The sequence below is a fragment of the Oryzias latipes genome, chromosome 3 (genome assembly GCF_053564925.1).
Source record: "Oryzias latipes strain Hd-rR chromosome 3, Olatipes_Hd-rR_3.1".
NCBI lineage: Eukaryota > Metazoa > Chordata > Actinopteri > Beloniformes > Adrianichthyidae > Oryzias > Oryzias latipes.
In genome coordinates this window covers 36,127,014-36,413,980 of record NC_136239.1, presented here as the reverse complement: position 1 = coordinate 36,413,980, position 286,967 = coordinate 36,127,014, and the positions used below count along the sequence as shown (strand labels likewise).

At 40.9% G+C, this 286,967-nt stretch overlaps 12 protein-coding genes and 2 long non-coding RNA genes across 25 annotated transcripts in view; 5 read left to right on the top strand and 9 right to left on the bottom strand.

Moving 5' to 3' along the window:
• The window catches only part of LOC101163802 (AT-rich interactive domain-containing protein 3B), a 67,452-nt gene extending 18,077 nt beyond the window's left edge, over positions 1–49,375 (bottom strand). The window contains exons 1-4 of one of the 2 annotated variants that reach the window (XM_078944666.1): positions 48,769–49,375; positions 47,825–48,454; positions 16,225–16,299; positions 15,657–15,729 (exon numbers count right to left, since the gene is read on the bottom strand). In XM_078944666.1, the coding sequence (XP_078800792.1) occupies positions 15,657–15,729; positions 16,225–16,299; positions 47,825–48,454; positions 48,769–49,347 (1,357 nt within the window). In that variant the 5' untranslated portion in view covers positions 49,348–49,375. The remainder of the gene's footprint in view (positions 1–15,656; positions 15,730–16,224; positions 16,300–47,824; positions 48,455–48,768) is intronic. The other variant, XM_011493975.4, reaches the window with a different exon arrangement.
• Positions 49,376–50,458: 1,083 nt separating this feature from the next.
• On the bottom strand, positions 50,459–59,161 carry fam219b (family with sequence similarity 219 member B). 2 transcript variants are annotated; one of them, XM_004067468.5, is made up of 6 exons: positions 58,764–59,161; positions 58,280–58,391; positions 54,620–54,713; positions 54,461–54,538; positions 53,251–53,302; positions 50,459–51,618 (listed from the first exon to the last, which is right to left on the bottom strand). In XM_004067468.5, the coding sequence occupies exons 1-6, from the start codon at positions 58,836–58,838 to the stop codon at positions 51,469–51,471; spliced, it is 561 nt and encodes a 186-aa protein (XP_004067516.1). In that variant the 5' UTR covers positions 58,839–59,161; the 3' UTR covers positions 50,459–51,468. The 2 variants fall into 2 exon arrangements, with proteins under 2 accessions (XP_004067516.1, XP_011492271.1); XM_011493969.4 differs by having other exon boundaries at positions 54,635–54,713; positions 58,764–59,159.
• A 372-nt stretch (positions 59,162–59,533) lies between these two features.
• Positions 59,534–62,462, bottom strand: LOC101170993 (cytochrome c oxidase subunit 5A, mitochondrial). The gene is made up of 5 exons (XM_004067467.5): positions 62,288–62,462; positions 60,318–60,434; positions 59,976–60,097; positions 59,738–59,860; positions 59,534–59,656 (listed from the first exon to the last, which is right to left on the bottom strand). Exons 1-4 carry the CDS (start codon positions 62,358–62,360, stop codon positions 59,747–59,749), a joined length of 426 nt encoding a protein of 141 aa, XP_004067515.1. The 5' UTR covers positions 62,361–62,462; the 3' UTR covers positions 59,534–59,656; positions 59,738–59,746.
• A 3,159-nt stretch (positions 62,463–65,621) lies between these two features.
• LOC101170749 (synaptosomal-associated protein 25-A) lies at positions 65,622–104,308 on the bottom strand. 2 transcript variants are annotated; one of them, XM_023953676.2, is made up of 8 exons: positions 104,173–104,308; positions 88,609–88,707; positions 87,914–87,955; positions 79,841–79,889; positions 73,332–73,449; positions 70,337–70,456; positions 67,253–67,397; positions 65,622–66,815 (listed from the first exon to the last, which is right to left on the bottom strand). In XM_023953676.2, the coding sequence occupies exons 2-8, from the start codon at positions 88,678–88,680 to the stop codon at positions 66,747–66,749; spliced, it is 615 nt and encodes a 204-aa protein (XP_023809444.1). In that variant the 5' UTR covers positions 88,681–88,707; positions 104,173–104,308; the 3' UTR covers positions 65,622–66,746. The 2 variants fall into 2 exon arrangements, with proteins under 2 accessions (XP_023809444.1, XP_023809443.1); XM_023953675.2 differs by lacking the exon at positions 73,332–73,449 and adding an exon at positions 72,999–73,116.
• LOC144991024 (uncharacterized) lies at positions 96,513–105,616 on the top strand. The gene is made up of 5 exons (XR_013654936.1): positions 96,513–96,769; positions 98,152–98,223; positions 102,989–103,196; positions 103,318–103,396; positions 103,738–105,616. It is a non-coding gene; the product is annotated as an uncharacterized LOC144991024 (long non-coding RNA).
• Positions 105,617–110,714: 5,098 nt separating this feature from the next.
• On the bottom strand, positions 110,715–120,616 carry lrrc28 (leucine rich repeat containing 28). 4 transcript variants are annotated; one of them, XM_004067465.5, is made up of 9 exons: positions 120,460–120,616; positions 120,000–120,188; positions 117,823–117,863; positions 117,706–117,743; positions 117,496–117,633; positions 116,571–116,777; positions 116,396–116,498; positions 111,376–111,741; positions 110,715–111,298 (listed from the first exon to the last, which is right to left on the bottom strand). In XM_004067465.5, the coding sequence occupies exons 1-9, from the start codon at positions 120,460–120,462 to the stop codon at positions 111,229–111,231; spliced, it is 1,155 nt and encodes a 384-aa protein (XP_004067513.1). In that variant the 5' UTR covers positions 120,463–120,616; the 3' UTR covers positions 110,715–111,228. The 4 variants fall into 4 exon arrangements, with proteins under 4 accessions (XP_004067513.1, XP_078800791.1, XP_020556281.1 ...); XM_078944665.1 differs by having other exon boundaries at positions 120,000–120,190; positions 120,496–120,600; XM_020700622.3 differs by having other exon boundaries at positions 120,394–120,593.
• A 2,722-nt stretch (positions 120,617–123,338) lies between these two features.
• Positions 123,339–173,367, bottom strand: LOC101163560 (insulin-like growth factor 1 receptor). 3 transcript variants are annotated; one of them, XR_002872994.2, is made up of 22 exons: positions 172,415–173,367; positions 161,863–162,426; positions 142,254–142,557; positions 142,025–142,161; positions 140,557–140,701; positions 138,933–139,141; positions 138,590–138,716; positions 137,364–137,599; positions 136,525–136,692; positions 135,213–135,420; positions 134,822–135,129; positions 134,593–134,726; positions 134,218–134,377; positions 134,033–134,132; positions 132,740–132,810; positions 132,434–132,663; positions 132,258–132,365; positions 131,754–131,916; positions 131,540–131,669; positions 131,311–131,445; positions 126,476–127,897; positions 123,339–126,258 (listed from the first exon to the last, which is right to left on the bottom strand). XR_002872994.2 is itself a non-coding variant. In XM_023953672.2 (22 exons), the coding sequence occupies exons 2-22, from the start codon at positions 172,503–172,505 to the stop codon at positions 127,408–127,410; spliced, it is 4,218 nt and encodes a 1,405-aa protein (XP_023809440.1). In that variant the 5' UTR covers positions 172,506–172,863; positions 173,000–173,367; the 3' UTR covers positions 123,339–127,407. The 3 variants fall into 3 exon arrangements, 2 of the variants coding, with proteins under 2 accessions (XP_023809440.1, XP_023809441.1); XM_023953672.2 differs by having other exon boundaries at positions 123,339–127,897; positions 172,415–172,863; positions 173,000–173,367; XM_023953673.2 differs by having other exon boundaries at positions 123,339–127,897; positions 132,740–132,804.
• LOC111947170 (uncharacterized) lies at positions 173,056–176,611 on the top strand. The gene is made up of 2 exons (XR_002872995.2): positions 173,056–173,199; positions 175,709–176,611. It is a non-coding gene; the product is annotated as an uncharacterized LOC111947170 (long non-coding RNA).
• A 4,898-nt stretch (positions 176,612–181,509) lies between these two features.
• ap3s2 (adaptor related protein complex 3 subunit sigma 2) lies at positions 181,510–187,075 on the top strand. The gene is made up of 6 exons (XM_023953670.2): positions 181,510–181,704; positions 182,526–182,617; positions 182,872–182,983; positions 183,281–183,352; positions 185,763–185,870; positions 186,402–187,075. The coding sequence occupies exons 1-6, from the start codon at positions 181,636–181,638 to the stop codon at positions 186,525–186,527; spliced, it is 579 nt and encodes a 192-aa protein (XP_023809438.1). The 5' UTR covers positions 181,510–181,635; the 3' UTR covers positions 186,528–187,075.
• Positions 187,076–187,131: 56 nt separating this feature from the next.
• On the top strand, positions 187,132–214,269 carry LOC101170261 (aminopeptidase N). 2 transcript variants are annotated; one of them, XM_023953667.2, is made up of 21 exons: positions 187,132–187,416; positions 198,635–199,315; positions 199,401–199,543; positions 199,637–199,773; positions 201,867–201,993; positions 205,737–205,891; positions 206,093–206,206; positions 206,304–206,447; positions 206,526–206,591; positions 206,720–206,785; positions 206,869–207,044; positions 208,966–209,042; positions 209,132–209,265; positions 209,336–209,391; positions 209,468–209,615; positions 209,694–209,785; positions 209,852–209,962; positions 210,061–210,228; positions 213,101–213,241; positions 213,397–213,478; positions 213,564–214,269. In XM_023953667.2, the coding sequence occupies exons 2-21, from the start codon at positions 198,714–198,716 to the stop codon at positions 213,714–213,716; spliced, it is 2,892 nt and encodes a 963-aa protein (XP_023809435.1). In that variant the 5' UTR covers positions 187,132–187,416; positions 198,635–198,713; the 3' UTR covers positions 213,717–214,269. The 2 variants fall into 2 exon arrangements, with proteins under 2 accessions (XP_023809435.1, XP_023809436.1); XM_023953668.2 differs by having other exon boundaries at positions 187,297–187,416; positions 198,571–199,315.
• Positions 214,270–218,255: 3,986 nt separating this feature from the next.
• On the top strand, positions 218,256–236,168 carry LOC101163069 (aminopeptidase Ey-like). Of its 3 annotated transcripts, XM_078945325.1 has the most exons (22): positions 218,262–218,392; positions 221,385–221,650; positions 221,731–221,966; positions 222,973–223,115; positions 224,216–224,355; positions 225,294–225,420; positions 225,533–225,687; positions 225,751–225,864; positions 230,053–230,196; positions 230,279–230,344; positions 230,421–230,486; positions 230,623–230,795; positions 230,901–230,977; positions 231,046–231,179; positions 231,254–231,309; positions 231,389–231,536; positions 232,075–232,166; positions 232,259–232,369; positions 232,994–233,158; positions 233,245–233,385; positions 233,477–233,549; positions 233,689–236,168. In XM_078945325.1, exons 2-22 carry the CDS (start codon positions 221,648–221,650, stop codon positions 233,845–233,847), a joined length of 2,523 nt encoding a protein of 840 aa, XP_078801451.1. In that variant the 5' UTR covers positions 218,262–218,392; positions 221,385–221,647; the 3' UTR covers positions 233,848–236,168. The 3 variants fall into 3 exon arrangements, with proteins under 3 accessions (XP_078801450.1, XP_023809437.1, XP_078801451.1); XM_078945324.1 differs by having other exon boundaries at positions 218,256–218,392; positions 221,385–221,966; positions 233,030–233,158; XM_023953669.2 differs by having other exon boundaries at positions 218,256–218,392; positions 221,385–221,966.
• A 574-nt stretch (positions 236,169–236,742) lies between these two features.
• On the bottom strand, positions 236,743–237,793 carry mesp. Its single transcript, XM_004067463.3, has 2 exons — positions 237,001–237,793; positions 236,743–236,916 (listed from the first exon to the last, which is right to left on the bottom strand). Exons 1-2 carry the CDS (start codon positions 237,664–237,666, stop codon positions 236,845–236,847), a joined length of 738 nt encoding a protein of 245 aa, XP_004067511.1. The 5' UTR covers positions 237,667–237,793; the 3' UTR covers positions 236,743–236,844.
• Positions 237,794–242,706: 4,913 nt separating this feature from the next.
• LOC101162828 (uncharacterized) lies at positions 242,707–243,735 on the bottom strand. Its single transcript, XM_004067517.4, has 2 exons — positions 242,961–243,735; positions 242,707–242,876 (listed from the first exon to the last, which is right to left on the bottom strand). Exons 1-2 carry the CDS (start codon positions 243,693–243,695, stop codon positions 242,823–242,825), a joined length of 789 nt encoding a protein of 262 aa, XP_004067565.1. The 5' UTR covers positions 243,696–243,735; the 3' UTR covers positions 242,707–242,822.
• A 9,198-nt stretch (positions 243,736–252,933) lies between these two features.
• Positions 252,934–273,992, bottom strand: sv2ba (synaptic vesicle glycoprotein 2Ba). The gene is made up of 13 exons (XM_004067516.5): positions 273,815–273,992; positions 270,144–270,868; positions 261,599–261,779; positions 259,449–259,600; positions 257,593–257,726; positions 257,141–257,230; positions 256,923–257,036; positions 256,385–256,473; positions 256,143–256,307; positions 255,936–256,069; positions 255,668–255,868; positions 255,404–255,563; positions 252,934–254,192 (listed from the first exon to the last, which is right to left on the bottom strand). The coding sequence occupies exons 2-13, from the start codon at positions 270,616–270,618 to the stop codon at positions 254,009–254,011; spliced, it is 2,079 nt and encodes a 692-aa protein (XP_004067564.1). The 5' UTR covers positions 270,619–270,868; positions 273,815–273,992; the 3' UTR covers positions 252,934–254,008.
• Between the last annotated feature and the right edge of the window lie 12,975 nt (positions 273,993–286,967).

Below are 286,967 nucleotides of genomic sequence, written 5' to 3'. Positions count from 1 at the left end.
TTTGTTTTTATTTCACTGATTTGCAGCTTTTTTTCACCAGGTGTTTTATTTTTACTTTTTTACTTTTTACTTGTGTATCAAGAGGTTTTGAAAGGATCTTTTTGCTTTATATTTGTTCATGGATCATTTTTCATGAATTCTCCTGTAATATTTGGTGTTTTTTAGGTGTTTTAAGAAGTTGTTGCACTTCGAAAAACTATTGCATTTCTGCTTGATTTTATTTTGGACTTTAACTTATTCCATTCCCTGTTTTTATACTTTATTTTCTGTTTTTCTTTCTTACTACATTTATTTTATGTGCATTTGTCTAAATACATTGGCACAAGTACAAAGTAAGAATGGTATTGCACTGAAACTTGACGTCCCTGTTGTATTTGACAATAAACACTTTGAATCTTGAAACTAATCTTTTAATAAGTCTTTTTTTTTAAATGGCTTAGAAATTAATGACCTAAAAACTCAAAATAACATGGATTAAATAAAAGAATACATATCCTTCTCTATATATAATTTATTTCAATATTGTTCCTTAGAGCAGTGTTTTTCAACCAGTGTGCCGCGGCGCACTAGTGTGCCGTGGGAGATGGTCAGGTGTGCCGTGGGAAATTGCCCTCATTAACTGATCTAAAAACATTTTCCATCTCCAGGATATCGGCTCTCTGTTCATCCAAACAGGCCCTGATAAAACACTGAGTAGTTAGGAATATAAAAGATCATAAAATACTTTTTTCTTTGTGTTTAGTGATTCTATTAAAAACATTTTGATAAGAATGAAGGTACAGTGATTTAGCCGTAGCTTCAGCCGTTTTCTGAAAGGTCCCGCCGCTTTAACTGTCTCCATCAATCATTCTTGGAGACTTAATCACACGTCATCAGTCTGACCAATCAGAAGTGGTTAAAGTCTTCACTTCCTTGTTCTGATTCTGCTCATAAAGTCTCTCAGTTCTAACAAAATACAAGCTAAAGCTCGTTTTTAGCGGTGTAGCTTTCCGCGGATCCGGTATCAGACCGTGGAACACGTGAACAAAACCATGAAGCTCAGAGACGCTAGTCCGTCTGCGTTCGACGGCTAATTGCACTACATCTCCCATGATGCATCGGGTTAAAGTGACGGCGTCTCGGCGCAAAATGAGTCTTCCTTTGACGTCTTGAAAAAACAAAACGAACACACATCAAACAGTTTTTAAAACTTCTAACTTAACGTTTGTTACCTCTTTTAGAAAAAACAGCTGCAACTTCCAGCTTTTTTTTGCCACAATTATCACAAAAATGCATGAAAAATTGGCAGAGGGGCTGTAGATCAATACAGACTATGAGTTTCTCCTTTTTGATTTTTGGATGCTGGTGTGCCGCGGAATTATAGTCAAGGTTAAAGTGTGCCGTGGCTCAAAAAAGGTTGAAAAACACTGCCTTAGACAAAGGTTAATAACAATTGTTGTACAATTATAATTTTAGATTGTAGTGACAGGTAAATAGGAAAAAACCTAGTTTCCCCTTAGTGGGATCAATAATTGTATTCGATTATAACCCAAAATTAAATCAATAGATTATATATATATATATATATATATATATATATAAGCTTTTAATATGTACCAACAAAATATATAAAAAGACTCATTTTACGGGGTTTTGGGTAATAACATTTTAAATATTTAAACATAATTAGGAAGATAACATTTGTTAAATGTCTAATTCTTTGTATTTAATGCTCTATAAAAAATCTGTACATTTATATTATTTGTTATTACTTTTTTTTGGTATATTTATTATACGCAAAATGGAAAATTGCAGTTTTTGTTGATAAATGGCTTGTAATGAGTCCAGTTTAGAAAAATAGGAGGTTATCAGAACTTGCTACTTAATTGTTTTAATGTATTCAGACCTCCGTCAAATAAATCTTTACCAATACATGAAAGTTCCCACTGCAGACGTCTCGATAATGACAGTCGAGTCGAGAAATTTTTTTTTTCTTTTTGGGAGGAGAGACAGAAAGAAACACGACTCTTTTCTTCACGGGTCATAAAAACGGGTCGCCCAGTGAACTAGGGGGGGGGGGGGGGGGGGGGGGGGGGGGGGCTGAAACGGTTGGAAGGCGCGAAAAGTGAGATGGCCTCTTCAACTGTAACCCAAGTCTCCTCCACCCCCAGAGACCGAGCAGATCAACTGACAGGACCCCGATCAGCGCCGGCCCTTGTGGAGTCAACAAAGACGGGTGGACGGATGGATGGACGTGTGAGGGATGAAGAGGTGTCTCGTGCAGCGTAGTGGCTGAAGGGTGGAGGTGGGAGTTGACCCGTCCCATATTGTTCACGTTTTACAAAAAAGTATTAATTTCAACAGAGACCTCAGGTTTTTCCCATGAAGGCAAATTTGAAGATAGTAATTTCTGCAAGAAGTTCTCAACTCAATAAAATACGTTTTTACTGTCCATGATTAGGTTGAATTTACTGCTTTTTACATAAAAAAAAAACAATTGCGCAACTTACTGAAGCACCCAAGCAGATTTCTCTGCATGTTTTGCTTCCCATCTTCATGTTTTAACTGTCACATTAAGCCACAGCGACCACAAAAAACCTGTTGCAGTTCCCACACCTGAAACAAGACAGAGTTTTTCCATCTTCACACTAAATATGAGGACTCTCAGTTCTCTAATAGATTCCAAAAACTGACTATTTCTGAGACTTTCAAATAAAAAAATGTAAAAAAAAAAACAGATGAAATGTTCAGTAATCTGGAAAAAACACGATTATTCTTTCTAACGAACTTTTGTTGCTTTAGGCTTCAAGGTGATAAAACTTTGTGAAACATATGGATGTACCAGTTTAACCGGTCTCTGTGCCGAGAGGACATCTAAAGCTTCAATTAGGTCAAATGCTGCCTGCAAAAGTGCTGCATTGTTAGTTATGTAAAGAAGGCGGGAGATCTAATCTTTGTGTACATACGCAGGTGTTGCATACGTTTGTTCATAAAAGCCGGTGCTCAGAGTTCAAGCTGATAAAGCTACGGTGGCCCTGAAGTTCAAATCACATCAGCAAACATTTTAATGTGCCCAAATGAAAAAGCAAGGAATTTTTAAAAAACTACAATGTCGAAATTTAAAAATTCCAAAAACCAAAACGGTAAAAAAAATGTTGAAAACAAAAGCGATTTCAGGAAATTAAAAATAAAATGTTAAAAAAAATGAAACAAAATAAGAAACCAAAAAAATAAGGTAGGTATATTATGGGACATCACTGATTGGATAATGACGTTCGAGTTTTGAAGAAGAGTGAAAGTTTTGGCCGAACTGTGGTGAAGGACTCATTACCAAACTTTTGCGGTGGCTGTGGCCAGAAGCTCAAAGAAATATCTTCAGTCGCTATACCGATCTGTTGCCCGCAAGAGCAAAATGCATCTACTTCCACTAGACGCATTGTATAGCATTTATCCATTAAGGTATCCCTCAAGATGGTAACAATAACAGGTACCTCTTAAAAATATTTACAATAATAAAAAAGTTTATTTTAATGTTGGCAAAAAAGAAGAAGAAAAAAGCAAATCAGGACAGCACGATCCTTACTAAGGATGTGCACAGATGGACTGCGCAGATGTGTAAAAAGTCAAAGTCAGACAAGTGGAACTGCACTGGTCTGAGCCAGTGCACAGTCGGAGGGCTTGATGTCCATCTTTTTAGTACAACTTCTTTTTATTTACAGATATTCTTCATTATTTGACAATAATTCCACAGTACCCCTCAAACTTTCCCAAAAAAGGTCATTCAGAGTAGAAAATTTAGTCATTTTTCAGCTACAAAAATCAAAAACAAACAGTTTTGATGTTTACTAACAATGATAGAAAGTAAAGACTAAATAACAATGTATAAAACTGAAAAATAAAGCCAAGACTCGTGTGAAAAACAGTCTAAAAACCAGGCGAAGCTCTACCAAACGATGTTCCAAGGGTTGATTCCAGGGAGTTTCACAATTACGTTTCTTTTAAGCCAAAAATGTGAAATCTTCTATAATGGAGGGGGGGGTCTGTGTCATTCCCATGTCATTGAGAATAAATGCACCGGTGAGTTCAGAGACTACTGAATGAGTGATTTCTTGACATGATTTGCACCTCAGGGCCGCCGTACAAAGGTTAATCAAAGCAGATTTTGAAGTCAGGTTTCTCACAAATTGAATAAATACATGAAAGCCGAAGCAAATGCAAATCAGCGCTTTGTGTGGCAAATTACAGCTTTGTCGGATTCACGGTCAGATGCGCACGAACCGGAAAATCGAGTGAGAGAAATGCGGGCGGATGGCTATTTCGATGGAGAAAATGTCAAGAATGTATAGGTGCGCTGCAACATGACAATACATAATCATGGTTCGGTGGGGGGTGGGTGGGGGCACTTAAGTGCACTCGCTAGGCTTTAACCTTTTCCCCTATAACAGCCTGAAACTCAGCTAAAAGCAATTAGAAGGAGTGTGACAGTACATGTTCAAGCTTCATAACGCAGCTAACTGCCTCAGTCAATGACCACCCAGACTGACAAATAAAGCCATCAGCTCCAAGGAGCTCCATTTGGGGCCAGCCTCTCTGATCAATACGAGAGTCATCAGCTGCTCCAAGAGAAAGAAACTCGGGGGTTGGATTGTGAGCAGTTCTAGGGCCGTCGATGCTAACGTCTTTTAGCTTGTGCGTTCCCTTTAAAGCACAATCACTCAAAAGTTGACAAAAAAAAAAAGCTTTGACTTCTGTTCCTTCAATTGCCAGACAAGATATTTCATTTCATCGCTTATTAAATAAGCACCAAGTCTGTCTGATGGCGCAGACAAACAACATTAAATTAAATGTCAGGAAAAGATGCATCTGCATTTCTCATCCATCCCTTTCCTGCTTTCCCATTAGCCCCCCTCTGCACTCAGATCTGGGTTTTTGTGCGGCTTACGGAGCCCTGCAGCAAGGAGCCGAGCTGGAAGTGAGCTCAAGGCTATTGTACTGGTTGTAGGGCTCCTCTGGGGGCTGTAATGCATTTCATACCATCCATCACATGGGTGTGGAGGGCAGGAAACATTGCTTTAAGAGCACACACAGGACACAGATGGAGAAGCGAGACGCGCAGATATGCGGAGATAGCAGAAGTTTGGGAAATTTGTTGATCACAGGAGACTTTCAAGGACAAACTCCTTCAGAAGGTCCTCACAAAGACAGGACGCAAGGATGGCTCGAAATGATGGAAAAGTACCCCATCTTTTATGGAAATGCTCGGTCAACAGATAATACGCATTTTTTAAGACTTACTCTGATAAAAATGGTCTTTTTTTGGTTGTTTTTAACATTCTCGTGTGGCATTTTTCTCACGATGGAGGACATATATAAAGAATATTAACATTAAAATTGCTTTTCTGAGGATTTCTTTATTCAAATTGTTGTGAATCAGAAGCAGATGAAAATATTCTGTTTGAAAAAGTTTGTAGTTGTCACATAGAATCTACAATCGGCAGGCCACAAGCTCCGTGCTCCGCTCCATTCCGATGTTTCCACTTGCAGACGACTAGATCCTTGAAAGTCTTTGTTTTCCTCGTCTGAGCTGGAATCTGGATCAAAACTGTACGCCTGGATAGCTCCGATATTGCTCGCCTTTTTTTTACCCCCACCGCTAATGTTAGCTTGGGGGAGTGAGGGGCTGTAAGCTAGTGGGAGAGACTGTATACCATTGACTGTATATGAGAACTGGACTGAGTGAGTGCGACTTCATCCATTGAAAATTACTTACTTCTGGTTCCAAAGAAATAAAATCAATTCAGTCACCATTTTTTTTTCTTTTGCAATACGGTTCCCGCCATGTTGGAATCAGAAATCGTTGATAAGCTCTGATTCCACCTTTCTATGGCAACTGCTCTTGCCAATCAGGAGTGAGCTTGTTGGAAGTCCACTCCCCCACCACCTACAAGCAGGCTACAGAAAATCTGTCAATCAGACGTTTCACACTCCACACAAGGCCACCTACTTATATTGAAGCAGCCTATTAAGCAGTTTATAACTGAAATAACTTGAATTACAACAAAAATATAAAAGAATGAGGATTAGCAAGAGCGTGTATCAGATCAAGAATGGGTATTCTAACCCATGAATAGCTGTTTATTTCTCTATGGACGTCTCTAGGATTTTGTGGGTACTTCCTGTTTGGAACTCCAGGAGGGAAGAGCCATTCAGTCCAGTTCTCACATACAGTCAATGGTGTAAACAGATGGATGATGGGAAGGGGGGCGGGGTTGCTCTGCACCAACAGTATAATTATAACCAAAAGACCAGTGGGAATGCTTTTAAAACAGATCAAAAAGTGAACAGAGTGGTACTTTAAACATTTGTTTGTTTGTTTGAAATATTGCCTCCTGAATATAAAGCATTGTAATCAACTGGAGGCTCTGGTTCCTGCTCTGTCAATCACGAGCGAGTTGATTAGGGACCTCGCGGCTCTGCAACTATAAGTCTAAAATCTCAACACGGGTCGTAATTAAAGATGCGCAGCACAGAGGCGTTCTGTGGCCCTGCAGCGGGCCGACCAAAATGACAGAGGAAATAATAGGAGGGTGGAAAGGGATTGGGGGTTGGGACGAAGACACGCTGAAGGAAGAAAAAAACACACACACACAAAGAATAGCCTTGGCTGCAAAAAGAAACAAACAAAACGGGGGAAAAAAAATAGGTCTGGAGATTTTCATCTGATGCCTCCCCAAACACATCAGGAAAACTCTGATTTCTTTTTGTTTTTGAAGGAACCACTGCAAATGCTCGCGCCACAAAGGCTGGGTTGTAATTTGCCAGCCGCTGGGTGGAGCATCACCGAGCTAAAGATAATCTCAGAGCCCAAATATATCGAGATGGGGAGCCACAAAATGTTTGATGGCAGATGCAGAGGAGGAGGCAGGCCGAGTTCAAAGAGAACCCTTTTTCCTCCGTTTTGATCCTGACTGGGAGCGTTGATTAAAAAGCGGGCTTGGCATGTGGGTATCATTAGGGGTGCCACCCTTTCCCTGAGAGACGAGGCCCCGGCGTTGACAGTCTCTGAGCTTTCTTTGGCGATTATCTTTGAGTGGCGTGCTGCAGCACACGGAGGAGGCGCGCTGAAAGGGAGAGCACTTGTGTCTACACGGGCCGGCTGACGTCTCCTTTAACCTCTGCTCAGTCACCCTGGCACCCCGTCTGCCCTCGTGTGGTTTCCACGTCTGCCCTCTTCATCCCTCATCCTCCGTTTTACCCTCTCAGAGACACGCGACAGTCACTCCCCCGCCGCCGCCACCACCACCACTGTCTGCTCTCTGTTTGGACAGCTAAATCAAAAAATCCCCCCCCCCCCCCCCTCTCCTACTTATTGAGAGATCATTAATCATAGTGGTAAAGACAGGACACCCTTTAATTCAGCCCCCCCTTCAGCTTCACCAGGCAGGACGTAGGCCGGCCCTCCACCTCCGTCCCCCGCGGCGTTATCAGGTTTCAGCGGTTGTAACTGTAGCACAATGAACAGAGGGGGAAGGTGAAGACACAGGAGGAGGAGGAAGGGGATAAAGACGGAGGGAAAGACGAGACGCCAACGCGTCACTTCTCCGCCACTACCATCGCCAGAATTGATTTATTTATTTATTTTAAATCGGAGTCAAACCCGGCTGAGGTCAAAACGCTCGCAGGACATCGGGCAAAGAAAGCTTTCAAATGCAAAGCGGCGCCGAAAAGAGCAAACACCCTCACAATGGTGGTGGTGGTGGGGGGGGGGGGGGACTTTATTGTCCAACCAACCAGGTGCTGCCACTTTCCAGAAGTTGTGGGGTGTTAACTAAAGGAAAATGGGGCCATATCAAAGGGCCAGAGAATGTTCCTATTGTGGAGGGGGTGTTTGTACAGAGGGCCCCGCCTGTTACGAGGGCAGAGCAGGGCAGTAATATAATGCATGCTTGGATCCCCCAGAGCCCATTCACGGTGTAATTGGTGTGGACAGAGCTCTTGGTCTCTCGGTTACAGTTTGGGAACTTCCTCTAATGTCCTGCTGGGAGGTCGCTTTTCCCAGCACTACAAAAAGACATCGGCAAAAAACAAAGAATTCACCGCGTTATTAAGAAAAGAAGAGTGTGTTTTCTTCCATTTCACAGAGTTTCTATTAAAGACCCACTTGGATAAAATTGTGCTTTTGGTGATTTAACATGTTCTTGCAGCATTTTTCTGACTGACATGAATAAAGAAAACTTAGCTCAAAATTGCATTTTTGAGGTTTTTTTTTGTTTTCCTGTTTCTCTTCCTTTATTATAGTATCTTCTGCCATTTTTTGGTGCCTAAAACCTTCTACAATTTTTCAGCTATTTCAACCATTCAACTATTCAAATGTTCAGCTCTTTCAGCTTTTTCCAGCTATGACTTTTGGTCCTTCAAATCCTTAAAGGGGGCGGGGTCGCTCCACACCAACGTTTCAACCACAACTCAGAGGTGAATGTCTGATAAACTCTGCAAAAACTACTTGCTAGAAAAGGACACAGGTTTGTTGATTTGGGCTCAAATAAAAAAAGCAGCACAATCATAATTAAAGGACCACCTTTATTTTAAAAATAACTGGAGTGGGTCTTAAAAACACCAAACTGTTTGATAAAAGTCTCATCTTGCTGCAATGTTTCCTCACAAACACTCAAATGAGCACCACATGATGAAGCATAAACACGACGGTTGGTGCTGCAGCTAAACGGTAATCCTGCAATTTCCCTCCTTCTCCCTCTAATTCAAGAAATATTTATCCGGGCCCATCGAGACCACAACAACTTAATGACACAGGCAACTCCTGCTTACCGCTTTATTACCATTAACAGACCTAAATGTGCCGCCGGGATTTTCCCCTCTGAAAAGAGGCAGAGATGGCGCGCCGTGTGGTCCCTCTGAAAGACTCATGTGGTGCAAACTGTGTTTTTAACAAGTTCTAGTGGCAATTTTCTGATGATGGTAAAACAATTATAAGGAAGATCCAGCTTAAAACTGCATTTCTGGGTTAGGGATCCCTCGCTACATGGCGGTTCACTTTTCACTGTCTTACAGATTATTCCATTGCAGTATTGCATGTTTTCTTATTCTATGGCTCAAAGCTTTGGCTGTTGAACTAGTCAATTAATCTCAATTAATCATAGTGCCAAACATAGCAGTGCCTATTCCTGTACAAAATAGGAACGTCTCGCCAAATTTACACAAGGTTCGAACTTTGAGAGTAAAGTGTGAAAATGTTCATGTCTGCCTGAGAAAAGTGTCTAGCGAGTTTTACAGCCTAAAAACATCTAGAACTCTACGTTGTGGAATGAGGTAAACACTGTATTTTTTCGAATGCATCCACTCGCAGACAAATAGATCACTGTACATTTTTATCTTCCTCGTCTGAGCTGGAGTCTGGCTCCAAACTGTTTGGTTAGATAGCTCCAACGTTGCTCGCCATTTCTGGTGCACTGGTCATGTTAGCTTGGGGTTGTGAGGGGCTGTAAACTAGCAGGAGAGTGTGTAAACAAGGAGCTTTTAGCAATGGGGAGGGGAAGGGGATTGCTCCGCATCGCCCCCCCAAAAACTCAAACGCAAATTTCTAATGAAATCCTGCCACTCTGCAGAAACTATGTCCAAGAAAACAACGCAGTTTTTTTTTCCTTTTGGCTAAAAAAAAATAAATCAGAATTTAAAGAACACTGGGAAATATAGCTGCTTTCTGGCAGGAAGAGAAGAAGTAACACCTCCCATGCGCCTCTCCTCTTAACTGGTGATTTCAATGAACAGGAGTGACTCTGTCCATCACAGCCTGGAGCCATTAATCATCTCAAGTGGACGGCGCTGACAGGCAGCTGGCTGGATCACTCTTATTTTCTGCCTTGTGTTGTTTTTTTTTTTTACACCCGACCTTCCTCATACACCCCTGCTCCTCACTCCTCGTTTTGCGACCTCCACCTCCCCCAAATAACAAGGCGACTGGGCGTCAAAACCATCACAGGCAATCACCCATCTGCGTAATCGAAACCTCTGCGGTGGTTAATAGCGTCGAGGCAGCTTATGCTGGCGTTCTGGAGTGAGTGGAAGTGAGAGCAGAAAGCCTGAAATGGATCTAATGAACAGTGATGTCGCTGTAACTCATCATGCACCCTCCAAGGAGACAGCAGCCTTAATGCATTCGTATGCACATGTCCGGCCATTAGCTAATGTTTCTCCATGCAGCCAATGATTAATAAATACATGAGGTTGCCCGCTTGATTAAGGCTCAGATCCTTCTTTAATATTACAACCAGCAAACGGGATCAGAGGTTAAAGCAAAACATGCAGCTAAAATTCCTGTAACTTCAAGCGCCGAGGAAGTTAAAGGTCAAAAGTGTTGAATTATAATGTCTTCTGCCATTTTTTCCCCTAAAACAGAGCCCCATCAATGCCCCTTTGGCTCACCGACACCATTTGGAACAGCTGCAAAAATTCCTGACCCATTAACACACATGCATGTTTTTCAGCGCACAGGCAGGAAATGGGATTCCCTCGTAAGTTTTCCTTCCGCTGTTGCTTCCCTTTCATGACTTTAGAGGCCCCTTACTGAGGTGGGAAAAAGGCCCTCGCCATTTGTCTCTCTCTGTCCTGAGATTTCCGTGCCTGAAGAACTACTCCTTACACGCGGTACCCCCTTCATTTCCACTGGACTGCAGAGAAATGGATGGTGGTGTAATTAAAGGGTACTGACAACAAGAGCCTGGCAAACAGACTGGATCCGGCCGAGCCGCTCCCTGTGATTAACGCTCCGGTTTGAGAGGTCAGCCTCTCGTCTGCAGCTAGAGGTGAAGAACTCACCTCGGGTTCGCTGAAATTATACCCTTAAGAAGGTTTTATCAGCTCCACAACATGTGTTCCTGTCATTGAGGCATTTAAGGTCGTTTTATCTTCACCTGTCCAGCCGTAACCGTATGAACTTCACTCCGTCTTAATGCGACGGAGGGCTGACCCCGGCACTTCCAAACCATAGTCACCTCTTCAAATGACACAGGAACGTGATCCGCACCAGCTGAATCCAGTTACACCAACCGGACATGTGGTCACCTCCACAGGTTCTGGTTCAGGTAGAGGGTTTGACGTGAAAAAGTCTGCTGTGGCAGAGAAACCAGTCCATTTTCTCCCCGTTGATGGATTTCTCCCCCTGATCATCTTAAGGGCGGGGGTCAGCCAAACGCTCAGTCTGTTGCAGAACAGAGATGCTAACAGAAGCCGGACACATCCGGAACCCCCCTCTGATTCACCTTCATTTATTCCCCTCCAAACAAGACGTCTGTGTTTAGAGCAGGAACGACTGCAGGCCAGCCACAACTACATCCATTCATCGGATTCTTCTACAAACTGTAGGAAATCCTTGCAGTTTCAGCAGAAGTGGGGCTGAAAATTAATCTTTAAGATGTTAAAACTTTGCAAATTGTTCATATTTCATATTTTGTGATTTAAACACGTTTTTTTTAAGTTTCTTGACCCTCAGTAAAAAGTAGTCTGATTAAGTTTACTACAACTTCATTTAGTCAATAGACTAAGAATACTTGTAGTACACTTAGTCAATAATAAAAGTATAGAACACGTATACTTGTAGTACACTTAAGTATACCTAAGTATACATTAAAATGACCTTTTATTTACCATCTTCTAAACTTAAAATGTTCCAATCTAGTCTGACAAAGTATTAGTTAGAATATTTCAGTACATGGTCAAGTAGGTGGTCTACTAAGTATACTTGAGGCCTACTTCCTTAAGTATACATAGTTTATCCTAAAAGAGAGGCTGTATACTTGAAGTTGACTTTTTTGGGGGTACCATGTATTGCAAACTTTAAATGTTCCCATTTAGTCTGAAGATTTGTTTAGTTACTTCCTACACTACATGTACATGGTCTACAGTATACTTGTAATACTCCAATACACTAAAAGTCATTTGAGGAAACTGTTTTAACTAACACAGAGACACGTTAGCAGCGAGATCCTTACACCAAAGCGGCCGTTTTAATTGACCAAAAAGCGCCAAAACTTCGTGATTTTCAACCACACAGCAAAAAGTTGTGTTTTGCACATGATCAAATTTAATAAATAACTTTTTTTTTTAAAGCAACACGCCTTTTAGGAGATGTGAGTCCAACAAAAAAAAACAGCAAAATACTTTGTTCCGCCTCTACTTTAAAAAAAAATAGCCAATCACATCTCAAGCACATAAAATATCAGTTTAACGAGTACAATGGGGTTGGAATCATTTTTAATAATGAAATTAATTGCTGAAGCCCCAACTACATAAAGACCACATAATCAAATCCTATCGGCAGAAAAACCATTAGGTTTGTCTTCAGCTACAACTTGGAGATCTGAGTGCAACAACAAAAAACGGCACGGAGGAAGTAAAATACTTTGTTCTGCCACTATTTTTTAAATAAAAGCAATGAAATAACAAGATCATATTAACAATTACAATTGGGTCAGATTTTTTTTATCATAAAATCAAATTGTTGAAGTCTTAACTAAATAAAGGCCACAGAATCAAATCCTCAATGTGCAGAAAAATACTTCCATCAAATGATTTAACAACTTTTTTTCCAGTCTTCATGTTGTGTTATCCCAAAAGTCTTTTGAATTTCACCATTTTTTTCCTACTGCATCAATTTCCAAAGCTGCTTCTTTTTCTTCCAGAAAAGCTGTAGTTTGGTTGCAAGTCTTCAGGTGGAGGTTAACAGAGCTCAATCTGACGTTCAATCCAAAATTTACCATTAATCTCATGTTTAATGTTTAATCTGGCATTTCCTCATCAGGTGCATTATCTGCAGTGGCTGCGATACAAAACGTGTCAACTTGAAACTGCGCCACAGGAATAAGTGTCGGTGTTTGTAAACAACCTTCAGACTCAGTCATTCACGCATGCTGTAATCAGTAGCAGAGATACAGGACAGGAGCACGGTGACCTGCTCTGGTCAGGGGAGCTCCAGTGAATAAGCAGACAAAGAGGGCAGAACGACATGGAAGAAATAAAACATTACAGTCATGGGGCTCCAATGCACAAACAGAAACGTGCAGCAGTGGAAAAGAAGAGGAGCTCAGTTTTTGGCTGTTGAGTCAAGAAAAACACATGAATTGTTTCTTTTACTCTACTAAATAGTAACATTAAAAACGGTGACTATTTTGTGTAATATGTAAAGTTGTTTCTGCAAATAAAGTTATTTTTTTAATACTTTTTCCTTAGCAACACGGGAAACACTTTACTCCACTAAAGACTTGAGAGCTGAACACAATATTTTAGGAAATTTACAGGAAACTTTCTCTTTAAATGCATCTACAATTGCCCTAAATCATATCATTCTAAACTGACATTTCAAACGCTAATCGGTGGTCTGCTTTGGTTATCATCACACAAGAAGACAGCCAAACAAATCTGAAAAGTCACTGAATGACTGCCTTGTAATTAGGTCGCTCGGTCCGTCGTAAAAATGGTTTTACAATAATGTCTCACTTTATGGCTTCATGAAAGAGATGGCATTCATTTTTTAACCCCTGGTCTCTTCTCTGCAGATGTTTTTCACGTCTCCACTTCGATAGACTGTGTGAAAGAAAGCGCTGCGGTGCCGACGCCGGACAATCGTCACGTATGTGAGATCGGCCATAAATCTAACATATATTTCTACAAGAATAAGTATCTACCTATTTCTGTTCATGTAAGACCCAATCTATATTCACTTTCCTTTCCTGGAAACACACCATCAGCAGATGTATTCCTTCAATCTTCCTATCATGTGGAGACTGTGACATTTCATTTAAGCGACGAGACGCGTTGACCCTTTTTTTCTTTGCATGCCGTTTGCTCGCTCTTGAAAAATATCCAGTTTCATGAATCAAGCGGCAACCCCCTTTAACAGCTTCTGCGGGAGGAAAACAGAATGGAAGTGGCTGCAGATCTTTATCAGAGGCGCTTTTGTTCTTTTTGTTTTACTCCTAATGGAGGGCTGTGCTGAAAGGCAGGCAGCTACTTCTTTGTGCAAAGTGACAAAGCACAGCTCACTGAATGACTGCAGCAGAAAACAGCATTTAAAAAAAACATACATAGAAACAATCAAGTTGGGCTCATGAAAACATTATTTTTGTTGCCAGCACTCCCTTAACCTTTGTGCTATCTTGAGGGGTCAAAATGACCCCACCCTTACATTGACATGTTATCCCTACCATGACAAAGGTGCATTTCATGTAATCCACGGACACCAGGGAGGATCAAAAATCATTGAAGAAAAAAGGTTTAGCACACTGTCATCTGGACCCAACAAGACAGCACAAGGGTTAAGGTGTCAAACCTGGCAACCAATTTAGCATCGAGCGCTTTTTTTATGAATACACATGGATGTTGCTGCTTAGTAGAACATTAACAAAGTGTCATGGTGGTTTGCACTACCACCAAGTGTTGGTGTTTCACAACAGTCAGCGTGTCCGTCTTTTTGTCTATTTATGGACCTTTGATGAACCGGACCATGGTTTACTCAGCAGCACTACTGAACAAGTTTTAAGTGTGCAAATAAGTGTGACTGATAGTTTTTAGATCAGCTTCAGCCTCTACAGCTAAACAACACACAAACAGTCAAATTTTACACAAAAACAATAGAAAAAAACACATTTCCCTCATCAGCTCAATGTCACGTATCAGACAAGCGCAAACACATGCATTATGGGTCGTTAGACAACAGGGCGTGCACATTGATCAGTTGCTTAATGGCACACTGGAACAAACCATCACATGCAGACATCACGCATCTCTTTTGACATTAATATTCAGACCTCAAAGTCAAAAAAACAAAACATGGCAGCGAAATTCCCACCGTGATTCACTCTGTTCTGGATTTTTGACCCAATGATTTATAGGATCCAACTGCGTTCTCCTTTCATAAAAGCCTATTAGCCGCATGAGTCTGAACGGTCCAGCAGCCAAAGCAGCACATGGTCAGCTCAGCTCGCCTGCGTGCTGACCAACTTAATAAGTTGTGCCACTGACAGATCTACTTGACTCTGATAATGCAGGATCAGCTGAGGCAGATCTCACCAGCTGACACCCTAAGGCATTTACTCTGGGGAAGGGAATTAGTCAAAGACTCCAAGGACATGCGGTGTGGGTTACAAGATGTCTCCTAAGTTGATCAGTGAACTTGCATGCTTGACATGTAGATAAGAAACATCAGACGAGCGAAAACAAATTCACACCGCTTTGGATTTCTGACGGTCTGGCATGTCGTAATAATTAGATGCAACCAATCCGTTGGTGCTGCAGGGCTTATAGTAATAAATTCAATGTAAGATGTAGAAATAAAAAAGGTCAACTTCCTGAGGAAATAATGATGGAAAAGGAAGTTGGCCGGTATTTACAACAAGGGCAAAGAGGAAAACGTTGGGTTTAAATTAACCTCCTTTGAATCTTGAACGTTAAAGCAAAGGTGAGATGCTGTCCTTTAAATTAAACTCCAAAAATGAGTCCAAGCCTGCAAATAAATTACCGATTGAAATTAAACAATAACTGCTTTCCCCCACAAAGGTCTAACGCATCACATGCTTACAAGACGTAATGTTTAAAAAAAAAAAAGGTAAACCTTGACAATTGTGGTAACATTAAGAGGCTAGAAAGAGCTGAAATGAAGAGCTTACCTCGTTTCTGCATAAAGGTGAAGAGATCGTCCAAAAATTCCTTCCGTTTGGGATCGCTGTCCAGCTCGTAGAGCTGAAAGAGAACACAAAAAGTAAAAAGGAATGTCCTGCTGTGGTTCTAACATGATGAACCACCGGTGAAAGTAGGTGCCTGCCTGCCTGCCTGCCTGCCTGCCCAGCCCAGACTGTCCTCTTCCTTTCTAACAAGACCATGACCAGAAGAAAAACACATTTGCAAAAACATTCCTTTAAATATTTTATTACTATGTGGGCCTTTAGGAAGGGTTGCATGAAGCTTGAATGAAAGCGTCAAATACATTTGCTAAAAATCAAAGAATTATAAGCTAATTTGACAACATTTTCCTGCAGACACAATGGAGTGCATCGGAGAATGGATCATTTGGAAATGTCTCATCCTTAAACTTGGAGCAGGAGGTGAAGGTGTGGTGTTTGTAAAAACCTGATGGTCATGCTTTCTTCTTCTTCTTCCGGGTCAGAACCAGTAAAGACAGACATTGCTTTCATACTCTTTGCTCTCCAAACTCTGGAGTGGGTTTAGAGAACTCACCTTTGCAAAGTCCCTGGAGGCTTCCCCTCTTCCTCTGTTGCTGTCGGCTTCATCTGTCCATCCTCCACTGCCATTCTGCAAACGAGATAATCAAGGTCAGAGAGGAAATAAACAAGCAGAGCGGAGCCGTCTGCGTGGAAAAACCCAGTGACAGAATCTGAGAACCGATCTTTGTGTTGTGGTTCTCCATGCTTTGTACTTTAGCTTTTATTTTACAACATCCAACTACCATCAAAGAACTTCCTCTGCTTTTTTGACCATGACAAAAACTTTTATGTTATCTTCCTTTAATGTTCATTAAAGTGTAAATCCGTTTTCTAGACATCCTGTTTTTGTACATTAAAGTTTATGTGACACAATCTCTGGCCTGGGCAGGGTAACAGTCCATCACAACTGATTATGATTGACAGCTCTCCATGCAGTGCGGACATTTCTTTACTTTATTCCTCAAACTCTGTATTTTCTTTAAGTTCCCTAAGAAAATGAGTTTTTTCACTTCTGATAGACATTAAAGACCTTTCTAATCTATTTTTGATAGATATCTCTGTTTTTATAACATTTCTTTGTAAATATTTGTTGACAGGAAGCAGAAAATCATTTGCCTCCTCAAAGATTGTACATTTTTTAGATGATGTTTGCGCACACGCCCACGATTGGGATCGTTTTATGGCTCCGTCTGCTGGAAATAACTGTTTTCACTGTTCCAACCGTTGACTATATGAGAGAACTGGACCCAGTGAGTGTGACATCACCCATAGAAAATGGCTTACTTCCGGCTCCGAGCCAAATATAGTCAATTCAGCCACCAGTGTCCTTGGGCAAGACACTGAACCCTACTCTGGTGGCACCATCTAAGGCAGCGGAGTCACCGTCAGTCTGTGAATGTATGTGAGTGGAGGAATGTTCTATGACTGTTATGTGCTTTGAGCCTTCAATGAAGGTAGAAAGGCGCCATATAAGTAAATGCCATGAACCGTTTACCATGTTGGAGCCAGATGACGTCCATAGGCAGTAAGGGTGTAACAATGAATCGACTTAATCGACGACTCGATTTCTATTCCTACGATCCAACAAGATTGATCTGTCTAGGCCAAGTTGTTAATCAAATTCCTATTCCATTCTAATCATTTAAAAGTGAAATACATCTAATATAATTGATATAAGAAAACACTATCCGACCAAGTGCATCACAGCAGACAACACACATGTGATGTCACCAAAAACTGATCAGTCCATCATTCCAGTCCAATGTGTGGAAACACTTGGAATTTAGCAAAGACTTGTTGTTTTAATAATGTTCCCTTTAGATTATTATGTGGAAAAACAACAGTGGGCTGAACTTTAGGACACTAAAATGTGAATGGATTTGACATGAATTCTTGTTTACTTGTTTGTTTGTACACATATTTCATTTACACATGATGATCTTGCAAGAAAATCTAAGGAATGCGTAAAACTTCACCTGCACTGTTCAGTATCAGGTATTTCTCTCTGAGTCACACTGGTTGACGTTTTGACTAAAGATGTCCTGGATCCATGTTAGGTATGGGCAACCACAAACTACAACATGAGTCAAGTCGTTAAAACGAATTGTTACACAAACTCCAAACAAACAGTGATTAGCTCGAGTCGGGCTAACTTGCTATGGCAACTACTACTACCAATCAGAAGTGAGCTTGTTGAAAGTCCATACCCCTACAACGTGCAAGTGGGCTACACGACATCTTTCAAACGTCTTGAACATCGGCTTCACCGACTTTTTTTTTATTGGACTTGAATTCATAACTTGAATAACTCCCACTACAGGAAAGAAGTTTCATAAAGAAAAACTGAGGATTAACAAGAAAAGAATGTGCCAGAGCAAGAATGGTTATTCCGACAAATAGCCAGTTATTTCTCTATAGATATCTACGGGATTTTGGCTTCTTGGAGCCAGCGGGTACTTCCTGTCTGGAATGCTAGGGGGGGCGGGTCACTCAGTTCAGGTTACTACAACTTATCTGTATGTTGGAAATGACATGGATGTTTCATCATCAAAACACTGACATGTCAATCCCTGATTCTGTGGGTGGTAGCACGCTGCAGATCCGACGTAGATAAGTCATCTGCGAGGACAAAACTAAGCAACGTCTGAAAACAAATGTTGGCTTCCTCTCAATGAATTCATCCAGAGGTTGAAGGAGGAACCCCTGGAGTTATTGTGCCCCTGAGCTCCGAAAGCCCCCTTCCCCCTTCACCCTCAAACATCTCCATTTGACCCAAACCATCTGCATCTGAGCCTGCCCTGCCCCCACCCGTGTCTTCCGACACAGCTGGATACACGGGCCCCCCCATCCTCCAATCTTAACGCAGCTGTGACGGGTGGCCAAGTTCATGGAGTGTAGCTATCAGAAGAGGCCAGAGGAGGGTGGGCTGGTCAGCAGCCTCTGTGTGCACACGCACGTACGCATGCACACAAAACGTGCATTGCTGATGGTGGCGGCGTGGATGTTTGTGAGCGCGCGCGGGGGGGGGGGGGGGGGGGGGGGGGGGCAATGGCCCCACAAGACGGGAAGGAAGGAAAATAGGGGCAGAAAGGAGTGCACGGTATGTGCCGAGCAGGAATGTCTCCTAAAGACAAAACCTATAAAAGCATCGGGAATCAAAACAAGATCCGTTCGGAGGGGGACGTTAATAGCTGCTGCTCGGGGTCTAGTTTCAACTGGTAGCCCATTGGTCAGTGGCAATTACAGGGCCTGAAACAAGAGCCCCGGGGGCAAAGGTTGTCAAGGCCCCTGAGAGCAAGTCATTTTCACCCTCTCACTCTCCTGTGTAACCGCTGTCAACATTCATGCTCTCTAAACAAATATTCATTAGCTACCAACTTGCAACACAACAGCGACAGCTGCTTTAAGGTTACCAATTAATTTGGAAGGGACACTTACAACTAAAGAAAGAAAAAAAAAAGTCTGCCCCTGCAGGTGTGCGAATGTTCGTCACCACATTCGGAGAGCCAACATTTTTGAACAGGTGGGTAGTAACATATAAAAGAACAATAAGTAATTACCCACCCTTTTTTAAACTAAACATTAGGAAGAAAAACAACTGATAAATCAGTGTTCAAAGCTACAGAAGATTCTATGTGTGCAACATTACATGGTAAACTCAAACTATGTAAATGTTTATTGACCTTTGCACAAAACTTGACCATCTCTGTTAAACTTTAATCTTTTATAAATGATTATGACTTCAGATAATTCTCAGTTTACACAGATGGTCCAAGGAAATGGGCCCCCAACCTTTTTTAAGGCCACGGACTGGTTTGATGTCTTATAATATTTTCAATCTGTACGAGCCTAAAGTGGGCGGGGTTTTTTAGGTTTTAGGTTCATGCGTCGTGCTCTGTAAAATACCTGCATCTGCTCTAAACTTTATTTACCCACTTAAACACTATCATTGAGGAAAAACTGAAATGTGATTTAGATTTAGCTAAAACATCGAATGCCAACTTCAACCTCGTCCAATTATTAAGGTGTGAGCAACTTTATTAGCAGCATCCACTTAACATTAGACACCCAGTAGCTGAAGATTTTGCATTATTATTGTGGTCTGTGGAAAAAATTAATCCATACATTGAGTAAAGACTCCTGGTCTGTCTGTTAAATGTAAATTTCTTTTATTTTGAAGTCAAAGGCTCTTCTTCCGTTTCCGCACTGACTCTTTTCTGCTAAAAAACAAAAACAAAAAAAACAACTTTCTAAATAAGTTAGTTTTTTTGTTGACTTTGCTACTTTTCGTGCTTCAATTTAGTGGTCTGCAGAGACAATGGATTAATGTGTTTGTTTTATCTGCGGCTTGGTACCAACTGTCCCACGCACTGGTATCGATTCGTGGGTTGGGAGTTGGAGACCACTAATCTAAGGTTTTCCCTTCGCTGTAGGTAGAAATGGGCCGGATGGTCTCCGTTTTGTTGTCATTTCACGTGAATGTCAGGATTACATGTCAGGATTGAGGTGGTGGTGCAAAGGTTGAGTGGTCAAAAGATCGGAAGAGGTTCAGTTCCCGGCTTGCTTGCCTTCTTTTTTATAGTGTCCTTGGGATAGACATTGAACCTCCATAACCCCCCAACCCGTAATCTGGTGATTATGGGTTGATGCCAGAAAGGTACTGTGACTGTAAAGCACTTCTAGCTTTAAAGGAAGGTAAAAAAGCCGTGCCATATAAAAATTACGCTAGGGCTGCACGATATGAGCAAAACTTGCGATTTGCGATATGAGTGATCAATATTGCGATGACAATATAACTTGTGATACATGAACAAATACCAAAACAACCAAAAACATCATTTTCATTTACCCGGAAAACCGTTAGATTTGAAAAAGAGTCAACATAACTGAAATTATACTCCAAATAACCCTTGTCTACATAGGAGGCGAGCATCTTACATGCAAGGGGACCATATGATTGGTCAAATGCATAAATGGATTTAATTGATTTCTTAAATACCTAAAGCTGCCATAAGATTGTTATCGCACATTTAAGGTTACCATTTATCGCAATTTTAACAAACCTTTGCGATATGGGTATGGCACAGCTTGATATTGCGATAAATTTGCAATTTATTGTGCAGGCCTGGTATATGCAATTTACCATTTACAAACAGGATTACTGTATGCCAGCAACTACAGGAATCAGGATTAGGGTTTTTATTCACAAATGTCCTTTAATGTGAAGTTAATTGGTCAATTGCGATGATTGCGATAATCATAAATGCCTCTGGGTTATTGGCCTTGGCTCTGTTAGGGGGACACAAATGTGTTTATACACACACAAACACACTGTCCCTGAGGGACATTAGTAGGAGAGAGCAGAGGTCAAGGTGTTTCTGACTTCAGCTCTAAACAAAGGTCTAAAGGGACAGAACAGTAGCGTCCAGTCATTGTCAAGATGTAAGCCTCTGCATTAACTCTGCTTTAAAACCCACAGTAACCATTAAAAAAAAAAAGAATTACCTTTGGAACCCAACACCTACAGATTTAACTGACCTAAAGGTACCCCAGTACTGTAAGCGTTGGAACCAGACTGATATTGAATTGGATTAGTCATCTGCGCAACGCCGTCAGAAATATGACAAAGTCCTGTCTTTAAAATTCCAACGGCATCTGCATCTGTCCGCACATAGCTGAGGCACCATGCTGAGCTTTACAAGTGGTTCCTGTTTCAAGTCTGTGGTGGTCTCTGCAAACTAGCCGTCTCCACAAATGCAGGGCCTCCACGTCTGCAGCATTTAACACAGACGTGAGCTCCAATGTAATATCCCAACTATTTCAATTACGCATCGTTCCTTTCGGAAGCTCTCTGCTTTTGTTTTTTTAGATCCAGATCGCACAGAGATAAGCTGCCGTGTGATAAATGCCAAACTTGTGTGTCACGTAATGATGCTGTTTCTTTGAAAGCGGAAACCACCGTGGAAGAGGGCGGGTGATAGTGGGCTACTTACTGACCAGACAGAGACGGACGACGGCCCATCCTGAGGTGAAACCCTCCCACTCATGTTTCCATCGTTGTTTTTTAGGATTTCGCAAAAATTCTAAAAAACCTTCCACTGTAAACATATTTTTGAAGCTGCCTGAAGCTGAACCTTAATTTCATAAAGCTTTGCATTGAATGAACAACAGTTTTGACAAGATGAACATGTAACACACATGATTAAACATGTGATATGATATGAACACGATCAGGGATCTACCTTTCCACTGCACATGACTACTAGCTATAGTTGCTCCTTTAGGGATCATGAATTGAGAAGTTTATTAATAAACTGTTCTCCGATACTTTTGTTTTAATATGTGTTCATTAGTTATTAACATTTCAATAAGAGATACAGAAGTCCTAACATTTTTCCTCACCTTAAGGCTAATTTAAATATAGATCATATTTGACTCCCTTATATTTTGTCCCCTTGATGCCAGTTCAGTTAAAGGGTCTATCATAAATAAATGTTGATTTTATTGCTGTTAATCAACCTTTTTCAATATAAAATGTCTCTAACTCCTAATACAAATAAAAAAAGGGGGTCCCTGTTATGACACCAAAATTTAACAACATTGTATCATGAATATAGAAATGATATAAAAATGTTGATTTTTTTGTTGTACATTGACTTTATTTCAACGTAAAACACTTTTTCTCACCTAACGCTCACTGGGTAACAGCAATTTTAAATAAGCGTTAACTATTATGTGAAGTAAGTGTTGATTTTGTTGTTGTTAATCAACGTTATTTCAGAATAATGGTCCCAAAATTTTTCTCATCTAATGCCAGTTCAAATAAAGGGTCTCTAATATATAAACGTTGATTTTAGAGTTGTAAATTACGCAACACAAGAGTAGATAAACACTAGAAATGGCTGCATTTTTCAGTGGCTTTAAATAATTTTTTTTAAACGACTAATTTGAAAATGAATTTACTACATCAGTCTTCATGGGTGTTTATTACCCAAACAGTCATGACTCGGCATCCGCTGGGTCATCCGGTCAGAAGATCATGTAACGATTTTAGAAATAATGTCACCATCCATCACTTTATTCATAGTTCTCGCCACAGAACTCATGATAAAGATGGAACATATATGCAGAACACAGTTTGATCCCATCAGTCAAGAGAAAATCATCCCACTTAGAAAGCAATGAATCCTATCTTAGTTCAGATTTTTTCTATTATTTCTAACCAACAGTAACTTATATTTATATTTATAGCTTAATATAATTATTCTAAATGTATTTGTAATTGCAGTCATGTGAAAACGAAGACGCGTGATCTGAGAGGTAAAACATTTGACTTTACTTATATTAAAGCAGACTTCACGGCAGCATGATGCCCGGAACCAGAGGCTGAAAATCCCAAATCATCTCACCTCCACCACCATACCAAACAACGTGGTAAACCTGTCACTGGGAACAACAGCCACTGGCATCTGAGAGTTTCCAACTCGCAAACGAACTGATTCACAGTGGAACTCCAGAAACTGTTAAGAGAAGACTGATGGAGAGCAGAATTTTCTTATCTGAGATCATTGGTGATATATGACAGAGATCCAGCAACAAAAGGCCATTTCAGATCGTAATCCCTCCTGACATTTGTCATCATGAAAATCCGGTTTTATCTATAGAAAAACATGTCTGTTTTTCAAGTGATTTTTCTTTACAGCGCACACACACGGGCTCAGTAATTATAACATGAGCCATTAACCAGGAGCAGACATGTTGGCTCTTGAATTGGGACCTTGGTCAGCTGAGGAATGTTAACACCATGTTGCTTTTTGTTAAGTTAGAGCGGCTACTGATGTGTTGGGAGCACTCCTTATGATTAGCCTCCTCCTGCTTCATAACGGCTGGCGCTTCTGCAGAAATGGCTTCCAGAGGAGAAGAATACTCCTGCATGTTCATGCCTTTCTATAACAGACATTTACATGGCTTGCCTAACACGTTTCATGTTCATTTCAATGAATCCCTTCGAGCCACGCTGCACAGGTTTACGATAGCAGGAAAAGAATATGACACCATCATTTAATGAACCGTTATGACACAATTCCTCCCTGTACTTGCACGTCTGTTTTGATTGAGAATACAAAGCAAAAGGGTGGAAAATGAGGAAGCATTTACAAGGTGACCAAACATGGACTCTAAATCCAACTCACTCGTCTTCTCCTCTTGTCTTATTGGCTCTCAGTCCAAATTCTCCGTCTAAACAGCCCTAGAGACTAAAACAGAGTAAAAGTTCTATTTCTGGTGAAAACGCGAGCCCAACCTGGAGTCTAAACAATGGAGAATCGCAACGAGAGGAACTGCTCTAAATAAGAAAAGACCAGGGAGTGGTGTTTGGAGAAAGAGGCTGCCATTTTTGGTGAACGGTCAACAATTTACAGAGAAGGAAGTTGGTTTCCTGTGAAGAATTTGGTGGATTTGGAACAATAAGCTTCCTGTTTTAGTTTCAGTGGAGGAAATGGAGACAGAAAAATCTGTTCACCAAATGATGGTGAGATATGGGAAAATGTAAAGCACGTGTGAAACATGAGTCAAAAATAAAATAAACAGCTTATAAGTTGATAACTTAATGTGAAAAGTAGTTGGCATTCCAAAATATAATTTGTCTTGAGCATTGACTGTATATGAGACCTGGCCTGAAATAGTGTGATGTGAAATGGTTTACTCCAACGAAATGAAGTCAATTCAGCTGCTATACGGACGCTGCCATGTTGGAACCAATCAGTAAGCACTGATTGGTCAGAGTCAGTCTGAATTTCTATGGCAACCACATCTCACCAATCTGTAGTGAGCTTGTTGGAAGGCCACCCCCTTTGCAGGCTTTATGAAATCTGACAAATATTTCAAAGCCTTGACTTGACACCAACTATTTTTATTGAGGCATCTGATTGGTAAGTTTATGACTTGAATAACTTGAACTACAGAAAAAATATCCTGAAAAAATAATTCTCTAGAACATGTAAAAAAAAAAGGTAGAAAAAAAGGATGGTATATTCTGACCAATAGAATGACAGAGTTTTCCCAAAGTCTCTGGCATCAATGTTCAAAATTCGTTAATGTCATTGGAACACTCAAAATGCAGCTCCTTCACGGAAACAGCCTTTGGTTAGACAAAATAAAGTCAAATTAAAGGTTAAAGTTAGTTATGTTTAAAAGTAGTACTCCTACCACGGCAGGTACATACTAATATTAGGTTGCAAAGTAAAGTAAGGAAGTTAATTCATACACTATATCTGAACAAAATTAAATCTGGCAACTAACTGAATATTCTTCTGAAACTACTGAGATCTATCACACCAGTAGAAAGTACACAACCATGTAGTGCAACAAAAAGTAAAGATACTGCAGCTGCTTGAATACAAACTACTGACTGATGTTGTAACCAGATGGAGCGGTACAAACCACATGTTTCATAGAGTTTTCTTGAGCTGAAAGCAGCTTTTTCCAGATACCAGACAAGCTTTTTCTGTTGTCTTCTGGGAGCAACAAAAACCTCCTTTCAGTCCTGTGACATTCATCAACGCAGTTCATTATCATATTGGGCTGCATGGAACTTTATAGAGGTACAGCAATGCCCTTTTGCTGCAGAGCCCCATCTAGCACTTAATCTCAGCCAAACTCCCCCCTCATGGAGTCGCACAAACACTTCATTAACCTCTGCCTTAGCCAGACTGTGCAGCTATGAACAAGAGGTGTACTGCTTTGGGTTGAGTAAAACCTTATTCTAAATACTGTATGGAAAAGTACATTTCTTTCTCTGTGTGTTTAAGTTGAAAAAAGTATCATTCCGTTATCTGGGAAAGGTTTTTCTCACTTGTGCGCTGAAATTAAACAGATTTCTTTAAAAGAAATGGAAAATTGTGGCGATCCTTAAACACAGAAATACAAAATGAAAGATTTTTAAACATCAGGATTGATTTAGCAGATGAGGTGAAACTATTCCATCTTTGTGAACCCTGCAAACACTCAAATCATAAAAAAACTCAACATTTTTTGTTGTTTATAGAATAACAGTAAGAATCACAATCACTGAGGCACATTTCTCATGATCTACTTTAACTCATGACTGAATATTTAATTTAGCATTAAAATATGGTCGTGTGAAAAAAACACTGGGAACAGTGATTCTCTCTGTCTCGCACTAATTACAGTGAGATTATTTGGTCTTTAAATGAAAGGGCTGATCCAAATCTCTCCATCCTACTGGGTAACAACAGCAATGACATTAAGAAATTTACAGACTTCACACAAACAAACAAATCCGTACAGCAGGAAAGCTTCCCGAAAAAATAAAAATAAAAAAATGAAACATAATTAACTTTAGAGAATATGTGAAGGTCCCAGCCAAAAAAATATCCATCCACCCAAACACCCTGGTGCACCCGCCCACTTGGCTCATCACAGCCCGACTTCTCCTGACATGAAGTGTTCAGTCTGTTGTCCCAAAACAAAGATGGTAAATGGATGAGCAACTGCTGCAAACTTATATAGAGTGATGAGGCCAACTCAGACTTTGACCTTCAGCCCATGTTAAGGCCCATATATACAACCTCATACCAAGATATTATCTAGGAAAAAAACACTAAAATCGTCATAGGTTTCCTTTTAAGTGGGGGGGGGGGGGGTAAGTGAGATTAGAAAGACAAAACATTTACTGCTTCCTTTAAAGGGCTGACAGCCCCTTCTGTTTAAAAAGGAGGAGGGGGGGTTTGTGTGATTATTTAGGTTTGTTTTGCAGACACGGGGTCTCAGTATCTTACGCTCTTTGACTCACATTCCAATGTTTTCTGGACTCAAATACGAGCCCATCTGTCCAACAACTTAAGGGGAGAAGTCGACTGGTCCACAAAACAAAGATATTACAGCAGAAAAGCGAAATTAAAACAGATGTTAAGTAAAGATAGATGTTAATGGAATGGACTTAAAGGGTCTTTAAATACAGATGCCTGCAACTCTGAAAGAATTAAAGCGCTACTGGAAAGAGAAGCTGGCAACCCGTCTGAGAAAGTACTGACATTGTTCATTAAAATCCATGAGGTCCATGGGTCTTTTCATTGAGCCTGTGTTGATGCAGAAACACATGCTTCTTTCTAGCGCACAGTCTTTGAAAGCACTCATTTTTTCAGAAATAAGAAGCGAATCTGCCTTTTAGTTGCTCGATACGCCAGACTAAAAATTCTGCAGACTAATTTCATTATGGCCGAGCATGCAACACTGCACTAAAGCGGCACAGGCCACAGTGTGTGCGTCTGCTGGTATAAACGCAGAACATAAGTGTTTCTCTGTTTCCCTCATGTTATTAGTAGGTTTACTGGCCAGGCGGTGGGTGGCCTAATTACATTATGGCCATACACGACCAAGTGGCTCGGTGCCAAATCAGGGATAAGAGTAAGGTAGATGACCAAGACGGAGCAGGAGCTGGGCACTGTCAAAGCAAAACAGGGAGGGGGGGGGTCTCTTTAAAAGCTCAGGCTGTGTTTATGGAAAGTTTTTGAATTGGAGTTCAAGGGGCTCCTCCAGCATTACTCATTTTTGCCTTTATTTTCTCACTCACACACGAGAAGCAAACGATTTTCTTCCAATTTCAAGGCAGAAACCGTATAGAAGTGAATATAAAACTAACTATACAGATGGTAAGACAACAAAGTACCATATTTTCTGAGTTGCACTAAAAAGCCATATTAAAAAACAAACGAAAAAGATTTTAAATACGCGTTTAAATAGTCACGGTTTCACGTATTTTTCTCAGACATGTGACTCCTACAAACAAAAAGTCAAGCTCAAGACCCTTGTACAAGACATTTGCGTCTGAACAAGGTAGTTGGGGGAGTGGAGATAAAGAGCCCGTCGGCTTCCTTGCCGGCCGCTAAAGAATATTTCACAACTATGAAATAGTTGACAACTCACAAACTGACTAAAATGACAGTTTGTGCCATGATTAGATGATTTTTTTCAAGGCCACAGTCACTAAATTGACCTACATTATGAATGTTTGACCTTCATATCAAATAAGAAGAATTGTAGTTTGATCTGGGAACCACTGGTCTGGAATCGAATTGGGAGGCCATCCACAGACCTAATAAGTATACAGACTAAAGCCATTAATAGGATGGTGGTGAGTTTGTTTTCACCAGGAGCCTTTCTTGTTATCAATACACCTACACACTTGACAGCTGGACAGGTTTTTTGGGGTTGGATGAATTCTCACACAAGTTAGTAACTTTCTAAGGTTGCCAGCAGTAACACCCTCCCTCTGAGGCCCTCACACCAAGGAATCCAGCGCGTAAACATGTTGTGGAAAAGCAGCGTGTATATGCTGCCATTATCGCCGTGCGCTACAATGAACAACCTTCATTAAGTTGACATTCTTTGCATAGCTCTCCATCAGACAACCTATGCAACACACGTCTAGTTGAATGTCGATGCATTTGCTTGAAGGCAATTCTGCTCAGCCATTATAGATAGATGTCTGCAGAAGAGCCACCATTTTAGTGAGGCCAGGCATGCCGGAACAAGAGGGGTTAATGGCTGCTGCTTGGGGAGTGGGGGGTTGATGGCATTGATTGCTCAGGATGTTGACAGCACTTCTCCAATTTGATAGTGGAGCTGATACTGGATGAAGAGGCTCGCTTTTAATAAAAGCATCATGTGATGTGCTTTCACTTAGAGGTGGACGGGAAGTCTCCAAGTGTCCAATTGCCTTTGGAAAGTGTACAAATCTCACAATGGAAATCCCTTTTTGGATAGTAAAAACAACAAAAAGTAACCTGGACACAGAGCAGCTATTATATCTTGAAGCAGGACATTGGAAAACAATAAAAAATAAATTAAAAAAGTGAATTAATGACTAGAAGGAAGGCTAAAATAACAAATGTCACCACAGCTCAACTGAAACGTGAGGCAAACCTGATGACAGATGCTGTTTTGTGGCCCTCCAGTGTGATCCTGTGAACTTAACAAAAGGCTATGAAGGGAAACAGACATCTACGCCAACCAAGAGGGCCATTAGCCCTGAGCCATACCTCCAACCCCTATCCTCCTACGCCAAACTACAGTCATGGCTCTCTGTGTCCCACCCTTCAAAGCTGTGCGCTGCAGATCAAGTCCCCTGGGCCATGGCCACTGAATAGGCAGCCCAAATCAATAGCCCTGGATGTGCAAACACGGGGAAGTCCCCTGCCCCCCTCCGGACGCAATCTCGCAGCACACGTCAATACTCATCATCCTCAGTCACCCACAGCCACAACCAGCGAAACTGAGAAGAGAGGATCATAGCTCCCAGGGTGACCTAACCCCCTAACCTCCAACAAGACACCCTAACTTTGCGTAACATAATGAAGCTTTCCGTGGGAAACCCTCATCAAATTGCAGTCATCTGCAGGAATGGTGTAAACAGCCACACCTATCCTCAAGGAAAACAGAATTCGTGCTCACAGAGGCAGGATCCCTACAGCAACCAGAGGCAGTAAATCAAAGTTAACCAAATGCTGCAGTGTTTTCTAGTGCGATCCCAGCCGGTATGAAAACAGGAGGAAATCATGGGGGGGGGGAGGGCTTCGTGAGATTTACCAACTAACATTCCTGTACACCAGAAACAGGATCTCACAGTAACAGTAGAGGCCGTCTCATCCCACAGGTACGCTTAACATCTCATTCCCGGACAAATCATTTTTAGCCAAATTGGTGGCTGTCAAAACAGTTCAGTAAGAAAAATCTCTCAAGCAGACACAACAGCAGTAATTTAATCACAATCAAGGCCTTTAGCAGAAATCTGGACGGCAGCCAACAATGGCAGCGAATATCCTACAGGAGGAGCAGCGCGGAAATGCCCTGAAGCTTCGGCATAGGAACCCCTCACGTCGTCACAGAAAGCAAATCTGCTTCTTCCCAGCATGCCTGCAATAACGCGCATAACGGGGGACAGAAATCTTTAATCCAAATCAAATAATTGGGGCAATGATCTCTCTACAGGACACATTTAAAGGAGCTCTTTCCATCGCGTGGGGGGGGGGGGGGGGGGGGGCTGAGGCAAATTAGACTGAGCGGATGGCGTCCTTTATCTGCTAACTATTGTAAAGGATTTCATGATGAGCTGGCCATACGCTACCGTCAACAAAGGCTCTCGCTAATCGTGATCCTATGTGCGACAAGAAGGAACTAAATCTCACTGCCACTCTGGAACATATGGCTGAGTTTCTGCTTAGAACCAGATCCACCGCTGATGCCATTCTCTCATTAAGAACTGTTAGGAGGCATCAAAAATCCCACGTCCTGGAGGGCCTGCCTGCTTTCGGAGCGTTCGGTGATGTTCGGGGCCGGAAGAGATTTCCGGGGGTTTTGGCAGACAAAGTGGTGGGCGACAGGCTAAACGTCCAGAAGCAAAGCATGCTGCTACCTGTCCTGGTCTAAGCGCTGCTGCACCTCTTAATAGGCCACTGAAAAACAGGCCTGCAGGCAAGACCACCCCTCCCTCCATTAATCACTCCAATTACAAAGCTGGAAAAAAAAAATAAGACGGAGAAAAGGGAGAGGGGGATAGAGACAAATACGAGAAAACAGGCAGGCAGACGGACACATGAAACTCAAAACGTGTACAACGATAAACAATTTCCCGACTTTCGTTGAGATTTTTCAACCAAACAGAGAGAAAAAAAAGAGACTGTGGTGGGTCTTGAACCTTAAGAGCTCTGGATATTCTGCTCCTGGGTAAACATGTCTGTTGGTAACAAGTATGTCTGGTTTGCCAAATAAACTGACTGCATTTGTTCAGCTCCAACCCTTTCACCAAGACACCACATTCCAGAGGCAGAGGCCCCATCCCCCATTACACTAGATGGCCCCTTTCGCTGCCTCACACAAATGCAACGTTTATAGGGTGGTATGGCCAGAAGTTCACACTCATTGGTTCAAAGGCCCTTTCACAGGCAGAGCAAACATTTTAGTGGATCACATCTGTGCCACCACATACAGACCTCTGGAAGTTAACCCTTTGCTCTGGTGTTTCGGGGCCAGAAGAAACTAGATCTCTGCAACGACATTTTCAAACGACTGACTTTCAAGGCCCCCACTCAGATAATCTGATTTAAACCCTCTTCTTCTTGCTCTGGGGAGTGAAAAGCAACAGATATTAAAGTTGCTTCTAAGTAATGGATTCATGTTTAAGGGAGACAAACTGCCTTGTGGGGCGCTCTTGTGAGTCCTATCACACCATCTAAAGTGCCTATTAGACATTTCTTCTTCAGAGCTTCAAGTTCTGCCTAAAAATACCTCACATATCTCACGTCTTTTTAAAGAGCATGTATCCACCTCACCCTCATGCTAATGGCAGCTGGAGACATGGCACAGACCCGATAGGTCTTCATATACATTTTCAGTGTACTGGCAGACCCCAAAACGTGACTTGTCCAATATGGAACAGAAAAATTCGTAGACTCTTGCAAGTTGATTTCTTTGCAGACGATAACTTGTGGTCAGTCGGTCGGTCTTCGATTTGAAGAGTCAGTACAGTGTTTTTCCTTCGTATATCAACGTCTCACTACACACTTTCTACACTTTTCTTAGACAGAGATGAACATTTTCACACTTTTCTCTCAAAATTTAGGGTGTATTCAGACTGGAGAAATCCTTTGTTCTGAATCGAGTCCGCTCAATTTGTTTCAGATCGGACCAAAGCTTTCAAACAAAACCATGTGACTAAAGATCTCCTTGTCATTGGCCAGGAAAGACGGATGTACTGTGCTTTACAATTCTTATCGGTACAGTTAACTTATTCAAATTTATTTCTCGATTACCTGTTTTGAATGTCGGGAACAAAACTTTTTTACTTGTTACTTTGGTACAGTGGAGGCGTGCTGCAAGGTGGTAGTTGGCTGATAGACGTGTGTGCTTTAACTCAGGAGATGCTAGCAACCGCAGTGATGAGGGGAAAAAAATCTGTGACCGTGAAAGGTGTACCGCGATATTACTAGGAAACAATGTGTTCTGACTGTTCCTGGAATGATGAGTTATCAAATATTCAAGACCTAGGCGCAATTTTGCATCTTTCTGTTAGGTCCAATTCATAAGGGGCCGTTTTTTTTCATCAGCTGGACTACAGTGTGCAGGGGTATTCCACCTCTATCAGGACAGCACCCCCCACCCCTCCAGGGACCCATAGGCCTGGATGCGGCAGCCTGCCATACATCTGGAGCTCATCTCCCAAGAAAAGACGAAACATCTCTAGTGGAGGATCAAAGCATATGAAAGCGTACTTGTACATATTCAAACATTTAATTATCATCGAATGTGTGTATTAGTGTAAAACATAAAACACACAAAGAAACTGCCATAAAAAGAAATGACAGAACCCAAAAACCTCCCCATGAGTCTGACTCAGCTCTAGTCTTCCAGTAAAAGACCATCATAGAGGTGAAGCATAAACATCTTCAGATTAGATTAAAGCTATTTTCATGGGGAAACAAGATTGTTATAGAAGCAGGTAATACGATACACAGATAATAGGCAGTACAGACTGTAATGGGAAAGTATCTACAAAGACGCAAATGTTGAACATTACATGGATTGAATTTTCCTAATTGCCTTAAATGACTGTCGCTGCTGAAAACAGACAAAAACCACCTTATGCTTCATTCTTTTGGGCTCATTTTGTCAAGCCGCTCAATTCTGCACGTATTAGAACGTTTTTCCAAACATGCAAAGTCGCATTTTATGCGTTGACAATCCTCAGGAAAGGCAGGAAATGTTATTACTACTTCCTTTAAACAATCAATCTGACCATTCACTCTGCTGGCGCTGAGAGCAACCAACTTCCCTTGGTTTTCTAATCACATCTATATAGGGCAGGAAAACCTGAGACGCCTTTGTTTGACCAGATGGCTGACTAATCGAGGTTGGCTCCACTGGGGGTTGGGACATCCGAATCTACTACAAACATTATTAAACCATATTTTGCCTTCAAATATTTTTTTCCATCTTAAAAAAAAAAACAGAATTTGTAAACAAAGGCAGCAGAACAAACAAAGTACTTCAAAAAATTCCTTTTTGCTGCTCACATTTTTATTTTTTGTGTCAATCATTTACTACGAAGGCCTACGAAATTATCGACCATGTTAGCATAGTTCATAGTTCTATTAAGTGTGATTGTCTATTAACCAGATAAACTGTGGGTCAGGGTCTGGAGGATTTTGTAATCTGAAATGATCCAGCGTTTCTCTTTCAAGTGATGACTCAATTGTTGTTTCAGAGGCACCCACATTTCAAAAGAGATCTGTCCTTGTTATTACAAATTTTGCAATATTACATCGTCATCGATGAAGAAAATTACGAGTTCATTTCTCTGTGTGTGCTGAAACTCTGCATTGCAGAAATCTGTATGTGATTCATTGAGTCAGAAGTAAGTAAAGGAGGAAGGACTAAAAGACTTTTGACAGACACACAAGTCCCAGTTTCTGTGTGGACGTTTCCTCGTGCAGCGCTAGGAAGGAGAGCAGCGTCAGGGTTGTGCAGAGGGAAAAAAAAATAATTTTGGGAGCCGAGCTGTGAACACATGGCTGTTAAGAGTAACGTGACATTTCCTGGGTTGCAGCCAGGTTTTTTTCTGCCTTCCTCCCTGGTGGTTGTTCCCTCTTACAAGTCTATGATTACACTGAGCTTGTGTTTGAAGATAAACAAGCACACACTACTATAAACTACACAAAACTCTGGCAGCAAGCGCGATGAGGAGAGAAAAGCGAGAAGGCAGGCGTGCAGGGAAAGCCTTCCGAACCTCTTTCAGCTGCTTCCTCTCTGCGTGGCTTGGTGCCAGGTCCCAGTCAGCCGCAGCATTTACCCAAGTGCTTTGACACAGTGGCCCAGTTAGCACCTACAGGCCCCTGACACTAGTCTGGAGCAAAGCCAAAGCAGTAGCAAAAGGAGAGCCGAGACGGCTACAAACAACGCACAACTCTCACTGTTCCTCTTTTTGCACGAGGAGTCAAACCAAACCCAGACAAAACCATAGTTTCTTTGGAAACACCTTCAAGTCAACGGTTTGAAGAAAATACAGACATCCAGAAAAATGGCTAACAAGGACAAAATCCTGTTTGTCCGAATGATTTCTGCACTTGACTCCGTTAAAGACCCACTCCAATGAAGATAGTGTTTTAACATGTCTTTGTGGTATTTTTCTCATGATGGAGGACATATATAAAGAAAATTAAGCTATAAATATTCTACTGTTGTGCATTTCAAACTAAAAATCATAGTGAATCAGGAGCAGTCGAAAGAAAGCAATTGGAAAACAATTGCAGGTGTGATACAGAAGCTACTACGGCAAACTCCCTGCTCTGCTCTATTCCGATGCATCCACTTGTAGACAAATAGATCCATGAACGTCTTCGTCTTCCTCATTTGAGCTGGAATCTGGATCTAAACTGCACAGCTGAATAGTTCCGAGATCGCTCGCCATTTTTTTGCACCGCTAATGTTAGGTGGGGGTTGTGACGGCTTGTAAGCTAGCAGGAGAGTGCTTGTATCAGAGGATGATGGGAAACGGGGGCAGGTTTACTCCATGCAAATGGTCCCGCCCACAATTCAGAGATGAAATAAAAAAAGTTCACCTGAGTTTAAAATAAAGAAAGGACTTTTTTTTAATTTTCGCATGTACAGAACAACAGACAGCTGTTTCTCTTTCTTTCTTTCAATTGAGCAAATGACATTTGTGGTGCTTCTCGCACAGATTTGGTGATCTGGTCAACACATCTTGATGTGAAAACAAAAATACCACAACAGCTTGGTGTGTAAAGGATTACATTAACAAACTCGTGATGTCATGGAACCTTTCTGTAAAGTCAATAAACAGATTTAAAAATATATAATCATAAAAAAAAACATTTTACAGCACTGTAAAATTCTGTTCAGATTGCATTCATGTTTTTATTTCTGTAGCCTGACCTTTTAAATTTTACAAAAACAGGGGTTTAAAAACCAAAGCAAATTTAGCCAAAGGACCTGTTTGGTTTGGTTCCTATTTTTTCAATGAGTCTGCAGGTGATAAAGCTCACCTGGTGAACCGGCTTAATAAGGCACTAAAACTCATGAGCACCTGTTGCATCTACCACCGTCTGTTCCTTAATTGGACACAAACCAAGAAGTAGACGTTACAGTTCCTGAAATGACCACTGGAGGCTAAGGGTCAAAGGGCAGCCATTTTACACCCAAAATGATGGTGGTACAGCTTTGTGTCAAAAGGTTTTTAGTTGTTTATTGGTTAATTTACTATTCATGACAAGTTTAAGAGGGAAGATTTCCATAAAAATGAAAAAAAAACATGATTATGATTTTAATAGATCAGAAATTTCAGAATTATTAGACTTTTTTGGACTTGAACATCAAATTTTGCCTTGTCCCGCCTAATTGCAGTTTGCGTGGATTACACTCGGCTCCACGTCCCCGGTCCACTTTGGGATTTTCAAAATAAAATGGTGGACCTCAAAGATGATCTGTACAGTGAACATGTCTGTGGTTGTACCTGCGTGTGACGTTTCCAAGTGGTTTAGTCCTCACAATGTAAAAGCAAACAAAAGCTGTTAAGGGTTTTTCAGCATTCCTGCCACTCGGACAGCATTATCTAAAGCAGTTGAATGCTTTTTCAGACATTTAGAGGCAACGTGGGGTTAAATGTTTTACCTACTTATGACCGTCAACCTTGGGATTTAAAGCAAAACCATTTGGCAAATGGCTGTTTAACCCATTAAGTTGTAGAACTGCCCATTTGTTCTCAGCTTTTCCCCCAAACTGAAGAGCAGCTGTTAGCCAAAATCAAAAAGATCACATCCCAATAAAAAAAATGACCCCCAAACCACTAAAGCGACGTCAATAATGGCCGCACTCTGCCTACGTTCAATAGGTCTCCAGGTTACTTCACGTGTTTAAATATGAATGACCCACATACGGGCCGCAAGGACAACAGGACCTGGAGCTGCATGTGCCAAAGGTCACTGCAGCTCAGCACAAACACCAGTTGATGTGCGTGTGCACTGTATATGAATAAACACATATATATCATTGTGTCGTCGGCCTATATAAAACTCAAGGAGACCGACAGAGTCATACGACCTTGGCCGCGTTTCAGTGCAGCTGCTGAAGAAGGTGGAGGATGTCTTGGTTTCGTTTGGCTCTGTTTGCTTCATTAAAGAGCAGGTGTTGAGATCTGTTCATGGGGAGTGGTGGTAAAGGACAAATGAAACCGGCAACAGTGTGCAGAAGGGGCGCTTGTGGTTTACTACAAACTGATCGGATTACAGCACACATCGATAGCTCGGCTTTCATTAGAGGCCTGTTTATCTTCCAGGGTCCATTTAGGGAAAAAGAAACACATTTGTGACATTTCGAGTGGATACGAAACATTCTGCATTTAAATGTGAACACTGACAAGCATTTGGTGAGGGGTTTTGTCTCTCAATTTTAAGGAAAATACAGACGATACGTCATGCAACCTCACGTGTGCGACCCTTTCAAACCATTCCGATACAAAAATGTGTTGCTTTATAAGGAGATTTTTCCAAAAGACCAACAAAAAGTAAAGTCAGATGTTGGAAAATAAAACATTTGTTCCGTTTATTACATGAAATATTTTCAGCAAAACATGTAGAAACACCAACCTGAGCAGCAAATATTGCAGAAAGTGGCTAGAAATGGCTAAATACAACTGTTAGTACTTATAAATGGGAGTACAAATGATTGTTGTAAAAGCTGCTTATCGGCTTTTGATCTGTTTTTTTTTTGCATGCTGTTGCAGAAATGGAGAAACTAGTTATCATAGGAGTAAAAAACAAAAAAGCGATTTGTTTCGCTCCAACTGTCACATTGATGAGCCCCCCTTCCAGGTGGACACACCATCCACGTTCCCGCCTGAGGCTTCACACAAATGCAAAACAAGGTTTTTTTCCCAAACAATGACCACATTGAGGAGCAGAGAAGAAATTACAGACATCCGGAGAAAAGGCTACAACAGGGACAAAATCCTGGTCCGTCCAAACTATTTCTGCACTTCGACATCAGCAGAGTCGACGTCCGGCGGGACTGAGGCTCCGCCTTCCAGGTCGGCTGCCTATTGTGCAGAACACTGAAGAATTTCAGAGACTAACTGTTGCTTTGCTGATGTGAAAGCACAGTTTGTCAGCAAAACCGCAGAGCCAAAGGTCATCAAACACTGTGATAAAACTTTGCCAAATATTAAAGAAAAAGTCGTAAAATTTTAGGTTTAAATCCATATTACTTCCATTTAACGACTTCAATTTGCAAACTCTTTGCTTCATTTTTCTAATGTGCCCTAGTCAGCTTAAAACCAAACATGAACTTTACTTTATCAATGCATTTGGTAACAAGGAACTACCACTCAAGTACATTTTAGGTACATTTGTTTGCTCTCTAAAGCAGGAGGGGGTTGAGCCCCAGGCCTGAGGGGTTGGAGTCCTGCCGGTTTTTCGGATGTCTCTCCCTTACCTGCTGCTGATCACCTGGATCAGGTGTGTTTTGCCAGTAAAAAAAGGTTAGTTTAAAAACAAGCAGGACATCGGACCTCTTGAACTGCAGTGTGACACCCGGTCATTTCTTATTTTGACAAAACATCCAAATGTGAATATCATTAAATCTGGGTTTTTCTTACGTTTTTTTAGGTTTTCATAAGAGTTTTGAGCTTTTATTTCATTAACAAGAAAATACATAAAAGTAACTTAAGTTAAAAGATTTATTAATTAAATGTTGTAGATCCAATCAAATCAGGAATGATTTAATATGTATAAAATATGAAATCAGTAAAGTACTGAAAGATATACAGACTAAATGAAGTAGTTTTAGAAGAGATAGTTGTTTTTTTGGATGGTGCCTTTAGATTAAGTGAATCAGTATTCTTATTACAAATAAAATTATGTTTTTCAGAAAAAAATGTCTCTTTCTCGTTTCACTGATGGTGCTAACATGCATTTCTGCCTAAAATTAGAAGAAATAAAGCATCAAAATCATCGCAACGCTACTTTTATGGCTTTCTCTAAACCAGTGTTTTTCAACCAGTGTGCCGCGGCACACTAGTGTGCCGTGGGAGATGGTCAAGTGCGTCGTGGAGAAATTGCCCTCATTAACTGATCTAAAAACATTTTCCATCTCCAGGAAATCAGCTCTTTGTCCATCCAAACAGGCCCTGATAAAACACTGAGTAATTAGGAATATAAAAGATCTTAAAATTACTTTTTCTTTGTGTTTATTTAATTCTATTAAAGACATTTTGATAAGAATCACGGTACCGCGATTTAGCTGCAGCTATAACTGTGTAAGGAAAAGTCCCGCCCCTTTAACTGTCTCCGCCAATCATTCTTGAAGGCTTAATCACATGTCATCAGTCTGACCAATCAGAAGTGGTTAAAGTCTTCACTTCCTTGTTCTTAATTCTGCTGATAAAGTCGCTCAGTTCTAACAAAAATACCAGCTAAAGCTCGTCTTTAGCTGGTGGTTCATCTCTTAGAAAAAAACAGCCGCAACTTCCTGCTTTTTCTGCCACAATTATCACAAAAATCCACGTGAGATTGCGCGGGGGGGTGGGGGGGGGTGCTGTCGATCAATACAGACCATGAATTTTCTTTTTTTTTTTTTGGGTTGCTGGTGTGCCGCGGGATTTTTGTCAGGGTTAAAGTGTGCCGTGGCTCAAAAAAGGTTGAAAAACACTGATCTAAACTAACAAAATCTTTGTATGTGACATGGCTGGAAAACACAAACACATTCTGAACACGCTAACCTGAAATGTTCAATGATCAAAACTGTCAAATCAGGTGTATTTTTGACAAATAAACAATAAAAATAATCAAACTTTCATTTATTTGTGTTTCTAGTAGACAAACAGCACTAATATAAACTATTCAATGTTTGTTTTTTACACTAAAACTACAATTTGAATTTAAAAACAACTGTCCTGCTAAAATACAAATGCAATAATAAAGGAAAATGTATTTGTTAAACAAGTTTTCCCGTTTCCCTGTTGGTTTTTGAATTTTTGTGTCCTAGAAACAGACTTTATGTAAATAGACTCAAATAAACCTGGTAAATGACACATAAAGGGTGAGAAAAAAAACCTACTGGGACTATTTTTATTTTACGACTAACGTCTGAAATCAAATATTTTACCAGGAGTTAATATCAGCAAATAAAAAAAAACAAAGATGTCTCCCACTTTGAGCTCTGACTCCAATGTGGAAAAACAAGCTTTTACAAGCTGCTGAGGAACTTTGAGCTGTGATATAAGTCGTCCTCATAAAAATCACATCATAGAAACGGCTTCACCTGAAATCTATGGATAATGGCAGCCCGGGGGAGGAGCTACAAGCCTGTGCATTAAAAGCTAAATACAGAAAATCCTTTTATTTAATCTTAACCAAGTAAAAATGAACCTGACCTTAATCTCATTTCATTGATACGTTTAGGACAAATTAAGTTTTACGAAATGCTTCAGGGCACCAAACAGACAAATTCAGCAAAGACCTTTCAGGACAAAGGCTTCGGCGCCGTTCAGCGCAGCTCACACGTCAATGAAAAGCCCACTCCTCTCCATTTCAACACACGCTCAGTCTCAAATATAATAAATTTGTATCAGGACGCTACAACACCTCACACACTGGTGTGAGATGTGAAAAATAGATTAAAAACAAAACTTGAACTGTATTTATGTTGCCAAGTTGGGCCGTTTTACACTGAAATGAATGGGAAACGACCTACTTACACGATAAGCCACCTAGTGGTGAATGGAGAGAGTAACTGGCTCCAGTTAGTTTCAAAATAGCTTCAAACAGGAAGTCAGGGAGATGCCCTATGCCTGCTACCCTCTGGTAGAAATTACAGGAGCCTACCTAAACGTTATAAAAGACAGTTACAATCCCCAAGCTGTCCGACAACTGAACTCTTGATGGTACCTTTCAATGACCCTCATAGCCCTTTAACACCTGTGATGTCACCGGTGACGCCTAAATGACAAACGCTCTTTGACGCACCGCAGCTCCAATCAGCTGGTTCTGATGTGGAGGAAAGCAGCTTTTAAACCGTTGAAGAGTTGCTGTAGTCCAAAGGATGTCAACACTGGAGCTAAAGCTCAAAATACTTGTACAGAAGTACTAAAGGTACCATGTATGAACTACTATCATTCAACACTGCTGTCACATGTGCAATGACAAACCAATTTAAACCCATCCTGCCCCTCGTATTCTATTGTGCTTCTTTATTTTTTATTTGTGTACTGTTTGATCTGTATTTTTGCAAAGTATTACTATTGCATGCGATTAGTACCTCTCTACAACTTTAGCAGGTCACACTGTTCTTCTCATCCCAAGCATTTCCTGTGTTGATCTTGCATACGATAAACAAACTCAACGGATGCGTTTCCTAAAAGCAACATGGCGGAATGAGTCGCTTCTGTCGCTGACGACATTCATATAAACACACACTCCATGACAAGGCGTTCATTTTTAGCTGTTTATTGCTATGAATTGGCAGATTGTGGCGTTGAGTAAAGGTTGTCTGCTGGCTGTGTTGGTACATAGACATATTTACACCAGACTAGTCTTCTCTGAAACGACCCAAAGAATTTTTTTTCAGAGTTTCAAAAGTCGGCGTTTTATGGACAAAAATAAACCAAAAAGCATCAAATGGAGTTTTGTAAGCAGGCTGTGTAGCAGTTTCTAATTATTTTGATGCAAAGTTGACAAATTTACTTTATTCAGGAAAAAAAACTCTTAATGGCCAATTGGGGAACGGCAACATTTAGCTATTTGGGTTAGCCTCCACTTTTTATGGAATGAGGCCTGTGGTTCGGTGGAACATTGGGAAATGGAGTTTTATACTTTCAGCTGCTATCCTGTTAAAGGTAGACCTGATACATAAACTAACATAACCCCAAACCAACGTCAGTTTGGGCGCAAAGCTTCAACGGCGACACTCGCAGAAGCCTCCTGGTGCCTGCGGGGAGCAGATGTGCACTTTGGGACTCAGACAAAAAAAAAAAACACAAATAAAATAAAACTGTCTCTGTTTTCAGCAGCGAGTTCCTCCCCGGGCTCCTCCTCCTTCAGGCCCTTTAGGGGTTTTTTTTCTCCTCCTTTACAGCCCTGCGACAGTGAAATGAATTGAAAGATCACCAATCAGAGACACAACTGCCGCACGGACATGCACTCAGCCACCCCCATCAAACGCCCCCGTCTCTTGTCGGAGCCCCCGGTGGGAATGTTCACTGTTTGAAGAGTTAACTCTTTAATTCCGTCTGGAATGTTTCCTCTGGGTGGGGCAGCGCCGTGTGCCGAGCCAGACCACTTCTACAGCCCACTCCCCTCCACTCCCTTCATCTCCCTACTAAATTCAATACCTCTATTTCTGGAGAGGGGGGGGGTGTTGGTTGATCTGCACTTAGCTGTTAAAGGGTCAGCACAAAATAAAGCAGTTTATTTACGTCAGCAAGATTTTAATTTTACACGCCGAACAGAAAATCCAATTTACACGTGGAAAAAAAAAGAGAGACTGCAGGAATCAGGAACTGGTGCAACAAGAAATATGAGATTATGAACCCTAAATGTCAACAATGCTGAATATCTTGAATTATTGAAGGTCAAACCACTGAAAAAGAAAAGGTTTTTACTGAAATAGTTTCTACTATTCACTTTGCTATCAATGAAATACTTCAAATTTGTTTATTTTTCACGGATAACGGACGGAAAATAGGAAATAAAACGCTAAATTTACTGAAAATAAACAATATTCCAGTTTGTTTTCCTGTTATTCAAATATTTGGCTATAAATGAACACAGATGGTTGTTTGTTCTTCTACTGTAGCGTTATCCCAGGGAACACACAAATAACTTTTCTTTTTTTAAATTGTGAACTTTTTGGGAAAGTTTAGACAAAATACAGAGTAAAGAGTTGGTTAAATATGTCCGTATATCTTCCTTTGTAAGGTTTTTAAGAAGAAAAAAGTTAAAAGCCCAAAACATCTGACTTTATTGTAACTTCTAAAAAGATTTCAGCAAAAACCTTTACTTTTTATGATTTGTCTTTTTAACTGTGATCTCAAAAATCTTCTGATTAACTTCCAACTAAAAATGACCTGAGAACATTTCAAGCGATTGAGTTACAGTGGAGCAGGAATCAAAAAAAAAAAAAGTTCCTCTGTTGTCTGGAAATGAGCCGGTTTCAGTTTGACATGAGTGACGATCTCAGAAATGGTATAATTTAGCTCAGAACCGTTGCTGTTTTTAAAGAAAAACATAAAGACTCATAACCTGAAATGTGTGTGGAGCCTAACAGGGGTTAAGGAAAAATTGCCAAAATAAGAGCGCATCAAAAGACTCTAACTGAATTTGGATGAATTAAGATATGAAAGATGGAAAAATGACTGCTAAAAAAATGAATTCACTTTGTGAGGATCTGTTTCCGCAGAACATTTGACTGAAAATGCATCAGGATCAGCCAAAAGTCGACGAGTCAGCAAATGTGACATTAAGGTTTCTCTTTCTCTATTATTGTATCTTCTGCCATTTTTTGGCCTCTAACTCCTAAAAGTTTTCAGCTATTTCAACTGTTCAAATGTTCAGCTTTTTCCAGCTATGTCTTTTGGTCCTTCATACTTGAACTGTTCAAGAATTTCCAGGATTTTTGCCTCTATTGAAATACACATGGGATCCTTGGTGCAGAAGCTCGCTGGTTAGAGACCCGGAGCTGCCTTTTTTCACAAAAATATCTTTTTTGTTATGGTGCTGTTTTCACTTCATTCGTGGTCAACTTTGATCAGTTCTTTCTCAAATTATTTTAGTGTTTGACAAATATTACTCTTCAGTTTCATTTTCATTCAGCAACCCAGCATTTTCTTCTGGAAATGCTGCTCCTTCTACTTCTGTTGTGCTGTTTTGTCTTATAAAACCCCCCACTTTGTTTCCATTGCATGAAATACATTTCTATGTTTCTATTGCGCATAAAATGACGAGCACATTTTAGAAAATATTATACATAAAAAAAGCTTTTTTTGATCACTTAGCAACAGGAAAAATAGAAAATAGAAGCTGCATATCAATTTATTGGAAATTTCCCAATTTTCTAGTTTTAACCTTTTAATCATAAATAAGTTAATCATAAATCTCATGTGTTTTGTGATCCTAATCGCCCAGAGAATAATAGCAATAGGATCCAATGTTTTCTTTCCTACTTGAGGTCAAAAATGTGTTTTAGGGTGAAATACAGGGAATAAAATGTCATCGTTTTTGGTTTTATTTTATTTTTTTGAATGAGACAAAGTCTGGAATCTAAAAAAAAACAACATATTTTTGTTTGCTTTTCCAAAAAAGTATTTCTAAATGTGATGCAGTTTGTCTGCTTCAACAGCTTTAACAAGGAAAAGAAAATCTGAATCAGCAGGTCAATGCAAAAAAACCTGAATTATTGGGTCAAATGTGCTCATTTTGTTATATTTTGGGAGCATTTGGGACAAACGGACCCTTTGAGAAAACGCCTGACACCTCCAGCAGGTGAGCTGACCTCAACAGGCCCCTGATTGTCCTCCGGTTCAGAGGAAAGGCTTCAGCGGGCCTCTCACGCCACAGCCGGGCTTTGTTCTGGACCTGTTCTGCTACAGGTTTTAATGGGCCGCGGCCCGGCTCATTATTTCTCCTGTGCACGGCCTCCATGTGCAGACAGTTTGGACACACAGAGGGCAGACGGTAACTCCAGCCTCATTGCATCAACATAACAGGAAGTCCAGTAAAGGGAATAATGCTAAGTACACGACTTAAAAGCTACCGACAGTAATGGCATGTGAGGCAGAAGCGTGGACGCCACCAGCAGACGAGGTCATGGAGCTTCGCTGCTTCTGCGTGGACGGTTTGTTTTCAGAGATCCCAACAGCTTGTTGAGAGCCCTTCCTGAAATTTTCCTGTTGAAATGAAAAAGCCGACTCCGCCCGTGCCTTCCTCCCTCCTCATCCGTGAGCAGAAAACGGCGGCAAACGCTCCGGCCTCTCAGAGCTTCCACGCCATCCCCATCGATCCGCTCGCCACAGCCGTGCAGCTCCCCACTTCCTGACTGATGTGTTGCTGGGGCGACAGCTAAATTATGCAACAGCTGCTGCCGCAACAGACGGAGGAGCAGGAGCGCAGCTCAAGGAGGTGGCGGGGAAAAAGGTCCGCCCAGTTACCCCAGAGGCCAGATCAGTTGCCCCCGCTGAAGGTTTTTCCTCTCAGCACCACTTTCTGTTGCTTTGATTTAGAGAAGAGATGATCAAACTGATTTCCAGAAGTGTTTGGTCAGTGGCCTGCGTGGTGGTGTAGTGGCTTTCCCATCAGAGTCCCGGTTCAAATCCCAGCTGGGACATTTCTGTGTGGAATTTGCGTGTTCTCATCCAGGCACTCCGGTTTCCTCCCAAAAACATGCTTCAAAATGTGTCCATGATTGTCGTCCCCAAGGGTGTGAATCTGAGTGTGTGGCCCTGCAACAGACCGGCGACCTGTTCAGGTTCTACCCAACAGTAGCTGGGATAGGCCCCAGCAACCCCGTGACCCCGGAGGGGATACATCAGGTTCTAGAGATGGATGGAGGATTTGGTCAAAGACATTCAGCAGGGAGGAAAAACTAGCATAAATAAGCCAAATTCCATATTTATGTTCATTTCATTTCCCATTTTCCCAAAGAATTCCCCAGACCTTGATGTACCGACACGAAGGGAAGGGTCATCCAATCCCAACACACCCCGCTGAATCTCCAAATCACAACTTTCTTCAGGCCACAGATGCTTGAATGTCAGAAAATGTTTTCAGGGAGCGGCCTGTACGAGCCTAAAGTCGGCGTCTAACTTTTATTTCCCAGTTTCCTTTCAATTTTGAGGGTAAATGTTTATCTTTTTCTCCTTTAAAATCTCTGCAGCTGCTTTCTACGTTATTCGTTCTCTACATTTCCTGTAGGAAACATCAAAATGGGTTCTAGATTCTCTCTTAACCCATAACTGTCAAAGTGGAAGCCATAAAAAAAAGTCAGACAACAACTTCAGCCTGGTCTGACTTTTAAGGTGGGACGTCTAAAGCTGGTGTTTTCTATGGTAAATGGGAATCCACCGTTAATTAGCAGCAGCTTTGTAACATTAGACAGCCGGTTGCTGAATATTTGAGGGGATCTGGTCGCAGTCAATATGGCGGCAAGACGTCATTAGCCGGAAACTGATATTCTACAATTTTTCAGGATTGCGCCACCTTTAATTAAACGGGTCGGTGTGCAACGTGAGCTTAAAAGGAGGCAAAAACGATAATCGTTTTTAATTGCATATTAATTTGTAAAACTGTTCAACTTTAGCTCCAGCGTTCACAATCCTTCACAACTTTCAACCGTTAATGCGATCAACGTGAATTAGCGTGTTCTCGTCGCAGTAAAAAAAACGGTTTTGCACCGGTTGCAACGCTTTATCGGGGAAAAAGACACTTTGACTTGTTGCTTAGCGGCGCAAAGCCAGATTCTCCTCCAATCAGCTGACAGCAGACTGACGGTCAGAGCAGAGACGTCTCAGGCGTAAAAGCTTTAATGGTTGAAGCTGAAAAGACCCGTAACTCTTAGGGTCGCCAGTTAAGTGAGTGTCCCCAAAATGGGGGTGTGGGGGGGTGAGACGTGAACTTCCGGTTCCATGTTGTCTGCAACCAGGTCCACTTGATTTTTTGGTTTGTGGGAACAACTGTCTCCTCCATATTTGGATTTTTTTTTTTTTTTTGCTTGTTAAATGCAGATTTCTTTTATTTTGAAGTCAAAGGCTCCTCTTCCATTTCCTCTTTTCTGATTTGCTAACTTTGCTAGCTCGGGACTTTGAAGTTAGCAGTCACAGCATCCGCTTCCAGAAAGTAGCGCATGGATTTTCTACACCGACTCGGATGTGGTGACATGAAGCCAGCAGTTTTCCAAAATAAAACTTCCTTCAGAATCAGATTATAAATAAAATGGCTGGGGGGAAAAAAGTAGGTCGTGCTTTTTTAATTCTCCCTCTTCGGCCCGGTACCAACTGCCCCATGGACCGGTACCGGGGGGGTGGGGGCTGGGGACCACTGCTCTATAGTTAACATAGTGATGGTGTTTGTGGGACAACAGAAGACAGGTGAGGGGGGGGGGGATAAAAAAGGTCATCACCTGCAGAGCAGCAGCTTGACCTACATTTCCCAGAGACGATGAAGCAACAACTGCAGGAGGAGGCAATCTAGGAGCTGCAGGCGTTCATCGCAGGAAGTAAAACGAAGTAGGAAGCGGGGTGGGGTGGGGGGCAGCCAGCATCTCCCCCCGTCCACTTGTTTGACATGTATTTACCTTGTTGTTTAGCAGAGGCTGGAGGTCACATGCATACATTATAGTGACACAAAAACAGCCACTTCCATGTCGTCCACACCCATCTGCCCTTTACGGACGAGGCTGCCTGTCAGGTCTGTCCAACTCTGTGTTGCGTCACGACTTCAAGCTTCTGCAGGTTTTTTCTTTTTTTCTTTAAATCGATCCTTTGCGGTTCGCTGGCGAGGCGTCCAACGTTGGCCAGATCTCCAGGGTTGCACTGGACCACCTCGGGAGCTCTGAACACCTTCTAAATATGGGCCGACAGGCCTCGGCGACTATCTCTGGACCCGGATAAAAGGCACCCACCCAATGTCACGGGTTATTTGAGACCCGCGCGTCAAGAGAAAGAGGTCTCCGTCATCCTATCTGCCCTCTTGTCGCCGCTTTTAGATCATAATAAATGCGGCATTCGTGGCACGGGCCGAGCCCGGGCCGTGCCTCTTTCAAGACAATGACATCAAGAAAAGAAAAAGCACTTCCCCCCCCCCCCAATCCCCTGCAGCAGTGCAACCTGAAACTGCCTGAAGAGATGAGCCATCATTAAATACTGCAGAGCTGACATAATGACAGGAAAGATAAAAGAGAGGAAACAAAAAAAAAAGGACCAGACCAATTCTCGTTCCATAATGCCTCCCCCAACCCTCCCACCCCCAGGCCCAACCCCCCCTAATAAAAGACACCAGGCCACAGATTAGGTGGTGGTCAGCAACAACTTTGCCGCTACGATCGTGCTCTGACAACGCTCGCACAAAGCCGGGCCGTCCCTCCGATTCATGCCGCTGCAGACAATAAAGCAGGCAGAACAAAGCAGGTCAAACTGATGCAACAGTCAAGGCAGAGCCGCTTCTTCTTCATCACACCCGTCTGAGCGACAGGCGGAGGGGATTCAAACCGCAGCAATCACCCAAAAGACACAACCACCTGTTGGATTATTTCTGAACGCCGCCCATTGTCTGCGCTCTAAAGCTAAATCAGGATGTGTGGTGGGCAGAATTGCCGTTCAAAGACATTTGCTTCTCAATAGGCCGCAATAAAACCCCGGTGGGGCTGCCTCCGCCCACTGATCCGGCTTTTTTCTATCACTCACGTGCTTCTGAGCGCTCCGTTTAACCTGCTACACCTCATCCGTGACGCCAAACCGCACAGGTTACAGCTCAGAGTTTTTCAGCCTGGTGCTAAGGGCTGTATTTACCTTCCAGAGAAAGTTCACTTGGCGCTCAGCCGAAAGCTTTTGGGGTGTGTGTGTGTGTGTGTTGGGGTGGGGGGGAGTGACAGGCTGCTACTGTGTCCAACCTTTCCACCCACCCAGAATCCTCAGAGCTGACCCTGCAAACCACCCACAGCAGCACTGCCCCACCTGGACGGGAGCCAAACCCCCAGCCGGCGCTCGGCGCCAAGAGAGACAAGGAGCAAAAGAGAGGCGCGCGCTCAGGGGAAGGAACCGGCGAGGGCCCGATGCATCGCAGCGCCGCCTGGCCTTCTGCCAAGACTCACTCAGGAGGCCGTTTCACCACAAAAGCCAACCGGCGGTCAAACCTCCTGCAGAGATTTCAAGTGCTTCGCCGGAGCTGTGTACACCAATCAAGATTAGGCAGCTGGGGGGGGGGGGCATGACAGCTGAGGGGGCCAACCCCACACGCTTCACAGCCCCAGATGGGCCCTCATGACGGATTGGTTGGGGAAGTGTTTAGCTGTGAAGAGGATGTTCTGCAGATGCTTACCTGTCTGAAGTGGTCCTCGAAGCCCCACTCGGCCTGTCCGTTAGGGGAGGCGGCGGAGTTGGGCCCCGCGGGGGACAGACCCTCATCGGGTTCCTGCTTCACCCTGACAGGAGGAGAGGGAGCCCTCTGGGGCGCCGAGGCGGTGTAGCTGGCGAACGGGCGGGCCGGGATGCGGGACACGTTCTGCTGCAGAGCCAGCGTCTGCTTGTGGAGGAACTCCAGCCCACTGGCGCTGCCCTCATCGTCCTCGCTGCCCTCGTCTCCCTCCATCATCTCGTTGTCGTCCTCGTCTGCAGAATCCCGGCCCCTGTCCTCGTCATCCTCTCTTTCTGAGTCCACGCTGCTCTGATTGGACATTCGAGGGGGCACGCCGCTGCCGGGGATGCCTCCACCCAGACCTTTGCCCATGAAGTTAGTGCCGGAGGCCCGGGCCGCTGCCAGAATGGCCTGCTGGGCGGCGACCTGCTGGGCGTACATGATGTGGGCCTCTCGCAGCTTCCGCTCCTTGCGCTCCATCTCCAGCCGGGCCTGCTGCTGGCGCTGGAGCTGCTCCATCACTGCCTCCAGCTTCATTCCCCCTGTGGAGGAGCTTTGTGGGAAGGCCACACCGGGCTCCTGAGACATGCTGGGCTGTGGGAGGAAGAAGCCCTTCATGAGGTCAAAACAGGAAATCCCCATCAAAACAATTCAAATATAAAAGTGGGAAATAACTGTATTTAACTCAACAACAAATGCCTGAATGTTTGAGGTGAATAAAGTTTCTGAAATTCAAAATCATTAAGCAACACAGAAGAAGAAAACAATTAATTCTCTCAGTAATTATTTAAAGGGAAAGCAGCCTTTGACTGGAAGCAGCAGGAAGCTTCCAGCCGCGCCGGTGCCCAAAAAAAAACGTGCGTTTTTGGCAGCGGGGCGGCCAGAAGATAAAGCGCGTGCCAGCTCACCTCTCCCACGAGTGACTCCAAATCAGGTGAAAAGCGAACAGGCACGCGTTCACACTGAATTAGGGTGGATTTTTCTCTCGGGGGGCCGGGGGATAAAAAGTTACGCGAACAGACTCCCGGGATGCGTTTCGGAGCCGCGCGCGCGCGCAGAGCCGGACTCACCGTTTGTGCCTTACTACTGCTGGAATTGTCCACCATCCCTCTTTCCACGGGTTTGTCCTCCTTCTTCTCTCGTTTCTGGCACTCCTTCAAACACTTGTAAACACGCCGACACGCGTGCGCACGGACAGAGGAGGAGGAGGGGGGGAGAAACGCCGAGCGCGCCCGCAGATTCCCACTGATCCGCCAAAAGGCGCAGTTCGGCGGCCGGTTCCGTCCGTCTGTCCGCGCTCTTTGATCTCCGAGGTTCGTCTTCTTCAGTGGGTTCGGGGGCAGAGTGGGAAACGGCCCAAGCTCATGTCTCGCAGCGCGCGGAGGTAACTCCCAGTCGTTTTTTTTTCTTCCTCTCCTCTCCTTGAGTTGACACCCCCCGCATGGCGCACACCAGCATAGACCCGCCCAGTCACCGCAAAAATACATCAACCTTCTCAGTTTCCCAACCACTAACGATCACCGTGAAACCATTTCACGACATTAACAATTATTTTCAGCGTTTGTCGCCTTAAAGCTCCTAAAAAGCTTTTAAAACCCCTTAATTCTCTCATTTTCATGAATGAATTTGTTTAATTAGTCTAATTTATATTTATTTTTTTGATCATTTATTTCTTAGAGCAAATAAAACGTAATTTAATAATTTTTATAGTAAAAAGTGAATTAAACCTCTGAGACGCTTCAGAAGCTTGAAGCGCAACAGGTTCGGGCAGAGTGCATTTCAGCGGTTTGGCGCCCTCTCGTGGAAGAAAAGTGAACACCTCTTGATCTTTGGGACCAAAAACTGAGTTTGAATCAAGCAATAAGGGCCCCAATAATTCACGGTAAAATGGCAAGTGTACATTTAAAATATACCTATATATTTTAAAATGTAAATTAGAAATAAAAACATTTTAAACTTGTACAATAATACAAAATAAAAAAGAATGCTTTCTCAAATGAAAAAAAAAATATTTATAGTGCATTTGTGAAGTAATTTCATGCATCATTTTTATTTGTTCAGTGATTTTCCCCACTGACTTTAATAAGTAAACTTATTACTTTTCAATTTATTTCAAACCTATATTTATGTATTTTTTGCATACCTATTTCTATTCTATTTCTTTTTATGTTCTGTCACAACAAAAACACACAAAACCAATTTTTTTAGAGCTTTATTCTAAACTGAAACCCAAGTAAAGGTGTCGGTTAAATAAAAACAAAGGTCGAATAGAAAACTGTTCTTCCCGTCAGCACTTCACAACCAGACAACCAGCAGCAGATTGTCCCAACAGTTGCATAGCGCAGGTGTGTCGAGTGCTCCCGACCACCGAAGTGCAAAGTTTGCGAGTCAAAACGTAGCCTTCAAACACATTTCAGTGTCACAGGAGAACACAAACAGGAAGAGCGAGAACATCACGGAGTCCAAAGCCTCATGTAGCAGAGAAATGCAGAGCTGCGGCCTCATCCTGGAATAAAATACTCTCCGGATTCTGCTTTGTGGTGCCTCATTTCATTTAAATGCAGATGGAAACCCAAAGAATTGTGCAAATTCAGGCTCTTTTTCTTTTTTTTTTATCTCTAAACGTCTTAAAAATAAAAAAGGCAAGTTTTTCTGCAATTGTTCAATCATGCATCAAACTGGATGCTTTTAAGTTTGTATTTACACCTTTTTGAAAATAAACTCACAAATATAATAAAACCCAGTCAAAAAATTTCTCACAAAAATGTTTTTCTTCTGATTTTGATGTGTACAAAAAAAACACACACTGTAACATAAACCGAAAACGAACAACAAGACAAATTGAAACTTAAAATACGTAACTTTAGTGTTCTGATGATAATATTAAGATAAACACACAAATACTGTGACCCGGTTTCAGCGAGGACTCATTCTTCTGAGGAGAGAAGCCAAATGCTACATCACTGCCACAATAAAAGAGGAATATTTATCCATTACTCACTTATTACACAGATTAAAAATGACAAATAAAGCTTCGTATTTCCAATCGTCTTAAAATGAAAAAAAAAAAGGTTTCGGTTTGGAATCCTCAGATTAGAGTTTCTGGTATTATATTATTGATCAAAGCGAGTTAGTAATCTGTTTACATTCAGGGCGTATAGCTGACATTTGGGGCGATATGAGTGTTTCGATGCCCCAAAAAGAGCTTTTATGAAACCAGGATGAACCGTCGGCAGGAAAACGATCCAGCCGGGGTTCAGTCCGGCTTTCTCCGTCTCCCGGCGACTCATTTTACAATTATAGGTGAACAACGACTGAGCAGAAACACCACAGAACGACGACATGAAGGAATGATGTTCAGAGAGTCAGACTTTGACTGACCTCCGTCGCTTTAAGGAAGTCTTATTTTCAATCATTTCCTGTTAAACCGGATCAACCCATCGATCTGGTTGGGGGGTTTTTATAGTCACAGTGAATAAGGCTTCCTCTGAAATTCCTGCAGCGGTAGAGACAGCCTGAGTCCGAGTCCGGAGCAGGAAGTCCTCAGGCAGCGTGCGGCAGATTTCTCCGGAAGGCAGCGACCGGACCCGGCTGAACCCTCTGGGAGGTCACTGTACGCAGCAGGAGGGGCCCTCGCAGCAGCAGCACAGGGACGAGCCGATGACCTTAGGCGGGATCAGGTCCAGGTCCTCGTCGTCGGGGATCTCGTCCAGCCGGTAGCCGTCTTGAAGCAGCTGCTTGCTCAGATCGGGATGCACCTGGAAAACCGAGACCGCCAAGCCGTGACTTTATATCCTGCAGTAGTGTGGCAGAGGTGGGGGCCGCGTGGAAACGCCTGATGGTTCAACCCCGTGACCAACAAACGCCTACCAGGTCTTTACGGATCACCTGTTTATGCCCCACTGAGAACGTCAACGTACACAAAAATGGACCAAAAGTCTCCATGCTTCCATGATTTGGAAAAAATACACGAAATCTAAAATCTAAGAAAGTGTAAAATAAAAGATTTTCAAACGGGTTCAGATTTTGGATGCTAACATTTGAGCTTTGACTGAAGCTCTACGGAGGATCATAGAACAAAAAGTCCAAAAATGTTTAAAAACAACAGTCCGTAAAGTCTAACCAAACTTTTAGGGGTTTTTTGCTTTAGGCTTCAGTCAAACAAAAACAGAGAGCGGGGACACCTGATGGCCAAAGAATCACTGATGCTGTTTTATTCATCAGAAAACTATGATTATGACACAATCTGATGATTATTTTTTGCTGCCAGGTTGTTTAACTATGGTTAACAATATTTTTAAGAGAGTTTTAAAGACCCACTCTGGTAGAAATTGTGTTTCTAACATGTTGTTGTCACATTTTTCTGATGGTAAATAAGATAAAAATTAAAAAATTAGGCTTAAAATGGCATTTTGACTATTTCTTTATACAAATTGTTTTGACTAAGGAGCAGTTAAAAAAAGAGCATATTTGCAATGTAGAAGACCTGCTCTGCTCCATTCTGATGCATCCACCTGCAGACAAATAGATCCACGAACGTCTTTGTTTTTCCTCGTCTGAGCTGGAATCTGGATCTAAGCTGTAGCTCCGATATTGCTCGCCATTTTTGTTGCACCGCTAATGTTGGGTTGGGGGTCTGAGGGGCTGTAAGCTAGCAGGAGAGCAGGTAAACAGATGAATGTCGGGAAGTGGGGGCGGGGTTGCTCCACGCCCTCAGAGGTGAATTTCGAATAGACTCCTCCCGCTCTGCAGGAACTATGTCCTAGAAAACGACACCGCTTTTTATTGATTTTGGCTAAAAACGGCCCAATCAGAGTTAAAAAAAACCTTTAAATAGATCAAAAGAGGATTGCACTTATAAATAAAAAAGATCTACTAAATAAAATTCAGATCAGGCAAATATTAGGCTGTAAAAGGAAATGTCTTTTTAAAATCTGGGGTATTGCAATAAAGCAACTGACAGGATCAAAGGGAAGCAGGTTTGACCAAAATCTTGAAACAAGATCTTCAGGAAGACTGAAGTCTGAAAGTCCTGCAGTCGTGTCAGGAATTGGCTGGAGGCCAGTTGTGTGACTGAACATCAGCATTATTAACACAAACACTGCCTCCACAGTTGTGTAACCGTTATGGCATTGTGTCTCTGCTGAAAGACTCGGCAGCAGGTGAAGCTGCTATCAGTTGTGTTTTTGTGCAGAACTCGGAGATAACCAGATTCCTTTCAGCCTCTCGCCGACTGTTTACGACCGGCTCGCCTGCCGGTCCGCAGAAAGGCTTTAGTGAGCTACGTTCAATATTTGTGGAAGGAGAGAAGGCGAGCCAACAACGACAAAGCTCCCAGGAAACGGCGTCTTTGACGATTCCCACAAAAAAAAAACGTCTGGAGGACTCACCTCAGCTGAAGAGTAACCCGACGAATACTGCTCAAAGTCGATCTCTTCTTCACTGAACACAGAGAGGACAGTTCAGAAGGAAACTTCACAATAAAAGCTCTCTCGTCTTGAGGGATGCAGTTTTGTTTTTTACTCAAACCGCATCTATAATCAACTCAGATTCAGAAATGTGACCCGAACTGTCAAACAGAGATGACATGGATTAACAGAAATGCTTTTTAATTTTCAAAATGTAACTGCATCAAATGACTCAAAATGAAAATGAAAAATTCAATACTTCAAAATGCTTTTTCATTTTCTACTTAAAAACCGCTTATTCTGTGTCATAATTAAAACGAAAATGCAAAGCGGGGATTGCATTTTCATTTTAACAGTCAAGATTCGTCAAATGCTGATCTTTCCAATGACTTGAATAAAGCATCAGTTCAGAGAGAAAGTTCTCCTCTCACCGCTTGTTTTTGTCCCAATGATGAAGCAAAAGGTTGTTTTAAAGAAGCCGGCGCAGTGATACGAAACATTTAAGCTAGCTGACCGGAACTTCTTTTTTCACCGTGCGGTTATCAGGTTTTAATGCACACCCAGCAGCCAATCAGAATCGAGTATTCACCCGGACCATGGTTTAATCCATTTTAATTGTCAAATTAGACATTTCTAAATGAATTTTGCTACACATTTACCAGAGAACTTTTTGAAAAGGAAATGTCAAATCCCATTTTCTTTATCACTTTAATTAAGTGACAGAATAATCAGTGGTGAAGAAGAAAATGAAAAAAGCATTTTGGTGGATTGCTTTTTCATTTTAATTGTTATTCAAAAAATGCAGCTTCATTTTGAAAATGAAAAAGCATTTCTTGTTTTGACTTTTATTTTTAATTAGGCTACAGAATCACTTCCATAGTGATACATGAACAAATAGCAAAACATCATTTCCATGTCACTGCAACAGTTTCATTTAAATAAGAGTCATTATAACTTAAATTATCCTCCAAATGACCCTCGTCTACAAAGGAGGCGAGCATCTAACAGAAAAGCTTCGTCCCATTGGTCAAACGCAGAAACGGATTTATTCGATTGGTTAAATACTTCAAGCTGCCATAAGACTGTTTTAACACATTCAAGGTAACCATTTATCAAAATTTGGGCGACTTTTGCGATACGCGTGTTGCACAGCTTGACAAACTTGTGGTTTGAGGCGGACACGCATGCTGACCTGTCTGAGTCCAGAGCAACCAGAGTTTCTTCAGCGTGCTGACTCAGAGCAGCGTAGCCCTTGTTAAACTTCACAGACCTGGAAACAGGAAACACTTCAGATTCAAAAACAAAACACACACAACAAGCCGTTTCGTGATTCCTCGTCGAGGCTCCAAACCTCTTCGCTCCTTGCCTCGACGGATGCGTCACGGTAAGTCCGGCTGAAAGAGCTTTCTTCTTCAGCGCTTTCCTCGCCATTTCTCTGTGTTTCTCTGTAAAACCAGGAACAGCATGTTTATCTTTTATTGTATTATCAGTCATTTCTTCCCTGTAGATCCCCAGATAAAAACCTAACGGTTAACAGTCGGCTTCATAAAATACCTCACAGGTTACGCCTTAATTTAAGTCTGTGGGACTTTCTCCTGTTTTCTGAAATCAGGAGCGACAGGCGAACCACAAACACCTGAATGGACATAATCATTTCAGCCGCATTTTTATTAAGTGTTCTACTTAGTTTTGTTGGGAATGCTAAAGTACGAGCTTTTTTCCTCAGGTTTTAACCTTCCTCCACTGGTTTCTCACACATTTTCAAAGCATTTTAGTATAATTTTGTTGCTCTTAAGGCTCTAAAGCGGTCTTTTCTCCAGCATTTCTTCCCCATCCTGATCAGTCAAGTCACCTCAGCTTTTGAGGTAGAATACAATTCAACTCCAGCTTGAAGGAGACGCAGCTTTTCCACCTGAATGTGGATGGAAGAGGCTGCTGGTTCATGTTAGACGGGCCTCCTCCCTGCCTGAGGGAAAATCCTTTTTCAAACGTGCCTCCAGAGCCGTTCAAACTGTTATGAAGGTAATTTGTTTCCTCATCGTTGGGTTATTGCTTTTACCGGTAGTTATTAATTTAGCCTTCTTCTAACTAAGTGAACATGGATTTCCTTTTCTCTTTATTGGTAGTCTCCTTTGTGTTCACAGTGATGAAAGTCAGGCAAGGAAAAAATCCCCGAACTTTTCTGTGAGCGACATGGCGGCGCGGAGCGAAATTTCTGAAAAATACATGGTCTTAGATGAATTCTGGTACATTCTGGCAGCTAGTTATTCACTTCCTAATCAAGACACTAAGACTAATTGCATTATGATTTGTCATTCAATCCCCTAGTTTGACTTGCCATTAAGGACTTGCTGGTCCTAAAAAATAATTTGGATAATGGCTAAAAGTAACACAATCCTACAATCTAAGCTTTTCCAAAAAGCTGCACAACATACAATTGCTAAAATATAGTAACATCAAAGCCCCAAATGGCAAAAAGAACATCAGTAACTATGATATTCTATGAAAGTAGCTCATTTATTTGAACGATTTCTGCTTTAGAAATACTGTTTTCTCAAACTATAATTACATCAAAATATGGGATCTGCTTTAAACTATCTTTCTATAACATAATACATCAATTCTTTAAACACCAATACTTAGTAATCTGGGAAATATCAAAACAAACATACAAACAAAATGAAACATTGTAAACATTCTTTTTTAAGGGAGTATGGGTCCAAACCACCAAATACTTATAATTATAATTAATGTCAATAATGTTTTTGAGCAAAACTGAACTAAATCATGGTAATTAGGAAACACAAATAAATCAGATAGAGAAATGTATTGAAATGTTTCAGTTTTGATCAATGTGGTCGGTTATTCTGCAGTAAGATCAAGAAAAACTCACAAAAAGCGGACCGTATGTTACGTGATGCGGCGCGACGCCCCACCGCTGCAGTCGAGATTCGGCGATATATATATATATATGCCGATTGTCCCGATGGGTTGAATAAAGCATCAGTTAGGAGAGAAAGTTCATTTCTCATCCGAAAGCAACTAAAACGTCCCGTCATTGGTCAATTAGGCCGGGAAAACGAAGACAAGATAGCCGCGCCCATAGAGGAAGCGACTCACGGAGCAATATAGAAAGTAAAGCGAGAATTCGCCGATTTCAGACATTTTTTTCATCCGGAAAGCGATTTGTCCGTAGAGATCAGGTCTTTATTTCCCGGAAGATACGATCGGTTTGCTCAAAAACCCGGATTTCCGAGAATTCCAGGAAGACTTTCATCAATGTGTTCATAGAGTTGAACTGGAATTATTGGAATAATCTGAATTTAGTAGAACTTTAACGGTCTTGAGGACCGTTGAACTGCATCGTAACCGTTGTAAATTGTGGTCTTGGTTTGGAAAATGAGAAGCATTTTGGATGGCTGTGCGTAGGACTGGTGCGAGCGAAAACCAGGGTTCCTTTCCCAAGATGTGACCCCACTGCCTGACTATGCAGGCACAAGGGGGCCTTGGTCTGGGTCTCCCTGTGCCTGTCCCAAGCCGGGATAAAATATAGGGTTGTGTCAGGAAGGGCAACCGGCATCAAAATCCCTGTGCAAATTTAGTGGAAGCTGATTGGCTGTGGCGACCCCTGAAAGGAAAAGCCGAAAGGTGAACGACGACGACAGAAAATTGTTTTGTGTTTATGTAGATAATTATATGTTTAATTTGTAAAAATGTATGCATAAAATATAGGAAAACTGGGAATTAAAACCAAATTTCTATTCATTTTTCAAGTACTCTATCACTTTCTATTTATGATTTTTATATAGCTATTTTATTTTGTGTTTGAAAAAAAAGAAATCAAAGTGTTCTGTTCATGCCCTTGGAACTGTAAAATACTGAATACAAATGCTAAAAATATTAAATAATTCTCTGGAAGGAATGGCTGTTGTTAAGTAATTTCTAAATGAAGTTGATGGTGAAAAATTTAAAACAGGATTAAACCTCCGGCTGGTAAAAATTCCTTTTTTGTTTTATTTTGAAGTATGAATATGTGACCTTAAGAACACAGAACACCACATTAAAAAATATTTACAACAGATTATTTTACTTCGATCATGTCTGTACCAAATTGTCTAAATATATCTGGCTGTAGCAGAGCAGCCATGTAATCGATTACATTGATACTGAATTCCTCGTCGCACACAGAATATCACTCTTTGCTCGTGACATGAAAGATGGAATTTCTAAAAGAAATAAGTTTTGGGCTAAAAAATCCAGACTGGAATACCAGCCAGCCAGGGTTCAGATAATTAATTAATAAATATAGAAAAAAAGCAACAACAATTTTAACAATAATAGACAAGTTAAACTAAAGGCAGATCATTTCAGGCTCATCATCATGTTTTTTTTTACTGGAATGGAAAGAAAATACTTTGAATATAACTTAAAAAGAAAATAAAACGTCACTTAAAACAGTAACTTATCATCAAAGTCAATAAATGTCCCTGTTGTGGGATCAATAAAGTTCTATTCAAAAAGCAAAACAGACAGTACATTTTTTTACGAAATGTACAGTGTTTTGACACTTAAGTGTGTGAAAAACACATGAAATAAGTAATCTATTACATGTATTTGAAAATGAGGCAACCTTTTTATTGATCGTGCAGCGGTTTTGAAGAGCAGCAGAGGTTTGTGTGGAAAAACGATGTCATCCCAACCTCACATGATGACAGACTTATAGAACAAAGAACAGTAACCCCTGTGGGACATTTTTAGCTTTGTGAATTTCTCCGTTTTTCGAGAAAACAGCCAATGATGCCGTTAGTTTTTACATTGTGTTTGTTTTCTTTTATACAAACTGTGTTTCATCAAATTTTCTCATGGGGAACTAAGCTCTGTGGATCCTCTGTTTACATGTCAGTGATGATGGCTGCAGATCTGAAGTACAGGGCGTTTAGTGTCCGTCTTCTGTCACAATAGTCCTTTATAATCACAGATTTTTTACCCACATCTACAGAGGAATACTTACGCAGTTTGAGGTGGATGGCTGGAACTTTAGACATGATGTAAGGACCTCTCTTCTCCACTGGTCTGATGCCTCCATGATCTGTTGTCTTTGGTCTTGTGGCGTTGCTGGACCCCTGATATTAAGAAAAGACAAACGAGGAGGCGGAACAATGATGATAGGGGATCGTTTCTTCACTTAACTTTACTATGTTTAACGCCCACAGTGCTAAACACACAAAGGTATTCAAAACGAAAGCTTAAAAATTCCCCAAAGTAATTTGAAAATGAAATTATTTATGAATTGAAAACATTTTTGTAGGTCTTTCTAAGTTTCTCGCTGGGAATTACATCCAAATGTAATAATTTTCCAAAACAGACAAATTCGGTCATAAATTCAAAAGCATTTATAATGTAAACAACTGTCAAAATACAATGCTAAGCTAGCTAGCTAGCCTCCTTGTTTCGGGTTACAAACTATCGCTAGTCGGGTTGCAGCTCACATTTACCGGCAAAAGACGCGGTTCCTGCTGCGCCTCCAGCAGGCTGTCTTTTTCTGGCTCCTCCATTATGTCGTTCATCATCTCGGTGTCTGTTGTCACAATTTACGGCGTAAATAATCCATGACAGTCGTCCCGTTTCCTCAAGGAGCAAACACAGGCACTTCCAGCTAGCTGGCTAGCCGCCCCGGCTCTGCGTTCACTCTACCAATGAGTTTTTTTCCCCCAATAAACTTTATTGTACATTTTTAAATTTACATTCAAAATAAAGAAACAATTGTTAATATCAAACACACATATAAGACCGAAAAACAATAATAGTAATATTATTAATAATGTGTGTCCCTTTTTTTCCACTACCAATGAGTTCACTACTACTGATTGCTTCGCCACTTCCGGAGAATTTCAAAATATAATCCCCGGAACACACCTTTACTTTGAAAACACAAAACATTCGGGTCTAAAGATAAAAGCTGCATTTATCTATTTAGTAATCAAAAATACTATGTTGTAATGTTATACATTATAATACAGGTTAGCAGCAAAACTCAAACAACAGAGAAAAGAATTTAAGCCTTAACCTACTTAGATTTTAGCAATTCACATCAGTTTATGCCACTAGCAATAAAGTTCTGCCTTTGATTAATAAACATGATTTGATGTGCACATTTTATCTACATAATGTTCTGTTTTTCATGCCCAGATTAATGCTTCATCTTAATTTCCCTATTTTTTTGCATGTCATCAACTACGTTTACTAAAAAATAAAAGCACCCTCATTTTTAAATATTGTTTTCTTTATTATTTTCACCACTTTGTACACAACAAGATTGCAAGTGTTTAATTAACAATATAGACAGACTGACAGAATGGGGAGAATGATGGAAACCCCTTTCTTGATCCTGAGGAGACAGAAAAATAGTTTAAATAAAATTTGTGTGTGTCACCAAAGGCAGTTCATGAACATTATAATGACGTTCAACCTTGATGGTTTATAACTTGTCAATTCCAAGTTCTTCAGGTGTTGAGATGCCAAGTTCTGCCAGAGTGGGTTGTAATTCCTGAATGAGGTAGGGATAGATGTCCTTGTGAGGACCGGCTTTATCCTGCACAGAAAAGCAAAACAAAAAAGGAAAACTTAGATGATTTGACATAATGTTTCAGTAGAACTAAAGTAAAAGTGTGAGCTTAATGACCAGATATGCCGGGAAAGTCTTTCACCTTTACAGCCTCAAGGATGCGGATGGCGCTGGCCAGATCGTTCAGCCTCCGGCAGGCCCTCAGCGCCGAATCCAGAACCTTTGGTTCAGGTACCAGGTCGTATCCAATCAAGGTGTTCATGCCTTTAAGGATAAAATCATATTTTAGAAACCAGTGACATTCATAAAAACGTCAATGATCTCCTTTAAACAGGGTAAAGCAGTTATTTCTTTGCCACACTGTAACCTGCGTAAATATGTAGAGTAAAAACATAGCAAAAGGTTAGTAATATTAAGCAGCTTTTTCTTTCGAAATGTGACTTAGGATTTAGAAATAAAGCTCTTTATTGACTCATAAACTCACCTTTCCTCAGCTCCCAGCCATCAATGTCAGGCTTACTGAAATAGGTCACCCAGCGAGCATCAAACTCCTCATCCGTCTCTACTTTGCCATGGGAATAACATCTGGAAGCCACTGGAGCTAGAAAAAAAATAAAAAAACACAACATTTTTAAATGTTAAGAGACAGACCTCAAATTTGAAAGCCTTCAATCTTCAATAAAATATGTAAACAGCTCCTAAAGTTAGCTTCAATAAAGCTGTGAGGTTTGTTTTAGGGAAATAAAACATTAAACACACCATTTAATGATGCTATTTAGGAAAAACATCCCATTTGATTTAATTTAATACATTTATAGATGTAAATATTTTAATATAAATTCTTTAACTTCAATAAAAAAACACTTTAACCATAACAAACAGTGTATTTAGTAAAGAAAAATGACACAATTCAATATGCATCTCGATAGTTTGTCCAGTAATCGATACGTAAAAGATTCAACTAGCGATCCAGTCCAATTCTTTTATCAATGATACAATCGATATATCTATTAATCATTTGGCATTTAAAAACTAAAAACTGAAATGTATTCTAACATAGAAAATCTTTGTTTTTCTTATTTGCACATTTTGTTTTAAGCAACTAAAACAAAATGTCTTTGACAGAACAGCTTCAAACATAAAAACCTTGCATTTTAGGTACTTTGTGGTCAAGAAAGTGTGTTATAATTATTTATTCAGGCATTGTTGCGAGTGCTGTAAAATAAAAAATAAATAAAAAAAATGTATATGTTTAGTAATCACAACACACACAATCCTCACTGTGATTCACCTTCAACCAATTGTTATTAAATGGCCTGGTAGAAGGAAGTTTGTGATTGGAGGTAGTTTTTGTTTGCATCACATGTGCATAAAAAGGCAAAGACAGTAGAGACGCAACAGAAAGAGAAACTAACCCAGTTTGCCAGAAACCCACCATTTACTTCCCAATTGATTTTTAACCTTTTTACCAACCTATTTTTTAATGCATCTGTGGTTTTATAACCAATACTGCTGTTACTCCCAGGGCCGGATCCCTTTTCTATCCAAATCAGTATCCTTTACATCCCTAATAGACTCCAGATAAAATGAAAATGAGAGTAAAGATAAGCATCTGTATTACAATGTAATAATGAACAAAGCATGTGATTTTATGCCTAGCAGTGTTGTACAAAAATGTTCAACCAAGAGCTTTCCAATGGCGTTTTTAAATTTGTAGAAACAAATAATTCACTTACAATGCATCCTAAAGACTCCTAAAAAGGTTTCTTCATGCAAACTGTATCCTCTGCTTGCTGAACTATAAAGCAGATGGACACTGTGTGATTATGCCATTAGAGCATATCACCACCTAAACATGTAGAAATGTGAACATTTTAATTTCTGTCACAACGCATTAAAGTCCAGCACTGTCATCCACATGTGTTCAAATTATTTAGTGCTAACTTAATATTGTTTGATATTATGGAAGCATATGTGTCTTATCTTTCAAAATAAAAGTTAATACCGGAAATGCTTTTTCATTTTCACAATAAAGCCGCGTCTCTCTCATTTGAGCGGCGTCTATAAAGTCCGTAAAGCTCCACACATTCAAAAACCAGCACAAAACCTACTAAATGAATCAAAAGTCTGAACGGAAAACGCGCAGTTCTGCGTATAATCTGCGCTCACTGACACTCCTGACCCTACAGAGGAGGGTCATCGCAAGGTCGTGACTTTTCTTCATTCAGTCCGCAAACTGACACCTCCCGTAAATCCAGGGCTACATATCAGTGTAAAAACACGTTTTTAAAACTCAAATGGCTCGGATACTGATCCAAACGGACCAAAGTCACCGCGCGCGACCTTTAAACTAACAAAGCCGAACGCCACAGTAGCAATGCTAACCGAGTTAGCTGAAGCTTTTCTTTGGACTCACATTTAAGTTTTAAAATTTAGGACCGAAAACGGACTTACCCGCGTAACGGGGGCGCGTCCGAACCAGAGTCCGAGCTCCCGCAGACGATAGTCGGTAAACGGCTCGAAACATGATGCCTGACACCCGGTGCTAACCGTCCTGTGTTTGCTAAGGAGGGGGACTCTGGACGGAGGGACACGACAAAAGCGCCGAGTATCACGTGACTTACGGAAACAACCGAAGGGTTTACGGAGAAGATACGGGTGCCGTATGAAGACAAACCGTTTCTCAAATATTTTAGAAAGATAGATTTAAGCTTTTAATCATTGTTTTGGGCCAAACTTTTTTTTTTTAAATAGAAAAGATACCATATTATTGATTGAAGCTCAGATGTACAAGTACATTATTTTCCACATAAAACATGCTGAAACCAGAAGGAGTATCCTGTGTTTTTCACATATTAATTTGTTAGTTTGTTTCAAGCAATTTTCAACAGTAAAAAAAGCAACAAAAATAAAGCTTTGTCCAAACAAAACCCTTGAAAGTAACACTTATAACTTGGAGTATATACTTATACTACTTATACATAAAGCACGTATTAAAAAGAGGATTAAAATATTCCGAATAAAAGTATGAAATATGTAGAATTTGTGCAGAATGATAAATACGAATAGACATAACTACATGACAGTTTAACTTTTATATATATTTATATTTTTACTATAGCATGAGCACCCTAACAATTGTTATATTTACAGCAATTTTAAAATGTGTAAAACTAAACAAAAAATATGTAAATTAACTAATTTGTTTGAGTTGTTTTTCTTTTCCCTCTGATAATGAATCTCCTTTTTATTTTTAATAAATATTTTGCTTTCAATGACTATTGTTTAGATATTTGCTCCGAGATTCACATGATGAGTTCTTTGAAAATGAACACATTCATCTGTTTAAGATGCAAATTTATAGAAACAGAAAAACCACTTGTTCAGATACAGCGAGTCACTAAAAGTAGATTTGATTAAATCCTTAAACCTCCTTTTAATTTAAATAATGGACACGTGCATAATAATTGGATTACTCCAGCATATTTTTTTTAAAGGAAACCAGAATTACGGATGCGGAGTGACACTTTAAGAAGTCAATATTCATTTTGATTTGGATCAATTGTTGTATTTTGATCTGAATCAACACGATTTCATTGCTACCCAATCATTTTCAAAAAGCTAGAACAGTCGCTTTGTATGAGTAACTTTGACCGAATTAGACTTCATGGAGACACACAAGCAGCAGAGGGCGCTTTGGGTCTAAAAATGCTTTAAATTGATTCACTTTGGTTGTAAATCAAAACTAATTTTCCGAAATAAGTAACTCACAAAAATAAATTATTATGTAAAAAACAATGAGTTTTCCATAAACCAAACATTTATTTTGCTGGATTTATTTAAGTACCGGTCGTTGCATTGAGAGGAGTGCTAGTTCAAATCCCCTGTTGGTTCCATCTTGTGTTGAATTTGAATGCACATTTTCTCCAGCTTCAAAGGTTGATTGTTGACTCTAGCAGTGTGTGCGACCGTGTTTTTGTGATGCGCTGATGACCCAGCCTTACCCCCTAAAGTAGCTGGGATGGCCTCCAGCAACCCCCCCCCCATGACCTTGCAATGGACTAAGTGAGAAAGTAAGATGGATAATGTATTTAGGATTATAGTGAAAACTCCATAATTTAGTCTTCTACATCGTATCGTGTATTTTTGTGCTTTCTTAAACACATGAATTCCTGCACCAAGGCTGTGCAGTGGGTGCTAAAAGGTGCAGTGGATTACCTTTACTATAGATCTGTTGTTGATCTAAGACAGTGTGTGAGTGAGGTCAGCGTTCTTAGTGCTAATCCGCTCTAAGTCCAGGGCACCCCGGTGGATGTCCATTACTGTAATGTGCTGCTACATCTCTACACCTCCGCCCATCGTAGCTGGTCTTTTATTCCTCGTGCTGCCATATGCGGAGCTTTTCAGAGTCCCTGTTGCTGCTGCACTTACTCCTCTGCTGTGCTGAGCAGGGCTCTGCAACCTTCAACACTTAAAGAGCCATTCCGGCAGGAGCCAGTAGGAGCAACAAAGTCTAAAAATAATAACTCAAAATAAGACACTGATTTGTATTTATGTTACTATTATGATAAATATAAATGAACTATTGTCTTTTAACATAAATAAAACAAAAGAGAAAATAGCCTTTTTTTGAAAATGTGAAATAGTTTATAACTTTTGACAGAGGTTCACATGACTTCCTTTCAAAATAAAAGACAAACTGTGTAAATCATCTCAGTGCAGCAAATGCAGTAGTAGTAGGTAGTGTCAGTAGTGATAATAGCAAAAAGCTGTTTTTTAACATTCATTTGTGGTGCATCTCAGCCAGAAACTCATAAATCTAAAAAATTAAAATCCAATCTGAGCTAATTAAATGTATTTTTAAAACCCTATGGCACACTTATTTGTTCAAAAATAGAAAATCTACCAGAAGTATAAATTCTGGTTGTGCCCATTGACCTCCGAAGGATTTTCTGTGGTACACGGCACTGAAATATCTGTCAAAGTGTTTTGGCATGACTTTGGTTGACTATGAAGGCTGGGTGGAGCATCATGGGTATTGTAGTCAGTAAGTCTTAAGGAGTGATATGGACTACTGTATGCTTCAACTGTTTGTGAATTACTTCAATAAATTTTTGTGTGGTGTTCTTTACTTTCCTACTTACTTTTTAGAAATATATATATATATATATATTTTTCTTTAACCATAGAGTCACAAGCTAAAAGAGCCCCATGTGGCTCCGGAGCCTCAGGTAGCCGACCCCTGTTCTAGAGCTTCTTGAAGGATTTACTAACTGTAATATAATACTCACTTTTCAGTGTCACTGCTGTAAAGAAATGCTAAAAGTACTCCATTCTTCCTTCATTAAAACAAGAATACACTCACAAAATTTACAAATAAATAATAGGTGCATGATTTGGTTTTTAAAAATACAAAAAATCAGCTAAATGAGAAATATAATAAAAACAAGAGTTCAGAATTACTCAGCGTTTAAATTGTTGAAACCAGAACAAATACTAAAAAAGTATGCTGAAAAGAAAGCATCAGATAACTTACAGTATGGTGGATTTTAAAAACATCCACCTCTGCACAGTTCTAGTCGATTTAAAATGTTAACATTTTCCTTTGGCAGTGTTTGGGGTAAAAACTGGTAGCTTTGCTTGACCGTCTGCCTGATGGAGATCAAACAGAGGGTATAAATTATCTTTGATATGCTCTTCATCTGAGAAAACAGTCATGGTAAACCTGCAGCTTCCTCTCTGCTGTGATGCATTTATTATTTTATAAAGACGAAGAAAAAAAAACGGCTTTTCTTGACAGTTTTGATGGTTTTATTGGCATTTTCCAAGGTACATATGACTTCAACAGTGATGGTCTGGAAAAGTAAGAGACGTGACACAGAGTGGCTCTACTGCAGATGGAAGTGGGCTCCTCTTCTGTGTGGCCTACATATGTAGCATGCTGTGTTTAATGTTTTGATATTTTTGACCATAAAAATGAATAATTCAGCATTTTTCTGGCGGTGTGGGGGACATGCATAACTCACTGGATGCATTAATAAATACTGGGTGGAATGATGCTATGAGGAGAGGCCCCTGGCCTTTTCTAGAGCTGTCCTCTTCCTTTACACAGTCTGGGTGCTGCTATGGTTCAGGGCTAACATTTACCATTGATAATTCTAGAACATAACACAGACACACAAATATATATACTTATGATACAAATATGATATTTTGAAAGAGTACAACCCGTCGGTATGATACTCCAACCCTTTCTTGTGAATGGCCAAATTTATTTCCCTGAGGAAAAAGGACTATACAATATATGGCGTTAGGAGTTTTTTTTTTTTTAAATACTAAATCTCCGGCACACAGTCTTAACCATTTAAAGCCGCACGTCTGCTTCAAACGTAAAAAACACACTTTGGACTATTTTTCATGGCAAATGTTTACGTTCTTATCTTTGAACGGTGACTCCCTAAAAAAGATGTGTGAGTTAAATGGCGAGAATACAGACGTGTTGGAGAAGGGGGCGCGTGGGGGGGGGGGGGGGGGGGGGTCATAAATGAGGTGCTTATTTTACATAAAGACATTAAAAAAATAAAGAGTGGATGAGGAAAACAGCGGGGGTGATCTGCGCGTTCCTCTATGTACAGCTCTGAGGGATGATGTCCTACTATCACTTCATTGCAAAATCACAGAACAACATTGACGAAAAGGGCTGGGGGGGGCGGGTTGTGAGCGGGCTGGGGGGGGGGGGGGGTGAAGCGGTGTGTGATATGTGTGCAGACCTCTATCAGTGTCACTATAAAAGCATGAACTCTTCAGCGCCTGCTGTAGACGTCGGTGTTGGAAGGGGGGCGGGGTTGGTTTTGGTTGTTGGTGTTGATTCGGGGTTGGGGGGGGTCAAAACAAATGCACTTTAAACTGCAGTTTAGCCACTGCCCAGCATCTTTGTAGCACGTTGGTTGGCCTCGTCGATCCGGGTCTTGTTGGAATCGGCCTGAAAAGGGTGAAACAGCGTTTAGAGAGCTGAGTCGGGGGTGGGACAAACAGAACTAAAAAAAAAAAAAACGTAGGGGGTGGGGGGAATCTTAAACAACCAGATTTTGTCCATTAAAGTGTCACAGCCAGAATAATCTGCCTCGAATAAGCTGCACGTGCTGTTGGGCTGCTTTATAGTAAGCCTGTAATCCATCCTAAACATCTACCGTGCATCAGATAATCCACTTCCTTATATATTCTTTTAATCTCAGAATCCAAAATCCAACATAAGCATTATTGTGAACAGCTATTAAATTAATAATCTTAAAAAATACTCTAAATTTTAGGACAGAACAATGAAAATTCGACTACAGAGTCAGACGGATCAGCAGAAACGATGGCTTTTCTCCAGAGTATAAAGTGCAGCAGTGTGGGCTGCGGACGCCGCACACTAACCTTATCCATGATCCTGTCAATCTGCCGGTTCTGGGTGTCAATCTCCTGGCCCATGTCCAAGGCCATGTGACGCAGGTTGCCAATTATCCCGCCCACCTGCTCCAGGTTCTCGTCCATCTCATTCTCCCGAGCGTCGTCTGTCACCCTGCAACCAAGACAACAAACAGCTGGAGCGGCGAGTGGAGATGAGCAGTGAGGACCCCGCCTCCAACGGCAAACTGGAAAAACAACCTTGACAAGTTTTGATAGTTAGAAAACGTCAACATTTGCTTCAAACAAGGATATAAAAAAAGAAGGAATATGTCGCTGCTTCTGATTTTTATGAAAATTTTGTTTTTTCGTGTTTTCAACATGTTCTTTGAGCCTTTTTCCCCCTGATGGAAGACCAATATAAAAAGCATTTAAGCTTAAAACTGCATGTCTGAGTGTTACTGAAATCAAATCATGGTGAATCAGGAGCAGATTAAAAAAATGCAGATTCAGAAACCCGCTCCGCACCCTTCTGATGCATCCACTCGTAGACAACTAAATCCATGTAGGTCTTGGATTTCCCTGTCTGAGGTTGCATCAGGCTCAAATTAGGGGGGGTTTTACCATTAGGCTAAAGTAGGCGATTTCCCTCTGACACTTAGGGGCGCCCAGACAAATCAAGGATTGCTAATTATGCCAAATTATTCACTGATTCATATTTTGGGGCAGTTTTTGTCGGCTCTGGTCGTTTTTAGATCACTTTTGGGCTGGAAAACCATAAATCTATCTAGCAGCACCTGCAGAGATTAAGCTTTAAATGCAAAGAGAATTAAAAAAAAGAGGTAAAAGGAAGGAGGAAGCACAGTTGTCCGAGACCAGGCCACCCCAAATGGGTGTGCTAATGTTTTTTTCCCTCGTTTTATTATTTTTTGTTTTCTTTAGCATTCTTGAGTAAAACCTGACATAATAAATAAAAAAAGTGAGTGGGTAACATTCAATAAATTCTGTCTATTTTTTAAAGTAACAAAATGGATACAATATAAACTACATTTCTTTAAAAATTTTTCAAATGACTACTATATCATGATTTCCTCACTGTTATTCTGTTATGTTAGAACAAGCAGTTCCAAAAGGATGAGTGGTTCTTGATTGAAAGTCAAAGTCCAGACCATAAACAATCATTCACCAAAACATCCAAGAAGTTTGTTCAACAGTTTGCAGAGTCCATCTCTGAGCTTTTATTTTGAAAAACTGTTTATTTTCACCTCAGACTTGTGTCTGATCAATCCTGTTGATGTAACCTCCTGAGCTTCCTGACCAAGCCCTTTCATTTCTGACTTTGCATTAGTGAAGGACAGGACAGATATTCAGCCCACAGCAACTCTACACACCAAACATTTCATTTTTACACAAAATAAATCCCAGGAACCTTTCAGAGAGACCTGTTTCAGGACAGTACATCTGATTGAGTTGTTGAATTGTGATCTTGAACCTTTTTACTTAATACTTTGATGCAGAAGTCTTATTTGTAACAGATTTGACGAATTTAAGGAAACTGGAAAGATTGATTCATAATCGTAATTTAAATGTGATTTTTTTTTAGGACAAAATTATCTTTAAAATGTGATAATCGTCTATTCCCATATGCTGTGGCGCTTTTGGAGAGATTGTTGTTTTTTTATTTTGGAGATAAGTGTACAAATATAGATCTACAGCAAAGAAAAAACATTTTTTCAAAGGAATACACCACATTTTAAGACATCATTTCCAATTACCAGTCTTCTTTGCCTTTCGGCTTTTGCCTTCAGGGGTCGCCACTGCAAATCAGCTTCCTCCATCTAACCCTATTGTCGGCATCCTCTCCTCCGACACCAGCTACCTTCATGTCTTCCTCTACTGCATCCAGAAACCTCTTCTTTGGTCTTCCTCTGGACCTCTTGCCTGGCCGCTCTAGATTCTGCATCCTTCCACCAATATATTCATTGTCTCTCCTCTGGACATGTCCAGACCATCTTAGTCTGACCTCTCTGACTTTATCTCCAAAACTTCCAACATGTGCTGTCCCTCTAATGTCCTTAGTCCTGATTCTATCCATCTTGGTCCCTCCCAAAGAGAACCTCAGCATCTTCATCTCGGCTACCTCCAGCTCTGCTTCCTGTCTTTTCCTCAGAGCCACTGTCTCTGGGCCCAACAACATGGCTGCTCTCACCACAGCTTTCTACACCTTTCCTTTTATTTGAATCTCTTCTATCACACATCACACCTGCCACTTCTCCCCATCCATTCTAACATGCCTGCACTCGCCTTTTCACTTCTTTCCCACTCACTGCATTACTCCGGACTATTGACCCAAGACACTTCAAATTCTCCACCTTCTTTATCTCTTCTCCCTGTAGCCTCCCTCTTCCTCTTGGGTTCCTCTCATTCACACACATGTACTCCGTCTTACTGCAGCTAACCTTCATTCCTCTCCTTTCCAGGGCAAACCTCCACCTCTCTAGCTTCTCCTCCACCTCCTCCCTGCTCTCGCTGCAAATCACAATATCATCTGCAAACATCATAGTCCATGATAATTCCTGTCCATCAGCATTGCAAACAGGAAGGGGATCGGAGCTGATCTCTGATGTAATCCCATCTCCAACTTGAACGGCTCTGTCCCCCTTACAGCACACCTCGCCAACGTCTTACAGCCCTCATACATGTCCTGCACTGCTCTGACATACTTCTGTCACTCCAGACTTCCTCATACAAAACCACAGTTCTTCGCTGGGAACCCTGTCATCAGGTTTCTCCAGATCTACAAAGACATTGTTTCCAATCACCAGTCATTTACCTAAATATGAGAGTTTGTGTTTTAAAGATTGAGTCTCAAAATGGCAAGACGTCACTACTTATTTTGAAAAATCCTGCATCTGGGTCATCCCAGCATGCAACTCCTTCAGTCAGTTACAGCATAAACTTTAACAACAGTCAAATCTAAGCGTTGAATCTCTCAAATGCACAAATAAACTTCATAATAAATTGTGCAGAATCAACACGGAGAAACGCTTGCTCATCATGGCTGAGCGCTCATGCGCACCTGAAGACCTGACCCCCCCCCCAGCACGCGCTCACCTGCGAATGAAGCCCCCGCTGATGGCCATCTGCTCGCGCTCGTCCATCACTCGAGCTCCGGGCTGGCTGTTCACCACTCCGTCCTGGTTCCCTCCCCAGGCCTGGCCCCCGCCCTTAATCCTACCACAAACAAGCAGGAGTCAGACCCATGCAGCCGTCCCATCGGGGATGGTCGTGAATGCAGGTGATGGGAGTCGTTTTGACTAGAAAGCATGAATTCCTTACGTGCAAAGAAATCGTCTTTGTACATGCATGTTTCTCATGCAATTTAGTGTCTAAACATACACATTGACATATGTTTAGAATGCAAACATGGCAAAGAGCTAATCGTCCATCTAAAAGCAACATGACGGCCAGGTTGGACATGAAGTTACATGCATGCAGTCCATTTGGTGAACGATTGATCCGACGTGCAGATCAATCCAGCTCAAGAAATCCAAACACAGAACAAACAAACAAGAAACACAAATACAGTGGGTGGGTGGGGGGGGGGGGGGGGGGCATGAAGACACAAAGTTCACAGAAGGAAACAGGATCAGACGTGCGCTGTCGCTAGCAAAAGAGACCCGAGCTGTTAGATGGTGAGAAACAAAACCGTCATTTTAGGTGGAAGAGTCGGTCAGCCCTTCATTTCATCTGGATGGACAGATCCGCGTGATGACAGGAAGTCAAAAAAGCAAATGGAGTTCTTTCCATGAGGATCTGATAGATAGAGGAACCTCTCAACATTCCAGAAAAAGGTGAGATTGCAGTAAATACCACCCTGTTGCTGCTACTCAGAAACCAATCCCATCTATCAGGTGCTCCGGTCCAGATTACAAGAACTGTTCCTGCCATGCTTTTTGACCCGGGGCTGTCATATGAAATGTCTAAATCGAATGAACCCTCGCAGGATTAGTGGGTCATGAAAGGAAGGATCAGAGAGCTATAGAATATACAAGAGACAAACACAGACCGCATATATTGTTACACTAAAAAACAAAAACAAATCCAAGTGTCAGACGATGGCTGCTTAAAACATCAACCAAGAAATGTTTATTACAAAAAAAAATCAAATTAAAAAGTTACAGATTTAAAAAAGCTGACCTTTTGATGGATTAAATATCCAGAACAAAATTTTTTTTTTTTAAATACAAGAATTAATCCACCCTGTAAAAGAATTTAAACAGATTAATCCTCAAAAACCAACAAGAAACTAATTTGCTAGAGGAATGTTTTTGGTTTGCTTTGTTTGCTCCTGGAAATCCACCGTAAAAGCCACTTGTGTTTTCTATAGCTCTGAGGTAAACAACTATCTACAGTGCATGTGCCGGCCCCTCAAATCAACATGCACACACATGACTCAGAGGCCATAGTCTGGCTGTGGAGGTCCAGAAAAGAAATCACACAGGAGTTTGGCAAAACTTGAAAATAACTTCAAAACCAGGAAACTCCAATTCAACGCATTACTCTATTCTGAGCATGCTCAGAAGTTTGCCTAACTCATGCATGAGACAGTTTGCTGTCTGATAAAGTGATGGGGTTTAATGCTAAAGGTTTCTGTGACTCTCGTCACTTTAAAGATCCAGTGTGTATGCGGCAGTGACACCTAGTGGCACAAGTAAGAAATAGCAGCAAAATGACAACAATTCTAAATTAAATTGACAGAAAAATATGAGAGGTGCTCTAAAACGTTTGACTTCCAATGGATCATAGATGTAAATATATTACATTTACCATTTTTGATTTTTCTAAAAGTTACACACTGGAACTTTATATATACGATTTAAAAAAAAAAAACATGGCTAAGGGTAGAATCCAGAGAACACCTTTTAAACTCCAGAGAGGAGAACAAAAATCTCAACAAATGTATCGATAAATAAAATTAGGATTTCAAAAATTTCTCATCTAAAGTTAAAAATTATCTTTCAAAAATTGTAAAATCATTCTTAAGAGCAGTTTGTAATGAAATTTGGTTAGTGTCGAATAAGCGCTGGTCAAGTAGAAGTCTATAACTTTGACACTTTTACACATTTTTCCATTAAATCTCTGCAAAAATGCAAAAAACAAAAGGATCTCAGAGGGTTTAAAATAACAGTGGATCATCTATTTCTAGATTTAAGGAAAATACAAAATAAATAAATTGCAAAGCAGTGCATGTTTACATTTATTGCTGCACTTTGATCGTTTCAATACGAGATTAAAGGATCTTAACAGAATGGATCTTCCAGCAGAAAACAGGTCGGACTAGTTCGCCGCATGACCCGGGCGGGGGTCATGCTGCAGAGTGGGTGATGGCAGTTCATGGGGAGGGTGTAAAGGTAGGTTGGGTGCCATGCCGGGACCGTTGCTGATGCTGCTACCTGCTAGGAGAGAGTCTCTCATCCAATGTGGAATGAAGGGCTTTCAAACAGACAAAAAAAAAAACAGCAAATGCAGCGAGAAATGACCCGTCGAGCCCACATGGTGGGATCCGCTGTCGGTCTGCTGGCGTCAGGCTTAACTTGGACATTTACGCAGTGCTGGTGCCTGCTTAGAGTGTGTTGTGGCGGCCTTAAGCCTGACTGCTCACAATACAGATCCCCGTACGCTACACACACCAGAAGCAGGCGGATGAACAAAGAGGCAGGTAGATAGGCAGGCACTGAAAGACATGCAGTCGGGCGACACAGGCGGCACCTACTTGTTACAGGGACATGAACATAGACCACAGAACTGTCCTAGATTGTTCAAATTCTTTTCAGCATCCATCATGTCCTTATTGATTTGGTCCATCCCCTCCTCGATGCGCTCCAGTTGTTCTGATTAGCAACATACAGTCATACATCCCAGCAAAAGAACGTAAGCACATGAGAAGAGAAAAAAAAAGGAAGCAGGTTGGGGGGACGGGGGGGAGACAAAGGAGAGAAGACAAAAAAAAGACATTGACTGTAACAAGAAAGACATCAGACATCACCACCATCACCACCACCAGCACTGGACAGGCAAGAGCGCGGGGCTACCAGCCGGTACCTACTTTTTAATACATGGGCATATCAGACCACAGCATTGTCCTATATCTTTTAAATCTTTCTCGGCCTCCTTCAGGTCTGCGTTCACCTTGTTCATGCCCTCCTCCACACGATCAAGTTGCTCTGGTGAGGACAGAGGTGTGAGAGCAGTGAAATGACGTTGACTGGCTTGAGTTGAGGGTTTGCGCTCTACACTACATGGAGAGGCTAGACGTTCGGGCTAGGTGGAGAAGGCAAAGCAGGCGCAGGGTTTCAAGAGTCCTCGTTCTCGCAGTGAAACTAAACAAATTGCGATTTTTTGTTTTGTTTTATTGGTTATCTTGACCTTGAACTGCAGAGGATGGCTGTGTCCAAATTGGAGGGCTGCATTTGTAGGCTGCTGCGACAAGTGCCGTCCAAATTTAACAACTCCTTCAAATGCGGCAGACGAACACGGCCTTCCTTTTCCCTGATTTCAAGGATTGGTCTGGTGTATCCTTCTACGCTGTACATATCCCAAGATGCATTGCAGCCAAACCCGGAGATTTTCTGACAACAACGGTGGACTGTGAAGCGGAACCCGGAGTTGGAGATACTTAGATAATTAAACCTCCAAGATTAAAAGTTGGATCAAGTAAGCCAGGAACATTTTAAGGTCCATGCCTGGTTCACTACTCCTCTCTGTTCGGGACTCACGGTTGCTAGGCGACAGGACATTCGCGGATGTAACGGCTGGAATTCTCCAAAGGCCAGACTCGTCCAAATTCACAGCCGTTAACATCCGGTCTACCCACTCCACAAAGGACGCGGCCATTGGAGGATGCAGCCCTCCAATTTGGACACAGCCCGATGACTTTCTCTCCTACCTCCATTTCGGGGGAAATGCTGTTTTCAGTAGTTTTTTTTTTTTAGTTTGCCCCCTTTTCAGCGACAGAATTAGGTTAATTTATACGAGTACAAATGGCGTCTTCAACAGTTGCGACTCCACTCAGGTCTTTGTGGCGTTGACACGGTTCAGACTTGCCGTGGCAACAAGGTCGTCCAAATGGTTGTGGTGTCCTTCATACCTGACAGAGGAGGGCGAACTTTTCACTTCCCGATTGAAGCGTTTTAATAAAACAAAAACTGTAGTTCACTGAGTAACCACAGGACATACGGGCTCTTATCAAGTTTCCAGATGGCGTTGCCCTATCCACTGCTGATTACCTGGATCAGGTGTATCCAGCCAAACAGAAGACCACAATTTGTAAAACAAACAAACAAACAAACAAACCAAGCAATTTCCCATCCTTGAACAAGGCATTTCCTATTTACTCTTAATGTATAATGTTCCAACTTCAGAACAGAAATCAATACAAGCTTAATCCACCTAAAGTGTCATTTCACAAAGATTTTCCCCTACCCAGTGAGCTTTTCAACCTATTTATTTACAATGGAGGACATTTTCTTTTTAAAAGACTAATTTTGTATTTAATATTTGAGCTTGAAATCAAACAAATGTGGGTGTGGTCTCTCACATGACAAATCCTGGATTTTCCCAGATTTGATGACACAATTTCCCCCATATAAGAACCAATGGGTCAAATCTACTGATTTACCTTTTGAATTGAAGACATAAACATAAGTATTGGAAGAAACTGCTGCGCCTTTATAATATAGGTAAGCCACACAGCACTTTCAAGCCAAAGTAAAGAGAACTAATACTGTTAAAAGTGAGTAAAGTTTTTGTGCCCTTATGTTAGCTTAAAAGCATTCATCTTAAAAAATAAATTGAATGTACAACAGCATTGAAGAAGTGGAAAAGCATTCATAAATATTCATTAATGATTAAAAACGTTTTTTTTCAGTGTTAGAACTTGTTTTGGTAAAAATCCACAATGATAAATTCAATTTAAATAACCTTTCTTGTAAAAAACAAACAACCTTTTTATGAACAGTTTTCACAAAACTAAAGATTCAAATGTGTGACTTGGATGATTGAAATTGTTAATAACTGACAGAAAAGTTTTTTTTTGTTTTTTTTTTGGCAGAATTAAAATAAAAGGAAGTGAAGGAATATCGATTGTGAAATAGTGTTGCAGCTTAAAAACCAACGTTTTAAACTATAGGTTATGTGTTTTAGTTGGCTTTAGTGGGACCGGCACAACACTTTATGGCGGAGGTGGATATTCTCTGGATGTGACGTTGCAGCAGAAACTTCTTCTGAATGAGTACCAGAGAAGCACATTCCCTGAAGGAGAAGCAGAAAACTGGGCAGACCCAAATAAATGGCAGTAGAAGTAATAAAGTTGTGTTGTAGAGCTGCAAGACCTGAAAAGCTGCCGTCTTCTCTGTTTCTAGAGTAAATGAAAATGTGTCTCTTCCAACCGTTGAAAACCCGTCAGCATTAATTGCAGCTCAAGTGAGGGATTGAGTGAAGAGAGAGGCGGTTATTTATCTTCTGAGCAGCAGACAGTCAGGACCGGCTTGGCCACTGACGAGGATTAATGAGTGCTGACCGCTCTTTCCTGACTCTCACCGGGATGCCGAGTCAGAGCCCGCTCAAACTGCAGAGCTCATCACTGCCTGTTAAAAGGCTGAGAAATAGGAAATAATAGTGCCCCTAAGGGGGGGGGGGGGGGGGGGGGGGGGGGGGGGGGTCAGCCACAGGTTGTGACTGTTGCTGTTGGATTTACTGTTTTGACAAAACTATGTTATCAACAGCAGATATTCATGGAGACAACCTGCTTCCAAGTACAGAGGATGTGATCTAATTTGCAGTTCTCAAGATGGTTTTTATGACTGAAAATGGGTCAAAAACACAAAATACAGGGTTTTCTGTACAAGTTTTAGTTCTCTCTGAAGCTCTTGGAAAAGAGCTTTTGTGTTCTTAAAATGTCAAGTTTAGAGTAACAATACTCTTAATGTTTATCTTTTTTTAATTTTACAGCCTATCTCTACAGGATCAAAATAGATTTATTGATTGATGACAACTCATTTTAAAAAACATGATGCTTTCTTTGAACAATAACACAAACTTTACGTGTTTCCTCAAAAGCTAAGAAAAATCTGGTGCCTTCTGATAGAATACTGAGCTGATTTATCAGCTGTAACTCAGCGTCTGATTCAGGTCAACATTAATGAGCCAGATGGGCAGGGAGGGGCTCATTAGCCGCAGTGGGACCTTCATCATTGCGAGGACCGACGCGTCTCCTCCTGCAGAGAACGAGCGCACGCCTGCATTTTCATGTGCAAAGAGCAGCTACACAGAATTGTATTAATGACTACAAGCCTGCCAAGTTTTAGCATTATTATTTGTTTCACTGGTAGCAGTTTCCATTAAAAAAAAACAACACACAATCAGCATAATTTATGGTGTCAAACTATGAAGGTAAAAATGTGTCTAAATGGAGAACATGCGCACTAAAAATCTGCATCTTTGTGTAAAAATCTTCTGCTGTAAAGTTCGACAAATAAAGTCACAACTGACAAATTGTCATTTGCATGTGTTCATTTAGAGTTACAACCACAAATCGGCAATTACAACTGGGCGAATCTGCTGCCGCGAATCACAGCGCGCTACAACTGCGCCTCACATATTATATTAAATCATAACAATAAACAGCCTGAAAACAGTAACATGTTTATCTCTCGTGCAGACGGTACAGGAGGAGAGGACAAAAGAAATTCACCCAGCAGAGGAAATGAACACGACTAAGTTTATGCAAACGTTTCCTCGCCATGTGGCGACCGACACTCGCCAAAGAGGAGAAAATGCTCACAACTGGCGAGTGTTAACAAAATAAAAGTCTATCCAGACTCATTCTTCTATCAAGAAAAATATCTTATTTATTTATTTATCGTTTTATCTCCCAGCACTATTTGGCGGGGGCGTTGTTCACTATGCCTAAATTTCATTTTTGCCAGGTAGTTGGTACTATCAGGTACTAGCGGGTACTAGGTGTGTGCTAATTAAGGTGAGTTTTTGAGTATGTGGTGGGGGTCAAATTTTCCCTCAAAGGAGTAATAAGAATGAAGAATTGCCAAATTATTGTCCTTGCAGTCCTGGTCTGCTGCAGGCCATAATGAAAACCATTAGAAGGGAAGGCAGTGCAGAGTGAATGGGGGGGGGGGGTATAGATGACTTTAGCATGGAGGTAATTTAAATCTGTGAATTGATTGGCGTCCGGTGATAACAGCCGTGCTCTGTGAGGCGCAACGATTGGATGCAACACTTAGTAAAGGGGGGGGTACACTATCTGTTCCTTTGACAGGCCAATTTGGCTGCTCCGTCACACATGAAACTCGGCACACTTACTGTCAAAGTAAATGCACCCCGGTCATCCACAGTATGCCTTACATTTCACTGTGGAGCAATGAAATACACGTTTTGTTTTTTGCTTTCAGGTATTTCAACGTTGGCAGTGGATCTGTTTTTGCCACATCCGTCCAGACCCTTATGGTGACAAATGAGGGCCAAAAGTCATGTATTTAGTCAACGTTCTTTTATTTTTTCGAGTCGGGGGGAAGCTCTCTGGTGAATGAAAGACAATTTTGTGTGCTTACGGTGTTATCTGCTGTTTAAATGGCTCGGACAGCCGTAAAGGAGGCAGAACTATCGGTAAATGCTACCTGGAGCTGATCTTGTTATATAATCTTTTTCATTGTTAATTAATGTATCTATTTTGGGAATAGCAGCATGCTGTTAGCACAAAATGCAGCATTCAAAAACCAGTAGCCAGATACGTCATCTTTAAATGTTTGACATTTAAGGCAGCTTGTTCAAAGATTTGAGCAGTTACTATTGCAAAATACAGCTTGAATTACTTGTAAAAGATGAATATGTGTCTAATGTGGCCAATTTGTTCACAACGGCCGCTTGAATTTTGTGTTTTCATATCCTGGAGGGGAGATTATCCATGTTTCTACTGTCTACTGATGAGCCTGAAGCTTCCAGCCTCATCTTCCTGATTGGTCCGTCATCTAAGCCCCGCCCTCAATCGCCATAAAGGGTCCCAAAGTCGAAACAGACCGACTTGTAACTGGAAAAAAATGTTGAAACTGAAAAGAAGATTTGAAAGTGAAAATTTGAGCTTTGAAACCAAAAAACAGAAAATTTGAAACTGATTAAAAAAGAATGCAGGTTAAATTCGACTTTATGAAATCATTAATCCTTTTTTTGGGGTTTTATCTATTTGGAGTTTGAACACCGATTTTTCAAGCTTTCAGTTTCGATGTGAATTTAAGTTTTCAAGACTTTTGGCCCTCATTAGTCACCATCCATCCTGTAGTTTAGAAAAATAAAGGTCCTCTGTTTGTCTAATCGTCATCCATAAGACATGACTTGTTAAAAAAATTAAATTAAATTTAAAAAAAGACATGACTTGTAGGTGTTGATCTGCCGAATCCAAAAAGCAAATTAGGAAAGATCAACTCTGAGATAATTTCAACACAAAATGTGAAATTCAAAAGATTAATCAAACATAGAAGTTTAGGTTCTGTATATACCATTCATAGAAAGCTCAGTTTTTTAAATGATGAGTTTAGATTCCAAAATGTGATCATCTTTTCAACCTAAAAGTGTTTGTTCACATCTCTTCCCTAAAAATTATACATTTTCTTTTAGTCTGAAGTCTTAAATTTTTATTTCTTTAGATGCAAAATAACTGTTTTTGTATAGGACCCAAGAAACCTTGAGTTGGACATCATTGAGGACAGATTTCAATATTTTCTGATAGGGGATGAAGTTTACATTTACAAAAATGATAGGAGTTGACCAGGTCCAGCAGCCTTAGTACAACCCCAGACCATCACACTACCACCACCAGCTATAGTTTTGATGGTTTTTGGGAAATTCTCTCGCTTTGACTTCAGTTGTAACAGGACACAAACCTTCCAGAAAGTTCCTCCTTTGTGTCCTTATTCATCAGACTGTTTGTTCTGTAGTTTTGGGGATAATCCAGAGGTTTCTGTCAAATGTGGGTTAAGGATCAATTTTTGTTCAAACGTGTCTTTCTGACTTCTGAATCACGTTCAAACAGTGAAGCAAACACGACAAAAAAAACTAAAATTACGAACTGTTGGTATTTTTTTTATATATATATATAGATTATCTCTTATCTGGATTAGGGATTAGCAGTCAGTAGGACTTTTTCAGAAAGTGGTCTAAAGAGAGAGTTTTATTTAACGCAAAAGAAGCTGAAATACTCTATTTTATAATCCTTTTACTGATAAAACATCATTTCTTAGATTGTCTCTATCGATAATTAACTGCTTCAGAGGCAGCAAAGCGGAGAAGGCGAGCTCCACAGCAACATCCAGTATAATCATATAATCAGGCAGACTCTGTCTTTTGTTACTTTCAAAGATAGAAATGTTCTGTCCTTCTGTTCCAGCGACGTCACAAACATAAAGGTCATAAATCTTCTATTATCCGGGTTTACATATACTGGACGTGCTGATGCTGCTATACAGGCTAAACGTGCAGCAAAGAGAAACAAGAGCAGGACCAAGCAGATTACTGTGACGGACGACTGAGCTCCGCCCACAAACTTACCTCCCTGCTCGTCCAACATGACCAGAGTCCTGATGCCGGCATCTTTGCTCTAAGAGACAGACCGGACAGAGGAAGAGAAGAGAGGTAAAAGAGGGATGAGTGGCACAGATGAGTCAAGGCCAACAGAGTTAGTACCCAATCAACGTAAATCAGCTGATTCTGCCATTAGCAAACACTTTACGTTAGTAATGTGTTGCATGTCGGTGCAAAGCGGACTTAAAAAAACCGTGTCAGAATCAGCTGGTTTATGTTGATTGCATAAACAGTAGAAACGTCAAAGAGCATGTGCTATGTAGGTGTCGCTGGCGACATCTCCAGTATTAAAGAATTATACTTGATTTGGTTAGGGTTAGGGGTTAATGGTTTTGAGCCATTTCAACCATTATCTGATCTGGGTTGGTGTCTGGATTTTGGTAAGAGGCTCATCTCAGCACCTGATTCTTCACTCAGGTTTTCTGTTGCTGATCATTGTCTCATACTATGACCCACTGATCCACAGCCGTCAGACCAAATTCTTCAACAGCAGTTCATCACCCCACAAAAACCGCAATAATACCTTCATCATGCTTGACTTTATCATTTGTTTCTGCAGTTTAAGCTTTAGAGCAAACTTGTATCTGCAGAGAATTAAGGTCAAACACTGGTAAGTTGGCCTGATTAGTCCTGTGACCTTGTTTTTTTTTGTCAGGTGCAGATTAGTGGAGCTCCATCATTCTTCCATGTTCATTTCAGATCAAATGGTTTTCATAAAATAACAAACTACAGTCTCTAATGGAAGACTTTCCCAGTGATCTGGGTTGGCCAGAACCCTTCCATGACTGTTTGATCTGTGTGCTTGGTGCACCCCTCAACTGGACTATTTGTTCGTTTTTGTATGCATTAAGGAGGTGTGTTAATTTGTGCACGTTTGCATTGTTGTGCAAACTCTGCAAAACTGGCTATAGATTAGCTTCCTTTGATCTAACTTTTATTCGTCTTAGTTCAAGCCGCTTTATGTTCTGTGTTCTATGTATGTCTGCAACGCATAAGTTAACAAAAATGTCGATAAGAAAGGAAAATTGAGTTTATTCTCCTAATGCTTATAGCGGCTTGCTGGTAGATCTGTGTGCTTGGAGGACTGAAAACAGTCTTGAACTGTGAGGAATAATCTGCTTTTACTGGAAAACAATGGACTCAGGTTCTCCTGAAACTGTGATGCAGTGGTTGCTCCTCGATCATAATTGATTGTGTCTCTGCACTAATTTACCGTAACCTCCCACACTGTAGTGCAACAGAAGAATTAATAGAAAACACCCAGGGGAATCTTTTTACCGCTTATTTGTAAATAAGAAAGATAAAAATGCAAAAATAAAATTGTATTAGAATAAACCCCCACAAAAATTAACTTAAAGGGATCCTTTTCTCTGCACCATTCTCTGCCACACCCACACTCTTCATGCCATTTTTACTATTCATTCTTAGATCTCCTCTTTGCTCTTCCTCTAAGCCAGTGTTTTTCAACCTTTTTTGAGCCACGGCTCACTTTAACCTTGACAAAAATCCCGCAGCACACCACCATCCAAAAATAAAAAAATAAAAAAGGAGAAACCCATAGTCTGTATTGATCTACATTGATCTGCATTTTTGTGATAACTGTGGCAGAAAAAGCTGGAAGTTGCAGCTGTTTTTTCTAAAAGATGTAATAAAAGTTAAGATAGAAGATTTAAAAACTGTTTGATTTGTGTTCGTTGTTGTTTCAAGCATAAGAGGAGAGACTCCTTGTGCGCTGAGATGCTGTCACTTTAACCCAATGCATCATGGGAGATGGAGTGCAAATATCGGCCGAACGCAGACAGACAAGCGTCTCTGAGCTTCATTGTTTCGTTCACTTTTTCCACGGTCTGACACTGGATTCTGTGGAAAGCTACACCGCTAAAGACGAGCTTTAGCTGGTATTTTTGTTAGAACTGAGCGACTTTATCAACAGAATCATGACAAGGAAGTGAAGACATCAACCACTTCTGATTGGTCAGACTGATGACATGTGATTCAGCCTCCAAGAATGATTGGCGGAGACAGTTAAAGGGGCGGGACTTTTCAGAAAACGGCTTTAGTTGCAGCTAAATTGCGGTACCATCATTCTTATCAAAATGTCTTTAATAGAATCAAACAAACACAAAGAAAAAAGTATTTTACGATCTTTCATATTCCTAATTTCTGTTTTTTTTTTCAGGGCCTGTTTGGATAAACAGAGAGCTGATATCCTGGAGATGGAAAATGTTTTTAGATCAGTTAATGAGGGCAATTTCCCCCGGCACACCTGACCATCTCCCACGGCACACTGGTCACTGGTTGAAAAACACTGCTCTAAGCCTCCTTGCTGGCATCCTTCACTGATGAGTTCAGCATCCTTCTCCCCAAACATGTAAAACCACGGCTTTGTCCGAATTCACTCACTTTCAATTACTTAGTTCACTATTTAGGATATTTGCCATTTTTCAGAGTGTATTAACGATTTGTAATTTTTTAGGGGTGTCCAAGATCACTTAATACTCACTATGTAGTACACTGCAGTGTTTGTCATTTTTTTCAGTGTCCAAATTCACTTAATAAACGGCAATTGCAATTTTTTCGAGTGTCTTATTTCATTTATCACTCACTACTTATTGCTATATATAGGATGTTTGTATTTTTTTTTTTTTCGGGAAGTCCCAGTTCATTTACTACTCATTACTTGGTGCACTATATATGTTGTATTAAAGTGTCCAATTCAACTTACTACTCACTACTTATTGCTCTTTATAGGAGGTTTATCATTTTTTTCGGATTGTCCGAATTCCCTCTCTACTTACTTTTTGGTCCACTATAGGAGTTTGACATTTTTTCTGGATTTCTGAATTTCCAATTTAAAATTCAAAAATTCTAGTAACCTGGAATTTTTCCAGAAGTCTGCGCAAAACTAGTGTTCTTTGATGCTCACTCAATTAGCAAATATAGACCACAACGCTTTGCATGTGAACGATTTGTCATCAGAAAAAAATGTACGTAGATTTACTTTTCTGAATCATCTTAGTCTTCGTCATAAGAACACAGTGTATTCATAAATAGTGTTTGTAAAATGTTTGAATATTTATTAGGCTTTTACTTTAACCAATGTGTGACATCATACTTGCCAATAAATCTTTCTTTTTTTTAAAGTGGTGAGCACATATCGGAATTGCATTAAAACCCAGGGGACTGGATGGTCCCGCGTTATAGAGTCTTTTGGGCGTTAAGGAGTAGCAAAGGTATTTGGACATAGCCCAGCTCAGTCTACCTATCCTGAGGTGTTCCTCTTTTGTTCTTTGTCCTCATCCTATCCCTCTTCTTCACTCCTATAGAGAAGCTCAGTGTCTTTAAATCTACATGCCTTCAGCATCACCGTCCCAAACATCTTCATTGGTGTCATCGCCTTTCCTGTCATTCTTACTGACTCTTTTCTCACAGCTCCACCTGTTCCATCCTGGCTGCACCGCCTCTTTACCCCTGTTCCACCCTCTTTTGTTCCTCCTTCACCGCTGGCCCCAAAACTACAGATAAAAGCTGAAGAAATGAAATGTTCCAGATTGATTTGGAAATGTAAAAGAAACAAATAAGGGCTGTAAAACCCCCCACGTGATGCGTCACACAATAACACACCGTAGAGAGCACACAACACAAAGCAAACCAAACAACTCTCTGACAGATATTACAGTCTGCGGGCCGCTCGCCTAACGCACCACCTATTCTTTATCAAAGTGTGCGCTGACCTTCCAGGAGGAGTGATAGGAATCAGACGTTGGTGCCGCTCAAATGGGCCGAAATAAAAGCTCGGCCTGTGGCCTTTGATCCATATCGGAGGGGGGAAATGAAACTGCTGCGTTTCTGCATGACCAAAAATCGAATTTAAAAGGAGGACAGTTTCTGTGTGCACGGTGGAAAAATAAACGAGCCGGGACTTCCACGACTGCAGGTAAATAGAAATGGCAGGACAGCCGCTTGTTTACCCCAAAGGAATAATGGGAAAATCACGGACATGTGTGGGCAGCTTCAGAGCAGCAGGACAGGAAAGCTGAGCGCGCCAACTGGCAAAGTGTGGACGTTTGCACACACGTGCACGCTCACACACAATTAAGGCAGGTCCTTTTCACACTTTGCTGTTTTTCACCTGGTGCTTCTTAAAGTCGAACCCCTTTCTGGTTCTCCAACAATCACAAGCAGGACTTTTTTTTAAGGATAAAAATAAATATGATTCATGATTGATGAACACTAAAGAAAATGTACGAACCTGCAATGCTGTGATCTTTATTTAATTCTCTTGGGTATAAAATATAAGGTCATGGCTTCCAGGACAAGGATTCATGTTGAAATAAAAAGTGTGATATTTACTCAGCCAGTTTTTTGACACAACATGAATTGTTTTATTTGGTTTTGCTTTTATGAGTGTTATTATTTTTTGCTATATGTCATTTATTTTATAATTTACTGTTTAACTTTTTTGCTTTACCCTTTTCATTGTTGTTTTGAATGCTTTGCGTTTTAATGTACGGTGCCTTGTTTGACCGTGGTCATGTCAATATAGATAAAAAAGGGTTTTTTTCAGCAGTTTGTTTCTAAACTGAAGGAGGGATTTCATTTAGGATCAAGGTTTCTATGAAACCAAACATCTGAAACAGACTGAAAAACGGCTATTTTGTCAGAAAGACCCCTGAAGTTTCCAGGACTACATCACTCAGGAATGTCCTGCATCCGAGCAGCTTTTATGTTCTGAAAATACTTCCTTTTTGTCGCTTTATTGTTGTTCACTGCTGTTTTTTCTGTCCAAGTCTGTCACAGCCCAGTGAGACACAGCTGTGCTAAAAAAAAAAGTCTGCTCCATTTTTAGTTTATTGATTACTCACCTCCTATTGTCCTTTACATCCACCCACATCAACCTAGTTTTTACTCTAGGTCCTGCTTTTCTTTGCTTTCCTGTCAGCTGCAGCCTCCTCACTCAGTATTAAGACATCCAATTATTTTATTTTGACTGTTTTTCTTGTCTTTTAATTTGTGTATAGGCTTTCTATGGGCAGTTGACCTTTCTAGGTTTTTCTTTACCCTTCACAGCTTGAAAACTGAGAAAAACAAAGAAACGCTTGGAAAAAAAACCCCATCAGATCCTATTTTCACTTGTCTACATTGCTATAAATCTAAAAAAAATATCATATATTCACTGCAGTTTTGCAGCGAGCCACAGGGGGAGAGTATATCACATTTACATGTGTCATCTGCGTTTGTGCTGTCCTACAACAGCAACAAATGCAGACCATGTGAGAGCGGGAATTTGAGCCTGATGTCCTTCAGATTCATCTCAGTATCCACGCATCTTTCACACCCCACCCATCCTCCATCTCTTTGCTGTTCATCTCATTTTCTTTTCATTAGCATCCATCACACCATCACACATTTTCTCACGTTTCACCCAGCAGGCTTTTCATTTCTGCTCCATCAGGAGCCGCGGTAAAGATGAACGGTTTTCACGGAAACTTTCATAAATGTGGATCTTTATCGTCTCAAAAGCTGATCTTAATTCTGTCTTTTTCATTAAAGAAATAAAAAATGAATCTTTTTACTGCTGTCATTTTAAAGATATTAAAACGCTGTTGAGTCTAAATAATCTCCCTTCATGAATGCTTGATAAATAAATGAAGCCGTCTCAAGGCGAGACTTTAATCTTTTTGCAGTCTGTTAACTGACTCTGAGAAAAATGGTTTAATGTTCTAGTTTAGATGAAGAGACGGTTCTGTTTGCAGCGGTTCTTTTCATTTTTAGGAGCAGGTTCAGCGTTTCGTCAGCTCGTCTGCAAAAATCTGAAAGTGTTTTTTGACTTGAAAGTGTTGCATTAAGTTCTCGGACACATTAGATACTAAATTATGGATATTTTGATGTTTACACCTATATTACACATTTAATAGACATCAATGCATGAAGGTCTATTGCACATTGCAGTTCAACTCATTCACACCCCGACTCATCATGTATGCATTTTACCCTTCTCCGCTTCATATATTGACACTTTGGGTGAGTCCAACTCGCCATTTTTCGATGTGCTGCCTGCTCCGATTAAATGACTTCGTTAAAGTTTCACAGATTCTGACTTTTGCCTTACTAATATTATTATTATTAATATTAATAATAAAAACCGAAATGTATTTTTCTTTGTCCTCATTTAGTCTGAAAGCAGCGCTCGATACGTTACTTTCACTTAAAATAGCCTACATGTTTGTTGGTATGTAAACAGAAATTAAAATAAAATTATTTTTATGGTTGAAAACGTAAAAGACAAGTTGGGTTCAGCCAAAGCCATATGTGACGCGGAGCGACGTCCCTACCCATGTAGGACGAGTTGGGGTGAGAACATTTAGCACGTTTAGAACCTCTAGCATACCACTATTCCACAACTCATTGCTACGTTCCCATCATGCCTAGCACGTTGTAGTCACCATTTGTCGCAAAGAATGGTGAAGTCCTTTGGAAATCCTCCAAAATATTTTTCAAGAAGCATCCAGTAAGTACAAAGGGGTAGAAAAGCACAATGGTACAGTGCACTGCAGCCATGAGATGATTGTGGTTTCTTTGTGTGATGGACTTAAGAAAAAACGTGTGTCCCTCTGAATGTGTGCCGTTAAATGACATGTAAATTAGAGCAACTACATATAGTTGATTAAATTTCCAATCACTAAGAACAAATGCATTCATATCTATTGTCATGAAATAAACTAACTAAAAATGATTTTTTTAATCAAACAACTTAAGAAAGAATAATTTTGAAGGTGAAAATGTTAGTTTTGTGTTCTTTAGAGGTCATCCTTTAAACAAGATCCTGAATGCTACAGGAAAATCTGATGCTGTCCAAGTGGGATCACTTCAGTCAAAGGGACAGTTCAAAGTATATTTTTTTAAGTACATATGTATATATTTTGTGTAGGTTGCTGCACCCCCTGTGTTGGGACCCAGAGGAAGGAGGTACAGGGAAAACACAAGATGTCCTAACATACAGCCCTGTGGAACTCCAAACAACCGTGGAGCAGTTATTTCAGCAGTGATAAAATGTGTCATTCTTCTTCTAGAGCTCCGCAGTGACCATTTTGTAGTGACGACATCCTTTTAATCCACGTTTTATGGTTTTATTTACTACTCCAGATGATTTTCACACCAACAAACTTTGAAAAAGGTTGCCTAAATCCGATTCCTAAATCTGTTGAAGAACAAAAAGATTTGGCTTTTGATTTTCTGATTCCTGACGATTTAAAACGTCTCCTGCTGCGTCTTTTTTATTTTATCTCCACTCTAACAAACCTCAGGACATTTTACAAACACTTGGTACAGAAACGTGGCATTCTGCTGGTATTATCTTTAAAGGCCAGGCTATTGTTCGGGTCACCCACAGGTCTCCCCCCTGTCTCTCGCGGTAGATCTCATTATGGGTTGGTGGCTCATCCAGGGGCTGGAGAGGGGCTAAAACACAAGTTTCTGCAGCCGCCTAAAATCGGGCAGGAAGTGAGGCCAGCTGCACTTAAAGAAGGTCTCTGATGCTAGTGCCTACAGGACGTTTCTACAGTCTGCAAGGTGTCAAACGGGAATGCTGGGAATTAAAAGGAAATGAAGAGTCAACAAAATGCCACACTCTCTTTATTAAAAGTAAAAAAAAAAGAAACATAAAGATTTGTTTTAAGCTACCGGGGGAAGCAGTCCTGTAGCAGATGGTGCCATCTACACAAATCTGTAATTTCAATCATCATAAAGACTGAATGGGATTAGAAAAAAGACGGAGCGTAGATGTGAGGGTCGTAAAAGAATGAATAAAGATCATCTGCGCAAATGTGTGTAATTCTGTTTAATGAAGTTTGGATGATGGGCATATTTGGAAAGTTTGGCACTGAATCCTCTGCAGAAGTAAAGGGCAGTGCTGGTCTGCAATAATGAAGTCAGCGAAGGCAAACACACGTAGTAATCAAAATTTGATCCAGGACTGAGCTTGTTCGCCGTCTTTTCGGCCTCTAAACACGATGCTTGTCGCTGAATTATTAGACTCACCTCCTCCACCATCGCCAGCATGCGCCGAGTGCTCTCCAGAGACTGCAGACAGAAAGCAAGTCATCAGCTGGCAGCTCAGAGGGAAACAGGTACAAACTTACAGTTGCTCATCACAGTCCAACGGAAAACTCACAACATTTTGGGAACACGGGTTTCACAATGATCATGGATTATTTCTGGCTTTTTTTTTGGTCTTCTTATTGTGAATCTATTTCTGTTACACTCTTTCTCCTATCAAACCGCTCCATCTCTTCCCCTCCGCCCCTCCCTGCATCCTCTCCTCATGAATTTTCAATGAGGCCATTTTGGCTGCTCTATTATTCTGCTGCTCCCGGAATTATCTGCTCTTCCTGAGCTCCTCTCAAGTCATTAAAGAGGCCAAAGTTCTCGGTTATCCAAAAAGGAAAAGCACAGTCTTAATGAAAGACCGTTTTAAAGAGGAGGGTGTTGAAGCGAGAAGGAGGAGGGTGGGGTGGGGGTGGGGGAGTCACATTTATTGTATCTGTCAGGCTGGAGAACAGGTCATTTTCAAATGTCCCAGAAGAACAGCCTGTTCAGCTCCACAGTTAGAAGAAATTCTCTGTCTGGTGACATGAGTGAGGGTGATTAGAGGGGGGAACAAACACTGAAACAATGAGCTACAGTGCTTCAGGGAATGCTGGTGATGAAGATGTCAATGGTGCAGGCCGCCGTACCTCATCTGTGATTTGGTCCGCACGAGTCTGCAGGTCGGCCAGCTCATTGCGCATGTCCGCTTCGTCTGCCATGTCGACTGTCGACCCGGTTCAAAACAGCTGTCGGGGAAAAAACCAGAGGAAGTTTTAGGAAGTGTGGTACAAAAACCAGCAACCGTCCAAACGCAGTGAAACCCTTTAGAAATCACATTCAAGGAGACTCAAAATTGACCATTATAGTTTAGTTACATGTAAAGAAACCATTGACTGTATACAGGAACCGGACTAAGTGACTTCTTCCCCCATAGACTTCTAGATAAACAGCTGTTATTCCTTCTATTGGTCAAAGTAACCATGCATTCTGCTACCTTTTTTGGCATGTTCTTGATAATCCTTATGCTTTAAATATTTTTTTCTTTATCGCAAGGTATTCAATAAAAGTAAGTGGAGTCTGCTGACCTCCATGTTCAACTGTCAGAATTTTCGATTGACAGATTTGGTGAAGCCCCTTTTTTAAGTGGTAGGGGGTGTGGACTTTCAACAAGCTCATTCCTGATTGGAGAGACTGATTGCCATAGAATTGTTGCCTTAAACCAACGCGGACCAATCACTGCTTACCGACGACATCTGCTTGGCCTCAACATGGCGGCGTCTTTCTCGCAACAAATAAAAGAAAGGTGACTGAATTGCCTTCATTTGGTCGGGGTCTGAAGAAAACCACTTTTTAATGGGTGACGTCACACTCACTCGGTCCAGTTCTTATATACAGTCAGGGAAAGAAACACAAACAGGTAGTGGTGACACAAACGCACACAGTTAAACACTTCAGCAGATGTCAGAAATCCTCATTTTGGTCACCATGATTCCTGCATAACAGGTCAAAGGGGAGGAAGAGGAAGGAGGTGAAGTCTGCCTCGAGGAACAGGACCGAGGCGTCAGTCTATTTTAAAACACACGAACACTCAGCTAGAAAGTGTGGAGGTATGCTCCATGAAAAATGCATGCGCTTGTTGCTCTGCAGACGAACCGCTGTCACATCCAGCTGCTGCCGATGCAACCTTCACTTCGCCTGAACTATTCAGATTGCAATGAGGCGGACAAACTGATCCGGTCCAATCAAAGCTCATTTGTGCGTCCTTTTATTTCAATTGCCCCAATCGTGGCAGACCCTTCAGCAGAGCTCGTCGCTGATACAGATTTAACCAGCCAGCAGCTTTCAGCCCAGAATCATTAAAGCTTCATGTGATCTAATTTCCTACAACATGCAGAGCTGCTGCCATTTGGAGCCAGCCGGGCTCTGTGCTGAATGAGGGGGTTTAACTGCGCACAGAGAAGGTTTAGAGACGGCTTGAGAGGAAAATAGAACAGCAGAGGCTCCCTACATCCAGGCAGGACACCAAAAATTAATTAAAGAGTTCATTTGATTTTAGCAACAGAAGAAGCAGAATTCTGGAAAGGTGAGGAGTCTGCTCTGAGGTGAGCTTGACGAAGACCCTCGCTCTTGTTTGACTTCCTGTCAGTCTCTGACTCCGCCCTCTGCAGCCAACACGGTGGTTAATAATTGAACATGTGCCGGGAGAAAACAGGGAGGGGCAGATTTGCTTCTCAAGCTGGTGATTTTGTGTATTATGGAACTCTGAAATATTTATGCCGACATTTTGATGGATGGTGTGATGCAGAGCTGCACATTTTACAGGTAACTTCTGAGCACGTGAGCAGCTGCTGGGAGTTCCAGGTCATTCAGGCTCCCATCACCTGTCTGCTGTTGCAGATCCCTCTGAAGACTTCCATCGGTCACATCCACGCTGGAGTTCACGGAATGCCCACATGTTGACCGTTGACTGTGCGAGAACTGGACTCAGTAACCCCTTCCCCTGGCATTTCAAACAGGTAGTGTCTGCTGGCTCCAAGAAGCCAAAATACAGCTTTTACTCAGCCATTCAATTGGTTAAAATAACCATTCTTGCTCTGATACCTTTTTTGTAACATGATCTTGCTAATCCTAATTTGGTTTTTCAAGTTATTCACGTTATAAATATGACCAATCAGATGCCTCGATAAAAGTAGGCGGTCTCACGTTCGACAGATTTCTTGAAGCCTGCTTTCGAGTGGTAGGGGTGTGGACTTCCAACCAGCTCACTCCTGATTGGCAAGAGCGGTTGCCATAGAAACGTCGACTTACAGCGACAGACCACTTACTGCTGACTGACAACGTCTGGCTCCAACATGGCAGCGTCTGTAAAAATGGTAATTGAATTGACTTCCTTTCATTGCAGCTGGAAGTAAACCATTTCCTCACTCAGTCCAGTTCTCACCTACAGTAACTGGTGTTTTGTTGTCCATGGCAACCATATAAAAAGAAGAGCCTGACTTCCCTTTGACCTTTTTTCTTCCCCCCTTCATCCTTATGTCTCATCTTTCCAACAATCTGCTGTGATATCGACGTGCCGTTGACTGTTGGGGTCTTTTGCCGCTGCGCCACTTCCCCTTTGCTCACTTGCAGCTCGGATTCATTTCCTGTTAATCTGCGGGAAGTCGCTTCTTTCTCTGCTGCCTTCATTTGAACCAAAGCTTTCAAATTTCCCCCTGCAACAATCTATTGAAAATCTCAGATTTTGGGCTGATATAAATATTAAAAATATATATATATTTTTATATGAATCTCAACTCAAGTTTAGTTTGAAAACTTAACGGTTGGAAACGAATACATCTGCATTTATTTATATCTACTGACATTTTCAGGATCCCAAACCGCTTTACCAAAAAAAAGGAGATACGAGGAAAGGAACAAAAAACAAATGACAAAAGGCATTAAAAAATATATATAAAACAGATAAAAAATTAGAACGCGAAAAGAAAAAAAAGATGCCACCAACTACATATTAGCCCTCATACGCCTTTATTTTTTATTTATTTTTTTATACACTGTATTTTATCCCACAAAGGGAAATTCTTTCTCCGCATTTGACCCATCCCCTTGGGGAGCGGTGAGCTGCAGCCGCTGAAACTGCGCTCGGGAGGCAGTAGCGTTAAAGGTCTTGCCTAAGGACCCTCACTGGGTGATGTTAACTGCTCGCCATTGATATGGTAATGCCCCCCAGTACCATTGCTCATTCCCCTCTGGGAATCGAACCCTGGTTTCCTGCATGGTAGCTTCCCACCTTACCAACCGAGCTTCCCAGCCGCCATTCAGTTGATGTTTCAAACTGTAAAAGTCTGATATCAACCAAAATAACCAAGAGATAACAATGAGAAACAGTCTGAGAAGATCACAAAGTCATTTTTGAAATCTTGAAGACTGAACCACAGAAACAGACACAAACAACAACAACAACAGAAAAATATGACTCAAAAAACCCAACACGAACTCGTCCATCAAAAAAGCAGAAGATTAAAGGAAGAGCAGACCTCACTTGACTTAGTGAAAGTTAGAGATCAGGGCTCAACAGACAGAAAAAGAAACTGAATCAACATTCCCGTAGATGTATATCCCAGAAAGAGTTCCACAATAATTGTCCTCTTTGGTCTTGGTCATAGTGGCGTTTGGAGTGCGACTGTTTAAGGTTGTGGACAGATGTTTTTTGTATTGATAAGCATTTCAAACAGGTGTCATTAATACAGGTAACCAGTGGAGGACAGAGGATCCTCTTACAAAAGAAGTTACAGGTCTGTGAGAGCTAGGAATCTTGCTTGTTTGTTTTTGACCAAATATTTATTTTCCAACATAATTTGCTATAATTTTTTTTTTAATCAGACAATCAGACAATGTGATTTTCTGGATTTTTATTCTTATTTTGTCCCTCCCGGTTGAGGTATATCTATGATGAAAATTACAGGCCTCTCTCATGCTTTTAAGTGGGAGAACTTGCACAATTAAGGGCTGACTAAATACTTTTTTCTTCTGGACAACAATGGATCCATGAGAGAATTAGGACACAGATGAGCAATACCCTGGCTACAACCTGGACTTTAGTATTTTTTTTTTAAATTATTTTTGGTTGATCAAACTATGTGTTATAGATCAAACTCAAACAAATTCCCCTTTGAAATGCTTGATAAATGAAAATAAATGTCCTATTTTATGACTTTTACATGTATTTAACACTGAAAAACTCACTGAAGGGTTTGAATTCACAGGATGAGTAAAAAACCGGATGAAAAACACACAGACACTTTAACTCACAGGTGTCAAACTTCTGACCTCAAGCGGTCAGTGTCCTGCAGGTTTTCCTACTAACCTGATATTGTGGCCTCTTACCATGGACTATGAGAACTGGACTGAATGAATGTGACGTCCCTCTCAAAAAAATCAAGTGAAACCTGTCACAAGAACAGGCAGACGGCTGGTTCCAAATGCAGAAGGTTTATTAGCTCAGCTAAAAGTCCACAAAGCTAAATCAGGGTCAGGCAGGCAGGGGTTAAAAAACAGGCATGAGATAATCAGAGGAGAGACGGGGTAGTCAGGATCCAGGCGAGAGTCGGGGCAGGCGGCAGGCAAACAGAGTCAGAAAAAGGGTCAGGACACAGAAAACCGATCCAGACATAACACTCGGTAATGAAGGCAGAGTGGCTTAAACAATACTTCACACTGAGTGAGGCTCAGTACAGAACTTAGATAGTTCCCACTGGTGACCGGGGGTAAATTGTTCTCTGCATTTGCCCCATCCCCTGGGGGAGCGGTGAGCTGCAGACGAGCCACGCTTGGGAGATGACAGCTGGCTGGGGAGAGCAGGGATCAAACCACCAACCCTTTGGTTATTGGACAACCTGCTCTACCGCCTGAGCCACGAGTTCTGACTTCTGACAAAACCAAGTCAGTCACCATTTTTTCACGATATGGACGCCGCCATGTTGAAACCAGACAATGTTAGTAAGCAGTAATTGGTCTGGGTCAATGTTTCTATGGCAACCACTCTGGCAAATCAGGAATTAGCTTGTTGGAAGAACACAACTACTACCACTTGAAAGCGAACGTTGGAGGTAGGAACCACCTACTTTTATTGAAGCATCTGATTGGTCGGGTTATAACTTGAATAACTTGAACTGCAGGAAAAACATTGTTAAAAAAAATAGAATTATTAAGAACAAAATAAAGGCGGACAATTATTCTGACCTATTGAGTGACTGAATAATAGCTGTTTATGTCTTTATAGAAGTCTATGGGGATTTTGGCTTCTTGGAGCCAGCGGGTACTTCCTGTTTGGAATGCCAGAGAAGGAGGGGTCACTCAGTCCAGTTCTTGTATACAATGAATGCATCCTACAGGTAAAACACTCCTAATCCAGGTAAACAGCAGCAGGAAAGATACAGCAAACCAAGGAGGATGCTGGCCCTGAACAACCAGAGTAATTTAAACTGCAACATCTAATATCTAATGTCACCAAGGAATGCAGACGGTCTAATGTGGACACAGGTATAAAAGCTTTAGTGTGAATTTAAAAAAAAATCTAGATTTGAACATTAATTTCAGACAGAAAGAGAACTTTCCATTTCCAACTGCATCCTTCAGTCCATTCTTCTATCTGAAGCTCACGTCCTCTCTAGCATGCAGCCTATCCACATGCGTGCACGCGTATGGGAGGCTCCACCCCCTCCCCCACCTGCAGGCCGTCACTCGTCTTGACTGACAGCTGCTGTGAGGCCTGAATGCCGCGCTCAGCCGACGGAGAGATTAAAGTCAGCGGGGAAAGAGGATTTAGCTCCCATCGTTTCCTCCACTTCCTCTCACCCGGCTTTCCTTGTTCCTCTCCGTCTACGCCAACACCTCCAGGCATGATGACCATCGTACGGCGGGCCGTTTGGAAGGCAGATTCAGCTCCCACACAACACAACAGAAACTGAAGCTAGAATGAGCTTCGTGTGGAAAAAAAACAGACTTGAACACTCAACGGGCAGCAGTGAATTATTGATAGAAATATGTCGAGCTTTAATTCTGAAAGGTAAAAGCAGGAATAGGGCTGCTAACAGTAACACCACCCGACATCTGAATTAATGCTGGAAAATACATGAATATCAACAAGATGTGGTGGTTTTCTGTAACATCCTTAAAAGCTAAAGCCCTTCTCCTCACATTTCTGTGAATCGTTGCAAAAGCTTCCGTAATGCAGCTCTGTTAGACCGCTAAGCTGAACGGAATGACACGCCACAGGCAAAGCAAGCCTGCAGGACGTCTGATCAGCTGATGGTTCAGAAAGACGTGGAATTTTGGTCAACGACAAACATGGCCGCCTCACGCTTCAACACAACCCAGTGAAACCACAGAAACGACGAATCCCTGCTTAAAAAGATTGAAAGCAAAGCAGAGGAATACAGTGATCTGCTCCTGGGAAAAAGCTCATCTCGAAAGATTCACTTCTGACTGACAGCTGAATATTATCTATTTAAAGGTTGTATTAAAAATAACTCAGCAACGGTTGCCATCAGAACCACTCGGATGAAAAAGATTTTGGCGTTTTTAACAAGTTCTTGTGGCATTTTCCTGATGATGAGGTCATCTTTAGCTTAAAATTGCATGTCTGAGTATTTCTATATTCTAATCGGTGTAAATCAGGGGCAGACGAGAAAATGTCTTTATTAAAAAGCGCTTTTATTTGTTATGTAGAAAACACGCTTGTGGGGGTCACAAACTCCCTGCAGAGCTCAGGTGAGGACAACTGAGACGTTCATGGATGTCTGCAAATGGAGGCATCAGAATGGAGCAGAGCAGGGAGCTTGTGGCCTGCACAGTGTATTTTCTGAGTTATTTTTCATACGACATCTTTTCGACTGCTTCTGATTCACAACAATTTAAAAAAACATGTACTCAGAAATGCTAAGATTCATTTTCCTTATATAAAAATGCAACAAGAACATGTTAACGACCCCCAAAACACTGGCTATGTCCCAATTTCCTCCCTACTCCCTAACTACTAAAAAACTATGTGGTGTCCTGGATTTTAAAAGCAATTCGGACTCCATGCAGTAATTGGTCACTACTTTTTTTTTCTTTTTAAACCGCGAAAATAACTTCACCAAATTCACAAAGTGAAAATCTAATCGTTATTATAGATTTACAATGACTATTTATGAATCCACTGAACGCTGACGATGAACACGTTAATTGTTTATTTAAAAAACTACATTTAAATTAGGGCTGCTGATATAGAATTTTTTATATCACAATACAGCTTTTTTCACATCAGGCAATATTGATAAATGTCACAATATAAACCAAATCACTATATTTGTCCAATTTAAACACTGCAGACAAATGTGAAATCTTCAGAAGGTTGTTTAGATTTAAAAAAGATCATTCGATTTTTATTTCCTTTCATACTTTAAAATGTATTGTTTTTTCTTTTATTGGTTTTAATGTTTTATTTCATTTTATTTTTACAATTTTTTAATTTGCTTTTATGCTTTTTATTTTTTCTATTTATGTCTCTACTATGCTAAAATGCTAAACTTTGGTTTTATGCCTTTAATTCTTCTATGCTTTGCTCTGTATAGCCTTTTGGGTCTCCTTGGCTGGTGGTGGAAGGTACTTTATGAATAAACAAATGAAAATGAAAATTAAAAGATGCAACGAAGGACCATGATGCAACAGTATTTTATCAGATAAGAAAAGACATTTAGATTACAAGCTAAACTGAAAATTAAAGCAGAAGCGTTAAAACACTGCAAAGACGCTGCTAAATCTCAGTGGATTCTATTCTGTTGTTTTATTTATGAAATACTGTTTTAATTCATGTCCTATGAATAAATTGTGTTGTATTTATCCGCCACGTCTTAAAGGCGTTAAAGCGACCCGTGTTTACATTTAGGTGACAGACGAAGCACCTTGTTAGCGTAGCATCGCTAGCATCATAGCATTAGCGTCTAACAACAGCGCCGTCTCCAAATCAACACTTTTTTATTCCTGTGTCTGTTGCAGCTGTGAGTGAAGCAGCTTTATCCTCCAGTTCTGACTGGATCCTGCAGAAAATCGCTGTACGTTCAGCTGTTCCACAGGTGAAGTGACTGCGGGGCGTCTCGCGCCGTCACGCGCGCTTGTTTCACCCGCGTGCAGACAGTGCAGGAAGACATAAATTCACCCAAAGGAAAAAAATAAACATGGCTAAGTTTACGCAAACGTTTACTCGCCATTTGATTACTTAACACTCTTAACTTTTCCACGCTAAAAAGGAGAAAATGCCCGCAACCGGTGAGTGTTAATCTTGGACCCTTCAAAATAAAAGTCTGGTGCGATTCTTCTATCGAGAAAAAATTATATCGCAACATAATAAATCATCGTTTTATCACCTAGGCCTGATTTAATTTAATTTAATTAATTTTTTTACAAAAAATGTTAAAACGCAATGCATTGTGGTTTTTCGCGGAGACTTCTGGGAAATTTCTAGGGCATCCCATTTGGGAATCGTAGATTCGGACAGCACTACATAAATGGAGAACGCCCTATAAAATGAACTATGTAGTGAGTAGTGGGGGAATTCGGACACATCGACCAGTTTTAATAGTCTTTAATTTATAAGGCATAAATTCATCCATGTAATCTCTCTGCCTCCAACATAAAGGCTGCAATAAAACAAAAATGTGAAAATAATCTGGACAAAATAAACTACTAACAATAACAACAAAGGTTTACATATTTCTTCTCGTTTTTCCTTTTCATTCCTTTAGATAACTTTGGTTATGAACTGTGGCTTTAATAATGCTCTGAACTGAAATCAAAGTAAAAAAAAACATAAAAGTAAAAGTAAAATAAACCAATTTGTTGTATTTATTTTGCATATTGAGAACCCACTGCAGGAAAGTTTCTTGCAGAATTTTTTAATGCGACGATAAACATTTGCAGTTTTTCAATTTGTCTGACAGATTTGCAGAGGGTTCGGGTCACGACTTGCGGTTCAAAGTTCAACCAATTCCCTTTTCTGGTGTGCTCCCTCTAAATCTGTCAAAGTGCTTTCTTGGTTTTAAAAGGATTGAAACGTTCTCATGTGAATCAAAGCAGAGCATTCCAATCGTCTGTAGATCCTTTCATGAAAATGTGGGAGGAGAAAACCAGGAAATTAATCCACTTTTTGAATGGATGAAGACTTTTCGGCCTTCAAAGAACCAGAATCTTCCTCGTTTGGGACGAACCACTTCTCTAACCCTTGTGCTATCTTGCGCTATCGGGAGGTGGGTCATCTGGACCCCACAAGATAACACAAGGGCTAACCAGCTGCCATGAATCCAGCTGAATGTTCACTCCAAAAAACAATGTTTGAGGAAGAAGTAGGACGCCGGCGAGCGGCGGCGGCTGCACTCAGTGTCACAGTTCGGGAATTCAGGTCAGCTGGGCTCCTGTTTGGCTGCATGTTTCTTGCAAGCTTACGCTCAACCCAAATGGGATGATTTTTAGGAGAACTGCTGCACTTTTCTCCTCCTCATTCATCCACGGATTTATATTTGCAGATTTATTCCGTGGAGGGGGTGAGGGGTTGGAAATAAGCTTTACTATTCCTTCTCCTCGTCTGTGTGTGAATAAGAATAAATCTGCTTTTCGGGAGTTTTATTGGATTTCTGGATTGTTATGTCCTGCAGGAATACAGGAAAGAGAGCTGAAAACAAAAAAGACAGACGCCTTCGTTGACTTTCCTGGAGGACATCGTCATGGTGAGGATGAAGTGACATTGGGAGGACAGAGGAAAGCATAAAAACCCTCCGTTCTTTGAGGGTTCTTATGTTATTCTTTGAGGTGGGCTAGCTCTTTATCGAGAATTAAGGAATTCATAAAGTGAACGGCAGATTTATGAGATTAGCAGAATTAGAAAACATCTTCTGGTCTCTGAACCTTGAGGCTGCAAACGCATCGCGCCCACAGAAACATATCTGGTTGAATGATGGGTCATTTCCCATCATTCTTTTGTTTAAAGTCTATTCCGCTACCTTACAGCCCCTCACAACCCCAACCTACTATTACTGGTATATATCAAAAAAGGTGAGAAATATTAGAGCTATCCAGCTGTACAGTTTTGATCCAGATTCCAGCTCAGACGAGGAAAACAAGGACGCGCATGGATCTATTTGTCTGCAAGTGGATGCATCATAATGGAGTGGGGCAGGGAGCTTGTGGGTTGCCGTAGCAGCTCCTATGTCACACCTAGAAGCTTTATAAAACAGCATTTTGTCGTCAGCTACCAATTCACAATCATTTAAGTAAAAAAAATACTCAGAAATGAAGTTTTGAACGTAATTTTCTTCATAAATGTCCTCAGAAAAATGCAACAAGTTAAAAAAAGTAAAAACAGTTTTTTATTGGAGCCGGTCTTTAAATGGTTTTGGAGAGATTCTATCTTTAACCCTTGTGCTATCTTAGAGGATCCCACCCTAACATTGATGTGTTTTTCCTACCATGACAAAGGAGGATAAAGGTGGAAAGATTTCATGTAATCCATGGAAACCAGTGAAGATCACAAATCATTGAAGAAAAAAGGTTCAGTGGGTCTAGATGACCCACCTCCCAATGTTAAAGTGCCTAGGATAGCACAAGGGTTACAAATAGATGTTTAAATTAGTTGTAGCATACTGAATGAAAGCCTTTGCATCTTTTTTCTTTATCTTAAAGTTCAATTATTGAAGGCACAAAACAACAACGAAGAGAGACCAACTATATGAGAATGGGAATTTTGGTGCTTCAACGTTCTGATCAAAATGGTGTTTTGTATTTTTAGTAACTACACAAAAAATAAGTTATTTTTTGGAGAAAAAAATGGCAATTTCAGATATTTTTAGGTGGTTTCTTGTATGCGGGTAGTTTTGGTCCGGCCGTATCTGTTCCATCAGTCCGTCCGTCCGTCACAGCAGAGAGAATTTCAGCCAAAACACACACAGGTGAGTTTCTGGGGGAAATGTCCATTATTAGACGAACACAGACAGTATTGGGACAGACCTTCAGGCAAGTTAGAACAGCTAATTAACCTTCATGAATGTCTTTGGACTTGTGGAGCAGAAAGTCCACACAGACGAGGAGCCTGATGCTCTGAGAGACGACTGCTGCTTCACTGAAGGAGGTTTTTAAGAAGAGGGGGGTCAAACAAATTCATTCCAAATGCAGCGACTGCTTTCACAAAACAATTATATAAGGAACAAACTGCTCAGTTTTTAATCTAATGATTATTTCTGACCTTTTTCATTTAATATTTTATAAATGACGGGCTGTGTTATTGAAATATCAGAACCCTGACAAGCAGGTGACCAATAAATTGAGGTTCTAGACTCAAATACAACACAGATAAAATAAAAAAGTGATACTTTCATTTCCTCACTTAAATCGCTGAAAATCCGGGCTTGAAACAGGAAAAATGAGTAAAACTAAAGAAAAAAAGGCTCTGATAAAAACAAAAAATAGAAAAATGAAACAAAACAACCTTAAATTTGACCCAAGAAAAGCTCCAAACATGAAAAAAAAACAAAAAAAAAACTATAACACAACATAATAAATAGTGAATTCAAGGCTGTGTTATTCAGTTAAGATTATTTTAAGGTGTTTTATAAATGAAAAAGCAGCAACAAACAGACAATTTGCTGAGTTTGGCTGCATGAAGACCGCCTAAAAAAACTGACCTGAACTGAAAAAACAGTTAAAAAAAAGTTTTACAACTTTGAGTGCTATAACTCAAAGAAAATATTCAGTTTTCTCTGCTTTAATTATTGATATTTTTAAACAAACGTGAGAGTAATTTCTAAAATTAGCTTTATTAGTGAATTTTTCTACAAACAGACAAAACAAAGTCAGCAGTTTTTCAAAAAGAACGACTGAGAATAAAAAAAAAAAGCTCCTTAGTGCAAAACCAGTCAAATGTGCATCGATGTTATCCTAAAGTTAGGTAAAGAACACAGAAGGCAGCATTTATGTGTGGATTCCTTATAGAGTGCAGCTGACTGCGTGCACGTGCACACACATGCACACACACACAAAGCAGAGATATGCTGGACGATGGAAACTTATCCTGGCGTTGCAGATGATGTTGAGATGGAGAGCCTGGTATAACTCACTTATGGACACGCAAACATCTGGTGCAAACACACACACATACACACACCCTCCTGCTACACTAATGGCTTCTGCTGTTGCTTCCAGCCCTGCTGGACTTTCCTTAGAGGCTTGAGCAGATTCTGACGCATTTGGAGGCTGGGCAGAGTGAACTGCTCTCCTGCTGACGGCCGTTTCCTCCACAAACGGTAGATCCACGCCGCAGACACGCGGCGGTCGGCATTTCTGCCGTTTTTCGGCCGCATAGACCTAAAGAAGGCTGCGCACACGCTGCTGACCCCATTAGATGCAACAACCAAGATCTGACCTGGCCAGGAAGAAAGCCTGGGGCCTGAGCTATTCAAGCCGTCCTGCCACTGTCTGCTAATGAAGCGGGTTTGAACCGCCAGCAGAGTCCAGGGTTCTCCAGCGCACCATTCCCTTCCTACAGCCAGATTTACCAAAAAGGACATTCTTGTCAAAACAAAACTGGCACAAAGTACAAAACAGGCACAAGGTAAGGGTTTGCAGGAAAACAAACCAGAAAATGAAAAAAAAAACGGTTAAAGTGATGTAAAAAAAAAACAGATTTTAAAGGTTGAAACCCAAGAAAGGTGACATAAGACAAAATGGCTAAAACATCATTAAACAAAACTACAAATTTTGAATGAATATAGGAAATATCTTTCGCACATATTTTTTACAAAAACAAGCCACAACAAAACAAAAGCAAGAATGAAGAATGAAGTCGATGTGACATCAAAAAAACGCTCCTGACTGTGTTTGGTGAGACTTTCAAAGACCCCCTAGGAAGAATATTCTGTTTTTTCTTATGGAGAACGTATATAAAGAACATTAAGCTTAAAACTGTATATCTGAATATTTCCTTATTCAGATTTTCGTAAGCAGGTTAAAACTGCAGAAGAAGAAGAAGAAAAGCACATTTGTTGCAAATAAAATACGCTGGGCGGGCCACAAGCTCCCCGCTCCGCTCCATTCCGATGCCTCCACTTGCAGACAAATAGATCCATAAACGTCTGAGCTGGAATCTGGATCTAAACTGTACGGCTGGACAGCTCCAGCAGTGCTCGCCATGTTCGTTGCACCGTAAATGTTAGCTTGGAGGTGTGAGGGGCTGTAAGTTAGCGGGATAACGTGTCACAAGAATGTTCTCACCAACAAGGAGGGAGGGGGGGACGGGCTTGCTCTGCGTCAACAGTCCCGCCCACAACTCAGAGGTGAATTTCTAATGAACTCCTGCCGCTCTGCAGAAACTATGTCCTAGAAAACAACACCTCTAAAAAAAATGTTGGCTAAAAACGGCATAATCATAATTAAAAGGCCACTGGGCTTTGAAAATAGATCAAACGATGATCACAGTGGGACTTTAAGTTTTGAAAATAGATTTAATAATATTTAACAATAAAATCACTATTAACGAGAACGTAGTCTGAGTTGTTCAGGTTTTAGAAAGTTTTCTAAAGACTTTTCTCAGGTGTTTCAGAGAAAACACGTTCAAACCAGGACGGAGGCGTCGAAGAACCAGTCGACTTCCTGCCAAGAGCAACGCCCGCTGTGACAATATGGCCCCACTGCATGAAAACGCTCCCTTACGGAGAGGCAGGAGGGTCACACGCAGGGAAATCTGCTGTGGAAAATCACCGAGAAGAAGGCAGCACTCCCATTAGGACGTTAAGAAAATAGATGTAACTGTGTGCGCAGAACCGTTAATGTCGGAGGTTCAGGGCCCAGAACAATGGAAAGGTCTCCGTCCTTCTGCCGTTCTCGCCAAATGCCACCAAATGTTGACAGCAGGCGGTGGAGAAGCAGATTAACCAGACGGATGTGAAAGCATCATTCAGACGAGGAGAAGGTCTGAACGGATTTCCACATTATAAAATCAATACAGATAAATAAAAGCTCAGAGCTGCCACCTTTTGAAGTTTTTCAGTCTGTCAACTTCTGCTGAACTCGAAAAAGCAGACGGAGATGTGCAGGCAGGCAGGCAGGCAGGCACGCAGGCACGCAGGCAGGCAGGCAGGCCGACATGACAGTGTGGGACGTACAGGAGATTGAAGCAATCATTTGAGGCCTGCAGGGATAATCACTGCAAAGCCCCACTGTCCCATTCAGTGAGGATAAAACCCACTGGATTAATCTGCAGGCCTGAGCAACACACACAGAACTCCAGGCACTTGCATAACACACAGACCCCCCCACGCCTTCTTCTCAGTCTCTTTGCTTTATGTCATGTATGGTCTCCTTTTTCGGTCACTTTTCCTTCAACGCCCAACCCGCCACTCTACACGCTCACAAGATTGTAACAAAAAAACGCACCATTTCGTGGTTAATTCACTATTGACCTGCAGCGTTTTTTGTTTTTGTTTTTTTAACTCCGCCTTCCAGGTGAAGAGTATAGCATTTCAGTGGAGCAACACCGGAGGAATCACGTTCCTTCATCTGATCGATAGGAGGGAACGGAGGCCCACTTACAGCCGGATGAGGCTCATCACGTGCAGCGTGTCGGAGGGAGAGACGGGAACGCTGAACTGCAAATGTTTGCACATGGAATCCACGCCCAGTCGTGTATCAATCCACACGCGCGAAAACAAAAGTATGAATGTCAAAAAAGGTCATTTTAGATTTGATGTTAAGAATATTCACCAAACCATCCTCAACTCTATGTAGCCCCTGAAGCTTTTTCAGCTTCTCTGATGCTCATTTCCTCATTCCAGCCTCATAAGGGAGCAAGAAGACGACAAAAGCTGTGATCTCCTCGTTCAGATGACTGTCTGTTCTCCCCGGAGGCTGTGGGTCTGTGGAAATGTCTCACCTTTCTGTTATGAGCCAGGGACAGCAAGGAGTTGATTAGCAGCAAGATAAAGTTTCATAAATGCCTGGAAAAAAAAGCTGCCAAGGTGTCTCTGCAAGTATTTTGAGCAATTCTGCTGGGGAAAAAAAACCCAAACATCTCATCTGTTTTCTAATAAAAAAGTGGAAAATTTAGGCGGAAATCAACTACTTCCGGTTGTAACTTGTGACGAACATTTGTCATAACATGTTAGTTTTCTGATCACATGCTGGAAACATCCTGTTTTCCCGATTTCAGCTGAAATCTGTCTGTAAAAAAGCATTTTTTTCCCTTTGTTTCCCAGGGCGCCTGCGCGTCAGCGGAGCTGTCCGCGGTGCTGAAGCTCCATCACTGCCGGGACTCTCCCGCCTTCAGACCGAACAGCGACTTTAATCCGGTTCCAAACTCAGCACGGACTGTCGAATCCAGGAACGAGTGAAAGCGGGAACGGAAACAATCTCAACCACTTCGTTATTTTTCCAAGCTACAGTTTGAATCTTCCACTTACTTGGGTGTGTTTGTGTCAAAAGGGCGCGAAAATCAGAACAGCTGCTTGCAAAATTAAAAAAAATAGAACAAAGCGTAAATAAACCATCAAGTATTCTCCAACGATAACCAAACCGTTTATTGGTAACTCCGAAACCCCAATTTAACAAATAATTGAAACTTTCGAGCGTATTTCCGTGATTTTGTGTGGTTTTAAAGCTGGAAAAAAAGCAAACAAAGACGTCAAACGTACCGGTTTAACTTTCTGTTCCTCGCCGCGTCCTTGTTGTTTGCTCAGAGAGAGTGGACGAGGTGAAAATGTCTGTCAGCTCCACCGCTCCGTTTGACGGGACTGTCCCCGCCCTCCCCAACCACTACCGAGCGGAGCCCGCGGATTGACACAAACGCACTTCCGGTTAACCTTTTACAAAATAAAACCGATGCATCTTTAAGGAAATATTATTTTATTGATTTTTGTTAAACTACATTTTACGATTATTTACCAAAGGATGGCTGTGGAAAGAGGTAGAATAAAATGTAAATTGTAAATAAAAAATGTTACGATAACAACACTGAAGCAAATAAATGGAAATAAAACAAAAGAATTATGTAAATTGATCTAAACTGAAGACCTGAATATGCACAATGATACAGAAATACCAATAACTAACAAATCATGTTAAACTTTACCATCATTTATGACAGAAATACTAGTTTTTTAATAAACCAATACATTAAATCAATACAAGAGATGGAAAACAACGGTTTAAAAATTAAAAATATCTAGTTTAGTGAAACCAGATACACAATAACATGAAACCCACTGACTGTGACCCAGACATCTTAAGTTCTGTGCAAAGTTTGCAGTCTTTTTAGATTTTTTTCTTGTAGTTTAATTGTAACCATATGAGGCGCTTATTTCTGACAGTTACTCCCATAGGCTTACATGTTTGTTTTGACAAACATAACAGAAACAGATCAACAACGAACCCGTTCTTCTCTCCTCTCTGTTGTCTCTAAGTAATATGAGATTTTTTTTAAAGGGGTCTGGCTCCATCAGCACTTTTCCACCATCTATCAACCACTGAACTTTCCGCTGTCTGACACAGTTAGACGGGTCATTTTCACCAACACATCTCTATATGGACTTTGTAACATAAATACAAGCCCACTGTATTGAAGCATTTGAGTCATATACATCACAGAGTAAGTCATTTTACATCACACCTGTGGTAAAAGAACAATCAGCCTTTTAGGGCGTTTTTAGGCATCTGCTTTTAATTTGAAATTGGATCAATAGACTTCCTTTCGCGGTACGCTCGGCGTGAACGCGCACATAAAATGGCCGCACCCTTTGACGTCACTGGAAAGTTTGGGCACCCTAATGAGCAAAGATGCAATTAATACTTTTCTCCCTGTAATAATTAAAGAATTAGAATCTTATTTACATACTATCTCTAATAGCTTAAACAAAAAGGCCATAAATATGTATGAAAACTGTCTTTGAATATTTTCAATGCAAAGCATCTGTAATCTTTCTTTTGTAATACATGTACCATCCTCTGACATTGTCGTTGTTATGACCATTGTTCCTGTCATACATATTTGTTGTGTTTGTTTTGAACAATAACGTTTTTAAAAAAATATTTAAAAAAAGAGCAAGGATGCAATCTGGTAATTTTAGATTAAAAAATAAAGAATCTGTGAGAAGAAAAAAAGAGGGGGATTTTTGACAGGGATTTCCTCTTGTAATTTTGAATTGTGTAACTTTATTAAACACAAAAAATAAAAACACAACATGAATGAATGAGTGGACTAAACTCATCTAAACCTATCGACACGTTGCTCGATGGAGGTGGAGTGAAGGAAACTGATGTTTAAGCACACAACGAGATTCTGGAGTTTGATTCTTGGCAACAGTCTGATGATACTCATTCAAGCTCCAAGATGTGAAGACCATGACGACATGGATGAAGCGGTTTGGAAGACCATGATGACATGAAGCGGTTTCCATGACGACATGGATGAAGCGGTTTGGAAGACCATGATGACATGAAGCGGTTTCCATGACGACATGGATGAAGCGGTTTGGAAGACCATGATGACATGAAGCGGTTTCCATGACGACATGGATGAAGCGGTTTGGAAGACCATGATGACATGAAGCGGTTTCCATGACGACATGGATGAAGCGGTTTGCGGTGGAAGACCTCGACCGGCCTGAAGAAAGTCCTAAAACGAGGAAAGATCTAATTCCACACGTTTGTTTAGAGGAATCTGGGATGCAAACATCACATGCGAGGAAGGAAACTCCTCCTACTCCTGATGAGACTCTAACCAGCGCCCAGATGTTTGGATTTCAGCTGAAATCAGCCAAAAAGACAGGGAAAGTGTGCATAACAAATCGAGATAAAGTGCTAGAAGATGCTAACAAAGAGCAGATCATTAAATCTTTGCGTTAAGGTTTCAAACAGATTCCATCTGCTGGTCAGATCGCAGATGTTGTTCTTGGAGCAGAGCAGCAGTGGCTGTTGTGTTTTCATATCTCCTCGCCGCCTTCACGCACGTACATGCTGATCACTCACCCCAGCTGCAGCTCATCATCTTCCTCCTTACCGTCTCCTTGCCTCATCATTTCCACATCAGAACATCAAGACGTCACTGGATCGACTGAAGGAGGTCCAATTCCCGTCCTGCAGTTTGGCTTGTTTTTAATGCAAATGGATGCAAAGCACAGTTCAAGTTGAACTTCAAAAGAAACACTAATTTGGAAGCAATTGTTCTCTTTGTGTGAGAGCCAAGCAGAAAAAAGATTTGCTAGACTTTAAGCGTCATTAAGGTGTTTTATGGGTAATGTAGTTTAATCCTAAGCTCTCTCAGATAACATTGTTTTAAATGAGGATGATGACTCAGAAAAAAACTCTATCTGAATATTGACACGCCTTTCATTTTAATAAAAATGATAAAATTCCTTTTTATATAATGATCACAATGTTGAGCACTGCAACTGGATCTCATATCCAAGTAAACACGGATTTCAGCGCTCATCGCCACGACGTTGGCCTTTTTTCAGAGCGTTGCACTCATCACTCTGATCCATCAGGTCGCTGAACTAGAATTCATTGCTGGGAGGTTCTGCAGAACTTTGGGCCGCTTTGGCGACAGCATTTTGGCTGATGCTCCGTGTATGACTGCAGTGCTTCACTCATTGTTATCCGCATTTTTATGTGACACTGGCAGCAACATGGCACAGCGTTTTGGTTCAGAACCCATCCTAAGTAAAGATTAAGTAGTGCATTTATCATAACAAAACAAGCTGCTTCACTGAGGTCTTGTAGTTGTTTTGTGCGGTGTAGAGCTGCTCAAAGAGGCTCAGTGGGCGGCGCTGCCATCTAGGGGTCGGGGTTTAAGTGGAAAGCAAGTGTCAGACGCTGAAGGACATTCATAAATAATTAAATGAATATTGTCCTGACCACATTTTCAATCGATACAAATATCGTCAAATATCGCCCATTCGATTTTTTCTCCAAACCCCTAATATCTACAGACTTTTACCCTCACACTTTTTTCCTTGACAAAAATCCAGCGGCACACCAGCATCCAAAAATATATAAAAGGAAAATCTTCAAAGCCTGTACCGATGTGCAAGTTCCTCCACGATCTTACGGTATCGTCATTCTTATCAAAGTGTCTTAAATAGAATCAAATAAACACAAATTAGAAAAAGTATTTCATGATCGTTCGTGTTCCTAAGTACTCAGTGCTTTTATCAGGGCCTGTTTGGATGAACACAAAGCTGATATCCTGGCGATGGTAAATGTGTTTAGATCAGTACAGAGTACAGCGGTTGAAAAACACTGTTCTAGAAGACGCTCTGAACCCCTGATGGAAGGAAATCTGCAGTAAGCCAAAGGGGCCACAGAGGGAGGTACGGGTCAGGAGAGGGTCCGGTTCTGCCAGCATTTACTTAACCCGTTAACACCAGAGACGTCGTCAGTGTCACTTACGTAACACGCGCTCTTTGATGTCCCTGCGTGATCAACGTGAATCGCGGACAAAAGCAGCTTTTCCTTTCAAACATATTACTAATGTAAAGCGTTTTCTCTGCGACACAGTCAGCTGATTTACGTTGATGGTGTAAGCAAGGGATGGGCAAAACCTTTAGACTCGTGAGCCACAAAGGGTTTTAAATTTTTACAGAAGGGCTGAACCAGGAGCTTTATGGTAGTCCACTTCGTTAGAGAAAGAAATACTTTGAGATCTGGACAAAAACCAGCTTTAATTATGATAGAAAATTATTGCCTTTAAAAAAAAAAAAAACACCTAAACAAAGGCCAATTTATTTGTAAGGCACCATCTGGGAGACGCCAGAATTACAGAGAAAATAAAACTTTATTAAAGATTATCCATATAATTTGTTACAGTTTGACGGGCCCGATTAAATAGTTTAGCGGGTCGCATGTGGCCCCTGGACCATATTTTGCCCACCCCTGGTGTTCACTACAGTAAAGTGTTGCATATTAGGTCAAAGCTGCTTTTCTCAGCTGGAATTAATTGTATCAATGGTTGAAGAGTTACGATAGTTGAAAGAATGTAAACACTGGAGCTAAAGCTTCCATAATAACAGACTCTTAGATGAGTCAAGACAACCAAACTGTGAGGGTCATAGTAGTAGGTTTAAAGGTTGCCATCTGGACTTAGTTTTTAAAGTAAGAAGAGGTTTCACCTCTTATCCAAAAGGCTTTGTCAATTCTGAAATAGCTGGTAAAAGAGCTGGTTTATATGTGCTCATGGGGGCGCAGTCAGACCTGAGACTGGATAGTATTGTCTATTTACACTACATGGACCTGAGTCTGCAGTGCACCTCCACCTGAAGGCCACAAACCACTAGTTCGAGGACAGTTAAGTCCGAATTCTAGCCAGAGAGAAAGGATGGTTTGAGCGAGGAGTGAAAGAAGCCATCTTTGTCAAGAAGTATAAACCTTCTCTTATTAAGAATGGTGGTCTCAGGTTTATTCTTCCATCCATCTACAGCAGTGTTCTGAAACCCAAACAAACCCAACCAGTTCCACCTGGGTCGTTAACAGCTGAAAGAGATGACCAGGTTGGAGGGGGGGTCACTGGCTCCCCAACCCCCAGCTGAGGACAAAGGACTCTAAACGACCCAAAACCATGTAGGCTAAGTTGACAATACTATCCTGCTTCAGGTCTGACTTCTCCCGCATGAGCGCATATAAACCAGCTCTTTTACCAGCTAATTCAGAATTGACAAAGCCTCTTGGATAAGAGATCAAACGTCTTCAACTTTAAAAACCAAGTCCAGATGACAACCTTTAAACCTACTACTATGATGGAATCTACCTGGATGAATTAGAGTCTTTATAGACAAACTGCGAGGGATTTTTTTTTTCACCCCAAAAAGTATTTACATCAAGCAGCAGTGGATGCAGTTTACTTTTCTCACCCAAAATCACAATCAACTTCAGAGGTTTCCATTTTTTAGAGCTCCTTTTACAGGCGACGTATGACGGGGGATTTGATACAAAGGTGTTTTTTAAGCTTTTTGAAACTGCTTTGCAGGGATTTACACTCTCACTTCACAGGCAAGAGGTCCCTGGTTCAAATCCCAACTGGGTCCTATATGTGTGACGTTTCCATGTTCCCTCAAAGGCCAAAAACATGCTTCTTAGATTAATTGATGACTCTAAATTGTTTTTAGGAGTGAGCGAGTGTCTTTGTGTGGACTGGCTACCTGTCCAGGGCGCACCCCACCTTTGTCTAGCAATAGTTGGGATAGGCTCCAGCAACCCCGTGACCCTGAGATAGATAGAGACTAGAGAAATCAGCAAATAAATTTCTAAAGATCTTTGGCAGAACCCAATGTGAAATCATTTACCCTGAAGGTCAAAACATCCCAGGTAGTCTGCTTCCAGATTTCCACCTGTCTGAGTTCCTGCTTGGAGAGTAGAGTAGCTCCTGTCGAATGACAGTCAGCCAGGAAAATACAGAGAGAGATCCCACTGATAGTTAAGATGTTCACCTCAAAGTGGGCGGGGCTTTCCCTGAAATTGTTTATGTTAGCCAATGGTTGATGTTAGAGGAGCAAAACAATCTGTTTTAAGGATTTTTTTTTAACAAAAGCTCAAATTAATTCTGATAATAAACGATATAATTATGGTCAAATGTCTTTAGACAGACTTTTGTAAAGTCAAAACTCATTTACAACAAATACATTCCAGGATGGCAGTAATATTGTCCGTTTCTGTTAAGTATTGTTTATCTTTTAAGCTCATGTTAACGGGAACGTCAGTGTAACTGGTGAACGAAAAGAACGGCCCTTTTGCTGTTTCTTGCTGAACAGGAAGTGTCAGGTCATATGGAGGACAAATGTTTAAGGTGGTGTGCATCTCGCCCCCCCTCTTTTTCGCTGCTTCTAACTGCAGGGTGGATGCGTGCGCTCTCACGTGCGCTCTCATCTGAGATGCGATAGTCCCAGAGGGAGCAGAGGGCTGAAGCTCCGACCGTGGAGGCTAATGGTCTCACATTTGTCTGAACATCGATCCAGGTGGAGGAGGCAGCCACTTCCCGCTTCACATCTGTCCTCTGTGGTACCAACAAGCATCACAACAACAGGAGGAAGGAGGAAAACGCAAACGACGAGGCAACAAAGGTGTTTTTTTTATCTCAGAAGGTCGAAAGTTCTCCTGCTTTGGACCTTCCTTCAGTCAGATCACATCACTGATGCTGCAACGGAAACGTGATGACCTCTAAAAAGCCAAAAAAGTCCACCTTAAACTCAGCCAGTTAATGTTTACTGTCAAACAAACATGAGTATAAGAAACACCAACAAGCAAACGTTCATGGAGACCTGGTCTCAGAGAGGTTGGACCTCCCCGGGTGTTTCCGGCTGTCAGCAGCCGGAGCTAAAGCAGCTTTTGCCGGGAAACGGGAGGAGCTTCACATCTGGACGTCCCACGCTGGGACGTCGGGAATGCACCATATAAAACAGACTTCGTCGAATCTCCAGAGGTTTCCTTCCATCAATCAAATGTCTTTGCTCCAAGAAGCCTCAGTAAGAAAGTGTCTCCAACGTCCCACAGAAAGGTTTTCTGGTAAAGTGCTTGCTTTGGGAGTAAGGCCCACCTGTGTTACCTCAGCAGCTCGGTTAGGGACAGAACGCCGCTCGCTCTGCTCGCCGTTTAGTTTGTACGCAGCAAACACACATGGGGTTATCGGGCTCTCGCAGGCTTGATTCGGGTAGCGAGTCCGAGCGGATTTCAGATCTCCTGCGGTCCGTTCAGGGAACCCGTCAGCCCTGGAGGTCAAAGTTCTGGAGGCAGCGGCTGGAGCAGCAGTAGGCCACAAAGCTCACGGTCGTCCTGGAGGAAGAGGAAAGGGGTCAAACGGGGAGATGAGAGTGTTTAAAAAACACAGCAGAGGGTTTGTTTGCTCCGACCTGCGGTGCACGCCTGCCAGGGCGGTGTCCCGGAGGGGGAACCGCTTGGGGTAGATGATGGTGAACATGGCTTGGCTGCAGCGATGGCAGTGACCCACCGGGAACTGCAGCAGGTCCAACAAGCTCTTTGGGAGGGCGATGGGCGGCAGCAAGCCCAGGCCATCCTCACCCGCAGGCCAGTGGCGGTAGAAACGGTGCAGCGTCCTCATGGCCAGCTCCTCCAGAGGAACCACGCCGTCCGCCTTTGAGCCGATCACCTTTACCTCAGCTGGGAGACCCATCAGCGCCTCACCCGACGCCTCACCCGACGCCTCACCCGACGCCTCACCCGCTGCCCCCTCCATTCCCCCGAGTGACAAACCACACCTGTGTAGACAAACCCCGAAAGGTCTTCACACGCTCCACTTTAAGGTTAAGGTTTACCATATTTTGGAAATAACAAACACTGAAGGAGCTAAGCCTACAACTCAGCTACTGAGATTGTTTTGACCCAGGGTGAGGTTGACGCGCATCTGTTTGCTCCAGTCATTAAATGTCCACTCCCATTTTGTATGGCGACACATTGACATTTATTTGCTGTCATTTTGCATACATACTTGCGTTTGACATTGACCAGCCTACGTTCTTACGCTCGTGCGGTACTGCGGTCAAAACCCTTTGCCCTTCCGGGCCAAAACACCTGACAAACACTGTGACGTCTTCCCTTACATACAGAATCTCCCTACTGGCAGTAAGGTGAACTACAATCACATTTATGGCTCCTATAAACACTTTTTAAGGTTTATCACAAACTGAATTCTTAGTTATGAAGGAACTCTAACAAAAAAATGTAAAAGTTTTGATCTTCAATTAACGGATGCTCTGGAATATCCAAAACTCCCAGATACCTGAAACCCTTCTACCCAACACAAATCAACTCTACAATAACTCACAGTGTAGCAGATGACTTTTACACATTGTTACCTGTTTGTAAATTGCTTTAAATCATACTGCCTTATTTATTTACATTTCTGCGACATTTTCTTTTTTTTAAATATTATTCTATATTCTCTTATGTTTACTGCTATGGCAACGCACAAATTTCCCACGTGTGGGATCATTAAAGTACTTCTGATTCTGAAAAGATCCACTCCGATGAAAATTGTGTTTTTTAACATGTACTTGTTGCATTTTTCTGATGATGGAGGGAATATATGAAGAAAATTAAGAATTAAATTCTAAGAAATGAAATGACGGTGAATCACGAACAGCCCTTTGAAAAAGAGCTGACGTAGAAAATCGTTGTGATCCTGTGGGCGAGCCCTCCTCCAGTGCCTGAGCCACACCTCCTCTACTCCTCATCAGCCACTCTCTATATATGCTTCAGACGGACCTCCAGATTGTTGGTTCTCATGCAGTCTGCTCTGCCTCATCCAGCCGGAAACCTTTTGAACAATAAACCCTTTTCTTATACTGTATTTGGATCCAACTACAAACTCTCATGACAGAAAATATGCTGGGCGGGTATCGAATTACACAAATGCCAAAAATTGAAAGGGCGTAAAGACAACTAAGCGGGCGTATTTAGAAACTGAGTGAGTGAACCTTACAACTGTGATGGCGCAATTCTAACCAAGCGACCCCGTATTTTACAACTGAACGGCTGAAATCCTAAATAAGCAGTGATCCTGCTCGGTCAGTTCTCCTTTGCGCCCTCACCTGGATTTACGCTCAGTGATAAGGGGGCGTTTTTGTCACTTGGGGGCGGCATTCAGGGGTGTGTTTGTCACTTAGGGGCAGGAACCTTTCTGGTTGATCTGATTGGCTGAAATTTGCATGCCAAGCAGCGGGGCGGGACTTTCAGTTTGGGGCTTTAATAGAAAAGGAACGGTGGCTGTAACGTGGATTAAAAGCATTAAAACGATAACAAATGCAGTGAATTTCACATGAGAAAAACATACAGCACAGAAAAACCCGCTGCACTTTCTTACCTTAGTTTTGGGTCATTGGTTAATGTTTTAATCCACGTTACATCCGCGTTTTTTTTCTATGATTGCCTCTAACAGGGGGGGACAAACAAGTTTGACACAAAGAGCCGACATTTCTAACTCTGATAGTCAAAGAGCCACACCACACACTGACCTGCCAGACAGACACACAATTAAAGCCATATTATTTCTCATAACCCCCTCCTCTCCTCTCCTCTCCTTACAACAGCACTGGATTAAACGGCGCCGTTTCAGTTCTGAGTGTTTTTCTGTATTTAACGTTAACACACATACCGGTGAAACGTGCACGCTGGTGTGTGTTTAAAAAAGGCAGCGAGCGCAAAACTGAGTTGGTTGTGATTTTTTTTTTCAGTCATCAATCAGCATTTATAATCCATCAAAGTCCTCATCTTCTGTATCTGGAACAGCTGGGCTACATCTATCAAACACGCCGGCTTCCCTTTCCTCATCACCAGCGTCCGTCTCTTTGCTATGCGGATCCAAAGAACAGTGAAGGCAGACACCTAAGGCCAAATTTAAGTCCTGCAGTCCCAAAGTAACTTGCCGGCGCTGCGTCCCGGTAAGGGGGGAGGATGGACAGCTTTTCACGGTCATCTGCTGGAAGTAGCAGCGCTCAGCCTCGCGTCGATCTTCCAACACAGGCCTTTCCTTTTCCGCGGAAACTCAGCTGCTGCTGTGTCTTCTTGTCTTGTCGGAGTTGGTTTTCCAGCGTCCTCACTTCCGAACCATGGATTCAATATTTTAAATTCTCTGGCAGCTGAGGTTCGATAAGTTAGAAAGATCTCCACAGATTCAGACTTCCTGCTTCAATAACTCTTCTGATCAACGTTCAAATATGTCAGCAAGTATCTCAATCCTTTTGTATTAACACAGGGAGTGAACCACAAATGCATTTCTGAAGAAAAAAGATCGTTTTTTGCCTTTTAATCAGAATTGTTCGCTTTAAGCTGTGAATGCAGACATGCAGCAGCCTGCTGTCAAGGGACCGTCAACAAAGTGCAACCTCTGTGAACTGTGAAACACCACTGTGTAAAAATCAATAATCTTACAAATAATCATAAAATTATCATAAAGCATATTATTGTTACAATACATATTTTGTAGGAAAGTCCATCTTCATTTTATCTTGTTGCATATACTTTTTCAAATTTTAATAAATATGAATCATGACTAAAGTTATCAGTAACTTGACATGACCTTATTGTCATACTAAAATAAAGAATGTCAACAGTTCACTTTGTTTATTTATAGGAATTTTTCATATTTACAAATGGATCAGATATGGTCAAAAATCCTCAATAGCTCTGAAGATGCCAGAATTTTTTTTTTTTGCATAATCTTTATTTTAGTAGGAAAATATATTAAACAAAATAAGGTCATGATTAGTCAGTACAGGAAGTTTTGTGTCAGTAACTACAGCATCTTCAAAGCCATTGAGCATTTTTGACCAAATCTGATCAATATTTTAATATGAAAAATTCCTAACAATGAACAACGTGAATTATGACATAATCTTTGTTGCAGTAGGACAATAAGGTCATGATTAGTCAATACAGGAGGTTTGGTGACAGAAGCTTTAGTATCTTCAGAGCTACAGTGCATTTATGTTATGATTCATATCTCTATTAAATTTTAACTTTGACTTTCTAACAAAATTTAGTATAATAAATAATAATGTAGCATGACTATGCTGACGAGTCTTCATTACCAGTTCATATAAATATAGACATTTATTCACTTTTTAAAAGTTCACTGATTTTTACAGAATGGTGTTTCACAGAGGTTGCACTTTGTTGACGGTCCCTTAGCAGCCGGCTCGCTGCTCTGTTTGCATTCACAGCTTGAAACGAACAATTCTGATTAAAAGGCAATAAAAACGAACTTTTTTCTTTAAAAATGCCTTTGTAGTTCACTCTCTGTGTTGATACAAAATGAGTGAGATACTTGCTGACACATTTGAACGTTTATCAGAAGAGTTATTGAAGCAGGAAGTCCGAATCTGTGAAGATCTAATTTAACCGAACTGCAGCTGCTCTATTCCCGTATTCCTCCGCGTAGCTGATAGCTGAAGTTTAAACTGTGCCTCATAATCGTGTCTCTTTGCATTTCCAGGGTTTCCAAACGAAGTTGTTCTGCATTATTCACATATCCGCTCCTTTGTACTATGGGGGGGGGGGGTCTTCTTTCACGGCCTTATGGTTGTGAAAGTACTGAATATAGAAAATATGATAAAAGGCAGAGAGCCGCACGCAGCTCAAGAGCCGCCTGTTAACCCCCCCCCCCCCCCCCCCACCTGGTCTGGGTTTTATTTTATTCTTTCTCTTAGTTCAGTTTTGTCAAAGTATTTGTTCAGCTCGTTCAGGATCTGAGCCTGTTTGTGTCTGTTTTATTTCATTTTTTTGTACGTTTTTGTGTTCTCAAAACTTAATTTATAAAAAAGATCAAAAGATGATCAGAGTGGGACTCTAAGCAGTTAACTGTGAATTTGTCCTGCAATAATTCACAGTTTGAGCTTCAAGTTCCTCTAAATGAGTCTGAAGAGCAGCAGAAGCTCCTGCAGAACCACAGATAACAGAAGGAAAGCTTTGTGAGACTTTTTTTCCCATGTTTTCTATGGTTTTGTTCTAAATGCTGCCGCTTTAACTGGCCTCTCTTCATAAAAACGGATCTAAATGAGACTATCATGCTGTAAAAAGCTAAACAAACGATTTAAATGTGCAGAGATAAACTGGAAAATCTGATCATATCGGCGCGTTTGTGTCAATAGTGGTAAAAGTCGTTCGTCTACAAAGAAGTACAGCCAGAAAGAAGATCTGACTGATTATCTTTAAACGTTTATTTTACAATCAAAAACTTGACGCGGTGGAAAAACGTCCCCACCAGGACCGACCGACAGACGGACCGACAGCTATCAGTTAAAAAACACAAAGCTACAAAGTAAACAAAAAAATGTGCAAAGAAGCGACATTTTGGCTCCGACAGAAGCAGTTGTGCTAACAGCGACGGCGTCTCTGTGGCGTTGAGTGCATTACCCGCTGCAGCCGATGACCTTGTTATACAGATAGGAGGGAAGGCCTTCCAGCTCCACGTTGTTGTCCACAAACACAAACTGCAGCTCTCTGGACCGGCCCAGGTCTGGAACACACAGAGGATCCGGCGATCAGATCGCACCAAACCAGAGCCAATCGCCGCAGCGATGGCGCTCACCGAGCGGCAGGAAGGTCAGCTGGTTGGCCGCCATGGAGAGCTGGTTGAGGCGGGGAAGCCAGCAGAGCTGGCGGGGCACGCGGCCCAGCAGGTTGTGGTCGGCGGTCAGGTTCTGCAGGGAGACGCAGCGGTGCAGGCGATCTGGCAGGGACATCAGCTGGTTCATGGCCACATCCAGCGTCTCCAACTCCTGCAGATCGCCGATCTCTGCAGATGAGACACGCTGCACTTTTAAAAATTTACAAAAACATTAAAGCTGTGACCTTTTTTTTGGTTTTGGGGTGGGGTCGTTCACTATGTCAAAATTTCATTTCCTTTGGGTATTAGAAGTACTTGAGTATGGGGCATGGGCGAAATGTTTGCTCAAAGGGCCAGTAGGAAAGAATGAAGAAATGCAAAAGCAATCGGGTCCTTCGGTACAAAATTAAAACACTAAGATGTTCAAACATTCTCAATCTTGTTAAAACATTCCCTCAAAATGCAAATAATAAAATAGGAGTTCAGTCAAAAAGCACGCTCACTAATCCTCAAGAATAATCTGGCTTTAGTGGAGCATTTGAAATGTGAGTTGAAGAACCACTCTGCTGCCCCCTGCTGGCAGACAAAAGTCCCGGCGTAAAACTTGGAGAACAGAGGTGTTGCTATAGATCAAGGGTCCCCAAGTCCAGGCCTCAAGGGCCGGTGTCCTACCTATTTTCCAACCAACATGCCATTGAAGCTCCGTATTGGCTAAACGCACCTGGTTCAGGTAATCAGCAACAAATAAGACAGGGTTTCTGGAAAACAGGCATGGACACCAGCACTCAAAGCCTGGATTTGGGGACCCCTGGTATGGATTGTTTATGACAGATAATGCTTTTATATCTCTAAATATACATATACTTCAAAATGTCTGCATCATCTCGCATTCTTTGGGTATTTTTACCTGGCGGAAGGTAGTTCAAGCGGTTGTTGGAGAGTCTCAGGTGCCGCAGGGCCCTCAGTCGGCCGATGTCTGGACAGAGCAGCTGCAGGGCGTTATCGCTCAGGTCCAGCGACTGCAGCCGGGCCAGGTTTCCTATAGCTAAGACAAAAACATATCTGTATCTATAAACACACACCTGACTTCAAGTTCTTTACACAACCGTGAGATTACCTTCAGGTATAATAACTATGTTGTTGGAGTGCAGGTACCTTTAACAAAAAAATAAGAACATAAAGTTATCACTTTATTCTGAAATGCCTTGTGACGAAAGGAAAAGGAAGAACTTACAGCTCAATGAGATTTGGGAGTTTCTGAGCCAGATTGTCCGGCTGATGAAAGAAAAAGAAAAAAAAACATAAAGATGAATGCTTAAAGCTGTGTCGTCATGGTAACAGAATCTGTTCAAAAAGAAAAGAAAGTCACAGCCAATAGATTTATTAAAAAAAAAAACGAGATTTTAATCAGAAAGTTTTAATGAAACTACAAACTTTGGATAAAAACTTCAGATCAGCATAAAAATACACACATGTATTTGTGACCGCACTAAATATTTGAGGAAATCCAACAAAAAGAGAGTTTTTTAAGGAATGTACCATAAAAGGATTTCCGCAAATACAATGAAGAAAACTCAACAAATTGGTAAAAATCGGCAGTTTAGTCAAAAGAAAAGTCAATAGCAGCAAAACAAAAACAAAAAACAAGACAATTGATGCTAAATTAAGTGGAATCCTCGATTAAATGATCTGTTGCGACTTAAGCCGCATTTACACTGCAGGTCTTGATGCCCAAATCCGATTTTCTGACTATATCCGATTTTTTGGACGCCCCACTTACATCATCTTTTAAAAGTGACCCGTATCCGATTTTTGCATTTACACTATACAATGCTGAAACTATCAAACGTAGACGTTCTGAGGACTACGTAGCAGCATTTCCGCCTTCCGTGGACCTCCTTCGGACTTTTGTGTGACTGCGGTTGTCATGGAGGCAACGCAGCGACGGAAGGAGGCGTTGCCTTGGGCGCTCATGAGAGGATGCGCGGGAGAGGAAAAAGAAGGGCTGCTCGGCCGACTTATGTGTTCTCTCTGAGTTTTGAATGAGGAAATGTTTGCAGACGTTGTGCTGGATTAACAGTTTGATCCAAGCAAAGAAATAAACGGCTTCTAGCCTGTTCCAGAGCAACGGTGTCCCGCTTGATTAGTTACTGTTTGCGTACCGACCGGGATCGGACTGGGAAAAATGAAGCCTGAGGCTGAAAGGCAACACGCTGATGGGGCTCCAGCTGTCCTCGAACAGCAAAATCAGCGCACAAAAGCACCTGAATAAGTCATGTGATCTCAGTTGGTGGATTCCTGAGTTGACGTCACTGACGTACGACTCGCATTTACTGGAGAGTATCCGATTTGTCTGCTTACATGGCACACGCAAATGCACGTATCCGAATCGTAGCCGATTTATTTCCACATATGAATGAGGCCTGTATCCGATCTGAGAAAATCGGAATCCATGCGCTTTTGTCCTGCTTACACGTTCACCGGTCATATCCGATCTGTGCCACATGAGAGGAAAAAATCGGAATTGGGTCACTTGAACCATGCAGTGCAAATGCTGTCTATACGGTGGGAAAGGGTTAACTCTAAAGTCGTTTTTTGCTTTAATAAATTCATCCAGTTTGTGGTGTGAGGTCAGCACGGCAGTGGTAAAAAGGGAAAAAAACGTCTATTTTACCATTTGTGGTCCATCTCAGCCCGAAATTCAAAAATCTAACAAACTAAAGTTAAATCAGAGCTAATTAATTTTGCAAACCACTTGAATTGTTCAAAAATAAACCGGAGCACCTTCGGAATGAATCCTGGTTGTGCTTCCTGACCTCAAACTGATTTGACTTTACGGTTACTTTTTTAAATTAAAAAAATTATTTTTCATTAAGCAGAGATCCACAAGACCCACATGTCTTACACCCCTCTCTGTCCTTTTTAGCCCTGCATGCTAATTCTGATGATTCTTTTGAAAAGGTTCTAAAGACATTTTTGTTCAGACAAGCTTTAAGTTAATTTTGCAACTACAGTACCCCCATTCCAAACGCTTTGAGTTTTTATAATATCTCAATTATGTTTATTTATTTATTACATTTTATTTGTAAACTATAAAGCACTTTGTGGTTTTTATCTGTAAAAAGTGGTGTAAAAATTAAATTCTATCTAAAAAAAAAACAAAACACACCTTGTTTATGCATATTCACACTTATTACATAAACTAAAGCCCCAAATATTAATCTTGTTGATCGTATAAATTGTTAATCTGGTTTAAAATGAACTGCATCTTAATCTGGTTTTGGAAGCAACATTTCAGACTGATATAGCTTTGGACCATTAAATTGATTCGAGATTAAAAAAGGGAAAATTGTTGGGGTTCTCATCATGGTGATGACGTCACTGGGTTTGACCGTTTTGCTGTGCAGGTACCAGACAGGTGAGGGAGTTCCTCTTCATGTAGAGTCTCTCCAGAAACAGCAGCCCTTCATCCTTCAGCAGCTCCACCGGGAAGATGTTCAGGTTCTTGTAGTTCAGGAACAGGTTTTTGTGACGCTCTTGTTTGGCCACAAATATGGTTTCGTGGAGTTCGGTTGCCATGTTCAACAGGAAATCTGTTTCCTGGAGGAAAAACAGACGCTTTCATTTTATGCCACTAAATCAAGGTTCTGACCAAAACGGACGTGGTTTAGTAATGTATAGGATTCTCGTTTAAAATTGAATCTGATAACAATGAAAGAAAAACATTTTCTGAACATGAATCTGATAGTTTAAAGGAAAACGACATCTGGTTACAAAGAGGGAAAACAACGACCGTGATGCTGACCTAACGAACGGGTTAGCTTGGATTAGCATGTTTTTATCATACTATTACAAGTAAAATTTTTCGCACCATTTAGGAATACTTTATTAGTTTCATGACTTTCCTTAATCGAAATTGAGCTTGACAGCGAAGAAACAGATGAGTCGCCGGTGTTCACCGGGCTTCTTTAACACAGCAGTGATCCATCATAAACACCTGACGTCATTGAGCTTCTTCTTCTTCTTCTGCTCCCAATTCCACGGATACAAACTCATCAATGACACGTTGCCACCTGCTGGTCATCCAGGAAAACTACACCAACACGTTTTATTTTGAAACAATTCATTTCAGACGGATTCCTTTATTTTTGTAAAGCAAATTTAAAATAGTTTACAAAATTAAATTCACAAAAAATAAATGTAAACTACTGTATATAATGCAAGATAGAAGTTTTTCAGCTGCATTGTCAAACTTCCAGAAAGAAGTTATTTAATTTTGAAAATTGACCAATTCCACCCAACAATATGGCTCTATAGAACATTAAAAGGTTAGAAAAAATCTATCTAGTTTGTGAGTAGTTTGGCAAGTGTATTTGTTAAACATCTTTCATATTGTGATGATGTTATGAATCTCACATCTTATCTTAATATTTTAACATTTTAAAAAATTCAGATGGATGATGTATTGGGAGTTCATTAGCAATAATACTTTATACTCAGTTGAGGATTCATTCTTGTTTGATTTGGGATAAAACAGCTGACTCGTTTTTATTTTATTATACTGATACAAATAAGTTGTGGGGTTCCCCAAGAATCGATTTTAGGCCCTACACTTTTTAACTTGTACATGTTGCCTCTTGGGGATGTCATCAGGAATCACGGTAATGACTTTTCCAGCTATGCTGATGATACACAGCTTTACATCGCCGTGTCTCCTGATGACCTTGAACCTATGAACACTCTTTTAAATTCTCAGCTCTTTTAAAATCTTCAGCTCAACCGGGACAAAGCTGACATCTTTATCATCTGTTCTGAAGACGAGAGATGATTTGACCACATCTTCAGAATTGTGAACCTTCTCACTGTGTGAGAAATTTGGACATACTATTTTGACTCTGGGACATCAAGAGTGTCGCTAAGACAGGATTTTACCGTCTCAACAAGATTGTCAGAGTCCGCTAATTCCTCTCTCTTGCCAACATAGAGGTGCTGATGTATGATTTTATTTTTAGTCGTTTAGATCAGTGTTTTTCAACCTTTTTTGAGCCACGACACAATTTAACCTTGACCTTTAATCCCGCGGCACACCAGCATCCAAAAATAATTTAAAAAAAAGGAGAAACTCATAGTCTGTATTGATCTACAGCCCCTCCGCAATCTCACATGCATTTTTGTGATAATTATTGTGGCAGGAAAAGTTGGAAGTTGCAGCTGTTTTTTCTAAAAGATGTAATAAAAGTTAAGTTAGAAGATTTAAAAACAGTTTGATGCGTGTTCGTTGTGGTTTCAAGACGGTTAACAAGAAAGACTCATTCGTATCAAAATGTCTTTAATAGAATCACTAAACACAAAGAAAAAAGTCTTTTATGATCTTTCATATTCCTAACTACTCTGTGTTTTATCAGGGCCTGTTTGGATGAACATAGAGCTGATATCCTGGAGATGGAAAATGTTTTTGCATCAGTTAATGAGGACAATTTCCCACGGGACACCTGACCATCTCCCACGGCACACTGGTTGAAAAACACTGGTTTGGATCAATGGTCCCAAATGCCACGGATCGATGTGATGTCATACTTGGTTCTCATTTTAATAAAAAAAAGCCTTTTTGCCTTGAGGATAGAGAGAGCGGACAGCCACAAAGCCCAACAGGTCGTGCTTTTCCACCTCTCCCCTCTTGCAAAAGGTTTGAAAATTCATACAAACTCTTGTGTGTCTTTTCATTTCCCAACTGCACATTTCATTTTCAGAGGTCCTGAACCATCCGAATCTGCGAAAGCCGGACAAGACAGCAACAAGAGGCTCAAGACCCACCTTTTTAATTTTGATGATCTTATCTGCTTATTTATTCTATTAGTTTTACTAAATATTATTTTAAGTATTTTATTTTATTCTAATGTATTTTAAAAACATTTGATGTATTCTTCTGAATTTAGCCCCAGTGTTTCTTGTGGGGATCTTTTCTGCCAGGACTTGCCGGCTAGGTCGGTGGTTGTTGCCCTTGCTGGGGCAGCTGGGGTTTAACATTGCAGCCTCACGGCTGTGAAGTGGACCCCGTTGCTGCCCCGGTCTGGATGGACACTGTGGCCATGTTCCTACAGCCAGGCTGGCTCCTGGTATGAAGAGATTCCCAAATACCGTTTCCTCACAGCAGAGTCAAGCCTGAAGTTTCATTCAGAAGTTCCTTTTATCCATATTCATTGCGTGTGGGGTCATGGGTGTTAAAGAAGGGGAGTGGAAAGGGGTGGGTTGGGTTTTGATTGTATTGTTTTTGTTTTGTTTTACATGTTAAAGCGCTTCGAGTAGCGCCAAGGCACAAGAAGCCTTTTTTTCTTATAAAGTTTGATTTAATTGTTGATTTTAAGCAATTTGGTGAAAATATTTTAAAATTGATCAAGTTTTCAAAATGAGAAACGGTTAATATTTTATAAAATTTTAAATTTATTTTAATTTTTTTTTTATGTCTGACATTACATTTTAGCACTTTTAATCAACAGCAGAAAATATTCTGTCAGACTTTTTTTTAATGTATTTCTTCCATTTAATGGCTCTGTATCTCGTTTGTGTATAAAAAAAATGCCCCAAACATAAGAGCATGTGTAGCAACGTAACAGTTACTTTATAGTTTCCACATAAATAATTATTTAGTTGATTGCTAATAAAATGCAAATAAAATGCTAAATGACATGATTCGAGTTTCTTTAATGTAATTCTTTTCATTGCCTCTTAGCAGAAATAAAGAGAGTGCAATAGTTTGCATACATTTTTATTCATCTTAAATCTGTGTAGAAAAAAGAAACAAAGAGAAATAGACATTCTCTTCTCTTTCAGCCAGTCATTTTTCCTGGTTTCTCAGTATGTATTCATAACAGGAAAAATCTTACAACAGCATGTACAAAAGAGAAAAAAAAAATCAAAATGAAACCTCAGCCTAACATCATTTCAACAGAAATGTAAGACTTGGAAGGCTATGAATTATTTATACATTTCAAAAAATATTGACCGTCAATATAACGAACAAAAAAAAAGAAACTTAAAAAAAAAAGTAGAAAAAGTGAAAAACCAAAGCGTTCATGTTCTTATTGACGGCTCTAACGGGTGTTTCAGTGGTAAATGAGGCAAAAATCAGACCACAAACACTGAAATACCCACCCAAACCCCAGGAAAGGTCTGCTATGTTGAACTCAGAATTCCTCATCCAACAACTGTTGTGTTAAGACATGAAGGCTCATTACAGGAACTGGAACTGCAGTAAACAAACCTCAGCTAACAGTGAACAGTCAGAAATGTTTCGTTCTGGTGGTGAAAAAACAAAAAGTTCAGATAAACAAGCAGGAAGTTGTTGCTTTGATTACCATCATTCATAATAAATGACCCCGCAAATGAACGTCTGTTAGTAGTTTGTAAATATCATGTGACTCAAGCCTCTGGAAAGTGACACATGGTGGCGATGGGTAATTGATTCTAACGCGCTTTCTAGACAATTATCCAATTAAGAGCTCCAAAGATGCAGATTTTGGTCCATTAATCCAAAAACCGACAGTTACAGCTTTTGGTCATTGTCTCCATGTTCACTGTAGTTTTAGAAAAGTCTGGAAAAAAAAAAGAATGCAATCAGGAAAATCCTGAAATAGATGAGTTCTTGAAACCATGTTTCTGAGCCCCTCCTCCCACCCCATCCCAGAAAGGTTTGTGGTTTGAATTTGACCGTGTAAAACAACCAACACCCAATCAGATTGTCCAAACAGCCGCACAACAGATGAGATGTTCTTTCAACTCAGAAAGAGTTTGAAAAAAAAAACCAAACCTGTGAGGTAGATGGATGGTTGAAGGAATAACAACGTATAGTTTCTCTCAAATTAACCAAAAAAAAAAAAAAAAAAAAAAAGAATTGTAAAAAATTAATTCAGGGAAAAGGGATTTTTGTACAGTGATTTACACTTCTCAAGAAAATTAAATAAAAAAATAAAATAAATAGTGAACAAACACCAAGCCTGGGAATCTTCAATGTACCCTTTTAATGTGAATAAATCTCACTGATGTGGTCCTCTCTGACCGGTTTGAAGTTAAATTTGATCAACTGAAGTCCTAATAAAACGTACACACAGTTCTTTGATCTTCCTTTGAAGTTTGTCCCACCAGTGATTTATTTTCTTTCAGGAAATCTTAATTTTCCAAATTAATTTTGAACAAACATTAATACTTTACTATACCGACAAAAGAAAAAACTCTTTAGAAAACCAACATTGGAAGCTATAGAACACTCAAACTGACAAAAAGTAGTAAAAGGGTCAAAAATCAGAATCTAAACAATCAATTTAAGGACTAAACGCTCAATTTACTCTTCGTTATTTCATATCCAAACAGTTTCCATCATTTTGAAATTTAAGTCACATTGTTCCTGTTTGTCTTTAAAGTAATAAACTATTTTATGTTTTACAAAACAATCTACGGTAATATGGTGACATTTTTTAGCTTAAGAAAACAAAACAACAATGACCTTTGTAGCTTTTTTAGCATAACCATTTTTTTCTTACCAGATTAGTTTATTTTTACAATTAGAAGTATTGAAAAATAATGTACTGTCAAAGTATACAACACATATTTTAACTTTAATAATGGTTTGATGTATAAAAACAAAAAACTGCAGTTTTAGCCAGTTAGCCTTCTAAGTGGTTAGCTACGAGTCCCCCCACAAATGTTTTCTATAAAATCGAGTTGTCTTATGATCTTAATTTAATTTAAAGGCAAGTATTTTTATGGATTTGTTAACAAAAATAAATTACAATTGATAAAGTTTTCTTATTAGTTTTGAGCTAGCTAGCAGTTGTCATTAGCCTTTTCCAGCTAGTAAAAACTCTCATGGACACGTAAAGGAAGCTTTGCTGGTATATATGCCATATGTTAGGAAGCGATCTAATTTATATAAATGCAGCCATGACAGTTTGCAATACACTACAAGAGTTCGGATGTGATGGTGTCTTTTTTATGGCTAAAGTTAGCTTAAATTAGCTAGGCGGCTAGCTAAAAGCTAGGAAGAAAATCTAATACAGGAACAAATGTAAGCCGTCACAGAGAGGATACTGCATGATTATGTTAATTAATAGAAAAATTAACTAATGGAATAAATTGAGATTCCAATTTCTACTTTTTGTCAGTGTTTGGGTTCCATACATACATAGTTGGTGGCAGAACCGATGAAAAAGGTTGGAGACACTGTGGTGACAAACTTCACATTTGATCAGTGATAGCTCAATTGAAATAGAAAAATAACCAACAATGGAATCAGGATGAGTTAAATACCCCCCAATCTGAAAAGAAAAAAAAGAGCAAAAACGACTTTAATTTCTCTATTTGACCTGAGATTTGGCTGGGACTAAAGGGTCCAAACAGATGGATGAGGTCTTGTCCAACCCTAAAACAAATTTGATGTCAAAGCCCCCTCCCCAAATAAAGAACAAACACAAAAAAGACGGGCATTGTCGGCCACCGGCTTCATCAACGTCTCTTAACCAGATGCTGGGAAGTTACTGGCGCTCCAAATAATAAGGCAAAATTGTCGTACCTTTCTGAAACCAAACCAGCTCAGATCCACTTCACACAACGACGAGCATTAGAAAACGAACCGCAGTGGAAATGTTCTGAATCCAACCTGAAGGAGTCGTCTTTACTTTTTTAATATATATATATATATAGAGAGAGAGATATAGACTATATTACAACCACAAGAGAAATACAGAATAGCAGCTTCTTTCTGTAAGATGATGAAAATCTTCAACTGTATAAAACTTAGAAAAGTGACAAACAACTCTCGTGTACGTAAATGCTCCGCCCACATGTAGACGCTGTGACTTTTGAAGAGTATGGACAAGTTTTTAAAAAAATACCTGTTTTGTGTGTCTCTGAAGAGAACGGCGGCGGTGGAGGTCCTCCTCGCTGGAGTTCTCGTTTTGATAAAGTACTTTTGTGAATCCGCTGCGCTCGGCGGCGTGCCTGCGACCGAGCGGCAGTCTGCGCCGAGGCGTGGCTGAAATGATCAGATGGAAAAAGCTGCAGGTTGTAACACGGAGGGGTTGGATAAACAAAAAAAAAAAAAACGCTCCCCCCCCCCTCCTTGATTGCAGACTGGTGGAAATTGGCAGATGAAAGTGCTTTTGTGGGTTTCTATTCCGAAAACGCTGGAGAGTGAAAGAGAATCTGAAAACAGTAGAAATTTTGGCAATTAATTTGGCAGAGCTGGCTGTTCCTCCCCAGGGTTGTTGGACAGGAAGTGGCTGCCGACGTGGCGCCGAACCCACGGCGCGGAACAGCCAGACTGACGGTAGCGCTTCTTCTTCATTTAGATATGCTTTTTTTCTGTAATGCCCGACCCAAAAGTGAACCCACGCTTCTTTTTTAAAGGCCCACGATTTCTGTTAAGGTATTTGGAAACAAGTACAAAACGTAATAAACAACAGTTTCTTTTTCTTATAAAACAAGTTAAGCCATGAAGAAAAAGCTGGAGTTTTATCCTTTTGCAGTTTCTGTTGAGATTTTTGGTTTTCCCACCCAGTAGCAGCAGCGGCAGCAGCGGCGGCGGCAGCGGCGGCGGCGGCGGCGACGTTAACCACCACCAGCTGCTGGCAGGAAGTGACACTAAAGAGGAAATGTTTGGAGCAACAGCAGAACGTGGACTCCTCTTCCAAATCTATCTGATGAAGAAGCTCTCGCTGTGAATTTTTACCCATGGAGACTTGGGCTCTTCCGGTGGTGATGGTGTGTGTGTGTGTGTGTGTGTGTGTGGGGGGGGTGTTGCAGTCTGACAGGAGGGAGTGGGGGATCAGCAGGCTGAGGATTGTGGGAGTGGCATGGCACGCTCGTTTTTGCGCCCTCCGTTCATGTGAGCATACGGAGGCAGTTCGTCCAGAGAAGGCCGAAGTGTGACGCTCGAGCCGGCCGACGCCGCCGGAAGGCCCGCCCCCGAGAGCCCATTGGCCGCCTGCTGGCCCGGGGGCTGCTTGTCCGTGACCGTGCTCGACGTGCACGGCGATGAAAGAGAGCTTTGGGCCAGCGGGGAGGCTGGCAGGACCTCCGAGCTGGGCGATGGAGGCGTCTGCTGGGGGGTCTGGGGGTCCTCTGGGGCGTCCTCTGGGGCCTCCACCTTGTCAGGGTGGAGCTGCGAGGCCTCGGCGGGCTTGTTGTCGGCGCTGTAATAGAAGCTGACCTCTTTGAAAGACGGGTCGAGCTCGTCCTTTACGCTGCCGATGATTTCCACGAAGGACGGACGCATTTTAGGATTGTACTGCCAGCACATTCGCATCAGCTCGAACCTGCACACAAACAAACAAACAAACAAACAAACAAACAAACAAACAAACATGAAGGTCAGTGTGGAAACAACACGTCCTCCAGAAGAACTGGGATTTCCCTTCTAAAAGAATCGTCTTTGTTACATCAAACCCGAGTGCAACAAGCCAATCGGACCAAAGCAGCATCTATTTACATTTTATTCAAATCAAAAAAACTTTATTAGCTCTAAAACTAAACACAATTAGCGACGTTTTCAAGAATTGAAAGATTCAGCTTAATTCATTGCAGACATTTTTTTTACATTTATAAACTATATATATGTATAACAGTGATCTGGACTGAATTGAGCTCAAAGCTAATTTCATTTTTGCTCGACATTTCTTGCTTTCTTTGGTGCTAAATAAACATTTAATGACAAAGAGACAGAAATATTTAGATTAGGGACAAATAGGATATTTTCTTTAAAAATATTCTTCCATGTTCAGAGGAGCCCTGGACTTGGTATGTTGCAAAGCAGCGACATTCAAAGGGGTTATTCTTACATCCACAGACACTTTTTTACAGAAACCAGACTTCTATTTTAGTGACTGGCAAAACAGTTTGTGGTGGTAAAGACAATTACCATAACAGAAGAAAACAAATCTTTAAAACTGTTTTTCTGGAATATTGAGGATTTGTTCATAGCTAAACTCAATCTTGTGTGATTTTTTATTTATAAACCCTTTCCTGCTGCTTTGAATAAACGATGACAGGTAGAAATAAAAAACCTCATTTAGCCGGTGTTATCAAAACATCTCAAGGACATTTGCAGAGCTTCCTCGTGAACAGGACTGGGTACCATTTGGATTTCGTTTGGTACTGACCAGGAACTTCAGAAATCTCCTGAATTACAACCGTTTGCTATAAAGTACAGCCAAAACTTGAACTCGTTTCGCCGTTGGTTTTTTGACCGAAGCTCCGCCTAATTCCCCCCATGAGCCCGCCCACAATCACAGGAAAGGTAAAACCATTGACTAGAATTGTTCAGCAAAACAACATAAAGCACCAAAATCTGCGTTGTAATACGGTACTGGTAGGACCGTATATGTTGGTACTGGTACCAAATTGGTTTTGGAGTTTTGGTACAGAACCCTACTCATGAACCACTCAGAGAATTCCCTTCTGTGTTCCTTTAAAAGTGTTAAAAATGAAAAAGTCTGCTACTTTTTTACAGTCCAGGGGCCTCATTTATAAAATTTTGCGTAGGATTTGCGTCAGAAGTGGCGTACGGATGAAACATAGGACGTGCGTAAGCACAGAAATATTCGGAGTTATAAAACCGTGCGCACGCACATCCTACACATCTTTCCCATAATAAATCACAACCAATTCTAAATGCAGCGCAGCTTTTGTGGCCTAATGACACGCCTATAGTTGCCCATAAATAGTCCGTGAAACGCCCACAAATGAATATTCATTGATTGCGAAACCATGGCAAACACCGAGAGGAAATGAAAAAAACGTAACTTCAGTCAATGTGAAGCAGAAGTTATCGTTGGCGAGGTGGGAAAGAGGAGAAAAATGTTGTTTGGAGGGCACAGTGTGGCCTTACTAATGCCAAAAAGGCACGTGAGTGGCAAACGCCGTTAATGCTGTAGCCTCACAACCTCGAACCGTGGCCGAAATAAAAAAGAAATGGTCGGACATCAAAGTCGAGGAAAAAAAACGTCTGGCGCTGCATCGCCAGAGTGTGTCTGCCACCGGGGGGGGCACCGGAGCTGACCCCTCTTGATGACAGACTGGCGGCAATAATTGGGGAATCCCTTAAGTGAAGTGGTGACTGAGGCGCAGGGGGACGCTGACCCCCAAAAGCCCGCGGAGGTCCAACAGGACGGCTCGAGGAAGTCGGAACCGGTTCATAAGCCACTCGTCCTCGTTTGCCAGCAAATCTTGTTGTCTAAAGATGCGTTCTCTCCGAATTCTTCCATTTGCCACATCTTCTAAGAGCGCAAGATCAGCCATTGTGCGTCATTACGCATTGTGATGGGGCATTTTATTTCCATCCATTTAATTACATCTGACAAGCTACAGATGTCGGTAATAATCGACGTGGAAATGGGAAATTGATCAGCGCAAATGTAATTTCTTGTTGCTTTCTGAATGGTTGAGACATACGCCATACATGGTTTTATCAAAAATAAAACAAACTAAAAGGCATATGCATGAATACCATAATTCCATGGCTTATGAAGAAATATTTTACTATGAAAACAACTTTCCCCAGTGGACAATTAATGCATCTCTCTCTATCCATCCATCTGTCTGTCTGATTGCACCTATGTTTGCTCCGCCATACGGACACATTGACGGGAATGTCAGTTTGGTACATTATTTCGTTCTGTTAACTATATTATTTATGAAGATGAATTGCACAACATGCCAATATTGCAGAAAATATTTCACTTTTCTTTTTGCAAATATGTGTTCATTTGAATTTCTGTTGTAATTTTCGTTTGATTTTCTTTTATTTGATTCACTGCTGATCGATCAAACGTGTTCGTGTAGGCTGTTAATTGTAAGACTTGCTTTGTGAAGTCTTCATGTTATTTCTGAGAGGCAGTATTGTCATTTTCACTTTCACGTGTTTCTTCCATCTGCCGACGGCGTCGCCGTTTCTCATTTCACCCGTTTTTGTGCGTACGCCTTGGTCAGAGCTTGCGTGAAGGACCGCACATTTTCCCGTCAAGTTTGCTTTTTATAAATCTCAATTATTGCATAGAGAGTGGCGTACGCCTTCTTTTGTGCGTACGCAACGTTTATAAATGAGGCCCCTGGTCTGTTTTAAAAAGATTTTTCATAAATCATCAAATAAGCAATTGTTAAGAGTTGAGCTAAAGTTTATAGAGACGAAAAAACTGATATGTTGTGGTTGGTTTTTGTGTGAACGTCATCAGAGTGTAAAAACATGTTTAACGTGTCAGTTTCAGGCCAAAAGTCTTCTTTTTATAACAACCTACACACTTGGATGTTCAGAAGTCGTAGCAGCAGCTTCTGCTCTGACACGGTTTTAGAGGAAGAAGGGCTCAGTCATGACAGCTGAGGAGTTGGGGTTTTTAAAAACATGAACTTCAAGCTGCAAGTTCCTCCACAAAGTGGACTTTATCAGAACTTTCATGATGAACTGATTCATCCATGTATTGATTTTTAAGATGCAACCAGATGGATCTGAGGCAAGAGTTCCATGGAATCGAACTCTACTATTAGAAAAGAGTTTCCAAATGAAAAGAATGGACTAGGAATCGTATCGTAAACCACAAACTATGATATGACTTGAACAGTTAAAATGAATCGTTCCACTTCTATTTCACATCGATCCCTCAAAGATGTGAGTTTGTCGCTCTCTCAAGCTAGCTGGGGGGCGGGGACGGTGAGTCTGCGCGTGTGGTTTTCTTACAGCATGTCGGGACAGTTCTGCGGCTTTTCCAGCAGCCCCCCCTCCATGACAAAGCGGAGCACTTGCTCGTTGGACAGACCCTGGTACGGCTGCTCTGCCAGGGTGGCGATCTCCCACAACACAACTCCAAACGACCTGCAGGGTGGGAGGAGACATGTTCATGTCCGCACTCACGGGACGTCATTGGAAACGACGCGGGGGGAAAGAAGGAGGCCACCCGGCCGCTCACCAGACATCGGAGTTGGTGGTGAAGACGCCGTCCTTCAGAGACTCGGGCGACATCCAGCGGACGGGGAGCAAACCTTTGCCCCCTTTACGGTAGTAATCCGTCTCATAGATGTCTCTGGTCATGCCAAAGTCTGCTCGGACACAAAAAGGTTGTTGTTTTTTATTTTGTCTCATAAATAACGATGCCGGGTCGTGGATTTAGCTCGTGTCCTCACCTCCGATTTTAACGGTAAAGTCTTCGGCCACCATGCAGTTCCTGGCTGCCAGGTCTCGGTGGACAAACTTGTTGGAGTTGAGGTACGCCATGCCGTCAGCGATCTGCCCCGCCATCTGAAGCATCTTCTTCAGAGGAGGAAGAGACAGGCTGGACCACTGTTGCTGTGGAAACAGGCGAGGAACGAGGAGCTCTTATTGCTGAATATACTGCTAGAACATTTTGGTTTTTGTAAAAAAAATAAATAAATAAAGTATTTTAGCGAGTTCATAAACCCATCCAGCAGAAATGTGAACCTCAGAGCTTTTAAGCTTATATAACAAATAAAACCTGCAGATAATCCTAATCCAGTCAGGATTGGAACATCAGACAGGTGTGAGATCTTGACTGATGGTTTGGTTTCATCAGAACCATCTCTTTTGCTGCTCCCGCTTTAGTTTTCGGTTCACCTTCAGGACTCAAAAGGATTCGTTTTTTGTGCGGCTGCACGCCGACCGTGACAAACCTCTTTAGGTCGCAGCGAGCGCAGGTAACTCTTCAGGTCTCCTCTCGTCATCAGCTCCATGATGACCAGGGTGGGCTGGCCCTGGGAGACCACACCCAGGAGTCGAACCTGCGGAGAACGCACCATGACTGCAGGAAGAGGCTGGACAGGAAGTGGCGGACTGGGCCCAAACCTACCACATGGTGACAGTTGAACTCCTTCATGACCGACGCCTCGTTGAGGAACTCGATCCTCTCCCGCATGCTGGCCGACTCGTTAACCGTCTTGACGGCGACCTTGGTCTCCGGTTCGTCTTTGACCACGCCTTTGGCCACGCCCTCGTACACCATGCCGAACGACCCCTGACCCAGCTCCCGGCACAGGGTGATCTTCTCGCGCGCCACCTCCCACTCGTCTGGTACGTACACTGCGCAGGAAAAACATTCATTCTGAAGTTAACGTGGATCAAGAGGGACGGCGTCCCGCGAGTGGAAGCCACTCACTTTCCGCAGCGCTGAAGTACTCCGGGTTCACCGAGGCGTACAGGACTCCGTTTCCAAGCCGGTCGCTGTTCCTTTTGAAAAGGCATCAAAGGAAAAAAAAAAAAAAAAAAAAAAAAAAATCACATTTTAGCATCTAAGAGACGCAGAAAAATGTAAACATTTTTGTTTACACTTTCACAAGTTTACCCTGAATCACAGTGGTCCCCTGTTTATTGTGGCGGGTATGTTCTAAACTTACCTGCGATAAAACATCTGTAATCCACCAAAGGGGACTACAGAAGTTTTAAGGCCGTAAAACTCCTCACTACACACTTTGTACACTTTTCTTCGACAGACATTTTCCTACTTTTGTCTTGCGTTTAAAGTCTCAAAGTTCAAACTTTCATTGATTAATAAGTACAGTTTTATAGAATAAAAATAAAGATTTATGTAGATTTGACAAACTGAACCCTTTCTGTACAGGAGACACGGCAAAGAGATTGATTGACAAGGTCTACAGCCAATCAGGACACAATGTGCTGTGTAAAAAAAAACCCAGAAAGATGAACCTGGATCTAGCGCACGGCGACCTTGCTTTGGTTTTATGATCTAAAGTGGTGGTAGATCACACAGCAACGACAGGTTTTGGAACGAAAAATTGAAAAAATCCATTTACAGCAGGAGTTTCTACTGATACACTTTTGTGGGTTTGCAGCTGTGGGGCCAGAGGTGCAACGGTCGACCTCCGATTGGAGGGTTGCAAGTTGGGTTCTAGCACTACCTTTGGTTGTATCCAAAAGGACTGAAAGTGTGAGAAGAAAACTACTTCAGCTGCTGGAGATGCTGAGGTGAAGGTAGGGTTTTTAAGTTCACATCAAGCTGTGAAGGAGTTCAGTTTTGTAACATTTTAACACCGGAGCTCAACTCCAGTGTTCACATTCTTTCGATTCCAGTGACTCTGTAACCGTTTGTGCAATAAACGCAGTTCCCTTGCATTCTGAAGCGGATAAAAGCGGGTTTGTGCCGACATACAATGCTACACTAGTGAAGTGTTTACACAATGAATGTAAATCAGCTATTATTGTTATTACGTCAGTAATGTGTTGCATATCGGAGCAAAGCCGTTATGAAAATACGCTTTTTTTCAGCGCCGACTCACGTTGCTCACTTAACGGGGGAAGGGTTACGCCATGTCAAAGCGTGTGTGTTATTTAAGGGTCGCTGGCGACATCTCTGGTGTTAAAGGGTTCGTTTGTAAACATCCTTAATTCTCACAGTTGGGTTGGAACACAGAAAACACGCTTGATCACGCACCTTTTCCTGTTGAGGGCGACCAACATGACGACCATGCAGCTGATCAGGATGACGATGATGATGGGAACGAAGACCATGGCGTACAGCGCGCTTTCGTATCCTGTTGGGACAAACGGTTAGTCTGTAGGCGAGGGTTTTTTTTTCTTCTTTTTTGCAGATGAGGCGTGAACGTGTGCGTGTCTCACTTTCTGCCACGTAGAAGTCCAGCGGTGGCGTCCAGGAGCCGTTGCCGGCCAGTGACGTGGCTCTCACTCTGACTGAATAGTTTCCTGGACTGAGGTTGGTCAGCCGAACGCCCTGCTGGGTCTGGTAGAGCTGTCTGGACACGCACTCGTGTTTCTCGCTCTGAGTCGCACAGAGAAGAAGACACAAGAGCAGATCAGCTGAAAGATTCTGCTGCTTTTAATTTGGAGTTTTGCAGTTTGGGACAGTGTCCCATTTTGCTTTACGATCCAGTAATAATCAGTCCCTGCAGCTGCAGAGAGTCCATCAGGACGATCCTGTTGTCTGGTTCTGCGTTGTGGCATCATGTTTTTTAAGGTTCTTTGCATCTCTCTTACCTCTGCAGCCAGTTTGTACTTGATCTCGTAGAGGAGGATAAGCCCGTTGGGATGGGACGGCTCAGGCCAGCGCAGAAACACCCAGTCTTTGTGGCCCTCCCAGGTCACCGGGCCTGGTACGTCATCGGCCTTTTCTGCAGAACCACACGGGCGGGGGGGAAAATAAATAAATAATCGTCAGCCACTTTCCTGAACGTCAATCTGCGAACAGGATTCTGTCGGGTCTGACCGGCTGGTTTGGTTCTGGAGAACACAAACTCGGCGGCGCTGCACTCCTTGACTTGTCGGTTGCAGGCGTGAACGTCGACGCGGTAAACGGTGAAGGGCTGGAGGCCGGAGATCTGCAGCTCACGCTCCGTCACGGACTGCTCCAGGAACTCGTACTCTTGGTCGGCCGGCTCCGGTTCGGCGGCGCCGCTGCTGTTTCCGGCTGTGTGGGGAGGCGGGTCGGCGCTGGTGTTGCTTAAGGACTTGTGGCGCCCCGCGTATGTGGAGTTGGCGATACCAAAGACGTCTCTTCGGCGCCGATCAGCCGGCCTAAAGGTGCAAGAACGACAGAGAAATGGAAACTTTAAGAAAGGATTTCTTCCCCTGTGGCTTCAGTAAAGGAAACGTGGTACCTTGGCGTAAAGATAGAATTGTGCAGGAAATTCTCAAAGACTTTTCTGTAGGAGGCGTCAGCAGCTTCAGCCTCCAGGACTTCTGGGGATTTGGGGCAGAGGCAGCACGGGCCTTTATTTGCCCCCTCGGTATCGGATTTGGTGGGTTTCGTCTCCTCTTCTTGGTCTCCGACGCCTCTGGCAGCGATCCTCACAGGGATCTTCAGCTCTGGAGGAGAAAGAGGAGGAGGAGGAGAAGTGAAGAGCAGCAGCTGGACCGCTGAGCCCGTTCTCACGGACGACCAAATCCCAGTCAGATGAAGCGAGATGCTGGGAAGCTCAAGTATCCACGGCAACGGCTGTTTCTACTTCTCGTGGAGAACAAATGGGGAAAAGCAGCAGCATTTTATGTCTGTTTTATCCAAGCAGATCTGAGCTGTTTGCCAAGAACAGACCAGCTGAAGCTTTTAAGTGTTTGAAACAAGTAAATAATGTAAACTGGAACAGATTTCAAAAGCCAAATTGCAAAAATCTAATTACTACCAGAGTTCAAAGAAAAACAATCTGGAAACTTTCAGAATAAAGTTTTTAAGTATACTGAAGGAAAATGAATGTTATATTTTTATGACATATTTAGGTCAAAGAGTTTTTTCCTTCCTTGATAAAAACTAAAAGAAAAACAACAACAACTTTCAACCAAGAAAAGGAACAGATTTCATTTTTGGAAAATGTATTTTGATATTTTGAAATGGGGTCATTCTATGACTGGGTTCGGGCTGGTGGGGCCGCCCCCTTTTGAGCTCTGGATCCAACCAGCCACCAGGCGCTCACATGTAAGCCCCAATCCCAGGCCTGGCTCCAGAGTGGGGCCCCGATAACGGCGATCCAGGTGATGCGACTGATTATCTACTTTTATAAAGCGGTTCTGAATCGGAACCACTCTTTGTAACACGGCGATGATTAAAAAAAAAAAAAAAAAAGAGATCTCTGTTCACATCCTGATTGTTGGGGAGAGTCTGGATAAAAGTTACGGTTACGGTTATAAAAACAGACAAAACTTTATTCATAATCTCTCTCAACGGATAAAAAGAGTCGAAAAATCTCAGGCGACGTCTGTCAGGATTTTTTAACCTCCTATCAGAGAAAAAACATTTTTGCCCAGTCAAATCCATAAAAACTACAACTCCCAGAGCCCCGCCCCTTCACATTCAGGATCACTGAAAAGCCCCAAATGTCTGGTTTAGAAGTTTGCATAGCTGGTCGTCAGGGGTTGTTAGAATATCCAGAAAATGACTAAAACGGTTCCATTTTGTGTCGCTGTCACAGTGGATACCTTTGGAGCAGTAGTTGTGCTGGAACAGCTCGCGGTCCTCCGCCTGTTGTTGCCACCTTATGAGGTAGTATGTCCGGTTCCCGTTGGGTGAGACGGGGGGCAACCAGCGGACCACCAGCTGGGTGGAGGAGTTGGAGTACGCCCGCACGTCCCGGGGCATGGTGGGTGCTGAAAGAGACAGAGAAACCCAGGAGGCGTTTAGAACGCGGAGGGCCCCACGGCCGTGGCAGGAACATCTTCACGCAGCAGCTGGATTTATTTTTCATGCATGGCTTAGGTAAATAAGGCTCCTCTCTGGTGCAGCTGTGTTTATTTCCAAGCGTGTTCCTCATTATCTTCTTTTATGGCGTGTTTGAGAGGAAGCCAGGAATGATATCACACTGTCATGGAGGAGCCATCGCACATGGATCTCAGGTCTGAAGTGCTGCAGCCGCCGTTTCCAGGTTGAAGCCAAACGGCCGGAAAACGAGCTTCATTAAAGGGCCGGGTCACCAGCGCGGCCAGCCAGTCCAGAACTGCGTCAGAAAGACTGTTTACACTAATTACTGGCTGTTTTGCCTTTTGGCGTAAAGGGCAGCTTTTTTCACTAATTACAGCCAGATTACCGCAGCACAAACACAGCAGTGTGCAGGTGTGGACGGGAACATTACCAGACCACCTATGATGGACGTAAACATGTTGTCTTCCTCTGGAGCACAGGAACAATCGGCTTCTTGATTAAAGAAGTTATTTTATCGTGATTGTTACCACTTTAGTTAAAAGAAAGACCCGTTTATGGCAACTGACGCCACTTTATATACTTTTTCAGGGGTCAAGGCGCCATTTCCGGCAGCACTCACGTGAAGGGCTGGTGCGGATGTACACCACTTTGCTCTTGGCTCCGGGCATGAACTTGTCCTCCACCATGAGGGTGACGGCTTTGACGAAGATGGCGTACTGCGTCCAGGGTTTCAGGCCGGACAGCAGAACCCCGGGGTCCGAGTCCTTCTCGGGCCGCAGCTCCACGTCCACCATGTTCCAGCTGTTGGAGCCGCAGCCGTCCTGCCCCTCGAACTCTGTGATGTTCTGAAAGGGTCTAGAAGAGAGAGCAGACATGTCCCACGACATTCACACCCCAGGAAGCTGATTACAGTCAGAAACCGACAGGAAAAGCCAAGAATTTCTGAAGAAAATGCTGGGAATGAAGTCCAAAATCACACAGCAAATGTAAAAAGTTCAGTTTGGGATCAGAATTTGACCAAAAAAATTCTCTTTAGACTTTAAATTTAGAGTTCTGATGAATAAAAAAAAAAGATTAAAGACCCACTCCCATGAAAATTGTGTTTTTAACATGTTCACGTGGCATTTTTTAGGATGATGTAGGACATTTATTGAGGAAGGTAAACTTAAAAAAGCATTTCTCTGTTGTCAAACTATGTCCTAGAAAATGGCTTCAGACTGAAAAGACCACTGGGAACCCTTTTAGAAGAGATGAAAAGATGATCAGTGTGTGACTTTAAGTCAAATCTTATAGAGAAAATGTTAAACATTACGTCAAAGAGAAAAAAAAATCCAGAGTTATGAGGAAAAAAAAGGTAAGATCTTCCCATAACCTCCTGTTTATGGTCTTAAACTTTTTTCCTACAATGCGGGGTGATGACAGTTCTGTTTACTAAACAACAGCAAAACTGGAGTTTTGGTTTATTTCTGGCTCTGCTCCTGCAGAAGTGCTTCCAAATTTGGAAAAAAATGTTATTGAATTAGGATGGGAAAAATAAACTCAAAATTGCAAATCGTTGTGAGTCGTGAGCAAAACGAGAAAAAAAATGCCGTTTGAAAAAGAGCATTTATTTTTAATGAAGGAAATCTCCCTGTCTCGAGATCCCTGCAACGGGGAGGGGAAGGGGGGCGGGGTCGCCCAACCCCAACAGTCCCACCCATAACTCAGAGGTGAATTCCTGCCACTCTGCAGAAAACTATTCCTGGAAATCGATACAAGATTTGGGCATCATCATAGTTAAAAGACCAATGGGAACGCTTTGGAAATAGATCCAATGTTATGGGAGTGGGCGCGGCAGAAACTTACGCCTCCTTGTAGTACACGATGAAGCTGATGAGGTCTCTGTAGTCGGGGGGCCGGTAGCGCTCCCATGTCAGGATGATCCTGGTGCTCTGGGTGCTGTTGGACTTGAAGCGCAGGATTGTGCTTTCACCTGCAGAGGCAGCAGTGAGTCAGAGAGAATCCCTAACTGCTTCAGCATGTGTGCGACAAACTGTGGCCAGATAAATACCAACATATGGCGGAAACGAGCAATAAACTCCAGAGAAAGTGTTTGCAAATTGCTCCAAACTAACTCCGGCTCATGAACGGGGGACGCAGTGATTAAAATGTTTGTGGTCTTTCGACCGGAGCTCATTTAGACCCTTACAGCTGGCTCTGTCGCCGTTGTTTCTGAAGTCTGTCTCCTGAAAATGCTCCCGGATGCCCGTCTTGGTCCACATCTTGCGGATCTCGGACATGCAGAGCTTGGGGTTGGCTCTGAAGAACAGCTTTCCTGTTTTTATGGTGAGGTTGTGCTGCTTCCAGTCCCAGAGGTACTGGAGCTGCTGGTTGTCGAACGCCGAGAAGGCGTACATGCTGGAGAGACAAAGGAGAGGAACTTGACTCAACACGACGACTTTAACAGGAAAACAGCTTTGCTACAATTCTAGCTGATATTTTTATCCTTGAATTCAAAAACTCTAAAGACCTTAAAACAGTTCAAATGTAACAAATAAACAGTTGTTTGCCCTTTTGCTTGTTTTTTACAGTTTTTTTTCCTTGAGTAACACCCAGCCATCAAGGAATGACAGCAATGTGGGCCTTGGGACAGCCAGACTCCCCTGGGCTCAAAGACAAACAGAAGAGGCAGGGAGTGAAGGACCGTGTGACCCTGAGAGCCTCTTCAGAGACCAGTCAAGGTCTGTGCTGCATTCAAGGTCTGCTGAAAGTTCACCAAATCCAACGTGCACTGTTGGAATCACGCAGATTCCATAACAAGCTCCAAAGTGCAGTGATCCACATGCGATTTACACATTTATTTCACAGATTACTACTATAATTTTTTAGGGCTTTTTGTTATATAATAAGAAAAATGGATTCCTCAAATAACCCAAGTTTTCTGTGCTTAAAGAAAGTAGTTTTTTCTTTCTTTCTGTTGTTTAAATACATTTTGCACACAAATAAACAAAGTGGAAAAAGAAGAAAGTTGTAAATGATTTCATATTTAAAAGAGATAACCGGCCCAACTTGGCTTAAAACTGTTTCAAAGTTTTTGGCCCCTGAAAGGAAAAACACATCACTGCAAATAAATATTTGTGGAAACACTTATTCAGCCTTTTTGTGTCGGTGGAGACAAATGCATGACGGCGTTTATGACACATAAACAGAACCTTTTCAGAACTTTTTTTTTTAATTGTTTTTGACCTACATGTGGACGGTTCTGCTCCAGAAACCAAGTCTCTTCAGCTTAAAGCCATAAAAGATTGCAGAACTTTTCTTTCTGTTAGAGTCATGAGTCACTGATGTTCTTTGTAAGCATATTTGAACCACGTTGGTCTGACTCCAGGTACATTTTTCACACATAGCTTTGCTAATAGTTTTTAAAAGAATTTGCATTTTAAAAGTACATTTTGTAATTTCTAGAGTAGCTTTTGTGTAAGATTTAAACAAAATGTATGTTCGGAGCCCCTTAGATTAAACAAAAATGCAAACATTCCTGTGGAGAGGCTTCTTTTCTCTCAGCTTCATACACTTCTCCCAGATTTAAAAGAGATTTAAAGGTTTAAGAAACAGGAATTGATTTAACTATAAACAAAATCTACATTTTGTTAGCTGTGTAGTGAAAACAAAAACAAAAGTAGTATTGTTTCCTTCAAACTTACACCTAAAAGATGATCAAAAATGAGCAGGACTAATGAAGGACTAAACACAACGGCATCAGAGGAGTCATGTTGTGTCAGGCTGTGTGTTTGTGTGTCTGCGGCAGAGAGGGTTTGTGTTTGAGGTCATACTCTTCCAGCAGGGTCTCTCCGTCGATGTATCTGAGGCTGCGCAGGAAAGCCAGGGAGGTCAGTGTGTGGGAGTGGGTGATCCGAACGTAACCCGTCACCCTCTGGATCAGACCCGTGAAGCTCTCCAGCTCGGCCACCATGTTGTCTGAAACGCACAGGAAGCGGCAAACGCACAAATGTCTTCAATTCGCCCGCTTTACAGGAAGAAGATCAACGATTCACAGATCAAACCACGGTTCTCACTTTTAGAATCTTCAAACACCAACATTTATACCTTTAGAACAGAATCAACCAAACATAAGACAAAAAACAAAGACTTAAAGAGACAGGAATGGGATTTGACACTCCTTCACAATCATGTTTTATCTAAATTGTTGACTAAATTTAACACAAAATCAGTTTTTTGGAAGAGATTTCAGCCGAAAACCCTTGAAAGTTTTCCTTTATCGACAGTTTCCTTTTGGTGACAGCAGCACACTGCTTTAGTTTATATCTTATATTGCAGTAAAAGCATTATACTGCAATTTATGGCCAATTATTACGTTGCCTGACACGTAGGATTGAGAATCTCAGACGTCACAAATATTTATACTACAAGCTGTAAGCTAGTGGGAGAGAGTGCATTTTAAAGGGATGATGGGATATCAGCGTCCACGCCAACAGTCCCACCCACACCTCAGAGGCAAATTTCTAATAAACTTCTGCCCCTCTGCAGACATTCTGTCCCTCCTCACTGTATAGTAGTGTATCACCATTTTGTAGTGCTGTCCGAATCTACAATTCCAAAGTCACAAAAGCCTCTGCAAAAAACCAGTGTCCATCGATGCTCACTGGATCAGAGAATATAGACCACAATGCATTGCGTCTTTCAATGTATTTTTTTAGTTTTCTTTAATTTTTTAATAAACCATCGACGTTTTTATCTTCAAAAGACAGTGGATCCATAAATAAACGCTCATATCAAGTCGATTTTAACTTTATGAAATCGATGACGTCATACCTGCCGTTAAAAAGGAAAAAAAAGTGAAAAGTGAGCATGGTGTCCCATTTGCTTTTTCATTTCAGGACACTACATAGTGCCGCACTAAATAGTTTTTCAGTAGTTAAGGGTTAGGGTGGGAATTCGGACAGAGCCACTGTGTCTTAAAAAACAAAAGACGTTTTTCTGATTTTGGCTAAAAATGGCATCATCACAATTAAAAGACCACTGGGGGCGTTTTTACAACAAATCAAAATATAGTTGTAGAGGGACTTTAAAGATAGTTTTTTTGTTTTAAAACACAAAGTTCTCTAAAAAGATTGCCATCCGTTTCTCTTGTTTGGAGAAACAGATTTCAGAGAGGAGAACCTGAACCTCACAGTGTGAATGGAAGAGAACATTTTCATGTATGGAGAACCAAACCAAACATTTGCGGTTTAGTGACTCTTGGGCCCGGCGGGCAGAGTTCTGCTTCGCCACGGTACTCACGGCCTCTGCGGATGTTGATGTGCAGGTTTCCTTTGATCACGGTGCAGCCTTTGAGCGACTGGGCGGCATCCATGGAGTCGATGACCTTCCCGTCGCAGACTTTGTCGCACAGACCATCACAGGCTGTGCAGTGCATGCTGGGGAGGAGGACGGGGACATTAAGCCAACATCTGAACCTCGAAAATGAGGTGAGGAGGTGTAGGAGACTCTGAGTGATGCGTTTTCTCACCTGTTGGTGGCAGAGCGGGTGTAACCGGACGGACACTCAGGCATGCACTCTCCCCCGTGGATGACGAAGGTGTCAAAGTCCGGGTGGTGGACTTTAGAGCAGACTTTGGCGCTGATGCAACGCCAGCCCTCGAACCGGTAGGTGCCTGGAGGGCAGTCCGCCATGCAGCGCCCTTGGTGGAAGTAATGCACGCAGGCCGCGCACGCCGCGTCGCTGTCGGGAGCCGTGCAGCTGCCCAGGCACTGCGGATGGCAGCACTTCCCCTCAGCGGTGCAAGCTCGCCTTCCACAGCTTGGTGGACACTCTGGAAGATAAATTATGAAGAAAAGGGAAACTGTTAGAAAAACACTGAGGAAATTAGGGATGCAAAGACTCACTTCTCCCACAATTCAGCTCAAACCTTAATTTTTGGATCACGATTTTGTGACCCTAATCCTAACAACAAAAACATGGAAAATCATTTTTTTTAGTGGCTAATAAGTGAGTAGCAATGAATAAATACCGTCCAGTTGGCTCAAACTAAGCCTGGTGTAATACAATAAAACAATAAATAAGAAATCCGTCTGAAATTTAGTGCACTGCTGTAGGAAGTAGGAATCACACAATTGAGGTCAAAGTTATGACAGAAAGTTCAGTTTTAAGCAGAGAATTGTGGCATCCCAAGAGGAAATCTAGAGGAAAAAGATGTTTTATATTTTCTATAACTATCATCATCCTACCTACAGGTGGTCTGTGACAGTGTGTGTTGTTTGCACTAAATACCTGCATTAATTCAAAATACATTCAAAAATACCTGAGTAATGTTTTATGACACTTTTATATCCACAAAGAACAGCCTAAAAGACACAAAATGCAGGTTTTAATGCTTGAATCTGCTTTGTCAAAAAGGGTTAGGGCCAATTAGAAACTACAACAAAAAAAGTTTTTATGTTAAAAAGCACTTTTATTTAAAGTTTTAAAATCCAAAAGAATCATTTTTAGATTGTATCCACGTAGGTAACAGAATTAAGCGAGTTAGTTGAATCTTTTGGGTATCGATTCGTGGATCAGGTATGGAGATGTGTATCGAATCGTGCGAGAAGGAAAGATGCACACGCCTACATACGTTTAAGAAGTAGCGTCCAGTTTCATACGCTGGTGTTGCTGGGCGAATTAAAAAGACAAACTTGAAATTTGTAACCAAACACTGTCTGGTATCAATACTTTACAATGAAATAAATGTGTCTATTTCATCTTGGAACAAAAAAAAAATGCAGCTGAGAGCTTTCTGTTTTGTCTTTGTAAAGATAATATTAAAAAAAGTTGATATCAGAAACAAGATGGCCTTGTTCCAGCCTTCTGACTGAGCTTTTTTTTATTTTTAAATCACACCAAACAGAAACTGTTCTGGAGAAAAACAGCTGTTCTCGGGTTAGAACCCCTGCCAACGCCTGTTCTACTGATTATAAAATGACGTTTTCCCCTAAAGCCCACCAGCATTTCACTACTTACAGTATGGACCAAAAGTGTGTCCAAACTTTTGTTCTGCACTGTACATGAACGCGTAAGAATGGAACGTGGCGTGGACCAACTGCTGTCGGGACAGCAGTGGCTTCAGGCCCGAACAAATGATTTGCATTTAGTGAAGTGACATGTAAACAGCCGGTTTACATGACGTATTGCCAGCAACCAAACCGGCGATACGTCAACAGGAGGGGGGCTTAAAATCCAAACACTTCATTTCACTTCCTCTGAAAAATGTAAATACAGCAAACAGACTTTCAACAAATCTGGCTTCAGCGAGAACTAGTGCAGGATTTTCTAAACCCCTGCAGCTCCAGCTGCTTCCTTTACATTGGTGGAACACGTAACTGATGGCGCAGAAGTCGACTGCAGTGACGGACGCACAAAACAGGAGCCGCACCTCCGTCTGGACTTTTCTCTATAGAATCTCAGTGGAGCGGGATGGAAACACAAGCTCCTGTAATGACGGAAACCTTCAGCTCTCAGGTGAAAGCAGCGGTCCAACTGAGAAGAAAGCCCTCGACTTTCAAGACTCGACACGACGGAAACAAAGCCTGGTTGTTAGGGAAACACAGCAAATCACACCATTAAGCGATTAGCGTGAAGGAAAAGCAGTGAATAACTATCATCTGGATGATGTCAGCTGCTTAGGTTAGCCAGAGGCTGTGTTTAAAGAGAAACCAAACACAGAGCAGTTTATGGTGTTTTTTGTTTTGTTTGAAGATGTTAACAAAGCAACTTCCTTCAGTCTGCTAAAGAAAATAAGGAGAGCTGCTGTTTATTCCAGACAACTTGATGCATTAGTGCCTTTTAAACTGCTGAAAGACGCGGAGAGACGGTCCTGCTATGCAGAAGGACGAGAGATGTTTGAGGCTTTTCAAACCCACATTTATTGTGTCAGAATCCATTCGGGGGCATGTGTGCGCGGTTAAAAACCCCCCCGTCCTGACTGAACCAGCGGCCTGTCAGGTCCCAGCAGCCAGCGAGTTCACAGTTTGTGCTCAGCAGGACGCCGCCGCTGCATTTCCCTGGCACAGAATGTTCTTTCGCTGCCGTGAGAGTTCCCGGCAGGGCGATGGGATCCGGCGGAGGAGTCGTCCAGCCTCTGCTTGGAGTTTGGTGCTAACTGGAGCCGCTAATCTGTGGCTTCCTAAATAGCGGCCTGACAGTGAAGGCGGAGTGACGTGTAGGGGTCAGCGGGTACGAGCAGATCCGCCGCATGCCTGCCATGCATCCCAGCTCTTAGCCTCCTCCTGCACATTAACGGAGTTTTTAGCCACGCGGTCTGGCATTTCAAGACGCTCATCTCACTTTACTCAGTTACTCAGATATCTGGAGGGTGCGAGAGTGTCATTTGAACTCTAAACCGTGTGCCCTTAATACACTGTACCGTTGCATAAACACAAAAGCATTCCAGATTAGACACCTGTGTAAGCTGCCCGCCACCCTCAAAGACGTATTCAACTTTTGTTTTGTTCCTCCGCCACCCGACAAATCTCCCAGATATGCGTTTGATCAGGTGAGAGTCGGTCTAGACTGTGGTCATCATCTGTGATAATCAGTAACTTTTGCTTTAAAGACTAACAGCAGGAAAACTGGATCTTGAATGAAGGAGAGATAGAAGTGGATGTAGAAGAGGCAGCAGGAGGCCATAAGACACTGGGATGGGGGGGGGGGGGGGGTAAGTAACAGGAGGAAAGCTCTAGCAGATATTGTGTCTTTCACACAGATGGTAAAGGTCAGGAACGCAGACGACACAAACAGAAGTCATGTCCAAAAGAAAAGGAACACAAGACTCGTTTTTCAAGTCTTGCAGAAACATTTGTATTTTTCCCAAAACCTTATTTCAAATATTTTGGAAAGCAGCTACAGCAGAAGCAGCTGGAGTCCAACACAATGATGGAAACAGTCAAACATGGGGGAGGTGGTGTTATGGTGTGTGGCTGCTTGAAGGTCTGGACTGGTTAGAATTGGTGTAAGTAGGAATCGTGTTCTGTGTCTGACTCAAACACAGCATTGAACCCTTAACTGTGATTATTAGAAGGGTGGTGGTTGTGGTGGGGGGGCATCAGAGTCTGGACCTAACCTTGCAGAGGAGTGACTTTAAAAAAAAGCAGATTATGCTGGGAAATCACCCCATGGATCTGGAGTGAAATCGTTTTTGTAAACATAGTGAAACAAAACTCCAGAATTCTATCACAGACACCAGGTCCCCGCTACATACAGCACAACCAACCACTATATTTAGGGCGGAATGATGAATTATGAAGTCCATTTATAGGCATAGTTGAAGTATTGAAGTTGAGTCGTAGAATCTGGGTGTTACTCTGATTATAAGATTTTAAGTCCAGATGCAATGCCTCAAGCGTCTGGACGGCTCAGTTGGTTAGGAGTGGTTCGCAGGATCCCTGGGATCGCGCAATGAGCTTCATCCAGTGAGGGTCCTTAGGAAAGACCCTTCATTTATCGCCTAAACTATTCTATCCCGTCCCCAGCCCACATAAAAGAATTCAGGAAGGGCGTCCGGCGTAAAACTCCCTGCCAAACCACGAATCGGCAAAAGCTTCTTCCCTGAGGCGACCCCTGACGGGATACGCCGAAAGGTCAACAACAACATGCAATGACTCAACTGCAAGACATCCCCTGGATAAATAAGAACGCTTATCAAATACTGTAATAATATAATGAGATCATTTTGAAATAACCTTCAGTGAAAATTCATTTTAGAACAGAAGTAGTGTGATTCAATAAGAACAGTTTCATGTAATAAAAAGCGTTTATAGTGAATTAAAAGCATGAAATATGGGCTAACCCAACATAAAATAAATATCACATGAAATATTTGAAAGACTTCTTGAGAAATAATCTTAGAGACACTGTGGTTTTTATCTCACAGGTTTCCATCGCCTCAAATATTTTTCCAAGACAAAACATTTGTAGTTGAATCGACTGAAACTGTCAGCAAAGCTAAATAAAACTACATTCCAAGTCCTCTTTAATCCAACTCAAAGTAAAGCTGAAAGCTCCTATTTAAAAGCCCTTTTAAAGCTTACAAAATGTTTTTAAAAAAGCTTTACTTGAAATTGTAAAGCTTAAAAAATGTGTTTTGTTCTGTAGAAGATCGAAACTTTACAAAAGTTTACATAAAGGACTTAAAACTCTGCAAAAGGGTTTGCAGTAGCTTTCTCTGCATGATTTAAGGGCTAAACAAATGCATGACAGAATTTATTTAGCTGTTCTGAACCGCTTTTCCGGAAATTAGTTTCTTCCTTCATGCAGTAACCACACAGATAATCTGAGCTGCCGTTCACTTCTGTGAATGTTCTGAAGCTCTGATCTGGAAGCAAAACGGGGTCAAACGAGCAGCTGAAGGTCTGCCGGGTAAGACGGCGAAGATCCAACCTGCTTCCAGGAAAGAAGGCTGTGTTGTCGGACTTCTAATCAACTTAAGTCCTTATTGGCAGATTGTTTGTTGTGGTTAAATGCAAATCTAAACTGTGGAAAGTTACCAGACACAGCAGACTGTGCTGTTTGTCCACACAGCTCAATCCACTCGACGGCGTTCTGGTGAAGTCAACACTAACTTGTAAATTGAGCTGGTTAAAAATCATCTGTGACACAAACAACCCATGACGTGACTGCCCAAGACCAACTTCTATCCCTGGGTCAAAAGATGTATTTATGATCAGGTTTTTTAATGATAATTCAGCTGTAAATACACGTTATTGGCTGTTAAATGAGTTCAAATAACAGTTATAAGTAGTTGGTAAGTTTGCAGCCTTAATTGGGTGGAATGACTTTTTTTATTTTTTTTTCCTGTCATAACAGAGACGTCTGGCTGTGGGATTAAGATCACGGCTGTAAGTCGAAAGGCAGACGCAGAGCTTCAAGGGGAACAGAAATCCCAGCCCAGCAGGACGGCAGGCTGGAAACGCCGCCGCCGCCGCAGCAGCAGCAGGCGTGAGCTCAACGTCGCCGACATTGCTGGGTTTTTTAACCACCAAACAGATTTTTCCCAGCAGACCTAAAACTGCCCCACACGCATGCAGCCAAACTCGACGCCAATCGCCTTGCAGGCGGAGCGATCAAAGAGACTGGTGGATTTAAAAGCTGGTTCCTGAGCCTCTTTTCAGCCCCCATCCCAGGCATGACAGGAACAGGATGTCCCACACAGATGGCTTTAGCGCTGTATACCGCTCAACAGTGGCAGATAAAAGGCAGATGTCTAGACTGATGACAGCACAGCTGGCTCACGAGCTCAGATAGAGATCATCATTGGTTTGATTCCAGCAACATCCTTCAAGTTTCACAGGTTCACTGGCTGAACTGTGGCCTCCTCTCATGTCAGCACTTTAGGAGAGTCAGCATCTTCCTGGCTGATAACATTTACTTCATGTTTTCTGCAGGAGGCTGTACTGTAACACCATTTCTCTTGTTTTATCCATGAATATCTAGAGCTGTAACGCTTACCCGAATATCTACACCTCAACATAATTATCGCTATAAACTGACAAATAATGCTGGATTGTAAGTAAATAAACTAAATGCACTAGATTGTTCGTGATTGATAAAAAGTTAGGTGGTTTGTACTGAAATAAGTTCCAAAAGGCCAATTTTGTTTGAAATATACCATATTTTTTGGACTGTAAGCCACTACTTTTTTCCTAGGTTTTGAACCATGCAGTAGATACAAAGGTGATGCTATTCTGTGGATTTTTCTAACCTGAATTAGAATCGAAAATAAGGCCGACGGAATATCAATGCACTTCAGCAGATAGAAAGCTGATGACAAATTACCAACTGGCAATTAAAGTGACTTGTGGTTGCAAACACAGGTAAATAAATACCTGGTATTTGCTCTTGGTTCTGTTCTGTTTTAATCAGCAAAGTTTCTGCCACGATAAAAGGCAATGTTCCTGAAAGAATCTGTTTAGGTACATACATGTACATTTACGGTACAAAATCGTTATGTACTTGCAGTAAATATCAAAATTCTCAACAGATATCTGTGGCTTATAGCCCAGTGCGGCTTGTAAATGTTATTTTTTTTTTAAATACAGCGGATGCGGCTTAAATACAGGTGCGCTCTATAGCCCAGAAAATACAGTAGCTGACAATTTTAATAAAAAATAATGAATATAAAACAAGATTATTACAAAAAACTTTTGATCAATTATGGGAGGTCGTATGATTGTCTGCTAGCCTGGCGGAGAAGCCGTTACCAGAACACATCTGCAAACGTTTCCTCTAGCGTGTGTTTTTCGGGTTTTGGAGTTGGTTTTGTAGTCGCGAGAGGCAGAGGCGCCACATGAACCCCCTCAACCGTCAGTAATGAAAAGGCATCGTGGGATGGTCCCGTTATTAAAAAATACAGACCAGTTAGTTTAGATTTTCCTTGCAGTCACAAAAAAAATAAAAAATCGTTTACTGCTGAAGTTAACCACAAAGTTAATTTGGATGTTATTTCTATAAGTGCGTCCTTTCAAGATTTCTATTCAAGTTTCTCTTTTTTTTTAAATGAAGGGATAAAGCAGCTTTATTACATGTATGTTTAGTTGATCAAAGTTTCTATTTCAGCTCATTATCATTAAACCTGGAGAATTCACAATCAGTTGATTGTGAATTCAAACAAAAATAACAAAAAAGGTCAAGTAGATAAAATAACTGTCTATTGATAAAACAACACGGACAAAAGTAAACATGAAAGCTAAACCAAACTAACTATGAAAGTGTGTATCATCTACTACAACCTGGATGCAGGTCAGCATGAATGTTTGAGCCTTACAGGAATTTTTAACGCGTTCCTGTGGCATCTTTCTCATGAAATATATTAAGAAAAAATTCAGGGCATACATGTATAGTTTTCTTCAGCACAGCAGGCCGACACATTTCCAACCAGAATGTGAGTCACTGCGGCTGATGAGAAACTGCTCCAGTGGAGGTTTCCACGCTCACTGGGTTTTCCCATTTTTTGGGAATTTCACACACTCCCAGTCCTCCCAGTGTGTGTCCAGAAACTTAAGCAGAATTAAACCATAAACCACACCATTGCAGAGCTCTGAAAAATACAAAAAACCAGCTAAGAGTACTCTAGTATTTACAGCCCAGATGTTTTAGTCAGTGTGGATGTGTTTAAGGGTTACTGTTCAAAGAGGCCTGGATTCATTTGTTGCAGAACTTTGCAACAGGAAACCCACTATAGCTGGTCACCTACTTCTCCTGACAGAGCCTGTGAGGAACCAACCACTGATCCAGTCTGACAGAGTTAGTGCTCTACAAATGTAAAATGACAATTTACACATTTGTTCTGCTTTATTCCTAATAGGGTTGTGCCGATGGACGATATCATCGTCCATCGTGATGGGTGACTGACATCCCGATGGAGAGACCACCATCGTGATGCCACGCCCCCGCCACGTTACGAGTCGACACCATAAGCCGCGGTTACATCTACAAAATATCTTGATGGGATCAATGGTCGGATTAGAATCCAACCGTGTAGATGGGCCCAGAAAAATGATTTCAGAATATAAAAACGTTCACTAAGGTCACACTTTCCGTCGGAATAAATCATTCGCACATGCGCAGTAGGGTTTGAAAACCGGAAGGATATAAAGTCCGCCCAGCGGCTTTTTTTTTTTCAAACTTTATTGAATGTAACAATTCAATACAAAACAATGTTAAACAGCGCCGAGCGGCTATATACATTGACATGTCAGCTCGGTAAAATACGAGATGATCTTCTAAACGTGCTTTTAATAATGTTACGGTTATTATGAAACACCTGTTCGCTCATCATTTGAATTTTGATCCGTGTGGTCAGTGCTTTTTCTGAACGAAGCCAGGATTAGCAGTATGCTAACACGGGCTAACAACATTAGCTTTGGGTGGCGCTGCATGCTGTGAATAACATCAGCCTTTATTTAGTCGGGACACGACTGGAAACACAAATCCACGTCATTGTTTGAATGTTTTCTAAGGACTGAGCCACGTTTCTGCTTTGAAGCTCAAACCCCTGTGTGTGCTGACGATCCGAGCTGTGCTCAGACACACTTTTAGACCCGGTTCTGAGTTCCGTTGCTCGTACCCCTAGAGCTGCGGGACGGATCGCAGTCTTAAATCTCCCACACATACCGCTCATGTACCCCCCCCCCCCCTTCCCACCAAACACAAAGCTGTAAGTCCGCGCTCCGCCGGTCCACTTCGCTAGTTAAGTGCGGGAGCGGACTACTTCTTTTCTATTTTGTTTGTTACTTCTTTTGTTAAACTCACTTCCCTCAGTTTATACTGGATCATCGCGGATTAGTCATTAGTTGGGAAATAAAATGAAAAAAGCAAAATAACGAATAGCAGTTATATAAGAACGAAAAATGTAAAAATACCCCCCCCCCCCGACGATGTCATCGTCCATCCCGATGGTTGACAGCAAACATCGTCAACGGCCAATTTAAGGGACATCGCCCAACCCTAATTCCTAATAAAGAAGTAGTTTGTTTTAGAGTTTAAGTTTGATGACAGGAACTTCCAGAGGAATTCTGGATTTTCTCCACTGTCTCCACCTCCTTACCGAGGCGTCTTTTTAACCTTCTGCAGCTAAAGATTTGCCTGTCCTTTGATTTTATAACTGACTAACTCCCCGGGCCTGTCACCAAGTCATCACATCACACCCAGACAAACCGTGGTCCGCTGGAGCAAGATGATTTTGTAGGACCTGAAATGTGTGATTACGGTATCTAGAAAAAGGTCAGGAAACACACGAGTTCCTCGGGAGGCTTTGACAACAAAACAAAACAGCTGAAAGATTGTTGAGCGTGCAGAGAACATGAAACATCTGAAGAAGAACAAAACCATCAAATCTAAACATCAAACTTTGTCCAAAATAAAAAGATTAACCAGGAAACTATGATTATAAAACCACACTTTTATTTTGTTGCATCACCATTTACAGTCAATTATCCAAAATATAACACATTGATGGGAAAAACAAAGAAACCATCTGCAGTCTGCACAGCTCAGTGTCTGTAATCCAACAATTACATGGAGTCAACACAACAAACCTCTAAGACGGGCCACGGCGTGTTTGTTCTTTTCATTTTCTAACAGTCAAAGCACACAAGCTAACAGCCCAGCAGAGCTAGTCCAAACAGAGTTGCTGGTTCATCCTTAAGAAGGTGTTGTGAATAAACAGACTGAAAGAATGTGTGGCATCTGTCTGTTGACTGACCTGGAAACAAAAAAAAAAAACTAAAGCTGTGGCTCCTCACTATCAGGAGGGAGGAGGCCAAATGCTTTTGCTATTTGTTTTTTTCTGATTTCTGAGACTTTCACATTAAAGCCAGACTTAAGACACAGCGTCTGCAAATCCAAGGAGACACAAAGAAACAGAACAAGTCTGCCTCTTCTCTGTATTATGTCTACATCCAAACAGCAGGACTGAACACCAGCTTTGGCCTCAAGGACAAGGAGAAACACCAGGACATCACACACCAAACTAAGCCTCTATTTTAAAGTGGAATTTGAACTTTAGATAGAGAGAGAAAACAGTGATGACTGATCATTCTGTTTCTGTCTTTTCCCATCAAAAGACAACACGATAAATAATGAAGATTAGACAGATGATCTGATATCAAACAACTGAAGCTTAGAAAAACAAGAAAAAAGGAGCCAAACACCCAGAAGACATCAAAAGAGAGGTTTCTTTCTTTTCTAACCGGTGCCAGATGTCAAATTCCATAAAAGTAAAACAAAAATAACAAAAAAGGTCAAGTAGATAAAATAACTGTCTATTGATAAAACAACACGGACAAAAGTAAACATGAAAGCTAAACCAAACTAACTATGAAAGTGTGTATCATCTACTACAACCTGGATGCAGGTCAGCATGAATGTTTGAGCCTTACAGGAATTTTTAACACGTTCCTGTGGCATCTTTCTCATGAAATTTATTAAGAAAAGCCAGCTTGAAATATATTTCTATGTATTTCTTTTTTAAATTGTAGTTAACCAGGAGCAGATGAAAACATGCAGTTTGTTAAAGAGCTTATTTGTGACAAAGTACGCTAGATGCTCTGCTCAATTCTGATGCATCCACTTGCAGACGACTAGCCCAAAAAATATCTCTGCTTGACACTCGACAAGGGGTAGGATTGGAGTTAAACCACCAAATGACTCCAAGTGTCTGCAGATCACCCCAGGGGATGGGTCAAATGCGGAGAACAAGTTTCACGCAGACGGGTGTGGGACAACTAATGGGACTTAAACTTACACATCTTTGTTTTCCTCGTCTGAGCTGGAATCTGGCTCAAAACGGTACGGTTGGATAGCTCGAATATTGTTTGCCATTTTTGTTGCCCTGATAATGCTAGCTTGGGGGGTGTGAGGGGCTGTAAGTCAGCGGGAGAGAGTGTAAACAGAGCGCTCTCAAAAATCGGATAGATGAAAGGGGGTTGGGTTACACTGTCTTGCCCACAACTTGTAGGCGAATTTCTAATGGACTCCTGCCGCTCAGATGGTAAAAACACACAAAAAAAGATTTTTAGAGTGAGTCTGTACGCCTCAAACATTCTGCTGACCTCCATCCAGCCTGCATGATACACACTTTCAAAGTTTTGTTTAGCTTTCATGCTTTACTTTTGTCTTTTGAAAACTGTCAGTGCCGTGAATCGTCTTTACCCTTTAAACAGCTGGGTTTTTGGCAAAACATAGCCACTGCTGCTCAAAAAGATCAATCCTCCGAATAAATGTAGGTTTACTTTTCAGTTTGCAAAAAAGAATTTAACACTTGACTTGCTGTAAAGGTTTTTTGAAGCTGTTGGGTGCTTCCACAAACACACAAACTTCTTCATTTGTTAGTTGTTGTGCCAAGACTCCAGACAAACTGAGCACAGTCAATCACACGTGAGCTTACACCTGTCACCATCTCTGATTGGTTAAAACCCTAATGTGGGTGTTATGAGTCTGTTGTTGAACAACAACCTATAAGTCGCACGGCCCCTGAACGTCTGAGCGCACTGGTACGACCTGAGATTGTTACAGATTGCATCTTTAAGGAATAAGGTTGCATTTGCAACCAATTTGGTAATACTCTAGAGCCCCTAATGTTGAGAGAAGAGACAAATACCCTTGAAATTTGATGGAAATGGGGAATGAGGCAGCAAGGTTGAAAACGCTCAAGACAACCATCAACCAGGAGTCAGTCAAGGCCTGGACGTTTAAAACATCAACCCGTTTCTTCTGATAAGAGGCTCAAGGAGAACGTGTACCAATTTATGATGAGTTCAAAGCCAAAAAGATGAAATGAACTCATATGTGTGCCGTTCAATGTCTTGCTCAAGGACACTCCAATATGTGGACTGAACCAGAGATCAAACCATGGACCTTTTGACAGAAAACGTTTACTCCTGCGTCACAGCTAGTGTGTGTTGACTTTATTCCCCTTTAAAGTCTCTGTAAGTGAGCAAACACGCTTTTTGGAAGGGTGGGTTGGGGTTAACCAGATCAGATTTCATTAACTAAACCAAGAGATCTGTTTCTACATCTTCCAAACAAATCAGCAGCTGAAAAAAAAGTGCTTTGACGTCTTAGTGAGGTGTACTGGTGAAAGGATTGAACTGGTGACCAGGTTTTACCTGGAAACTGATTACTTAGGAACTTATAAACCAAACCAACCCCCCCCCCCCTTCTGTCCCCCAAATTTAAAAATATAACAAATTTAAGTTACTGCGGTTCCTCAGATGACCAAACGAAAAAGCTTTCACAATGGAGCCCAGTCCCACTCATTTTAAATAAAAAATAAATGTGTTCACAGCAACTGTGTAACAAAAAGTAAAAAATAACCATTTATTTAAAAATAAAAGATTCCTTATACCGCAAACACCTTTTTATAATAATAAAATATTCCACTAATTTTTATTGTAAGTCAATAATTGGTTTGATAAACAATTTATATTTGGGGTTTTTTCCAATAAAGTGTTTTGTTTTTGAATAAATATTGAGATTTGATCCGACGTGTTGTGTTGGTGTTATTACAATAATAAAAACAGGTAAAGGCACAAAATGGAAACAGTTTTTTTTCAGTAAATGTAGGATCTTGTTCAATTGGAATCAAAACTTAATTGATAAATTAAAATAGTGGCAAAAAGAAAAGACTTTTTTTAATGTAGAACCTTGAATTGTCCATTTTCTATGGAGAGTCGACCAGAAATGAACACAAAGTTCCACAGTGGTGGTTTAGGGTGACTGCAGCCCTTCATGCTCGCTCCGTGTTGAAAGTTCCCCTTATGTTCCTTGGTCAGACAGCTGAAGCCAAACGCTGCAGAAGCACACCAGCCTCTTTCACATAAGATACCAAGAATTCAGTTGCCAAAAGATTATTGGAAAGCACGTCTAAAAGACCCTTAGCTCGTCTGCAATCACAGTGAGAAGGACTAAATAAATGTTTCAGGCTAAACATGTCAAACACAGGCGGCGTCAAATCTACGCACAGCAGATCCCTCAGAGTCGAAGCCCATGTCGACCTGATGGTGTTAACGGAGCACAAGTCAGCTCCACAAATTTACACTAGGCACTTTGACTCGGGCGAAACCAGAAATGATCTCTTCTAGGAATTTCAGGTCTGGGTGTGCCTCTTCACTGAAAGCAGTCAGGGATGCGCTCGGATGACGAAGACGGGGTGAGGGGTCCGTGTGTTTTCAGGGGGAACCCTTCGGGATTCAAGGAAGTGTGCAGCCAGATAAACATTGTGCTACACGCTTTGTTAGAATTACATCAAAAAATGTTTCTCCAAGCAAAAACAAATTCTAAAAGTTTTTGCTAATATTATCACGTCAAGCTCATACTTATGCAACATCTTTTCTTATACATTTGTTTTGTTTTTTTGCCTCATGTTGAATTTTTGTATAAAGATTCAGCATTTACAGTTTTTTAAAGAAATATTCTCTCATTTTTGAAGAGAAATTGTGAATCTGTTCCGGTTCACCTGATATTTGAAAGGGTTTGCTAAAGTTGCAGATGAACCAAAAAATATAAAATAAAAAAGTCTTAAGAAGGATCTAAAATCTGCAGGTCAATAAAAGTTAAGGAATGTCTTATGGGAAGATGTAAAATGCGGGATGTTAGGGCTGCCATTGATTTTTAATTACTGAAAACTGTTTAATAACTAGAATTTATTCTCCTGAGGCTTAATCTCAAATATTCATGACACCAGAGGTTCTGAATCTGTATTATATTTTGACATTTGAGCCATTTTAATGTCAAGAATTAACACTACAGTAAGATATCTACATTAAAAAAAAATGTATAAAGAAGCAGTGGATTTCTTTGGTATTCAGTAAAACACAACGCTGAGGCAAAATGCCGAAAATGCCAAAATGAAGTAGAGCCAAAACTGCGCGATAACTTCCAGAAATCTGACACAGTCTTCCTTCCTCTTCAACGTGAGCTTTTAACCATAACTATAGTCCAGAAGTGGAAAACCCCCAGATTGCTGCAACTTTACTGCAGATTAACGAGTGATTAGAAAATGTCCGGACATACAGACCTGGAGAATCTCTGAGTAAACAAACTGCAGATTTATGACTCCATCTTTCCCAGTTTGACTCCCACTTTCAGACAAGTTTTCTTTGGTTTTGAAATGTTTAAACAGAAAGAGCGTCTGTTTCTGTTTTTTTAATGTATGTTCAGCATGAGGCATCCTTGATCATTTGCTGGACATATATTTCATAAAAGGGATTTAGAGAGAATTGATTATAATTTTCTTTTTAACAGTTGGAGTGAAGTCAAAAACCTTTTTTTTTCAGCTGAAGACGCTAGGGCTGAGGTTTAAGATAACATCCCCTATTAAAAATCAAAGCAATCTTTATCATCAAATCCAATCATAGATTTTAACATTTTATCTCAAGCAAAAACTGCTTTCATTAAGTTTTTGATGTAAAAATGACTCATATCAGTGAAAATGCCCCCTTTGGTCACTCTGATTTAATAGTTTTGTGAAAACAGTTTGGCTTATCTAAAATTTTTTGGTTTTGGATGGAAATTAGAAAAGTAAATTAACATTTAAAAGAAAAATAAACTGGAATTGTGAATTTATGTTTAAAAAAATTCAAATAAATTTGTTTTTTTTTTCTTTGGCAGTAACAACTACACTTTGTTGGAATAATGAACTGAAGTTTTATCATTTTAAAAAACAATTATATAAACATTCACAAAAATAGTCGAAATTCATCCTGTTAGTTAGCTGGTTTATAAAATGTATTCAACTGCTTGCATTGCTGTTCCTTGTTCTACCACTAGGAGACGCCAAAAATTCATCTTTCAAACTCTAGAAATAGAACCTTTTCAACCAAATGGCAAATAAAGTAATTATAAATACATAGTATTAACAAAAGACAGAAACTAAGCAAGTACAAAGACTAAAATACAAACAATGGGATGTGATGTCTAGTAAAGTAATCTAACAGCAAGTTAAGCAGCAGCTCTGAACACCCTTCTTGCTCAGAGAGTAATCCCCTGGACCACGGGACAACAGTAGACACAAAAATTCCTTCCAGTAAATCCCACAAAACTTCTTTGTACTTTAATGATGTGCTTTCATCTCCTCCAGAAAAACATCCCCCACGCCGCTCCGCGAGTGCAGGTCTGCGGGAAAGGAACGCGTTTGCCTCCCGTCCTGCAGAGACACGACTCTTCCTGAAGGAGTTATGAACGAGACAGAACACCCACACCAGACTCCAAAAAACAAACGAGGGAAGTAAACACGTGAGAATGCAGGCCTCCTCACCACAGCTAAAAGGAGACCTCCCCGCAGATATAAATAAAGCTTTGACGCTCCTCTTTCCCGTCACTTTTATGAATGTGTGCAGTCTAAAGGCATGTCCTGATATAAACTCAATAAACTCAGTTCTCTTCCCTTTGTATCGATCCGTCGGGTGACTGGGTCTGGAAATAAAATGCCTGTGAGTAGAAGTTGACTGTGGCGCTCTCAGTCTCACACACATTTAAACAATGGATCCCAGATCAAATTACCGGATCCGGAGCCGTATTGCTGCAGGCGATTAACACTGGCGACCACACGCTCCTCTACGGCTGCAGAATATTAAAGTAAACACAGTAGCAAGTTTCAAGATCTATTATATGAAGGTAATATAGTTGAGCAGCCAGAGCCTGTTCAGAGGTAATGAGCACCATTTGGTCAGCGACCTCAAACACTCCGGCTATTAGCCTTCCTGGCTTTAATGACGTCTGGCTTTAAAACCGCCAGATTTCTCCAATAAATTACCTAATAAATAGTTGAAGAATGTAGCCTCTGCAGGCCGAGCACTCGTACTCCTGCTGTTGGAAATCAATTTGGTTTTAAGACAGCGGGGGCAGAAACGGATAGCTTGTTCTTCCCAGCACTCCCTCTGGAGCCAAGTACACGGCTGAAGTATCTTCGTAATTTCAAGCGTTCCTGTTTGTAAGGAAAGTTTGCGAAACACAAGTTCCCACCAGGAGGGAGGGAATTCTGTGACTGACTGTGGTAACTCAGAGCAGGTGTAATGATAATGATAATCTGAGCAAATAAATAAGAGAAAGCTTTGGCCAGAACTATGCAGTCATGTCAACACATCCCAAGAATATCCATGAAACAATTTTCCTTTTTCTTGAATTACACATGAAGTAAAGCAGAACCCTAGACTAACTTCTTGCGTCGGAGGACTGAACTTTTCCCTCAGGTTCACCCACAATAAAGTCAAGTTCGCCCCCATTTTCAGGCACATTGCATTCAGTTTTTACAGGGTCACTTCGCATTAAAAAAAGTGCGGGTCATTTGCTGCTGCTGAAGGTCAGGGGGGACACTCCAGCATGAAATCTGTTTTGTTGATGCTTTATAAAAAACTTTTTTCAGCGTTTCAATTTAAATTTCATTAGAACCCATCATTTGTACCATTGGCAGCCGTCGTTTTCCCACAGTCTTTATAGGAAACGCTGAGCCTTATATTATGGACTATCGTGCATCTGAGCCAGGAAACAGGTCGATCTGCTCTCTTGGACATGAAAACACTTCAGAGGATTTTATATAGTTTACAAAATGTTCAGCAGAAAGTTAGATTTTGGTTTTATTATCAACCTCACAAGGACTTTTATATTGTTAAATCTCAATGACCCCCCCCCCCCCCCCCCCCCATTTTGTCTTCTTCCTTTGCTCTGTGCACCGAAACTCACAATTAAAACAAACAGTAAATATTATTTTACTGGCAGTAAACTAAGTAAAATACAGCAGTTATGACATTACTTCCTCCATTTGCATTCTCCACCTCTTCTTTTTCTTTCTTTCTTTTAATGTCCTTTCTTTGTGCTGTCAAAAGCACAAATATCACCAAAGGTAACATTACTATTGGTTTAGACCAGGCGTGGGCTAAAGTATGGCCCGGGGGCCACATGTGGCCCATTAAACTAATCTGGCCTACCAAGATGAAATAAATGACATTTAAAATCCATATTAATGTTTTATTTTCCAAGACATTCTGGTGTCTACAAATAAAGTGACCTTTGCTTAGGTGCAGAAAGTTATTCTGCATTCATGTGGTGTTGGAAGACTTGTCGTTTTTCTGACGTTCATGTGTTTTCAGAGTTGGACAGTAATTTTTCCGATTCCAACGCAACATTTCTCGAAGTTTGGGTTTTTCTCTGAGAGACATCAACCCACTGGTGATACTGGCACTAAAATTAGAATAAAAGTTACGGGTTTGCAATAAAACTCCAAAATGCTTGGTTATCAATCAAAACGAAAGCGTGTTTTCATCCAGATTTCATGTTGTTCCTTTCTTTTCTAGGGTGGATTACCAAACACGGCCCACATCTGCGCCTCTTTCGGCCTTTCTGTTAAATTTTAGAACCCTCTGAGGCCCAAGAGTCAAAAGGTTTGCCCACCTCTGGTTTACACCCTTGTGTGGGCTTAATGTGGGGCTGTGGGGCATTTGAATTCTGTTTAAAAGTTTGCAGGTTTGATTCCTGCCTGCCCGCCCATATGTCGAAGTGTCCTTGGGCAAGACACTGAACCCCACCTTGCCTCTGGTGGAAGGTTAGCGTCAGTGTTCCCCCATCAGTGTCTGAGTGGGTCTGTGACTGTAAAGCGCATTGGGCCTTCGAGGAAAAGCGCTATAAGAGTAAACGGCATTTTCCATTTAATGTGTATCTTATGGTGTGATCTACAGTTCTTCTCGGTCGCACCATCAAGAATTATGTAGATTGTGCGACCACTTCAGTCAAACGTATGAACCGTGTAACGGGACTCTAAACATGTGCAAGCTAAAAAAAAAAAAAGGATTCTTCTAGCCATTCCTTCAAATGATAATAAAAACTAACAGGTCAAAACAATTTCAACATTCCTAAATGAAATAAGTACATAGAAAAATGTGCCGTTATTCAAATGCCAGACTGAGATCATATAAGTAACAGACGTTATGGAAATAAATAATGTGAGACTACATTATAAACTTTCATAAACATGAAACCCAAGTAGAAAGATTTTCTTACTGTAGCAGCCAAACAGGAAGGTGAAGTGAGTGTGATCCAGGTGGGTAACTACATTTCATCTGGATGTATTTTCAGTGGAGTTATTTAAACTTCATACTATAGGAGTCAACATCTGTTCCATAAAAATTAAGAAATTAAAAAAAGCTTTGAATTCAATTTAGTTTATTCATAAAGCGCCAATTTACAATCCAGAGCAGATCCATTTTATAATCCAATTAAGATCATTCCAATAACTTTAAATTGTCTAAGAAGTTTTTAATAATACTTTATATACTGCAACAGACCTACAGGTTGCACGTTTTTCCTGTCTAATTCACCATAATGTGTGAAGAACTGCAACCTTAATGCAAAAAGAAAAGTGCATTCTGCTTCTTGAACTTTGTTCATAAAGACCAAATCAACATCAAGAATTGGAAAGCATAAATGCATGCGTTTGCAAGCGCACTTGCATGTCATTGCCACCATATGCTTCACCCGTTTCCACATGTATGTGAATATACAACAGGTTCTCTTTAACCGAGGTTAAGGATGCAGACTGTCTGTGTGCACATCTGTAATGCTGACCCGACTCAGGCAAGTTCTGACCCAGCTTTATGTCGCACGACTGACGCCATCAATATGCTGAGTCTGCAGTGCCGCACCAGCAACCACAGAAACAACACACACCCACATCATCTGACGTGGACTCAATGTTCTACATCATGTTTTTCTGTTTTAGTGAACAAAAACAGATATTGCACGAACATGTTTGAATTTAAAAACAACATTCTGAATCCACATCTTTGTTTTGGTTTCATGAACTCCTAAAAACACCAAATCTGCAGAGACCGTCTTTCCGTTGAGTCAGAAAGACTCCTGAGGTAACAGGTAGCGGCTACAGTCGCTTATCAAATCGTTCCGCTCTACCACTCCTGTCCAAAAAAACAAAAACAGGAAGAGTGCCTGCAGTACAGCCGTGTCCTTTCACTTCTTCCAAAATAATACAACTTTCATGATAAAAAAGGCCTAAAATGTAATATTAACCCTTAAACACCGGATATGTCACCAATAAAACCTGAATAACGCTCTTTGACGTACAGTGACTTCAGCCGTTTGCGCAAACAATGTGAATCTGCTGATTCTGTGTATCCAGTTTGCGTCAATACTAACAGAGTGTTGCATAACGTCGCAAAGACGCTTTTTGTGTGGCAGAATCAGCCAATTTGCGTTGATTGCGTAATCACTTCACTACTTTAAAGTGCTGCATATCAGCGCAAAGCTTCAGGATCCACTGGAGTTAAGGTTATTGCTTAAACAGTTGCAGCGTTTCGGTAGTCGAAAAAAAATGTTGGCTAAAGCTTCGATGTTAAAGGGTTAAAAAGACGTAAAAGTGGGGAACTGTCACGTTGCTCAGTCCACTCATGCGTAACACAAGCAAGGATGCCGCTCACACCTGAAGGTGTTTTGATGCCAAAGTAAATTCCCTCAAATGACCTGATCTTAAAACTACTTCCTGTAAGTTTCACATGAATCACAATGCTGGCTTTATTCTTTTAAACATCCTGTTTTCGTGCGTTTCAGGAGCAGAGTGTGGGTGTGAGGGTCTACCTACCCTTCTGACACTGATTGGAGTTCCAGCAGTGGTAGCTGTAGCTGTTCCGGATCATCGCCTTTCTGCAAAGAGGGTTGTTCTCCGTGACGCCCAGGCAAACGTCGCTGCACTCCTTGGACTGCTTATTCCCAGCGATGTAATTGTTGAACTCGGCATCCATGATGGAGGACCAGTCTATGGAGTCAAGGTAGCAGAGCTCTGGATTCTTCTCGATTCGGATGGCCCCACGCGTGATGTTCCTCAGGTTGTAAAGCCCAATGTCTTTCAGGCTGGTCATCTCAAAGATCACCAGGGCGTAGTTGTAGAAGAGATTTCGACCCCGGATGACAGTGAGGTTGGGAAAGAGCGTGCTCAGACTGTCCAGGCCCGACACTCGGAATAGCAGCAGGTAATCGGTGATCATAGTCAGCTTGGGGAAACTGAGGGAGCGGAAGACTTCCTGGTTGGCGTTGTTATTTTTGTCGCCAATAAGGAGGATCTGCAGGTAGCCCTCCACCACTGTGCAGTTCTCCAAAAGCCTGAATTCGTTGATGTCATTCCCAATGTCGATGCTGGGCCCACAAACTGTAAAGACAAAAACGACAATTTACAATTTCAATAGACACTCTCCTCAAGAAAAGAAAAACCTGTTTCCATACTTTAGAGCTTATATTGGGTAAAGAAAGTGTTTGTAAATCTCCAAGATAACAAAACCTTTGGTTCATGACAGGTTTGTTCACTAAAAAGCTTTAAATATTGACATTACACTTGACCTGTGCTTTTATTGCCAGAACATATTTGTTTTCTAGTTCAACCCAAGGCAGAATAAACACTTGCGTCAGCTTTGATTTGAACTCAGGTTAAGAGACCAATAAAGGTTTGATTGCTCTGCTCTTCTAGTTCGCATCCGTCTCAAAAGCCCAAAGTGTTGAGCCCTGCTTGAAGGATTTACTGAGCTTTCAGAAAACAACATCAAAAGGAGACGGAAGATATCATGCATTAAAAAAATGCACCCACAAAGCAGAAAATGAATGATATATGAGTTTTAGAGGAACTATGGAAGCCCCGCTCTTCTGGATCAACAACTACCGACACATTATTGGTGGATCTCTAAGGACATCAGGTTCTCATTACCCACCAAAAGCAGATTTTTTTCAATTTAAGAGGGGTAATTAAAGTTACACAGATAAAATGTTAGATATGCGTCTAATCTAAGAGTGTCAGCCAAGCAGAGACCTTTCTTAAGGTCTTAAGGAAACTGACAGATAAACAACAAAGAAGAAATAAAGTGTTTCAGTAAAGATTTTAAAGGACATCACAGCACCGCTGTATCAGTGCTGGGGGTAACTAATGTTAGAGTCCAGTTCTGGATGTCATACAACCAAATCCTAGCATTGTATTAAAGCTGGGATCCCTGGATCATAACTTAATTTCAAAATAAAATCCAAATTGGCTCTTTCTTTGTTTTTTTAACTTTAATAAAAAAACACAAGAAAAAAAATGAATAACACAATTTTTCCCTATACAGTAGTCCATTGTTTTTCACGCAAGTACGTTCTAAAAAATGCAATATGTAAAATCGACATGGTATTCAGCTTTATTTTTTTACAATTACTGAAAGCTGTAAAAATCCTTACTACACACTTTATATTTTCACACTTTTCTCTCTTGTTTAAACTCTCAAAGTTCAAAACATTCATAGAAAAATAAGTTCAGTAAAATAAAAAATAAAAACAAAGATCAGATTATGATCAAAGATTGATGTAAATTTGACAAACTGAGCATGTCACCTCTATTGTACACAGGACACAAGAGATTGATTGACAGTGGTCTACAGCCAATCAGGACACAGAAACCAATACACTGTGAAAAAGAAAAAAATCAGCAAAACCGCAAAAGATTCACTTATGGGAAGGGACACACGCATAAAATATACAAGAGTAATATTGTGCTAAAAAATAATATTCTAAAATTGGTGACATTTGGGAAAATTGGGAAAAAACATTTTTTTTACAATCACAATTAGATGTTTTAAGGTTGTAAAATCCCTCGCTACAAATTTTACAGACTTTTCTCTGACGAGACATGAACATTTTCACACTTTTCCCCCCGTTTAAATTCTCAAAGTTCAAATCTTTGTAGAAAAATAATAGAAAGAGAAATATCTGATCTAAATTTGGCAAACTGAATGCATTCTGTGCAGGAGACAGGGCATGGAGAAGAGTGATTGACAGTGCTTTACAGCCAATCAGTGAGAGGAGAAAAAGCAAGACTGTGAAAGGTGAATCGCCTTATTGCAAGGGACTACTCTGAGTCAGTTTTATTCTAAATTTTACAATCAGCATTAGAGCCCCACTAACTTAACTAAACTATAAATCTTCACACTTTCCTCAATCACATTCTCTTTATTTTCCATCTAGGTACATGCTGCTTTTGCTTGTAGTTTCCAACTAGATGGTTTTTACCAGATCAACTTTATTTATATAGCACTTTTAAACAACTACAGCTGAAACCAAAGTGCTACACATCTTTAAAAACTAAAAACAAACAGGCATCAATATGACAAAATACAGCTCAAAGACACAAAGAATTAAGAAAGAAACGAAATTAAAAGCCAGAGAATAAAAATGGGTTTAAGACAGGTTCTAAAAATGGACAGTGAGGGAGCAACTCTAACGTTCAGAGGGAGGTTGTTCCACAGTGGAGGAGCAGCAACAGAGGAGGCCCTGTCCCCTCTGAGCCTCCTCCTGGACCTCGATACCTGCAGGAACAGCAGGTCGGCTGACCCGAGGGACCAAGAGGGGGAATAAAGGTGAAGAAGCTCAGAAAGGTACAAGACAATTTAAACTGATCTCTATAAAAACACAGGCAGCCAGTGGAGTGATGCAAGGACCAGGGTGCTGTGCTCTCTTTTGCGAGAACCCGTTAAAAGTCCAGCAGCAGCGCTCTGAACCAGCTGCAGACGAGAGAGCAAGGACTGACTCACTCCATACAAAAGTCCATCGCAATGGTCCAGGCGGGACGAGATGAACGCGTGTATCAAAGTCTCTAAATGCTGCCAAGAAAGAAACAATTTCCCCTTAGCCAGTCGTCTTAAGTGGTAAAAACAGGACTTCACTACTTATCTAATCTGCCCTCCAATTCAAAATCACTATCAATCCTAAAACCAAGGTTGGTAGTGGGTTTAAGACATGTTCATGGTCCCAGGTCAGCAGAAGGGATCACGGGGGCCACTTGGTCCAAACATTTTTACCTCTTTTTTCTTTTAAATTAAATTAACCAAATTCAGGGCCAACCAAAAAGTATGTCCTTCAGACAGTCCAGGAGTGCTGAGAAGTAGCGTTGGGCGATGTCCCTTAAATTGGCAGTAGACGATGTTCGCAGTAAACCATCGGGATGGACGATGCTATCGTCGGGGGGGTGGGGGGTGAATTTTTCGTTCTTATATAATTATTATTATTTGTTATTTTACTTTATTACTTCATTTATTTTATTTCCCAACTAATGACTCATCGGCGATTATCCAGTATAAACTGTGGGAAGTGACTTTAACAAAAAAATAAAAAAACAAAATAGAAAAGAAGTCGTCCGCTCCGGCACTTGATTAGTCAAGTGGACCGAGCGACTGTGTCTCTGAGTAGAGCAGACGGACTTTGTGTTTGAAGGGAAGGGAGGATGCTTTGTTACGTATGCGCTATTTGTGGGAGACTTCGGACTGAGATCCGTCCCGCAGCTCTAGGTGAACGAGCTACCGAACTCAGGAGAACCGGGTCTTCCGGTAAAAGTGTGTGTCCGGGCAGAGCTCGGACCGTCAGCTCACACAGCGGCTTTGGGGCGGTGTGTGAGCTTAAAGCAGAAATGTCGCTCAGTCCTTAGAAACCGTTCAAACAATCACGTGGATTTGTGTTTCCAGTCATGTCCCGACAAAATAAAGGCTGATGTTATTCCCACATATTTACGTTCGGCCAAGATGCAGATTGCAACATTTTACCGCATGGATTTATGTTCCTCAAAGGCTAAATGTTGTTAGCGCGTGTTAGCCTCTCCTAGTCCTGTCTTCTTTCGGCTCCGTTCTTCACAGAAAAAGCACTGACCACATGGATTAAAATTAAAATGATGAGCAAACAGGAGCTTCATAATGTAAAACTGTAACATTAATAAAAGCATGTTTAGAAGATCGTCTCTTATATTACGGAGCTGCCAGATATCTTGTATGTAGCCTCTCAGCTGAACTCGTTTCCTCTTCCGGTATTATAAACACTACTGCGCATGTGCGAATGATTTATTCCGACCGACAGTGTGACCCATGTGAACATTTGTTATAATCGGAAAACGTTTTTCTTGGTCCATGTACACGGTTGAATTCTAATCCGACCATTGATCCGATCAAGATATTTTGCACATGTAACCGCGGCTTATGGTGTCGCAGCGTGGCGGGGACGTGGCATCGGCCATCGGCACAACCCTACTGAGAAGCCATCATTGTTTTTTTTTCTTTTTAAATAGTAGATGTTCCAGTATTTTAGTTAATCTGCTCCCTCATCCTCCAACAGTAGTTTATCAACATGGTTCTGCTGAAAAGTTTTTTTTCTCCCCACTTAAAGTTCTTTCACTTCACTTCACTTCATCAACATTCAGTTCCAGATGTTTTCTACATGATACAGGTTTAACAGTTTGGCATAAACTGGAGGCCATGAGAAGTTTGGTGACACAACAAAAGAGCGAAGTCTCATCCACAACACACACACAGGAAGTGTTCACATGAATTACTCCATGTTCTGGTGGATTGAAGTATTTGCCCTGAGCAGAAGTGAAATGTCTTGGCTTCAGATCAAAGGCTACACAACAAAGACACTTCTCTGCGCTTTCATGCGAACAAATTACAAAAACGTGTATTTATTAGCTTTTATGTTCAGTAAAGAGTGGAATTGTTCCACTTTGCTTTTATTTAAAGCTCTTCAGAAGTTATTTGCTCAAAATAGCAAGAAGACTTTGATTCTGTGAGACAAAGACGGTTTGTAGAGCAGAGCAGCCTTTATAAAACAGCGCGTTATGCTACATGGCCTCTTCATAATGCACACCTGCATGTGGAAAAGTTTGAGGCAAGCTGGAAAAAGACTGCTGATGATAGTAAGAGTGTTTACCTTTGGATTTTCTTCTGCCACCTGGTTGCGGTGCTCTAAACAAAAGCGCAGCCTGCAGCTACAGGCGCATAGAGGCGGTTATCGCAGATCACTGCGAGGAAGACGCAGACTCCGCCAGCCTGTGGTCCCTGAGTCATGGAAAACTCACACCAACCTGCTCACAGGTTGTCACACTATCACACTGAAACTGACCTAGAAAGCTCTGCGGTGCAAAAACGAAGGCGCTGAGGAACCACGATGGATTCCCAGCTGTTAAATGCCAGCTTTACTCTTTAGTGTTGGCATTTCAGAAGTCAGAGATTTAAGTACATAAAGAAAGGGGAACTTATGAACCCTTAACTAATTAGAACATCACAAACTTTGATTTATTTTATTAAAAGCAGAAGTTGTTGGCACGCCTGCATTTATGTAGAAATACCTTCTAGGCTGGTGTTAAAGACAGTGTTTTTAGCATGCTCTTGTTGCATTTTTTTAATGATGGTGGACATGAATAAAGAAAATTAAGCTCAAAATTGCATGTCTGAGTAATTCTTTATTTAAATTGTAAATCAGAAAAAAAAAATCCAGTTTGAAAAATGACACATTTGTGAGGTAGAAAATACGCTGGGAGGGTCACAAGCCCTCGGCTCTGCTCCATTCTGATGCATCAGAACAGATACATGTAACGTCTTTGCTTTCCTCGTCTGAGTGGGAATAATCATAATCAAAAGACCACTGGGAACGCTTCTAAAATGGATCAAAAGATGATCAGAGGGTTTTTTTAAATTTGAGTTGGTTCAAACTGCAGATGGTTGCTTTTATGAAGATCACTGAGATCCTGAAGCATCAACAATTAGGATAAATTATTTACCAAAAACCAAAAATTGTCCTTTTGATATTTATACAGACACCAAAAATGCACAAGACGGAGAAAGCAACACTACAAACACTGAAGGATCCTGTTCAGGTGACTCACTATTATTCACTCCAAATGGTATAAAAAACAGGCTAAACTAAACAACCCCAATGCAAATAAATAATGGCGTTCTGGTTAAAGTATGCAGATTTTACACTAAAACGATAAATGCTAATTTTTAGAGAAGCAACAGATTTTCTAAACCGGTTTACATCTGCATCGCCAGTTTTTCATTCAGGTTAAAGCTTAATATTAGCTCGGTAGACGTTGCACAGCTGGGTCATAACGGGAAAACCCTACTAGATAGATCTAGTTTTCATTTAAAGAGCTGCTCAAGTCTAAAACTGTGACGTTCTTGTGACACTTTCAATAGTAAACCCTACACTGAGCTCACCAGATATAATTTTAAATATATTCTCTCATTAACTGATTGTTAGACAAAAAAAAAAAACTTTTTGGAAAACTGTGGTGTACTAGTATGACTTTCCCTGACGACAAAGCTGGAGGAACAAAACAACAGAACTATGTTCCCGCTGCTTTCAAAATAAAAGAGCCATGGCTCATCTTCAGAATAAAGGTGTTACAATTCAACAACAAAGGTCCATTTTTCTGGAACCTTCAGCGTATTCCTCCCAGAACTGTGCAGAGGCGTCCACCACTGACTTGTCATTTTGGGACTCCTCCTTTTCATCCCCTCACACGCATCACATTTTTCTGTACCCCCCCCCCCCCCCCCCCCCCCCCCCGTCCCAACATGATTGACACGTTTTCAGTAGTGAGAACAACTTCCTGCTACATGTGTGAACAGGCACCTCCGGACAATGACACCATTATGCAGACGTTATCTGAAGATCATGAGTGAGAAGAGGCTTTTAACAAGCAGCCCGCTTTATCCGGAGATCAACCAGTTCACAGTTTATGAGTTGCACTGGTTAATAAGTGGTTCCTGCAAAACCCACTGATTCTGATGATAGTTGAGCACACTAAAGACAACAAATATTCTTTTTTTTCAATCTTTTAAAGTAAACAAAAGAGGTTAAAATTCAAAGCTTTAGTTCTTTTGTGCCGTTATGGGTTTTTCTTCAACTTCGATGCATTTAAAGACGCACATCTACTTTGTTGAAAACGGGAGTGCTGTGACATTTGGAATCACACAAAATAAACTTAAACGTTAAAATGGACAATTCCTGCCTCTGACCAATTTCCCAGTGTAGATAGAAGAACAGGGAGCCGTGTTCAGCTCAATGACCTAATAAAGCCTTGATTTGAAGTGTTTTCCTGCAGAAAAACAAACAACCATATACTGTTTTTGATTGTGATCCACTTACATTACCATATGTGACAGCTTAAATGGAAAAATATGAACTTTTATCTACATCTTAATACCAAAATCCTCTATGACCAATAGAATACAAAAATAATCTCTAGTTTTTTTCATCAAAGATAGTTTGTTGTGGATGAATTACATGTATTTTGTGCAAAAAGATTTTAATCGGTTAGCGGGACAATGAAGAAAGTTTTCTTAAACCTCATTTTATGTTGCATCTTTTTAGCATCGACTTCCCAGTTCCTCTGTCAACTCTCTTAAAAACAATCTACACCGTATTTAATTCAAGAAAATAAATCCTATTACTCTGATCAGGAAAACAAAGCCAACAAAGCAGTTCTCTATTTAACCCTTTTACACCAGCGCTTTAGCCTCAGTGCGGACATTCTTTCGAGCAAAGTAACTCTTCAACAGTTTACGCAATTAACGTACATCATCTGAGTAAAGCAGCTTTGCGCCAAACACTTCATGTTGGTGGTGTGTTGCAGAGCAAAGCCCATATAAAAAGCCACTATTCTCCGTGTCAGACTCAGCTGATTCACGTCGATCAGGTGAACGGTTGAAGAGTTCTGGTACATCAAAGAGCGCATCTTATTTAAGAACCACCGGGAACATCTCCGGTGTTAATGGATTAAAGAGTATGTGTCACTTTTCCAAACTGGAATCGCAGTCAATGCTCACACCTTCACTTGGTTCGGATTTAAATCTAAAGTAGAATAACTACTTTAGAATAACTACTTGAGCAGAATAACTATTTAGTAGAATAACTACTCTGTATTACAGAAAAATATGCAACTTAGTGCATCTAAAAAAAAAAACAGGGAATTTTCTCTGTTGATCTGCAGAAAGTTACTCCTGTAGCAGATCTTTGGCGTGGCTTCATGGCGTACCAGTATGCGGGTTGTGTCTATAATCTACCCGTCAACACAGTGTCAGCAGCCCTCAGCGAGCTGCATACCTGCTAATACATTCCAACATGCTGGGTCTGTGTGAAGCCACTGCCTGGTGGTGGGTGATGCTACTGACGAACATGTTACCCTCAGAGGCCTCCCCGCTGCAGCAGTTTTTCATGGGAGACGACTGCGGTTCAGAAGAGTCGAGGTCGATACCGTTGGTGGCACGGCCTGGCTGGTGCCCTGTGAGCGAGCCCTCAACATCTCTGCGGTGTAAAGACTCCGCCGGTGGTGTGGCGGCAGTCTTCTTCCACACAGAGATTTCCAACAACTGAACACACAGACTTATCTCTGCAGCTCTGATGAGCTTCCAGATCATATTTGCTTTTGATAACCTTTTGGGAGCTGTCTGCAGCAACCCAGACCCGTCCACACACAATCGCAGGAAATCTGCCAGAAGCTCCGTGAGACAATAAAAGAGGAAGCACGGTGCCCTTTAGGCTCTTTCAGCCACCGTCACTCCACAGCCAGCAGACTGTTTACTCCTCACCTCCTTCCTGTTCGCGTTACAGTGCCCCGAAAGGCAAACACGCTCGGAAATATTTTTCCAAAGGTGAGAAAGAAGCAAACTTTTATGACGGGGAAAACATGTTTGGTTGTTTGACAAGCAGCAGGACCGACGCTGGCTTTCCCCGACCTGCCAGGCCTTTTCGCTCCAGCTGGTGCTGTAAACCAGCCACACAGGGAACATTCAGACCGCTCCACACCAAGGTTAGAAGAAATGCAGGATTTCGCTGGGAGAGCGCGTCTGCCGCTTCCAGGTTTGTCCCCTGACCACCGGGGCTAACAGTAAACCCCATAACACACAGTTCACAAGCTCCTCACTCTTCCCAATCAACAGAACTTAGTCTGTTTTCCTTGTGGCTGGTTCTATTTTAAAACCCGGACCCTGGTTGAACCCAGTAAAACCCCTCCTCCCTCCCTGCCCTGCATGTCACCGTGAATGGGATGAATCAGGAAGGCCAGTTTAAAGTTTAGCTGGAAACATTTCAGGAGGCAACACACTCATCAAATGACTGAATGGAGAAAGGAGCTTCAAATTCAGCTTGTCTGAAGGATTACAGGGCAACACAGGCATCAGTTTTTACTGCACAACCTGCTGCTTCTCACATTTCTGTGAGAATTTTAACATGTCACTGAAAGTGACAAGTAGAGTTGAAGTAGTTTTGCTCTGGTAAGAGTTTTCTGTTTCTGTCTTCATGCAACTTTTGAGACAAGTGAATTAGCCAAGAAGGCATGGAAGCACTTCATCCAGAAGCTGATTAAAGGAGGAGCTTCTCTGTGACTAAAGTTCAGGGAGGCTATTGAACAAAATAAGACATTTCACAGCTTCTGCATAAAAACACACCAGAATCTTTTGGACAAACACAAAAACACCCAAATCTGACAGGAAAGAAAAAGAAAAAAACCTGCCTGACTAGTTTTTTTTTATGTTATTCACTCTGGTTTAAGACAGAATTCCATCATATTTACTCTTTTGTGACATTTGCAGCACGAAAAATATCCATGTATTTGTGGATTCTGAAATCATTTATTAGTGACAAATTTTTATACAGACTTTCTTCTCTAAAATTGATCTCTGAAGTGGCCTTTAATATAATATAATATAATATAATATATACATATATATATAAAGTTGATGTTCACACAGTAAATTTAGTTTAGTTTATATCTAACTAATTAGCTTAGCTCCCATTATTTTAGTTATAAATATATATTTGGCAGAAGTAGTACTCAAAGAGTACTTTTACTGCTATTACATTAATATTTACCTAGTAACTTCTACATTTAGTAGTTTGTTATGTATTTGTTGTTGTTTAAACTATTTAATAATACTAATTAACTTTAATAAATATTAATTATTCAATCCAAATGTTCACAAATTAATTTTTTAAACCTGATTGTTAACAATATAATTTGTTGAATTATAACAGGTACTTGTTAAAGTTCTTACTCGAGTATGATGCTAGCCACGTTTTTTTTTAAAAAAAATCTAATTAAAACAGGACTATTATATTAAGGTTATGTTTATACATTCCTAAACAGAACTGTCCCTCCTCTGCCCATCCATGGATGGATGTGCATTAGTTAACTATTATCTGTACCTCCACATGGTTTTAATATTCAAACAGTACGAGAATACATGATGATAAATGGCGGAATTTCGCTTAAATGTGGTGTGGGGGGACAGTTTAACTGTTACATTAGCTCAGGGAATGGGAATGCAGTGATGTGGAGTGGCACTAGTACTTACTCTTTGCGGTGGCGGGCCGGAGGCAGGACGACAGAGCCAGCATCAGACCCCAAAACAAGGTCAAGTGCCTCGTTTCCGCTGGAGGCCTCATTCCCGAAGCACTAAATCCCGCTCAAATCCCGAAAAGAAAGAGCTGGTGCCGGGATGAAGGTGGACCGAAGCCGTGGGGGGCGGTTGAAACGTCTTTTATTTTTTTTAATCTGCGGTCAGCACCTTTTTAGCTGTTAGCCGGCTAATGGTGCTAGCAGCTAATAGCAGGGTAGCTCTCTCGCGCTTCCCAACGGGAGCTCCGGAAAAATCACCGATTTCTCCCTCCGGACACGCGGCGGCTGCTCATAGCCCCCCTTCCCCCTGCCACAGACTCAGCCACGCCGATGTGTGCGGTGATTGCGTGTCGACTAACGCGGCGCGGGAGTATCCTCTGTAGTCCACATCTTCACGCTCCATATCTGGTTGGAGAAAAGAAAAAACGAAAAAAAGAAAGAAGAAAACCTTTCAGCGTCCCGCGGCTGGATGGACCTCAGGAGGAGAAAAAAAACGGCTCAGACTGCCGCGCGCCTTAAGCACGAGGAGACTGGAAAACACCTTGACATGTTACGTTGAAACGCAGCCTCGTTGTGCGAACAGCATCGCGTCTGGGAGGAACATCCAGGGGAAAATCTGTTTTCAGACCGCAGCCTCCTTCTTCTTCTTCTCCTCCTCCTCCTCCTCCTCAGCCGGTCATCATCCACACGCCGTGTTGTTGTGGGAGCGGCAACTCGCCTCCTAAATGGAGAAAATTGAAGGTGAAAATGAGTCCGTGGGTCCACTAAGGTTTTTCCCCGTCGTTTGATTGCTGCGCAGGTAGTTCGTTGGGCAGATTAACGCGCAGGTACCCGCGCGGACAGCCTGCAGTCTACTGTAAACACGGCGCCGTTGCGTGGAGATCGTCTCTGTTTGCAGAGATGAATCCCTAGGACTCTCGCTCCGCCCTCCCGTCTGAGAAAGTGGAGGGCGTCGCTCCTGCTGCAGTTTTTTCCCACCACAGAGGCAGAGTTGCCATGGTGTTCAGTTTGCCATCAGCTGTTCTATCGTTTGCCAAAAGAAAATAAAGGAACATTGTGAATAAATAATTTTAAACAATTTAATACACAATGAACGATTCCCAATCAGTATCCACAGAGAACTGCACACTAGGTCAACAAAGTCACACAAGTTATATGCAGAAATTTAATAGTCACAGAAGTATTAGTAAAAATAAACATCAAGTAGACTTAATTGTCTGTGAAAGGGGCAATTGGGACAATTTGCGAGGGCAGATTTGAGAAAAGAAAAAAAAAGACAGAGTGAGACGTCGCGAATCCCACCTTGTTTTAGAGGCTCCGTTTTACGAAGCGGAGAGAGGGAAAGCCGGGACGGAGCTGCGGGATCGGGGTTGTTTTGCTGCTCACACACGCACAGCGGAATGCACCCTTTCGAAAAATCGTGTCTGTCTGCAGGAGTGCGGTGATGAGGGAGCAGAGTTTACACCAACAGCCCCCGTCGGATGAGTCCAACACAGAAGCTACTCTGTGTGTATTTCCCGCCTCGCTTTTGATGCTCAGTGACCCTGAAAAAAAAAAGTTGATCATTTTCTATTATTTTTCCTTTCTACCAAAGGTCCATGAAGGATTGAACATCTAAATTAAAACAGTCGCTTCATGAAATGACACAATAGTAGAATAAAATACAAACAGACATATTTTTATGTAGGAGAATGTTAAACAAACTATAGTTTTACCAAAGATATTATATTTTTAGTATAAACTTGTCTTACAATCCCTTTATATAATTGGTTAGATTTAAAAATACATTTATAGGCCATATATTTTTCTCATTAATAATTTCATTCCTAATCCTCTTCAAAAATAAAGGTTTACCACAATTTATTTTTTGTTATCTAACCAAGTTGTTTTATAAATAGTAAAATGGCTCTGGAAAAGTGTAATTTAGTCTGAACCTTGATTTAAAAAAAAGCTAATTCAGGTTTTAGACCAGTTTAAGATTTTTAACCGTCTTTCCTGCCCAGTTCTGCTTGTTGTTTAAGCAATGTAATGTGAAAGACGCGTGAATGCTGCCACCTCGTGGAAGGAAACCGGAACTACAGGCCTCTGACTGAACGGTTTTGATCACTTTCTTCTGATTTGTACGGAGCCGCAGACACAACGTTAAAAAAATTTGTTCACGAATAAGTATTTTGTGTACACAAATTAGCATTTTGTGTTCACAATTTAAGATTTTAGTGTATTTTATTCCTACTACTAATTTGTGCACACACAAAAATAATTCGCTTACACAAAATACGGATTTCTGTGCGTAAAAATGCAAATGTTTGTGCACAAAATACTAAATTGAGCACATAAATAATAGTTTGTGCACATGAAATACTAATTTGTGCCCATAAAATGAACCTTTTGCAAACAAAATACTATTTTGTGTATAAAAAATGCTCATTTGTTACCTCAAAAAGTGCTAATTTGTGCACACAAAATTATAGTTTGCGCTCAAAAAATGCCCATTTGTGCCCACTTTTCTTTCTTCCAATGTCATATCCAGAGCTCTGTAATTTGATATTTTTAAGGCTAAACTAAAGTAATTTGTTATTAGTGGCCATCAAAACTGTTCTAATGTATCAAACATAGTTTGAGTTCCTTAAATGTGGACTAAGTCGTTCTCATTCTGTCTCTTATAAGTGGATCTGGATGTCGGCAGTCCAATTTTAGACTTTTAGGCTGCCACCGCTGCATTGATCTTTGGGGTTAGAAGCCCAGCCTGAGGAGGCGGGGAGCCGGCAGCCTGTGATGCTGTGAGAGAAGCAGACGGTAAACAAAAGTGTCCACAGAGGAGCCCCTGACAGTTTTGATTATCCCTGTAATTACGGGGCGCTTTCATCACTTCCCAGAGCCGAGTACAGAGGCATTATTAGAACACCACGCATTACCTCAGCCCTGGCACACAGCACGGAGGTGAAGCAGAAAAGAAATGTGCACATCAGAAATTGAGGTGAATATCAGCGGCCACCCAAGAGTCCAAATACAGTGAGTCACCCCATAACAAGTGCTCACTGTACCAACATGACCCCTCTGTGCCAGAGAATGCTGTGCCTGTCCACTCGCATTTGTTAGGTCCCCATTAAAGTCCTCATGAAGGCAGCCGGCAGGCCCACCTACCTCAACTGTCCCTCTGGAATCCATTCTCGCTCTGCACTCATGTGGAAATAAGCCTGTTCACCACCAGCGGGTCACACATGCTAATGAGCGTCTGTTTGTTTTCCAGCATGCTCATGCAGGAGGAAGGGAATTCAGGGGGAAAAATAATGGATGATACACAGGAAGCAACCCGGGTGGCTCTGCAGCACCAATTATGACAAAACCTCCCACACAGAATCGATGATGTGAAATCAGACCAGGAAACGCGGATGCTGTGGTGTGGAGGCCGACCCTGTTCAGACGCCTCGCTTGAAAAGGGTCAACCGAAGGAAAGTATTCAATCATCAAAGAAAAATCATTGATTTCTTTGAGCTTTTCGGTAAAGATTTTTGAATATTGAGGTACTATGTCAGAGGAGGCCTTTTTCAGATTGCTCACATTTCAACATGAACACCCCAAAGATAAAAGTTTTAAAATTTCATTTGTCATTACTAAAGCAGAAATAAAGCTACATGGCACAATGCAAAAAAACAATAATAAAAAAATAAAGCAACTTTCTCTTTAAAAACAAATCATGATGTCACTAATGACATTTATTCAAGAGGATTTTTGCTTCATTCTGAGCAGAATTATTTGACTTTAACTCTGAAAGATTGTTGTGTTACAACCAGTCAGGTCATAGAAGAGAGTCTATAAGAGACTGTATAAGAGAACTGGACTGAGTGAGTGAGTGAGACATCACCCATTAAAAAAAAAAAAAAGGCTCCAACCAAATGAAGTCAATTCGGCCGCCATGTTTTTGCGATATGAACATGTTGGAGCCAGACGTTGTGAGAAACATTTATTTCGGTTATGTTAAACAAACAAACTTAAAAACATCAACATAAACATTGACACTGATCAATGTCAACATAAACATTTGAACAAAATTAACCGAAAAAGGTGTTGGGTGAAGCCAAGGCTTATTTCCCCAACCCTGAATACAAACATCACATCTACCTACAAATTGTTAGAACCTTAAATCAGAAAAGAAAAAAAGAAGAGGAAAAAAAACAAAACAAACACTTCTCAAAATTTTTGAAACATTTTAACTTTATGCATTTTCTTAAAGTGCAGTATGGATTTTGCATTTTTCAGTTCGTCTGATAATAAATTCCACATGTTGACCCCCTGAACAAAAATACTATTGCATTAGTTCTGACCACTTTCTTTTTAAACATATCTTTACCTCGAAAATCATAATTATTAACTTTTATTTCGAACAAACTCAGTATTTTGGCAGGTACACATTGTTTTTTAACTTTAAACATAAAAATTCCAGTACTAAGATCTACTAAATCAAACAATTTAATTGCCCTTAATTTAGGAAATATTTGTTTTGTGGATTGATTGTATGAAGAGTGATTTACAATTCTAATTGCTTTTTTTTGCAGAAAACGTCAATAAGCAGGGATTGGTCCGAGTTGGTCTGAGTCAGCGTTTCAATGGCAACCACTCTCGCCAACCAGGAGTGAGCTCGTTGGAAGTCTAGACCCCTTCCACTTGAACACAGGCTACATGAAATCTGTGTTAGGCCAGCGACTTTTATTGAGGCGTCTGATTCGTTGGTTTGTAACCTGAACAACTTGCACTATAGAAAAAAAGTTAGGATTATCAAGAACTTATTGAGAAAGGTAGCAGAGCAAGAGTAGTGATTGTGAGTGTCTGCTCTTCTGTGGCTGCAGCTCCCAAAGGTCAAAGGTCAAGAACAAACTTCCCACACTTTCTTTACCTTTCCCAGCGGAAACGGCTGTTTCAGCTCATCAAAACGGTTTTTGATGTGATCCATTCTGAGGGGGACTTGCTGCCGTCAGTGTTTGAAATATTTTCTCTCATGGATTGATGGAAGAATTCCAAAATTCCCAGGTCGATCAAAAGCGTCCCGAAGATGCGAGTTAGCTCCAGACCATCACACCACCACCACCATGTTAGAAATCTTTTCTGGAATTCTGTGTGATGTTTGCATTCAGCAGGACACGCACGAAAAGATGAGTTCTCTTATTTTTCATCAGTCCAGTTTTTGTTTTTTTGTTATTTTTTATCCCTCATTGCCCTCCATTGTCTCCTCTCAGTGGAGTTTAACATTTGTCCCCTCTTTTTTTTTTTTTTTTTTTTTTTTTTTTTTAACTTGTCCTGTCCAACAGCTAGGCAAACAGATGAGAGCTGAGGGCCTCTTGTGTTGGACATATTTTATTTTAACAAGAGGAGTTATTCATCTTCAGACAAACCTAAGGTATGTCTGAATAAACCCCTTTTGTAATTGAGGCCAAACTTTATTAATTTCAATCATGTTTGAAAATCTTTGGTGTTGGACCGGACGGAAAAGGAAAGAGGGGAACAAGAGAGAGGGACGTTAGAGAGGGGGGGGGTAGGAGGGTGATAATAGGAGGGGAAGGGGGGTAAGACCATGAAGCAGCATAGAGCAGGCAGGTTTACTGGTTGTTTATCGTTACGGTACGGTTCACATGTAGTACAAAAAGGGCGGGGCCTGTTCACACACACTCAAATATTATCAACACACCTGCTAGCCGCAGAAATGTCCACATGTCAACATGCACACAAAACAGATAGTGTTCACGAACGCATACTTATGCCTTTAAACCAACTAGTGTGAAATCTTTCATTCATTCAATCATGCAAACTATTAGTGCAAAGGTGAGCTAACACCTGTGCTCAGGTGAGTGTTTATGTTCTTCTAAAATGGATGGTGGAATGTGAAAAGAAGGAGGAGGAGCGCCCAGCCACCCCCACACCCATACCCCCGCCGCAGCAGCAGCGGCAGCCGGAATTCCCCCAGCGCCACACGGGAACAGGCAGGGAACAACCGCCCCCCGGGCGACCAAGACCGCCACCCAGGCCAGGGCCAGCAGGACCGCCGCGAGGCCCCCAGAGCCAGAGAGCAGGGAGGCGCAGAGGGAAAGAGAGCGCCGCCCCAGCCCAGCCAGGAAAGCAGCCCCCCGCCGCGCCGGAAGAGCCCAACGCAGGGCCCCACCGGAGAGGGACGCCCACAGCCCCAGACGAGCACCCCACCACCACCCAGGAGTTCCGGGCATCCCCCCGCCCCGACCCCAGGTACGAGCCAGGACCCCCCAAGGGAGACCCGCTCCGCACTCCAGGCAGCCACCCACCCGGCCCACGGTTGGTCCAGGTAGGAGCAAGGCAGGGGCCCGCCGCCCCCGCCCAGGAGGGGGGAACCCCGGGGAAAAAAGGGCGGCCCATAAGGGATGTTATAAATATGGCCCGACCAGGCTCGGCCATGTTGGAAGTTTGGCGGGGCCCAGCGCCCAGGGGCAAGGACCAGGACCCACCCCCCAGGGACACGAACACCCCCGGCTCAGGTGTAATATGAACCCCCCCACCGTGCGGAGAGAGCACCGCCGGGCCCAGGGAGCCGGCACCCAAGGGACACGGCCGCCATCGCCAAGGGGCCCGCACCCCCCACCAGGGACGGGGTAGGGGACAGATGGACCCAGGTTGTCAACATTTGTCCCCTCTTAGCGTACACTTTTCCTCCAGTGTGTTTTGCCATAAGGTTTCTTAAATGGTGCATTCAGATGACGGATCTTTTTTCCTAAGCGGACAAGAGCAACGTAAAGGTTGTTCTTGTCCATTGAAAAAACTGGGTTTTTCAATGTGTTTCAGTATTTTAACATAGCTCAAAAGATGATCCGAGTGGGACTTTAAAGTGTGATGAACCCAAACTTCCAGCTGTACATTTATCTTCTTTATATTTTCTGAAAATTCTGTTTTTAATAAATCCACAGAAAAGTGATGTCAAATCCCTCTGATGCTTTTGAGAGTATTTTAGAAGATTCGACCCAATGTCTTCCTGTTTGATACTTCAAATTAAGGGGTTTGCATGGGGGGAAGGTTAAACCAGCAAAATGTCACAGTCAGTAAATAACCCAGGCGCAGGAAAAGAACCACTAGAGATTAACTCAGTTTCTCAACAGAAGCTAACCACACATAGTGGGACAGAAACTAAGTAAAACTAACTTAGACTCAATAATCAGGATGAGAGAGCAGAGAATCAGCAAAGTGCAGGTGTGACTGCTCAGCAAGATCCACAGGTAAATAGGCGGAGCCACAGCCAACCTGCAGAAAAACACCACAAAAAAGACAGATATTAACAAAAAAATCAAACAAGCAAATTATTTCACAATTAGTTCCTAAATGAAGCTGCAAATGCAGTTTATGCTCCACTGGAGATGGATCCAATACTGAGGACAAGATTTGCTCACCCAGGGTTGTGTGTGCATCATGGCCTTCATTTTTACAGACGTTTTCTTGATCTTTTCACATTTTTTTTACTCGGTCAAACAGAATTTCTTCATTCTGACTCGGTGTGTAGCAGGTAAGTTAAGCTCAGCCCTCTTAAAGGTGGGTTAGCCTCTGATAATTCAGAATTTAAAGGGTGCAATTACTTTTTTTCTGATCTCCGCATAGGAAACTCTTCTACTTAATCTCATTGGAGTTTATTTACAAAATTCTAGTTCACAAAAAGATTTACTTAAAGTAATAGAAGCAGTAAAAATAGAACCCCAAAAACCGTCTAACTAGAAAATAATACTGGATTAAATCCATGAAAAAATACATTAAAGACTGCAGCATGTCTACGATACTCATGAGAAGCTTTGAGCGCCGGAATTCTGATCAAACTCTTTTTAGGACGCTGTTTTGGTGATGTCACAACACACTTTTGTGGGTCTTTTTGTGTTACACACAGAATATGACAGTGCTGTTGTCAGAAAGAAGAGTAAGAGTCTCTCTGAAACTCAAACATCAAATTCATACTTCAAATATTTTGAATAAAATGTTAAAAATTAAATGCGTATTTTGTGATTTTTAGTCAGAAAACGTACTTTTTAGCACAGATTTAATTCAGGAAAAGTGCTAATTACAGTGCTTTAAATTTTGTAACTTTACCTTGAAATTTGACATCACTCTTATTTGTAAGAAAACCTCCTACATTTATTATTATAAACACATTTTCTGTTGGCAAAATGAGCCTCACAAGGCTTTTCACCTTTTTATTTATAGCAAATTAGATCAATACAGAGAGTAAAAATTTGTTTCCTAGGAAGTGTTGTCAATTGATGTGTTGTTGCACGGTTATATAAAAGTCTTTTGCTCAAATTTTCCAGTCCAATCAACATTTTTGCATGATGATAATTGAGATTACAGCTTCAATGACACACATTTCGGAGTTTCCACGGCAGTGTGAAGCTTCTTGCAAAGGTACAAAGGAAGCCATAATTACATGGCGCCTCAGTTGCCGGTGCATTAGCCACAAAGACTGCAAAAATTATATAATGTGATGGATGGGGGGAGGGGGGCATGTGCTTGGCAGCATTTAAGAAAAGATGGTAAAGACTTCACTAGTGATTACTGGCACATTAGCTTGAATAAACAAACAAAAAAAAAGGGTCATTATATAATTGTGAACAGGTTGAATCTTTTAAAACCTGTAATTCTCTTTGATCTTTAGGAATGTAAAATAAACACTTTAAAAGTATTTAGATTTTGCACTGAGATCAAATAAATAGCTACGTAAGTAAGTCAGTAATTAAGTAAGTAGAAATGACAAAGAATTAGTAACATTTCTATTAAAAATGTGTTTTTTTTTTTGGAGAAAATGTTATAATACGATGGGACTTTTCTTGAGTTTGTAATGCTGCTTTTTATGCTTTTTTGTTGGTTTTTGTTGTGTTTTCATCATTATTTATAAATATTTTTTATTCAATTACTCTAAAAATGAAAGTTTTGCCCTTCTCGGTTTAATCCAAACATATTTCACGAAAAGTGAATTTGCACATGAACTTGTAATTATGGAAGAACATTTATTGCCCCCCCGGAACTAATGTTAGTAGAACTCTGTTTAAGGTCGGCTTCTATATGAAGGTACATACCCGGATGTAAACGGATTTAGCCCCTTAGCCTGGAAACTAACAGAATTTAAACAGGACAATTTGCTGTATTCTTCACGTTTTGAATAGCAAACGTGAAAACTTTAAAATGATTAAAGCGATTTTGATTTTTAACAACCACGGGAAACCTCGGCTGATCCGATTCTATCAGTATTTTGTAAGTATTAAATTAATAGCCTTGTTTAAATTAGCGATGTTTTTCTGTTTGCTTTTTGTTTTTTCGCTGTTTGTGCGCAGTTACGTTTTCAAAAAAAAGTTAGTTTCTTTTCCTCTCTTTTATTTTTATTTATTTTTTTGATTTAAAAAATATTAAATCACTATTTCCCCCCAACTGTTTGTTTGGTTTATTGCTCTGCTAACTTTTGTTTTATTTAGTTTAGATCACACTTAAGATAAATAATGATACGATACTGACTAAGAGCGGAACCGCCATCTGGAAACCTACACTGATATTATTTATCATTTAGATCTGATGCTGAAACTACAGAATAAAGCTCGTGGCTTTCATATATCGGGATTAAAACATCAGATCAGCGCCATAAGTACATTGAATTAGATTTTTTGAGTTCTGTAGAAATAATTTCTCAGATATTGTCAATATATTCTGCTTAGACAGATCAATCAGCTTTGATTAGATAGAAATTCTTGAATTACCTCTGTTTATTAAAGATGCTACATTAATGCCTTTATTTGACCCCCACAGAAAGACATTAGATTTAAAGATCACAGCCGGTCAGAGTTACTGACAGAGATTTTATTTGTTTTCATAAAAAAAAAAATACAATTTTATTTGTCGGTTTTTATTTGACAGTATTTATAAAAACTAGACCCAGGTGTTAAGGTTTCCACTCATTATTAGTGCTGAAATGTTAAATGTGGGGTGAACCTGTTTGGTGTGTTAAATGCTAATCAACTCACAAAGGAGACTTGAATGCATTTTTGGAGTGTTTGTTTTGATTGTAGCTTCTTTTCTTGCAGACGGAGGACATGCAGCAGCAGATCATCCGAGAAACTTTCCATTTAGTGTCCAAAAGAGACGACAACGTTTGCAACTTTTTAGAAGGTGGAAGGTAGGTGACCTGTCCTCTAGTTCAGTTATAATAAAACCTCTATTGGTAATAGATAATTGTTAGGAGAGGATTTCAGGTTTTCTCGGTGGCATCAGAGATGCAGTAACTAAGGTTTAACCAATAGATGGAGGCAGATGTACAAAAATGTCAGCTTTTCATTAGATCTGCTGCTACTGACCCAGTTATTCATGCAACAGTTTTGATGATAACTTGATTTGTTTAACTTGATTTATTTCTCATGTAACTGCTTGCAGTCTCATCGGAGGCTCCGACTACAAGTTGATTTACCGGCACTATGCCACCCTCTACTTTGTGTTCTGTGTGGACTCGTCTGAAAGTGAACTTGGCATTTTGGACCTGATCCAGGTCAGCTGCTGCTCCTTTGAAGTGCTCCATAAAAATGCTCGTGAAAGGAAACATTTGACAACACCGTCTGTGTGCAACATTATTATTGTGCTCTCTGGCCGCAGATTTATCTGATCAGAGTTTTTGGAAATGTGAAAATGCCTGTTTTATATCTAGTAACGTTAGTAAGGAAATAAAAAAAACCCAAATGAAAGTACTTTTAAATTGCAAAGAGTAACTGTTATTTAACCTGGTTACATCATATTTGACGTTTGTTTGAGTGATGATCTTTGACGTGTTTCTTCTTTTTGTTTCTAGGTGTTTGTGGAAACATTGGATAAATGCTTTGAAAATGTTTGTGAGCTGGACCTCATATTTCACATGGATAAGGTAAGCGCATTAAGGTTTCAAATCGCACAGATGAGGAGCGCTGGGTTGTAGCCGTATACATTTAGTTTTTTGCATATTTCTTTGTGCTCAATTAATGTTTTTTTTTATTGGTCAGTTTTCAAGAGGAATGAAAGCAACAGATTCCTTCACACTGTTTCTGCGAATAATCAGTCTGTAAATTCCAAAAGTTAATTTCCATTTCAGTAAAATGAATTCAATTCTTTATTTCAATGATTTCTGCAGATTTGTAGCTTCTCATTTTTTGGAGAACCACACAGACTTGTTGCTGCTTCACAACTGCAGGGATCTTTAAAAAGGATCTGTGCTCATGAGTTGTTTCCTCTGGAGTCCAGAAAAATAACTGTTCGTTTTAAAGGTGTCATGTCTGTTTGTTATCAAGCTGGATTTTTGACGTCAGCTGGTTTAAATGAAAAGCTCCTAGTGTAGCTGGAAAATGGTGACGAGGTCACTGAAAGAAAACACCACAATAACCACATCGGGTCTGAAGAAAAAACAAAAGCTCTAAAGCAAGGTGTGATACCACGTCAAGACCACTCCTCCAGGCTGCAGCCATATAAATATTCCTTTACCAAATTTCAAAGTGACAATTAGACTGACAGCACTATGTTGGCTCTAAGGGGGGATTCAGACATTTGGTTTGCTTTATGTTCCCCCGATAATCCGGAACCAATTTTCTGTCTGAGTACACCCAAGCAGACTCTGGTCCAGGACCAGAAACCGCTCTCTGACTCATCTTCGGAGGTGGTCTCGGTTCGTTTTCAATCGGACTGAGCTTCTGAGGTTCCTCAGCCTGACTTCAATCCATCCTCAGAGCGGAACAACTGAACCAAAGCGGCCACCGTAGCCGACGTAAACAGAGTGGGAATGTAGGAACAGATGAGCCGCGGACAAATGTGAAGCGACGATTGTCGTGTTAGGAAACAGAAAAAAGGGACCAACTCCTTACTTGTTGGAACGTTTATTTTAACAGGCCTGAAAACGCTTCTTACGTGACTTTTGGGGTCTTGTTTCGTGTTCGGCGCTGCTGTGACGTCATCCTGAAAGCTACCTCGTGGTTCCATAGCAGGAGTCTCTTAAAAGGCCATAACACAAGGATGACACACAGAAACTCATTCAAATGTGGTCGGATGAATGCAGACTCATTAGAACTTTTTGAGTCAATGTCAAAAACACTCGTCAGCGTACCTTCATACCCGACATCTCCCCATCACTGCAGTTGCTAGCGTCCTCCAGGTTAAAGCACACACAGACCAAGCGCAAAGGTTTGGAACAAAGAATGTTTCTATTCTGAGTACAACCCTCGTTTGACGTTTAAACAAATGCCATATGCATGTCTTTGTGTGCTGCTGCCACAGGGAGGCAGCCTCAGAGATGAGTTGAACGTTTTCACTTTGCGGTCATGACTTTTCCGTTTTTCCTAATTGTGTCTTAATTGGACATAAAAAAGCAAAACAAAAAAAAGAGGACATTTACACTTCTGCTATTTATTTCTCTTTTAGTAAAGAGTATATATATATATTTTTTTATCATTTCTTCTATATGTTGATTAGAAAAGCTTGTTTTTAAAGTTCTGGAGCATTTATGAGCTGCAGCTTCTGCATTTGGGGCAAGAGGTTGAGGAGGATCTTTGAGGGGAAATGTTTATCTGTTGATCAATACAGTTTCTTCCCCACAATATTGGAGCCTTTGGCACATAAACTGTGTTTGTCTGCAGAAAAACGACACGTTTTGTGGTTTAAAAGCATACATGTACTTTTTATGTCTTCACACTTTATTGCTGTAGAATCTCTTCACATTCCTAAAATGTGCACAAATCTGCTCTATAAAATGAAAAAATAAAAACAGAGGTAATGGGCAAGTATTCACAAAGACGATTGGTTAAGTTTGTCTTATTTTGTGTCATTTTTGTCATTATGAGGAAACAATTCAAAAGTCTTGACCTTTTGACCATCAGAAGACAAACGGAGCAGCAGCTGTTGGTTTTTCAAAAGCCTTTGACAAAGAGAGCCTGGACACATGTGCGTTCTTTAATGTTTTAATTGGCGTTTTAACCACCATGTTTCTCAATTTTTCCGAGTTTTTCCAGCTTAGAATGCTGATCAGGCACATCTGTGGTCATCTAGATTGAATTTCCTCAGCGGGAGCTTGATGTCATGCGGGGATGTGGGGTTCATCTGAGGAATGTTCCCGATATGAAGCTTCGAGATGTTTGTTTGTTTTTTTATTTTTATTTCTTCTTTTGTTGTAACTTTGGAGGCTTAAACGCACACAAACAAACGACCGTGAGTCCGTCCTGAAAGCGCAAACAGTTTGACGCCGGTGCCGAATCCGAGCTGGTCTCTGCCGAACTCCGGACTGCGCTACCCGCTGTGCTCTGCTCGCTCCGCAGGTCCATTACATCCTGCAGGAGGTGGTGATGGGGGGCATGGTGCTGGAGACCAACATGAACGAGATCGTGGCGCAGGTCGAGGTGCAGAACCGCATGGAGAAGTCAGAGGTCAGAGCGGCGCTGCCCGCATCAAAGGGCAACACTTCACAGGCTTCTTTAGCTCATCAGCTGCAGCTGGTGTGACGGCGAAAAGCGGAGGTCCCGCGAGGTTTCGGTGACTCTGAGGGTTAAGGAAAAGCAAAAACAGACCAGTCAGAGCCTCTTAAAGTGACTGCTGTCATGAAAAGAAACGTCAGGAAGTTGCAGAAAAACTTCCCTCACATTGTCTGATTGACATCTAAAACTCTGCTTTTAGAACATCTGGAAAAAACGGTCTCAAATCCAAAATGTCTGTTCGTGATTAATGACAGAAATATCTCCTCGTACTCCGGATGATTGACACTTCCTGGTGTCTTCTTTCTTGTTTTAAACGAGCTGTTTTTACAGCCTAAACATATTGGTCGGTCTAAACTCCTCAGCATCTTCTGGGGAGGTTGCCAACCCGTCCCCAGCGTCAGCATTTCAACTTTCCATGCTTGTGAAGCCGCTATGTATTTTAAAGGTGTTCTCTCCCCCCCCCCCCCCCCCCCCCCCGCACAGGGAGGTCTGTCTGCGGCCCCCGCTCGTGCCGTTTCCGCCGTGAAGAACATGAACCTTCCAGAGATTCCCCGCAACATCAACATCGGGGACATCAACATCAAAGTGCCGAGCCTCTCCCCGTTCTGAGGAGCGTCCCCCCCCCCCCCCCCCATCTTGGTGGTTATGGTCCCTGCTTCCCTTCGCCGTGTTGCAGGTCCCCCTCCAGTCCCAGATGCTCATTCCTGTGGCTGCATGCGGAGAGGCAGTCCCATTGAAACAGGCTTTGAAATCATTTGCACTCCTCCATCGGCCTCACGTTCATCAGCAGCCTGACTGAAAGGCTTCAGGACTTTAACTTTTTCCTGAGACTTTAATTGCTCAAACACATTTGTTTTGTTTTCTTTTTATTGTGATTTATTCTTTTTATCCCCCCCCCCCGTCTGGAATATATTTCATTTCGGGAGTCGGTTTGAAAGCTGAATGTTTCCCCTAAGTGAAGCTCGTGCCGACAGCTGAAACGCTGACTTCCAGCAGACCAACATCTGGTTGTTCATCTGTAAAGTTGTGTAATTAGTTGTGTTTTGTGGTCCCAATGTCGTGTTTTACCATGAAATGTCGTCAAAGTGGAGTCTTATATCTCAGTCTGCAAGGCATTTCTTGACAAGGTAAATGAAGTAATAAATTCAACCCATCCATCTTGTCGGTGCTGTCTTGGTATCTGCAGGTGAGCAGGTCTTCCGGTGAAACCAGCAGAACATTCTGTACCTCAGGCGGTCGGAGGTTTTGCTCAACCCCAATGAAGTTTTTTAGTCTTGTTGATCCAGCCGCATTCTTTTGGTCCCTCTTGCCGCTAATTTAGGGATCTATTTTTTTTTTTTTCTCAACTGAGGAAGTTGTTCCCTCCCCTGAGTTCCCAGGAAAACCTGCGAGCGCTCCTCACCTCCCACTCCCACTCCCAGCCTCACAGATGCGAAGGGCTCACATCAGGCAGGGATCTCTGCAGCTCCGCTCCCATGTTTCAGGCTTTCTGAGACCGGTACGTACACTTCTGCTGGAAATTCATGCAACACACTTGGATTCACTTAAGCTGTGCCTGCTTTCACTGCCAGGGGCGCCTTTTTTTAAAAAAAGAAAAAAATTTTTTTTTATAGCTGCCGCCATGTGGTAAACATGTTTTTTGTGCAGTAAATGATTTCCTGATGTTCAGCACAAGTTTACAAATGACATCAAAGTTGGTTTCTTAAAAACAGATGATTTACCTCCAGAAGCCTTCACTTACGTTGAATAAGCAAAGTCTTCATCAGAAAAGATAAAAAATCAATTTCTTCCCTTCAAAATTCTGAATCTGCATGAGCTAAAAACAAGATTTTAAAGCCTCGTTGTGGGAGAAACATGTTTTCTGAATTCACCGTCGGGTTTTCTGCATATCTAACTGCTTACTTGTCTGTGTTTGGGAGAAAAGTTTCATGGGTTCAGAAACAAGCTGACAGATGCAGAGATGTTGAGTCAATCTTAGAATTTAAGGAAAATTAGCGGAATTATTGGAAATGCAGAATTTTTCAGAGAAACCTCTGCACAACAAAGGTTCGGTTCAAACGGTTGTGCTGAGCTCCTACTTTCCACTTGCACTGAACGAAACAACTGTCCTACTATGACAAATGTGTGACTCATAAGGTGATTATTGTTGCATGAAAACACGATTCTCCTCTGAAAGCTCCTCTGAATCGTGTACAAGGAGATTAGTTGGAAGTTGCTTTACAGAACCGAAAAGTTTCCTGCGTGCAACTGGAAGCCTAAAACAAAGAAACCACAAGAACCTGACACTCTGAACCGCAACGTTACCTCCTACGTAGCTAGAAACAAACTGAATGAAATTCTCAGGGGACAGTCAAAGAAGCCTGGGAGTTCTCCTGGTTTTTTTTTTTTTTTTTTTTACGTCCGCGTCTCATTCTGTGCCAAAAGCACATTAGAGAACACTCAGACAATCTGGAACAAATTCTTTCCAAAAATAGATGTTTCTAAACTATCTTAGACTGCTTTCAGTTTGGATTTCTTTAGTCTAAACCCTTGTGGAGGCTCGGTTGTAAAAGAAAAATCATGAATGAAATGAAAAAAGGGACATAATATTGTTTATGGTGGAGCTTTAAACTGTCAAAAATAATGTTAAACGGCATTTTTTTTTTTTTTTTCCCAACTATTGATCCAGTAGGTGGTTTAGGTTTCCACCTTCGCCCATTAACACACGTCAGTTAATTATGTAAAAATAAATAGTGAAAGTTTTACCTTTTAATCTTTTTGCTTTGAAAAAAACTGAAGAAAATGTTGAATAAACTGAAGAAGCAAACATCAAATTCCAGATACGAACTGTTGAAACTTATGGTCCACTTCTGTCATTACCAAATAATAGTAACAATAGGAATAATCAAAATGTAGCCAAAACCAGAAATATAAGCAACAGAAAAAAAACATTAAACAATCCAAAAGCATCATTAGCCACAAGTCAAAGCTTGTTTTGTTCGATTGTCTAAAGTTTAACTTAATTTATTAAAGGAAACTATGATCAACTGTAGATTTTTAATAGACTAACATTAAAATGTAGTTTAGGGTGCAAAGATGACTTAGATTATATTTATAAAAAAATAATGGAATAGTAAATAACACACAGATACAGCAAAACTACTTCGAAAATGAAGTAATGCATTAATTAGAAATTAAAGAAACAAAGATATAGCCGTCCTCTTTACTGTATTTACAGTTCTGCAGCCAGCAAACACACGTGGCACTAGATTTAATAAACATTTATATCAATATGGGGTATACTTATATAGCGCCTTTCTTCCTACAAGGACAAAGCGCTTTACAGTCACAGACCCATTCACCCAGTCACACACACATTCACACACACATTCACACACTGGTGGCGGCTCCGCTGCCAAACACAGGCGCCCGCCTACCACCAGAGGCGGGCGCCTCTGGTGAGTAGAGTTTAATTTGTTTCTCAGAAGGGAGAAAGTACATTTATATAATCCTATCCCTATTGAGTTCTATCTTTTAATGTATAATTTTTTGCGTAGTTGGCATAATCTTGTTCTGTTTAGATCAAGTGCAGATTATTTATAAGTAACTAAATAGAATATTTATGGATTAGCCTCAGAAAACATTCTTCCATCATTTCAGGAGACATGAAAGAAAAGCTGCTCCTTTACCGTTGTGATGAATGAACAACAAATCATCAGATTTAAATACATATCGCTAGTAAATACGGGTTTTTAATGTGAAAGAAAAGTATTTGGTCATTAATTTAAAAGCATTTTCTGCTAACACAACAATCACTGACCTAATCCATACCGACTTGTTTACAATCCAATACATAAGCAAGACATAGAATGTACGTGGAATCGTTCAAAAGTTACTTTGTTACTTTATGAAAGTCAAACAAGACATTTCATAAGCCTAATCAATAAAACTGAACCATTTCCGATAAAGTGGAATAAAATTCTAATGTGACTAAAATTAATTAACAGGACAAATAAGTAATTAAAAAAAGCAGAATGCATAGAGTTTATGTTATCTTGAGCTTATCTGAAGAAATAAATGTGTAAAATCCATCTGTAGTTTATTTTTGAACAATCTCTGAACTTTGTGGCTGCATGAGAAACAGATTATTATGAATCGTGGAAGGAGCACAATCGCAGATGGAAAACACAGATGATCACATTCAAATGCATCACTTCCAGATGTTGGAGCTCACATGACCCAACTGGGCGTGAGCGCGTCTGTGGCTCCAGGTATTACTCATGTGGTCGAGTCTGTTTCAAGAGCTTTATCACGGGGTCAACTGTGAATAATTAACCCTTTAGGTCTTAAAGGTTAACAAGATGGAATTCATGTTGGACAAGACCGAGTCTAGGAAATGAGTGTAAATTACTAAGGTGTCCTCTGAAGTCATAGATGTGTATCAGGAGTGAGCCTGAGGAGCTCCTAAATCCTGTTAGACAAAAAGGTAAACACTTCTATAAAACTGTCAAAAGAACTTAGAAAAACCAAAACCCAAACATTTTTACTGGAGTTTTCTGTGGCTGCATTAGTACTGCAGAAAGGAATGCAGAGGAAAAAAAAACCCCCATCTGATTGAAGTGCTGTTTTTGGGGATTTTAACATGTTGAGGTATTTTTCTGAAGATGGTGGACATGTATAGAAAGAAATTTAATCTAAAAGTTGTATTTTTGAGTATTTCTTTATTCAAATTGTGAATCAAGAGTAGATGAAAACATTGCGGTTTAAAAAAGATCGTATTTGTGACGTGGAAAATAGCACAAGCTCCGGGCTTCGCTCCACTCGGATACATCCACTTGCAGACGTCTTCGTTTTTCTCGTCCGAGCTAACATCTGGGTAATGCTAGGTTGGGGGTTTGAGGGGCTGTAAGCTAGCGGGAGAGCGTGTAAACGGAGAGCTCTCAGGAACGTGGATGGGAAAGGGGGGCGGGGTTGCTCCTGACCAACGGTCCCGCCCACAACTCAGAGACAAATTTCTGATGAACTACTGCCGCTCTACAGAAATTATGTCCTAGAAAATCACACAGTTTTATTTTATTTGGGCTAAAATAGCAAAATTATAACTAAAAGACCATTGGAGCTCCTCTTAAAATAGATCAAAAGATGATCGGAGAGTTTCACAGTTTTTTATGCATCCAAATGTGAACAAATAGCAACAAAAAAAACGTTGGACCCACCAGATTTGACAAATTGCTCAACCTAAGATGCTAGGCGACAGAATGACTACTAAAACGGAAGCCATATGCAAACACAGCAATATGATTATTCATGATCAACAATCAAATACACAACATCCTATTTTAAGAATAACAAATTCAAGTAAAACTAAGATTTGTTTAAAAATAATTTTTCTTGAAAGGTAGAAAACAAGACCAAGTTCTTGAATCAAGTCGCAGTTTTACAGTTTGGTGTTTACGGCCGGTTTATTCCTCTTTTAGAAAGTCTGTCTTTAGATGTGCAGGCATTCTTCAGATCGTCTTCCTTTTGTTCCACCCTGCAAAAACAACACAAAAAAAGAACAAAAAAGCCAAAATTATGGACTTGAAGCGAAAACACAAACATCTGCAGAGACCGCACAGAGTTATGGTGTCGGAAATGTTGTTGTGGGAAAAGCCAGTAAACATTTCTGTCCACTGCTAACAGGATGTGCTCCATCACTGTCATTGTGAACCATCATTTACAGAAGTCTCCTTTTATATTTCATGGGGTTTATATTTTTGTCATTTTTTCTTTATCAAGTTTTATGATCAAGAAAAAAAACATTGTAGAGAAACAATTAAAAGATACATTTAAATTAGGTTTCGCATGTTTTCTTTCGTTTAGAATGGCAGCACAATGGGAATAGACTCCCTAAAAGTACATATAATTGAAGGCTTCATTTATTTAAATACAAATAAAAACCAGGCACTTCTGACTCTTTCATGGTAACATTTGAAACTCGAACCAATACATACAAATCAGTGCTAATAAAAGGATCAACCTTTTTTTGTAATAAAATACTTTCTTTAAGATAAGGAAAGGGAAAACGATAACAGTTGGAAAGAAAGCCTGAGATTTCATGTTTAGCCGTATATTTTTAAACCATATATCCCTCTGCTGTTGTGCCTCATGAAAAGAACAGTAAATTTAATCCACAGGATTAAAAAAACAAGGATCTATTCATTTAATATATGAATTTAATATGTTATATAAGGCATCCATCATTTTTTTGGGGTATCCGAAACTCCAATTACCAAAATCCAGTGCCCTGGGAAATCTTTGCGAAGCTTTAGGTTGTGGCTGAATTCTCTCACTAGTCTCTCTAATGCTCTATATAGGACATTTGCCAACTTTTTGGGGGGTGTCAGAATCTACAATTGGAAAGTCTAGTGCCCCAGGAAATTACCCAGAAGTCTCTGCAAAAATCTAGAGTGCATCGATGCTCAGACGATTGGCGAATACAGACCACGATGCATTGCATTTGAACAATTTTCATTTGATAAATATATGTAAATGTCCCTTTATTATAAATCTCTCACGTTTTTATTAAGAGAAAACAAAAATAGTCTTCATAAAATGTTGTTGTTTTTGTAAATGGGTGATGTCATTTAACAAACAAAAAAAAAAGTGGTGAAGACGTCTCCAACTGTAGCTGCTGGCTGTGCTCACACAGGTCACAGAGCACCGTTATGTACAGTTAGAAATGATTTTCTGTGCCAATTTCTGCAGAAATTGGCACAGAAAATATATTATAATATTCTGTTAAATTGCAACTGAATAGCTGCTGTTACAGCAAAAATAACTTGATTTTCATATCTTAGAGTTGGCTCTGTCTTTCTGTGCACCTTCTTTTTCTTGCTAAGGTAACACTCTTGACCCAACATCCCTCTCTTCTACTAACCATCTGATGTGATGAGAACATTTCAATTTGCTTTAATCTAAGGCATATTTAACATTCAGTAACCCATGCTCTGTAAAACAGCCCCTGTACCGACTGTTGACTGATTTTGCATGACTTTGTTACAGGAAATGGTAAAAGAAATCTATCCAATCTATGCTCAATAAAGAAGGTAAATTGTGTCTCTGCATACTATGTCTTTGCTGGAATAATGATACTGAGCATAAAATCTTATTTTTCTTATAAATTGTGCCATATTTTTTAAGGAACATGCATTTGTAAAATGAGCGGGAGGGTTGCACACATCAATACTATCTGAATCTTTGCCAATGTCAAACAGCTGAATCTTTTGCCAGCAGTCCCCCCCCCCCCCCCGATGCCACTACATGATATTTTAGAAATTACCGTTTTTATACCATGAATACTCCATTGGTTGTGAAATGAAAAGTGATATACCACACCTAAAAAAGAAGTTCCGTTCAACCTTATATAAATGACTGTGCTGGCCTAAACTCCAGTTTTAATTTAAAATATTAAGATTTTTTAAACAAAAACAAAAACATAGGTTCTCATACTTTATTCTACAGTTTGTCACAACAGCAAGACCGGTGAAAAACCTTACTTACTTACTTTAGCCTGTTTGGTTAATATGATCATTTTGATGACTGGGATGCAGCAGAAAAATAGAGAGAAAATAAAAAGTGTAGGGATCTATTAATGCCCAACGATGTGTCCATTATCAGAAATGAACGGACAACGCCTGAGCCTGAACCGCCCAACACTAAGCAGTTGCTTGTTGCTTCGGCAAAGTGCGTTAATTTGTGATAATGGACGCATCGTAGTGCCTTATCCCTTACATAAGTAGGACTGTTGGTGATGAGGGAGAAAAGTGTGCATAGCTGGTCACCAGTTGGTGCCTCTGGCTAAAAAAGCTATACCCAAGATATGTTTACATGAGGATTTGGTCAAGATCGCAGGCAGTTTGATCCATTTTCCCCACCTTTAAATTCTGCAAACCGTCTTGCATAAACCCGCGATTTGATAGGTGTTCCCACTTTGGATTACAGGGTTCAGATCCAGGCTTACTGCAAGACCTCCACTGCTTCGCTCTTCTCTTTCTGCACTGAGAGAGAGAGCATCCAATCCGATGTGCCTTTTTATTCCCAGAGGGAAGTGGATGAAATTCCTCTCTATTACCTCCATTAAGAGATGTTATCATAGCAGAAATACATTACACTGTTCTCTGCAGCTTTTGCACACTCTGAGTATGCAGCACTGTTGTTGTGGACAGAAACTATCATCTCTGCTTGTGCTGATTAATAGTAAATGTGCTAAATGCTAAATGCTGCTAAAACTAAACATTTTTCAGACATCATTGCAAGCAACCAGCACAATCCTCGGGTTTTATTTAAAACCATTAACTCTGTTTTAAATGTTCCACAACCGGTCTCTCTTGAGAACTCAACTGAGGTTTGTGAGATGTTTATGACCTTTTTTATTGATAAAATCAAGAACATTAGGACCCTCATTAGCCCCCCCTCTTTCAGTCACTCCGTCTCCACCTCATGTTCTACTGTTCTCCACCGGTTTGAGCATGTCAGTCTGTCTTACTTGGAAAAATTAATTAGTCAGATGAAGCCATCAGGATCTCCCAATGATCCAGTTCCACCTCGTCTTTTTAAAGAAGTGTTTCCCACTCTGGCTCCCTATGTTCTCGATTTAATTAACGGCAGTTTAATTCATGGGAGTGTGCCTTCGTGCTTCAAACATGCAGTAGTAACACCACTTATTAAAAAGCCTGGCCTGGACTCCTCCATTTTGTCAAACTTTAGACCAATTTCTAAGCTCCCCTTCCTTTCGAAGGTTTTGGAGAAAATTGTGTACTGCCAGTTAACAACGTTTTTAGAGGAGAACAGCATCCTTGAGGTGTTTCAGTCAGGATTTAAACCCCGTCACAGTACCGAGTCTGCGCTATTGAGGGTTTCAAATGACATTTTTCTAGCAACGGATGCCGGTCACCATGTTGTTTTGGTTCTGCTCGATCTGGCAGCTGCCTTCGACACAGTTGACCACCAAATCCTTTTGTCTCGCCTGGAAAGCTGGGTGGGTCTTCGAGGTAGTGCTTTAGAATGGTTCAGATCTTATTTAAATGAGAGGAGCTTCTGTGTCCGTCTTGGACGTGCAGAATCCCGTAGAGCAACTTTCACATGTGGTGTACCTCAGGGCTCTGTTCTGGGGCCTCTTCTTTTTTCATTGTACCTGCTTCCACTTGGGTCTATTCTCCGCAAACACGGGATTTCATTCCACCTCTATGCTGACGACAGTCAGATTTACATACCGTTAAAACAGGAAGAAGCATATTCTGCTCACCAGTTACTAGAATGTCTTGATGACATTAAGACATGGATGTCATGTAACTTCCTGCACTTAAACCAGGAAAAAACAGAGGTTCTGCTATTTGGTCCAAGTGATGTCTCTAAGGCACATGTCGACTTAGGCGTTTTAAATGATCACCTGAAACAGACAGCAACAAGTCTAGGTGTGAAACTGGATAGCAATTTAACTTTTAATGCTCATATAAACTTAGTGGTGAAATCCAGTTTTTTTCACCTGAGACAACTGGCCAAGGTTAAACCTCTCCTCTCCCGCCATGACTTTGAGATTTTAATCCATGCTTTTATTTCAACACGTTTGGACTACTGTAATGCTCTCTATGTTGGGCTTTCCCAGAAATTACTTGCTCGTTTGCAGTTAGTCCAAAATGCAGCTGCCCGTCTTCTAACTGGTACACGGAAACAAGAACATATCACTCCCATTTTAGCATCTCTTCACTGGCTCCCAGTTCGCTTACGCATTGATTTTAAAATTCTCCTATTTGTTTTTAAATGTCTCCATGGACTCGCCCCAAAATATTTGTCTGACCTGATTCAGGTGTACAATCCCCCCCGCTCCCTTAGGTCAACAAATCAGACACAGCTGGTCGTCTCGAAGACCAGGAGAAAACTGAGAGGTGACCGAGCCTTCTCAGTCTTCGGACCAAAAATCTGGAACGAATTGCCCCTGTACCTCAGACAGATAAACTCACTCAGTATTTTTAAATCTGCTCTTAAAACATATTTTTTCACTTTGGCTTTTAACTGAGTTGGGATCCGGACCTATTTTATGTGTTTTATGCTTTATATTTTTATGTGCTTTTATTAATTTTTGTATTGTTCAGCACTTTGGTGAACCTTGTTCTGTTTAAAGTGCTTTATAAATAAAGTTGAGTTGAGTTGAGTTGAGTAAAAGGCAGTCGTGGAAACATTTGCGGAGGCTGTCTTCATGCTTTTCACTCTGGATTCTATTGGAATTGATTTTTGGCGCAAACCTCAGCTACTATTCTGCGATAGTTGCCTTCATAGTTCCCAAATGTTGATAATTTGAAGACGGATATTCTTGTAATGTCCTCTTTGTGGCCTTTTTTTGACATCCCTGTTGACCTTAAGATTGGTGATCGTAGTGGAATGGCTTACTTTAAACAATTCTCATGTTGCATCCATTGCCCGTATCTGAGAACTGGACTCTGTGTGACATCACCGATCGAAAACAGTCTGAGTCATTGTTTCTATGACAACCAATCTCACTGGTTAGTAGTGAGCTTATTGGACGTCCACACCCCTTCTTCGTGAAAGTGGGCTGCTTGAAATCTGTCAATTAAATTTTTTCAACGTTGGATAGGGGGCCAGCAGGCACCACCTATTTTTATCCAGGCACTTCATTGGCCAGTTTTTAACTTGAATAACTTGCAATACAGACAAAAAAAACATTGGAAAACATTAAGATTAGCAGAAACATGTTAGAAAAAGTATCAGAGCAAGACTGGTAATTCTGATAGAATCAGTAATGGCTGTTCATTTCTATATGGAAGTCTTTGGGATTTTGGCTTCTTGGAACCTAGTGGACAGTACTTCCTGTTTGAAATGTGAAGGGTGGAGGGGGTCACTCATTCCAGTTGTCAGATACAGTCAATGGATTAACCCTAAAAAAACTGGGTTAAAAACAACCCAAACTACTCTCTAGCACTTGTTCTGGGCAGAATATCGTCTGACCCAACACTAGGCAGTTTGAACCCAACATGGTTGGGTCACTATCCAGTTGAATGGGGTTTTACTCCAAGTTGGGTCAAAATTACCACGATTTTGAGTCGCAGTTAGTGGAAATTGGATAATAGAAACAAAAATGTACAAATGCTGGAATTTGGGTTGTTCCGCTACTTCCCCCAAATACTTAAAACAATTGTATAAAAGGACTGTAATTGGTCAGAACAGTATTTTATTAAAAACAGAATACAATTTATGTTCTATCTAAACCCCATGTGGCTGTTCTGAAGCTCAAAACAAGAGAAAAACTCTGTTTGGTTTTAGTAAAAGCATTTGGTCAAATCCTCCACGGCTTATCCTGCAAATGCATGTTGTCCTTAAAATATTAGAAACAGCAAAGTCAACTTTACTATACAATCTCTTCTTTTAGCACTTTTCTTTCTATAATTTGTCACCTTTATTGCACTGATTGGTGTAATGTGGAGAAATTGGGTACTTCTGTGTTTGAACAGGTTTTACACCTGAAAAGCTTGACACTTGTCTTTTTACTGTTTTGTTTTGTTTTGAAAATTTAAAAATAAGTTCAGTGGTGTATTGCTTGCTTATAACAGTCAGAATGATAATAATCAGTTTATTTTTATATATTTATTTTTGGTGTTATGTATGGTGGCCCTGAAGTGGAAATCACAAACAAATCACTCATAATAATGACAGTTATAAAATAATGACATAATGACATAATGACTGTTATAAAAGCCAAACAAAAAAAAACACTTTATTTAAGAAATCTAAGCAAAATTCTAGAGACCTTAAAGAAAACAAAATTAATTTCCAGAATTAAATGTTAAAAAATGACACAAAATCAAAACCCGGGAAAGCTAGGCTACTATGGGACATCACTGATTGGATGATGATATATATCACTTTATGCCAAATAAGTTTTGGTTGAAATGATGGACAAACATCAACACCCAAAATACTGTGGGACGCAAAGTCCCACAGTACCTTGTCCTTTGTTTCATTTAACATTTCTGGAAGTTACTTTTGTTTTCTGAAATGTTTTACAGAAATCCTAACAGGATAGGTACTTTGGGAGGTACTATTTACATGAAGTGATACTGGGTATCATCAGCATCCAGTAAGGGAAGTCCTGTAATAACTTATAAAATACATGTCAGGAAGGGCATCTGGCATATAAACTCTCTACAGATCACCTGTGCAAATCAGTGAAAGCTCATTCACTGTGGCGACTCTGAAGGGACATGCAGAAAAGTGAACAACTTTTGTTTTCATTTATTTTTTCTTTCATTTTTTTGGGAATGTGTTTTGGTGTCTGGATTTTTTTTTATTTCTAAAACGTATATATATATATATATATATATATATATATATATATATATATATATATATATATATTATTATTTGTCTTGCTTTTTCTTATTGCTGTTGTTATCTTTAATTAAATTTTGTGTTAAGTGATTTGTTGGTGTGATTTGCACTTAAGGGCCACCGTAGTTCTGAAAAAAAAATCTTTCTGGAATTTTATGGAGAATTTAACACAAGTTAAGGCTGCTGCTGCTGCTGCTTCTGTTTTCTTCTGTGGTAAAACCTGCAAAACGTTGCATAAAGAGGCTCGTGTGACTGTTTCTGAAAATGAGGGATTGATTTGTTTATGCAGGAACACGACTGAGATCTTTGCACTGGATGTTGTAAGAAAAACATTTTTTGTGTCACGTTATTAGCTCAGACGTTCACTGAGAAGAACCTGGCTTTACGGAAACAAACAGAGACCCCCCCCAGCTCTAACCTCCCGAGTTACTCATGGGGAAAGTCTACTATGTCAGTAAAAATGTCGGCCTCGCCATTCTTGCGCTGGCAGCAACTGCACTGGTTACAATAGTGGCTCTATCCATCGCCTACAACAACGAAAAGGCCAAGAACTTGGGTAACAATGGAGGGGAGGTGTCAGACACCAGCACGCCTGTGCCCCCCACAATCCCCTTCATCCCTAAAGACCCGTGGGATCACTACAGACTTCCAACTTCCCTCATCCCGGTCTCCTATAACGTCACACTGTGGCCTCAGCTGGAGCCCAACGCTGATGGCGTTTACACCTTCACGGGGCGTTCGGCTGTGGTCTTCAGGTGTTTAAGGGCCACAGACCTCATCGTCATCCACTGCCACAAGCTTAACCTCACCAGCATCCGTGGACACCACGCTGAACTGAGCAGCCTGGACGGAGCCGCTGTTCCTGACATCCAGAGGACTTGGCTCGTGGTGAGGACAGAGTTTCTGGTTGTCCAGCTGCGCGGCAGACTGACCGCGGGAGCGTCCTACATCCTTCAGACTGAATTTGGAGGGGAGCTGGCTGACGACCTGAAGGGATTCTACAGGAGTGAATATGCAGTGAACGGTGTGAAGAAGTAAGCGCACGTTCTTCAGTCTGACGGTGAGAAGTGCTGCTTCGCGGTAATCCCTCAGGTTGAACGCTGTTTTGTGCCGTTTCAGAGTCATTGCCACCTCTCAGATGCAGGCGACGTACGCCAGGAAAGCTTTTCCCTGCTTCGATGAACCAGCAATGAAAGCCATCTTCAATGTCACCATCATCCACAGCAGAGACACCACAGCTCTTTCCAATGGCAAGCAAATATGTAAGTCCTACACCAAAGGAAAGCACGCTCTGCAGAGACCTGGTGACAGTAAAATCAGCTTTTAACGGCTTCCTCTGTTTTTTTTTCTTCCAGACTCTGGAGACACTCTCATTGACAACAAGCCTGTCAGAGTTACTGCGTTTGAACCCACCAAGAGAATGTCCACGTACCTGCTGGCGTTCATCGTCACCGATTTTTCCTACAATTATCTCAACCAAAGTAATTTGTTGGTGAGAAGTTTCCATATATTCATTGTTTCAAAATGTACACAGTTATTAAAGTCTTATTCACAACTGCCTTTATGGGTGGATAAAGGCTTTCTGCAAGTTTTTTCTATGGGTCGCAGGTCGTAGTGAACGCTTACTCAACAAGTAAGGGTAAATGAAGTAAGTGAAACGTCGGCAGGTTGTACAGATTTATCACTTTTTTCACCCTTTGAACCTAGTGCAATGTGCAAGGGACTAGTGCTGTTCAAGTGATAAGTACATGCTCCTTGCGTACAGCCTGACTTCTGGAAATGGGGAAAATGGGCAATCAGAGCGAAGTTTGTCTGGAAATCCTGTAAGCGTCCAATAGGCACCTACGGATCACCTGCACACTACGTGCATGCAGCATTTGTGCACGTGGTCAGTAAAGGTCCAGCATTTGCACATTACTAAGGGCTGTGTCACACAGTCATTATGTTGTTTTTGCTCATATTGCACGGATGAATATTGGTCACATGTGAACATACGTGTAGAAAGTGAGAAAAGTTGTAGTCTTTAGGTTAAATTTTCACAGATGCATCACAAAAAACCACATTAAAACCATGGAAGAAGTATGAATAAGGAACGCAAAGAACACATAAGCCAACTTAGACCATGAATCGTGCAAGATTGAGCGGTTTACAGTAAACCCTTGTTTTTCGCGGGGGTTACGTTCCAAAAAGAACCTGTGATAGGCAAAATCCGTGAGGTAGAAACCATTTTTTTTATTAACAAATATTATACAATTAAAAACTCTATTATACATTGAAAAGAAAGAACAAACCATTTTACAGGCTCAAGCATTTGTTTCACAAATAAAAGTACTTTGAAACGCTTTTTCAACAAACAACTTCTGTACTGTACTGTCAAATAAGAATTTTAATTATCAATGTGAACAGAAGGCTTCAAATCGCGGAGATTAGCCCCGCCCACCGCGACCTGAGAGTAATTGGATTAAACGGGAGAAAATTTAAAATGATTATTAAAAAAATACAAAGTACGGTGGGACAAATAGTGACTCAGGTGTATTTCACTGCTCTTCAGTCTGATCCGCTGCATCCTGACTCCACTCTGCAGTGTTTTCTACCTTTGAAGACCGCGGTGCAGGTGTGTTTGTTCGGGAGAAGAACATAGTGATTGACAGTTCTTGTTGTTGTCGCTCTTTTTTCCATGGGTTATAGAGAAACTCGAAATTGCAAGATGATTTGCACATATCTGTTGTAAATTTGGCAAGCTGTTTTACCTACGTGTACATGTTAAACTGCAACGTTATTGACGCACAGGTAGAGAAGAAGCGGAGTGACTTTTTAGCCAATCAGAATGCAGAACACAATGCACCATGCAAATCCGTGAAGTAGCGAAACCGTGAAAAGTAAACCGTGTTATAGCGAGGGATTACTGTATATGCAATTCGTTAGTGATTTATGCGTCAATTACGCAATTTGAATTTGACATATTGACCGTATATGCGATATTAAAGCTATACATCGCTGTGAAAATTCTATTAGACAAACGTGGAACGGTCGTGGAAAATTTGCGTATGCATCTCGCAAAAATAATGCACAGTTTCGTATAAACTATGTAAAATGCGTGTAAACTGTGTAATTCTGCGTAACGGCAAAAATCCGAATTTGGGTAAATACCTGTCGGTCGAAACTCTTGATGCATATCGAACATCGATGAATGACGAATCCAAGAAACACTTATGAATTACGTACATCATGCATGTATCAGGAAAGGCAGACACTGTTCTGACCGAGAAAATGCGCAAAATGTATGTAGTGGCTAGAGTGCAGCGTAAGTGCAACTTGCAACAGCATCAACCGGTCGCCATTAGTGCGTTCAACTTCAATCATTCTGAAGTTCCAGAGGAGCTGCAAGGCACACCCCCGCTTCCTTTAAGATGCGGCCGCTTCCCCCTACGGCCCTCCATGGACACAAACAACCCAAAAGCCTGCCGCACCCACACGGGGATCAACCCCCTGTTTGGGTGCAAATGACGGGGGCATCAGACCATTCATCCAAAACAAGAACTTTTCTTCTTCCTGTTTGCTCAAAACTCTGAAAACCTTTTGCAGGTCCGAATTTGGGCTCAGAGAGAAGCCATCGAACGGGGGCACGGCGACTACGCTCTCAACTTGACCGAGCCCATCCTTCACTTCTACCAGAAGTATTACAACACTTCCTATCCTCTCTCCAAGTTAGGTGGGTCCGCCGGTTAAATTTAACCTGGTAGAAACTGTCAGAAAACCTAAACGGTGCTAACAGGCAAGATCTTGGAAAAAAAAAAAGGATATAAACATGAAGTCTCAGGGAGTCTCTTTGTCGAGTTTTAGGCTTAAAGATCTCATTTCCCTCTAAATGAGACAAAACAAACCTATTAACTTTTCAGTAAGATGTAATTACAATAAATCTTATGTTAACTGTTTAAAAACTTACTTTCAGCAATATTTCTGATGACACAAGTTGTTTTTTTACTTCATATTTACAAGCAGACGTGTAATTTGTGGGTGACCTGCACTCGTAGGGCCCTAAGGGTACCTGCTTCATATTAAAAAGTGTCCTAGTGCGCTCTGGATTTTATTTTTGTTTTTATTGTACAACAAATTTCTGTTACAGATACAAGAAAAAGTTTTGGTTGCATTTGTTTAAATAACAAAATTGACAATTGTATTATTTGCACCTACACAGGTATCATAGCTGAGTAGTTATCTATTAGAAGTTTATTTTCAAACTTCAGATGTGTTTTTGCTGCCCTTTTCCGACTTTGAGCCCCTGTCCCTCTAAAATCCTTTGTACGTGCCTGGACTTGTTTTAGGAAACAGATTTGCTTGATTTAACGATGGTGGAACGTTTAAATTGACTAATAATTTTTAAGACAAATTTTGTGTGTGATTCTAGTCTTAGTTTGAGATAGTTATGGTGTAGAAATAATTTTGTAGGTTTTAAAATAGGACATAATTGGGGGGGGGGGGGGTCCAAATAGACCTATTTTATAGATATCAAACATTTATAAGCAGTGGCGGTTCTACACTAACTTACTCCCTGGGCGAGTAACCCCACCAGCGCCCCCCCCCGCGCACACATACAAAATTTGACAACATCCTGTTGTGTTCCCTATCTTCTATTTAGCCATTTTACTCAAAAAATGCATGACTTTTCTAGACTTGTATTACAGGGGGGTCAAACTCAGTCACACAGGGGCCTAAGTTAAAAACACGCTTAAGGTTTTGAGCCGAAGAAGATAAAGATTTACTGAACTACACACTTAAGCTAAACTTTTAAACCTTTTACACTGAACTTTTTGAACATAAATATGAATAAAAACAGGAACATTAATCCAGAATAACTCAAGTTAAACCTTAAATAACTTGTAATATTTTGTTCTCCATTTAAATATATTCTGTCAAAATTATACAAATATGAACATGCTGCAGGACAAAAAACAAAGAAAGCCTGGAAATATTAATAAGAAATTACATACCAAATAATTCCATTTTTTTGCTCTTTCATCATTTTTTAGAGCATTTTTTTTAGAGCTGGACTCCTGCTTCATTTTTAGCAATAATTTCTTAATGTGTGACGTCCTGTGTGTGTCTTTGTGAAACATAACAGAGGGATTAGATCTAAAAAATAAAACTTATTGTGATTAATATGTTTAGGTCTTATAAAACATTAAAGACTAAATCTTAGAACTCATCAGTGGGATTACTCCAAAAATATTTGGCATTTCCCTAAATTTGTGCAACACCAACAGTAGAAATCCTCCAAAAAAACTCAATCCATAAAAAATGGTCTGCGCTCATCCCCCCTCCCCCTCCCCTTCCCTCTGACACACGCGGCTCCGTCTCTATGACGGGAGGCGCAGCTGCGGCTCAGAGTTGATTGGGAGTCTTTTTCTATCTAACAATCACCTGTTAGTGTGATTCAGCCACCGGCGAGTTACGCTCCCCTCTCGAGTTTTTTGACTTATGTTCCAAAGACTACCGCAAAGAGGTGTGGCCGCAAGCGTCTTGCAGCAGAGGGCGGTGGTCACGTGCGCATCGGGTCTGCTGTGTCGGAGCAAAGAATTGTGGGAAATAATCTCTATTGCCTGCTTTTTTCGAAATTGGGTTGAGCACGGATGTTTGTTCTGCCTAATTCCTTTTCATGTGCCTGTTTTACGTTGTTTCACTCTGAGGTATTCCTTTTTTTTTTTTTTTGCACCATAAGTGTGAAGAGGAAGTAGGAGGAAGACATTCTTAATAGTCTGATGTGTTTAATTACAAGCATTAAGTGTCGGCTGCTGAAGCAATTTCAAATTAAAAGCTCAAAGCTTCCTCTTTGAATTCAGCATGTAGCACATTATGTGTAACGCATCAGGCACGGCAAATGCCGCCCCCTGTGACGTGCCGCCCTGGGCGACCGCCCACATCGCCCATATCTAAAACCGCCACTGTTTATAAGCAAGACACACTTATTTTAAAACTTAATATTTCCAGTTACTAGAATAATTTACCTAAATTTAAGTGTTTGTAGCTTCAGTTTGTCTTAAAAGGGCAGGACATCATAAATTATTTTAAAAAGTCCAAGTTTTTTACCCTGTTTTTTTTCACAAGGACGTTTTGTCAATGCGGTGGATGCAAATCAGATTTTATTCTTAATTAGAATTGTTTATCATCATTTAAATTGGGAAACACAGGAGCATTATGCATAATATCACCAAACAAACTCATGTGTTCATCAGTGGAGTGCAGTAAAATAGGACACTCAAAAAGTCGTTTTCTTTTTCAGTTTTATTTAAAAAAGTAAAAAAGCAAAGCATTCCAGTTTTTGCTTCATTGTTCCCGTGTTTTATAGGTTTCAGGAATGCTTTAGTGAGCTCTCCATCCTGATGCGTGTCATGCGTGCTCTTGGAGTTCATGATCTGTTTATTTTCTTGTTTCTTTTGGCGCAATTTCCATCATTTTTGTTGAATCGCTTCTTTGAGAAATAAGGTCTAACTTTGGCAGGTGAGTTTGATTCATTTCTCCAAATTCTGCTCCATTATTCATTTATTTTCCGATAGTGCAAAGGGAGTTAGGGCAGTCTTGACCGCGCTTGTTTCTTTCCTGATTAAAAAAAAAATCATAATTTTAAAATTCATTTTATCACTTATGCTATCTGGAATATTTGAGGAATTTTAAGGCGGGATTTTGGTAGATTGTGCTGAGACAAGGCACCAGATTAGTTTTGTGTAGTTTTTCACCTGCACAGCTGATGTCTTTGTTTTTTCCAACTTTTTTTAAAAACTAAATTACTCTCATTTTGTGTTACGGGTAAGTTAAATGTGTTTTTTTTTCCTTTTACCTTATGCTTTCTGTTCTGGTCCTTATTATAAATGTTATTTTATTGCCCTCTACAGTTTTAGTCAAGCAAGTTTAATGTTTGTCACAGCCATCAATTATAAATGAGAACTGGACTGATTGACTCCTCCCTCCTGGTGTTTCAAACAGGAAGGACTTGCTGGTTCCAAGAAGCCAAAATCTCACAGACTTGTATAGAGCCAAAACTGGCCAATCAGATGTTTTAATAGAAGTGGGTGGTGCCTGCTGGCCTCCATGTCCAACATTTGATTGACAGATTTAATGTAGCCCGCTTTTGGGTGGTAGGGGTGTGGCCTCCAACAAGCTCACACTTTGAGTGGTTGCCATAGAAATGTGGACTCCGATTGACTCGGACCAATCACTGCTTACTGTCAAAAAAATGGTTCCAAATGGTTGGGAGTAAGCAATTTTCTGTGGGTGATGTCACACTCAGTCTAGTTCTCACACACAGTTAATGCTACAAAAACCTTCTTTACTTACATGTTTATGTGAATAAAGTGTGCATTTTATAGATTCATATGAACTTTGGGCGACCCAGGTATGTGCATGTTGCGTTTCCCGCTCTCACAGGTCATTTGAAGCCTGTCACCGCTCTGTCTGCAGATCAAATTGCTCTGCCGGATTTCGATGCTGGAGCGATGGAGAACTGGGGTTTGGTCACGTACAGAGAGAGTGCTCTGCTCTTCGACCCCCAGCTCTCCTCCACTGGAAACAAGGAGAGGGTTTCAACAGTCATCTCGCACGAACTGGCTCACATGGTACGCTGCTGCTCTCCTCCCAAACCCAACTTCAGCGCATATCATTACCCATGGTGAACCAGAGTGGTTCCAGTAATCCTTCTCCTTGATCATGACTTATTTTTACGCTGTCATGCATGAGTCTCTGAGGCGGTTTCTGTGAAAGAGCTGCCATTTCTTATCATGGCTCAGCTGTTTCTGTGTTTTTGCTCTTTTCATTAGTGGTTTGGAAACTTGGTGACTCTGCGGTGGTGGAACGACTTGTGGCTGAACGAGGGCTTTGCGACGTATGTGGAGTACCTCGGGGTGGACTACGCCGAGCCCTCGTGGAACATGGTGAGTCTGCTCTGGCAGCGGTGATACGGTTTCAGGAGTCGCGGTTTTCTCAGATGTTCAGGCCGTCAAAGTGGCTTTCCTCTGTGCTCGCCTTCAGAAGGACCACATCGTTCTGAACGACATGCAGAGAGCGTTTGCCGTGGACGCCCTGGCCTCCTCACACCCACTCTCCAGGAGGGAAGAGGAGGTCAATACTCCTGCAGAGATCGATGAGATGTTTGACACCATCTCCTACAGCAAGGTCTCCTCCTGACTAACCCAGGCGTTTCTGATTTCTCAGTCATTTCAGGCCCGTATTGACGTGTTTGATGTTTTTTAGGGGTCTGCGGTGCTGAGGATGCTGTCAGCATTTCTCACTGAGCGCGTCTTTGTTGTAGGACTCAGCGTGAGTAATATTATGGGCTGCATGATCTCTGTTTTTAAATGGTTTTGGTTTGACTGATTAGGTTTAACAGGCACAAAGCTGCTCATTCCAGTCTCTCCTGCGCTCTTTCCATTCTTTTCCCCCTTTAGTCTTACCTCAAAACGTTTGCCTTCAGCAACACAGACGACTCAGACCTGTGGGACCATCTCCAGCAGGTTGGTCTGGTGTCAAACATCTGAGCTAAGATGAGCATCCTGTCACACGTCAAACCTCTCTGGTTCTCCATTTTCCTCCTCAGGCGGTGGATAGGACGCCAGGTTTGGGAATTCCTCTCTCTGTCAAAGACATCATGAGCTGCTGGACTCTCCAGATGGGCTTCCCAGTGGTGACCATTGACACCCGCACAGGAAACATCAACCAGACGCACTTCCTGCTGGATCCGGACTCTATAGTGGAAAGGCCTTCCCAGTTCAAGTAGGAAAAGTATATATTTGCATGAATATTTTTGATTTCCGTTAAAGCCTCTTGCATGAAATGTACAAAAAGATGAACAGTAAGATGTTTATGCTTATTATTTTGCAGCCCTTCTACCTAATTATATTATATTTGAACATATTTGGTCATTGTTTTGAATCCGTCCTTATTCGGTTCCATAGTTTCGTGATGAGGAACGATTTTTTTGTCCTTTTAGTTGATGTCCCACCACTTTAGCTGTGAAAACTCAGCTCTAACTACAACTCAGAGGCAAATTTCTAATGAACTACTGCTGTGTCAATGTCTATGGCTTCAGTCCTACCTCACCAACCGTTAACAGTTTATTAAAGGAAATTAGCTCATCCTCCACTGCTCCTCTGTTGCAAGGTGTTCCCCAAGGTTCAGTGCTTGGTCCACTCCTGTTCATCCCCTCAGCAACATCATCCACCAGCATGATCTAAATCTTCACTGTTATGCTGATGACATACAACTTTACATTCCAAATCCATGAGCTCCATAATTTACTTTACACTCACCCGCTGTCTAATAGACTGTCAGGGTTATGTCTTTTCCTTAACAGAAAAAAAAGAACCACACAGGAAACGAGAATTGTTGTTAGACTTCTACAGAAAGAGAGCTGTTTGTCACAGCGCAGGCTGTCACAGAGGAACTCTGTATACCCCAGTGCTTGGAGCCTCTTTTTATTGAAAGCTGAAGGTTGCAGACATGAACATGGGTCATTCCATCAGGCAGAACAGGAACATCATGTCTTGTATAGTCAGCATTTTTTACGTCAATGTTTTTTTTACTGAAAGGCAGAACTGAGAAGCAATCATTTTCTGGTGATAATAGTATGTAAGCAAATAATAACTACATAAACACCAACACGGACATCAAAAAGATGTCTTAAACACAATTTTCTCAAACTCAACTGTGATAATAACTGTGTCAGTCTTAATTTGCCCCCAAAACCGTGACAAAATACATTTCAATTTTTCTGCTTCAACAACACCACACTTTCTCCCTCACCAGTCATTAGTAACCTTGGAATTCTCTTTCACACCTATTTCTCATTTGAACAAAAACCAAATAACCTGGTCTGCTTGTTTCCACCTGAAAAACATTGCACGTCTTCACTCATCCCTCTCTCTTTCTGGTGCTGAAACCCTCATTCATGCCTTTTTTTTACCTCTCAATACATTCAGAACTCTGCTGCCCGTCTGCTCACACACACCCATTCCCATGAACACATCACCCCCATCCTCCAGAACATTCACTGGCTCCCCATCGCTCAGCGAACCTCACCGATCTGTTCCAGCGTCTCACTCCAACCCGCTCTCCGCGCTCCTCCGATGCAAACCTCTTGTTCTTCCCCTGTCGGACCAAGCATCAAACTTGGGGAGACGGAGCTTTCTCCGCTGCAGCCTCTGGAACACTCTGTCCCAACACCTCAGAGACTGCACTGACCGCCCAATGTTTAAAAAATCTCTAAAAACTCATCTTTTTAAAGTTGTAGTGAACCTTTAATCTGTCATTTTTATGTTTTTATTCCTATTGTATTCTCTTCGCTCTTGTTTATTTTGGCTGTTTTTACTCATGTGGTGTAAAGCATCTTTGTGTGCCTTTTAAAGTGCTATATAAATAAAATGTATTATTATTATTATTATCATCATTATTAGAAAACTGCACAGGATTATTTGGTTTATCACTTTTAGATTTCGTAAAAAAATAAAGAAAATCTTACACCTTCATCTTTTTTGGTTTGTAGTTGACATACAGTCCCTACAGCTGCTCCAACCAGACACAAATGAAAGCACAAAGTAGAAAACTGGCTTTTCTGAGTCATTATCTGTGAAAAAACGATCCACTCAAAGTTGGTGATAACTGGGAATAACTCTGTGATTTCACTCATGCTGTCCAGTTACATTTGGTACGTTCCTGTCAAATGGATGAGGAATGGTGTGGAGCAGAAACAGTACTGGCTCCTTCAGAAAACAGGTACAGTCATCACCAGGAGTTCTTATTTTGTTATGATTAGAGGAGAATTTATTGGAAACAAAGATTTTCTTCTCTTCTCTTCGTCTTAGCCAGTGTTGATCAGATGAAAGTTTCAGGGCAGGAGTGGGTCCTCGCAAATACCAACGTATCTGGATTCTTCAGGGTCAACTACGATCAAGACAACTGGGATCGTCTGATTGATCTGCTCAGCACCAACCATCAGGTTTGACTCCAGCATCCAATGGTTTTTGTTTGAGTGCAAGTTTGAAGGTAGACCTCATTTTGTCTCTCAGGCTCTACCAGCCATCAACCGAGCACAGATCATAGACGACGCATTTAACCTGGCAAGGTAAAGACACAAAATGGAAATGTAAAGCTCCTTTATTCTTTGATGAGGATGCCAGTTTGTTGTTTGTGGTCTTCAGAGCAAAAATAATAAGTACCAAACTGGCCCTAAGAACGACCAAATATCTGTCCAAAGAGAGGGACTACATTCCCTGGAAGTCAGCACTGGAGAACCTCAACTACTTTATTCTCATGTTCGATCGCACAGAAGTCTTCGGAGTTCTGCAGGTTTGTCTATTTTCAATCCAATAGGAGAAACCTTCTGGTGGACTTCATGAACGACTGATAAGTGTAACTCTGTTGTAGGCATATCTCAGGAAACAAGTCAGGCCACTTTTCAAGCATTTCCAGATGCTCACAGCCAACTGGACCATTATTCCTGCAAACCACAATGACCAGTAAGAACTTGGTGTTTTAGTCAAAGCAAGACACTGTGAAGACTGTTGACTGTGTTGATGCATCAGGTACAATCAGATAAACGCCGTTAAGATGGCATGCAGAGTGGAGGTGGAGGGCTGCAGGGAGCTCATCAAAGGATGGTACAGACAGTGGATGGAAAACCCATCTCACAACCCGTAAGTACTATAGCTGCACATGTTTTTACACCGGTTTGGTTACGATTTCTACCGTTTAGTTATTAAAAAAGACAAAAAAAAACTCTCAATGGTGACAGGATCCATCCAAACCTGAGAAGCACGGTTTACTGCCACGGCGTGGCTCTGGGTGGCGTGGAGGAATGGGACTTCACCTGGCGGATGTGCAGAAATGCCACTCTGGTTTCTGAAGCGATGAAGCTGAGGTCGGCTTTAGCCTGCAGCAAAACACCATGGCTGCTAAACAGGTGTGTCTCTGTGTGTGTGGGTAAGTATGTGTGTGTGAGGGTGGTGGTGGGATGGGGCGGTTGGAGAACTTCATGTTTGTTGGAGTTGAACAAGCAAACTGGTCCACCTTCTCAAGATGCTCCACAAAAATAAAGAAGAAAGTCCAAATTATTCAAAATACTCCATGTCATCATGATTCACTTCAGACCATTGACTATATATTAGAACTGGACCGAGTGAGTGTGGCATTACCCATAGAAAATGGTTTACTACTGGCTACAACCAAGTAAAGTCGCCACATATGGCGGCTTTTACATGCCCCGCCATGTAATTTTATCCATGATTTCATATAGTTGTTATTAATGACGCTGCGTAATACTGTATGACACTGGGAACTTATTCACTGTGGATCCCATAATGCAGTGCTTCACCTGCCCTGATGAACACTTCCGCTGGCCCTCATGATGCAGAAGAGATAAAGTTGATTCTAAAAAACAGAGCTTTTAATAAACGATCGGAGGCAGAATAAATGTTTGCTGACATTACTGGTAAATCCGCATGTCTCATTTATGGAGCAATATGGCTGTAATTAAGGAATATACCAATACTTTATGGCCGATAAGCCGCTACTTTTTCCCTAGGTTTTGAACCATGCAGCTATTCTGTGGATGTTTCTTCCATCCCTAGGAAAGCTTTAACCAGAATTAGAATCAAAAATAACATAAATGAAAAGTCAATGCAGAGAAGAATAGACTACGCTACTTTTTCTTTAGCAGGTAGAAGAACACTCAGGACAAATTACTAACTGGTAATTATTTTTAAATCTTCGCCCCTTCATCATGAAAACCACACAAAGAAGTTCATACGATGCTATTTTTAAGTTGAAGGCCATCGAGCTTTCTATCCAGGAAGGACGGCTTGTATATCTTTTTTTAAATGTATTTTTTTAAATAGAACAGATGCAGCTTACATGCAGGTGCGCTCTTTAGTCCAGAAAAAAATACAGTAATCTAAGACGGCACCGTGAAACAAACGTCAAATGCAAACTTTGCTGAGAAGCTGAGCACGCTGAGTTTAGATGGTGTTTCGGTAACTTTGCAGAACAGTAAAGGAATTTAGAGTTGTTTCTTAACTTGTTTGCCATCGATGTGGAACCTGGACCTGTGCAGGTTCAGATGGAGCTGGTTGCCTTCAGGCTGAAAAAACACAGCAGCTCAAAGTACGACACCGCAGGACTGCACAGTTTATTCACTCCATTCCTGCAGAAATGCCCCAGCTCCGTCTACAACCATGTGCACGTTTGGTCGCACGTTTCTGTGTGAGAAGCTCTTCTCAGTAATGAAGACTAACAAAACAGCAGACAGGTGTCGTCTCCTGCAGTCCATCCTGATAATCTCTACAACACAGGACGTCACACCAAACACAAAATGATACCAGACGTCCAGCTCTGATAAAATGACACAAGAGCATAAAAAAACGAATTTGATTTATCGCTGAAAAGCAACAATTTTACTTATATTTCCATCTTTTGTTTGTTTTGTTATGCATCGTATTCCTGTTTTGATAGGTTTAATCTGACAGGATATATTATTATGGAGAGAAAAATGTAAGTTATTTAAGGTTAAAGTTGATTCATTTTCAGTCTATTTTTTTATTGAATTTGTGTTAAAAAAAGGTTTTGTACTAAATGTTTAGTTTATCCTGTGCGGCTCACGAACTCCAGCGTGTTTTGGGTTTTGCCCCCCGAGCGATTGAGTTTGACACCCCTGCTCTAAATGGCAGATTTGGGAAAAAAAACTTTCAGCAGAACAAGACTGATTGAGGACAACTGTAACTGGCTGGGGTCTCAGAAAACATAAAATATGCAGGAAGAGTACAAATCACTGGACAATTTTAAGACAACAAAAAAAAGCTATGGAAGCAACTGCAGAAATGAGAGAAGAGCAAAAACTGAAACATTGATTAATACAAACGAAATTGACAGTCCTTTGGTTGGTGATTTATTTGGGGAGTGAACCCTGGTGACCCCTGGTAGAGTGTGACTGCATGAGTTATATCTAGCCCAGTGATCTCCAACCCTCGGGTCGTAGACCAGTACCGAAGTTGCTGAACCAGTACATTCCAAGACTTTCTCTAAAAAATGACAGTTCAGTGGTCCCTCGTTTATTGTGGAAGTTAGGTGCTAAGATTATAGATGTTATAAGGCGGGAAAACCTCTCACTTTGTACTTTCTACACCACACACATGGACACTTTTCACACTTTTCTCTCTTGTTTGAAATCTCGAAGTTCCAACCTTCATAGAAGGAGAAGACCAGCTTCATAGGATGAAAACAAAGATACGATGGCGATCAAAGATCTATGTAAATTTGGCACATCTTGTACCGAAAATGTTCTGTACAGGAAACATGGCACGGCGGAGGTAAAAAAAAAAGTGCAAAGATTGCACAAAAACAGGGAGGCTGCGAAAGGTCTTTACACACAAAGATTCATCTCATGATTAACTAAAACCTCAGATGATGAAGACGTCTGCCACATTGCATCAAGGGTCAACCCAACACAGCATTTCAGAAAAAGGACATCTTATTTTACAGTCAAACACGGTGGTGGGAGTGAAATGATCTGGGTCAAATTCAGCAAAGAGGATTAAAACCATCGACAAACAGTCAGACAAATTAGTACGTTTGGGTTTTGAATAAAGTCGGTTGTAATTTTTAAACCTGCATTCTGAATTAACTTTGATTTCCTTTTTTTGTGTGTTTTTCAAGCTTGTGTGAGAACCTGAACCGTGTCACTCAAACGTAGCAAAAAGAAAAAAAATCATCTCAAGCGTTTTGATTTGTGATGTGATTTACTGTAGATGGCATGTTGTTTAGTACATTTCTTGCGGCAGGTATCTGGAGTACACTTTGGACCCAACTAAGATCCGCAAGCAGGACGCCTCTTTCACCATCCAGGAAATCTCCAATAATGTTGTGGGAATGCCGCTGGTTTGGAACTTTGTCAGAGAAAGATGGAGCTACCTCTTAAATGAGTAAGAGCTTTCTCCTTTCAAACTTACCACCTTTCTCAAAGGATCCATCACCTTTATTTTCAAGCTCAAAGCTTCCCAGCCGCCATTTGTCCCAATCATGTCCAATAAAGCACGAAGAAAACTCTTCCCTCAGCTCTTTTTTCTCTCTCTGTCAGGTACGGGGAAGGAACGTTTTCCTTTGCCAATCTCATCGGCGGAATCACGAAGAGATTCTCCACAAAGTTCGAGTTGCAGGAGGTATGCAGCCCACACATCTACCGTCCACCGTGGCGAGCACGACGCCTGGACACAGCTCAGGTTCTGCTTTTTCCTCTCTTTACAGCTGGTGAAATTCAAAAAAGACAACATTCGTGTTGGTTTTGGCTCGGCCACGCTGGCCCTGGAGCAGGCCATAGAGAAGACCACCGCCAACATCAAATGGGTGACGGAGAACAAAGCGGAGGTGCTCCAGTGGTTGACGGAGGAAGCCACATGAGAACACAGGAAGTGAACAGGCGCCCCCCGTTTTTTTTGTTTTTTGGGGCATCAGGAATTCGTAACGAGCGACAATCACTGTAACGACAAAAACTCCACAACGACTGTTACTGTAACGGCTACAGTGTAAAGGAAAAGACAAAGACTGTGTGTTTTCTGTTCACATTTAAATGTATGGTTCCTTTGATGTCTGCAGTGCATGTCATCCGGGAATGGTCTGGATTTCAAGCAGCCCCTTCCGAAAGCATTAACAGTGACTCTGTGACTATTAACCCTAACAGTGATGGGATGCGGACTGCCTTTCATGCCATTTTCATAACTCGTGGATAAGATGGAATGCTTGCCTTTTATGTGTGTGTCAATCTGCAAACGTGCAACGACTACAGGCCTCCGACAAGCTTCCTCTTGTTTGTTGCTCCAAAAACCCATTTGCCCTCCTCTAAGAGGCAGCCTCCTGGTTGCGTCTGCCTGGTCCTGTAGTTTTTGCACATTTTTATTAATCTTCTGATTGTTTCTCCTTTACTTTGAACTTGAAAATAAATAGTTTCACCATGCATTGAGCCTTTCTGTCCTGTCTAACCACAGACTAACATCGTACAGTGGATTTTGAAAGCCGTTTCTACACAGGAGCACAAACTGGCATTCTTAACGGCGTCGGGCTGCAGCGGTGCAGGATTTTTAAAAAGAGGTGAAATTGGCAACCGCAGCTCTTGCAGTCTGAGTCATCTGGCGTGTGTTTGTTTTCTCACTCGTCTTTCGACGTGGAAGACTTCATGCTCCGAATCGCAGCATCTGTTCCAGTTCAGGAGAAGCGGAGAAAGGCGCAGCGATGACACATCTGCTCTTTTCACACTTGTCACGATCCGACCCTCAAAAGATGGAGGTTTTTATTGAATGAGTGAACTAATCAGATGGGGTCAATGATGTCCGTAGGGTTAAAAAATGACTAAAAAAGAGTGCCGTAAATCAGAGTTTGCGTAAACTATTATTGTGAAATATGTGGAGGAGGGTTCCACGGGGTTTTCCAACAGACATCCCTCAATTTCCTAAACAGATTTAGAGTCGCGGTGAGCCAGAGGCTTTCTATTCGATTTAGAAGCGGAGGGCATGCCAAAAACTTCAATACCCAACATGCAAAACATATTTTACATTAGAAGTATTATTTTTAAAGTGATTTAGCATTTAACTAAAAGTAAAAAATGGAATCCTCTTATTTTTCTATTCAGATCTGAGATGCAGAATGAGGGAGTAACATGTAAATCAAAGTTTACCTGCAGGAGAAACACAAAAAATCTAACAATGACGTTTTTATTGTTTTATTCAAATTGGCGGTTGCTTTTAGTTAGGTTTTGCTTCTCTCCCCTTTCTCACATGTGAGCTGGTCTTTCACTTGTTTCGTTGGTGTAAATGAAGATGATCTAGTTCTGCGTGTAAAGTTTCTGTGCACACAGAACAGTGCTTCACATGGAATTTAAAGAACAGTGGCTTTCACTGCAAGCTGCACTCCCTGCAAAGCAAGCGGGTTCTTTCCCTGTCTGCATGCATGCATGCGCGCATGCACAGCTCTCTGAGTAACGTGCACACATGCTTCTGCTGCATGTCACTCAACAGTAACACCAAATTAAGATACATTTCTTTATTTAAAAAAAAGAAAGGATTCTGTCCTTACTTTTCTTTACACTGGTGAAAAAATAAGAGTCCATGCAAAAGCGACAGAAGGAATTCCTAAGTAAGTTTTTACGCCACTCAGTACCAGTTTAAGAGAAACCGTGACAATAGGTTTCTCTTAAACTGCAACATTTTGACTCGCATAAATGTTGCAAAAGGGCCTGCCTTGCATTGCCTGAGAATCCTATGACTGTCACACTTAAGTTGCATGAATCCAGAGCACCATAACGCCAGTCTTAAAAAAAAAAAGGGAAACAATGTTCACCCTTTTTTGTCTCACAAAACTAATTTTGAGATGATTTCAAAACCTTGACACAACAGAGTTTTTTTTTTTTGTAATCCTACCCCGCTCAAACACACCTGCCTTTGATAACTGCCATCATCAGGCTTCCTCCAGAGCCGAATCAGGAGTTCCCTAAAGACCAGGGTTGGGAAAACTCCATAGCTATTATGATGACATGTCCAACAACAGGGAGAGTCTGTGTCAAAGAGTGGTTTACGACCTCATGGAAACTGCAGAGTTTGCAAACAGTCACACCTTAGTGACCGACAGCTTTTCCAAGATGATCTGCCTTATTATGATCAATTAGGTCCTCTCCTCTGCTTTTCTTGTTCTGTGATGTTTCAGATAGGATAGTTTGGTAGAATCTGTTCACAGAAAAACGGACCGCTTCCACTTTATCGACGGCCGGCTGCACTTTCTCACTTCATCACTCCTACCAACACAGCTGATTTCCCCAGAACACACAGCACTAATGTGACTTTTATGCCTTAGTTTACTTCCACTCTCTGGTCTGCTGGACAGTCGGGCTCTTTACAGGTCCTGCACTACGAAAAGAGACAACTTAAAATAGGAAAAGAACAGGAATCTTAAGAGGAAAATCTCTAGAAAGTAATAAAATGATCTGATCAAGCGGCCAATCATTTATACTTAAGAAGAAGTTGTATAATAGGAATTCCAAATCTAGAAACAATGAGATCCACACAACTGTTGAAAATTAGCTTATTAGTGAACTGCTACATTTACTTCAAAGTGAATGTTATGCCACCCAATAACGACTATTTTTTGCAAGTTCTAAGCAAATAGTTTGCATTTTTGAAATATTTTACATACCTAATAGTAGTTCATATTAATAACAGGGATAAACACAAGTCATAAGTGTAAATGACTCTGTTTGGAACAAAATTGAGAATCTTAGTACAAGTTGCTGGGTCATGATAAATCCTCATAAAATCTAAACCTAACGGATATTCTTAGAGCATAAATCTTCATTTCTGTTTCCAAAATAATGACAGTGAACGCAGGAATTAGCATCCAGTGCCATCCGGTTGTTGGTCACGTGACTCATTTAATTTGAAAAAAGTGTTTCCAGTGCAGTTTTCCCAAATATGTCCATTTCGATACGCCCCAAAAACCCCTCCTCCAAGAGCAGAAACGTTTTTTTTTCTTCGGATGAATGCAAATTTTTTTTTTAATTGTCGTGTTTCCATTAGGAGAATTTCTTACTGCAAATCCAATTTACATCATTTTCATAGTCAATGGAAATGCAGCTAGTGAATTCTGTGCAGATTTTGAGAAAGGCTGTAGAACTCAGAGAAGTTCAGACTTCAAACCAGGTAAAATGTAAGTTCGCAGTGTGAACAGAACCACTAGAAAATGGGTTTCTGATCACCTCCACTTTTAGAAAAACCTGTTTGCTTGTTTCATTCTGGTGAGGTTTTTTTTTTTTTAAACCAAACAGGGATGGATCTCTGTTGTGGTCCAAACAGCTTGGTGTAGAAGCTTCCTGAGACGGATTGTTTTGGATTTTACCCTTCCTTGTTATCAAAGCTTTGGTGCAGCCATAATTGCTGGGCTCGGTCACAGCAGGTAGCATGTCGCTGCACATTTCCTGTATTATGCTGCAGCTTAACCACTTCAGTTTTTATTAAGAGGATTGGCCGGACGGGAAGTCTTCCACAGACGGGCAGGTATTTTGTTCTTCAAAGTAAAGCAGCACATGTGGAATGTAGACGATAAACGTCAGTCCGGCCGAACAGACGGCCCTCCAAGCTGCCTCTGGTAGGACTTGGAAATGTGCTGCAGATGGAGCAAAAATGCTGCACCTTGCCACGTGCTGTGAACACGCAGCTGTTGCCAGGTCTAGATTCTCAGAAACTGTCTGAAATCCTTTTCGTTTGTACAAAAATTAAGCATTTGTTTGAAATCCAGTGACTGCACCACAACTCATTGAATATCAATCCCCTAAATAACAAGTTAAGCTGAAGATCCATTAAAAATAGGTTAAGAGGCCTGTGAACATGAAGGCTGTCAGTAAATATAATGGCAACCCCCTCCTTCAGAAGGTTGTTTCTCACAAATGAAGACTTCGGAAACAGAACTGAAGGCTTTGTGTTTATTGGAAGATCTATGGATGATGTCAGTGTTGCACATGGCAATTCATTTAAAAATTCTGCGATGCTGCGGTTTGGCTCATGGCTCACTTTCACCGTGGGATCCTGAAAAGTGACATGCCTGTTGAATCACTGAGATATAAACTGACTTCCCATCAAAGGTAAGAAAAAGAGAGTTTGGTGCCACAACACATTCAGCAAGGCAGGACGACAGCTCAAAGTACTTTGAGAACACAATCCAAATACGACAAACAAACGCAAGCAGGAAATCAAAAATGCAGAAATCAGATTAAAAAATAGACAATGGAAATGTTTCTGGTATTCTTACTTTTTTAAAGGTCTTGCCAAAGTTTGTTTTGATGATTGTTGCACAGAAAGGAAAGGCTTGATTAAATGCATCCCCATGTTTTCTTAGGACTCCTGGAGAAAGAGGTGTTCTCCAAAATGCCATTCACTGCTTAAAGTCTATCCTCTGTGTGGACAGGACGCCTGCACATGAGCGTGAGGACTGCACAGACGTGATCCTCCTTCTTGGAGTTGGCGAGGACTCCAGCAGCAGCAGCAGCAGCGTTTTTGGCGGACTGTAGCTCCTCGGTTGACTTTTTGGAGACATTGGTAAAGGGGGAAAAAGTTTTTTTCCAAGTCGTGTTGGGACACGAGGTTTCTTCTATTTGATGTATTACTGATGTGACCGCAGGCTGACTCTGTGACTGCTTTGATGTGTCTGCGCAGGTTCGAGTGTGATTTATGATAGGACTTAAGCTTTCTGGCACAGTTTGTGTTCTTTCGTGACTTCCTTTTAAAGCTGAGATTGGACTTTACATCACTGCAGCTCTAAACTACAAACAACTACTACAGTTTTTGTTTTGAAAGTCCCACTCTGTAATGTAACTGTGGCATTTTTTCTGAAGATAGAGGACATAGAATAAGAAAATTTAGCTTAAAATTGCATTTCTGAGTGTTTCTTTATTTAAATTACTGTGAACCAGGAGAAGATGAAAAAATGCTGTTTCACAAAGAAAAGAGCGTGTTTGTGACGTAGAAGATACGCTGAATGGACCACAAGCTCCCTGTTTTGAGCTTTCTACAGCAGGGAGGGAAAAAGGGTGTGGTTACTTCACAACAGCAGTCCAGATCTCCGAGGCGAATTTCTAATGAACTCCTAACGCTCAGCAGAAACTTTGATTTTGGTTAGAAATGGCATCATTGTGATTAAAAAACCACTGAGAACGCTTCAGATCAAGAGATGATCGGACTGGGAATTTAGTTACTTCATTGCTGACACTCAGCATTTGTGCAGGACAATGATCCCCTGGAGCTATGGAGATTATTGTGGGTTACTTTTCGAAGAAAAACGTCAAAAATAGAAAGCCCACAACAGAGCCAAGAGGAGCTCCACATGTAAGGGTTTTCTACTCTACTGTTTAGCCGACGTTTATACTTCATTTCATGTCTGTCATGGGATTGTTTTCTGATCTACTGTGTGAAATCCAAAACTGAAAAGGCAATAATTCAAAAGATGAAATTCCTCCTCTCACCATATACATTTTAAACAGAGGCGTTTCTGTGTTTCTGAACTGAAATCCAAACCGAAAACAGATGTTTTGGGGCTGTTCAATGAAAACAAGGGAATCTTTTTTGTTTTTTTAAATTCAGCTTTAACTGCTGCACCTCCCAAAACTGTTGAGTAACAAACTCCCCCTACAAAGGGCTTTCTCAATTCTGTTCCTACATTATTATGGTTTTATTAATCCTTATTATTATTGTTTGGTTAAAACAATCTTTTGTGAGCTTGTTTTTTGGTACTGGTTTGTGTAGAGAGCAGGAAGGAGGAAGACCTTGGTGGTGAAGATGGTTGAAGGGGTGGATCCCCAAAGATGTTCTTTCAGGGAGTTGGAGATTCCTTTTCTTGGTTTTGCAGAGTTGTGTGATCAAAATAAGCCCAGTGCTGGCATGAGAGACATTCTTTTCTTTGAGTTTCTGATCTAATTTAGTCTTTTTGTTCATGTTGTTTGCTGTTCCGGGCAGAAAGACCAAGATGTCGAGATATTTAGTGAGGAAACCTTTTTAGTCACAGAGCGTCCGTTTGTTCAACACATTTACAAGTCAGATCATGTTTTAATTTCACACCTTTTTCTGCTTTATTATTTTACAGAAAGGAACATCGCTGTTCATGTATGGGATTGAATTGGAGTTGGAGGCTGTGACACGAGGCAGAAAGATGGCAGAAAAGAGTGAGATTAGTTTTCCACATAGTTTGAGTGAGGTTCTTCATGAAATTTTGTTAATAGGACAAGGAGGTGAAAACAAAGCATGAAGGATGATGATCATCTTAGCCTGATATTGTAACATCAGTCTCACACGCCGGCCATCAAGATAAGATAAACTGAAAGAAAAAAACTTTCTTTTCCATCTTTGTGACTTTTGCGAACGTTTCTGTTTCAGGGGCTCTGTCTGTGTTTCACAATGGTCTGCAACAATGCTGGCTCCCCAACTGACAGATGATTCCCAGTTTATTCAAAAAAACCTTGATTTTGTATTGAATTTTGTTATGAAACAGAGCCCTCTTGACTTTTGGAAGGCCTCATCTGCACACATCAGACTCTAAGGCCAAATCTGAATTCCTCCCCTTCCCCTCCGGCTTCTCCCTGCCCTGACATTTACTTCTGGGCATTAGAGCACACCCACAGCCTTGAGTCCTCACGCCTTCCCCTTACAAGAACAAATTTGGACACCACTAAAGTTTCAAATGCCCCTACAATTGGAGGGGTAGGCCTTAAAGTCTCACTTTGATCGTCTTTTGGTCTATTTTCATAGCGTTCCCAGTAGTTGTTTGATTATGAATATGCAGTTTTTAGCCAAAAGAAAAAAACTGTCATGACGTGGTTTCTGCAGAGCGGCAGTAGTTCAATGGATAAAAGATAAAATAGATAAAAAGCAACGTAAAGATTTAGAAGTATAAATAATAAATATGAGTTAATAGATCAAAGGTTACTAAAAATATCCATCACTATATAAAAACTATGATTTATATGCTCACATATAGTGTGTTGTATTCTTCCGACAGTGGAGTTATGGAGTCTGATGGATCTGGGTAGAAAGGAAGATCAGCCTTTCTGTGTGTGACACTTCAGAGAGAGCAGCCTGTTGTCTTAACTTATCTTATCAAAATGGAGCGGTGCATGGAGCTTAAGGTCTTCTCAGCGTTTTTTCTATGTAAAAAAAATCTTTTCTAAACAGTTTGTTTTCGTCTGCTCCTGATTCACAGTGATATGAATAAAGAAACACTCAGAAATGCAGTTTGAGCTTAGTTTTATTGGTATTTGTCCTCCATCATCAGAAAAATGCCAACACCAACAATACAATTTTCATCAGAGTGGGTCTTTCCAAGTTGGACAGTGTCAAAGCACTGCTGCTAATCAACCAAACAAACAAACTGAGGGATCACATTCTGCTCTCATGATTTCTAAAGATCTGCTCAATCTAGTTCTGAATCGCTTGGTATCTGTTTTCCGAACTGCCTGCTGACCGACCTTTGGGCAAACCTCAGAAGATGGAGCATAAATTGCAATGACTTTAATAACTCTGTTTTTTCCTTGATCTTCAGTAGAGACATGGGGAACGGCTTTCATGTCAGAAAAGGGGTGGCGTTGGCCTCTCTGGTCGCAGCAGTTGGTGCCATAGTGGTCATCATAGCTCTCTCTGTGAGGCTCGCTCAGGAGAAGTCAAGAAATGCAGGAACACTTTCAATCAATGTCAAGCCCACCTTTTCTGCTCCGGAGGAGCCATGGGACCACTACAGACTTCCGAACACCCTCAGTCCAATTTCCTACAATGTGACCCTCTGGCCCCGGCTGGAACCCGACGCAAATGGTCTGTACCAGTTCTCCGGGAACTGCACGGTGGTGTTTAAATGTACGAGGGAGACCGACCTCATCCTCATCCATTCCAAGGAGCTGAACCTCACCCTGCTGGATGGATTTCACGCCAGGTTGACGGGCCTGAATGGACCCGCGCCCCGTCTGAAGAAGACCTGGGAGGAGATTCAGACCGAGTACCTGGTGGTCCAGCTTGACGGCCCACTGCAGGCCAACAGCAGTTATGAACTCTTCACAGAGTTTGTTGGAAAACTGTCTCCAAACCAGAAAGGTTTCTTCAGGAGCGTATACATCGAGGACGGCGAGGAAAAGTAAGAGGAGATCCAATCTTTTTGGTTCCTGTATGAAAAGTTTCAGATTTTCTAAGTTATTTATTTTGGATTTCTTCTTTTTCTTAATGCCAACATTAAAAAAGATCGACCCCCATTCAGTATGTTTCTATTGTTCTAATACGTTATTGGAAAGTAAGGCTGATTATCATCAGCATCAGTGGAAATTATTGTTGTTCTGCTGAATGATGTCACTAAATAAAAGCATAAAGAAATTGAAAAGAATGAGACCAAGCACCGAGCCCTGTGGAACACCACAATTGACTGACGTGCAAAGAAAACTCACTGTTTGTGCAAAACTTTTTTAAAAAGTCATTCTTAATTGTATGTAATAAATTATAGTAAAACAAAAAAAGAAAACCAATACATTTACAATTAAAAATATAAAACCTGAGAAAAACATTTTACTTAGTGCTGCTTTAAACTTTGAGTACAAACTCCTCAAATTAAACGGTTTTACAAGTTTTCTTTTCTGCACTTAAATTGAGTTTGTGGCTTAAATGTAATTTTTGCAGCTGTTCACTTTACAAATAATTGGATCTGAGTTGAATGACAAAAATTAATTTTATTAGTTACTGTGTCCTCCAAAACTCATAGAATCTCCATTGAATTCAGCCACATTTTAAACGGTTGATGCACAAAGCAGTTGCCATTTGAAATATTTTGTTTAAATATTAAATATTTCTAGTAAAGCTGTTCTTTTTATTTTTGGACATGCACAGGATCTAATTCTCTTGGCAGAACCAGATTTCAAATTTTTGGATGTTATCATTTGATGATGAAGATTTCTGTGCAGAACTATAAAAGACACTGTGAAAAAAAAATCTGGTTAAAAAAAGGTTAAATTGAAAGGAAAACTCTGAAATTATTATCAAGGGCATCTAAGCAAGTCTATGCAACTTTATTCATAAAGGTTCAGAACAAAGATTCATATTTTATCGTTATGTTGGGACACTATTGGTGTGATTACAGAGTTTTGTGCTTTCAGGGTGATTGCAACAACTCAAATGCAGCCCACATATGCCAGGAAAGCCTTCCCGTGCTTTGATGAGCCGGCCTTGAAAGCTGTATTCCATGTGACGCTCATTCATCCACAAAACACCACGGCTCTCTCCAACTCCATGGCCTCCGGCAAGTCCGTGTTTCCTGGACGGCCTGGCCGTTTCCTCTGTCTTTTCTACCTTCAATGCAGTTTTTTTCTCCCAATCCTTGACATTAATCAAACATTTTTTCTTCTCAGTGTTGTGAAAATGTATATAGAGTACATTTATCCAATTTCATTATTGGAACTTGTTAGTTTGAATCATTTTCAAATCATATTGATGTTGTCTGATTTTGATGCTTGATCCCTGTTAAAACTGCTGTTGTAGGCAGTTAACTGAGGCTGCCGAGACCCGCCATCACAGCTAAAAAAGTAACCGTGCAAACAAAAGAAGAAACTTCGCAAATAAAAAGAAACGCTGATGCAAATTTAAAAAAAACTGCTGCAAATAGGAAATGCTGCAATCATCAAGAACAAAGCTGCAAATAAAAAGAAACGATGATGCAAAAAAAAAAATTGGCTGCAAATGAAAAACCACACCGAATGTGGATGGCTTTTGCCGCGCCATGAGAAGAAGGAGAAAAAACGTACAACAGAGTAAAGTGTATAATGTCACCATTTTTAGTGTTATATCCAATCCATCTCTGGTGCATTGGCAAAAACAGTAGCATATAATTGAAAAAAAAAAGTTTACAAAGTAAAAATAAAAGGACTCTTTTTGACTATATGATAGACAGAAACTGATCAGAAACTCATAACAGCAAGCGAAACACAAAAACACAAGTTTTCACAAGTTTTCACAAATGTTGGTAGCTTTGATGTTGCTCTCTGTCGACCTAGAATTCAATCCATGTCCGTTGTGGCTTTTTTAATTGCAGCTTTTTACTTATTTATTTATTTTGCAGCAGCATTTCTTTTTATTTGTAGCATTTCTTTTATTTTTAACATTGTTTCTATTTATTTTCAGTAATTATTTTTACTTTTATTAGTAACATAAATTCTTTTTATGTATTTTTTAATTTTCTTTTATTTGCAGTTTTTTTGTTTTGTTTGCGCAGTCACTTTTTTTTTTTTGCAGCGATGGTGGATGTCAGGCTCCGTGGTTATTTTAAATGGCAATCAGTTAAATCTGATAATCGGTTAAATCTTAAATAAAACTTTATTTTCCATTGTTTTTAACTCCAAACAGAGTGTGTCAGCATCATTGTGGATGGCCAGGACTTGGTCAGGACCAGCTTTGAACCCACAAAGATCATGTCAACCTACTTGCTGGCTTTTGCTGTGTGTGATTTTGGACACATCAGGACAGAGGCGGGCGCAAGCGTTTTGGTAAAGTGAAAGTTTGATGGAAATGCATGAAAAACACTCTGAACGGTTATTTTTGTCACAGTGTTGATGGAAAGGTCTGTTGGGGTTTCTGAGGCATGTTTCTTGAAAGACAAGTTCCTGCATGATACAACAAAGTAAAAGCCTTCTACCCCGGATGAAATCTGCTATGCAAAAAAATAAATAAAATAAAAATCAAGGAAATGGATCATACACTACAAACTTTACCAGAAACGCTAAGGAATTTAATTTAAGTCTGTTAATTTTTAATTCAATTTCTTTATTTCAAACACAAATGGAAGTAAACGCAAGAGTTTAATTATAAAAAAATAATGGTTAAGAAAACCCCAAGGAAACCCAAAGCAATTTTTGTCTTGAAAAATTGAGGATGCAAAAGAAAAAGGGTAAAAAAAGGAACACAGCTTATACTTTTGATGATAATTTCACTTTGTTTTTAGGGAGACAAATTCCCCGCCTGCGTGTCCAAATAAAACAGATGAAAAATTGGTTTAGGCTAAATGGTGCATTTGCAGAGATACTTTTTAATGTGCAAGAAACTAACAAAATCAAGTAAATAACAAAAACTGCGAGAAGCTGTGCAGATCAGTTATAATATCTGACAAGTGGAATTATTTTTGGACTTATTATTAAAGAAATGAGTCAAGATCATTGAAGAAAAGCAAACTTTTTCACAATTTGACTGAAAGAAAGCCTTGGTTAGGTCAAACTGTAAGCCAAATGTCAAACAGTTGAAACCTCCTCATGTAAAAACCCTTTCTTGTGAAAATCTTTCACCCTTCAAACCTCTGAATTTCCTGTCATGTGGACATTCCTCTTCAGTGTGTCTCTGTCCTGCTTGCAGCTGTGTCTCTGTGCTGCCCTCTGCTGGATGTAAAGCCGAACTTTTTCTGCACCGTCACAGATCCGTTTTTCCGTTTTAGATCAGGGTCTGGGCTCGCCGGAAAGCCATACAGAGAGGAATGGGAAATTATGCCCTGGAGAAGGCCAGACCCATATTGCCATTCTATGAAAAGTACTTTAACACCTCATACCCGCTGAAGAAGTCTGGTAGGAGGCGATGTGCAGTAAACCACCTTCATTATGTGGTTCCAGGAGTTCTGTTTTTGCCGTTTACCAAGGGGAAGGTTTATCCAACAATGTCTTTTTTTATTTTTTACAGACCAGATTGCCATTCCTGGATTTGGTCCTTCAGCAATGGAGAACTGGGGGCTGATCACCTATGGGGAGTCTGTGTTTTTACACGACCTGGAAAAGTCGTTCAATGAAGACAAGGAGACAGTGGTGTACATGATCTCCCATGAGTTGGCACATATGGTATGACACACAACAATCATTTTGTAATCGACTGATCAAGCAGTGACTGAAACTCCTCTTCAGTGGTTTGGAAACTTGGTGACCTTGAGGTGGTGGAACGACTTGTGGCTTAACGAAGGCTTTGCCTCCTACATCTCCTCCCTGGGATCAGACCATGCAGAACCAACATGGAACCTGGTAAATGTTCTCCTTTAGAACATTTTGTTTGAATATTTATTCTTAAATAAATCTTCCAAACTCGCTCAATCTCTCTTCGGGTCCGGGAGTTGCTGGAGCCTATCCCAGCTACTGTTGGACGAAGGCTGAGTACATCCTTGATAGGAGGCCAGTCCATCGCAGAGCAAAGTGAATATCATATAGTATAAATGAATGATAACAGTACATCTTAAAACAAGCTTTCAAAATTTAGAAACAAGTACTACAAACATTCAATGAGGGAACCACACACTACATTACCAGAAGTATTGGCTCACCCATCCAAAGGTGTAAAAAAATCATCACTAAGGCATGCCGACTGTTTTCACAAACATTTGTGAAAGAATGGATGCTTTCAGGAGCTCAGTGAAAGGTACTTTTCTGAAATTATTGGATGTTGCAGCAGCAACTCTCGTGTCTTGTTCGCTACAGTTAACAAAGTAACAAACCCTACAGCTCAGCTGCCATTAGAAATGGTTTGCACAACTAAATGTAATGAGTTTGCTGTATTTTTCAATGACAAGGTTCAGGGCATCAAAAAAGCCATGAACCCCACAACACAAATAACTACCCAACAGCCACCTGGTCACTTTAAGCTAACTCACTTTGTCCTTGTAACTGACAAAACTGTCCAAGATCATCACTTATCTTAGTTCGTCTACATGCTGCCTTGATGTGTTACCCACTAGATTTCTAAAGTCTGTACTGAACATGTTCTCAGCACAATTACTCAAATAGTTAACATGTCGCTTCAATCTGGAACATTTCCTGAGGCCTTAAAAACTGCAGTCATCAAACCTCTCCTGAGGAAGAGCAGTCTTGATGTCACAGTATTGAACAATTATAGACCCATCTCAAATTTGCCATTTTTAGGAAAAGTCCTTGAAAAACTTGTTTACCAACAGTTCAATGACTTTCTCTTAATAAACAATTCATTTGATGTTTTCCAGTCAGGTTTTAGACCTCATCATGGCCCAGAAACTGCTTTTATCAAGGTAACTAACGACATCCGTCTAAACACTAACGCTGGCAAAGTCTCAGTCTTAATCCTGCTGTAAACGTTGCATACGCGCAAAAGAAGGCGTACGCCACTCTCTACGCAATAATTGATATATATAAAAGGCAAACTTGACGGGAAAATGTGCGGTCCTTCATGCAAGCTCTGACCCAGGCGTACCCCCAAAATGGGTGAAATGAGAAATGGCGACACCGTCGGCAGATGGAAGAAACACGTGAAAGTGAAAATGACAATACTGCCTCTCATAAATAACATGAAGACTTCACAAAACAAGTCTTACAATTAACAGCCTACACGAACACCCGTTTGATCGATCAGCAGTGAAACAAACAAAAAAAATCAAACGAAAATTACATATATATATGCACATATATATTCTCGTCAATGTGTCCGTCTGGCGGAGCAGATATAGGTGCAATTAGACAGATAGATAGATAGATAGATAGATAGATAGATAGATAGATAGATAGATAGATAGATAGATAGATAGATGTATTAATTGTCCACTGGGGAAAGTTATTTTCATAGTAAAACATTTCTTCATAAGCTACAGAATTATGGTATTCATGCATATGCCTTTTAGTTTGTTTTATTTTTGATAAAACCATGTATGGCGTATGTCTCGACCATTCAGAAAGCAACAAGAAATTACATTTGCACTGAACAATTTCCCATTTCCACGTTGATTATTTCCGACATCTGCAGCTTGTCAGATGTAATTAAATGGATGGAAATAAAATGCCCCATCACAATGCGTAATGACGCACAATGGCTGATCTTGCGCTCTTAGAAGATGTGGCAAATGGAAGAATTCGGAGTGAACGCATCTTTAGACAGCAAGAAGACTTGCTGGCAAACGAGGACGAATGGCTTATGAGCCGGTTCCGACTTCCTCGAGCCGTCCTGTTGGACCTCTGCGGGCTTTTTATTTCGGCCACGGTCCGAGGTTGTGAGGCTACAGCATTTACGGCGTCTGCCACCGTTTGCCACTCAAGTGCCTTTTTGGCATTAGTAATGCCCACACTGTGCCCTCCAAACAATATTTTTCTCCTCTTTTCCACCTCGCCAACGATAACTTCTACTTCACATTGAGTGAAGTTACGTTTTTTTGATATCCTCTCTGTGTTTGCCATGATTTTGCAATCAATGAATATTTTCGTTTCACGAACTATTTATGGGCAGCTATGGGCGTGTCATGAAGCCGCAAAAGCTGCGCTACATTTACAATTGATTGTGATTTATTAAGGGAAAAATCTGTAGGATGTGCGTGCGCACGGTTTTATAAATCCGAATATTTCTGTGCGTACGCACGTCCTATGTTTCATCCGTACGCCACTTCTTACGCAAATCCTACGCAAAGTTTTATAAATGAGGCCCCTCAGCGTTGCTTTTGACACTGTTGATCATGGGATCCTTCTACACAGACTCCAAGACTGGGTTGAAATTTCTGGCTCTGTCCTTGGTTGGTTCAAGACCTGTCTAGAAGACAGGAAATATTTTGTTGAAGTTGGGAGTTGTTTCTCAGACTGCATGGCCTTGAACTGTGGTGTGCCCCAGGGATCAATCTCGGGACCCCTTTTGTTTAACCTATACGTACTGCCACTAGGTCAGTTAGTTCGCAGTAATAATATATCGTATTACAACTACGCAGAGAATACTCAGATCTATGTGTCACTGGCAGCAGGTGAATGTGAGCCAGTGGATTCACTCAGTTATTGCATCCAACAGATCAGTGCTTGGATGCAAAACAACTTTCTCCAGCTAAACTCAGACAAGACTGAAGTCATCGTCTTTAGTCCACAGAAACAAAGAGAACATGTCAGCAGTTACCTTTACTCTCTGTCTCTAAAACCTACAAAATTAAGTCAGAAACCTAGGGGTAATCATGGAACTTTAACAGCCAAATCAAGTCAGTTACATCAGCAGCATTTTACCATCTAAAAAACATTGCCAAAATCAAAAACATAGTGCCAAAGCCAGACGTGTAGATACTTATACATGCATTTTTCTCCAGTAGGTTAGATTACTGTAATGGCCTGCTCGAGTCCTGACTAGAACCAGGAAGTATCATCACATCAGTCCTGTGCTCTGGTCTCTGCACTGGCTTCCTGTAGCTCAAAGAATAGACTTCAAAGCAGCTTTGCTTGTTTACAAGTCTCTCCATGGTCTGGCACCAAAGTACATCTCTGACATATTTGCGCCAAATGGACCATCTCGGACTCTGAGGACCTTAGGAACCTCAGGGACCGGCCTCTGGCGAGCCTAGAGTCAGGACTAAACAAGGGGAATCAGCGTTTCAGTCTAATGCAGCTAAAAGCTGGAACAGTCTCCCTAAGGTTGTGAGACAGGCCTCTACTGTGTTAAGGTTCAAATCTAGGCTCAAAACATTCCTGTTTAGCCGTGTGTATAACTGAAGGATCCTTATCGAAGCCCCTTTTCATTTTATTTTCTCTTTCCTTTCTTTTAAAGTACATTTTATAATGATTGTGTATGCTTTTAATCTTTGCACTGGTATGTATTGTGATTTTTGTATACAAATTGTGCCATACAAATAAACTTGCCTTGCCTTAAATTCCAGCGTGGGACTGTCTTAGGACGCCACCTGTGCAACAAATCCAGTTGTGAAATTGCGTTGCTCCTAAATATTCCACAGTCAACTGTAAGCTCTATCATGATAAAATGAAAGAGTTTGGGAACAACAGCAGCTCAGCCACAAAGGGGTTGGCCTTGTAAACTAACAAAGAGGGGTTAGCGGATGCTGAACCCCATAATGCAAAGAGGTCGCCGACTTTCTGCACAGTCAATTGCTACAGAGCTCCAAATGTCATGTCACCTTCAGATTAGCCCAAGAACAGTACGCAGAGAGCTTCATAGAATAGGTTTACATGGGTGAGCAGTTGCATCCAAGCCACATATCACCAAGTGCAATGTAAAGCTTTGGATGCAGTGGTGTAAACCACGCCGCCTCTGGACTCTAGAACAGTGAAGATGCCTCCTTTGGAGTGATGAATCATGCTTTTCCATCTGGCTATCTGATGGACGAGTCTGGGCTTAGAGGTTGCCAGGAGAACGGTACATTTCGGAGAAAAGCTGCCATCATCAAGTCAAATCCAATAATTGTAAATTGACTTAACACCACACTGTGATTTCAGAATGACTTAAGTGTGCCAGAGGAAATCCTGGAAGCGATGGTCGAAGATGCTTTTTTCGTGTCCCACCCCCTGTCTGTCAAAGAGGCGGAAGTCCGGACACCACAAGAAATCCTATCCCTGTTTGACGGCATCACCTACAGCAAGGTGAATTTAATGCTGTTAAACGGTTTGAAAATAGGACATTATTGCAAGTCTACAAACTAATCTACAAAAACTTCCATGGCAGGGTGCCGCTGTCATTCGAATGATGTCAAACTTTGTGACTGAGGCGGTCTTGACCAAAGGATTGCAGGTAAAACAAATTCCTATCTGTAATGGTTTACCCTTTCTAGAAGGTCTTGTAAAATATGCTAACCTTCTTTTACCAGACTTATTTAAAAGAGTTCCAGTATAAAAACACGGTTCCAAAGGATCTATGGAAGCACTTGCAAATGGTAGGATATCAATGCTTCTGTGTGCTGTAAGGCTGTTGTCATTTTTCGTGATATCTTGTAGACGGAATGGAATGATGTGTTGTCTTGTTAGTAAAGTTTCAAAAGGAACATACGAGTTTTGTTCTGCTGTCTGAAGGCGGTGGACGAAGCTGGCATCTCCTTGCCCCGACCTGTAGAGGAGATTATGAATCGATGGGTTTTACAGATGGGTTTTCCACTGATCACCATCAACACACAGACAGGAAATGTCACCCAGAAACACTTCTTGTCAAACCCAAAACATGTGGTGGACAGAACTTCAGAGTTCAAGTGAGGTCACGTGTTTCACCTTATGTGATCAATAAATAGCACCTGTCCTATCATTGTGTTTTTGTATTCTTGTCTTGTATGTGCGGTCAATGGATCTGTCTGAAGCTACACATGGTTCGTCCCCATCACCTGGATGAAGAATGGGAAAGAAGAACAAAAATACTGGCTTCTTTCCAAAGAGGGTAATACTCCCTTCAAACAGACTAAATAATTTGTGAACCAATGATATATTCATGTCATTTGAATTTAGATACAAACACAGACATGGCCCTGGGGCCTTCTGATTGGTTGGTGGCCAACATAAATTTGACGGGTTTCTTCAGAGTCAATTATGATGCTGAAAACTGGGAGCGCATCTTCAACAAACTAAACTCCAGACATGAGGTGAGTGGAGAGCTCCTGCAGATCCTTTTCAACAAACAGCCTCTAAACTTTTCCATCTGTCATTTGCTGTTTAGGACATTCCACTGCTCAGCCGAGCTCAGATTATAGACGACGCCTTTAATTTAGCAGAGTAAGGTCATATTTCTTTCAAGGCTTTTCTCCAAAACAAAAAGAATTGACGCAGATTCTGTTTTACTGAGCACCTTCAGTCTGGAGATGGTGAACATGACTGTGGCTCTGAGAACCACCTCGTACCTGGATAAGGAAGTTGAGTACATGCCTTGGCGCCGAGCAGACTCCCACTTGGAGAATTTCTTTCACATCCTTCGTCCAAGAGGGATTTATGGACCCTTGCAGGTTTGCAAAGAAACATAAATGTGATGAATTATGGTCAGATGGTTGTGAAACATAGAAAAGCCTTTTCGAAGTTATAAAGATTTTTAGTGGCATCATTATTCTAGTTGACCTCCCATTTTAGTCGCAGAATGAGCACACATTCAACCCAGGGGCAATTACACACACTAATAACCTTTAGAATGTTGGAAACCCACACGTGCACAAGGTGAACATGCAAGTTCCACACAAATAAGACACAACTGGGATTTGAACCTAACTCCTACACCCCCATGCAGCCCCAATACAAATGTGTAAATTTGTAGATTTATTTATCTCTATGACAGATGTTTGTATTAGGAGTGAATGAATAATGGACTCATTGTAAGCGCTTTGAGCGTCTGGAAAACTGCAGATAAATCTAATCTATTATTATTATTATTATTATTATTATTATTATTGTTTTTTTTTTTAAATATGAATGATAGGTTTGACAGATAGACAGAACTGCACCTGATAAATGTCCTATGTGTCTGTGTATTGTTTCATCTTCATACTGCAGGCATTCTTCAGAGAAAAGGTCACACCTTTGTTTCACCACCACAGGGAGCTAACCCTTAACTGGACCAAGAGTCCAACACGTCACTCCGATCTGTGAGAACATCAACCTACTTTGCAGTTTTAAGATAAGATCCCTTTTTTGAAATTGCCAACTGTCTTCTAAGTCTTGTGATACTATTGTCCAGGTACAACCAGATGACAGTCATCAAGCTGGCCTGCAAATTGGAAGTGAAAGACTGCTCTCAGCTCACCCTGACATGGTTCAGAGAGTGGATGAAAAATTCCACCACCAACAAGTAAAGCTTTGCAGAACACAGCAGCTCATGTTGACTTTACAGCGCTTACTCCTCCTTAAGCCCATAGAACCATTGGTATCATATTTGATCCTTGCTTTTCTGAGACCCCTTTCTCATTAGCCTAATCCAAACTTTCACTAAAAATCAATGACTGCTACAGCGAAATGAAGCCAATTCAGTCACCATTTTTCTCCGATACGGGCACCACCATCTGGAGCCAGTTGACAGTGATTGGTCCATGTCTGTATGAGTCAATGTTCCTCAGGCAACTACTGTCGCCAATCAAGAGTTGTTCAAAGTCCACACCCCTTCCACTGAAAGTGGCTCAGGAGAATTTATCAATCAAACGTTCAAGGTGGGGGCCAGCGGGCATTATATGTTTTTAGGCTTCTGATTGGTCAGTTCACAGTGGGGCATAAAAGTATTTAGTCAGCCACCAGTTGTGCAAGTCCTCCCACTTAAAAAGATTTTTTTCATCATAGATATACCTCAGCTATAAGAGACATCTTTTTAAGTGGGAGAACTTGCATCAACATGTTAATTCCACAAAAATCAAAACATTTCTGTCAATTCTTTGATGTAGTGGGCTCTACACTATTGGTTGTCTGCTGTCACTCCTGACAGAATTCGCCCTAGTTTGAGGGATGCCGTTTACTGCAGCGCAATGGCAGCCGGAGGGGTGGAGGAGTGGGACTTTATGTGGTCCATATACAGGAAAAACGACACGTCAGACCCTGACAACCTGATTTATGCTCTGTCCTGCACCAGACAGCCTTGGCTCATCAACAGGTCAGCTGCATCTATCTAGTCGTCGTCTCAAATGCCATTTTTATGTTTTTTTAATGGACTTTTATTCAAGAAAAACTGCATTTCAGGTATTTGGAGTACTGTTTGGATCCAGAGAAAGTCTCAGAGAAGGACGTCATTTCTGCCATTACTTACATGGCTTATAACCCCGTCGGCCAACCTCTGCTTTGGGACTTTGTCAGAACCAACTGGGAGGTCTTGGCTGAAAAGTGAGCCTTTAAAAGGATTGACTCTCCTTGTCTGCTTGTTGTGCTGCCGCATCAAACCTCTTAAACTCTTTTATTCTCTGTGTTTCGACAGGAGTTTTTTTTCTGTGGAGTATGTGGTTTACACTGTAACCAAATTTTTCTCCACTAAGTTTCAATACAAACAGGTATGGTTCCACTGATTCTCCTTGTTTAAAAGCCTCACCATTTCTAGTGTTAGAACAGACATTTAATTTGTAAAAAAAAAAAAAAAGGACAGTTTGTTGGCATGAATATCAGAACTTTTCTTGTCTTTTTGCTTTGCAGCTGCTGCAGTTCAAAGAGGAACTTAAAAAGCAGCTGAGCTCGGTAGATGGGACTTTTGAGGAAGCTTTGAAGACTGTGGAGGACAACATGAAATGGATTGAGAGGTACAAGAAAGAGGTGCATGGCTGGCTCATCAGTGAAACTTCAGAGGAGAAGTGATCCTGCTTTTTACAGTCCCAAAGAAAAAAAATGACCAAATGTTATTACTGGTGATTATGTAAAGTTTTAATAGTAATATTTTGAAGTCTTTCTTTTGAAAACTTTATGGCATAAGAATTTCTGATGTCAGTTTTTTCTTTTTACTTTAATGTAATGATATTTGAAAGATGTCAGTTTTGATCCACACATTGATTTTACTTGTGGAGTTCCTCAAGGATTAGTGTTTGGACCACTTTTGTTTACCTTTTACAAAGTTTGGAGACATTTTTAGATTTTTTTTTGGATGATATTTAGCTATTTGTTGAATATAATTAAATAGATATTTTAAGTTCAATTAGCTGTTTTAATGTTTCCCAGCCTTAAATGTTATTAAATTTAAGTTATACTACAATAGGTCAGCTTTAGTTCACAGAGGAGGTCCATGTAAATCTAAGACAAACCAAAATCAATCCAGCCATGTCATGTTTTTTTTTTTCAATTATAACCTTTTATACTTCAGCCAGAGCTGACTTAGCTATAGTCAGTTCCGGGGGTGGAGCTAGAACATTTTATATGGGGGAGAGGAGGGGGCCAGAAGACAAATCAAAGGATTAAAAATTCTAAACAGTTTTATTACATTTGTTTTTTATGTCATTTAGAAATGTTTATTTTGTTTATTTTTGCAATGCTTAAAGAAGCTTGTTAAGGAATCTTAATATAAAGTGTTACCAGTTAATCTTTGTCAAAAATAATAATATTTCTGACTCAAAAATATGGGGGAAGCAAGTGCGGGGCAAAGCTTTTTGCTGCCCCCCTGTTCCTCCACCCTTGGCCAGTCCCAAAAAACCAGAACAGGTTTGGGGGCTCACAACAATATACAAAAACACAGAAACACTGGAAAAAAGAAAATACATTTTAGGAACACTGCAGACAAAGTCTACATGCACAGCAATTTTCTGATCTCATTCCAGATGAGTATCCAAGTTAAAATGTGGGCATAAGCAAATGTGTATTTCCAGTCTTCTTATTCAAAAGAAGACTGAATGCAAAATGTTTCCACTGCAGTTTTGCAAAGCTGACTGGAATTCTTGGAAAACTAGATTCACTGTCGTCTAAACTTTTGAACTCTGAAAATAAAATAAAAATCTTGTAAAATAAATAAAAACAAGTGTTTGTGTTTTACCCTAAAATTTAATACAAGGCATAAACTAATAACATAAAAAGGTCGTTTGTGCCCTCATGGCGTCCATGTTTAGCTGTGCTTCCATTACACAAGTGCAAAACTTTATTGAATTTCTAGAAATGAAACAATTTGGCAAAAATACTGTTTCCATTTAATCTGAACACAAGCCAACTCAAGCAACAAGTCTCTCAAAAACATGGCAATAGATGTGAATTATACTTTGATTGACAGCAGATACAGTCAAGTTTCTGCTTCGACACTAGCGCTTATTATCATCAATGAGAGGCGATGCCGGGAGCGGCTACGGATGAAGCGATTTGGGGAAATGGTGGTTGGTGGTTTTATAGAGAATCAATTCCATATGACACTCAACTTTTGAGGAGCTGTGTAATGCTGTGGGACCTCTCGTGGCGCCCGCTGCAGCTGTGTTCAAGGCCGCCAGTGGTGTCTGGTTTTTGGTCACGTGACTGATTTAATTGGAAAAAAAAAAAAGCGTTTCCATTGCAGTTTTGCAAATTTTGTCAATTTGCAGTTTGGATTCGCCTCAAAAACCACCTCCTCTAAGCACGAAAGCGTTATTTCAATAAATGCAAGTTTTGTTTTTTTTAATGGTAAAATTTTTTATTCTACAAGTTTATAATCGCAAATCCAATTTCAGAGTGAATGTAAACACAGCTAATGTTTTATTCAGAACAAGCATAGAAATGGAGGATTCAGTTGCAACCTGCTTTTTAGAACATCTGCTTGTCTGAGAATCTGTTCTCTTTAGAAGAAAGTGGCTTAGAAACAAAGACATGCAGTGAGATACCAGGAAACCAGGATACCAGACCAGGAAAGATTCAACTTGTTTCTTAAACTTCATTGTTTTTCCCTGAAGGTTATCTGAACACGTTAATCATCTGAACACAATAAATTTAAATACATGTTAATATTTAATTTTATTCAATTGTTTTGTTACTGTCTGGATTTGATTGCACAACTGAAAGTATTTTCTTTTTCTTTTACCTTTTTATTAGGTAAAACTCTCAAGAATCAAAAGTGTGGCAGAATTATTTGTGATTGATATTGAATTTGTTTTGTATACACACAGTTTAAAAATTATTTAAATATGATATTTTTAGGCTCAATAAATATTTACCTGGAAGACGTTTTAGACAAACCTTTTTTCTGTTTAATTTTATTTGAATCACTTCTTGGCGTGAAGTCTGTCTGAACTTTTCTGGTTGAGCTTTTTGCTGCTTCAAAAACAAAATAAGGTAGAAAGATTTGCTTGAAGAGAAAGTGGAAAAAAAATTTCTTTCTTTGGTATTTATTCTGGGTCCAGCAAAATGTTTTTTTTACTTTTTCGAATGGGTTGCGGTCTTTTGTGCAAATTAAAAATCTCTTTCCTTCATCAACATTCATGCTTTTCGTTTGTTAAGTAATAAAATAAGCAATTTGACATTTGACTTTACTCTATATAACTTGAACAGATTCATAAATATTTAAAACGTAAATATTTGTTACTTTTTTTTATCTTAAATCCTAAAAACAAAAACAAATGTGGGGAAGAGCCACCTCCTCTCGGTGGGGATTCCCTAATTAAAGACTTTAAAGGGGATGTGACGCCTGTTTAGCGCCTCCTTGTTCCTCTGACAGCTGCAGGAAGCAGAGGCCAAATAAAAGCAAACATATAGAAAATGCAAAAACTGTGAGGTTTTTGATTATAAATAAAGTTTATTATGCTCATAGTAAAAAAAAAGCTTAATAAATACACAGATCTATGTACAAATACAAGTGAATTCATTCAAGAAAGTTTAGATTTTTTGTTCAGAGCAGATGTGGGAGGACAGACTTCAACACTGTCCTGAGAAGATCACAGCTGGATGTTGCTGCTGCTGAATCCAGAACTGAACTCCGTCTGAAGCCTGGAAATAGATTCAAGCAGAGAGGTTCAATAAATGTTCAATCAGAGGGGCAGAAATATTCATCTGACCAGGAACAGGGTTTACCTGGCTGGATTGCTGTGGCGAGGAGCGCTGCTCGTTCACGGTGCTGCAGCTCGTTTCCTGGGCGCCGTAGCTCGCTCTCTGCTGACCTTGGAGGTGTCCGAGGGCTTGGGTTGGCTCCAGGGATCTCCTCTGCTCCAGCACTTCCTCGCTGAGGCCCAGCTTGGCTGACAGGTAGGAGATATATCGAATGGTGAGACGCAGCGTCTCGATCTTGGTCAGGGTTTGACCCGCAGGAGCGACGGATGGAGGCAGGTACGTTCTGAGGTGATGAAGAGCTTTGGTCAGATCCCTCATCCGCAGTTTCTCCCGCTCGCTGGCAGTCTGGCGCTTCTTTCCCAGATACCTGGACCTAGATTTCTTTGCGGTGGGGCTGCTGGCAGAGGATAAGCTGGAAGGTGGCCCAGTCTGGCAGGTGAGATGAAGCTCTGCTGGGCTGCAGAAGAGAAAACTCTCCAGCACATCTTGTTCAGTCCCCACAGTCTGCAGGGAGGCAGGGGAGAAGCAGCAGGAGTCGACAGAGGAGGTGGGAGACAGGCTGCTGGCGGCACTGTGGTAACCAGCATCGGAGGACGGATCCGGACCCAGAGGTTTTTCCTGCAGAGACTCCCAATCAAACTGCAAAGGGTTCTCCTGGAACTGAAGGGGGAAGCAGAAGGACATCTCCATGGCGGCTGAAGCTGCAGAGGTCTGACACCAGAGTCTTTCCTGAGTGGGAAGAGGCAGAAAGGCTGCTGCATTTATGTAGTGGGAGGTGTGAGGTTGCACCTCCAGTGCTCACCTCAGGAACTCTGGGAGCAGGAGCGACACCCTTGGTCAGGGGGTCCCATGGGAAACTGGCACGTTTCTGGGCAAAGTGTGACCCAGCAGGCTGCACAGGCTTAAAAAAACGACACAGATCATGGGAGCGGGACCCCATGAACCAGAACCTGGACCAGGTCTGAGTCTGAACCCAAATCCCATCATCCTTGGGCCGGGGATATCCCAGTTCCTTTCAAATACACCATGACGACATCTCCTAAAGTCCTGGTTGATGTAATTCAGCAGCTAAAATGTGTCCATAGTTCTGTTCTGCTGGATTCCATTAAGGTAAAGTTGGAAGAAGTGTGCCGCGCCGGCTGGGAGGTGCGAGGAGTTTGCACCTTGGACTGTTTGGACAGCAGCTGCTCACCTTTGAGAGCCATGATGGAAGCACAAGAGTTCTGCAGTTTGTTCATTTTATGTGTCAAGCTAAAGGGCTTCAAGCAGCATGGGTTACTACGGTGGCCCTGAAGTCCAAATCACATCAACATATTACTCAACGTCGATTTGTGAACATATTAAAGAAATACAAGTAAAAAAACAACTTTACATTTTAGAAGAAAAAAACACATTAAAATGAAATGTTTAAAAAAATGAAACCAAATGGGAAATCTGAAAAGGGGATAAAACGTCCTCATCCAATCACTGATGCCCCATAATACCTACCTTTTCTGATTTCTTGTTTTGCTCCATTTTGTTTTAAATTTTTTTAGATTTTTGGAAATGACTTTTGCTTTCTGAAATGTTACCCTTCGGTTTCTTGAAATTTGTTTTGACTTCTAAAATGTATTTTTCTTTTTTGTGTTGCTTTTTTTTTAATTTGGACTTTAGGGCCACCGTATGTTCCAGACTCCAACATGCAAAACAAAACCTCAAATATGTTTCAAGCAGGAAGTTTTTAAAGTTCCGTTTTAGCAGGAATGTCAGGAATGGTGGTGCAGGACTAAAACTTGACATAAAAAGTGAACATGAAGTGGATTTAAAACACAAAACCGGAACCATAACACAACCAAAGAGGTGAAGATGAGCAAAGAACTGAAGAACGACCGAAGAGCATCAACTTTAATTTATCAATTTATCGATTGAAAACTGAAACCGGGTGTGACAGAAAGGAATGTTTTTGGCGACAACATTAACATAAGAAGAAACGTGAAAGACCTTTTCTAGAAGTCCCTGCAAGCATGGATCTACAACACACCTGCAGATTCAGCTCATTGTTTGTGTTTTTCTTAGCACGTGTGCTGTGGAGTCGAGTCCTGTGCAGCGTTCCCACAACCCGGCGCGTCGCATTTGTCTCCTGCTCTGCAGCAGAGGCAGCAGAAGGAAGTGCGAGGTTGTCCCTTCACCTCTGACATTCAAGGAAAACTTGCAGGAGAAATATTCTGAAGGCAAAGCTGGAGGTGACAGCACGCTTAAACCTCATACTAGTCACTGGATCGCTTTAACACTCTTTTTGTCTGAAATAGAAAAATATCTCCTTTAATTAAGATGAATTGACGGCTGTAATTTTTCCCTCGTCCTCCCTGGTTTCCTTCTTAATCCTCCTCTGTGCCGTCAGTGTTTACTCACATGTAATGAGTGAATAATCAGCATGTCGATGCTATCCCTTTCATCCCAAACTCTTGTACCTCAGAGAGTTTATTAGCTTAACTCTGATGAAAGACTTAAGTGGGGATATTAGGCTTTGTGCTGCATATCAAATGAACCCCACCGATGTGGCAAACCAAACACTCGGCCCATTTCTGCAGCCGCATATATGCAGATCCATGCTCCTCCATGAATACAAAAGTCCTCTCTGTTGGCTTTGGCAAATAATCAGGGCGGGAGGTGAGAGAAGGGGGAGAAAGGGGGAGTAGGATTGAGGTCTAGACTCACCGGTGCCAAAGGTGTGTGTGTTTGCCGCAGCCCATTGGCAGAGTGACGTTAAATAAACCAGAAAACCTGCAGCAGAGGCCGAACTTTGAAACAAACCTCACAGATTGACTGGGAGAAAAAAATATAGATTAAAACTAAAACAGCACCAAAGTCTTTGGGTCTTCTTGTTAAGATTCATAGATCTCACAAAAATAAATCTTTACTGACTCTAAAGACAGAGATACTTTGCCATTAACCCTTTTACTGTCATTAATTCACAACAAACCATTCGGACCAGGACTCCCCTTGATTTGGTATCACCTTGAACAAACAAACAAACAAACAAAAAAGAATGAAAACTATATCTTTGGAAATAACTTGAAGCGTGATCAGTAAAAGCTAAATCTCACTTTGGAGCTCTTAATTTGTAAAAAAAACACTTCAAATTCAACTTCTCCACAACCAATTCATACATTTTTTAAACTATATTTACTCAAAAAAACATGTTGCAATGGAAAGTGTTTATGTATTTTGTTTTGAAACTGCTGGGACTTTAAAAAAAAAGGACTTTTTAAATAATGGTTTTTATTTAGTACATAATATATTAGTAAAACCTGATTATTCCTTCAACCAGCTTTGAAGATCTATTTTTTTAAAATCTATCCTAAAAGTTTCCCTAGTTCTCTTTTAATTATGATTATGATTAAGAATCTGTCATGGGACATAGTTTCTGCAGAGCTGCAGTAGTTCATTAGAAATTCACCTCTGTGACTGTAAATCAGCCCTGATTTCCCATCATCCCTCTGTTTGTGTGAATTTGGGTTGGCGGCGTTTGATTGTTAAATTAACTGCAGAAAAGGAATGTTCCTCCATCGTGAAGTCATCATGAGTGGTTCTGAAAATGACGAGAAGCTGAGATCCTGTCTGTTTTTCCAGAAACTCTGCAGAAAATGCAGGTGGATGTCCTTCCTGCAGCAGAAAGTACAGAGTTTCCCCTGAAGTGTAGCCGTCTGCTACACTTCAGGGGAAACTCTGTACCTACCAGTGAAAGGACGACCTCTGTGCGTTTTGGACAAAAAGGTGGAGCAGAAGTTGGTTTCCACCTGTTTACCTAAATGCTGCAGAGTTCCTCCTTTTTTTTGTCTTCTTAGAATTTGAGTCACATAAAACCAAAAGGAACCAGGAGACCAGAAAGTCGGACCAGGATAGCAGTGAGGACCGGATCGCGTGGTGGGACTTCTTCTGGCTGTTTTCTTTTCTTCTTGTGCACAAAACCCAGGGTGAAGGTTTTTTTTTTTTAAGAACACCTTCATCACACTTGGAAGATTCCAACGTGATGGTAGACTTTATTTGAAATACTTCTTTGTGTATTTCTGTTTTATTTTGTAAAAATGTCTTCAAATGCTACAGAACCATTTCATTTAAATATCGGTTTCTATCTGATCAAAACCTGATCAGATTAAAAATCCAAAATACAAAGTAAGACTTTTTGACCAGCTTACATTTTCTTGACAAACATCACTTGAAATGGATTAACTTTTTATTATTGGGTTGTTTCTGTCAGCTCATCTTCTTTAAATTTCCACATCACACTTTGTCACATGTACATACGTACAGTATGTAGTGACATGTGTTACACAATTATCTAACAGAGAACGAGGCCTAAGAGCAGTAAGCATAAGAAGGTATAAAGTTAAGTTAAAAACAGCAATTTCAATAAAATATAAGAGTATATCACCTATTGTTTTTTTAGTAAACATAAAAAACAATAAATCTTTACGTCTTTTTTTACTTTTTCATGTTCACAAGTTAGTTTTTATCTTTTTTGTTGGACGTTTTATTGTGCCCAGTATTAATTTTGTTAGCATTTGTGAATTTGTTCAGCTTCCTGTCACTGCTGTCCCTCCCTATGCGTCTTTTTACTAAATTGTTTTCCATGTTTTAAGTTTGGATAACAATTTATTTGCATCTTTTTTTAAAGTTGTTAGCATTTTGTTTAAGCAGGAATTAAATATTTCAACCCAAAATAGTGAAAAGTAACTTTTGAAAACAGTTTTTTCCCAAAACATAAAACATATTGATCTTGATTAGATTTATTCCTCTTTCTTAGCTGCTTCTGCAGGTTTTTAATGTCGGCTTTCAATATTTAGGAACACAGACACACAGAAATAGTTCATTTGAGTGCACAAAAAAGTTAGATTTCTGCAAGAGTTTTTGAATTTTGTTTAAATTGTTTTTGCATTCTTTTTACATTTTTTTGTTAAAAACTTTGCTTTTCTAAATTTACTGGAGAAGATGAATCTGTGAACATGTTTTAAAAACATTAATCAAAACTAAAACAATCAGCAAATTCAATAAAGTCCTCCAGATCCTTTAATAGAGATCGTTTTTAGCATTAAATTATACAAGTTTATAACTTATTTCTATGAGTTCTCTTTTTTAATGATGAGATTTTGAGAAATATAATAACTTAGAATAGGATAAACAAGTTTTTTCTTGTTAATTGACATATTTCACATTTATCTGTAAAATAAATTCACAACTGGGATGTAACAAAAAATGTCACTTTTGCACAGTTGCCATGCAAAATTGTACCATGACTGTTTTGTACCTATCTGTAATACGCGTATTGAATACGCACATCATCAGACAAGCAGACAAGATTTCTCCTCAACCCACTCCTTTTCAAGCACACTGTATTGTTTTATGTCTTTTTAAACCACTGTTTTGATTCTCATTTGTGTTTGAAATCAACTGAAACTGAAACAACTGGAATGTAGGAAATTTTAGGAAATTTTTTTTTTCTCTTTATGTCACTTCCCTTTTTGACCAGCAGAGGCCGTCTGCTCCACACCGCATCATGGAGTTTATAAATGTTTCCCCTAAAACCTTTCAGCCCATTTGTAAAGTTCAACCAACATTGTTCATTTTATAAGTGAGAATAATGGAGAGTCAAGAGGATGACTCTAAATGAAACACAAATGGATTTATTTTGAGAGTTTATTATAAATACCGTGATAAGAAAATATAAAAATAGCTGTTAAACTATCAGTATTTACATAGAAAGTTTAGAGTGAGGGAATAAATAAAAGCTGTATAACTTGTTTTCAATAAATAAAGTTCACAGGGATGCAACAGGAACCGCAGCAGCGTCCGAAGTGGAGGAAAGTCTAACCCCAGTACTCTCTTGGAACCAGAGGAGTGCAGAAGTCTTTGCCGCACATCTGCAGGAGGAGAAAAAAGGTTTACATTTATGAAAATATATGTGTTTTTATAGTTTAAGTATCACTTGACATCAAGTCACAAACCTGGCAGGAGGCCTGGGAGGCAGGAGGTGTCTGTAGCTCTGCGCTGGTCCTCACGTTTCCCTGAACGCCCTCAGAGTTCTGCCTGCTGAACTGAGGTGCTCCAAAACTACATTCCCCAGAATGCATCACTGCATGCTGGCTGAAATGATGGAGCTGGTATAGGCTCTGGTTCAGGCTCTGGCTCTCCGCCCGTCCAGCTGCTGAGGCGTTCTGGAAGTAGCGGATGATGTCAGGAGAGGAGCTGGCGGATGTATCCGCCTGCTCCCTCCTCTGGAACAGCACCTCCTCGCTGAGGCCCAGCTGGGCGGACAGGTAGGAGATGTAGCGGATGGTGAGGCGCAACGTTTCTATCTTGGTCAGGGTTTGGCCTGCAGGAGCGACGGATGGCGGCAGGTAGGACCTGAGGTGATGAAGAGCCTTGGTCAGATCCCTCATCCTCAGCTTCTCCTTCTCGCTGGCGCTCTCCCTCTGCTTGCTGCGGATCCGGGAGGCTTGGCCCAGCTTCCGGCCACGTCCAGACGGGGAGCGGGGCGAGGACTTGAGGTTCTGGGAGTACGGGTTCTTCGCTGCCCTGGGAGTGGACTGTGACGGCTGCTGGTAGGAGGGGGAGAGGCTGGAGTCCATGGAGTAGACAGGAGACAGGGTTTCTGGAGAAGACGTGCTGGAGAGGTCCGTGTCGGAACACCACTGGTACTGCAGGCTGTAGTCAAGAAAAGGGACCGAGGAGGTATCCATGTTGTGAGGAGGAGCTCCACGGTCTGTTCTGGAAGGACAGAGGAGCTGGAAGCGCTGCTCAGCTCTCCTCCGCTTGGTTTATAAATCCAAGCCAGGCCACAGAGGTGTGAAGTGACACCTCTGCAGATTCTGCACTGTCTGCAGCAGAGGCCTCTGAGCGCACACATACACACAAACACAAAAAATACATACACACACTCTGGGAAAGCTTAGCTGCAGGAGTGGAAGTGTGAATTTTAACTCCTCCTCAAAACAATAAACATTTTTGCTTTTTGTTTTTTTGTTTGGAACGGACTGATTTCTTCTACATCTGCACAAACACATGAAAACTCTGCAAAAAAGTAACAAAAAAATAACCCTTCTGATGAGCCTGAACTCATCCTGATACAACGTTTCCCAAGAAAACAGGGAATCTTTACGGTTAATCCAACTGCTTAACCCTTGTGCTATCCTAGGCACTTTAACATTGGGAGTTGGGTCATCTAGACCCCACTAGACACTGCGCTACACCATTTTCTTCAATGATTTTTGTCCATGGATTACATGAAATCTTTCCACCTTTATCCACCTTTCTCATGGTAGGGAGAACACGTCAATGTAATCTAAGATAGCACAACGGTTAATAAAAAAAAAAGTTGAGTTTTTCTGGATTTCATTAGCTCTTAAAAAAGGAAGTTGGTGGGTTCAGAGGGTTTGTCCTTCAAATAGTAGCAGTTAGCCAAATTTAAATGTACTTTTTGCTCCATATTACACCAACCCTGAACCCGACCGCCTTTCCTAATTGTCTTTTCTTTCTTTTCTTTTATTTCTCACCCACACTATCCTTAACACAGCAAAAACTGAATCTTAAATAACTAAATAAAAATCACCTTTTTTCTATTTTGGAGGGGAAAGAATCATTTAGAAAGTTTTTCAAAAGCAAAATAGTCTTAGTTTGAGGAAACATGTCTTTGTGAATGGAATTTTTTTCTTTAAAAAAGAAAACTTTTTATCTTCATCTGGAGAGATGTTTGGATGTCAGCTGCTTGTGGGAAGAACACGGATGTCTTAAATGACTAAAAACCTGAGTGTAATGAGGCTTAATGAAGCTTAATGTTATCTAGTTAGAGCAGAGGCGTGATGGTTTCACACTGATGAGAACTTATGAGCCTGGAGGTGTCGCTTCACACCTCAGCTGTGAGAGCCAGGACTCCTGGACCCGTACCCTCCCTCTGCCTCCAACCCCGGAAGGAGTTTGGAGTCAATCGGATAAAAACAAACGTTGCATCTCCTCTCAGATGGTGAATTTGATCTGGTTCAGAGAAGACTCGGGTCTGTTTGAGTTCCCCCAATTCAGCTTCAGTCACTCCTCGTCTTGTTTGCTTTGCTCAGCGCCGGTTTTTGTTCCTGCATGTCTACATTCAGTGTCAAACATGCATCAAGAGTCTTTAGATTCCATCTTCACAGTTGATAATCCTGGTGAATTAGAATGATAAGTAAAAAATTAGCTTTTGCTGGAAGCTCTTCTGTAAGTTCTGGCTGCTCCTGGGTTCCTGCTGCAATAATGAATGAAATATGATCACGTATGGAAACAAATAAAGAGGTGTGATGCCAAGACCAGCACTTGAGTCAGGCGGGCTGAACCGGAGTTGAACCCACCGCTCGACCCTGCTGAGGTGAGGCTGTGGGAGCCAGGCCGGGAGTTTGGCACCTCTGGGGAGGACGCCCACCCACTGCAGGCTCTGTTTCTGGGGCGCTCGCCACCTGTCTGGGCCTCGCCGTGACCTCCAGAGAGCTCCCTCTGCTTGAAAACGTTTTAGGTGAGAGGAATGAGAGTCATCGCTCGGGAATGTTTGGGATTTTCTGTAGATGCAAATGCAAATCTGCATTACTTCATCATCAAGATTCAAAAGTTTAATGTCAGATACACACAAAAACTGCGAGCATCGATATTTTTACTTGCAAGTTCCTAAAGCTAACTGAAAAATACAAATAGATGGACAAAGTATAAATCAAAGCTGTGAGCGCCGTTTTGTAGTCCAAATTCATAAAAAATTCAACTTTTTATTTGTTTTTTAATTTTTTATATGGTTTAATCTCCATAGCAACCATTTGAATCAATGGTCGACCGGGAGTGACCAACAGGTCCATGTAATTTTTTTAAAATTCGGCAAAAATAAATTTTTGGATTTCCTTGGCAACTGAGGTTTTTTTGTTAACAACACCCACATTCCTTCTATGTTCATATCATATGTCATATCATTTCTTTCAGCTTGAGCCAATGATAAATGTCTCACATTTTCACAATATTCAGGTAAAAATGTGCGAGCTACATGGGAACGCCACTTTTGCTTGCAAGGCTTCCGCCATTCAAAGTCTACAACTCCCCAATAATGATCGAGGAGTCAGGAGATGATCAAAATCCCCAGGAGTTTTTGTAGAAGGTACTTAAGGTAATTTTTTTTTTATGGTGGCCTCTTTCCGTGGTCAAAGGTCAACAAAACTTTGCCTGTGGTTGTAGTCGTAAGCTCTTGTGTTGTGAGTTATTTCGTGGACCTAAGCCAAAACATAATTCCCAAAAAAAAGTAAATGTTTCAGAAAACAAAAGCAATTTCAAGATTTCAAAATGGAATTTTAAAAAACAAAACAAGAACGCGAAAAAGGTAGGTACTATAGGGCATTGCTGATTGGATGACGACGTCTGATTTTTGATATTTATGTTTTGTCAAATGCGTCTTATGTGTCAGCATATTAATAATAGTTTTATGATCAGTATAGAGCAGATCAAGTATTGCTCTAATCAGCGATGTCCCATGTACATACTTTATGTGGTTTCTGTAAAAAAGAAAAAAAAAATGTCAGAAAGTTGGAGTCATTTCCAGAAATCAAAATAAGATGTTAAAAAAACAAAACACAAAAGATATTGGAAAAGGAAGGTTCAATGGGACATCACTGTCTGAATGAAGATGTTTGTCCATCATTTCAACATTTCTGGAAATTACTTTTGTTTTACAAAACTTTCATATTTATTTTGTTTCTTTTCTTTTTTTGATATTGTGTTTTGGTTTCTGGAATTTTCTAAAATGTTGCTGTTGACCTTTGGACATATCCTCTCAGGGGTCTCCACAGCAATCAGCTTTCACTGATTTGAGAAAGTACGGTTGTTGTTTTTTTATTTGTGTTGCTTTTTTAATTGTTGTTGTGATCTTTAATATGTTTTTGCGTTGTGTAGTTTGTTAGTGTGTTTTGCACTTCAGGGCCACCGTACAAACTCTTTGGAATGGACAAAACCTTCATCTTTGTTTGTTTCCAGCCGTTTTTGGTGCAGCTTTGCATTCAAATCAGGTTCCTTTTAAGGTCTGTCCCTCAAAAGTCATGTAAATAAACAAGACTTTCCCTATCTGCGGGCAAAAAAACATCCAAACTTCAAGTTGGACAATCAGTGTCAGCCTAAACTTTAGACACATTCCACAAGACATCTGAGAAAAGAAAGTAGTGCAGGGTAGACAACAGGTGCTTTCAAAATAAGACTCCTGGGGTTTTTTACAGAAAGCAGGTTATGCTAGCTCCCACGGTAAGCTTGAGGCTAAGGAAGCGGATAACCTCAGCTTTCGGTTCCAGAAATGGAGATGTGTTTCAGGGTATGTCAAGTTGCCATAGCAACTTGACATACAACAATGCTCAACATAACCTGGTCTGGAGCAGGTTTAGTTGAAGGTTAGTTTGTTTACAGAGAGGTGAAGCATCATGGCGTGTCCATTGGAAGATGATTTAGTGGATGAAGAAGCTCAGATAATTTTTTTTCCACCATGAGAGGGTGATAAGACCACATATGGATGTTGGAAAAATAAACTTTTTTACTTTGATCTAACTTAATAATTTGCTTTAGTTAAGATAAATCTATTCTTTTTAGTTAAGTCAGCTTAAAAAATAACATAGTTTTCAGACAGTTATTTTACTTTCATTCAAATTAATTCAATTAAGTAGGTGTAACTTTGGTGCTGCAATTAGATCAGCACCGCAAGGAATTGTGGGATACCATTCCCTTTGCCTGTCTGGACGGATTTGGGTTTGAGTGTGGGTTTTTGACCAAATGTGTTTAGTTGTTTAGCTGTTTTACTGTGTTTTGTCTAGTAATTTTTCCTGTTATGTTTAATTCTTTCTGCACTATGAGTGAGAGAGAGGGAGAGGATGATGAGTTTATTCAGCACTACTAGTGCTGAATCTCTTGCATTCTTCATATTGCAAATCCACATTAAATCATTCATTTTATTGTTATAAAAATGAGAAAATCTGCAGCCTCAAACTTAGACATATGAGAGTTCAAGAAGTACAATAAATTAAGATGGAAAAACATTTAATTGAACTGGAGTAATATGACATTTAGTTAGATAGATATGTAAATTTGAGTTGTAAAACAGTTATTGAGTTGGATAGACGTAAGAAATTTTAGGTTAAATAAATTTAATTCAATTACTTGTTACCAATTGAATCAGTTCGTTTGAGTTGGATAATTCATTTATATATATATATGCGTCACAATGAAGATAGAAATAAGATCAGAAACTTGTGCGTTTACTTTGTCCATTATTTTTCTCCAAGCAGAAACTCTTTCTCTTGATGATGCAGCCGTGTTACTTTTTAATGGTCTTATAATCTTCAAACCACGTCATTAATCTCCGACTCCATCTCACTGAAGTATAGCGCTCTCTTTATTTCTCCACGCATTTCCATGGCGACTCGGGAAATCGTTTATCCATTGAGAATTTCTTTATGTACTTGCCATGAACGTGCATTAACCCAAGTGGAGCGTAATTACGCTAACTCATATCCGGTCTTTTGGAACCGACATACCCAGAGTAAGCAAGTTCAGGCGGATTTCAGTCAGAGTTCATGATTAAAGTCAGGGTAGTTTTACAGTTTTTCTCAGTCGCTTTAGTACAATTCTCAGATCAGAATTGAAGTTTGCAAATACGTGTGTGCATTTCTCAAAAAAATTTGTACAAACAGCAAAACACTATGGATTTCTTGTAAAAGCCTGTAACTTGCTCAAAATCTTTAGTTCATCTCTCAAAACTAAGTCTTTATGTCATTGAACATGTCAGTGCCATCAGAATGTCAAGTCATTGTGTCATTGTCTACGAACAAGACAGTCAAATGACTTAGTCATGTTGTCAATGTAACTGTGTGCTTTAGAGGGAGGTTCTGATGTGAACTATGGCTAAAGTTTTAATGACAATTATTGTAAAATGTAAGTTACACATTTTTTGTTTGATTGCAAGAGACTGGACAAGATTCACATTTACAGTTTTACTGTTCATTTTGTAATTTGTTGGCCGCCCATGTCATACCAACATAGAAAAAACTCACTGCAAACAGTAACACAAAGGGAGAAAAAAGATAGGACAATAATCAACAGTACAGGCAGTGCAGTAGGAATTGGTGTGGTCTTCCTACACCTCTTGTCGTTCCTGTATGTTAGGCCACAAATTCTCATCCACATCACAGCGAATATCCTCTCTTGCAATGCAGCGAAATATGTTTGTCACATTATGACAACTTGGTCAACCATTTTGCAGTTAATGACTTATACGATGAACTAATGACTAGGTGTTTTGAGGAGTAAGACTATTGTACAGTGAACTATATAATACATTTTGATCAACATGACATAAACAATTGATAATGTAGCAAAGAGCAGAGAATTGTACATAATCATTTGCATAGATGTACCAAAGCAATTGCAACTTGTTCAAAGAAGTGAGAAACGGCTTAAATGATGTGCACAAGGGACATCATGATGTGAAGATTGAACAAATACTTTTGGGAATTTCATTCTGATCTGAGAATTGTACTAAAGCGACTGAGAAAAACTGTAACATGCTTCCTGGAATACCCCCCTCATCTCCATGCAGGAATGTCTGAGGAAAGCAGAAAAGAAACAAATGACGGGAAGGCAAAGATCTGATGAAGTGCAAACCCAATCAGGAGGTTCCTGCACTGAGGGAAGCAATCATGGAGAACAGCAGGTGAGGTAATCAGCAGCTGAGAACTCGGATGAAACTCTAGCGGGAAACTGAGCTCCTGCCTGACAAGAGAGATGCCAAATGTTGGCCAGATCACCTTTCCTTAAAACAACTGGACGCAGTTTCCAGAAGCGATTTGTAAATACTTTTTTTAAATGCTGAAAAAAACAAACAAAAACAAAAAATCGCTGCACAGACTGGAGGCTGATGGAAGGAGTCCAGGAACAACGCAGCTTTTCATTCTTCCTGCTGCTCCACCACCAGTTCTCAGGCACGTTTAACGGCACATCATCTGTAACAAACCTTTAGCTTCCAGTGAAGAAATTAGTTTATTTATCTGATGACACAGAACCGAGCTTCGGACAGATTCACTCAAGCTGGAATCTCCAACAAATGATTTTTTGATTCTTTTCAAAGTTTTGAATTTCATTTTGACACGTTTGTGAGGCTCGGGATGCTCTCATTGATGGACAAACAGCTTTTAGGAAAGAAAAGCGTCAGTACTTTTAAAGAAACTCAGCCTTTGAGATGAGTCAAGAGTTAAAAACAAATTTCTGCAGGTTTGGGACTCCAAAAAACAAAACAAAACAAAAAAAAAACACAGTAAGAGCCCTTCATCATGGAGAAAAATGGGAACCCCAAAGAACCTTCTCAGGAGAGACTGACCAACCTAAAGACTCGAAGAAACAAGTCGTCCAGGAGCTCACAAAAGAAGCAAAACCAAGAGTTTGTGATTCAACAATGAGGAAGAGACTTTTGGAGATAAATAGATCCATGAGAGAGAAACCCTGACAAGCCAAAACAAGACAAGTTTGGCTTAAAAACTGACAACGTTCTTCTTCTCAATATTTGCCTTTTGGCTGCTCCCTTTAGGTGGCGCCAGAGCAAATCCTCCACCTTCTCTCCTCTGCATTCTCCTTCTTCACACCAACCACCTTTATGTCCTCCTCTGCTGCTTTCATGAACCTCCTCTTTGATATGATGTCAGCCTCTTTTTACCAACTGTCCTCCTTTTCAGCACTGTCTTTTCTTCTGCATTCCTGTCCTGACCACCAAACATCTGTTTCCTTCACCCACTTGTCCATTAGGCTACGTTCACCCTGCAGGCTGAAACGACCCAATTCTGATTTTTTTGCCCCCATGCGACCTGTATCTGTTGTTGACATCCATTGTTAAGGTTAGCTACTTCCGCAAAAACAATGAGTTACGTTGTTCACCGTTGAGTACTCTTCTGCGCATGAGGGTCACTTCTGGGTCATTTCACGTTCACACAGGAGATCATAAAAATTCGCATTTAATTGGAAATGTGAACGGCTTTGCAAAAAAATCTGATTTTTTGAAAACATAGGAATTGAGCATTAAGCCCTGCAGTGTGAACGTAGCCTTAGTCTGGTCCCATCACTGCTCTCCTTTAGATATATCCTGGATCTTCTTGTCCAACTCCCCAGAATTAACCCCAGAATTCCGATTCGGCCTTAAAGTCCCACTCTGATCATCTTTTGATATATTTTCACTAGCTTACAGCCCCAATTTAACAGTACCGGTGCAACAAAAACAGCGACCAATATTTAAGCTATCCAGCCGTACAAATAGATAGATAGATAGATAGATAGATAGATAGATAGATAGATAGATAGATAGATAGATAGATAGATAGATAGATAGATAGATAGATAGATAGATAGATAGATAGATAGATAGATAGATAGATAGATAGATAGATTCAGTGTCACATGGTGACAGGTGGATGAACTCCTCTGTCTACCTCTGGTTGACCCCTCCAGTTCCAGCGATGTTTCACACCTCGGGTGTAAAATGTGCCCCCCCCCCCCCCCCATACTCTCCCCCCAAAACCACACGTTGACATGGATGAAACCACAGAAAGTCTCACGATGCATTTCCAGCATTAATAAACTCTCCCTGCGGTCTCATCTAGCTTTACATCTGTCCGCTCTTTCTTCATCTCAGTAACTCAGTCTTTAATAGTTGTTTTTGTGGAAAATTATTTCCCTTTTCTGTAGTTTTTAACACTTGTTTCTAATAGAATTTTTATTTTATTTTAATGACTGATGTAGTAGTTTTAAATTAGTTGTAATTTGTTGTTTTTAATGACCAAATGATGCATGTTTTCTTTATTATTTATGACTTATTAATATATTATTTTTAATGACTAAACACTTTACTGTTTATCAGTCACAAATTGACAAGCTGTGAACACTTTTCTTTCTTTCAGTGACCGATTTGTCAGAGACCCATTCTTGTTCAGATCCCTTTTTTTCGACATGTTCTTGATAATCCTCATTTTTTGTTATATCCTTTCTTTCTTGCAAGTTATTTAAGTTCTAATCTGACCAATCGGGGGCTTCAATAAAAGCATGTGAACTCACCTCAAACGTTCAAAGATTTGATTGACAGATCCTCCTTTCAAGTGTGCTTTCAAGTGTTAGAGGTGTGAACTTCCAACAAGCTCACACCTGATTGGCGAGAGAGGTTGCCATAGAGGCAAGGACTCAGACTGTCTCAGATCAATCAGCGGAGCTGCCATCAGTGTATAGATGTATGAAGGGGACAGTGTATGTAAAGCGCTTTGGGCCCTCAAGGAAGGTAGAAAAGCACTATACAAGTACATGCCATTTACCTACGTCAATACAGTAAGAGTTCAATTCTTTTGTTGACCATCAGATGTGTCACGGCTCTTACTCATGGCACCGTTATCCATGCTGGATTCTGGTGCCGGTGCTGTGAAGGGCCAAATAAAAGTTCACATGACCCATCCCATGTACTGTCAGTGGACCACATACTAAATAACGCTTTCTGGAACTATATGTTTTTTTTGTGTCAACAACCATTTACGCCATAGTTATCATAAAATATAACAAGCAGAAATGTACTCACTGTTTGTGTTTATTTTAAAATAACGTTTTAGTTGCTATGTATGTGCAGAATGCACAGATACAACAGGAGTCATGGCTGTTGTTCATAATTTAAAAATTGGAAAAACAAAAAACAAAAAAACAACCTAAATAAAAAGACTGACTATTAAAGCCAATAAGAGTTGTTGTTCTTTTTAGTGTATTTCTATCATCATCTGTCCCTTTTGGGGAGGGAATTAACAGATTTTGAGAGGACAGACGCTACTCTATCTGATTTATTTTTGCTTGGTCCTATTTTCCTATAAATTTGTCCTAAGACTTGCGCTGCAGTCTGAAAGTGTCATGAAACAGGAGACCGGATAACAAGCCCTCAGCTTTATTCAAGTCATGATGCAGCTAATATGGTACATCTACTGTACACAGGTCTATATGTACAACAACAAATACAGAGATGGTGTCAGAATGTTGTGTTGCAGTAAAATCAAGTGACTGACAGCCTGACACATACACACACATGCACACACACACACACACACACACACACACACACCTGCGTGTTCTGCTCAGACACACAAAAAAGTCACATGCTCCTTAGAAATCTTGACGCATGTTGTCAGAAACACGGAGTGTTCTGCAAATCAGTTCTTCATCCCGGCGTTAAAACAAGAGCATTATATCAAAACATCTAGCCTCACAGTTTTCCACATTCTTGTTTCTTTTTTTTCTATTTTTTTTTGTAGAAAAAACAATTTAAAGAGCAGTTTTGTACACGTCATGGTGACAGTATGACAGGACTATATTTTAATACCCAAAAAATAAACAAACAGTGAATGACAGTTGAATTTCGATCAGCTGGGACAACTGAAAAGGGAATTTACCGTTAATAGAGAAATTATGACATTTAATAAACGTGTCAGTCCAGGTTTATATCCAGAGAGACCAAAAAAAAAAAACTATAGAGCACTACAGACACAACAAGGCTGCACATAATAAACATACCAACTGGGGGAATGCGATGATTTGTGGGAAATGTTGCTGCATTTACTAAAACAGAACTTTCACCCAAGTCAAAACTAATAGTCGTCTACCGCTCTTCGGAAGGGAATGAAACCAAAGCAGGATATGGTAACAAGAACTAAATCACCACTCAACACTTTCTCATCTTTTACACAAACCTTAAACACAACAGATTTTGGGAGGACAGACGAGGACAAGGACTAAGTTTTTTCATCGGGACAAAAGCTCAGAGGAGCTCACTACAAACACAAAGAAACCACAGGTTCATGTAGGCAACCAGACAGGTTTTTTACAGTTTTTAACACTCAGACAAAACTCAGCAGAGCCTCTCTTTCTCATCTTTCTGTTTTCAGTTCCCTCAAGTGTGTTCCCGCCGTTCTGTGGCGCGGGGCACCAAAGCAGAAAGAAGTTTGGCTTTTCAGGAGAGGATTTTCTCCCGAGTTTCAGGCAGCTTCAGAGCCACCAGGCCTCCACAGACGAGGGCGGCGAAGGCCAGGAAGATTGGGATGATCTTAGTGATGCCGATGAAGACGGCAAAGATGAAGCTGGCGAGGATGGCTGCAAATTTACAGATTCCATTCAGGATGCCAAACGCCGTCCCCCTGTGGAGAAGGTGAGAAGATGGTGAGACCTGTAGTGGGCCGTCCTCCACGTCCAGCAGGGTTTCAAGAGTTTTTCTCAAAGAGCTGAAGATCTGACGGGAAGTTAGCATTCGTCCTTACTCAGCCGTTTTGCAACAATAGAAGCTGTCCGACAAACTAAAAATAAAAGACCTTAAAGTCCCACTTCGATGAAAATTGTGTTTTTGGTGTTTTGAAGATGTCATTTTTCTGATGATAGAGGCAAAATATCAAGAAAATTGAGCTCAACATTGCATTTCTGAGTATTTCTTTATTCAAATCATTTTGAATCAGGAGCAGATTAAATATGCTATTTTAAAATGATCATATTTGTGACATAGAAAATATGCAGGGGGGGGCACAAGCTCCTCACTCTTAGCTATGAGAGGGCCCCCCCCCCTCTCATTGCGCTCCGCAGAAACTATGTCCAAGAAAACAACTGCTCTTTTTTTGTTTGTTTTTTTGGCTAAAAACAGCATAATCATAATTAAAAAACCACTGGGAACACTTTTAAAATAGATTAAAACAGGATCGGAGTTGGACTTAAAAAAAAAAATCCTGACTTTTTCAAAAAACCAACACCTACTCAGAAATCAAGGAGCAAAATAATCTCTGAAATGATCAAAGTCTAGACTTTAATTTGTCTAAAATGGTGTTTGTTACATTCACTGCCATTAACAGTCGATCATGCCTAAAGATTTGAGTATAATCTATTTATTTCGTTTGAACTGGGATCTGAGAGAACAGTATGTTAAACTATATTGTACATTTGACAATAAACAGATCTTGAAAAAACTGTTTCTATGATGATTAAAGGTAAACTAAATGTATTATATTGTTTAATAAGAACAATGCACAGTTTAAAGAAACCAAAAGTTTGTACCAAATACATTTTCACTAGAAAAATGCTTTTCGTTTTTAAATAAATAGATTAGTTTAGGTTAAAAACAGCTCTTTTAATCATTTTTAATGAGGTGATTATTTTGTCTATGAAAGTTCCATCTTTGACTGGTTACCATGTGAAAATGGTTCTAATTAACCCCAAAATGTGGACCACTAAATGATATTTATTGAAATATTGGGTCACTTGTGTAATAAAATGTAACTGGTTAAGTAGTTTGGCATTGAAAAGAAGCCCAGCTGCCAGAGTTGGTACCAACAGAAGTGAATTTTGGGGGTCATTTAGGCTGTACCTTTTAGAGGAGGGGTAGAGCTCCACTGAAATGACCTCCAGTCCGTTCCAAGCTGCCACACTGACAGCGTAGAAGAGACACTGCCAGCATATTACAGCTCCTTGGCTGAAGCTTAGCAGCAGCAGGAAGGTGCAGGCCGATGATGCCAGCATTGAACCGCCTAAAACAGTCAAACAGCAGACATTCACTCAAACCTGAAGGTGATCGGTGCACATTTACAGAAAATGCGATAGATAAATCTTTCATTCTTCCCGATCGTCTCACCTATTATACGGATTCTTCCTATCTTATCCATGAACAGGGCAGAGAGGATGTTGCCAGGCAACACAGCCAAGCTGCCCAGGAAGCTGACCATGTAGATGACGATGTCGTTTTCCTCCTGGAAGTTCAAGTGACAGCCTTTCTTCGGGTGGAGGAAGGTGGTGTTTTCCAGCCGACAGTCTTTGAACTTCTCCTGCCACAAATCTGGAACAGAAGGATTTGGGTCAAATCTGAAGTGGTTCCCGTCGTGTTGGTGTGGCTGATGGGGTACCTGTGTTGTAGAAGATGGTGTTTTTGAAGGTGCAGTTCTCAAAGAAAGTGTTGGTCGATCTGACATCCTCAAAGTGGCAGTTTTCAAACAGGGAATCCTCAAACTTTACAGACTTGATCTCGATATTTGCAAACCTAAACAGAGAGTTTGTGACCTTAAACACATGTGCATGCGCAGCGGGCCACGGTGGCGTCAACAAAACCATACTTGTCATGGATGTACTCTCCCTCGCGGTGGATTTGATTGACCAGAGAGAAATTGAAGTGAAAGCGTTCCACACGTTCTCGATGAAACACTTTCACCTTGGACTCGTACTCTTCATACTGCATGTATTTGATCATGTCAGGGAACCACACTCCCAGACCGTGGTAGCTGATGAACACAGCAACCAAAAAGCATTATCTAACAGCAAAAAAAACAAACAAACCTGGAGATAGTTGATATTTTACCTGAAGGCCATACAGAACCACACGATGACCAGGAAGAGGCCCTGCAGTCTGAGCTCCGGAGCAGACAGAGACATCACATTGGCCATCACCTTCAGCGAGAAAAGACAAGAGATATGGACTGAAAGTTTGGTAAAAAGGAAAATGGAGACCCCCAAAATGTATTGGAGAGAAAGTGGATTCACATTTCACAGCTGACAAGAAGAGCTTTAAAAATGTTACACAATTCTAATAATCATGCTGTATAACGGTGAACATTTGAGTTTGGGTTTAAAAGTATGAAACTGAAACAGGAGCTCCCTTTAACCCTTTGGGTTAGGAAAAGCCCTTAGTGTCAGACCACACCCCCTGTGCTGTGGGCTACGCAGGGGGCAGTACATCAGCACACAGAAGAGTTGTTAGAATTCACTCTGTGATATTCATGATCACGTCTGCTTTGCTTCTTAGAAGAAGTAACATTTCAAGATGCATCACGCTCACAACCAGCCTGAGAGAAGAGGAGCTTTGCTGCTTTGGATGCAGCCCTAGCTTAGGTTCAGACCTGCTGCAGCATGGTCATTTTACGGACTGTCCAGCGCTGGAAGGCGGTCCCAGTATCGCTCTGGATCTCTATGAACTCGTCCTCCTCAGTTTGAGGGGTCTTTATGTTGGTCACCTGTTCAGAAATGGGAGATAAGCATCAATATTTAAAGTACTTTTGAAATAATTTGCCACCTCAGTTTTCCACAACCACAGCTTCTAAAAGTCTTGTCCGCTTACAGTGAAGACTCTCTCTGGCTCTCCTTTGGCCTTCCAGTTGGTGTCATGAACTCGCCGCAGGATCATCCAGGCTTCATCATGGCGTGCGTTCTGCAAACCAAATATATTTTTTGGTCTTTGTAGCTGAAATAAAACACTAAAGTTCCAATTATGTAGAGGAAACAGCAAATCTTCCACCAGCAGCTCAACATTCCCCTCTTATCAGAACGGGTCATGTGTCCGTGGTTAGAAGCACACAAATATCACATGTGGTTAAAGTCCTGACAATGTCCTGAATGGGAAACGCGGGTGGGTGGTGTTCTGCTGAAGTCTTAGCAGCTCTTTGCTACCTTTGCACAGCAGTGCCATGTCGCTGTTGTTGACTCAGCTTCTTTGAGTAGCTCCTGGACTCTGACACAGAATATTAGGGTAACCTGTTTTAAGATTTCTGGTGGTTTCAGTTGAACTCTGACCTCCAGCAGGAAACGGGGACTCTCCGGCATGAAGACAACCCCGATGAGGGCGGCCAGAGCGGGGAAGAGACACACCAGGATGAACACTCTCCAGCTGTGGATTTGAAACTGAGTTCCAATGGCAAAGCCCCAACCTGGAAACCAAAGAAAACGGTCATTATGACAACGTTTGTGTGTAAAATTAAGCAAGGTCTGTCGAAACCACCCAACCCTAAAGATTAGGTTTTCTAACATGATCAAAATCAGCCTCATGGTTGGATACAGGCGGTCTGCCAGTGAAAACTGGGCACACCTGTGCAGTGCACTTTTTTCAGCTTTTTCCCACCCTTTCTATGATGTAAAATGAGAGGATCCAGGTTTAATTCAGTTCTGTGGCATTTTAGACAATTTGAGTTAATGAGAAAACTGTAGCTACTGCTGTGCAGACAGCTAACATGTGGAGCTCTACACTGTCTTACATTGCATATTTTGGAATAAATGGATAAACTGCAGTTGTATTAATTGACTCCAAATTCAAATTTTACATTTTCAGCTTTTGATTTGTGTAATACAATTATTTTGACATTATTTGCAAATCCCAATTTATTAGTAACACTGACTTTAATGTTGATAACATTTTATCCTAAATTAATTCAAGTAACTTACTTTTTATCCATTAATCAGCATGAAAATCAGATGTGTGTGAGCTCTATTTTACACATATGTAGACAGTAAAGATTTTACACGGCATTCAACCATGGTGAAGCTTTGGCAGAGTTTCATTAAGGAAGATCTACCTCCCTTCCGGGTAAGCTGGGTTCTTGTGTCGCTCACTCTGCACGCCACTAAAAGCATTAACTGCGTTTCCATTGACGATGAAAATTTAATCTTACGGAAACACGTCAATTCAGGAAAAGCTAACATTGACATAGTTTGCAAAAGTGCATTCTAAGTCCTTTTTTTCAAGTTAAATGTCACATGACCCACAACCAGATGGTAATACGCTTCTTGGTAGGAACTGGCTGGCTTGGGCGCTGCACAGCAGGTGCCACAAGAGGTCCCACACCATCACACTTCATCAAAAGTTGGGCGTGTCATGTGGAATTGTTGGATCTGTAAAATCCCCAACCACCATTTCCCCAATTGGCTTCATCCATAGCCACTCCCATGTGTACAGAGCTCGCCACTCCATGGCCTGAAGAAGACGCCAACGGACGTCTCCTTAGATAGATGATGATGAGCGCTAGTGCCGTGGCAAAAATGTTACAGTGTATGCTCTAAATCAAAGTATTGTTCACCTCAATCGCCATGTTTTTGAATAGCTTATCGCATGAGTTGGTTTGTGTTTATTCACACAATTACAATTTAATGGAAACAGTGCAATTGCGAAATTATGTTTTTCAACATTTCTAGACTTTCAATGCATTTTGGTGCATATGTGTAAAGGAGACCCAGCTACTCACGCCATCACTGTAAACCAATAGTTAAATTCCTCACCTTTTTTTTTTTGGTCAGCCAATCACGATCACATTTCTGCTTTTAAATTTACGGACATGAAACTCTTTGTGGCCCTCCTCCGCTCCAATTTTCTCTCAGACCAATACTGTGTCATGGACTGGCCTCAATAACCACAAGCACAGTGTAGGCTCTGGAGTTCATCCATCTATGGTCTAAGTTCATCCCACCAGAATAAAGACGTCATTTGCCCAGAACCTAACCGTCAAAAAACTATGGACTATTTGATGAACAGTTTTTGTATCATAATTATTCATATTCCGAAGATCTCTCCTTATTTAAATAAAAAAGACAGACTTCCTTGTGTTCATTTTGCTTGCAGACTGCTTTCAGAGTTTGAATAATGGTGTGTTTTGTGTTACCATAGTGAGGAATGATCCCCCAGGCAGTGAAGGAGGCGTACAGGCCTCCCAGCATCCAGAACATGCAGAGCCAGCTCAGATGTTCTCCACGTTTGTCCATCTGCAGGAACTCGGTGAAATAGGTGTACACGATTGGGATGGAGCCACCAATTCTGGAGCAAAAAAGGAAATAAACCGCATCATTCTCCCTTTTTAACTCATCCCACACACCGAGACGGCCTTTCATCCGAAATGCTCTTGATTACCGCTGGTTTTTCTAACTTTAAACTTTTTAATCTAAAACATCCATGTAACCCTTAACACCCGGGTGGTTCATGGATTTGATCTGTTTTTTGCTGAAGGCAGTTAAATGTCTTATTATTCTTATCTGTGCATTGATTTCTTCAACAAACCTACAAGGCAAAACCCTGTGAATGAAAGAATAAGCCCCAGAATCCAATATTCTGCATGATTTGAGAGATAGAGGCTCTGTGATATCAGTTACTTTGAGTAAAACCAATTTTGGTGTTTAATGACAGCAAGATTTCTCCTGCCAAAGGGATAATTACCCGGTTTTAGCCTCAGTGTTTAATTTTGAGAACCATATTTAATCTTTCACTTTCTTAATCTGACTTCCTGAACTTTGTCTTTGTCCTTTGAAACCAGAAAAATAAAATGTAGTTGCATTTTTTTAAATGATATTACCAATTTAGGGCAAACTTCCTCTTGGAGCCCATATCAGACCGATCATTCAGAGCAGCTCCACTGTGAGGTTCTGCCAACAGCAGGAGTTTAGTTCCAAAACTGAAACCAGGACTTAACAAAGAGCTTTAATGCTTTTAATTAAATCATTCAATGAATTTTCTCCTGGAGTTAATAAATAAAAGCTTCTTCGTATTCAGAAAAGCAGCTGGACCGTCGTCTGACTGTCGGACCGTGGCTGTGCCAGCATGTCAGGCGGTCAACACCCCTCTTCAAGTCCACAGAGAGGCGGGATTTGGACAGAACATCAATTAAAAAGTCCACTAAGAAATCCATTTTACCTTATAATGTGTTGTATCTATAAGTAAATATGAGAATCACAGTAAACTTTTTGGTTTTATTTCAGACAATTTTTTAAAATTTCTTTTATGCCAAATAGAAATATGCAACTATTATTTAAAACAGAGTTCGAATGGGAAAATTATTTTAAAAAGGCCTAAATACTTCACTTTGTAGGGAAAGACCAGCACACCAAAATTATTTATATTTTTTAAAAGCTAAAATGCTAAATTAGACAAATATACCAACAAATAAAACAATTTCTTTGAACATATATTTATAACCATTTTTGTTTTGTATGTTTTATGATGTATTTTTAGTGTCCCACAAATTAAAGGATTAAAAAAATAGAATAAAACGTGATTGGAGGCTGAAGTATTTCTTCTATTAAGTCAAATTTGTTTTTTTGTTTTTAGAAAGTTTTTATCCAAATCTGTATTTTCTACATAAGAGATTTCAAAATTAAAGCTGAAGATGCTTGTCTGTTCTGCATGCTAAATTCAACACTTTGTTCATGTTAAAAGCAAAGACATAACTTCAATAAAAGTTTTTTTTAAATCAATGAGAACCCTTTCTAATACAAAATAAAGGAAATTAAATAGTATAAAGCTTAATCTGTATTTGAAGGATTGTTAGATATTAAATAAATAATGTTTTAGTGTTTGTGTTTTGCAGCTTAGTTTTTTATTCCACTTTGTATAAACGTATAAAGAAGACGAAATGAAAAATATGTTTTATTTACAAAACAGCTATGAAACCCCTCAAAAAACAATCATCCTAGAGTTAATTATTTATTAAATTTGTGCTACAGATTTTTGCTATTTAAAGTTTTTGTTTTCGTGAATGCTGAATAAATAAATGAGAAATAATGTTTTTTATAAACGATTGTCAAATAACATTTTCCATTTTCCTTTTTTGCCTTATTTAGAGAAACTTAAAGAAATTTTATGGACCTTTCAACAAAAACTGCAATTTGCACTGTTTTTTTACCTTCAAGTTTTTAACGCCCTTTTATATTTTTATTCACTTGTTTATTATATTTGTTTTGAACTGTTTTATTATGCTTAGATTTGTTGTATAGTGCTTTGTTTGAATTTTAATTGAGTTAAAGGGATTCAAAGGTCTCTCACCCAAAGCCGGAGCAGATCCTGAGGAACAGGAAGAAGCCATATCCCTGAGCGAAGCAGGACAGGAAGGAGAAGACCAGGTCTATGGTCAGCACATAGATCAGACACTTCCTCCTTCCCATTTTATCACACAGCCCGCCCCACACCAGAGCCCCCACCATCATGGCCACGTACACCAGCAGACCTGCAAACATACAAACACACTCTCTGAATTAAAATCTGCACACAAAAACATCAAAAAACAAGGGAGGTGATCTTGTCCGTGTTCTCCACCAGGGGGCTCCCTTCACCTGTGTTTAAACCTCAGCTGCCGGTGTTTTCTGTGAAGCAGCCTTTCATGTGAAGCTCGATCAGCATCTACAGAAATGGATCATGACGTAGCAGGAAGCTGTTGTCAGCGTTTCCTGGTGCTCGCAGTGGAAGATGTGGACGCTTCTTCCAGCATCTCCGACCTGCTCTCTGCTTTGTTCACAACACGGCGGTCTTTGTGTCCTGTAACCCTTCATCACAGCCCTGAATGCAGGGGTGTGTGAGTCATCGCCATGTGGAGTGAGAGCCAGCATTCAACAGGCAGCTGCTGCTGCTGCTGCTGTGTGTCAGCCCTGCTGACTGCGAGGCTCCTCTCTGTGCAGCGTCAAATCTTCCTCCTCCTTTGTTGTAGCCGACTCGGTCGGCTTCTGAGCTTTTTAAACATTCAGAGCCATACTTCCTGCCCGCTCTGTGTTTTTACTACACGGCCCTAATTACACAGGGACTAAGCCGCTTAGAGGCACGTGGCGCGGTGGTGTGCACCTTCCCTGTGGATTAATAAACCATCCAAATGGTCTGATGCTCCACATGCCAAGATGTACGACCTGTTCAGTGAGACATTCTTCAGGGTCTGATGTCTTGGTATGTTGATGCTCGAGGCAGCATGCATGGCTTTGATATGTACAAGGACAGGACGGGTCCGTGATTAAGGCCTCTCCTTCAGGTAAACGTGCCCTTGAGCCTCGAGGGGGGGACAAACATTTACCTCTTCCTTGCAGCTTTAAAAGCAAAAATTGCTGTAAGAAAAACCACTAAAAGATGAAGTAATGGGTTTCACCTTGCGAGCGAAATAGGTGGATATCGTTATGAATCATTCCATGTCGTGCATTTTCTCGTATGGGAAATTCTTGACTTATACTGACGCGGTTTCTTAAAGACCTGTGACAGGAGAACATGCTGAAGGTTATTTGAAATGCAGGATAAGCCTCAAATAACAGATGGGATGTTGTTTGTGTTCAAAAAAATTATATTCTACTTGTTCCGGAATGCAGAAATGGTGTAAACTCAAAAGAAGGGCAGATATGAAAGGCTTCGAACCTAAGAGACGTTTCTATGTCTTCGTATTTTAAGTTTGACACGAAAAGAGCTGCTCTATTTAAGAAAAAAAGTCAAACATTTCCTCTTTCTGACAACATGCGTCAGCTTCTGCTGCATCGTTTGTAGCAGTTGTGTTGTGGAGAAGAGAGCTACAACATGTGGCTGGAATACCAACCGGACGCCTTCCTGGGGAGGCGTTAGGGGTACGTCCAACTGAGAGGAGGTCCATTTGGACACACTGGAGATTATCTCTGTGTCCCCCCCCCAAAAAAAAAGAGCTGGAAGAGGTGCAGAGCATCCAGACTCTTTCTTCCACAGTTGAACCCTTCACAAGCAGCAGATAAATGACGGCTTTCTCACACATTTCCAAAATGAGCCCAAAAGGTCTCCGTCAAACCTGTACGTGAAACGCAGGTGACCTGCAAGAAACTTTAAGATTGTAGACCGTATGGTGAGCTCATGCAGAGAAAATGTTCATGCAAATGTTTTCTATGGGCCTGGCGGCAGGTTGTGAAAAACACCTAGACAACACGCAAGGATAACTACCGGTGGGTGAGATACAGGTACTGTACGTTGTACGCATTTTTGGGTGGCAGTGGCTCTGGCGGTTGAGCGGGTTGGCCAATGATTGAAGGATCGGCGGTTCGATCCCCACTCCCCCCAGTCAACCGCTGTTGTATCCTTGGGCAAAACACTTCACCTTCCCTGCCTCCGGTGTGGCTGCACTGGTGCGTGAATGTGTATGTATGATCCCAGTGATGGTCAGAGGGACCATCGGTACAAACTGGCAGCCATGCCTCTGTCATCAGCAAGTATGAATGAAGGGTGAATAAATAACGGACACATTGTAAGCAGTCTGAGCATCTGGAAAAGTGTGGATAAGTCTGATCTATTATTGTTGTTTTTCATTTTTTAACTCCTTACAAGCAGCCCGACTGTTAGAAATGAGGAAATTAGATAGAGTCTAGTTTGTGTGGACATCCTACAGGCATCTCAATGTGCACTTACTGTATGTATCACCTGCACACACCATATGACAGCATCACATCATAAGTCTGTGCAACTTACATTCGCCTTACAAATACTTCGTGGCACATGTACTGAACCCACGATAATGGCACGTTCCATCTTCATGACGTTTCTTAAGGTGGCCACACAAGCCTAAAAGGCACTGCAAGACACATCTGCACTCCCCTTCAGATGCGGCCACTCTTCTCTACGACCCTCCGCTGGCCTTGAACAATCCAATGACCTACAACACCCGTATGGCTGCATGTGACTGAGGCCTGAACTAGGTGCTTTCTTTCAAGCCATTCTGTTTAAACTAAAAGAATTTAAAAACATTATATGAACACTGTGATTTATTTTACCCAATGATATTTTTGTGCGCCAGGAGAGATAAAAGTGTGAACTGAATGCCTTTTGCAGTGACAGCAAAAAAAAAACAAAAGTCAGGATTGGGCCCATTTTTGTGTCTGGTCCTTAAGTCCATATTTGAAATGCTGGACTTCAGACTCAGCACTAGAGGATTAGCAAGGCCCACCCATCTACAAATCAGGCCCCCCACTGTATTGCCACTGTATTGTTTCAGTTTCACACTCTGTATTGTTGAAACCTAAAATGGCCATAAATGGACATTAGAACTTGAGAGCATGGACTGCACAAGAAACTACCTCAGCATCAGTGAGGCAAGTGCAGCCGCAGCAGCGAGCATATCAGCTACGCCTGTCAATCCTTCTGTTTCAGAGTTTCCAAAGCTGCACGGCAGCAGCACTCGTTGGGTCCAGATGACATAGGAGTTGATAAACCCGAATGATGCAGAGGATTCTAACCAGTAACTGAAGAAAATGATCGATTCCACATAATAAGAAGAAAAGCAGGATGACCTTCTGTGCTTTACCTGCACATCATTACACAAGTGCATTCAATTATCCGTTTGTTTCATTCATCATTTAATAGGAAATTGTTTGAAATTCAAACAAAAATGTGTTTTTTTCTTTGTTTTCAGCAGATGAACTCCCACCTTTGCTTTTAGTCTGTAGATTAAACAGTAAATGTAGCAGTTAATGTTTAGGAGTCTGTCTTCCATCTAAAAGTCAGGTTAGGATTAAACAGCTTGGCACTGCCGTACGTCTGCTGAACGGAGCATGAGCGTGCATCAGACACTATCATTCTGCAGATCTACTTCATATTCTCAGCCCGTGATCTCACTCTGCACAAACAGATGCTGTGATTTCATTTTCACCGTCCCGTCCTCCTGCTACCTCAGCCTGTCAGAGGCCTGAAGCGTGTCTGACAGCTCAGCACAGAGCGCTGCAGTCCGCCAGGATCTCTGACTGCTGCAACATGCTCCGTATTAGCCTGGAAACACACTCTGAATACAATTACCACAGGTTCCTCATCAGTCTCTCACAGGGCTGCCTCCCAGGAGCCCATGTTAAGATGAAATGAGTGATGTGCAATCTGTCACATTGCCTGGCTGCACACGAGGTCTTGAAAATAAGTAGAGTTGCTTTAATTTGCGGTTTAGATTTCTGCGCAGACAGAAGATGGTTTCAAGGTACATTTGAAGCAAATTTCTGTCTGTGCTGCATGAAAATATCTGTTTCATCCATGGATGCTTTTATTCTTTTGATAAACATTTGCATGTGAGTGGCATAGAGGTGTTTCAGAGAAATTTAACAGGAGAAATCCATTTTCTTCTTAGAGCAGTTGGGAAAGACTGCATCCGTAAATATTCATACGAATTTTTGCTTCAACTATGCGGAGCAGCACATCCATTCTCTGATGAGTTCCTCAACCTTGGGTGAAGATGGAGTTATAATTCACCCAATGATGACTATAATTAGTAAATTTTGGAGCTTTCCTTGGAGCGAGCTGTCTTTTATTGAAAAATACTTTTGCAAAACCTAATTTTCTGCATGTAATAAATGGAAAATCTGTTTGACTTGTGGTCAGATAGATTTTTTTCCCCCTCAAATATTTGCAATTCAAAACCTTTTCCAGATGTCCGTGCTCAACGAGGTAAAAGCTTTTACTCCAGATGAATTCTGACCGTGCATTCTGATTGTTTCCCTGCTTTTGCACAAACACATGCAGCTGTTCTGGGTCTAAAGACATAAAACTGTTTAGCTTCATGTGTTTAGGCATAACGACAGGAATTTGCATTTCCCATATTTCCTCCAGATATATATAAAGCGCTCTAAAGGCACAGCATATGGTTAGCTTTTTATAAATCTGCATAAATGTGTGCACAAATGCCTGGAAATACAAAACCCTGTTTTAATTGGTGGTTTTTGGGTAGAGAACCATAAACAGGAAATTGGCTTTTGAATGAAAACAGTAGTAGAAGCCTAAAAACACAATGAATTTGGTTCTGCAATAAAAAGACAATTTTAGAAAAAGTACAAAGCTGTAAAAGCATTTATGCTGAAACTAGTAGTATTTAAATCTTCTGATCAACACCTCATGATCTGCTTAGCGGATGGGAGATCATTCTGATGTTCACTAATGATAGCCTGTTTTGTGTTGTGGAATAAAAACATGATGAAATAAAAAATGAAATCAGTTGAGTTGAAATCATAAGTAGCAGTTTGTTTCATCATGCACATTACAGTTTAGATGTAAAATTCAATTAAGCTGCTTGATTTTTCCGGGCTTTGGGAGCATGAGTAGTGTTGTACACGTAGAACAAGAAGAGTAAACAGAGTGTTAAGATCGCACAAGGGTTAAAAACATCTTGTTATGCCAAACTCTTCTCAAGGGAAGAAAACCTTGCTGCCGACATGTGCAGTCTGTTAAAAAATAAAGCGAATGTGTGTTTCTATCAATTTTTAGGGACTCAATTTCTGTTTTACTGGTACAGAAAGTAAAAGCATATAAATATATTATAATATGCTAAACTATATCTATTCCGGTTATAAATCAACAAGAGATGATATGATAATATCTTGTCATACCATCAATGCAAAATTAATGATAAAATTAATGATAAAAACATATTTAAAAGTTTAAAATTGACAGGGTCTGAGAAATGAGCTTGTTTTTGATTGTTTCTTCTCCTGGATGTTTATAACTCCTAAACTGTAAGAAAAAGTCTGAGCCTGATGACCTGTACATGCCACAGGAGGCGGTGCAGCACACAGCAGACATTTACGTCTCAGCATACACTCTGCACTATATGAAAGAGGCACTGCTGTGCTGCTTGGGCGGAAAAATACAATTTTCTAGATTCATTAGGATGCTGAAAGACTTGGTTTACTCTGTCAGGAATGGGAAAGTCTTTTTCCAACATATTTCTGCAGTGGATGCACTTTATTTTTCCTAAACAGAAAAGCAGTTCAGTAGGTTTTTGTTTGTTGGTGCTGCAAAAAATAGAACAACTTTGTTGACCAAATTCCTAACAAATCTGGATTTGTCACAAAGCTGCTCTTTGCCGGTAGTGTCAGAAATAAGAGCTCTGTCTCCCCCTCTGGTCACCGGCGGGAAGTGTCTCCAGAGTTTTAACCACACTACAGCTCCCAGCAACCCCAGCGCACACTTCCTGGATGCCGCACACCTGACTCTCATTCATTCATCAACCACAGCATACTTAAGCTCTGCACCGAGTGATGCTCAGTGCATTGTTTTTAGTATTGTTTGTGTCGCTCTGCCTTCTTATAGTGGTATAGTTGGACTGGGGAGGGTATTCAAAAAAAGCAGGTTATGTGAGTTACCATGTTAAGTTTTAAGCTAAGGAAGTTGATGACCTCAGCTTTCGGTTTCAGAAATGGAGGTATGTTTCAGGGTATGTCAAGTTGCTAGAGCAACTCATGCTCTGAACATAACCTGGTCTGGAGCAGGTTTAGTTGAAGGTTAGTTTGTTTTCAGAGAGGTGAAACAGCATGGCGTGTCCATTTGAAGATAATTCAGTGGATGAAGAAGCTCAGATAATACTTTTTCCACCATGAGAGGGTGATTAGACCACATATGGATGTTGGAAAGAAACTTTTTTTTACATTAATCTAACCTAATTATTTGCTTTAATTAAGATAAATCATTTATTGAGTCCAGTCAACTTAAAAACAATACGTAGTTATCAGAGAGTTATTTTACTTTGATTCAGATTAATGAAAGTTCAAGAAGTACATTAAATTCAGATGGAAAAACATTTAATTGGAGTCAAATGACATTTAGTTAGATAAATATGTAAATTTGAGTAGTATAAACAATTATTGAGTTAGACATAAGAAATTAGGTTGAATAAATTGAACTCAATTACTTTTTACAATTGAATTAATTTAAATAGGTATGTAGAGATAGATGGATGGTACAGACCAAAAGTATGGACACACCTTCTCATTCAAAGAGTTTTCTTTATTTTCATGACTATGAAAATTTTAGATCCACACTGAAGGCCTCAAAACTATGAATTAACACATGTGGAATTAAATACATAACAAACAGTGTGAAACAACTGAAAATGTGTCATATTCTAGGTTCTTCATAGTAGTCACCCTTGGCCTTTGATTACTGCTGTGCAGTAAATAACTCATGTCCGGTCTTTTGGAACCGACATACGCAGAGCAAGCAAGTTCAGGTGGACTTCAGCCAGAGTTCAGGGTTAAACTCAGGGTAGTTTAAACGTGCTTTCTGGAATACCCCCTTGATCTTCTGTTTCCTGACCCTGTATCTGACTCTGTTTGCCTGCTGCCTGCCCTGACCCTCGCCTGGATTTTGACCAACCTGCCTGTCCTCATGCCTGTTATTGACTCCTGCCTGACTGACTCCGTTTTTAGCTTTGTGGACTCTTAGCAATCCAGCCGTCTGCCTGTTCGTGTGACAGGTAGTTTGCAAACAAAATGATTTTGTCTGTGTGGTAGTAAGAATGTGGATCCATCTTTTATGTAAGTAATGTGTCCTTGGGATGTAAATCGACCCTTTCTTCAAGAAAATCAAAAAATTATCTTATCAAGAAAATGTTTCAATAGCAACAAAATTATTAGTTTGAGAAATCATGTCTTAGTAACATTTCTTACCACATCTTTCTCTTTTTTTTTTTGATTATCTAGTGATATGTTTTCAATTTTTTTAGAATTTTTGTCAGATTTCCAGGGGGACAAGTGTGCTCTCTGCTTTAAATTAGATTTTGACAACAAATCATTCCAAATAACTGGTATATAAGTCATGTTTAACAGGAGCTACAGGGAAATAGTTTAACCACAAAAGGCAATAAATAATTTAAGTCTCTCCTTGTTTATAAACCCTCCTCTGCCTTTCTTTGTTTCTGTGCACAGAAATAATGATCAGTTCCAGGTATACACCATAAAACAAGAAAAAGACAGCAGACACTTGAATTTCTGAGAAGTTCTAACCTATCAGAGGCCGTGTTTGAAGGGATGGGTCATCCTTTCTAACTAGTTTGTTAAAACTGGCTGAGACATGAGAGGACTAGTTAGAAACAGTTCAAAACTACATCTTAGAACAGTGGTTCTGATAAGTTAAACGCTTCAAACCACATCTTCAAAAATGTTACCTTCTAGTTTGATATTTTAAGCCTTGTACGGCAGGTTGACCTGTATGGGTGCAGCAGATTTTGGGATTGTCCGGACCCATGGAGGGCAGTAGAGAGGAGCGCCTGCATCTTTAGGGGATCTCAGGTGTGTCTTGTGACTTGTAAGGCCACCCTAAGGGACGTCATGAAAGTGGAACGTACCATTGGTGTGCGTGTGTGTGGTAAGTGTATTGTGAAAAACTTGTAAGGATAATATAAGTGGAACACACTTGATGCATGGGTGATGCTGCAGTACGGTGCTTTTATGCAGCCCTCCAGTCAGAGTACTGGCCCCTTACTGACTACATTCAAATGCTGCATGCACGGGGTGTGCACGGGATATTTAGGTGCCCATAAGATGCCTGTAGGATGTCCACACAATCTACGTTCTGATTGTCTAATTGTCTTGCACTTATCATGTGAACAGCACTACTGGGCTACTTGAGCAGTGTGCAGAGTTTGTAGTGTTGAAAAGATGAGAGAATCTGTAAGACATGCCTGCGTCTCGCCTACTTCTTATCCCACTTACATGTTGTGCAAGTTTTCGCTATGACCTGTCGCCTGCGGCACGCCCGTAGGAAAAAAAGTTGCATGAACGTTTTTCATCTACGGGCTCACTGAGCGGTCTACGGCCTTGATGTTTCCTGCAGCACTTTTTCTGCCACTTACCCAGCAGTCCTTTGTCAGCGTTGGATATACACATGTCCTTCTCCGCACTGGGCAAGACAAAACCCACCACGAAGCCGTCCACGCCGTCCGCCATCAGTGCCAAGCCGAGCACGAAGAAGAGCATCCACTGAAAGCGTCCGTGACCACAGTCTTCCATGATGCTCTCGTACTGCTCAGGCAGGCTCTCCTCCTCCTCCTGCTGCTCCGCCAGACGGGCCTTCCTTTTGGCCTCCAAGCGAGCTGCGCGCCGAGCCATCTTGATCTCATCAGGGTGGGGGATGCCTTGGTACTCTCCTTCGTACATCTGGTCATCCTCATCTGCCCCCTCAGTGGCGTCACTAGCGGCATCATCATCCTGTTGGGGGTAGTCTGTCTGGTAAGGGTATCCATCTTGACCTCCTCCGTCTTGGGTGTAGGTGTATTCTCCACCCTCTGTCATCTGCTGGTTCACATTGTTCTGATAGGGGTCATCCATGGTTGCCGGAGGGCAGCAGGGGTGGCTTTGTCGTGTAACTGAGGTATGCCGAGGAAGCTCAAGTTGTCAGCTATAATGGCATAATCCTCCCAACGAGCCGTGAGCTACTCTCAGCACTGCGGCAGCCTTCTTGATCCCAGGTGTCAGAGGAAAAGTTGGGTTTTTGCTGGTTCGCTCTCACGTTTAAGGCCTCAGGCGCTGCACTGGTCCACTGTTACCTCCCTCGACGGCACCGTGCTGCATGCTGAACCTAAAAAAATAACTCAATGTTAACATGAAAATCAGATGAGAACGCTGCTGGGGCAGGTTGTGGTCTGCTAGGAGAAGCCTGTGACCCAAAGGGGCTCCATGCAGTAAGTTTTAAAGACTCCCTCTGATGGAAATTCGTGTTTTTAACATGTTCTTGTGGCATTTTTGTAATAATAGAGGACATACACCATGAAAACTAAGCTTAAAATTCAGTTTGTTGTGAATATGAATAATTCAATTAAAAAACATGTATTTGTGACAGAAAATACGCTGGGGTCCCTGCTCTGAGCTCTCAGCAATGGAGAGGGGAAAGGGGGGTGGGGTTGCTCCTTGCAAACGGTCCCACCCACAAATCAGGAGGGAATTTCTAATGAACTACTGCCACTCTGCAGAAACCGTGTCCTAGAAAACAACTGGTTAATAAATAAAGACCATTGGGGACACATTGAAAATTGATCAAAAGATGATTGGAGGAGATCTAAACACCTTTTTTATTTATTTTATTTTTTAAAAGGTTCTATAATCAAAACAGGTTTTCTCATTTTTTTTACTCTCAATTCATTATCACACAATGTTTTCTTCACTTGTAATTATGAAGAAAATGAATAGTTCAAATTGAGGGGAAAAAAGCCTCTTTTAAAAAATTAAATTCAGTCAGAAAGGCTGGTTTTCCCCCTGCGGGCTGTTTGTCCCTCTGCACAAGCAGATAATCTCGTCTTCTCGCTCAAACGCTCCGACGCCATTTTGATTCATCAGCAGCCCTGCTGTGACGGCGACACGTTCAGATCCTGGTTTCCTTCAGCAGCAATAAAGGCTAAAAGCAGCAAACGGCGCAGATTAAACCCACAGCTCCTCAGCATTGTTGTCACATCAATTACTGTTGGGATTAAACGACTTGTACAGTGAAGTGAAACTGGCACCCTGAGGCCACATCTTCTGAAAAGAAGAGATAAGCAAATGATTGAACTTTTTTCTTCTTTTTTTTTTACCTGAAACATAGGTCAGTAAAGAATGAAAGTAGAAAAACTCGTTTTTGTTTTAGAAAACATCTGCATAATTCCTGAGCCCAGTCAGTGACCTTTGTTTTATTTCATGTGTCTCTTTAATGACTTTTCCTGGTAAAACAGCTCTGTCTGTGCTTTTCCTCCTTAAATGCACTTCCTTAATAAGTATCTTTCCCGCTTCATTCAAGCGGATCATTTGTTGGAGGAACCTCCTCGGCAGGAACATTTGCAGTCTTTTTTTCCAAGGGGCTCCACCTGTTTTGGGTGGTTCTGCTGCAGAGCCTGAATGACAGTCACTGCCATTTAATCCAGATTAGGACTTCAGATTTTTTTTTTCATTTTGCCCTTGTTGAATCACATTATGCTTTCCCTGTGAAAGTCAGCAAGGTGCCTGACAGCAGCGCTGGATTAGGGAGTCTTGATTGAAATGCTTTAAAGTATTTGCTGCTCTCTCTTTGAGGCTTGGAAATCCTTAAACCGACAATGGGAACATGTGGGCAGATCAGTTCAGATACCAGGAGGTCCAGGACGCTGTGGAGATCACGGGTTTTAGGTTTTTTTCTGTGCTGCATGAATAAAACATGAACAGAGGAGGATCATGGGAGGACCGATGCTCGGTCCGGTTCAGGAACCAAATGCTGCTTTCATCATCCCTCTACAGCTCCTCTATGGACACAGCTGGTGCTTACATAACAGCTGGCCTGTGTATGTGCCCCCCCCCCCCCCCCGCTCTCACGGTATTGATCAGCACGTATGCTCAAGCCGTAACACACACAGATTCAGATGTCAGAACGCCTTTCATGGCGGTGCAGATCCTGAATAGGTCATGATCTGTTCTCCTGCGAGAGCGTCCAAAAGTCAGCGAGTCCCTCTGAAAAAGCGAAGATCGATGTGGGGAAAAGGTTCTACAGGAAACGCGGAGGTCCCAGCCGTGTTTTTATTTTTTTTGTAGTAAAATGTTTCAATTTCACCAGTGACCTTTTTCTCCTCCGATCAGTAGTTTGACAGTCGATTTCTGCTGTCTCCACTTCATCTGAGCGTGACCTCGTTCTTGGAGAGATGCTCACTTTTGTCTCAGCTGATTGATCCCAGGCTGAAGCCGCTAGGGAAGCATCGGGTTGGTTTGCAAAAGATCTCAGCAGGTTTGAAGTCCTTCCTCTGAAAGGCTCAGGACTTTGCTTTGATTGTTCTGCAAGGTGTTAGGGTCTTTCAGTTGCTTTGACCTCTAAAATGTTAATCTGTGCTTTTCACTGTCAGGCCTCTGGAATTTCTATCTAACCAAAGTGTTTGTTTCCCAAATGAGCTTTGATTTAAAGTTATTACTGGTTTTTGGAGTTTTGGTTTAGAAACCTAAACTTGCATAAGTTGCCAACACCAATAACCATCAAAATCCAGACAGATCTAGTCAAAAATGATGTAGAAATGTTTGTCCAAGCCACAGATATCAGACATCTGTTTTCCTGAAAGGTTTTTTGGTTTTATCTAAAAGCACAGACTTCTTTGGAAAAAGAAGTTATTCAGTGGCCTTCAGAAGTTTCAAGAAGAGAAGGACCTTTTCTGGTAAACTGTCAAAAACCTTCATCTGTAAACAGCCTTTCTGATCCTTTTCACAGATATTCAGCCTTGAATGAAACATCCTCCTTCAATCAAGTGCTGGAGAATGTGGCCATCAGAAAAACGTGCGGCTCATTCTCCTTTTTATTTTCTTTTTCTTTTCTTTTTTAAAGTGTTGTGCATTGAGACAATGGTTTAGAACCAGTTCAGTTGGATGAGCTTTGACAGATGCACATAAAGCATTGTTCATTAGACAAGAAAAATTTGTTTTTAACAGGATGGCAGAAGGTGACAGTTGAAAACCAAATATGGCTCCACAGCTAGTATTTCTCTTTTCTCACAATCAAAATGAATCTGACAAAACATCAAGTTAAAAAATGAAAACTTACCAGAGCGGACTTTTCATAATAACAAAAGACTTCTAAAAAAGGCATCAGAAAAGAAATCCAAGTAGCTTTTTTTAAATGTCCGGCGTCTACATGACACTTTATCCCGAGGCCGAGCAGCAGCCAAACCTGAGGGATTAGGAAACAGGCTCATGCCCCCCCCGCCTCCATCACTCACACTGACCACCCCTCCCACACTGACACTAACCCCCACTTTCCCCAGCCTCATGGTTCAGTCCTCAGGGTTTATATAGTGCTGACTGCAAACAGTTGTGATTCAACAGGATGTTTTGTCTTCTTGCAATATTCCATTGTGGGGGTCAGAGGTCACTGTCAGTAGACAGACTCTGACAGTGTGCTTTCCTTTTCTTGTTTGAGGAGCGCACACGGACGGTGGAATGGGGTAGATCATTGTTGCTATGGAAACTTCATCAATGGTACTCTGCAAAAATGTAAAAAAAAAACCTATCGACCAGATATCCTAGAGCATTACTTTTGGTTCTTGGCCACCCGCAGGTCCTGATGCCCCATTTTTGTCCCATATACTGAATATGGGAAAAAAAGGATGGAGTTCTGTAGTGTGTCTCCATAGCAACTCCTCACCAGTCCTGAGTCTCTACTGGTTAAAGGCATCAGAGAAAATGACTAAAATATTCATTTTCTTTTGAAGCAGGAGGTTGCAGAATGATCTTTCATGTGTTTGAGTGTGAAGGTTGAAGATTTAACTATTGTAGAAAACATTAATTTTTTTGTTTTAAAGATCCACTCCAATTAAAATGGTGCTTTTGGTGTTTTTAACATGTTCTTTTGGCGTTTCTTAGACGATAGAGGACATATATGAAGAAAATTATGCAAAAACTTGCATTTCTGAGTTTTTAATCAATTCACTGTGAATCAGGAGCAGATGAACGAGTGCAGTTTAGAAAAACAGCTAATTTGTGATGTAGAAAATATGCTGGGCGGGCCACAAGCTCCCTGTTCACAGCTCTTATGGGGGAAGGGTGACAGGGTTGCTCCTTTCAAATGGCCCCGCCCACAAATCAGGTGGATTTCTAATAAAATCCTGCCACTCTGCAGAAACTATATCCCAGAAAATGACAATTAAAAATAAAATTTGGCTGAAAACTGCATAGTCATAATTGAAAGACCACTAGGAACTTGATCAAAAGATCTATCTTTTAAATACAGAAAATATGAGAAATAGGAATAAAAAAATAAGCCCTGTTTTTCTGACATCCATATTTGTCAAATGAAAGTAATGATACACACAGATGACCTCACACAGTTTGTGTGGTTTCGAGTCCCTGAGGTCAACCACACATTCACCACAGAACAAACCTTAACAGTATAACAACTGGCGATGACATTTAAGCATAATCTATGTGAAATTAAAAAGGTTTAAAGGAGCAAAACTTCTTTATTGTGCAAAACAATGGACCTAATTGTATTTAGAACTAAGACGTTTCAGCTAAATATGAATACAAAAGACCTAGATTTTACTATTGAACCCTAGAAAACTCAAAAACAATTTTCATTTGGACTTTTAAAAATAATTCAACAATTTTTATTTATTTATTTGTTCATTTTGCAATTAACAGCAGGCAAAAAACTTAAAATAAAGGACTAAGACTATAAATACAAAAATGGAAAAGATAGCTGAAATAAATAAATAATGCTGACAAATTTGACCCGTGGATTCTTCAGGGTTAATTTTTTTAATATATTTTTTCTCATTAGGTGTTTTTAGTTAACACTTAATAAAACAGTTAAAAAAGCTAAAAGCAAAACAGCTAAAAGTTATTTTCAGACCAGAATAAACGTTTGCGAGTCTCTAATTGTATTTTCTGCACAAAAATACAATCAAAGTTAGAAAGTTACTTTTACAACTTTTTATAATACATAGAAGTGTTTTCTGGCACCCCTATCTGATGACATGGTACAGTCCACCATGGGGCATCATTTTAGAGAGTAGATGTCTAGCATAGAGGCAAAGCTCTCTAATCCAAAGGCCAGATAATACGAGTGCAAAGAGGATTAGCTCCACCCCGGCAGATCCATTGGCTAAATTTAGCCCCCGTACTCTCAGTCTTAACCATTCTGTGTTTGACTCCTCCTCCCAGCGTCGCAGACCACGCCCACTGTCTGTGCACTCAGGGAAGCTGTCCACAAATCACGTGCGTTTTTAGAGCTCTGCCTCCAAATAATCCCGCCTGTGAAAGGCCTCTACTGGTTGTGGGATTATGTAAATGGGAAATATTCCGTGAGAGTCAATTAGTGTTTGTTTTGTCCTTTGCCCTCCATTTGCAGAGCTCGGTTTTCTGCCAGCTCTCTGGGATTATAGTTCACGGGCCTTCCCTAGAAGGAGGAGCAACCGTGCAAACTCTCGGGAAAGGACTTCCGGGGGGAGGATTCTGGCGGTGTCTAATGAACTTGTACCCAGATTGAGTTCATCCAGGCTGCTTTAAGGAAGTTTTCTAAAAGCTTGGATCAACTCCATAAAAACATGAAGTGTGAGGAATCCATCTCAGAGTGTGCTTTCAGTGTCTCTCTAATAAATCGATTTAACTAAGGAGATTTCTTCCTTAACACTATTCTTTTGACAACTTTTATTTGTTTTTTGCTGAGATTCCTCCAGGATATTGCTCTGAGGCCCCTCTGGGGTTCTGTTTGCTGCTCAGATGTCGTTTCTTCTCGGGTCATGTTTTATCCTCGTTAGAATCGTATCTTTTATTTGAGAGGACTTAAAGTTAGCAAACACTGATGGAAGGAAAGCCTGACTCATTGGTGCTGCCTGTCCTTTGCTGAAAGAATGTGTTAATTTTTCAGAGATTCTGCTTTCTATTGATTTACCACCAAAATATTATTTAATTAAAGACTCATTTGATGAAAATTGTGTTTTTGGTGTTTTAAACACATTCTTTTGGCCTTTTTCTCATGATGGAGGATATCTATCTAGAAAATTAAGCTCAAATTGCATTTCTGAGTACTTCTTTGTTTGAATTATTGTGAATTGGGAGCAGATGAAAAAAATAGTTTAAAAAAGATCTTATTTGTAAAGGAGAAATTATGCTGGATCCACTTGTAGACAAATAGATATTGTTCCGCACCAATTTGGAGGTGAATTTCTAATGAACTACTGCCGCTCTGCAGAAACTATATCCTAGACAACAACCGTTTTTTTTATTTTGGCTAAAAGCGCCATAATCATAATTTAAAAAATGACCAATGGGAGCACTTTGAAAATAGATCAAAAGATGATCGGAATGGGACTTTTGATTTTAAGTATAGTCAAGTAAATAAAGAAAGCATTTATAAAAGTCTGACAAGAGTCTTTGAATTACCCCTTCCCATTATTTTTTTATCATCCTTCATCTTCTTCTACCCCTTTTCCCCCTTTATTTTTTTCCTTATCCCCCATCTCCAACATTCCAGTCTCTCATTCTCTCTTCTCTTTTCCATCTGTTCCAGTAAAAAATGTATGCAAATAAAGTTTAGCCCCAAGTACAAAAGGGGTTTATACAAAAATATGCCCAGCGTATCCGTAGATTCATAATCCCCTATTGTAAAATTGACATCTGTCCAACACAAGATGCCTTCAGCTCGTATCTGTTTGCTCAGGACAAGCTAAAGAAGAAAAGAAAAGAAACTATCTCCTAGAAAATGACACATTTTTTGATTTTTCTCTAAAAACAGCATTATCGTAATTAAAAGACGTCTGGGAATGCTTTTTAAATAGATCAAAAGATGATATTTAAATCAACTTTTTTTTCAGTCCCATCTACAAAAATGTATGATATGTCTCCTGCTTGGGTGGGGACACGTTAAAGACCTGTGGTTGAGCATGAAGTCGGTTTGTTTACCCCGCTCTCTGCCTCTCCAGTTATTAGCAAGGAGTCACTGTGCCTCCACACCTCCCGTTAGCCCCTCATTAAAGAGGAGGGACCTGACAGACTTAATCTGCTCGGCTTTGGTGAATGGAGGCGGGACGCTGAGGTGGGAGGGAAGAAGGTCAGACCTCCTCAAATCCTTCTCATTTATACGGACACGCCAACTTGGCTGAAGTGATCCGACCTTTCCTCTGGCGTGGATCCAGCACTGCAGGCATCTACACTTGTAGATACTTGGATGTTGGCAAACTTCGATCCAAAGTCAGGCAGACGGCCAAATGTGTGGGGAGCAACCAGTCATGGTTTTGAAGCTCTGGAAACATCTGAGCACCTCGTTTCCTGGGTGTGAAAAGGGAATTTAATCCAGAATGGCAACAAAGACAGTGCTGTGCGGTGCGGTGCACTTTAAACTCAGACAGTAAATCCCAGCGGATGCGATCATCTGCATTTAATGACCAGCCGAGCCGCAGATGCCGACATCTTGTGGACATTTTTGGGACTGGAACCATTCATTAATTACATTAAATTATCCATTTGCATTCTGAATATCTGCAGTGTAACTCAGGTTTAAATTTCAAAACACACACACTTGAAAATTTCTATTCATACACAATTTCGTGAGACAAAAAGGCTGGAGCAGGAGGGATGTTTGCTGGCTGAACGACAGCAGCATGACTGCTACTCTTATCTCTGCAATTACAGCTCACAGTATCTTGATAATTCGGAGGTACGTTTTGATGCTCGGAGACATTTCTGCTCGCCGAGATGAAGAAAATGAGGAGTTGTGTGAAAAATCACACATCCAGAGTCAATTTAAAGTTGACAGTCACGGAGAATAGGTGTGAAATGTCTTGAGAATTGTTGTAGCTGTGCGGTGAGCATTTTAAAAGAGGCGCTCGAACAAAGGTGGCAGCTGAGCGAGAAGAAAACAGACAGCTTCAGCCCAGGAGGAGCTTTCAGAGCTCTTTTTGATCTTTGCAGTGTCAGAATGTGTCAATAATCATGGGAAGTTTCAAAGCACAACAATCTGGATCTGCTTTTCTGATCATTTCTGATTTTTCTGCTTCAATTATGTCTGTTTAATTCACCCCCAGTGATTAATTTAATTATCACCTGACTGCATCTTGTAGCTTTTACCATCTGCTCAACTTTCACAACCTGTTCACTCCTCCCGTCCTCATGCGGCGCCGTCATCCGCAGAGCAGCGCTAACCTACTTTATAAAGTCTGCCAAACATTAAATATTACATTCGTGGAGTCAGTTTTAAGTTCAGACTACAAATACAAGAAGCTCCAGCGCTTCCTTCACCAGACAGGGGAGCATCCTCTTCAAACCAAAAGAGACAGTTGTAGTAAAAAGTGATGCTGTATCTGTCACACCGTGTTGCATCCTGGGAGAGAAGTAACACCTTGTTAAATCACTCTCACGTTACCCAAGTAAGATCCGCTGTTGCCTTGTGTGATGACAGCATTCGCTGCCACACCCACAACAAAATGGCGTTAACCTCCCCCCAGCACTGCACACTTTCTTTTTAATTTCATTATTTCAGATTTTTTGTTCTTAAATAAATGCACACATTTCTTTCAGTTAAAATACACATTTGTTCTTTGTCTTCAGTATTTGTTTGTAGAAAATGCATGAACGTGTGTTTGGGTTGCTTATTTTGGTTTTGTTTAATTAATGTCACCTGTTCTGTGTTTTGAGTTGCCAGTTCTGAAGGCGGTACTGGTCCCTATGGGTGTGGCTGAGGTTCTGCTCCTGGAGCTGTGCTGTGAGGACTGGCAAAAGAGGAAGTAAAGTCTTCACAGCCTTTAAATACTCCAGTCAGGCAATTGGGCAGGCGCCATCTACAGAAGCCTCCAAGGGGAGAAACCAATGGACTTTTTTAATGTTAATTAGTTTTGCTTCTGTTGGTTATTATTCATTTTGTTCAACTTTTGATGTTTTTTTCTCTTCCACAAAGAGGTTAAAATTTGTGTTTCTTCTTGTCTTTATAGTTTTTTTTTTTAATGTCTGTGTAGTCTTTGTTAAATGTTAGCTTACCCCCCATGTTTCTCAGGTGGTCTATATACGTTCCCCTGTTGAGTCTTTGGGTCGGTCAGTTCGGTTCTGTTACCTGGTCTGTTCAGTTGCTTGAGTTAAAGTTAATTTTGTTGTCTGAGTTAATTATGTTTCTGTTGACCACTTTTAAGGGCCCAGTTTGTTAATCTTTTTACATTTTTTGAGAAAAATTCAAACTTTCATTTTTTGATAAACTTCTGATGTCCTCTTTGGCGGCTCGATCCTCACACCTTGTGAACTATTCTTTAGCTTGACTAAGAACTTGCCTACGAAAACCAGCTCAGTGGCCTTGTGGCAGCGTGTCCGCCCTGTGACTGGAAGGTCAGGTTTTCAAATCCAGGCAGAGTCATACCAAAGACTCTAAAAATGGGACCTAATGTCTCCCTACTTGACACGCAGCATTAAGGGGTTGGATTGGGCGCGTTAATAAGCCAAATGGTTCCTGTGCGCGGCTGTGTCTGCAGCTCACTGCTCCCCCAGGGGATGGGTCAAATGGGGAGAACAAATGTCACCGAGGTGTGTGACAGCTAATGGGTCTTTAACTTTAACTTGGAGTAAAATCTGGATGGGAAACGAAAACGTCTGTGTGTTATGTGTAATAGTTTGTGTTGTGTTTTATCTGTTATAGCAACAGGAATAATCCGGTTTGCTTGTTTGCATCTCGCAACCGCCCACATAAATGAATAAAAACACATCATTTGTTTTACTGGAGTCATGAAATTATTAGATGTGTCATTTATGTCCAGACTTTGCAGAAATATTGAAACAAAATCTAAAAGTAGAAACCAAAGAGCCAGAGTTTTTACTATTTCACTCCAGAAAGTGTCATCAAGTCACAAATGTTGTTAGAGCAATCAACATTTTTAATGTGCGTTCTAGTTTTAATCAAGGTGTTTATGGTTCATGCTGAAATAACAATTATTATGCTTTCTCTGAAATGTCTTGACCCGACCCGGCATGCACGGCTGCAGAACACCCAAAAATAAGACAAAACACGTCGGTGCCTCCAAATGCACCTTTTGTTATTTGTATACAGCAGACTCATAAGCTTAATGATTCGTGGGTCAAAACCCCGATAATGACTAGTGGGGTTTTTTTTCCTCTCACTGACAAGTTGGAGCTCTTGGATGTGGGAAAAAGAACAGCTTGCAAACTGAAACCTGAATGCAGGGTTTCTGCTAACAAAGACGGCTGAGGCCACACATGAATACAACATCTGAGTGAGAGCAGAGCAGACGTGACGTCAGGTTCTAAGCTTTCTTCAGAACAATGTTGAGTGTTGATCGTCTCTGAGCGTCCTTCACCTCTGCAGCTTTTAACTTCCTGTCTTTATTTCATGATGCTTTGCAGTAAACAGTCGGAAGTGTGCTTATTCAATTTAATGATACTGCTGCTTTGAATCTCAAACAAGCATGACCTATTATTTACAGGATAATGTCGTGATTGTGTTTTATAGACTTAACGTCTATTTATTTTAAGCTCCAAATGTGCTTAACAGCTTTATTTCTTGTAATTCTGGTACATTAATTACAAAAGCAATGTTACAGAAAAGTCAGGTTAAAATAAAACAAATATAACACAATTTTTTGTTCATTAACCACCCAAAGCCTGGATGATTTTTTTTGCATGGCACGCCAGATTCATAAAAGTTTTAATTTTATTAACAAAATCAAAAATAGAAACAGATTAAACATAAATAACAAGTCAACTGAAACTAAATAAGAATCATCACAAGTCAATATAAGGACAATTAGATTGGTTTAAAGACCAACTCCAATGAACATTGTATTTTTAACATGTTCTCGGGACCTTTTTCTGATGATAGACATTCACACAGAAAATTAAGCTTAAAATAGCATTTCTGAGTATTTCTTTATTCAAATCATTATTTATCAGGAGCAGACAAGAAACGCAGTTTGCAAATATGTAGAAAATCCTCGTCTGAGCTGGCATCTGGCTCAAAACTGCACGGCTGGATGGCTTCATAATTGCTTGCTGTTTTGGTTGCACCAGTAATGTTATGTGGGGTTTCTGAGGGGGTGTAAGCTAGCAGGAGCGCATATAAACAGAGAGCTCTCAGCAACGCCGAGGGGAAAGGAGGCTGGGGTTGCTCCACGACAACAGATCTGCCAACAACTCAGAGAGATGAATTTCTTAATGAACTACTGCTGCTCTGGAGAAATGATGTGCCTGGAAAAATACAGTTTTATTTGGGTTAAAAACGGCATAATCATAATTAAAAGAAGATAGATTAAAAGATCGGGCTGCACGGTAGCGCTCTTGCCTCACAGCAAGGAGGCCCCTGGTTCAAGTCCTGGCTGGGGCACCTGGAGCAGAACATAAATGAGGGACCTTAGTGTGAGGAGTTTGCAGGTTCTCCCCATGCATGGGTGGGTTTTCTCCAGGGACTCCAGCTTCCTCCCACTGTCCAAAAACATGCTTCATAGGTTAATTGGTTAATCTAAATTGTCCATAGGTGTGAGCACGTGTGTGTTTGTGGACACTCTACCTTGCAACAGACTGGTTCCCCCTGCCTTCACCCACAAGTGGCCAGGATAAGCTCTGGCAGCCCCATGACCCCAAAAGGGTATAAATGGAAGATGATGGAGATTAAAAGATGATGGAGTGGGTTGAAATGAGACTAGGAAAAAGCTTGTCAGACACTGTGCCACAAACTCCTCCAAACTTTTGGGTGATTCCCAGTAAAGCCACTTACCTGTTTAAAATGGAAAAGAAAAGCCTAAAAACTCACCTGCTGTTGAAGGTGAGGCACAAGTGTCCATCCACAAAAGGACTGATGAACAGAGGCTAAAGGAGGGGCCCCAAATGTATTATGTAAAAGAGCAGACAAACCAAAACCCATGCCTGTTTTGACACAATTTCATTTTACTGTCCCAATCCAAAAACAGTGAATATTAGGATCTAACATTGTATCTTTGGTCATGCATAGACACGACCAAAGTGACAGCTCACTCTAATCTGAGGAATCAAGCCAGCGCTTCTCTGAAAAGCAACAAAAGTCATTGCTCAGGCGTGAGTGCCAACTCACATGGACTCTGCTGAGCGTGAAGCCTCCCTTTGAACACTGAGAAGCTATTTTCTAAAGGTACTTCACCCAAATGATATGCCTGTTGCTCCAGTTGTCTCCTAACCCTGCAAATTGTGTGTTTTTGTGTTTCTTACCAAGTGTTTACCCTTGGATAGGGGTGGGGGGTGGGAGCTTCAGTACTATCTCTCCCATCCTTTCCCATTGGAGGCCTCCAACTTACAAACCCCTCTTTTATGGCCACACAAAGGCAGGCTATGTACGTCTTTGTAACTCACTTGTTATCCTGTCTCGCTCATGTTCTGGCAGTCTGCAGACCGCCCTACCTCACACAAATGCCTGCACTCCTCCTTCACACTGCAGCGATGTGTCTAAGCAGTGAATGGGGACCTTTTTTTCAGCACCTGCCATTTATCTAACCCCCGGCTGGTTGCTGAGGAGGGAGGCAAAGCTCTGGGCTGTGATGTTTGTGACGGGCTGAAGGCCCCGGAGCCTGCTGGGCCTTCAAAACAGCTTCTCTGTGGTTTGGTTTCACGTACGGGGATGGATAGAGTACACCTGGTGTGTTTGTGATGCTGTGTGTAAGTGTTTGATGAAGTGCCAGACAGCTGCGTTTCAGAAAGGTGAGTTTGAGGACAACAAGACAGATTGCTTGTGTTGAGTATTTTTGTCCCTGCTCCTGCTGGAGCTCAGTCTGAAATGAAGCCGTAAACATTTCTGACATGCAGCTCCTCCATGACATCAAATCTTCATCTTCTTCCAGGTTATTTTCACTTCACTACAAACACAGAGTGTGAGATACTTCCAGAAAAGCACTCAAATATTCTATAATTTTATTTATTTATATCCCTCCATCCATGAGGTGTAACCCTCAGTAGTCTGTGCACAAGTGACTGTATATGAGAACTGGACTGAGTGACTCCTCCCCCTCATGTTCCAAACAGGAAGTACCCGCTGGCTCCAAGAAGCCAAAATCCCATAACCGTCTATATAGAAATAAATAGCTATTTCTTAGTCATTCAATTTGTCAGATAACCATTCCTGCTCTGATTGGTTGTCATAGAAACGATAACTCAGAGCAACTCGGTCCAATCACTGCTTAATGAGGACGTTTGCCTCCAACATGGCAGTGTCTGCATCACAAAAAGACGGCAACTATATTCACTATAACTTGTTGTAAGTCAGTTTCTATAGGGGACGTCACCCTCACTCGGCCCAGATCTCAGTTCTAGGAATGACATCGAAATAGTTTTTAATTCACGGTTTAATTCAAAGGTTTCGAAAAGTTACTTTTATGGGGTAAAAAAAATGTAACAAGGGTTATTATTGAAATAAATCCTTTGAACATTGTATGTAGATTAGGGAAGATTCGCTTTTTTTCCCCAATACATTTTTCACATTGTTTAGACCTCGCCTTTGCTTTGTTTTGGATTTCTGTTTTTTATTTTATTTTTTTAATATATGCAGTTTGATTTTAATTTTTGCAGTAAAAAAAAGACAACATTTACTACTAGAAGTTCAGTTTTTTGTACAATTTCAAGTTTAATGTGGATTTTTTGGTGTAATATAACGAACAATATCCATGAAAAAAAAATAAAAGATAGGTTTTCAAGGATTGCCACAAAATACTGATTTTAAGGAACATCTCTAGAGCAAATAAAAAAATATGTTCAGAAAGGCCCTGGTTTACTAAGGGTTATTGTATTTCTGAACAACATGAAAAACACCCTGCTGAAGAAAAACTATATATATTTTCACTGTTTTTTCTCCTCCAGCAGACATTTGTTTGAATACGGGCAGCTGAGAGGTGCGATTTATCAGTGGTGCTTCGGTCACAGATGTGGTCCACTGCAGCAGATAAGCTGTGCTGAGAATGGAGTGACACACACTGCGAGATAAGAACTAACACTCCAAAATATTTGTGTGACGCTCAGAGATAAGTCTTTTTACAAGTCAGCAGCCATCAATCCGTAGCCCTGGATGGCTCACAAAGTTATCAAAACACAGCAAGGCATTTATTTTTATTTTTATTTTTATACCACACAGTCATCAAGATTGCTTATTTGTCTCCCCAGGGGCTGCTGTTACATCAGCAGCTATGATTTCATCCATAAGTGTGAGCTCACATGCTCCCAAAGCTGGGCTGAAAAACCACTGACTGTTTTTCTTTCTTTGTACTGTAACTGCATAATAAACGCTCAGCTCATTCATGCCTCTCAAAAGAGCCAGAAAGGGATTCTGAAAGGCTTTAAACCCTTCATTTCTCTCATTTTGAAGATGAAATTCCTTTCTCCTGCTTAAGAGGCATTAACAATGCACTCTAATTGATGTGTATTTGAGTAACCAAAGCAAATGTGCTGCCATTTATGTTTATCCTTCTTTTCATACAGAGAAAGTATGTGATGTCAGCTCGTATTACATAAAAAATGAACACAGAGTAACCACACAGTTTTAGAGCAATTTGTCCTGTCCCATGCTGACATGTGACTCCTGGGAATTTTACACTCTGCTTTGGTCCTGCATCGTTGACATTTTCCGTTTATCAAAGTGGTCAAAATGCATCGCTGGACCACAAAGTGTTCCTGTTTATGAGGGTCATCGTCGCTGCCAGGCTTTATTTTCCAGCAGAGGTCAGTTTAAACCACAAGTTTTAATGTGTGATTACTCTGCTTAAGTGTAAGCGGACATAATGAGACAGTGAATCCTCCTTATGCTGCTACACTGCAAACACCCACAAGTGTCTGCACCACTGGCCTACCCAAATGATTCATTCTTTAATGACATGTTTTCATCTCCGGTTACTCCAAAGGCCACACAGCACAGAGGCAGTAGGAGAAAATGCACTTATATAACAATCACTTTTAAATTAACTCTGAATGGTGATTAGCATGGAGTGGCACATTCAATATCATTCTTATGGCATGCAGAGACCTGAAGAGCATATCTTTTTGTAATGCAAAGGCACAAAAAATTATCTGAAGATGTGATTTATGGTAGCTCTCCAAGGACTGAGTGGCAGGAAAGCTAAAGAGAGAAGTCCAGTGGCACCATGACAAAATGCCAGGATGAGCATTTTCAAAGTAAATATAGATCAGTGTAGTCTGGACAAGCTGTGACCAAAGCTAAAAAAGTGTGCAACAGCTTTTCAGCTGTGTCTCTACTTCAAGTCACCCCTCATTTGTTCTGGCCTGGGGAGCAGGAAACCAGTGAGCTGGAGAGATAGCAGAAGTTTTCATGGTTGTGTTTTCAAAATAAAAGCAAAAGCACGTGCAATTTGCAAGATTTTTCTTATGTGCATTAAACACATACTACAAAATAACTGACTTGTCAACCAAGATCAAGAAAAAAAACATGAAAACAACAAAAACAATATGAAACTACGTTGCCAACAAACACGCAAAAGAAAAATATCTTGTTAAGGAAAGATTTTAAGAAAACCCATTTTAACCATCTCATTAAAAGTGTTTTTTTTCGGGGGTGTTTTTTAACATGTTCTTGTGGCATTATTCTGATGATGGAGGACAAATATTAAGAAAATTGTGTTCAAATTGCATTTCTGAGTATTTCTTTATTTAAATGTTGGGAATCAGGAGCGTATGAAAACATATTGTTTGAAAAAGAGCGTATTTGTTACATAACAAATACGCTGGCCTGGGCACAAGCTCACCATTCCACATGAACAGAGAGCTCTCAGCAACGGGAGAGAGGAAGGAGAGGCAGGGCCGATGGTTCCTTCCACAAGTCAGAGGTTGTGTCCAAATTCCTTTACTAGTAACTACATAGTGCACTATTTAGTGCGTTCGCTATTATGTAGAGCTTTCCAAATCTACAATTCTAAAATAGTGTGCCCTAGAAATTTCCAAAATTTCTCTGCAAAAAACGAGTGTGCATTGATACTAGATTGATACTAATACATTGCATTTGAGCAATTTTTGTGAAACAAATGTATTTTAATTAATTTTGTCATAAACCAACTACATTTCATGATCAGAACACAGTGGATTCATAAATACTCTGTAAAATGCTAGTAATTTCTTAGCTTTTTACTTGTGACATCATTGATATAATTAATGTTTAAACAAATGTAGTGAGCATGATGTCCGAATTGCTTTTAAAAGTCCTATGTCGAGTGAACCAGTGTGTCTATGTCCCATAAAATGTC

Bases quoted from the DNA above. Each gene is read 5' to 3' on its own strand.
- fam219b (XM_004067468.5), bottom strand. From the start codon at position 58,838: ATGATGAACGACATAATGGAGGAGCCAGAAAAAGACAGCCTGCTGGAG. The intron at 58,392-58,763 runs GTAAATGTGAGC...TCTTAATATCAG, and splicing joins AGGAACCGCGTCTTTTGCCG to GGGTCCAGCAACGCCACAAG. The intron at 54,714-58,279 runs GTAAGTATTCCT...CTGGTTTTACAG, and splicing joins AGCCATCCACCTCAAACTGC to AGAAACACAGAGAAATGGCG.
- LOC101170993 (XM_004067467.5), bottom strand. From the start codon at position 62,360: ATGTTTCGAGCCGTTTACCGACTATCGTCTGCGGGAGCTCGGACTCTG. The intron at 60,098-60,317 runs GTGAGTTTATGA...TTATCCTTAAAG, and splicing joins TGGCTGGGAGCTGAGGAAAG to GCATGAACACCTTGATTGGA. The intron at 59,861-59,975 runs GTGAAAGACTTT...TTTTCTGTGCAG, and splicing joins GCATCCTTGAGGCTGTAAAG to GATAAAGCCGGTCCTCACAA.
- LOC101170749 (XM_023953676.2), bottom strand. From the start codon at position 88,680: ATGGCAGACGAAGCGGACATGCGCAATGAGCTGGCCGACCTGCAGACT. The intron at 73,450-79,840 runs GTAAGTTTGTGG...TGTCCTCACCAG, and splicing joins CATGTTGGACGAGCAGGGAG to AGCAACTTGATCGTGTGGAG. The intron at 66,816-67,252 runs GTTAGTGTGCGG...CACCCTTTTCAG, and splicing joins TTGACAGGATCATGGATAAG to GCCGATTCCAACAAGACCCG.
- lrrc28 (XM_004067465.5), bottom strand. The intron at 111,742-116,395 runs GTAATGCACTCA...TTGTCTACACAG, and splicing joins AAGGTCATCGGCTGCAGCGG to GTGTGGTTTGTCACTCGGGG. The intron at 111,299-111,375 runs GTCGGAGCAAAC...CTCTTCCTCCAG, and splicing joins CTGGCAGGCGTGCACCGCAG to GACGACCGTGAGCTTTGTGG.
- LOC101163560 (XM_023953672.2), bottom strand. From the start codon at position 172,505: ATGAGGCCTCCAGCGGAAACGAGGCACTTGACCTTGTTTTGGGGTCTG. The intron at 135,421-136,524 runs GTATCCACTGTG...TTTCTCCTCCAG, and splicing joins GCACAACTACTGCTCCAAAG to AGCTGAAGATCCCTGTGAGG. The intron at 132,664-132,739 runs GTGAGTGGCTTC...TTTCCTGCGCAG, and splicing joins GTACTTCAGCGCTGCGGAAA to TGTACGTACCAGACGAGTGG.
- ap3s2 (XM_023953670.2), top strand. From the start codon at position 181,636: ATGATTAAAGCGATTTTGATTTTTAACAACCACGGGAAACCTCGGCTG. The intron at 181,705-182,525 runs GTAAGTATTAAA...CTTTTCTTGCAG, and splicing joins TCCGATTCTATCAGTATTTT to ACGGAGGACATGCAGCAGCA. The intron at 182,618-182,871 runs GTAGGTGACCTG...AACTGCTTGCAG, and splicing joins AACTTTTTAGAAGGTGGAAG to TCTCATCGGAGGCTCCGACT.
- LOC101170261 (XM_023953667.2), top strand. From the start codon at position 198,714: ATGGGGAAAGTCTACTATGTCAGTAAAAATGTCGGCCTCGCCATTCTT. The intron at 206,207-206,303 runs GTGAGTCTGCTC...GCTCGCCTTCAG, and splicing joins CCGAGCCCTCGTGGAACATG to AAGGACCACATCGTTCTGAA. The intron at 209,786-209,851 runs GTAAGAACTTGG...TTGATGCATCAG, and splicing joins CCTGCAAACCACAATGACCA to GTACAATCAGATAAACGCCG.
- LOC101163069 (XM_023953669.2), top strand. From the start codon at position 221,392: ATGGGGAACGGCTTTCATGTCAGAAAAGGGGTGGCGTTGGCCTCTCTG. The intron at 231,310-231,388 runs GTAAGGTCATAT...GAGCACCTTCAG, and splicing joins GACGCCTTTAATTTAGCAGA to TCTGGAGATGGTGAACATGA. The intron at 233,386-233,476 runs GTGAGCCTTTAA...GTGTTTCGACAG, and splicing joins TGGGAGGTCTTGGCTGAAAA to GAGTTTTTTTTCTGTGGAGT.
- mesp (XM_004067463.3), bottom strand. From the start codon at position 237,666: ATGGAGATGTCCTTCTGCTTCCCCCTTCAGTTCCAGGAGAACCCTTTG. The intron at 236,917-237,000 runs GTAAACCCTGTT...ATCTATTTCCAG, and splicing joins CGCCACAGCAATCCAGCCAG to GCTTCAGACGGAGTTCAGTT.
- LOC101162828 (XM_004067517.4), bottom strand. From the start codon at position 243,695: ATGGATACCTCCTCGGTCCCTTTTCTTGACTACAGCCTGCAGTACCAG. The intron at 242,877-242,960 runs GTTTGTGACTTG...CTCCTCCTGCAG, and splicing joins CCTCCCAGGCCTCCTGCCAG to ATGTGCGGCAAAGACTTCTG.
- sv2ba (XM_004067516.5), bottom strand. From the start codon at position 270,618: ATGGATGACCCCTATCAGAACAATGTGAACCAGCAGATGACAGAGGGT. The intron at 261,780-270,143 runs GTAAGTGGCAGA...GTATGTTTGCAG, and splicing joins CGCTGACAAAGGACTGCTGG to GTCTGCTGGTGTACGTGGCC. The intron at 257,231-257,592 runs GTCAGAGTTCAA...TTTGGTTTGCAG, and splicing joins GTCCCCGTTTCCTGCTGGAG to AACGCACGCCATGATGAAGC.